Genomic DNA, 288,358 nt, shown 5'->3' on the forward strand with positions numbered 1-288,358 from the left:
GCTGGATGCAAGCCATTAAGAGTTGTCACCTGAACCTGACCGTGCTGGCACCCTGATCTGACTTCCAGCCTCCAGAATGGGGAGAAAATCAATTCCTGTTGTTTAAACCACCCAGTCCTTGGTATTTTCTTATGGCATCCTGAGCAGACCAAGACAAGTCCTTAGTGGAAATTTTCAGAAATGGCCACACCCTGACTGAGCTCAGAGCCTAGACTGTTACTGGCCATTTAAACATTCCCACTTGTCTTAGCAAAGTCTAACTTCTGCCAATATCCAGAATGAGGGATGGACACATTCGTGTTTCTAAGCAAACAGCTGCAAGTCACATCCTTCAGTTCAAGTTCTTCCCCCAAATCACACCATTTGCACCTTTGGAATCTACCAGCGAATTCTCAAGCTCACAAACTCTCTAGGACATTTAGTGATTAAAATAACACTGTCCTCGGAGTCATAATTATTTTTCCCCAAAACTTTTCATATCATCTAAATATCTGAATGCCATATTAAGAACTTAGTTATCATTACTTCATGTTGTGTGGTGGGAAGAACAAAGAAGAGAGGAAGCTTGCAAGGAGAAAAGTTAGTTCTAGGTAAAAGGAACAGCTGTCAAGGACCTCTCCGGAGTCCACTGTGGAAACCACCTACTTACACTCTTTACTCCTTTATATGATGAAGGCAAGGGGTGCTTCCAGATGGAAAGTTCGGGTTTAAATAAATACCTACTCTGTCCAGCACCAGTAGAAATTGTCAAGCAGATAAAGGTGCCAGAAATGACTGACCTACACATTTGTATGAGTAAGTAAGGTGGCAGAATTTAAGAGATGAAAATCAAGGACTACAATCATACCAGAAAGAACTTGATACAGATCTCAACTCCATACTTACCTTTAAACATTTTTTCATAGGATACAATAGTTTAAAGTGCCAAAAAGCAAAACATTCTGTAAATTCCAAAAGTTGTATCTGTTTGGTACGAACAGTTCTGGTAGTCAAAACCTTCTCCCTTTTCCGTATTAGAGGATATTTATCTGCCTTTTCAGTGAACCAAGATGAGTCATGATTTCTACATATGTGAGCGTAACACCTTTAATTCAACTATTTATTGACTAGCTCTGTGCCAGGCACATAAACGACTCTATCCTAAACACAAAGAACTGTGTGTATGATTGTCCATTCTTCCAGGCATTTGGCCTCACAGTTTAGGCTCTAACCCTTAGGTCAAAGGTGAGTCACCTCTTTACATACCTCAGTTTCATCCATCTCCCTCATGATTTCCTAGCACTAAACTTTTTTTAGGGTTTCTTCTTAGTCTTTCTAGATTTTTTTTTTTTTTTAAAGAAGACTCCCTTCTGTGATCATTTATCACCAGAACATGATGTAGCTTGCCCTCTGCATCTCTGTAAATGGCAATCACCTAGGGGTTCAGTGACAAGAAGAAGAAAATTGACTTAATGGATCTTTGGTAAAATTGCTTAGAAAGGGCTCACATACTATTTATAGCAAGGAATATACGCTTATTACTCTCTTCTAAATTCTACATCAAGTAATCACTATCAATCTCCACCTTTAAAAGCTTCCAACTAAACTCTCTCTTATTTAAAACAATCACTATTTTTAGACAAAGAGGTCGTTAGTAAAATTCTGGTAACGTATTTTTTTCTCTTGGGAGAAGTCAGATAAAACACTTGCTATGATTTAAAAAACATGTAACATCCCCCTTTTACTTTGTTTCCCTATTAAACAAAGAATGCTCTATCTGATTAGGAGCCCCCACTAAAAAGCTTAAATCAGGGGCACCCGGGTGGCTCAGTGGGTTAAGCCTCTGCCTTCCGCTCAGGTCATGATCTCAGGGTCCTGGGACTGATCCCAGCATCGGGCACTCTGCTCAGCAGGAAGCCTGCTTCTCTCTCTCTGCCTACTTGTGATCTTTGTCAAATAAAGAAGTAAAATCTTTTTTAAAAAGCATAAATCATCACTCTATGTTCTTCTATATGGCAAATCAAATGACAACTTTATAGTGGAAAGCAAGCTGTTGCTAAAATAACACTTTTTAATCTTGTTGAGAGCAAGCAAACAGTTGCAAATCCCATTATCCTTCTGCTGATATAGCTTGATACATTCCTGAACTGGGAGATATTCCTCTTGAGCCTCTTTCCTTATTTACAGGAGGAAAAGCCCTAAAACTCTGAGAAGCCTGACATAGTTAAAAACACTGAAAAGGAAGGTCAGATCGCTATCAGTCTGATGTGATACAGATAGCAAGCTAGATTTTTAATACATAAATTGTGATACGTAATTTAATTGTATCTTTATGAAGTGTTCTGAAATCAAGAGGTCATACATGCATCAGGCACATTCGACAGAAGACTTTTACAATGGTTTACATTTCCTTTTTATTTATTCCTTGAAACTGCTGTATTGCAGGTTTCTCATGGATGAAATATGGAACTGAGCAGATTCCTTTTTCTACAAAATTATGGTATAAACTTGCTCAATTTTCTATCTTATTGCTAATAAACCTTACAGGCGCACAGTTTGTAAAATAAACCCCTTAAGGACTGAATGCGTAGAGCATGCTGCAAGGTACAAGAAATAAGCTAAAAATGAGCATATAAACCTACATCTGGACCAACACAGTACTGAATGCTGGCAAACATTTATCACAACACAGGGAAAAATTAATAAAAGGAGATACAGTTCAGTCCTGAAAGGGTTAAATAGAAACCCTAATATATTATTGTTTCTAACCATTCATCCCACATTACAGTGCTTGAAAACAAAGTCAAAAGTCTGGCACAGAAAATACACACATTTGTTCAGTACTCATCAGAAAACACAGCTGCTTTTGAAATCAGAAGTAAGTAACTTGGTTAATAATTGAAAAGCATTTTGTTTAAAAAAGGAACCCCTCCCCCCATGGATTATCTGGTTAAACATGACGAGTTTAGTTCTCAGAAATTGCATTGGGAATATTCTGTGAGGGCACAGATGGTACCAGTTTTGTTAAAAAAACACACAAAAACTAACCAGTTATGATCGCAAAGAAGTCTGTGCAGAAGAGTGATAAATATTTCACTAACATATAAATGAGGATGCCTTTAGTTGCCACAGTTGAAGAAAAGTCAGCAGCAGGTTAAACATTATCCTAGTGTTCAATTCTGAAATCATCCAAAGTCAAAACGGCATTCTACATTTAAGTCTTTAACTTGCCTTCCCAATCTATGTGATCAATTCAATGGAAATAATGAAAACATACCAGATCACAGACTCAATTTCTAGCATATTTTTAGAAATTGCATAGCTCATGAGAGCAGAAGACACGCTTCTAAAACAGAATTAAAAAACAAAAACGAAACCCCAAACTCAACAGTTCTCTACTTTAACTGAAGCGTTCACCTTTCTAAGAGAGTCATTATGTGGAAAAAGGACCAGCATCTCTAATAATGCCATTGGAGGAGGGGCTGAGTTCTTCTATAACCAGAGGACAAGGCTCCTATAAATTACACACTGAAAATGATTCACAAATCCATGAAGACTTTTTTTAAAGCAGCTGACAGAAGAACTACTGATAAAAAAGAAGCTACAACAGACAAATCATTTCAGTCTTTAGTTTGTGGTATGCATAATGGCATAAAACAGCAAGGGAAATGCCTGTATAAGTACATTCTTGGACTTTTCAAACAAACAAAAAACAAACAGGAAAAGGCTTTACAGTCTAATATTTCAAAATCATCTTATTAAAAGAAACAACGAGCCAAAATAAGGTATAATTAAATAGTAAAAAAGCGAAGTTCATTTTTAATAAAGCCATAAACTTGAAAAATTAATTTGAGCTGCAAAGGTAGGTAAGGAATCGTTTGTTCTTCTAAAATATCTCATCTGTTACCAGTTAATTTAACACAGTTTCATAACTAAATACCAAATCCGGGAAGAGGAGGAAACTTGTGGCCCATTCAAAGGAAAGCGGCACTGAAAATATTTCCACACTCCGAACAAAAAGCACTGTGTAAAGACTACTTCTGTGACACAACATAGAAGAATAAATACTACTCAGAAATAAGCAAGTTTGCAAGGAGAAGCTAGTAAACAGTTAAATAAAGAAAGATAAGGCCACAATTCTGCCCTTGATCACTGAAACAGATTTAAAGTGTGAGGCAGGGTTAGCTTACAGGAGAAGCTAGTGACTGGAGCAGATCTGAAGAGAAGGCTATATAGAGAGAATAACGCAGCCTGTGAGTAATTAACAAGGCTTGCAGTAAGATAAAACCATAAACTTTGATTTAACCACTAATGTGTTTTACAAATGACTTCCCCCTTGAAAACTGAGGAAAAAGTGATTTAGAGAGGTTAGGAGTCGTTATTTACAATGACATAGTCTGAGCAAAAGAATGAGTGATGAAGACAGCAAAGCTGGAGTGACTTAAAAAAAGCTACTAATAAAATGTTTAAAAAGCCTTCCAATGAAAATGTTTTCAAAATCGCCCAGGACACCAGAAAAGACAATGTTCTGTCTGGAAACACTGCAGGAAGTTAATCTTGCATTCGTAAGGTACTTGTGGCTCCTGTTTCATGGGACAGTAAAAGCTTACCACATTCTAGAGGTAGTTTTTAACTCTAAGAAGGATGATTGTATTACTAGACTGTGTCCTATAAGTTACACACATGGTTCCTGTACTAAATGTAGCCCAATGAGTTGGCTGCAATTTCTAAGAAACTGAACAAAGGCATAACCGAAGCACAGGAATTGAAGCAATGTGAAACTGGTGAAGCCAACACACAATCCTGAATGCTACTACATCTTAACTGAATGGAAAAGAAATGTTTTGAGTAGGAGACATTTGTGGGGACACTCAGTACTGGGAAAGAGAAGACTAAGAAAGGCAGAGAAATATGGAAAGATAAATTACATTTGCAGTTTTATAATCGCACAACTATCTGTTCTAAAGTACTGTCTTCCAAGCTATTTTAGTTGGTCATCTAATAAAAGCATCTTGTTTTAAGGTTACAATGATGTTTTGACCTAGGCTACCAAAAAAAAAAAAAAAAGAAAGAAAAAGTAAACAAACACATGCTTTTGCTGAGATTTTCCTCGTTATACAATAAGGGCACCATCTACCAACTGGTAGCAAATACATCTCATGATATTTCTTTCTTTTTCTTTTTTTTTTTTTTTTTTTTTGTCATATGCCAACAAGGCAGAAAACACCCTGCTGAACGAAATCACTGGGAACATTCCAAGCTCAAAATAAAATGTTTAACTTACACATAATACAAGTTATGTACAAGATCAGGGAATTGGGAAGGGGGCATGGGGGAAGGGACCTGAACAAATCTTGGAACACGGAGATACATTTATGCATGGGAAAATGGGAGAGAACACTTCAAATACCCAACATGTTCTGTGCCATTAATTCCTTAAAGACTAAATGGCCACATTTAATTCCACATAAATGTTAGACCCTCTTGGAATACCACTATAAATACCTTAAAAAAAAAAAAAAGGAAAACAAGGAAATAACTACGGGACAGCGTCTGTGAACAGAGACGAAGTTCATGTACATTGCATGTACTGCAGGCAAGGCAGAGGCATTTTTTTTTTTTAAAGCTTTTGCACAGACTTCATATAATCTTAAAAAAAAATATGCGGGCCTTTAAAAGATCTGACTTGCTGAAATCAAAACAATTTCGACTCATGAAAATTCATAAGACATCAGCTTAAAAAAAAAAAAAAACAAATAAAAAGAAAAAAGAAAAAAAAAAGAATAGTTCCAGCCTTAAATTTAAAAAACAAAACAAAACAAAATACCTGGAAGAATATGGTAATTAGAATAAACAAGTGTGGTCAGGCTTGGAACTTGAATGTAATGAAGAGTGAAAGCTCAAAAGGAGGCGGGAAGGAGAACAACCTATTTGGTAACAAAGGTGTACTAGATACTGTGATATAAAAAAAAAAGGTATGGTGAAAATGTACCTTTTGCTAAAGCTTATACAAGTTCCTTGGTCCGTAAAAACTATGTTAGATTTGTGTCCTCTAGTTTGATTAACTTTTATTCCAGCCACATCTCTATTTCTTGCCCATTTAAACAAAACCAAACAAAACCCAATCAAACAAAAAGAACAGCTTAAAAAAAAAAATCAACTTCCAACAGTTTGCACATTTCCATGTTTTGCTTGTCTGTTTTACTGTGGCTTCTGCGCTTCCAATCAGCACTCGCAGGTAATGGGGTTTTGGAACAGTATCACCTGGTATGAAAAGTTTTCCCAAGAAACCACAAAAGATTGTTCATTTTTTTCCTTTTTCTTTCTCTCTCTTTTTTTTTTTGTCAACATCTTGCGGCACTCCAGTCAGTTTAAGTCCTAGCAAAAAGACGGTAGTTAGGACACCACTGTTGCTGCAGAGGATGTGACACTGGTTGAATTTGTGCTGACATTTGTGTAACTTCCCTCGCTGTTTGTGTTTGATTCATTGGGGGGCACTTGGCTTGAATTGGCTCGAAGGATTGCTCCTGCCGCACTGCAGTGTGGCCGTGGCCCTGGTTCTGGTGTGTAGGTAAAGGTAAGGCTGGTGGAATAAATGATTCCATCGTTACGGACCAAAGTTACTGGAACCTGGACTGGCTGTCGGACCCATCTCCAACCTTCTCGGAATGCAGAAATGTCTGGGACGACACAGAGCATACTCTCTCCACATCTGAGGGGGAAACAGAAATCACTCAGAAGCCATGTACGTTTTAGAACTAGAACTTAAAACAGGTTGCTTACTACATTACAATCAATATTAAGCAAGAGTCTCATGTATCCACACCCATCAAAAACTCTAGATGATGTAAGAAGTTTCATTAAGTACCTGTACATAGTTTCAGCTTCTACATCCCCAAACCACACTCGTAAATTTGGAGTGAAATTCTGTCCTGTAAGTTCAAGCATTGCTACGTCCCCACCGCCATTCAACTGAAATTCACAGAAAATGAGAACAACTGTTGAGAAAATTTTTCATTTTTCATTAAAGTACACAGATTAGTTTTTCATTTGACTGTGATTTGTGAAAAAAATCAGTAAAACTCTTCTTTTTAAATAACATGAGGGGAGTCTAAGTGGCTTAGTCAGTTAAGATTTGCCTTTGGCTCAGGTCATGATCCCAAGGTCCTGGGATCAGGCCCCATGTCAGGCTCCCTGCTCAGTGGGGAGCCTTCCTCTCCCTCTCCTTCTGCCCCCTCCCCCCAGCTCACGCTCCCTGCTCTTTAACAAATAAATAAAATCTTTAAAAATAGATAAATAACAACATGATTATAAAGACAAAGTGAGCTAATCACATCTCAATGTAATATACAAGTAGATTTAAACTTAAATTTTCTTGTATAAAAGTGTGCTCTTTTTTTTTCTTTTTAATCAACAAATGATGTATTAACAACATCCCCAAATCACAAGATTTGGAGAAAAATCAAATTTACTGTGAAATAAAAATCACACCTAGTCAGAGCTGGGAGCAGTTACAAAAAGCTAAAAGTCAACTTGTTAGTAAGTGGACTTACCTGAAGACTTTCTACAACAGGCACAGGGGTGACTGGGGCAAGGACAGGGCCCATCCCCTCATAAAATGTATACTCTGCCTTATCTGTACTAATGATTGTCCAGGAAGCTCCATCATTTATCATCTCTTTATTTGGTTCTTTTGGGCATGGAGTGGCCTTATGAAGAAAGAATGTTTAGAAATGGATTTTTATATACATTGCAGTATAAGACAATTTTAACAAGGTAGCACTCATATACTGGAATTAACAGGGAGAGAGTTCAGTACAAATGTATGAACTTCCCAAACACGGTGCTTTGCCAGTCCCTAAATAAACACAGAATATTTAATATGGCAACCTCACATTCAGCAGTTTTTATTAGAATATGAAATATATCAGTGACATATTATATACCTTCCATAATAACCATTTGAGAGGACACCAATATCTGTACAATTTCTTTAATAAAAGATCAGTATTCGCAATGTAAATAGCTACTTAAAACTCAGATCCCTGAGAGAGAGACTAGGAGCCCCTCAACCTTAAAGAACAGTTAGAAACTCATGCACTTACAGCAGGAGGGAACCGAGATGTGAACTGGCATCCCCCTACCCCTACCTTGAGACACCCAGACCAGCCCATCCGCTCTGAGCTGAGGAGAAGAATGGCTGCACATGGCCTTCAGATGTTTACAAGTGAGTTTCACATGAAAGTAGAACTTTCCTATGAAATCATCTGCCCATGTCATAGATGTCCTCATGAAAGACTTCTGAGTGAATGTAGTGAAAAATCGGCTTTCAAAACATCTTGTCATTACTATCTAGGAAGACCCCAATGTAAATCAGATAATTCTGACCCCTCCCCCAAAACATGCATGTATCTATCTACAATGTCTTCACGCAGTTTCAGGGGATTCACCCAATACCCAAAATCTACTTCTGGAAGATCTAAGGAACTTTTTGATTCCCAGACCTAGATGGTCAAGAATACTTTTATAGTTCCAAGTTCTTCCTTGAGGTATAGTGACTGCCATGTCTCAGGATTGTGTAGGTTAAGAACCTTTGGACTTGAGATAAATATCTGAAAACAGATTCACGTACTTGGGCACAATTAACATTAAACAAGTTCTGGGTCTCTATGCTGCTAACGAAAAGATGGCACATAATTTTTTACCAATAATTTTAAAACATACCTGAAACTGGATTATTCTTTCTTGAGAAAGGCACAAGTACATTCTTTCTGTATCCTTAAGGTAAAACGCACATTTATGGAGTTGTGACACAGGGTCATCTGCATCCAGTAATGCGGTCTGCTTATCAACCTTCCTAATTATCTGTATTTCAATAATTAGAAAAGAAGAGGTCATCACATGTGGAGAAACATTGAGAAGCAATAAGGCGAGGTGTAAAAATACTTTTAGATCACAAGCCTGGTAGAATGTGGAAGCTGTTACCATCTTCCATGAACACCTGAAAAACAGGGCGGGCAGACACTTGTTTTCCAGATCACTGCTTTTCGAACTTTGATGTGCATAAAAATCTGGTCTTGTTCGAATACCACAGATCTCATGGGGGCCCAACAGTCTGCATTTCTAACAAACTGACAGCTGATGTTAATCCTACCAGCCAATGGACCATATTTTGTGCAGCAAGTTCAGTTGACTTTTCCAATAATATATAAGACATCAAAGGAAAAACTGTCTCTAAAGACCACTGTGAGTATGCTAGTCAGGGCAGTCCATTAGTTAATGTATCTGTTTTAAAAACCTGAAGTATCACTTTCCAGATTAGGAAGTGGGCTCAGAGAAGCCAGGTAACTTGCTCGTATCACCTGGCTAGAAGCTGAAGGACCAGTGTGTGATTCCATGGCTGGTTGGCTGGCACAAAAAGCATACAGATACTGAAAGGGAATCCTATCAAGTCTGAGATGCCACTTAGACCACAGAAGGTAATCACTAAGTGTTTGATGATTATGAAGATGATCACTCCCCAAAGCATACAAATATACTATAGAACTATTTCTCATCTAAAATCGAAAGTAAAGAAAATTCTTCCTTGACTACGTGTCCCTCTCCTACCCTCTCCACTCCATTTCTTAGCTCCCCTTTATGGCAACCTCTTCTTCCTCCTCACTGTCCAATCTCCTGAAGTAAACTCCAGCTTTTTGTCTCAAAGTCCCTACAACTGCCCTTGTCGAGGGCCACCAAGGACTTCTGGAGAGATGAATCTGTGGGCATCAGGAGGCATCTGTCCTCACATTACTAGCTTTCTCAGAGGCACTAACAAAAACATCCTCCTTTTGGGGTCAGCCCTACTCTAACTGGCCTTCAGAGTGTACCAGAGCCGAGTCCTTGGACCCCTTCTCCTCTCTCTATCCTCATTCTGTACTATTTAGAGGTTGGCAACTCCTAAAGTTGTATCTCCAGTCCTAACTTCTCTCCTATGGCATTCAACTTGTACATTTAACTACTGACTCAACAGTTCCACTTAAGATGTTTAATAGTCAGGGCGCCTGGGTGGCTCAGGGGATTAAGCCTCTGCCTTCGGCTCAGGTCATGATCTCAGGGTCCTGGGATCGAGCCCTGCATCAGACTCTGCTCAGCACAGAGCCTGCTTCCCCCACTCTCTCTGCCTACTTGTGATCTCTCTGTCAACTTGTGATCTCCCTGTCAAGTAAATAAATAAAATCTTAAAAAAAAAAAAAAAGATGTTTAATAGGCTACCTCAGACTTCAACAAAACCCAGATTTTTGTGACACCTGGGTGGCTCAGTCAATTAAGTGTCTGCCTTCAGCTCAGGACATGATATCAGGGTCCTGGGATCAAGTCCCATATTAGGCTCCTTGCTCAGCAGGGAGCCTGCCTCTCCCTCTCTCTCTGCACGCCGCTCCCCCTGCTTATGCTCTCTTCTACCTGACAAATAAATAAAATCTTAAAAAAATAAGGTATCAAAAAAACCCCCCAGATTTTAAATTTCCTTCTACTAGTGATTCTCCTCTAACTCACAGCTCAATAAACACCACCACCATTCACTCAATCTAAAAACTCTGGAGTCACCTTGACTCCTTGTTCTCTCCTACACCCAATCTTCCAATCTGTCAACAAATTCTATTAGGTCTCCTCTCACACAAATCTGTCATCTCTCATCACCTTACCACTACAATCCTGGTCTAACATGCCACCACAACCATCAACGCTTGCTTGAGTTACAACAGAAGCACAAGCTTTGTCTCTCTGCTCCCACTGCTACACCCCACGTTCTCTTCACAGAGCAGCCGCAATTACCCTTCTAAGCATGAACAGCCATCATGCCCTGTTTAATACCCTCTAGTGTCCTCCTACCATATGTAGACAATATCTCAATTCTTGTCGCTCACTCCCTCCATTCTTCCCCTGGCTTCTTTATTACTTCTTTATTATTTGTCTCATATTCTCTCCTTTCTCTCCTAAGTTCTTTCTGTGCTCATGCTGTTTGTCTGAAATGTTCTTCACAGTTCGTAGTTCCTAACTTCATTCTGGTCTCTGTTCAAATATCCCCACTGCAAAGATTTCTCTGACCCCTCAAAGCACTCCCAGTCTCTCTTTATCCTGTTTTAGCTTATTTTCATATCATCTGTTTTAACCTTTAATATATTAATATGGGTATTTCTTTAGCTGATGTTTGTCCATCTCCCTAACAAAATGTAAGCTCCATGAGGACAGAAAGCCTATCTTGCTCACCAATGTATCTCTAGCATCTAGACAATGTCTGGTACATGGAAGACTCAGGGCTATTTGCAGGATGCATGTATGCACATAGGACTGCAGTACTTTGCTTCACAGTGAATATCCTTAAAAGTAACTACTCAGTTTTATTAGGATTTAATCACTAAATGTGAAAGTACTTAGAATAGTACTATTAGTATCATGCAATATTGTTGGCTTTACTACTTTACATCTCAGTATTCAAAGATTTTTCTTTAAGCCACAATTGTGTAACAGTCCCAATCTTTCTGAAGTCAACATTTTTTGTCATTTACATTTTTTAGCTCTGCTGGTTATTAGTCAGAATATTTGCCATTCTACTAACACCACACCAATTTCTGAGTTTAAAGGGAGACAGTACACTTTTAGCAAGGTAACTTCTAACACAGTCCATGAGACTAACTAATCTCAAGCAAAATGTTTCAATTCAATGCCAAAGTCTTTGAGCTACATTTAAATTTGATGAGGTTTGGATTTTAGAGAAATAACTTTTTTTTAAAAAAAGATTTTATTTATTTATTTGATAGAGAGATAGAGAGCACAAGTAGGCAGAGTGGCAGGCAGAGGGAGAGGGAGAGGGAGAAGCAGGCTCTCTTGCTGAGCAGGGAGCCCGATGTGGTACTTGATCCCAGGACCCTGGGATCATGACCTGAGCTGAAGGCAGCCGCTTAACTGACTGAGCCACCCAGGCGCCCCAAAATAACTGACTTTTAAATGATGTAAGTCTAGAGCTTCGTCTAAGTCTACTCATGCTTCCCCATCATTTAAGAGTCATAATTTGCCTGGATTACCGTTATTTGTGTACTCCACTGTTTCTCCACTAGCTAAGAATAAGCACAGTGAGAACATGAGACATGTCTCATTCAATTTTATTCCCCATATGAGTTCTTTGGAAATAGACACTGCTGAATGATCTCTCACCAGTAAAGAAACCAAAGATGCTCACTAGTATTTGGCATCAAAAACTTGCTTTAGTCACTTCTAATTACTGAGAAAAGGTAAGAAATCTGATAACAGGTAGTGCAAACATTATAACTTAAGGTATATGTCTGGTGAATTCTACATTCATAAAACATCAGGGATTACTCCAACTGGTGTTCTCTCCTCTATCCTGGCTTTGTAGTTTGTTGATACAATATTTACCATATTTCTGAGATAAACTGGATATACAGCCCAACACCGTGTCCCCCCAACTTGACCCTGAATCAGGGCTACTCATAAATCCCCTCCATCTTAACTAAATTGAACTCTTGTTGTCATTTTACTAAGAAACGCAATTTTTAGTTTTAAAGTCATCCTAGTGAACAAAAAGCCCTAAACACCATGCCTCTCTCGGAGTATGAAAAAATAATTTAATTTTCAATAAATCTATGTTCTTGTGGGAGAGTAAAATAATAAAAACTATGCTTGTATTTTTTAAAGAAGTTAAGAATTTCTATGCTTCTAAAACTTGGTCCTGTGGTGGGATACAGCAGGTACCAGAGAAAATGATTAGGGTATCTGTATTAGTTAAGGAAAGAAATCATAATGTAATTATTTAGTGCCCTCTATTGAACATATTCAGATATACGACCAAAAAGGAAAACTCCACCAAAATTTAGAGACAGTGTAACAGAAAGTCAAGAATGTAGTCATAAAGACGGCTAACAGCCTTAAATAATTTTCACAATAAAGTGGGATATAACTGTAAATAAAGAATAGCAGTGATTATTGATAAGTGTTCTTAAATTAAAAAGCATGAAACTGAAATGTATTTTTACATTTGAATGCTGTATCTTTTATTTTTACTACACATATGACTAAAGCAAAAGTGGAGCCATACCAATCTTGGGAGTGCCATGCCAGTAACGGAGCACACAAGTTTGACTGTTTGTCCGTAGTGGATGTAGCCATCACGAACTGTAAATTCTTCTCCTTCTGATTCATCATCATCCACTATGGTGGAGTGAATAAAGAGATCAAATTATTACCTTGTAGAATTCATTAATCTACTTAGGAAAACAACAAAACTAATACATCTGTATGTCTTTTTATCAAAGAATTTAAAAATTTCACACTAAAAGTATCAAATACACATTTTTGTACTCACAGAGATGAATGTAAAACGCTCCCCACTGCTGAGAACTGGCATGGAAATTACCTCCTTCTACATGCAAGTATCTGGTACTAACTGTCTGGGATCGAAGTCGATTAAACAGAGCCACCTTTGTTCCTGAGGCAATGCATACTGCAAAGAAAAAAGAGCTTTTATTTAGGTGATTGGGGGAAGGGACCTGTACTTGGCAAGTTATGATTATTCTTCATAATAACTTAATAATTAACAGATTCTGCTAACAAATTGATACCCTAAGGAAAAAAAAAAGCCAAGGTAACTCTCATTAATAATGTCATGCTGAAGATATAAGATATGTCCATAAATAATTTTTAAACGAGAGCTACACAGTATGTTTCACACAATGCTGTTCAGCAAAGGGAAATTATTTTTTTAAATAATAAATATCCAACAGTAGGAAATTGAGTAAATAAATTATGTCATTTACCTAGTTGAATAATGTGTACCTCAATGCACTAATAAAGAAAGTATCTCCCAAGAAGACCAGAGAATGGAAAAGCAGACTATAAAATTCTCTGTATATTGTGATCCCATGACCTGAGCCAAAGACAGATGCTTAACCAACTGACCCACCCAGCTTCCCCAAGATTAAGAAATTTTATTTTTTAATAGTTTTTTACAACATATTTGTTTTTATGTGATCATGGTATTGTAATTTTATTAAAAAAACAAAAGCCCCTCTCTATCAGAGATACATATTTGCAGATGATGTCTGGATTTGGATCAAACTAAAATGAGGCAGAGGAAAGCAGGGTAGGAGATGGGTACAGGTGAAATAAAACTGGCCTGCAGTTAAGATCATTGCTGAAGTCATACGATGAACACAAGAGGTTTCATGTAATTATGCAACTGTCTAAGATGTTTGAAAATTTCTATAATATAAAGTAAATGATTACAGTAATAATGACTGAGAAAACTAAAACCAACCAATACATAAAAATCCATTAAGTTCATAGTAGAACAAAATGAAACAAAACAAAAGCAACCAAACCAAACAAAATTCCTAACACCTCGTTGAGCACTTTCAAAGAATACTATTGTTATTCTGCAAATTAGTAAACAAGCATTTATCCTGCCTTTCCTCTGCAGACTATATTTGAAACAAACTGCTAAAAAATTAAGAGTAAAAGAATCAGAAAAAGCCCTTCATAAAATACTGGATTGAAGTAGCCATTATCAATGGTTAAGGTTGCTGGGGAACTCTGTAATAGATGGATTAGGCTAACAGCTTGATTTACTATAAATCTTAATAGGACAAGAAGTAGGATAATCAGACATCATAGGACTTCTGATTTGAAGGAAATGAACATACAGAGGACCAGCTAATTCTAAAGTCTTTAAATTTAACCATCAGTTTATTGAAAATATGACAGAAGCACATGTACTCAGCCAGATTCAGAATATGTAAATTCCGAAGGAAAAATGACCCCATTTCTTCAACAAATGACATGGAAGAGAGGTTGGAGGGGGAGAGAATACACTGTTACAGATTAAAATGTATGGATCTTATTTGGATCCAAGTTTGAACAGGCCAAATGCTAAGAAAAAACCCCACAAAAACACAACTGTAATAAATCTGCACGTGAACTGGCTTTCAGATGGCATTAAAGAACTACTTCAACTTTTTTAGGCATACCGATGTTTAAAAAGAAAGCTATCTGTTAAGAATCACTACTGCAGAACTGGTGGTTGAAACAACAGGATATCTGAGATTTCCATTAAAATATTCCAGCCATCAATAGAAGGAAGAGGCCATGGAAATAATGTAAGAGAACTGGCAAAACCTGTTGAGGCTAGGTGCATGGTCACTTGATGTAAAGGGAGAAAGTAGTAGCAATTTGAAAGTTTTCATCATAAAAAGAATTAAGAAAATGGCATGTAAGGGTTGAAATGCATAATTTAATCAGACAGCATTTGTATTTGGCAGTCTAAAAATCTGCTCATGAGCAGGAGTCTTTGCCAGAGAACCATGTTATAAGTTTTATTTCGGTTTGCAGGATGGCCTTCCAAAGCCCATTTGAGAATAGTGTCTCTCAAAGAGGAGCTTTTGACAGTCTTGGTGGATCAATTCTCCATGGAATGAGAAAGAGAACATTTAGCATCACTGGCCCAACACACCCAGTGCCACCACCATCAATCACCCCCTGCAGTCACTGACAGCAAAAGGAAAAAACTCCCATTTTCCCCTATGTCTCTGCAGAGCAGTGAAGAACCCATTTTGGTTGGGAACCATTTCCCTAGACCAGGTCTTGTTCACTTCAATTAAAGGAAAAAACAAACAAAGAAACAAAAAAGACGTCCATAAAGTAGCAGTAATACACACGAGTGTGACAGTTTCTGATAAAGTGAGGGCCACAAAAAATTGGTAAAAATGAACTTGCTCTCAAAAAGTGATTTTTTAACTAAAAAGAAAAAGAGCTGAATCTGTCTTATTAATTTATAATGGGAATTGGTGGCAAAAAAAGAAAACTCAAGCATACATACAGTCAGCATTTTTCAACGACTGCTTCTTTTTGGAAGGTTTGGAAATGACTTTTATCCGCTTGCTGAGGAACACACCGATGTCATCGCTGTTGCCGTAGAACATCTTTACAGACAACATGAAGTGCTTTCTCTTGTCTGAGTCAGATATGTACAACGTTTTGGCTGTGCAATAGTTCTGTGAAAAAAAAGTAAAGTTTCAATAGCACCAAAACCTTGTTGGTTACATACTTACATCTCAGTATGGCCAAGACTAAGTTTTCAATGCATGAATTCAATGAATAACTAATAAAACCAACTTTAACAATCACTGAAAGACAAAGTACAGTCTGTTTTCTTTATCAAGTCTGTCAAATACTAATGCTGTGATCCATTTTACCCTAAGATTGTTTCAAAACACAGTTTTTTCTTGTTTTATAAAGCTCTATGCCTATATCACAAATTACCAATGCTACAGCAGTAAATATTTAAAATAGAATTTTAGGGGCGCCTGGGTGGCTCAGTGGGTTAAAGCCTCTGCCTTCGGCTCAGGTCATGGTCTCAGGGTCCTGGGATCGAGCCCTACATCGGGCTCTCTGCTCCGCAGGGAGCCTGCTTCCTCCTCTCTCTCTCTCTGCCTGCCTCTCTGCCTAGTTGTGATTTCTCTCTGTCAAATAAATAAAATATTAAAAAAAAAATTTAAAAAAAATAAAATAAAATAGAATTTTATAGTTAAAATAGTCCATGACTGTATTTCTGCAAAGAAAACAAACAAATAAGGCTATCAGAATTCAACAAAATTCTGTAAAAGATTTTAGCAGTGGTCCTTTTGAAAACAGTGCATACAGTATTTTTCTTTATATAGCCGAACACTAGAGCAACCACTTAAGTCTGACGAAATGTTAGACTAACAGGATAATTATAAAATATTTTATGCCAGAAAGGGATAGGAGCATACTTTAAAGAACTTCTCATAAAAACAAAACAAAACAAAAAAAAAACGGTTGATTTTGCCTGTGGGGTAATTCATATTATAGCATCAAAAGAACTGGACTAAGGGAGTGGCTGGCTGGCTCAGTCAGAGGAGCATGCAACTCTTGATCTCAGGGTTGTGAGATCAACATGAGATCAAGCTCCATACTGGAGGCAGTGTTTCTCAACAAACAAACAGAAACAAAAACAAAAAAACTGGATTGAAAGTTAACAGAGAAAACAAATGCAGCAAATTATGATGCCAGTTTACCAGAAAATAAATTCTGATAACTGAAAAGACAGAATTATATAGTTATTATATTATATATAATATAATTATATTGTAATTGTAGCACTGGCTAAAGACACTCTTGATGCAACTATCTCAAATATATGTGACAATTCTAAAATCTTTCCTATTCCCCTGATCTGTATGAATTAGGCAAGGAACTAAATTATTGATCTTTTTTTCCAGATTGGGTAAACGATGCTCAAAACACAGCTTAAGTATTTAAAATATCTGTATTGTATTTTTTAAAAGATCAATGCTGTACCTTAAAATTAGGCTAAAGAAGATTCTTTGACAACGTCTATTATGTTTCTTCTAAAAATCAGGAAAAATGCCACTCATTTATGAAACAGCTAATGTAGTCTAGGTTTTAAATTTTTTTAAAATTGTAATCACAGGGGCGCCTGGGTGGCTCAGTGGGTTAAAGCCTCTGCCTTTGGCTCAGGTCATGATCTCAGGGTCCTGGGATGGAGCCCCACGTCGGGCTCTCTGCTCGGCAGGGAGCCTGCTTCCCTTCCTCTCTCTGCCTGCCTCTCTGCCTACTTGTGATCTCTCTCTGTCAAGTAAATAAATAAAAATCTTAAAAAAATGAAATAAAATAAAATTGTAATCACGGGCAATTTTAGTAGCAGAACAAAAATAATACTGCAGTTTACTTCATTTCTCAATAGCAAAGTTACATTAAAAAAAGTAGTTGCTATGTGAATATTTTTCACTCAAATTAAGTTTTCATAAATTCAGAAGTGTGGTAAAAGCTTTGAGAAGCTTTGTTCTGCAGAAGACAAAATTAAGATAAAGTTAGTAATAGTTAAAAAGAAAAATAAAAACAGTACTTCGCACTCACACAGCGCCTTCTACTCAGGGATCTCTAAGTGCTCGGATATGCTATGGCAGGACCTACAGGTCTGCCATACAATAAAAGGCATTGAAGGTTAGATTAAGCCTGAACTGGAATTGTTCTGCACCATAAAAGACAAAGTCTAGGAAAATAGATATCAACATACTAAAGCAAATAGTTACAGGCAGCAAAAATGAAATGTGTATCTAAATGAAGACAATTAAATTCTCATGGGAAAAAGACTTTCACACAAAAGGTTTTATTGTTTGGAAAAAGCGAACATACATATAACCCTTTGAAAAAAAGGAAAACGTATCCCTATTTTTTACAAAAGTGAGTAGTCTGAATCCACAAAAAAATAATCATACCTGGGATAACTTTATCAGAACAACTATCTTTTAAAAAAAAACTGTTAAGACCACTGCCCACAAACTACTCAAATCCCATTAAAAAGGGGAAGGGGGTCACTCCTCAAAAAAAGTATTACGGCTTTAGGAAAACAAGTAAAGTTTAAAGTTACATTTGTCATACTAAAAGGCTAGATTAGTTAACAAAATTCTAGAATAGAAAATGGCATAAAATAAACCTTTCTATAAATAATAAACAATTTAACTTAAGAACTGTTCAAAGACAAGATCTTCAGACCATAGTAAAAATATTTGCCCTGAAATGAGAAATACCAGATATAATACTACAAAAGTACTATAGAAATATATGAATTATACAAACAGTGCTAGCAAGAGAGGTGTAAGGGATGTAATTTTTTGAAAGTAAGAAAAACACAAATGGGCTAAGTAGGGATGAATTCATGTTGTATAGCTTACCTAGTTCCAACTACATAAGATATAAAATTGAGGTAATGAACATTTAACAAATTTCAAATAGGATTAAGTGAAATCTCGGATCCAAAATATTATCAATACAGAGTCAAATGTCATGACCATATTTAATGCTAAATATACCAGAACTTTACTGTAATGAATATTAAGTACAAATACCCAATAGTGCAAAACAAATATCCCTTCTTTTTGAATAAGGACTAATTGAACCATTCAATGAGGAGACTATTGAAAAGAAAAGAGTATTATCTTAAATGAGTTGAAGTGAAAAGAGACAGGCAAGAGCAAAGGGCTTCTCTCTGAAGCTCAGTGTCACACTGCTCAGGCCATCTTTGCCTACCTGGGCCCATACCTACCATGTTCATATACCTTTAGGCTCCAAGTATATAGGATGTTCCTTCCACCAACTCTCAACAAGTCTTATTTTATATAAAGTAAGTAAGACTTCTCTAATAGCATTTTTCATTAAAACTAATATTAACAGGTAAATGTGGCTTATAGACATTATACCATCCCATTAGTAGATGCTTTAAATACTAGTTAACACTCATGCTTTCAGGTATTTTTTTCATCTTGTATGAATTTTTAGGGCTTGGAGAAAGAATATAGCGGTGTAAGTTGAAGAAAGATCTACCAAACCATGATGCTGGAAAAGGCAAGTGAGGTGTGTTTGTTTGGTATTACTTCCCCTAAAATGCTGGAAGCTGGAATTGGTTAAAGCAGGCAATGAAATTCAGTTAACAGTCATATACACTGGTAGCTACAATCCCTGGCTTCTCACTCCCTACCTAAGTAGTCACTTCATAGCACCATGTATCTAAATGCACAGCTTGGAGACGAGTAACTGAGACTTTCTAAAGAACAGGAAAATAGGTGAGACACAGCTAAGGCCTTTCGGATCAGCCTATCACTTAAATACATACTTTGGGGCTCAAGGGTCATAACTTAGAAATATTTCTTATGCGGGGCACCTGGGTGGCTCAGTGGGTTAAAGACTGCCTTCAGCTCAGGTCGTGACCCCAGAGTCCTGGGATCGAGCCCCACTTCGGCTCTCTGCTCAGCAGGGAGTCTGATTCCTCTCTCTCTGCCTGCTTGTGATCGCTGTCTGTCAAATAAATAAAATCTTAAAAAAAAAAAAAAAAGAAATATCTCTTATGGCTCTACTTTCTTTTTAAAATGAAACCACCTTTATTGTAATGTTTTACTGCAAACCTAATTAAAAAATACCTACGTGACAAGGCTTACTGGTAAAAATTATAAAGATACAAATGTCATAAAAATATTTGAAGGTAGTTGTTATTAAGGCATCCTGGGGCACGCTCTGCGTTATTATCTGTAAAATGACTAAAACTGAACTGGAGTGTACAAATCTCCTAGCTCCTCACAATGTTACCTGCCAGTCCCATCCATACTGCCAACTGCAACATAGCAAACACTAAGATATTCAGTGAAGACTTAATGAATGTGGAAATAGCTTCCTACATACTATTTTAAGACACTCATGTGATCGTTGAGAACTATTTTTCAAATTTTAATATCAAGGGAAAACAAAATAATAGTTAAACGCTAAGTCAATAAGAACTATTTCTGAACACTAAAGGTATAGACTGAAACGATTACTTTCTAATTTCATAAAATATAATTAGTAAAACTAATACATAAATTCCATTCCCTAACAAATTAAAGAAAATCCCTAAAAGTTTGACTCAAGCTTATTGTGGCTGTTCTTGTCTATTGTAATTTTGCTCCACACAGAAGCTAAGTAGAACATTTATGAACTTTATAAACACAGATAAATACTTCTAAGAACTAATCTCTATCACTTTGCTTCTCGTATAAGACTAAGATTAAGAGAGAGTAAAATATTATTGAGCTATGTGTTTTCACTGTTGAGTATCAGGTCTCCCCCGTCAGTCACATGACAGATTAGCCTCCTTAATTTTTTTATTGGCTTCCAATGGAAACCTGATTTACAGCCTGCTAAAACTGCCCCCAAGCTGTGGAAGCTTACTATGGGCTACCTTTGGATGTCCACAGCTCACAACTACCCCACAGCTATTTGAGAAGTTTATCTCTGGTGGGTGGTGTTTCAGAAAATCACTACCGAAAGCCATAAAAGAAAAAAAATCATTACCACAAAAACAAATAAGGAAACTACACACGTTGGTACCATCGTGTCATTTAAGAGAATCAACATAGTTTTAATTTACCTTTCCTTCCAAGTTCAGCTGCTGCATTTCTTGGTCACTATTTCCTATTCCAATAAATGCACATGGTTGAGACTCTTGTTCAGAACAACCATCCCGTTCCATTTGTTCTTTTTTTTTCTTCCATCCACTGCCCATAAGATACACACAAGGAGGAGGGCAAAAAAACCTGAACCAATGGGGGAAACACACACATATACACACCACACAAATACAAAAACAAACAATGCTATTAGATTTAAGAAAGCATTTCTTTTCTTCGAACATATGAATACAAAATTATACTGAACTGAGTTAAATAATCTCCTAATGAAACATTCTGGTGAAGCCTTCTGTAATGCAAATAGTCATGTACAGAGCGCAGAAATCAAGGCTTTCACAAAGACTACACTTGTTCAGTGCAGGTTTGTCTGTACTCGAATTATGCACTCAATTACAACAGATACTTCTTTGAGCAGGGAGCATTCCTTTCATTTTAATGGAGCTCAGAATTCTGAACTACTGGAATTCAGTAAATCCAACAAAGCCTAAAGGGTTGCAGAAGATGATACACCACGAAAGAATCTGTAATTATTACTTAAGATTTACTTAAAATGACATATTATTAATTGATGGCATTATAGTTATAGCTATTACACTTAACTTTATTTGGTAATTAACCTGGAAAAAAGAATTAGAGCAATATCTGAAGTAGAAACTTCCAAAATAATAATAAAAGTAGAAGAATTAAAAGGAAAATGGACACTGAATTCCTATGTTTTATGTATTTTATACCCTGAACACCTGGTGCAAGTCAACGACTGAAAGAACAATGCACTGTACCCTTTCACCTCACATTACCAACGGATTTGTTTTGCTAGCTGCCAAAAACCTGCCTTCAAAAATTCTTCCCACCTAGAATAACTTCCTTATACAGGTGACCCTTGAACACTCTGGGGGTCAGGGGTGCCAACTCTGTATGCAGTCAAAAAATCCATGTCTAACGTCTGACTCTCCCCAAACTTTACTAAGAGCCTACTGTTGACCAGGAAGTCTTACCATTAACATAAATAGTCAACACATATTTTGTATGTTGTATGTATTATATACTGTATTCTTACAATAAAGCTAGACCAAAGAAAGTATTACTAAGAAAAATCATAAGAAAAAAATACATTCGGGATGCCTGGGTGGCTCAGTTGGTTAAGCCGCTGCCTTCGGCTCAGGTCATGATCCTGGGGTCCTGGGATCAAGTCCCGCATTGGGCTCCTTGCTCGGCGGGGAGCCTGCTTCTCTCGCTGACTCTGCCTGCCTCTCTGCCTGCCTCTCTGCCTGCTTGTGTGTACTCTCTCTCTCTCTGGCAAATAAATAAAATCTTTAAAAAAAAAATACATTCGTAAGACTATACCGTACTAACTGAAAAAAATCTGCATAGAAGTAGAGCCTGAAGATTGAACCTGTGCTATTCAGGAGACAACTGCTATCTCATTTCTAGCAATTAAGAAAAGTCTATTTCAGAGCCTAGGTCAAGGCCCTTATTTTAAAGTTCAGACTACCAATCCAGTCCTTATGGAGAACTTAACTTGCTTTTGCTCAGTTATACACACTGGTTTATGTACACTTTAAAACATTTACACCATGTCTTATCCAGGGGCCCGAAAACTCAAATCCATACTCAAATAGTACCTAAGTAACCTCAAATAGTAGCCAGGTAAGTAATATAGTGGGTGAACCAGGTGTACGTTAAGTAAGTTGGAATATCATGTAATTACTCAAAGAAGTAGGTTCCCTCCTTTCTTCAAACACACAGCCCTCATGGTAATTCCCACTTGCTGTATAGCTATGAATAAAGGAAATTTTTTCTTAATTCTTTTAAGCCCACTCTAAGAAAAAGAGGATCTTAAACACAATGACAATCAGCCACTGGTGTGACTTAGATGATAGATAATAAGGCACAACAGAGACTAGCAAGCCTGTGAGTACACACCCTCTCAATCACTTTGCCAAACTACCTGCACGTGGGCCTAGAGTCACAGCCTCCAATAGTTCAACAGATGCTCAAAATCAAATTTTAGATGAGACTCCCAATTTTAAAAAATCAGTGACAAATTTATGCTTTTTAACACTTTGCAGGCCAACAGCACACAGGCTTAATAAAACAACAACAAAAAATGTGTACACGTGCCTACTTGTGCATATTGGACACATGGACAACACCAGGCTGGATTTGGCCTCAGCCCTTCCTAAAGGTAGTTAGTATCTCCTTCTTGTTCGCCTTCCCTCTTAGTACCTACTACAATACTGACTGAATTGAATCAAAATTATATAATATCCACTTTTTGCTCAACTCTAAAGACTACTTTAGGAGCAATTTATATTAATTTATAAGAAGTGAGCTGGGTTTACGTAACATTCATTAATTCCTAAATTATTACATCCCTGGTCTGTATCCCTACTGTATCAGGCACTGGGAATATAGTAGGGGGGAAAAATTCCTGTCTTGATGGAATTCACACTCTAATAGGAGTGACAATTAAAAAAACCTAAATGTGTAAAATGGCTTATATATTGTTAGCTGGTGATAAATACTGAGGGGAAAAAATTAAACAGATAAGGGGTACTTAAAATGTAGAAGACCTGGGTGGCCACGGAGAGCTTCCTTAAAAAGGTGACCCTGAGTCACAATCTAAAACCACGGGTAGCTGGATGGGAGCATTTCAGCTGAGGCAAGAGCAAGTGGAAAAGCTCTAAAGTAGGAAGGACTAAAATGGACCGTGTCTATACAAACACAGAGCAGTGTGGCTGGAGCCGAGAAGAGAAGATGAAGCCTGGATAATGGGGAAGTAGACCAAGTAGGACCAGGAGGTCAAGCTGAGTAAGGAGAGAAGCCTTTCGAGTCTTCCCATAAGGAAGCAGAGCAGCTTTCATGCCTGCATACTCTCACTGTGGCCATGGACACAGAGGTCACAGCCGAGGTAGTGGGCTCAGCTCCAAGTCACTCCAAGTTTGGAGGAATGCCTGGATTAGCCGGCTAGTTCAGGAGTTGGCTCAATTCAAGCCTACACCAGGGATCTTTCTGACCTCTAATGCTGGGAGCCACCCAATGCTTACTATGGAACAGACTCAAATACCTAGCTGGCACACTACCAGGAGGTTGAGAAGGCATCAATTTAGGAAACTTGTCTCCTATTAGTGTTTTCTATTGAACACTGATACTAAGACTCCTTAGCAAACTGACCAGCTATAAAATTCAAAGAGCGGTGCTTTAGTAGAGTGTACCAGACATGGAATTCAAATCTCAAGTTATCATAAAAGATAACTTTTAGGGGCACCTGGGTGGCTCAGTGGGTTAAGCCTCTGCCTTCGTTTCAGGTCATGATCTCAGGGTCCTGGGATCAAGACCCGCATTGGGCTCTCTGCTCAGCGGGGAGCCTGCTTCCCCCTCCCTCTCTGCCTGCCTCTCTGCCTGCTTGTGATCTCTGTCAAATAAATAAACAAAATCTTTAAAAAAAATTTTTTTAAAAAGGATACTTTTATTTCATATCTGAAAAATATAAAGGCTAAAACTGTACAAGATTGGGAAGTGCTGGTTTTCTCAAGAGTACTGTGATAAAATGGCATAAATAAGGTATAAAATTAGGATGACAAGCTATTCTTTATCACTTAAAACTCAGACCAAGATTCTATATTGAAACTGCTTTGCAATCATGCAATAAATAAGAAAAAAAGAATACTCTTCACAAATGCCTCTGAACTAGCCTTGTTTTTTTTAATCAACTCTATAATTCCAAGAAGTCATGATATAAGAAAACAACAAAACCAATACGATCTAAACAGAGACTATTTCTATATAATGAGTTGATGAAATTGTATTTTAAACAGCCCAATACTGCCACCCCTTAGGAAATAGCTAATGAGTCAGGTTTGTATTTCTACACCTCAGTAGTAATATCATCAAATAGAAGATAAGCGTAAATACAACAAAAGAACACAGACAAAAGAAAGGAAATTAAAGCGAGTGAGGATTAAAAAAAAAAGGCCACCTAATTAACAGAAGAAAAATTAAAATATACCTTATAATGCCATGAGCAATCAATGACTATTTGAATTTGGGCAACTGGTCAATACATACCAAACACACAGTGAAAAGTTTGACTAACGAGTGGCCAGCTCACAGAGTTTAGCAGCTGCTATAAAAGATTACGCTATGAAACAACATGCCTTGATTTTCTAGTATTTCCTATGGCTCTTAACTAGCAACTATGACAAACAATGCTGTCTTTCTGCCACTTGGTGGCAATATGCACACATTTACAATGTTACTCATTTCCTAGTTTAAACAATCAGTCTTTATTTTCAAAGAATGATTCAACAACTTTTTCCTCAAACCCTGAGATGAGGTCTGGAAAATACCTTACGGACTCAAAGAAGCCTTTTTAGTCAGCGCAATATACAAAATAGGTTAGGTTAGACAAAATCCAAACATCATTTACGTTATCTGACCTTTGCAGAATCATTATCCTTTGATAATTATTCAATCCAAAAGCACCAAAATATAAACTTTTTTGCACACCAAAGTTAACCTCAATTGACACACATTCTCAGTATGACTTGAGGAGCATCACCTCATTGTCTACACGGTTTTACTGTCGCCTCGACAGTATCTCTACCACCTTCATTACTGCTTAAAGAATTCCGCTGACACAAAGTTGAAGGAACACTAATACGTCAACTGTAGTTTCCCCATCTTTAATGAAAATTTTCCTCTAGACAAAATCATGTTCTTAAAAGTCTATTTTTTTTAACCTAGAATAACCTTTTTAATGAAAAAGTAAAACTAATCACTAACGTCAGTGGGATAAAAAAATAAATATTTGTTATTAGGCACCAAAGTTAATATCAAGGACAATTCAAAATTTGAGGATAAATTTTCCTGACCTAGTATTTCTAGCATCATTCTCTGGAGTTATTTTATATACCAAGAAGACTATGGTCATGTCCCCAGGTTACCTTGTGCTTAATGCCTTAGTAGCTTTTCAGAAAGGCCTGAATCTGGATCAACAAGAAAGGTGGAAGATCTTCCTCTTTCCACCATGTACGCCACCAGTGAGTAAAGGGCCAGACTTCATCCAGGAGGCTGGGACCTCATGAGGAGTCCCTTACTGCTAAACCTTTTTAAAAATCAAGTAATTTTAATAGGTTTCCATCTTTGTATGTAAAATGAATCCATGTCTACTCTGAAATTTTAATAATTTAATAAAATATTTCATTTAATAATTTAAAGTTATTAATTTAATAATACAAATGTATAAAAATAAAGGAAAATAGTTACTCTGGCCTTTTCATTATTATTTCTCCAGTCTTTGGAAGCTAGAAGCTTAGATTCTTCAAGCTCTCCTTTATCTCCTGTTTTAGACAGGCCAGACCATACCCAAATAAAGAGGAACTGAAAAGGAAGGTAATCACAACAAAGGGTAATCTTTAAATCACCTACTTGAGGGGCCACTATAGCTTTGTACTCACTTCTTTTCTTTTCTTTTTTAAAGATTTTATTTATTTGACACAGAGAGAGAGAGAGAGAGAGAGAGAGCACGCACAAGTAGGCTGACTGGCAGGCAGATGGAGAAGGAGAGGGAGAAGCAGACTCTCCGCTGAGCAGGGAGGCAGATGTGGAGCTAAATCCCAAAATCCCTAGGATCATGACCTGAGCTGAAGGCATTGGCTTAACCAACTGAGCCACCCAGGTGTCCCTCATTTATTTTCAATAGTAAATAACAAGCAGGAACCTTATTTGGACTTAGGCAACATAACTCTTAAGTAGTTGTTCTTTTGCGCTTTCCCTACAGGGCCTCAGTTATCCAGTATTAAATGATGTAACAACTTCCCAAATTCCCAGGAAAGATCCTTTTGCATAGTACCTGGCACCTAATTTGCTAACCAAAATAAAGGAAAAAAATGAATTAATGAATGAATCCAGTTGTACCAAAATGCACCTTCAAAATCCCAGAGCAAGAACACCATTGCTGCAATCAACACACATCTACTCCCATTTCCATCAGATGCAGCTTAGGCTCACTCAGGGGATGGTAAAGGAATGACCTAAGGCAAAGTTCACAAACTTTGTGGGTTGTTTTTTTTTAAGATTATTTATTTATTTTTTTGACAGAGCGAGAGAGAGAGAGAGAGAGAGAGAGAGATCACAAGTAGGCAGAGAGGCAGGCAGAAAGAGTGAGAGGGAAGCAGGCTCCCTGCCGAGCAGAGAGCCCGATGCAGGACTCGATCCCAGGACCCTGAGATCATGACTTGAGCCGAAGGTAGCAGCTTAAACCACTGAGCCACCCAGGTTCCTGTGGGTTGTTTTTTTCTTTTTAAAGATTTTATTTATTTATTTGACAGAGAGATCACAAGTAGGCAGAGAAGCAGGCAAAGAGAGAGGGGAAGCAGGCTCCCTGCTGAGCAGAGAGACTGCTGCGGGGGCTCGATCCCAGGACCCTGAAACCATGACCCAAGCAGAACACAGAGGCTTAACCCACTGAGCCACCCAGGTCCCCCAAACTTTGTGTTCTCAAGGCATCTTTAACTCCTCCATCTTCAAGCCTTACTCTGTGTGACCAACACTCAGATACAAAATGAAAAGCTACGAAAATTTGGGCAATAAGAATATGAAATTTGGAGTTATAGTCCCAGCAGTCCTAATCCTGGCTCCATCGACTCCTAAACTAAGAGGAACCTGGGGATATTTAAAGTTTCTGATCTTTAGTTTCCTCAGTAACAGAATGAGGATTGTAACATGCTGACTTTACAAGATTATTCTGAGGATTAAAATTTTAAAATATCTGTAAGGCATTTCCAGTCTGGTCCAAGTCAGGAACTGAATAAAAGGCAAGTGTTTCTTCTTCCGGTTTATTATGAGGTGCAAGACTGGCCTATTGGACTCATCAAATACTGAGGCTGCTTACTTGTTCTGTTTCTCCAACTATCTGCTCTACACATGTACACACATTCAATTTCATTAAGACAATAAAAAAAGAATATCCAGTATCGACTTCATGAAAAAAAGGAGCCACTATCTTGTCTTGACTCTGTCCCAAACTGTAGATACCAATTTCTTCCCATATTTAATTCTAAACCAGATGGCTAAGTTTTATTAGTAAATGAAGATAAAATAATCAGAAGTTTAGTGAGCTTCAGTAAGAATAAGAACATACACTTTCGCAGAATGAGTCCTAAATCTTGCTTGCATTTGCTCATCCTATTTGAGGATAAAGTTATTAATTAAACAGCTTCACCATGCATCTCAGCTTGGATTGAGAGGACTTTAAGAAAGAGACCTCTAAACTTTCTTCCAGCATAGAAATTAATCGCAGTTATATTTCACTCCTCTTATGCATTATGTTAAGTTTTCCTTTATCTCATAAACTCTAAAATACCAGTCATCCCTTTCAACCCACCCAACACTCAAGCCTGAATTTTCATTCCTTCCCACACTTCAGTTTGGGGCCTTTCTGCACAATCCAAAAAATCTTTCATCTTCCCCTGCAAGCAGCCTTCGTTCACGAAATAGTTAATGCAGTTTCAAAGAAGTCTCAAAGACAAGAAAATTCCAGCAACCAAATGAAAAAACAAATAGCTAAAGTCCATAATTATATAACCCAAATGCTGAAATTCATAAGATACTGCAGCAAATACTAAATATGAAGATCACTTTGTTATACTTTAATTCTGCGAATCCAACTTCAGGTTAGTTCTGTAGTGTGTGAGTACAGACTGAGTACCAACTCAGTGTTGCCATTTTTCTTAACCTGAATAGGCAAAGGGTCAGGGTGGAGAGCTTTATAATCACTCCATGGTTCAATTCAGGTATTTATTTTAGCCTTCTCCTTTTCAAAAGTACTTGGGGGGGGGGCGGTTCACATGTTTATAAAACTACATTTTCCACCAGAAGGAGAGCTATTTTTTGAATGAGCTAATGTACCACAGAAATACTTAAGGGAATATCATGTAGTCCACCCCCCATCCCGGCAAACTATGGATTATTTCCTTTCATGACATCAGAGATCTAGCCACATCATCTTTACTAAATATGCCACAGTTCACTTTGTTTCTCCCCTTCAATAGAGAGAAAACCCCTATTTTTCACTTTGTACTTGGAAACCAACCCAATAAAAGAAACTACCCCCTAACTTGTATATTAATACATCACTTACAAAATCATGTGATAGCTACAATTAACTACCCATCAGAAAAACAATAATCTTACCTTTTTTCATTTCCATATGACTTCTGTGCAACTTTTGCATGAAGAATAAGTACTGTTTGATCCCCTCGCTCTTTTAAGTAATTTCGCATAGCTTCCCTAAAATAAAATATAAATTATTACTATTACAGGGGTAAGATTTAGAATATTAGTATGCTCTGTGATGAAAAGAATGATTAAATATATTTTTAAATAAGCAAATATAAAAATGAAAACAAAAAAGCAGAACAAATCCAATAACTAAATATAAAGAATATTATACAATGGGACAATAAATACTGTTCATCTTTGACTCCATATTTTATCCTTTAAAAGAAGAAACTGTCAAAAAAGAAGAAGAAGAAAAAAAAAACTGTCCGTCATTCCTGGAATTTATGATATAACTGAATTAAATAATAATTACAACTTCTATAGAATAACTAGAATCATTATATACACTGCTTACTTTACTTTCAACTCTCTGTAAAATGACATGCAACACTTCTATATTTAATAATCTAATTCCCACCACCACCAGTGCCATCTCCCCAGCTAGTAGGATCAGTACTTCGCAATGAATACAAGGCTGTAACAAATCACTAGGTCACCCAAACTTATTATATGTACTATTATTACATGTTCTTAAAATTAACAGCTTTACATGAAGACTATGAAAAGGCTATCACGTGTACACAAACACATAATTACCCTGGAGGATGTTACCCAAGACTTAACAAAATTTAGTAAAGGTTAATTCAAATTAGTGAAAAACTAAATTAAATTTTGGGTAAAAATAATGTTAATTCTTTGAAATACAAACTACTTCAACTGCCTATTATGCATAAGCTGCATAAAAACTCCACTGTCTGAAATACACTTATTCTCTCAATTATTTTGCTAAGCAAAACAAGAGTATACAAGGTCTACACAGATCAAACAATTCTGAATCTGCAGAGTCCCAATTCTTTAGATGTTTTACGCATTATGAAATTAAAGCAAAAACAATCAACAAGCACTTTTAATGCATTAAATGCTGCTTTATTTATACTGTAAATAAAAGACAAATGTATTAAGAGGACAGCTATGCAGTAACTACATTATTAAATGTAGGGAGTTCCAGACTTCTAGCATGTACAAAGTGGCTTGGGGCAAATCATCTCACCTCACCCAGTCAAATAATAATGCAGACCTAACACAGCGTGGTTGTGGGGATTAAATGAGATAATCTAGATGGCAGCATGTGCAGCTACTTACTGAAAACCTGCTGGCTGTGAGGCAGGGCAGGTAACATTGAGATCCAATAGCTTGAGAATTAAACCCTACTGCTGACAAGGAGCTTAAAAGTCCAGTGAAGACAAGAACTTGGAAAACAAATTGTAACAAAATACATGACTCAGTTGTAGGAACAAAAAGCACCACCAAGGGAATATTTGTGTCAAGGAGGGGAAGGGTGAGAAAGAACTACAGTTAACTCTTGAATGACGTGAAAGTTGGGAGAGCCAGCACCCTGCACAGTCAGAAATCTGCATGTAATTTTTAACTTCCCCCAAACTTAACTATTAAGCGCCTACTGTGGACTAGAAGCCTTCCCAATACCATAGTCGATCAGCACATATTTTGTATATATATTATATACTGGATTCTTATAAAACAGTAAGCTAGAGAAAAGAAAATCTTATTAAAATCATAAGGAAAATCCTGTACTGTACTGGATTTATCAGGAAAAAAATCCACATATTAAGTGGAACCATGCAGTTCAAACCCATGTTGTTGTGTAAGGGTTAACTATACACACTAGGAAAAATTTCTTAGAAGAGTTAAATTCAAAAGGAAGAGGAGCAGACACAGGAAGTGGGAAGAGGAAAGAAGAAGGCATTCCAGTATCTGGGAGTGTACATATAAAGACACCAGAGACCCTGCACATTCAGGTACATGGAGATGTAGGCTTAGGAATAAGGTAGACACAACAACAAAACAGCAGCCAATATTTCTCGAATATTTACTACATGCCAGATATAAGCATCTGATGTGCACTGCTTCATTTAATCCTCATAAAGCAGGAAGGTAAGAAGATTCTTAAAACCACTGTGAATGTCTTGCCTAGTGTGTTGCAGTTCATGGCAGTTGGGAACTGAAACAATTCTTGAAAATTCAAAAGTGAGCCATGCCAGTGAGGAAAGGGGACACAGCGGGTAGAGTCCAGGTGTGAAAGGTTTATCAAACCCCTTGAAAATGTGACATTTGTAAACTTACATACTAATTCCAAAAGTTTAAGTTAATTCAAATATCACTCTGTGACAGATGATAATAAAAGTGGTAGCAAGTAATAAAATTTTTAAGAGACCTGGGGGAAAAAATTAAATGTAAATAAATAAATAAATAAATAAAATCACTCCTTCTCTTTGAGAATTGGGAAAAACCCCTTCTAGAAAAACACAGCACTACGGAATCTGGATTTTCAATCTGGACAAAAAGGCAATGAGAGATCTTCAGGTTTTTAAAACATTCAGTTAATTTCCCTTTTAGAGGCGGAACAGAGAAAGGATTAGAAAGCACTGAGACAAAATAAACTTGAAAAAAACACACTGACACACTGAAAAAGAGGTAATAGAAGATAGTAGGAGGGAAGATGGAAAGACTTGCTAATTCTATCTTTTGTTCTGGGAAAAGTGAGTGTAGATTAATAGATTCTGTTTGATAAATAGCAATTCTGAAGTGGCCCTGACTTCCAGGCTCTAAGTATTCAATAGGGTGTTGGAAATTCCCATCTGTAGTTCCCGAGACAAACCTGGGGAGCAAAAGTGAGGCCTGCTGGCATGTAGTTCACACATGAAGCCACCACAGTGAATACAATCTCCTAGAAAGAAAGTACAGCGACAGGAGAGTCAAGAAGAAAATGTTTAAAAGGAAACGGTGAAGAACCAGTAAAGGGTAGAAATGCTATGGAAGGGGACAACCTTGAAAGAGAGTAAAAATCAAAAAGTAAGATGCTGCAGAGGTCAAGGTTACTTTATTTTTAGCAAGAAATCTAACAGATGGCAGCTAACAGGATTAACTGTAAACAAATATTTGTAAAATGAAAAGTCACCGTAACATCTTAATGGTAAGAAGAGAGCCATGATTATCTGGCAACACCCTCAAAGAAATGGCACAAAGCAGCCAACTATGGACAAGTAAAATGACAGAAGATCAGCATCAAAGGACCAGCCGTGGTGGAATCCATAAATGATGTTGCCAATTCCCACTAGCATTCCAAAGCTGGGAATACAGACAGCATATTCTCAAAACTGCTGAGTACTGGATATGAGGTACAGCATGGAAAGGATAATGATGATAAAGTATCTGAGGTGTTGTCAGTTGACTAACCATAGAGTTCAGTGTGGAGAAGAAACCAAGGGCAAAGTTAGAAGGCCAGTATCTTGATAAAACTGGTGGAGAAGTCCAGTTCTTGGCATAGAAACTTGAGAAGTTGTTATGTACTTGGAAAGAAAAATTTTAAGTATATTTCACTCCACTATAATCTATTTACATCTATAATCTCTATTATATCATTCAGCAATTACTTGGCATGTTTGTCTTTACGAACAGAACACAAATTCTCTAAGACACACTATAGGCATATTTTAGAACTGGGAGAGGTTAAACATCCAGAATTCAAACTTAGGTAGTCCAACTCTCAAGGACAAAATTATACTGTCGGATACTTCACAACAGTTAAAAGCACAGCTTTGCTGTAAAACATACACGCACAAAAGTCTGAGGCTTAAATCTTGTCCTTTACCAAGCCTGAGTTTTCTTGCCTGTAAAATAGATGTGTACATATATATTTAAACTAAGTTATTAGCCCGACTAACTTATACCAAGTGTCAGTAAACTCTTCTATTACTACTATTATTCTGAGAAGAGGGTAGGGAGTAGGAGGGCAAGGCGTGGCAGCACTTCCACTGAAGTTTGAGAGCAAACTTGAAAAGGGCCTGCAGGTAAATGATCAGGCATGTTACCTGACTTGCAAGGCGCACTGTCTGTGGGCATGACAGGGAAACCTTACATTTACCCATCTTCCCCCAATTAAAGATTTACAGAGAACCCATACCCCAGGACTGGCCACCACGCTAGTTGCTCGTACTGGAAGTAGCTGTATATAATTACGATTGTGACAAAAGATTTCAGGATCTCAAGTTGTTTATGTGAGTGAAAGATGACAGTTGCAGTTTTCATCCTCTCCCTTCACATTTATAATACGAATTCTTGAAAAAGCAACAAGAACCTTCAGATAACCATTAATAATAGATGTCTTGTGACTAATTTGCCAAATAGCTTCTTTCAGCAAGGAAAAAAAGCCCTCTGCTTCCTTAATAGAACATCAAACCCATTTTTCTGGTAATTAAAGTTTGATCCTTTCATCCAGCATTCTTAAGGAGTGATAACAAACAAAGCCGACATATTCCAAAGAAACACAATTAAATAATAAGGCCCACAGAATGACAACCCATGTGCCTTTCATCCAGACAGAGTAGGGTTTCACCAACAGGAGGAATTTCGGTTTCAGCACCGCTGACAACCTGGGCAAAACAATCCTTTGCTACAAGGAGACTGTTCTATATACCGGAAGGAGTTCAGCAATATTTCTAGCTTCTACCCATCTGAAGCCAGCAGCACCCTTCCTCAAACTATGAAAACCAAAACTGTCTCCAGATACTGGCAAATGTGAGGGGACTGCAAATGGGAGGTCACCTGGGTTGAAAACCACTTGTTTAGAGAAAGTCAAAAGTATTCCAATAAAATGGCAAAATCATCCACTGTCTTTAAAAAAAAAAAATAAGGAAAATTTTATCATTGGAAAACATAATCTAGGTATTGTAAGAATCTTACTAATAAAATTACTATTCTGTATTACTGAATTCTTAAAAAGAATGACAAAGTTAAAACTCAATTTCTTGTAAGAGTTACTATTCTAATGAGTTTGAAGCACATTCTTTGTTAATTTCATTTAATGATTCCTTAGAACACAAAATATTCATTCTGAATAAAAACCAATTAAAAATTATGTGAAGAACACTGGGTAGCAACTAGCAACTACTTTTCAAAGAGTCTGCTTACTCAACACACAGAAGCTTAAGGTTTAGAAAAGCAGAAAATTTTGTTTTTATCACTATCTTTACTAACAGGAAATCATGGCAAGTGCCATGCTAGGTTAGTATGTTCAAACTGCTTGTCACTGTATTTGTCCCTTTTTGGCTGTGTTTTCCTTTATAAATTTGAATCTTTTTTTTTTTTATAAAGTTTTTTTTTCCCCCCGACACAGAGAGATAGATTTTAAGTAGGCAGAGAGGCAGGCAGAGAGAGGAGGAAGCAGAATCCCTGCTGAGCAGAGAGCACGATGTGGGGCTCGATTCCAGGACCCTGTGATCATTACCTGAGCCCAAGGCAGATACTTAACCCACCGAGCCACTCAGGCGCCCCAAATTTGGAACTTTTTATACTGCAAACAAAATTCATTTTTAAAAAATGTCCTTATGGTGGGGCGCCTGGGTGGCTCAGTGGGTTAAAGCCTCTGCCTTCAGCTCAGGTCATGATCCCAGGGTGCTGGGATAGAGTCCCGCATCTGGCTCTCTGCTCAGCGGGGAGCCTGCTTCCTCCTTTCTCTCTGCCTGCCTCTCTGCCTACCTGCAATCTCTCTCTGTCAAATAAATTAAAAAAAAAAAAAAAAGTCCTTATGATGCTAATTCCCATTCTTCTATAAAAGCCCCTTACTATACACTCATTTACCTCCATGTTTGGGCCAAGGGACTAATATGTGATTTACGCTGTGTGTGTCTGTGTGTGTGTGTTGGTGGGGTGGACATATGAATTGGAAGCAATCACAGCTACAGCCCCAACTACTCTAGGAGGGAAGTGACCCACAAGGGAAGTCTAGTCATCCTACCAACAGGCTCAGTCCCCATATTTCTCAAATTAGATATCTGTCACTTCTAAAAATCCAAATAACAGAAGTTCCAACATGAACTATCTTATAGAAAAGAAACCCATTTATACAAGAGCCACAAACATTTTAGACAGCTGAAGAGCACACTTTGGTAAACACTACTATAGACCAAGGTTTAAAAAACTATGCCAGCAGCCTTTTTCCATAATCCCTAGGAACTAAAAATGCCTTTTATATTTTTAAAGGATTGTGAAAAAGAAAAGGAGACTAATATCATATAGACCTCAGATCCTAAAATACATGCACTACTTGGCTCTTTACAGAAAGCATTTGCGACCCCTGCATAGGCAATAAAAAACAAAAAGATAATTTTAAAAGAAAAGCTGTAAAACAGAATGAATAATGATATTCTGATTTGTTTAACCAATTAAGTATATCACATGGTTGACATTTAATACAATTATTAAAAAAAAAAAAAAAAACTCTTCCTTGAAACTGGACTTGGGGACACTTGACAGCCTGGAATCCTCAACTGGACTCTTCCCACCTCTCCTCTGGACTGTTGCCAGGAGGTGTCCAGACTCATGCCTCCAGCCCCCAGGCCCCAACACCCACTCATGGAGCTGTCCCATTTCTGTCAGATTCCCCAGGTAGTCCACCACATCATCACAGACACCACTTTTCAAAGCGAGCTCCACAACAGTTACAATTTGCAATGGAGAATGCTCTACTCAAAGAAGTTTTAGAGCAACTTTTTCACATAAAGTTAAAACCAATTCTTTCACTGCAGGCTATTCAGTCTTAAATCTTCAAGACAGTACTGTAATACAGTACTGACCCAACTATCAAACCAGACCAAGATCTCTCGTTTTTCCCTCAAGTGCCAGTTTTGAAAATGACTATCTAGGGATAGGGCTAACAGTCTGTTCTCATAATACTAGGGAAACATTAAGGATGCTACACTAGGTTTCTGTTATCTATTGGTGACCAAGGCCAAACAACAGTATAGGTCATGTTCATAGGAGAATGCTGGCAAATCTCATTCCATTCTATCTTGTAATAAAAATAAAATGAACAACCCATACGTAATTCTATGAAATTCTAAGAAAGTTGATATAGAGGTAAACTGCTTTAAGTCCTGACTCACAGCTATGAGACAAATCCTTTCATAAACTCTTGTCATTTTTATTCCCCCTCCCAAATAGACAAAGCCATTACATTGTAAGGACTGGGTCATCACCACTAATAGAACAATACTTCTGTGTCCTATTATTTTAAAGTGTCTGTTTATTTAAGTTTATTTTGGAAACACTACTTAAGGCTCTTCCCGTGTAGAGAAAAATCAGACTTGAGGATTTTGATAACATGTAACAGTAGGGAGTACTGAAATTCAAAAGTAGGTCATCATCTTAGTTCTCAGATATCTAGGCCTGGTTGATCTCAAACACATAAATAAAAAATCTTAAAAAAAAAAAAAGAGTTTCTCATTAGGCACTGGTGAGCTGCTTCTCGAAACTGCATGCTATGGACAAGAAGAGATTCAAAAAGAAGAAAACAAGGGGCTCACTCAAAGACAAAAGAATCCCAAAATTAATACACATATATTTATAAAATATATATAACCTGTGTTGAAGTAAACAACACATACGGAGGTTAAATCTTAACTGTCCTCTTAAGATGTTATGCCTTATTCTGAGACAAGCCGAAAATAAGCCAAGGAAGAGCCTGGCAATGGCAACTATGTTTTTCCATAGTTTGACCAGGAGAGTAATAGAGGTATGTGTAAGTACAGTGAGAAGAGACGTATGGTAGTGAAAGCAAGGAGGATTGGGCTTCAAAAAAAAAAAAAGAACCTTATGAAGGAAATCCCAATAGTATATGAATTCAAGCAAATGCATGAGTTAGTGGATACCAATCTGCAGTATCGGAGAGGGGAAGAAAGTTAAGAGTACATGCCTTTGAAGGTTGTCTATAACTTAAGCACATTTAAAATTCCAGCTCTAACCCGATTATTGACAACACGGTGAAGTCTCTTGGTACAATGGCATCTTAAGTTGAATAACAGCTATGTTTTCTAAAAGCACGAGTTACAGTGCCACTCCATGTCATAATGGCAGAGCTCAGACACACTCTCACATAAGGCACGGGCATGCTCACTGTAATCTATTCAGCATTCCTGGAGAAAGACACCTACTTGCAATGCAACTAGTATTTTCACTGATGACCCCAGGTTCTAAATGCAAAATGAGAAGCCTCCACAATAAAAGAACAACTGTTTCTATACATCAATATAAGGTCTGGTTATTCTGTTTTGTGTTTGAATCCACAATCAGTTATACCCATGAGCCTCATGAAGGGGATTATTTAAAAGAGAGTAGGATGCCCTTGTAAGTTAGCACTCAATTGCTTCTATATATGTGTTTCTGAAAGAATGTCATATTCAAAAGAAAAAAAGTGAACTGATCATAATGCTGAGTAGTACATGGTGTTAATTATCCTTATCAAAAACTTACATTTCGTGTAGATAGAACTATATTCTTTTTTTTTAAATTTTTTTTTTCCAAGATAGAACTATATTCTAAGCACTACCCAAAACACTGTCCTTTAAATAAAAAGATAATTTTTAAATATTGCTTAATGTGAAAGATGAGGGTAAGGAGAGAATAGGGTAGTTTTAAAAGATTTATTTTTTTAAGGGACCCTCTCTGAATTAGTTCCCTACCTATCCACATCACAATTAAAAGAGATATAAAATTCCTTTAAAAACATTTTAAAAAATTTTTATTTGAGAGAAAGCAGGAGAGAGAAAGCATGAGACGGGGGAGGGGTAGAGGGAGAGGAAGAAGCAGGCTCCCCACTGAGCAGGGAACCTGACTCAGGGCTCCATCCCAGGATCCTGGGACCATGACCTGAGCAGAAGGCAGATGCTTAAACGAACTGAGCCACCCGGGTGCCCCTAAAAACATTTTTAATAGAATAAAGGACACTAAAGTTTTCCTAACAGCGAAAACTCTTTAAAGGAAAAATGGGAAAATAAGATTAAAAGGAATCAGAGGAAACCTATATTTGCTATAGTATCAAAAGGGAAAACTGCCTCTGCCTTCAGCTCGGGTCATGATCTCAGGGTCCTGGGATCGAGCCCCACATGGGGCTCTCTGCTCAGCAGGGAGCCTTCTTCCCCCCCCCCATCTGCCTCTCTGCCTACTTGTGATCTCTCTGTCAAATAAATAAATAAAATCTTAAAAAAAAAAAAAAAGGGAAAACTTCCTGCTTCATTTTTAACTTTGGACTTAAAATTAAATTTTTATCACAGACCTGGACATTGATTTTACATTCCAATTTTCTGTAAGATACAAAATGTTTTACTAAATTTGCTTTATATTAGCTTGGATAATAAAGAATAAGGGGGAACCTGGGTGGCTCAGTCAGTTAAACATCTGACTCTTGATTTCAGCTCAGGTCATCATCTCAGATTGAGCCCTGTGTTGGGCTCTGTACTGGGCATTCAGCTTGCTTAAGATTCTCCCTCTCCTTGGGGCACCTGGGTGGCTCAGTGGGTTAAAGCCTTTGCCTTCGGCTCAGGTCATGATCCCAGGGTCCTGGGTTCGAGCCCCACATCGGGCTCTCTGCTCAGCAGGGGAGCCTGCTTCCCCCTCTCTCTCTGCCTGCCACTCTGCCTACTTGTGATCTGTCAAATAAATAAATAAAGATTCTCCCTCTTCCTGTGCCCTCTGTCTCTCTCTCTCTCCCTCCCTTTCTAAAAAATAAAAATAATTTTTAAAAAGATAATAAAGGATTATAATCTGTAAGTTCATTCTCTTTTCTTAAAAAAGATTTAAAAAGCATAACTGAATTCTCCCCCTAGAAGATACACTAATTCCTTTTAAGGTATTTTTAAAGGACAACGCTAATAAAATCTTTTACAACTTTACTGAAATTTAATTGAAATAATAAAACATATTCATTTTCAAGTGTATGGCTGGATAAGTTTTGGCATATGGATACACCATCAACCACAATCCAGATGAAGATAGTCATCATTCCCAAGTTTCCCTTCTGCCTCTTTGTAATTCCTCCTCTTACTCCTCCCTGTCCCCAGGAAACCACTGGTTCTGGCTTTGCCATTATAGGTTAGTTTACATTTCCTAGAATTTTATACAAGCAGAATCATATAGTAAATAGCTATTTTTTTTTTTACTTCTTTTGAAAACTGATCATAATTAGAAGATTTATCTATGTTGTTGCATATACCAACAGTTCATTCCTTTTAGTGCTGAACAGAAATCCATTGTAGTATATGCCACAATTTGTTGATCCACTCACTTACTAGTGGATGTCTGGATTATGCCTGTTTGGCTACTGTAACCAACAATACCATAAACATCTGTGTTCAAGTTTTTGTATTCACATTATGTCTTAATTTTTCTTGACTAAATATGTAAAAATGGAATGACTAGGCCATTCAGTAGGAATATATTAACTTTTTAAGAAAATGTCAGGTTATTTTCCAAAGTTGTTATACTACTTTACCTACCCACCACCAGGGTATAAGAGTGTTAGCTGTTCTAATACATATCTCTTCATGGTCTTTTAAGGTTTTATTTTTTGCTTTTTTAAAAGACTTTATTTAGCTATTTATTTGACAGAGAGGGAGAGACTACAAGCAGAGGGAGCAGCAGAAAGAGGGAGAAGCAGGTTCCCGCTGAACAGAGAGCTCGATGTGAGTGAGGCTCAATCCCAGGACCCTGGGATCATGACCTGAGCCAAAGGCAGACACTTAACCCACTGAGCCAGCCAGGTGCCCTGCCCTTTCATTGTGGCCTTACTTTACATTTCTTCAACTGTTATTTACCATACATACACACTGTCTGGAGTATCTGCTCAAATCATCTTTCCATTTAAAAAAGAAGTTATTTCCTTATTATTGACTTTTTGGAGTTCTTTTCATAATCTGGATACAAATGCTTTATTCCTAATTTGGATGAAGTAAAATTTATACATTTTTTTTTCAGAGACAGTGCTTTTGGTGTTATATCTAAGAAATCTTTGTCTAACCCAACATCACAAAGATACTCTCCTGTATTTTCTTCTAAAAGCTGTATAATTTGAAGTTTTATATTTATGTATAATTTTAGCTCATTTTTATATATGGTTCTAGACACGTATCATAGTTAGTTTGTGTGTATGTAAATGGTAGGGATGTATGGATATCCAATTGCTCAAGAATCCTTTGTTAAAAACCCTTCCACTAAATTGCCTTTGCACCTTGACTGAAGACTATACATCATAAGAACTGCTTCTAGCTACTACCTGTTATAGTGATCTACCTTGGCTATCTTTCTGTCAATACCATCCTTGATTACTGTATATAGCTTTCTACTAAGTTTTGAAAACAAATAGTCTAAGTTTCTACTGCTCTTTTTCAAGGTTGTTTTGGGTAGTCTGGTTGTTTGCATTTACATATAAATTTTAGAAACAGCTTGTCAATTGCTACAAAAAGTCCACTGGTATTTGGCTGGTATTATGTTGAATCCATAGATGAATTTGGGAAGAAGTGACATCTTAACAATATTGACTATTCTGTTCCCAGAACATTTATTTAGTTCTCTCAACAACATTTTAAGGTTTTCAAGTATATAGTTTTTGTATGTTTTATGTCAGATTTTCCCATAAAAATTACATATTTTTGATGCTATTAAATATAGCATTTTTATTAAATTCTAAATTTCCACTGTTCATATTAAAAATACAATTCATTTTTATATGTTGATCGTTTCCTACTACCTTGATAAAACTCACCTATTAGTTTAAGCAGCTTTTTAAAATAGATTCCATAGGATTTTCCATATAGATGATCATGATGTCTGCAAATAAAGACAGTTTTACTTCTTTCTTTCCAATTTGGATGCCTTTCTTCTCTTTCCTGGACTTACTGTACTAACTAGAACCTCATTTACAATGTTAAATGGAAGTGGTAAAAAGAGACAACCTTACATTGTTCCTGATCTTTAGGGAAAACATTCAGTCTTTCACAATTAAGTATCGTGTTAAATTTAGTTTTTGTCATAGGTATACGTTTTCAGAATGAGGAAATACTTCTATTCCTAGTTTGATGAGAATTTTGATCAAGAATTAATGTCAAAAGTTTTTCCAAACGCCCTGAGATGACCATATGATTTTCCTTCTTGTTCCATTAATATACTGAATTACACTGATTTCCATTTCTAAGATAAAGCCATACTGTCATTTTCATTGTAAAAATGTAAGACTTTTTGCATCTGTGTTCATAAGCGATACTGGTTTATAGTTTTATTTTCTCAAAATGTCTCTGCCCTGCTTTTAACAGGACAACTCTGTCCTCACAGAATGAACCAGAAAGAATATCCTGCTCTCCAATTTCCTGGAAGAGTATATAAAGAACTGGCATGATTTATTTCTCAAATGTCTGGTAGAATTCAAAAGTAAATTCATCTGAGCCTATAGTTTTCTTTGTGGGAAGGTTTGTTAATTACAAATTTGATTTCTTTAGTTAATAGAGCTATTTAGGTTATCTCTTTCTTCTTAAGTAAACTTCAGCAGTTTGCTAGTTTCAAGGAATTTGTGCATTTCTTCAAAAGTTGTTGAATTTGTTAGCAGAAACTTATTTATAATATTTGTTATCTCCTTTCTAGTTTTTTATATCTAAAAAGGTCTTTATTCTGTCTTGCCTGGGGATAAAATTCTAGGTTGCTGCATTTTTTCCCCCTCTGAGTACTTTAAAGCTCTTGCTTCATTGTCTTCTTCCTAACAAGGGAGAATTTCCTTTATATGTATCTTTTTTCTCTGTTGCTTTTAACATTTTCTTTATCACTAACTTTAAGCAATATGATTATGATATGTTCCAGTGTAGTTTTTTCACTTGGGTTTACTGAATTCTCATAACTATGGTTTTAACAGTTTTCACCAAATTAAGGAAAATTTCAGCTGTTATTTCTTCATCTTTCCTTTTAGTCATACCTCCCCCTTCGATGACTCCAATTACTTGGATGTTAACCACTTGAACATAAACCACAGCTCACTTACGATGTTATTTTACCCCCAGACCTTTTCTTTATGTTCACTTTGGCTAGTTTCTATTGGTATGTCTTTAAGTTCATTAGTTTTTCTTTCAGCAACATGTATCTGTAATAATCCCCATCAAGTGTATTTCATCTTAAATGTTTTAATTTTCATCTCTAGAAATTTGATTTAGATACCTTTTTAATCTTCCATATCCCCTATTTAACTTGTTCAATCTTTCCTCTAGCTCAGAGATCACAATACAATTTATAAACCAAATCTGATGCACCCCTCTTTGTGAGAGAAAACTGTACTCCAGTGTACACACATGTCCATTGGTTTACATGCGGTCTAAGGCTGCTTTGTTCTAAGAGTTGAGTAGTTACAGCAGAGGCTACATGGACCACAAAAACTAAAATATTTAAAATCTTATCATTTAACAAAAAAACAGGCAAACTCCAATGTTAGCATACTGAACATACAGAAGACAAATATAATAACTGCTATAATGTCTTTGATTCCCATCATGTATGTCACTCCTGGCTTGGTTTTAATTGAGTTTTCTCCATATGGATATTTTCCTACTTTTTGTATGACTGGTGTATTTTGATTAGATGTCAAGACTCAATAAATCTTACTTTTGAGTATTTGATATTTTTCTATTCTTAGAAATATTATTGAGCTTTATTCTGGTATACATTCAAGTTACTTAGAAAAATCTCCTTTCAATCTTGTTTTTAAGGTTTCTTAGGGAAAACCGGAGCAGCATTTAATGTTGGCCAACTTTTGCACCACTACTAAAGGAAAACTCTTCTGTGTAGTAGTACTCTAGTAGATGGATCATGAAGTGTAATATTTTTCCACTTTAGCTGCTGGGAAAAGGCAGTTTGTAGTATGAGCTTTGGGAATTTTTTCCTCCAACTCTTCAACTTGATTTTTTTTTTAAAGATTTTATTTATTTATTTGACAGACAGAAATCACAGGTAGGCAGAGAGGCAGGCAGAGAGAGAAGAAGGGAAGCAGGCTCCCTGCCGAGCAGAGAGCCTGAGGCAGGGCTGGATCCCAGGACCCTGGGATCACGACCTGAGCCGAAGGGAGAGGCTTTAACCCATTAAGCCACCCAGGCCCCTCCTTCAACTTGATTTTTATCTTCCAGCCTTAGGTAGTTTCCCAACACACGTGTGCTGATCAATACTCTGAAGATGAGAAGGGACCTTCTGCAGATCTGTGGATCTCTTTCCTCTCCAGCTCTCTGCCGTGGGAACTCTAGCCACAGTGAACCCCGAGACACCTAGCTCCATATCTTCACCTCAAGGTGCTTAACCAGGCTCCACTTGGATTCTTCCTCCCTATGTAATGTTTTAGAAACTCTCTAGGTACTAGGCTAGAGCAACTGTGTTGTTTGTTGCTGAGGCGTTGTGACTTCTCATCTCAGTTTTTGTATCCCCAAATCAGCCATATATATCAATACATAAGTGAATGGTATGATTGTATTCCAGCTCAACTTAATTTACAAAAACCGGTGGCTATCCTTATTTGTTCTGAGAGCATTAGTTTCTCAACACTGCCTTCCATCCCCTACGTAAAGGACATTTGTGGTAGTTTACGTCACTCACTTGTTTCCTCACTTGTTTCCTGTCTCTCAAGGATCACTGTCCTTTCTTGCCTACCACCTACGATTTTGAAAATCATTGTTTTTTAATTTTGTCCAGGTTTTTAGCAGTTTCAGTTTGGAGAGTAATTCCAGTCCCTGTTGTTCCATCTTAGCCAAGAGCAGATGACTTAAAAGCTTACTAAAATTTTCCAAACAGGTAAAATTACTTAAAAATCATGATAAAGTAGACAGGACCTAATTATATTACTGCATATACTTAAAGGAAAGGACAATCTGCTTATGATATTTATTATCATCACTATGTTTCCTATTTTTACAGAGGTGTCTATTAAAATCAAGTGATTTATTGACCAAAATATATTTTATGGTTAGGAGTCATTCTGGAACCAATCTATTTCTACTAGTAATAAAATAAAAATATCTATTATTAAATTGTAACTTTCAAAACATCTACACATGTGGGGGCGCCTGGGCAGCCCAGTGGTTTAAAGCCTCTGCCTTCGGCTCAGGTCATGATCCCAGGGTCCTGGGATTAAGCCCTGCATGGGGCTCTCTGCTCAGCAGGGAGACTGCTTCCTCCTCTCTCTCTGCCTGTCTCTCTGCCTACTTGTGATCTCTGCCTGTCAGATAACCAAATAAAATCTTAAAAAAACAAAACAAAACAAAAACATCTGAATGTGAATTAAGTAATTCTGCTTAGAATTTCTTCAAGATATATACAAACATGTAATTGTATTCAACGTCTTTAGAAATTATTTAAAATTTAAGTAATTTCAGACATAGGAAAAGCGGCAAAAATAGTACAAAGAATTCCTAGTCCCCTTTCCTCCATACTCGCTGAACATCAATATTTTATAATATTTATGGTGGTTTTTTTTAAGATTTTATTTATTTGACAGAGATAGACAGAGTGAGAGAGGGAACACAAGCAGGAGGAGTGAGGAGAGAGGGAGAAGCAGGCTTTCCACTGAGCAGGAAGCCTGATGCGGGGCTCGATCCCAGCACTCTGGGATCACGACCTGAGCTGAATGCAGACGCTTAAAGACTGGGCCACCCAGGCACCCCCATATTTATGTTTTTAAGCCATTAAGAACTCATTGTAGACATAAATCTCTTATACCCAGAATACATCAGTGTTAATTTCCTAAAATCAAAGACATGCTTTAAACAAGCATAATGGAGTGCTCGCTTCAGCAGCACATATACTAAACAAGCATAATGCAATTATCACTGATAGAAATACTTATGTGTATGGATTTTATTCAAATGTTGCCGACTGTCCCACAAATGTCCTTTACGTAGGGGTAGGGGATGGAAGGCAGTGTTGAGAAACTAATGCTCTCAGAACAAATAAGGATAGCCACCGGTTTTTGTAAATTAAGTTGAGCTGGAATACAATCATACCATTCACTTATGTATTGATATATATAGCTGATTTGGGGATATAAAAACTGAGATGAGAAGTGACAACAGCCTCAGTATGGACTACAAAGTCTAACAGGTTTATTATCTGGCTATTACAGAAAACATTTGCTAACTCCAGCTTTAAAAAAATAGAAAAATGCTTCTTCCTGACCCTGAATTTAATTGAATTTAGTTGTCAGTCTTTTTGGTCTTCGTTAATCTGTTATTCCTCAGTCTTTGTTTTTTATGGTCTTGGTAGGTTTGAAGAATAAATGCTATTTATTTTATGGAATGTCTCTCATTTGTGCCTGTGGCATTTTCTTATGCTTAGACCAAGCTTATGCATTTCTGGCTGGAACATCACAAAAGTGACACTGTGTTATCCTCCTCAGGATGCACATGATGTTTACTTGTTCGTTACTAGTGATGTTAATTTAGATCGCTTCATTAAGGTAGTGTCTGCCAAGTTTCTTCAGGTCATGGTACTATTGTTCACTTTATAATTAATACATACTTAGTGAGGATATGCTTAGAGTCTAAGTGAATATTTGTTTCTCACCAGACTTTAGACCAATAGTTTAAGCATTCACTGATGATTTTTGCCTGAAACAATTATCACTGTAGTGGTTGCCAAAGTATGATTTCCTAGTTCCATCATTCCCTCTATATTTATTAGGTGGAATTCTGCTATAAGAGAAAGAGTTCCTCTCCTCCACTATAGAATCATTTCTTTAACTCAATGTAGACTTTTAAACTGTATTTTATTCTATGCGTTCTTTTCTATTCCTATCATTATTTATTTTGAAGATTGAAGTACCCATGATTTGACTAAAGGGAACCTCTTCAAACTGGTTCCCTTTCTGTGTCCTTTTGGCATGTCCCTATCATACTTTGTGAGCAACAGCTTTTTAATAATAACAATAATGTAGACATAACCCAGTGGTCATCAATGTAAAATATTAAATAAGGAGTAGTGTGAAGGTCATGACAAACTATGGAAACATGGAAGATAACAAAGTAGAAGATGTAGAGTAAGTGGAGTTAAAAGGTCCAGAACAATGGTAGAGCATGATGCCAGACTAAAAAAAATAAAGATAAAAAGACAAGTATATGCTTATATTCGCACGTAATTTTCTAGGAAGATAGTAAGAATGCAGGACTAACATTAAATCTAGGATGTAACTGTGCAACTAGGTGTTCTACTTTTTATTTTACAACTGCTAATTGTTGAAAAACTTAAAAATCATTTCAGGACTAATACTTTATATCTTATATTTGGAATTAAACTGTATATTGTAAAAATAATTTACATTATTAGAACACAATGTAATATTTATAGTCTCCTTAAAAGTGAGTAAAATCATGTTTTCTTTAAAACTCTTTTCTAAAGCAATTATGAAATGTCTTTCAGGTGCCACCTATAATCAAGAAATTGTGACTGGCTAAATGCAGCTAGACTGGCTAGATATAAGAAGCTATCTTTATTTGTCACCCTTGCTATGTTAACTATGTAATACTCAAGATTAATTCTTGAAAGGTTTCACTTTCCCCTTTGAACTATATCCTATTATCCTCTTTTTAGTGGGGCAAGGGAGGGAGGATGTGGGGAAGGATGGGAATAAGCTTATGATCTAGATACCACTATTTGAATAACTTCTTTTGAGAAGCACCTAATACAGTTTTTAAGATAATAGAACCTGCTATTTTCATGAAAGGTTTGGGTGAAAAACTAATATAATGCTTACCTAGTGAGTCGTTTAGGTGGAGGCCGCTCACCAAATTTTCTGGAAAAAATAAGAAAAAAAATAAATACATAGGCTATTGACACATTCCACAGTAAGCTTTTTAGGCACCATTTGAAATTCCTTTATGACTTATATTTCAACTCTACTAAAGAACAGCATAAAGGAAAATCCTCTAATAACCATCCATGCCCAGAAAAAAAAAAAAATCCTTTAAAAATGGTTCCTAAACAAAAAATGCACCCTAAGTAGGTCTTACACACCCACTCTGAGCATGTAGCATAATGATTAGATGAGGGTGACAGGTACCTCCTAGAGATACCTTGCAAAAAAACAAACAAAACCCAACAATGACAACGACTAATCAAAAACCCCCAGTCTCACACAACCTGCAACACTCAGAAAAATCCTCAAACCCCAAGAGGTGGTATAGAGTTCAGTTTGTCATTTGCCAGGCACTTTGCTGTACATTCTTTATACCTTACCCTCTTTAATCATTACAGTACAATTTTGTGAAGTACATATGGATTCATTTTAAAAAGATAGAAAGCAACTTGCCCACAAAGTAAACCAAGTGGCAGGCAGAGCTGAAACTTAAACCTAGATGTTGATAAATATTATCGAATTTTATATGGACCACTGAAGACTCAGAATAGCCAAAGTCATCTTGAAAAAGAAGAATAAAGCTGGAGGTATCACAATTCCAGATTTCAAGATATATTACAAAGCTGTAGTAATCAAAACAGTTGGGCACTAACACAAAAACATAATCATAGATCAACGAAACAGAACAGAAAATGCAGAAATAAACCCATGCTTACATGGTCAATTAATCTATGACAAAGGAAGCAAGAATATACAATGGAAAAAGAGTATTTTCAAAAAATAGTATTGGGAACACTGGACTACTTACATGCAAAAGAATGAAACTGGACTACTTTTTAATACTATAGAAAATACACTCAAAATGGATTAAAGATCTAAATGGGAGACCTGAAACCATAAAAATCCTAGATGAGAACACGGGCAGTAACACCTCTGACACTGGCAAAAACAACATCTTTCTAGGTAAGTCCTCCAAGACAACGGAAGCATAAGCAAAAATACACTATTGTGACCACATCAAAATAAAATGCTTGTGCACAGCAAAGGAAACCAACAACAAAACAAAAAAGGCAACATAATAAATGGAAAAAGATATTTGCAAATGATACATCCAATAAAAATTTAATATCCAGGGGTGCCTGGGTGGCTCAGTTGGTTAAGTGTCTGCCTTTGACTCAGATCATGATCCTGGAGTCCCAGGACCAAGCTCTGCATCGTGCTCCCTGATCAGCGGGGCGTCTGCTTCTCCCTTTGCCCCTCACCCTGATTGTACTCGTGTATGCTCTCTCCCTCTCTCTCTCTAATAAATAAAAACTTGGAAAAAAATACAGACTTAATATCTAGAATAAAGAACTTGTACAACTTGACGTTGAAACAATATGATTAAAAATGGGCAGAGGACCTGAATAGACATTTTTCCAAAGAAGACATACAGTTGGCCAACAGACACATAAAAAGACACTTAACATCACTAATCATCAGGGAAATACAAATCAAAACCAAAATGTGCTATCACCTTACAGCTGTCAAAATGGCTAAAATCAAAAACACAAAATATTACAAGGTTGACAAGGACATAGAGAAAAAGGAACCCTTATGCATTGTTAGTAGGAATGTAAACTGGTACAGCCACTGTGGAAAACAGTACAGAGGTTCCTCAAAAATTAAAAACAGAAAATCTCATGACCCAATAATTCTACTACTGGGTACCTACCCAAAGAAAATGAAAACACTAATTCAAAATGGTATAAGCATCTCTATGTTTACTGCGGCATTACAACAGCCTACCAAGCAACCTAAGTACTGATAGATGAACAGATAAAGAAAATATGGTGTACACACACGCGCACACACACACACACAGATAGATAGAGAGAGATAGAGTGAGAGAGAAATATTACACAGACATAAAAAAGGGAGATCTTGCTATTTGAAAAAACATGGATGAACCTAGAGGGTATTATGCTAACTGAAATCAATCAGACAGAGAAAGACAACAACCCTATGATATCCCTCCTATGTGAACTCTGAAAACAAAACAAATAAGTAAACTAAAAAACAGAATCAGACCTATAAATATAGAGAATAAACTGATGCTTGCCAGAGCAAGGGGCATGGGGGAGAACAGGCAAAATAGGTGAAGGGGAGAGGGAGATACAGGCTTCTGTTATAGAATAACTAAGTCACAGCATGTGGAATATAGTCAATCAATGATAATATCACAGTGTTGTGTGCTATGAGAGTGTAGTCACACTTCTAAATGCAGCGTAACAGAGAAGATGAATCACTGTACCATACACCTGAAACTAGTGTAACCCTGTGTCAACTATATGCAAATACAAAAATGTTTAAAAAATCTTGAATGTTGACTACTTAATTAGCTTACACTATATGGTCCTTCAGAACCATACGCTAAGAAATACGCTAAGTGGACAAAAAAGCATTTCAGCTGGTTGTTAAGAGGGCAAAGAAAAGCTTGAGCAAGGACAAGAAAGCACAACTCAGGCTAGAGTTAGAATACAGCATGAAGCTTAAGAAAAATGCCCCAAGTAAGATGAGCTTCCAAATCCATGATTTAGTATTTTCCTACCGTGTGTCTCTGAAGTTACTTGACTGTCTAGACCTCAGTTTCCTCATGAGTAAAATGAGTACAGTGACTGTGTTTACCTTAAAGAGGTGTTGAAGGGATTAAATGTGTTAATATACAGAAAACACACAGAACAATGGCTGGTACAGAGTAAGAGCTCAACAAATATTAGAATTATTACTGTATTTTAGTTATAAATCAGTAAGACAAAATAATGAAATAAAGGAATTAAGTAGGATGCTAACAAGGATACATAAATATAAAGGAAGAAGAAACTAATTCCTGTGTGATGACCTATTTCCTCTGAAATAGGAAATGAGGTCTTCTGAGAGATGGTGGAACACAATCCTTGAAAAAGAACCAATAGAATTTTGTTTTCTTTTTTAACCAGATTGTAGTTTTAAACATGTTAAATGACTTGCTCATAGTCAGTTACATGTAAAGTCTAACTTAAGATTTCTCCACTGTATTTGATGTCTCACAAAATTATTAGCTTTGATGATAAAAGTCTTAGAATCTGATTCTGTTGTGTAACTTAAGGCTATATGACATTTTTTATGAACTCAAAATTAATAAACCGTGTTATTTATGACTGAATATTTTTGTTAACCCTGAAACAGTGAAAAGTGACTTAAGTGAAACAGCATAAAAATATGAGTAAATAATCCAAGTTTTTGTTAGAAGAATTATTTACTAATTCTTTGATTTTACCTTATAGAGTATTCAATTTTAAAAACCAAGAAACAAAACACAATGTGTTGGTAGGAACTTCAGCAAGGCCAATGAATACCACAGGTTTTAAAACACTGAACTACTGGCAAATCTATGAAATTCAGTTATGGAATTAAAGGCAAAAATCTTCTGAATCTTTTTCCACAGGTAAGACTTTTCTGAGCCTTTGAAACTGATGAAATGTACCATTATAGCATGCGATTAAAATGTAACTGCCTCACTAGGTTAGAAATAGTTTGCAAAACCCAAGAAGCTTAAGAGAGCCTTTAAAATACTTTTTTAAAAAATATATATGTAACATCATAGCTATATTTTATAAAAAGAAGCAAAGTGAGATGTGGCCAGAATCTACTCAAGGGGTTAAAATGGTGAAAATTTCACAGAGACATAGTTGACAAATGAAATAAAACTTGTCAATGAAGATCATGACATGGTACTTTCATACTAATTACTAATACTCCAGTCATCAAGCACCCTTTGAGATCTAACAGGTTGTTACAGGACTAGTAAGAGATCCACTGCACTCAACTGCAATGTAAATTTTGTTTCTTGGTACTCTGAAATGCTTTCAAAATTAGATTAACAACTAAATGTTGATTAAAGTTATCTGTCTTTGTTTCTTTGCAGAAAACACCTGTTACAGGAAGTCAACAATTACAGCACATGCTCCTGCAGTACAACTCCTACCCCACAGAAAACGTACAAGAGAACTCAACAGTGAGCATGCCAAGCTTGAACAGCACTTCAAAATTTAGCGTCATTCTAAATTCTAAAGCTAGGTGCCATCCTAAGGCTAGGAATCTTATAAATGTTAATAAGATTAAACTACTTCTTCAGTATATAATAAAGCGTCTCCAATAATTGTTGTGTGCCATCCCAATCCTTTCTTTAATGAATGTGCGATCACATTCCTATTTATCTCATTAAAACTAATGGTTACTGTATCTACTACAATGGGGAAAAATAAGAAGAGGGGTTTTCTGAGAAAAGTCATGCAATGCATTTAGTAGGATCACACTCCAAAATTCTGAAGGCAGCAATTAAACCTAATTCTAATTACTTAATAAAATTCCTAGGTCTACATACTTGAAAATGTTAAGTTATAACAAGGTACTATATGGATCCTGCATTTAACAAGACCCATTTTCACTACTAATCTGATATACAACTAATACATAAAACTTCAGGAATTATTTACTGCAAAAAGAAGATCCATCTTCAAACATGAATGAATCAAAATTCATAATGTAGTATTTATATCATGCATTCAAAATACTCACTTTTCAACAGAAATGACTGTAGTCCATTATCAATTTCTCAGAGACTGAATGCAATTTAAACAGTAAATTCTGTCTCTCTCTCTTACAATAGGGAATGGTGAGATAGGCAGGCACAAATTTTGTATCATTATTTGCAATCTATCTGAAAAACAAGGTGTCTATTGATATGATCTGCATTAACAACTGAACCAGAAATAAGTTGGACCAACCAAGTTTTAGACCACTCTTACCTAAGATGCTTTTCATATAAGGTTTATGGTGAATTTAACAATAAAAAATAATTGGGGCGCCTGGATGGCTCAGTGGATTAAGCCGCTGCCTTCGGCTCGGGTCATAATCTCAGGGTCCTGGGATGGAGTCCCGCATGGGGCTCTCTGCTCGGCGGGGAGCCTGCTTCCCTCTCTCTCTCTCTCTGCCTGCCTCTCTGCCTACTTGTGATCTCTCTGTGTCAAATAAATAAAATCTTTAAAAAAAAAAACAATAAAAAATGATCTAAATCTTTAAGTACCCAAAGGATGGTTTTAATTTCACAAAATACTGATTTGATTCTTCTTCATAACAAAGAATCACTGCTACCCCCAATTTATCTTTTTGATAGTATAGGTTGTTGATCATTTGATAGTAAAAGTTGTCATCTGCATCAAGCTTCTCATATTTTATACATGCTATATTATGTAAAATGTCATTTTGCTTAAATATAATAATCAATCCTGTTATATATTTAAGGAAAAAAGTTACAACCCTGGCTTTTTTTTTTAAGTAAAAACGAACAAAAGTTAGCTTATATATAGTTGATTATACCCTAACCCATGTCCTTTCCTTCTTGTTCTGTTCTGTATACTTTCCCCTCAGACTGGTATTGGCAAACAAAACAGAAAAATCCATGTGCCATTTACCTAACAATGCTCATCTAATACTACAGCTCAGGAAAACTTACGTGACTTAAAGTATGTATGTCATAAATATTTTAAAGTAGCAAATTCATTTTGCTTTAACCTCACTAGCTTTCCCTAAGATAACAATGATCTTTTATTTAAATTAGGCAGAGCTGAAGAAAATGTTAATTACTTTATTTTCATATACCTGAAGTATATAAGGATTTTTAAAAGCTACCATCAACCATTAAACGTAGTACTTCCTACTTATAAATTCTGCATGCTGTTCCCAGATATCCTTCAATGATTTAGAATTTCCAAATAAGTAAAAAACCTCTATACACATTACACTTAAATTACACACTTCCTTTTTAAGCTCACAGTGGAGATGCAATACTGTTTTCTCCTGTAACACAGATACATTTCCTTCTATATTTACCAGTCTGTTAAGAAAGTGCATGACCACAAACGTATTGAGGACAAACATGATAAAAATTTTATCAGAACTTCACCATCTTAACACCTTTTCTACCTAACAGGTGATTCACATGAGAAAATCAACTCAAAAATCAAAAAGTGAGGGAGAGGATATAAGAAAAATCTTTTTTGAATATAGAACAATTTGGTAATATGTTTCTAAAAAAGCCCCAAGAACCTGATGTTAACTAGTGTTACCTAGTTAACAATATTAGAATATCAGTTTTAAAAACATAGAGCTCACTGGAAAAGCAAGCACCATCATGTGGGAAACTCTTCTGCCCTAGGGTTCTAGAATGAAAAGCAATTTCTATTTTTCTCTATTTCACAAATTTCTGCTTAAAACAGAAATGAGAATAATGAGATTAAAATAAATTAAGGCAAGAAACACTGGTGCTATATTTGCAGGAAATAAGCAGAAAGGAGAACATGAACAATTCAAACTCATAATTAAACAAACTTTACACAAAATTTGCTATAAACAGTGTATTAATTTTATATGTTTGAAAGTATTGGGATTCCTATGATTTAAGATAGTGAAATAAAATAGTACTTGATTGAGGAAAGACTAGGAAACTTGATTCATATCCTCAAGGACTCACACCTGGGCATTCCATCAGTAAAAGGAAACCTATAGGTATATAATATGAAAAGTAAAGCAGTGTACTAGAAGTTGTTTAGCAATTTAGTCACAAAAAAAATAGGAAAGGCTAATTAGAAAAGGCTATATATAACATTCTGTCCTTGTCTCCAGATTCACTGATTGACCTACCAGGAACTAGGTGTAGCTATTTGGTATACAACAGTGAACAAAAGACACAAATCTATGCCTTCATGAAACGTATATGCTATTAGGACAAATGGGCAGTGACATACATTCAAAGATGTTCTTCTACGTAATTAATAAAAGCCAAATTTTAAAAAACAACTTAAATATTGTATCTACTGAGTATGACTGAAGATTACTATCTGACCAATTGAAAATATTTTTAAAATAAATATGTAATTTATCTCTACTGTAAAAAGCTTATTCATTCTCCATCCATGGCAGAAAAGAGCCTCTTAAGTCACACAACTTTGAATAAGACATGTCCACCTTTGTTGTACTTCAAGTTCTAGTTTTAAACTTGCTCTTTCCTTAAGAACCACATTTGATAACAATACTGCTCAAAACTCATCGAGGTGTAACCAGTGGTCCTCGGCTGCTAAAACAAAAGCAATTAAGCACAACATACTCTCCCGGACTATTACATTTATTAAACATGTTTCTACTAGAACAGATATTCTATGGGGTAGACTTCAAAGACAAGCCATGCTTGTAGCCCCATCAGGTAGAGAAACATGCTCCCCTTCTTAATTCCATGTATTGGGTAAAACATTTGAAACGCACTGTGTTCCTTAACTTTTATTTTACCTCTTCTTCACAATAAAAGAAAAACTTCAACTGAACTCTGTAACAATCTGGCAGCAGTTTCTGAAAAGCAGCAGGAGGAGCAGAAAGAAAGAAGGGTGACTGAGACCATCATCTCCAGCTATGCATCTGCCATCTTAGGTATCTCCAAGATTATTGCCACATTAAGGATGCCTTCCCAAAAATCTATACCTCAGAAAGGAACTTCCCAGGTTAAATCTACAATAGCCATAAGTCTTCCTCTCCAGAGGGCATATCTGAGTTGTGAGAACACTGGCATCTATCCAATACTGCATATGAAGATCTCATATGGAAAGTATGCATCTTAAAATCTATGGCCTCCACAAGAGGGGGCAATCAGACACTGGGCAAAATAATTTCATGTATCAAAAGACTGAATGGGGCAAATTGACCTCAATTGCTTCCTAACATAATGTAAAAGAAGAGTACAGTATCACTTTTGTGATGTTACTGCCAAAAGATGAAGAACCTGAGTCTAAACATGAAGAAACATAGCAAACCTAAAGCGAGGAATAGTCAACAAAATAAGTGAACTACACTTTTAAAAGCATCAAGGTGATAAAAGACAAAAAACTGAGGAACTGACCCAGATTCAAAGAGGCTAAAGATAGGGGCGCCTGGGTGGCTCAGTGGGTTAAAAGCCTCTGCCTTCAGCTCGGGTCATGATCCCAGGGTCCTGGGATCGAGCCCCACGTCGGGCTCTCTGCTCCGCAGGGAGCCTGCTTCCTCCTCTCTCTCTGCCTGCCTCTCTGCCTAGTTGTGATTTCTCTCTGTCAAATAAATAAAATATTAAAAATTAAAAATAAAAAAAAAGAGGCTAAAGATACATAATAACTGAGTACAACATACTATCCAGCATTTACTTCTGCTTTAAAGGACATTATTTAGACCGACAAAATTTGAATAAACACTAACAGAATGGAGAACAGGATTATATTGATTTTAATTTCTTGGTTTTGATAACAGTATAGGGGTTATGTAAAAGACTGTCCTTATTTTTAGAAACAATCACTGCAATACTTAGGGGGAAAAGAGTATGTTGTCTACTTCTTACCTTCAAATCATCTAACGAAAATAAATATGTTGTGTAGATATATAGAGGAATAAAAGAAATGTGGTAAAATGTTAATACTTTAGATATCTGGATGAGTTTCCTTACAGTATTTTTGCAATTTTTCTGTATACTAAAATTATATCAGAGTAAAAAGGCCACACTCAAGAGAAATACTAATCTCCTGATCAAGTTGCTGGCCTGACCCTGCTTGCCACAGAACCTGGTGGTGACAAACCTATCAAAAAACATTCATGGGAGGTGTCACATAAAAGACTATGGCCAGCTTCCTGGCACAGCTTTTATGTTCTCACGACAATTATGCAAGGTTCGCTTACTGTAGATGTGAAGTTTGATAATGCTAGTGTACAAGTGGAGAAACAGGAAATCTCATGCACTGTTGGGAGTTTAAAATTGTGCAATCATTTTGGAAGACATTTTAACAATGTCTATTATAATTCTAGATGTCAATTACTTTGAATTCCTAGCCATTTGATTCCAGAAATTTATTATATAGGTAGACAAATATGCATACCAAGATACTGAATAAAGCACTGTCTGTATAAACAAAAAAATTTTAAATTCCATGTGTACAATCAGGAATAGACTGCTGATTATCTATCACCTCCCAGTCATACTATATACATAACAAAAAAATGATCCAGTAAAGAGCATTCATTTTTTAAAGAGGAAATAAGATCTACATTTTCATCCTCTACTCCAAGCGTACATATAAAACAATACATATACCCTACACACAAAATTATCGGGATAATGTGATAATACATATACTCTACACACAAAATTGTCTGTGATAGTGGCAAAAATTGCATTTTGCTCTACAAAGCGTATACAACTAAACAGGTGTTTTATTCTTTACTAATTAAGTTTGATTTAGGTAAATAGCAGATGAAATTGCATTCTCTAGAAATCAACTCACACCAAGTTAAGAACACAGCCACCTTAAAATAAAAAAGGAAAAGGCATACAAGTTAAAAATTTACTCAAAAAAATTGTCTCTGGGGCGCCTGGGTGGCTCAGTGGGTTAAAGCCTCTGCCTTCGACTCAGGTCATGATCTCAGGGTCCTGGGATCGAGCCCCACATCCGGCTCTCTGCTCCACAGGGAGCCTGCTTCCTCCTCTCTCTCTGCCTGCCTCTCTGCCTAGTTGTGATTTCTCTCTGTCAAATAAATATTAAAAAAAAAAAAAAAATTGTCTCTGCAAATTTCACCAGGCAGGCTACTTTAGAAAAAATATGTCCACTTCAAATAAAGAAATACACACCCTTATGGAAAATATAGACTTCCACAAAGGGACATACAATGCAGCTTAAAGAAGTTTAAATAGGTTTCAATCTTAACTATCTGTTTAATGTTTGTTAAGAACTACTTTAGACACTTTACCTGACCTTATGAACTACCTTTTAAGGCAGTGTTCAAGAAGTGAAAGTGTCATCTGATGAGAACACAAAATGTAATGTATACGGGAGAGGTAACCAAGTGCTGTGGTTCAGGAGCTAGGTTGCTTAAATTCAAAGCCTAGCTTTAATGCAAACTAATGGAAGTTACTTAAACTCTGTGTCTCAGTTCCCTCAACTGCAAACACAGATAAAAGTACTTCCATATAGGATTCTTGCAAGAATTTAAAATGTTCGTATGTGTATAGCATCTTAAGAGAGTGCCTGGCACTGCATGAGCACCCAATAAAACCACTAGTTTGTCAAGGCTGGATTACTCAATGATATTTACTCTAGTAAATACAGTAACACTGAAATGGATCCTTTAAGATAAATACCTATGTATACTGGTTTAGAAATAAATGTAAATAGGGGCTCTTGGGTGGCTCAGTCGTTCAGCATCTGCCTTCAGCTCAGGGCATGGTACCAGGGTCCTAGGATCGAGCCCCACATCAGGCTTCCTGCTTGGCAGGAAGCCTGCTTCTCCCTCTTCCACTCCCTCTGCTTGTGTTCCCTCTCTCGCTCTCTGTCAAATAAATAAATAAAATCTTAAAAAAAAAAAAAGAAAAGAAAAGAAAGAAAGAAATGTAAATAACCATCCACCTCATATAACTGATACCCAGAATATAAAAAGAACGCCTCTAAATCAACAACAGAAACCTAATTTAAAAATAGGAAAGGGGGGCGCCTGGGTGGCTCAGTGGATTAAGCCGCTGCCTTCGGCTCAGGTCATGATCTCAGGGTCCTGGGATCAAGCCCCGCATCGGGCTCTCTGCTCCGCAGGGAGCCTGCTTCCCTTCCTCTCTCTCTGCCTGCCTCTGCCTACTTGTGATCTCTCTCTCTGTCAAATGAATAAATAAAATCTTAAAAAAAAAAAAAAAAGAAAGAAAGAAAATCTTTAAAAAAAAAAAAAATAGGAAAGGAAGGGCGCCTGGCTGGCTCAGTCCTTGGGCATCTGCCTGCGGCTCAAGTCATGGTCCCAGAGTCCTGGGATGGAGGCCCACATCGGGCTTCCTGCTGGGTGGGAAGCTTGCTTCTCTCTCTCCCACTCCCCCCTGCTGTATTCCCTCTCTCACTGTGTCTCTCTCTGTTAAATAATTTTTTTTTTTTAAATCTTAAAAAAAAAAAAAAGAAAAGGACCTGAATAGATATCTGTCCAAGAAGATAACCAAAAGGCCAATAAGCATGAAAAGATGTCCAACACCACTAATCACTAGGAAAATGCAAATCAAAACCATAATGAGATACCATTTCATACCCACTATGATGGCAATCATCAACAATAACAGAAAATACAGTGTTGGAGATGATGCACAGAAACTAGAATCCTATACATTGCTGACAAGAACATAAAATGGTGCAGCCGCTGCAAAAAACACTCTAGTGGTTCCTCCGAAAGTTAAACACTACTTGATCCATCAATTCTAATTCTGAGTATAAACCCAAAAGAAGTCAAACCAGGGAGTCAAACAGATACTTGCACACCAGTGCTAAGAGCAGCAATATATACAACAGCCAGAAGGTGGAAACAACCCAAACGCCTACACTAATGAATGAAGAGATGAACAAATGTGGTATATACGCACAATGAAATATTATTTGGCCTTAAAAAAGGAAATTCTGATACATGCTACCATGTGGATGACCTTGAAAACATTATGTTAAGTTAAATAAGCCAGACACAAATGGACAAATGTTCTAGGATTCCATTTCTCTAAGGTGCCTAGAGCAATCAAATTCATAGAAAAGTAGAATGGTGGCTGCCAGAAGCTGGGGTGGAGGTGGGCATGGGGTGGGGGAGAGCTAGTATTTAATGAGTACAAAGTTTTAGTTTGGGAAGATGAAAATGCTTTGGAGACAGATGGTGGTAATGGTTGTGCAATAATGTAAATGTACTTACTACAACTGAACTGTACATTTAAAAATAGCTGAAATGGTTAATTTTAGGTTCTCTACATATTTTTTTTAATTATTTTTATTATTTGCCCCAGGGGTGCTGATCTGTGAATCATCAGGCTTACACATTTCACAGCACTAACCATAGGTTCTATATATTTTACCACACAAAAAAATACATTTAGTTTTGCCTTAAGCTATGGCTTACAGTCATACAACTGAGTACCTGGGTGACTCAGTTGGTTAAGTGTCTGCCTTCTGCCCAGGTTATGATCCCAGGGTTCTGGGATTGATTGAGCCCCACATCAGACTCCCTGCTCAGTGGGAGTCTGCTTCTCTATCTCCTCCCACTTGTCTCTCTTGAATCAATAAACAAAATCTTAAAATTAAAAAAAACCCATATAACCTCACTTTAAAAAAAAACACCCATGGCTTACAGGGGGATAGTGGCTTAGCTTTGAGAGGTCCTATGTTACTACCAGGTCAAGTGAGAGCTGCCTAGTAATTTAAAAACAGACAACAAGGTGCCAAAACAAATGAGGAGTATATGTATATATAAAGAGAAAAAAGTATACACATGTGTGCACACACACAAATGGTTCCTACTACTTTAAAGCAAAGACACAAAAGAAGGAGGAGTTTATCTGAAAATTTCTACCTTTCAAGGAAGGGCAGCCCAGAGAACACGCAAGCAACCTATCCAGACGCTGTTCAGGTCTAAACATCTTTCACAGAAAATCCACAAGTGATCATGGACAACTGGCTTGTATATGAGATGAAGTCACAGAGTTTTTTCTCCCACACACTTCCTGTCTTATTTCTCATCCCCAACTCAAATTATAAGTAGTGAAGACTTTTTTCCCCTCTCTACAAATTTTCTGTTGCACATATTAAATGGCTGTCAGTTCTCTGAAGGCTAGGTGTTCAACTAAAATTTTTTTGCCAGTAGAAATAAATCTGATATTAATCAGAAAAAGTATTAACGTTTCTCTCATCTCTTAAATATTCTTTCCAACCCTAGTAAGACAAAGAAGGAAGGTAGGGAGGGAAGGAAGGAATGAAGAAGCCAACCAAAGTAAAAAATATTTTAAACCCTACCTAAAATGAAATTTAGAAGGCCATAAGAGTGGAGCACCTGGGTGTCTCAGTCAGCACTGGACTCTTGATTCTGATTCAGGCTGTGACTGAGCTCTAAGGAGGGCTCCATGCTCACCACAAGACTGCTTGTCCCTCTCCCCCAACCTGCTCTAGTGTGCTCTCCCTCTAAATGAATGAATGAATGAATGAACAAAAATTGAAGGAGAAGGAGAAAGCCATAGGAGTATACAACCATCCATAACAGGATTTTTTTTTCACCTGTTCTTCACGGGTTCTACTCTTGGAAATACATGCAACATTTAGTGTATAAAATCTGTCTGGAAAGGGCTCTAGTTACCTGTTAACCACTGCCTAGGACAAGTGAACAAGACACATTTGGCACTGATAGGTCACAACCCCAAGAAGTACCCATCGATGATTTCTGTTAGGGAAGCTTAACCGACAGCAAAAAGGGCCAAGGAGTTTTTTAATAGAAAAGGATATGAGGAAGCAAGTAAGTTACATTTCAGGAGGTTTCTCAGAGTAAGTTCCTGCCTCCAAAGAATTAACAAACTATGAAAAAACAGGTAATTTTCAATTAAAAAAACATAACTATTAAGCCAAAAGACCTCGCAATTTTAAAGTTGGACTCTATATGGAGTCTTAACACTCTAAAAACAAAATTTTCCATGTACCTGGTGAGGAATCAAAGGACAAACACATAGGAGAGAGGCCAAGCATTACACATCACATGGAAAAGGAAATAGAAGTAAGAAAAGAATGTTTCCTGTAAAAGTCATGTCCAGGGGCGCCTGGGTGGCTCAGTGGGTTAAGCCTCTGCCTTCGGCTCAGATCATGATCTTGGAGTCCTGGGATCGAGCCCTACATCGGGCTCTCTGCTCGGTGGGGAGCCTGCTTCTTCCTCCCTCTCTCTCTGCCTGCCTCTCTGCCTGCTTATGATCTCTGTCTGTCAAATAAATAAATAAATAAAACTTAAAAAAAAAAAGTCATATCCAATGGGTCTCTTCCTAATTTAATCCTGACTCTGCCTATGGAACAGAATAGCCTCAGAAACAGTACCATGCAATCAGGCAGTACATAAATGTCCATGCCTCTTCCTTAATAAAAGTACACTTGAGAGGGACGTCTGGGTGGCTCAGTGGGTTAAGCCTCTCTCTGCCTTCAGCTCAGGTCACGGTCTCAGGATCCTGGGATCAAGCCCCGCATTCATCCCTCTGCTCAGCAGGGAGCCTGCTTCCGCCCTCTCTCTCTGCCTGCCTCTCTGCCTACTTGTGATCTCTCTCTCTCTCTTTCTCTGTCAAATGAATAAATAAAATCCTTTTTTAAAAAAAGTACACCTGGGGCGCCTGGGTGGCTCAGTTCATGATCCCGGAATTCTGGGATCGAGTCCCATATCGGGCTCTCTGCTCCGTGTGAAGCCTGCTTCCTCCTCTCTCTGCCTGCCTCTCTGCCTACTTGTGATCGCTGTCTGTCAAAAAAACAAATAAAATCTTTAAAAAATAAATAAATAATTAAAAATAAAATAAAGTACACCTGAGCATCTAGCAATACTGCTAAGATGATGGACAAAGTTTCCAATATATGCCTGCTGACTTTTGATTATTATTGCTGAGGAAGTTCAAGAGTAGTAAATGTTATAATCACATGTGTATAAATGGGTACCAAAAGACATGTATAAAAATGTCCATAGCATCATCAGACATAATCCAAAACCAGAAACAACCCAAAATGCCACTGTCGAGGATCAGATAAATTACAGAATAATTATATAATAGAGTGCTACTCAGCAATCAAAGTGAACAAACTATCACCACAGATGTGATCAGCTCATCACTAGCAAAAGCCACCAGACTCAAAAAGATCCAAAACTGTCTAATTCTGTTTATATGAAATTCAAACACAAGCAAAACTCATCTGCAGTGTTCACCAGGATACAGGTTATCTTCAAAAGAGTGGTATACAGACTAAGACTAAAAGTGGCTATAAGAGGCCTTCTGGGAAGCTGATAATTTCTTTCCATATTGGTGTGCGATGGTCACACATGTATATTCACTTTGTGAAATTTCACTTTCTTGTACATTTGCAAGTTGTGTGCTTTGTTTTTGTAGATTTATTAATTTGGAAAAATATTTGTGTGTAGTATGTATAAATATATGTATCTTTAGTATTTTTGAATGAATGGCTTTTTTCTCTTTTTTGAGGAAAAAAGTTCTTTCATGGACTGCAATCCTATTTTTAACATCAAAATTTTGTAAGGTGGTGATTCTAGTCCTTAGCTACACCATTCCAAGATGTGTGTATTCCATATTAAGAAAAGTTAAATACTGGGGCTCCTGGGTCGCTCTGGCATTAAGCATCTGCCTTCGGCCCAGGTCATGATCCCAGGGTTCCTGGGTTGGAGTCCCACACAGGGCTCCCTGCTTAGCGGGAAGCCTGCTTCTCCCTCTCCCACTTCCCTTGCTTGTGTTCCCTCTCTTGTGTCTCTCTCTGTCAAATAAATAAAAATCTGAAAAAAATTTTTTTTTAAATATTAAGCCAGTGAGGACTTAAGTCCTAACTAAACTGGTCTTCTTCCCTCACCATCCAAACTGCAGATCAGATATTCCAACAATCTTCTCTCCTACTTAGTAGGCAAAAAATTAAGATCATATGTGGTCTATTTGGCAAATCACCTATCACCTTTTTATTTTTATTTTTTTTTTTTAAGATTTTATTTATTTATTTGATAGACAGAGATCACAAGTAGGCAGAGAGGCAGGCAGAGAGAGAGAGGAGGAAGCAGGCTGTCCACAGAGCAGAGAGCCTGATGCGGGGCTCGATCCCAGAACCCTGGGATCATGACCTGAGCCGAAGGCAGAGGCTTTAACCCACTGAGCCACCCAGGCGCCCCTCACCTATCACCTTTTTAAAAAATCACTAATTATGCAGTGTCTTGGAAAAATACTGATTATGTACTAGGAGTGGAATGTTCCCATTATTAATTTTAAAATTGGCTTCCTTTGCCTATCTCATTTAAAACTGAAAAGAGGAAGGAGGGAGAGTATAATTGTTTTCCTAGATTCTGCTTCCTTTTTATTTTTATTATTTTTTTAAGATTTTATTTATATGTCAGAGAAAGAGTGCACAAGCAGGAGGAGCGGCAGGCAGAGGGGAAAGCAGACTCACCGCTGAGCAGGGAACATGATGCAAAACTCGATCCCAGGACCCTGGAATATGCCCTGAGCCAAGGCGACGTTTAACCCATGGAGCCACTCAGGCATCCCATGGTTCCTTTTTATTTTAACCATTTAATACATATTTAAGTGCCTACTATATTTTAGGCACTGCACTAGACTTGCAACACATGGCAACAAATAAGAAACACAGTACCTAACCATACAGATTACACTGTAATAGCAGCTAGTAGAGTACTGGCACAGGCTAGGAACTGTGCCCACATCATTTCAAATTCATACACCTATCAGTCTCATAAGGTGGATGCTATTATCCTCATTACACAGATGAAGAAATTAGCTTAGAAACTACCTTGCCCAAGTTTACATAATGGTAAATTTTGTTCAAAATGTAACTTGTTTTAAACAAAACATAACATGAACTTTGCTCATGATTTTCCATATGCTCTGCATTAAGACAGAATTTAATTACAGTTCAATTCTGGAAACCAACATGTGAAGAGAGTGCCTGGGTATGAAGTTTTCTTTAAAAGATTATTTATTTATTTATTTATTTATTTATTTATTTATTTATTTATTTATTTGAGAGAGAGAGAGACAATGGGGGGGGAGCAGAGCTGGAGAAGCAGACTCCCTGCTGAGCAGGGAGACTGATGGAAAGGGGCTCAGGGGATCATGACCTGAGCTGAAGGCAGATGCTTAACTGACTGAGCCATGGAGGTGCCCCTGGAGCATGAATTTTTATGACAGACTCTTAAAGAGCAGTAACTAATTCTAAAACTTTCTATGATACAAGATTTGATTTGCTTCAGTGAGGGGGTCAACAAAAAACCTGAAAGTTCAGAAAACTTTAATTACCAACCTAATATTTCAGCTACTGACTAAAAAAAGTAAAAAAAAATGCTGTCTGAAGTTATAAATACATAAACTTTAGGAAATCTAAAGACAACTACCGTGGTAGTCATACCTGAGCTACTACACACGTATGGACAGACATGTGTGCACATCTATGTATGTCTTAATTGGACAATTACTCTTGCATTTTTCTTGCACAAGGGCAAATGTTACAATCACAAAGGGAACTGTGAGAGTTTCGTGACTCTACTATTTACACTATCAATCGTAATTCTGCAAAGTACATTTTTTTCTTAGTTGAAAAGGACCAAGAATCTACACAGACATCTTCAGCTAACAAAGTGGTTTTACATTCTTTTTTTCTGTTGGTAGAAATTATACAGACACAGTACCAGCCCAACCTCCAACAAGCCATGTTTGGCCAATTTCTTTTTTTTTTTTTTTTTAAGATTATTTATTTGACAGAGAGAGATCACAAGTAGATAGAGAGGCAGGCAGAGAGAGAGGGAAGCAGGCTCCCTGCCGAGCAGAGAGCCCGATGCGGGACTCGATCCCAGGACCCTGAGATCATGACCTGAACCGAAGGCAGCGGCTTAACCCACTGAGCCACCCAGGCGCCCCGGTCAATTTCTTAAATAGCCAAATCTCAAACACACAGTCTGGTATTCTCAAGTATTTGAATTCAGCAGTGCATCCGCCTTTTATTTTCCTTTTAAATAACCCAAACCAGAACATTTATGGATAGGATAGCCATAATAAAGTCTAACGCATGAAGGTAAGGCTCTGACTTGGGTTTTTTTTTTTGTTTTTAAATATATTATTTATTTATTTATTTAAGAGAGCAAGTACACAAGTGTAGGGGAGGGGCAGAGGGAGAGATAATCTGAAACAGACTCCTTGGGAGCTGGTAGGGGGAGGGTGGGGGGGGGGTGATGGATCCCACAGTCTTGGAGATCATGACATGAGCGGAAGTATGCTTAACTGACTGGGCTATCCAGGCGTCCCTATGACTCAGGTTTGTAACGGAGTTAAGCACTTTCAATGAAATCTGTCCCTAAGGGCAAAATAAGAGACAGCAATTATCATTTTAAAATATGTAAAATAAGACACCGAATTAAAATGGAGAATTTTAATAAACAAAAATAATAAAATCAAAATTCATATGTTTGGAATAGGGAACAATTTTTTTAATTGTTTTTTAAAATTTTTAAAAAAAATTTTTTAAAGATTTATTCATTTGAGAGAAAGAAAAGGAGCATTTGCACATCCACATGTGCATGTGGGAGGACAGAAGGACAGAGAAACCCAAGCAGACTCCATGTGGAGTCAAAAGCCCCACACAGGGATCTATCCTACAACTCTGAGATTATGACCTGAGCTAAAACCAAGAGTTGGATGCTAAACCAACTGTGCCACCCAAGTGCCCCTCCAAAATGTTTTTTATAACACCAGTGCATGAATAAAGAAATGCCTTTCTGCCTGAATGTTAATACCCAAATGATATTTCTTCCAAATTCTAACTTTGCCTTCTGTTATCACATGTCATATTAAAATAAAACTGCATTTGTGGTAATGCCAAAACCACTATGAAGAAATGGTCTTAACCACAACTCAAAGCTTAAAGAATGGCTTTCTGCCGAAGTATATCTGAGCCATGAAGTATATCTGAGCCATTATCCTGTCGCACTGCCTTCATGCACCCCCTAGGACCAAAAACACAGGACAAGCAGCTAGTATCTGCTCAAGCTTCGCAGGAGGTGTGTGGTGGGAGGGGCCCACTGGAAAGTAACACACAAGACAAGGATACAGGAGTTTATCAACCCTGCAATCTGACAGCGAACTGTTTTACGCTGGGTGGTGCTACAAGTATCTTGATACTCTTTAACAATCATCTGAGGAGCCTCTCTGCCCAAGAGACGAAAAGAAAGGTTCTGCATTGAGAATGACCGTGAAGTGATTAAAAATATCAATCACCGGTAACTTCTGGTGGTGAAGCACTAATCCAGGAAGGAGCAAAAGCTTTGGGAGTTAAGGGGTAGCAACGAAGAAAACAAGGATAACGCCTTTTATAGATGCAGGCTGAACTCTAACCATTTGGGTCATTTGTGCTATGTATTTACTCAGTATTTTGCTGTGCTATGAATTTGAATTAGGCAAACTGCAAAGCTCTTGTTAGGGTTAATTTACTAATTGTCCAGTCAACTGCCTGACAGCCAATTGTCTAATGAGAAAATAGGAGGATACCTTTTTCTTCAAACTCCACTGTAACAACTTAATTCTTAACATTCTTTTCACCAACTTCCGTATCTATGTGGTCCCAAAAGACATGCAGTTTCTCTTCTCTACAGTTATGAGTATTACTGATCTCTTCTCCTCATTCTTGCCTTCTGTCACAAGCAATTCACTGACTAATGTTACCAACTGTATTTCAAATTATCTTCATTTCCATTTCCTGATTCCGTAAGGTTAGATGAAGCTATCGTTACTACTTACATCCACAGCTTCCTAAACCGGCCTTATATATCAGAAGAAAAAGTAGATGGGGCGCTTGGGTGGCTCAGTGGATTAAGCCGCTGCCTTCGGCTCAGGTCATGATCTCAGGGTCTTGAGATCGAGCCCCGCGTCAGGCTCTCTGCTCCACAGGGAGCCTGCTTCCTCCTCTCTCTGCCTGCCTCTCTGCCTACTTGTGATCTTTCTCTCCGTCAAATAAATAAAATAAAATAAAATCTTTAAAAAAAAAAAGTAGATAACAACAAATATTTGCTCTCATTTACTTCTCATTAACAACATGAGAGGCAGGCATTCTTTCAAACTTAGAAAGGAGAACTGAAGCTCAGAAAGTCAGAAGGTAGGACCTTCCCCAACTTCTAATTACATACCAACCATACTAAGCTCAAGATAATGAGACCCACACTCTGGTCCTTAAACTGTTTATCTTCTTTGCCTTCCCCAAATAAGGACTTCTTTTCCCCCTAGTTCACTGAAGAATTAATGCCTATTTGCTTTTTCCATTCAACAAACTGCCTACCATATGAAAATTTATTTAATATTCCAGAAAAATCACTTTTTAACCTGTAAACTATTTCTCAGCAAACCAAAACTATTGAATTTCCAGGATGAGAGAATATGAAACAATGGCATAAGGTTAAATAAACCAGGGAAATCTGAAGTGTTAATAGCTCTAGGGATTAATGGAATAAAGAACCTTTAAAGAATTATAACTACGTATCCCTGTAATGGAAAAAAAATGCCAACTTGTTTCCACAATAAATTAAACATGCACAGTGGATTTTTTTTTTCAGGCCATAACTTTCATGCTGAATAATTTTTTTTTTTTAAGAGCAGAAGTACACATCAGAGAAATATGGCCAAAGCTACAAGCTTGTATTATTCACATTAATGTTGACTCAAGAGTGTACAGTATTAACATGAAGTTTTCAAATATAAGCCTAGAGACAGTGCGTGTTCACTAAACCAATAAATCAGAATAGCAAGTCATTTATTAAAAAAAGAAAAAAAAAGGCAACAGAAAAAAAATATGGAATAGTAGGTCTTAAACTCTAATATTTAGACTACTTTGAATTAAACAAAAATTATGAATAAATCAATCTAAAATAAATTGTTTTCTACACTGGAGAAAAAAATTATATATAGTCTCCCAAATAAACTGATATTAAATTTATAAGTTTTACAATGCAGAGATAAAGGGACTATTTTACCCAAGTCAAAAACCTATGATGATGACAATTTTCTCACCTTCATTAAACTACTTTTCCCACAGAAAGTGTCCTGGTATACATTACTGTTACTACTTGCTAAACAGTAGCAGTACACAACTTCAAAAAAGTGATAATCCACATTTCTGACAGACTCTGTAAGTGACATCAAGGTCTAAATGGAGGGACACGTGGGTGGCTCAGTGGTTAAGCGTCTGCCTTCGGCTCAGGTCATGATCCCAGGGTCTGGGATCGAGACCCACACTGGGCTCCCTGCTCAGTGGGAAGCCTGCTTCTCCCTCTCCAACTTCCCCCTGCTTGTGTTCCCTCTCCCCTGTCTTCCCTCTCTCTCTCTCTGCCTGCCTCTCTGTCTACTTGTGATCTCTCTCTGTCAAATAAATAAATAAAATCTTTAAAAAAAAAAAAAAAAGACCTAAATGGAGCTACAAACAATAAAACAATACACCTGAAAAGAAGTCCTCAGAAGTCCATGTTCCTTCATGTAGTTGTGATGAGTCTAAATAACAGAAAGGAAAACTTACATATACCAGGTACAGGTCTTCAGCAATTTCACCCAAGCAGTTTTGCACTGTAGTATCAATAATCAAACGCTAATATAATACCTATTATATATGTCAATGTAATGATGCAATTAACACATTTAACACCCTGGGCTTTTAAAATCACAGCAGTTCCTAGGTATGAAGGAAAGTTTAAGACTGAAGTTAGAGTTAGAGCCTTAATTCTAAGTATAATTTGAACTTCGGAATGAGAACCAAAATTAAAGGGGAGTCATTTAAATTGGTGATTTTTTTTTTCCTGGTTATCCCTCAGTGCCTTGGTTTGGTTCTAGTATTCAAGAATTAATCCTACTAGTCTGGTCATTATACTCAACAAATCTTTTAATCTGAAAGAGGAACACTACTTGTCCTGGGGTTAGCCCTCTTGACTTTTGGACAACTTGCTAGGACCTGTATTTTATATTATTTTCAACACATCCTCATTTCTCACTTGATCTGCCCAGTTTTCGGACTCGAAAGCACTGTTCACCATATTATTTTAAGTAAGAGGAATGTAGAACAAATATTCTTGTTTGTTCAGGCTGCATGTAAATGAGAGGGAGGGAGGAGCTTGTATGGTAGAAGGGAAGAAAGGAGAGAGAACACCGGAATGCAAGACAGCAGTAAAAAAGAAAAGGATTGCTTGAGGAAGTGCCAGAGCCACCAAGTTAAAGAGAAATAAAAGCGATGGAGTGTCTAGTGGCCATAAAAGGGCAACTGTCCACCTCCTAACAAACTAAATCTGGTCAATCCCAAATATGGAAATGTTTTAGTTCAAATACAGAGCTTTTCTTCTGTGGGATACAAGCACAGATCACAATCATTCTTTCCCTATAAAAAAAAAAATCTCACACTTGGAGATCTACCATTGTGAGTAAAATCTGTTGAATTATTGTATAAACTATTTCCAACTTTTGTTCCCCTGAAGTCCAGGTCTTTCCAATAAAAAAAACAACTCTAGCCCTTTCACAGTTTTTCTAGAGTTTCAGTCTCCACATATGTAAAATACAAATGTTAATTTTAACAACCTGGCGAGGTGCAGGTGGCATTTTGTAAGTCCAATACTCATTAAATGTTAGCTATTATCCACTCAAGACTTTCTTGCCTTTTTTTTTTTTTTTTTAAAGTAAGCTCCACATCAAAGCATGGAGCCCAACATGGGACGTGAACTCATGACCCTGAGATCAAGACCTGCGCTGAGATAAAAAATTGGACATTTAACTGACTGAGACACCCAGGGTCCCAAAGATTTCCTTTGTCTTTAATAGACAATTTAACTCACAAAAAAGTTCACTGATGACAAAACTGTAGAAGTTACAATCATTTCAAAATGTGATTACTTCCTGATATATCCACTCATTCTCTCCATTGGTAAACTGCCACGGCAGGACAGACGCATGTCTTAATAACCTATATTACCAAAAGTTCATTCATTTGACAAATATTTACTAAGTACCTGTTATGACCAGTCAGTGTCTTGGGGCAGAGGATATGGTAGTCAACAAAACAAAGTGTGTAACTGCAGAGGTAGGGAGGGTACGATTGAAAATTGGTTCCCAGCATCTGGAGCAAAAGCTTTTACTTCAAAAGTGCCTTCAGTGGGTTCTACGTGTTCCAAGTCACTCCAGTTTGATAACATAGTAACTGTATCTTCCCCATCCCTGCCCCAGGTCACAAGTTCTCACTCACAGATTACTTTTTCCACAAGAATTTCAACCAAAATGGAGTTTTAGTAAAGCTAAATTTCATGCATATTGATTAATCTAGCTGCTTAGCTGTTACCATCAGCACTTCTAGCACATTTTTAATCACCTTTGTCCACCCACTGTTGCAATTGAAACACAAAAGCACTCAACCAAAATTAAGTGTTTTGAAAATGCTCTTTGTCCTATCCAACCACCCCAAGATTTCCTCCCCAGGATTCCTTATAATAAATAATCAAGGAATTGGGGGAGGGGGGCGCAGTTGTCCTTTCTGATCACTATTTTCCGAAGTAGTACATTTCCAGTCATTATTTTTAAAGACTATATGCTGACATGATAGTTGCTAAAGCAATGCCTGAATACTTATAGGGGCAATGAAAACTGCTACTAGTGTATTTGCAGTTCACTCACTCTGATCTATTAGAACCTGGCTACATCACAGATCAGTGCAACTACTCCTCATTTAAGCAACAGTTTTGGCATGTGTGCACACTTTCCGGCTCACCTACAGAATATTCTCCTCATAATCACCTACCAGTTCAATACTACAAGATAGGGAACAGCTGGGTGGCTCAGTCTGTTAAGCCTCTGACTCTTTATTTCAGTTCAGATCATAGTCCTGGGGTGGCAAGATCAAGCCACATGTCAGGCTCCATGCTCAGTGCAGCGTCTGCTTAAGATTCTCTCCTTCTTGATGTGGTATACATACACAATGGAATACTATACAGCCACCAACAGAAAAGAAATCTTGCCATTTGCAACAACATAGATGGAACTAGAGGGTATTATGCTGAGCGAAATAAGTCAATCAGAGAAAGACAATTATATGATTTCTCTGATGTGAGGAATTTGAGAGGCAGGGCGGGGGGCAGGGAAGGAAAAAGTGAAAAAAGATGGGATCAGGAGGGAGACAAACTGAAGAGACTCTTAATCTCACAAAACAAACTGAAGGTTGCTGGGGGGTAGGGGGGTAGGGATAGGGTGGATGGGTTATGGACACTGGGGAGGGTATGGGCAATGGTGAGTGCTGTGAAATTGTAAGCCTGATGATTCAAAGACCTGTACCCCTGGGGCAAATAATACATTATATGTTAATAATAATTTTTTAAAAACCCACCCAACTAAACTGCCCCCAAATTCTGAACACACAGAAACAGTGTGAATTAATAAACACTGACTGTTGCTTTAAAAAAAAAAAAAAAAGATTATCTCCTTCTCCTTCTCCCCCTCCCCCGGCTCCTACATACACTCTCCTCCCCAAAACCTGAATTAAATAAATAAATCATTAAAAAAATATTTTACAAGATAAACTGACCTCCTTGTGTTTTTGAAAAGAAGATATTCCTTGATTTTCATAACAATTACTGGTATAGCATATTCCACTCTTCAATTAGGTTCATGCTTGAGATGGGATTCTAAAGTATTATTTTAGTAAGATATCCCAGATCGCAGACAAATGCAAAATAGCTTTGTTTTTCAAAGTAATGAAATATAAATTAGCTTGAGAAAGTACCCAATGCTAATAATGCTACATTTATACAAAAGATTTTTAAAACTTTGTTATTTTCAGAATCAAAACATCTTTTTAAAATCTCTCAAGCAGCTCATCTTCATTCCCAGAGGGTTTTTAACTTGTTTTTAGTAGCCAAAAGTATACTGGAACCATTTGTAATAATTAACATAGTAATTTATGATATGTTCTTTCTTCTACTCCTAGGTGTGTGTGGTTGGAGTGCCATCTGTGGCCACTGATTTCCGTTTTAGGCCAACTAAACTAGAACATAATTTAGTTTCTTTCTAAACTACACTTTAGGAAGAAAAATCTACCAAAAAAAAAAAAAAAAAACCAAGTTGCTCTCATTCTCACACATGATGATAAATAACTAAGCTAAAGGGACACAGTTCTAAAAAACAAATGCCACAAAGTAACAACATGATACCTTGTACTCTCAACAGGATAAGCAGCATGAGGTAACAAGTGGTGAGGTTGTAGTAACAGGGCTAAAATAATGTTGAAAAGCCAAGCAATGCTGTTGATAAGTGGAAGAAGAATTAGGAGAGTCTGGGAGAAGGCAACGTCAGGTTGGTGGGCGGGGGAGAGGTCTGGGGAAAACAGTAATAGAATACCTAGGCTCTTGTTTTCTCCCTTCAACACAGCAACATATGCTTGTACATACTGGTGCAAAGATAAGCAACCATTATTGGGGTACTTAATCCACTGGTGGGGGGGAGATGGTTATTAATTTATCTTCTGTAATTTCAAAACATAATTTCTAAGTTTAGTATATCATACCCAATTCATAGTTCAGAGAAGGAACTATGTATGCTTGACTCAAATTCCAAGAACTTGCAGAGAAAGATGAATTGTGCTTATCATCTTTTGGCCTCCTATTCTGGCAAATATTTCTTCCATTTTTCAACTCCCAAGTGTAGAAAACTAATATACAAATTCCATTGCTATGAAACGATTTACCAGAAATCTTCATTCTTTTATTGTTTTCTAAGGAGGACAAAACTGTATTTTAGACACAATCCTAAAACATACATAAGCTGATATTGTCCTACTTTGAAGCTTTATTTAAAATATTCACCAGGAACTCTGTGATTATCTTCAAGAAATCTGTAAAACAGATAAGCTGCCTGTTATGAAGACACTGCAGTAGGCAAAGGCACTAATAATAAATAAACAAATAAATAAATAAAAGGTCTAACATTTAACTACCCAAAATATTGCCATATATCTGATTTATGCTTTATCTTTTTGCAACATTAAACTTTTTAACTACCTTCTGATTAAAAAAACACCTATTACATGAAAAAGTCTTAACATATAAGGACTAGGAAAATGAATTGGGTGGGTTTTAGTATATATTATCAGGTTTAGGGTTTTTTTTAATTGAATGGGTCACTTTCATCAATGTAAAGTAAGAGTAAATTCCTCCTCAACTAGGAAATATTCTAAATTTCTTACCTATGAGCTTTTATAAATATTTACCAGGGCAAGCTGGGGCACCAATAATACAACAAAAAACAAAAACAAGGTCTCACATCTAATTAAATATAGCTTACCGTCAGAGGTAAGACTACCAAGCTGATAATCCTGCTTTAGATATCCAAAGTCTTTTCTGACTGAGGTCGGTTTGGCAACCTCGATTTGTAAGACTGATTTTCATCTAGGTTCTCAGCTGATCATTACCAGAACTTGGGTCTCTGCAATTCAGTACATATACATGCTCCTGGAAATAAAGTTTTACAAAAACCATATTGTGGGATATAATCATGACAACTGCTATTCTGTTCTTTTCCGCTTCACTTAATTAGGGGAGAAAGGCAACAACTTAATTACACTGACTCCAGAATGGGCTGCTACTGGAAGTCTGAAGACATGGATCTATAGAGGATAAACACCAGAATGTATGCCAAGGAGCAGTATAGTACATCACCCTATTTGATAAAACAGACTTGATTAATGCCATCCAAAAGCTGTTATTATGTTCTCCTTTCTCCTTCTACTCCTTAGATACTCTCCAGTAATAACCTTCACTTCAAAGCAAGGCGATGGCAGGGTGATCCTTGAAGGTGATAAAGAGCATGGGGTACAATACAAGCCACAAACTAGAACCTAAACTGGTCACTTCTTAGCAAAGCAAAACAAGACAGAACTAATAGTACCCGTGAGGGAGATCTGTGACTATGGTAGGCAACTACTAAAAGAACCCAATCAACATACACATAAATGGGTATATATTTTGTTTAATTCTGCATTTTAAAAATGATTTTTAAAATACTCTTTTCTACACTGACTGCACGCTGATATTTTATTTTCTATTCTAGTATGTACTCCTAATGCTGGTCATAAACCACTGAATCGATTTCTTGACCCACTAATGAGTGGGCTGAAACCTGCAACTTGAAAAACATAGCTTTGGAGACACACAAATCAACCCAGCAGGCTAAGAGGACAATAGATAAATTACAGGTCTCTATTGGCCACCTTTCACTGATGAGAAAAAGCCCAAAGAATTGAAAACATCAAATAGTGATTATTTAGCTCTAGGAAGATCATATGAGAATGTGTAAGACTAAAGAGAAGAAAAATATAATAGCACCCTCCTACTCCCCTCCACCAAAAAAACAAGTTCCTGATCTGATATGTAACAGTCATCACCACTGTTAGTCTAACAATGGCTTCCTGTGTGTATAATTTATTGATATAGGCAGACATTTAAATAGATACATATTTTATATTCACACATATAAAATGCATTAACATAAATCATATATGTATATATTTATGTTATTTTTTAAAATAGACAAATTTAAACTTTTTTTCTAGATCATTTTATACCCTGTTAAAATAATAAAGTTAAGTGTTAGATCTGAAACACAGGTCAGTTGGCCCCCAAGTCTAAGCTCTTAACCACTAAGCTATAAACCCTTCCCCACAGGTGTTCTCAACCCTAGCTGCGCATCAAGAATCTTGTGTGGAGTTAAAACAAAACAGATGCTCAAATGTTACCCCCAAAAAGAAGTATTTTAAGTAGAAGTAGCAAATGTTACGGAGAATTACATTTTGTAAACAATGTATCGAACATCATCTCTAACCCATTATGTCAGAAAAGATCTTTTTTCAGTATATGTGCTGCCGAAGCGAGCACCAGAAAAGATCTTTTTTGGAGAGCAGACACTACTGTGTGCCATCAGACATAAAATACCTGGTTGAAGTGAATGAACTACCTTGGTTAATAAGCTGCTTATTTACCTAGAAACTTGATTAGACCACTGTGATAACAAACTGGAATTTAACATAAAGTAGTTTTGTCTTAGGTTTAATAACTAAATTCCATTTAGAATTTAACTGCTGACATATCAAAGGGATCTTAACATAAGATAGCCTAAGTAATAAAAATTACAGACTGCACTAGTGTATGTCTGTTAAATTTATCTATCCATATTTAAACCATTACCTTCCCAACAAACTTTTTTGTACTAACTAAAAGATAAAAAATTCTGAACTTAATGTAACAATAAATTCTGCATTCTTCCTGGGTTCATTCACTTCCACCATCCATAAGAAAACATTTAGTAGCAAGCACACAGTATAAAATTAGGAGGTTTCCAAGATTTCAAATAATTAAAAACTAGTTTTGACTACATTAGTCAAATAAAATGTACGAACATAAAAACCTTAACAATTTTTGACAATTAAGTGGGTAATATGAAACCTAGAATTACCACTATTAGCAACCACAAATAACAGGGGGACTACATACCACAAACACATAAATAATTAATTGCATACATACAATTAGTGAAGCAACAACAATCACTGTTATGAGGGAGCCATGCATTTTTCTCTCAGAAAAATTCTTTGGAAAAGACAAAAAGCACAAACTATAAATGGTCCACGTAAGAATTATTTTATTTGGTCAAATTAAGGCTCCAACTAAATAAAGCATTCATCTATTTCCTATTCAGGCCATGAAATGACAGCACTGCAAAGAAACTAGTCTATGATGTAAACCACAAAGCTAATTACAGACCAATACATGAATAATACCTAAACTATTTGGTGAAAGAAATTACAGCCCATTACTATTAAAATCCAGGGAAAATATTTACCCCAGTGTCTTCTATAACTGTATCTCAAAGAGGGGAGGAAGGGAAGGAGAAATCACTCATCAAGCTTGTGATACATCGTTTTTTTTTTTAAACAAAATAAAAAGTACTATTACCATAAATCTATAACCACATCTATAATCTAAATATTAAAATCTCTTAAAATATGTGATAACTAAATACAGAATCATGAGCGTTCATTTTATCCATGACCCTGGGGTCACTGGGAGATTTCTAAAGCATACCTTTTAATCCACGCCATGGTACTTCAAGAACATGTTAAGGTAAGTCACAGCTTGGAACACTTCGATGCACCTCAAAACACCTCAGCCAGTGTATCTGTATCATTCTCCTTTCCTTTTGAGATCATAATGGTTCCGAAGAACTACAATGCTTCCATGTGAATGATAGTCTCATAATTTCAATGACTTAAAAACAAAAACAAAAAAATAAGGACTTAAGTGTTGGTGTGTTAAGCCACTAGTGCACTGTTAACTGCTGCCATGACTAGGAAATCAAAGAGGCTGCTGCTGCTACTCTGTTACCCTGTCATTTTTAATGTGAACCCTCAGATGAACAAGGAGTACGTGCTTCGGAGTGGTCAGAGAGACAGCTTTTGTTTTATGGAGATCCATCAAACCCCCACAAATCTCTTGCCCCAACAGATTCTTCAGTTCTTCTGAAGAAACGAAAATAACCTAAAAGACAGGTCTGAACACTTGGTAGGTGCCTATCGTATTCTGTGCTGGATGAGAGCTGGAAATCACCCACACCCCTATACAAAAGGGAACTCATTAACGAAATAGCAGAGGGTCCTGCCAAACCTGATGTTAATATTATGGAATCATTTTAATTCCACTGAAGTCATTAAACTGAAATTCCATGGAGCTCCAGTTTTTAAAGCTTACTTTTTTTTTTTTTTAAAGATTTTATTTATTCATTTGACAGAGAGAGAGATCACAAGTAGGCAGAGAGGCAGGCACAGAGAGAGGAGGAAGCAGGATCCCCATGAGCAGAGAGCCTGCCGCGGGGGCTCAATCCCAGGACCCTGAAACCATGACCCAAGCAGAAGACAGAGGCTTAACCCACTGAGCCACCCAGGTGTCCCTAAGCTTACTTTTATTAAGAGTATGCACATATCAATGGACAATAGATGGCTAACAATCAAGTTGTACTGCAGTTCTGTGACTGCCTTGGCAGGTTGTCTGTCCCCCTTTCCTCCTCGCTCCAACCCACCTTTGTTATATAAGAACATTTAAAATATTTGGTTATTAAAATGATAGGATAAAAATTTGTATGTCACATTTTAAATCTAAGAATTCACTCTTCTTTTGCCTCAAGCTTGGCACTCTATAACAATTACCAGAAGGAATAACTGAAGCTACACAAAGTAAAACTAAATTACCAATACTGTATTGCTACCAATTACCATATAAATTTGTCATAAAGCAATTAATATTACCTTAGGATGACCAATGAGGAAATGTTTAATAAAAGCAAGCCATAAAAAGGGCTTCCAAAGGGGAAAAAAAAAGTTACTGATAGAGGTCTGTTATACTCTGGGCCTGTGGAACAGCCTGTGTCACGTTAGCAGAAAAGAAATGGAAAATGACAAATCTCCCAGCTAGAGCTAAAAGGCATGTTGTAAGGAGAACGTAGAACCATTTCCTGCTTGAAAAAGTAGATTCAACTGATGAAAACCTTTCATAGTCCGATGTCAGAAAATTACGTATTTCTGAGATTCAGATTTACTGCAGGTTGTGGGGAAAGCAGATTACAAAATGTAGGTCACTCTTCAGAAAGCTAATAACAGTGGCAGGATCACATATAGGAAAGAACTCTACCAGAACAGGCAGGAAGAAACTAATGAAGAACAGAATCAAGAGACCTGGTCCAGTGAAATCATTATAGCCACAGCCATCTTTTTAAACTGACTGTTACCCCTGGACCCTTCCCACTTCAGCTTGAAGCCTTTCACAGGGTCTGTATGCATTAACAACTACCTGGAAGGACACTGTCATTTCTTCCTACATTCTGCTCCTCCAAATAAATGTGTCCTCCACCCAACTATCAGGTTAATGTTCTCAAGTACAGCTCTTCCTCCTTGCACATAAAAATCAATGTCAACTATTGGGAAATAAAGCAAGTTATAATAAATACGCTAGATAACAAAGAAAAAAGACTAGATCTGGAGCACTCGCTCATTACACCATTTAATTTTCAGAACTTCATTTTATAGAAGAGAAAATGAACACTCTGTGGTCAAGTGACTGATCCAAGAAAGCATGCAGTAAAAGAACTAGAACTTAAATCTAGATCTTCCAGGGGTGCCTGGGTGGCTCAGTGGGTTAAAGTCTCTGCCTTTCGCTCAGGTCATGATCCCAGGGTCCTGGGATCGAGCCCCGCATCGGGCTCTCTGCTTGGCAGGGAGCCTGCTTCCTCCTCTTTCTCTCTCTGCCTGCCTCTCTCCCTACTTGTGATCTCTGTCCGTCAAATAAATAAATAAAATCTTTAAATCTAGATCTTCCAGACAGAGTATCAGCACTTTTGTACTACAGTATTATTGTAGAATACTGCTGGCGAAAGGGAAGGTACTGACGCTAACACTTATAGACACTATGCCATGAACTGTGCCTAGCGCTTCATATTACTTCATCCTGATCTGCCATTCCTAAGACTGACAGGGTGTTCGCCTCCTTTTACACGGAGGAGATCGAGGCTCAGAGAGATTTAAGTAATCTGCTATGCTAATCTATCTTCCAGAAGAAATCCCATCCAACAGTTACGTTTGTTTTTCAACCTGGCCGATATAACAATAATTTTACAAAGCATCTCACTCAAAACCTAGTCAATGTGTGTAAATGAATTTGTAAACAAACTGCATACACATTTAGTAAAGCCACTAAGAATGAGGATCACATATAATCACTAAAGTCCAGAAACTCCATTTGATTCCTACAAATGACATCCAGCATTTTCATGAAGTTATTTATACACCTGAAGATCTTTTAAAGATAACTTGAAAATCACAGCAGATATCAATATAAATTTTAGGTGACCAAACAAAAATGAACATGAAAGATATTGTCCTTAAGAGGGTACATTGCTGGGGTGGCTGGCTGGCTCAGCTGGTAGAGCCTGTGACTCTTGATCTCAAGTCATGAGTTCAAGCCCCACATTGTGTGTGAAGCCAACTCCAAAAAAAGAAAGAAAAAAAAAAAAAAAGGACTACGGCCACATTTTTCCAAATGGGCCCTGTCCCTTAAAGTGCTACCAGTATTAGCCTCAAGGGAAGAGAAATTTATTAGCTGAGGGAGGTGAGGTCATTCAGTCTGGTTATCACTAATTAAAAATGCAAACAAAATAAAACAGAACAACAACAACAAAAGCAGATGGACAGCTTCCTTCAGTGCTTCAAAACATTATTAAACTAAAAGAGAAACAAAAAGCACTGAAAGAAATCCCCCAAATTAAGAACAGGAAACTCCTAAGCAACTTCAAATTTGAATGGAAACCATGCATGGAAACCATGTATCCACATTGCATGCCACTATTTGGTAACAAGTTAGATGACTCAAAGTAACCATTTTTTAAAACTGCTGAAACAAAGTGTTATGGAATTATTACATTTAACAGTCAAACTATTATGGTAAAAAACCTAAAGGGTCTTTTAAAAAATATCTTCAGTAATAGCACTAAACCTTCTGCAGAACTCATTTTATTAATGTGCCAAATAACGGATTATAATAGGAATGCCCATTAGAAAATCTGATGCCCAACCACATACCTTTTAATTTCAAAATTAATGTGTATTAAAGTCTATGCATCTGTCTACAAAACATTTCACTTCTTATAAAAGAGACAAATACATTTCCATGCAAACTGTTACAGACTCCTTCACTATGCTATGTCCAATAGGGTAGCTGCTGTCTTTATTGTTCTAAGCCCATTATCTAACTTTCAGAGACCTGGAACACACTAGGCACCAATGATCTAAGTACGTGAAAATGTTATACACCCCATTTTGGATACATGACTGACAACTAAAAAAAGAAAGTTCATGATATGCTCTAAAACTAACAGGCACACAAGTATTTGAGTGAATGGAAGAAAATATTTAGGAATGGTTTATACATGCTACAATGACAATATTAAGAACAGAAGACGGTTTAACACAGAACACCATTTGTGACGAATGAATTTTGTTTTGTTTGTAACTACTGAATATTTACCATATAACGCTTCTGAAGGTAGATCAGCACTACTGCTGATAAAGATAAAGAAAAGATAAAGATAAAGATACTGCTGATAAAGCATAAACTTTAGAAATTTAGAAATAGATACCACTAACTTGAAATTTTTATGTGTTTATAAACAGCCTCACATAGTAATCTGAAATGACAATAATGAATGCATTCAACATTACTAAGAAAGGACTAGGAAGTTCTTTCTGACAACCTAAGAACAGTGAGATTATGGCATAACCATACAATGGAAATTATAGTCAATGATATTGAAATCTGGAACGTAGTAATACACTAATTATATATGGTTACTTAACCATACATAGTTATTTTCCCACATTAGGTATGTCTGTATATATTTATATATTTAACATAGAATATTGCAAATATATTTATAAATATCTAAGTTCCATGAGATCAGGAACCATTTCAGACATACCGCCAGCACTTACCACAGTGCCTTGAGAGAGGTGTCTTCACATAGGTGACTATTTAAAGCTTGGTGGTTAGAAAAAAGGACTCTGAATAAAAGACTGCCTGGTTTTGAACTGAATCCCAGAATCACAACTTAGCTATGCAATTTCAGGCAAGTTAATAATCACTAGGCACCTTAGCTTCTCCTTTTGAAAAACTGGGATAAAAATAAAATTCATGTAATGGAAGAAAACAATGAGTTAATACATGTAAAGGCTTTAGAACAGTATCTGGCACATAGTGGTACGCCAATGAATGGGAGATGGGGTGGAGAAAGAGAGGCAGTGGGTTCCCAAATACCCAAGTAAATGAATGAATATGTCTTTAAAATATAGACAGAAATGCTAGAAGCATATACGAATATTAAATAGCTTTTCAAACTCTGCTTACCATAACCAAAAGTAGATTATTCCATAACAATCTGATACACACTCCAATAGATACACTGTATCTTATTCTGTCATACATTTATTTAAATGCTAGTTGTAACCCACTAAGTTGATTTCATGACAACTAGCAGGTCACTTTCTAAGCCATGGACTCCTAAGTTCTTTATTTTTGTCCTTCAACTTCATGTTTATAAACACGGGGCAAGAATATTTACCCATTAAACGAAGAATCTAAGGTCAGAAAACATTCCAAAAAAGTCTTTGTCACATATTTTTGTTTTATTTTTCCTAAATTCTACTCTTTACTCTTAAACCACCAAAAATTTTAACAGAAAATGTTTAAGAGATTAAAACCTGATACAGAAATGTGTCAGCTTTTAACACATACCTAGGGAGACTCACTCTTGAAAAAATTAAATTTGGGCAAGAGAGGAACACTAAATTAAGAAAGGTATGAAAGAACACAGGTTACTGGTTTTGGAATTTAAGTGGAGAACTACATTCCCACAGGGTCTTCCTGATCCAGCTTCTGGTCTCCTCCTACCCATACAAAGACAACAAATCTTGTTGTCTAGTCTACACTGGAACTTAACACAGTTCTCAGAACACACCACAGTGTTTCAGGTCTCTGGACCCCTGCACATACTATTTCTCCCCATCCCCGCCCCCCATACTGCTAAACTGCAGGAGCAGTGCATGAAATAGACTTTAACATCACATGATAACAGACGAATAAAGGAAAGAAAAAAATGAAATAGGTGAGACTAGAAGTGAAAAAATTTTTAAATATTTTCAGAACCTACAATGTAAGATATGTGAGCCAAGTTGGCATTTTTACATAAGTTCTCATATATTATCTATAAAAAAATGTTTAAAAACACTGCATACTGAATTGATGAAATGTAGTCTTTTAAATTAGGTAACATAATTTACACGATGTGTTCTATGGACACTTGAATTTTAAACAAGTTTTGTCAACCAAATACTTGGAAACAGTCTTGTTACATAATGACAGAAAATTAACCACCACTACTGTCAAAAGTATGAAAATCACATATTCCAGGGACTTCAACTCTAGGTTTTGGCAATGCTAAAAACGATTATAAATGTTAAAGCTAAACCTAATGATTTTGAGTAATTTTTAAAGAATCTTCCTAAGAATAATGAACTATTCTGATTTCCATCCTGATAGTAAGACCATGATTCCTTTTCCAATTAGGGACAAGGCAACATCAGAACCTATAACTAAGGCTAAACTCAGGATCAATATGGCTCAATAACTAGACACTTGTGATCTAACAATTATGAAAGATGGACTATTCAGCTAATTTTACTTTTGAGGAACCCCCAACTGGGAAAACTCTTCTGAAAATGTAAATCCTAATCTTCAGTAACATTGACAAAAACTCCTATCAAGGCAGTTGATATGCTGCTGCTACTCCTAAGGTAGCAAGCACCCAAGGTTCAACCACAATATGCCTCCATGTTTTTGGAGAATTCTAGATGGCACAGTATACATAGGTATTATTTAAACATAAATACACACACACATGCATACACACACATACAACTACTCTTTTTTAAACAGATTGGTGTTAGCAAGTTATTACCTGTCCATGAGACCAAAGGTAGGAGGAAGGCGGGGAAACTGGAGAGGGACATGAAAAACCAGTAGTTCAAAAGTGCTGAGTAATACTACTCAGCCATCAAAAGAAAGAAAGAGAGAGAGAAAAAGAAATCTTGCCATTTGCTCCCACACGGAACTAGAGGGTGCTATGCTTTAAATGAAGTAAGTCAATCAGAGAAAGACAATTATCATATCATCTCACTGGTATGTGGAATTTAAGAAACAAAACAAAGGATCATAGGGGAAGAGAGGAAAAAATAAAACAAGATGAAAGCAGAGAGGGAGACAAACAGTAAGAGACTCAATCATAGGAAACAAACTGAGGGTTGCTGGAGGGGTGGGGGTGGTAGGATGGGGTAACTGGGTGATGGACATTAAGGAGGGCACATGATGTAATGAGCACTGGGTGTGATATGAGACTGATGAATCACTGACCCCTGCCTCTGAAACCAATAATACATTGTATGTTAATTAACTGACCTTAAAAAAAAAAAAGTACTGAGTAAAGGATGTCAGGGAAGTAAAGGTAGTAGTGGTAAAATAAATCAGCTCATAAACACTACTACACATTTATGCAAAACAAGCAAATTAATAGAAGCTTCTTTACAGTCCAAAACTAAGAACTGCTAAAGAGACTGAATCAAGTTTACCTCTACTTTCTTTGTACTTTTTAGGAGAGTTCCTATTATTTCTCCTCCAGCTTAGTTGCGTAGGCCTCTTTTTGTTTAAAATAAAATGTAAATTTTGGTGACTTAAAAGAGTTTGTCATCATGAGTGATACAAGAACGTGCTGATCAAATTCTGGACTTGGGAGTCAGGAATCACAGGTTAGAAACTTAGTGAGCATGTAACTTCTCACCAGTCACAATCTCTCTGTGGCTAATATCAGCACAAAACTGCAGTAACAATGCTTATATGTGAAATCATCAAAAATACTGTCCACCTGAGGATGCATAAACATTTACTAACTTTGGAAGCACAATTTGGTAATCAGTTACAGTGTCTGCTAATGCCACAATTCTAAAATCAAAATAAAACACTTTCCTAGGAATGTTTCAATTAAATGTTCAAGAAGTACTTATGATTTGTTTAAAAAAAATTTCACACTTAATGTTTATTCCAATTATGTGTGTGATGATCCAGTCAGTGGCTATAACTCATGCCTTCAAGCATTCTCCCCTTTCCAGACAAATTCATTAGTTTAACAAATATCTGAACAACTACAATGTGGAAGACCTTTTTTTTTTTTTTTTAAAGATTTTATTTATTTATTTGACAGACAGAGATCACAAGTAGGCAGAGAGGCAGGCAGAGAGAGGAAGGGAAGCAAGCTCCCTGCTGAGCAGAGAGCCTGATACCGGGCTCAATCCCAGGACCCTGGGATCATGACCTGAGCTGAAGGCAGAGGCTTTAACCCACTGAGCCACCCAGGCGCCCCGAAGACCTTTTTTAAGCACTAAGGACATTTCAGTACACAGATCAGACCAAATCTTTGGCAGAGTTAACATAGTAATTAAGAATTTCATATGGTGGTAAAAGCTATGAAGAAAAATGGAGAAGAAAAAAGGACATGGAAGACAGGAGATGGGGTGTATTTTTTAAAATGCCCTCGCTGAGGTAATATTTGAGCTAAGATATGAAGGAAGGGATGAAAGGAAGATTCCATGCAGAGGAAATAAACAGCAGGTCCAAGGATCCTGAAGCAGGAGACCAGCGTGGCTAGTGTTATGCCCAAATAATGGGTCCGTGATTAAAGGAGCGAGACTGATACAAGGCGAAAGTCAAGCAAAGCTTTATTTCACGCCAAGCATCAAGAATCTAACCGATCGGGGCGCCTGGGTGGCTCAGTGGGTTAAGCCGCTGCCTTCGGCTCAGGTCATGATCTCAGGGTCCTGGGATCGAGTCCCACATTGGGGTCTCTGCTCAGCGGTGAGCCTGCTTCCTCTCTCTCTCTCTCCCTGCCTCTCTGTCTACTTGTGATCTCTCTCTCTGTCAAATAAATAAATAAATAAAATCTTTAAAAAAAAAAGAATCTAACTGATCGTTCGGGGCGCACGCGTTACAAGAGAGGGCGACCCTTCTCTGTTTCACAGACTAGCTTTTAAGGGCAAAGGCCATGCGGTTGGGCCTGGCCCCGCACAGGTGACCAATGAAAATGTAACACACACAGGAAACTCCACAGTGATGCTAGGTGACCAACTGCATTACAATTTACCCTAGTAGACATTAGAACCAGCCTATTACACCTTGATTAGGATTGGCGCCAAAAGCTCCCAGAGGGCGGGGGTCCCTACTCCTTGGTAACCAGGGTGACAGTATGCAAACCCCCACTGGTCGGATGTCTCCACCTGGTCTGACCCACCCTGGTATCTGGGCTTTGTTACCTGGAGCTGGTTTCCGCAACTTGTCTCCAAGTAAATCCCCTGGCGGAAGGGGAGCAGGGACAGTTTCTAAATAGGTCCTTACAGCTAGAACACGGAAACCGTAGGAGGATACTAAATGAGACGTTACGGGGAGGGGAGGTGCACGCACATGTTCTTGGGAACACCACTGAGCATGAAGGCCTTTAGCTTTTTATTCTAAATTTTGACTTGAGCAAGACCAACATCTGAGCCAAGAAAGCTTAGCGGGAGTCTAGCTGGTGAGCACAGAAATATGGTAAGGAAGAACAGAAACAGCAGCAGAGATTAGGCAGCCACTGTGACTACGGAGGTAGAGAGGACAGACCCTTACACCAGAGTGAAAGCAGTGGACACGTCACATGTGATGAAAACTATGGGCATATTTTAGAGACAAAATGACGACATCTGCTCACACTGGATGGTGGAGATGGAGGGGGAAAAGGAAGAGACAACAGTGACTCCAAAGTTTCTTCTAGGCTCAGCAACCCAAAGGATGGAGTTACTTACAGAGATGGAGAAGGCTTCAGATTTAAGGAGGGAGATTTCAGTAGTTTGGTTTGGACATAATAAATTGGATATGCTCAAATATTCTAACAGAGTTACTGCAGTTTATTAGATCTTTCTGCCAAGGCTAGTGAGATGTGATCAGTCAAGTTAGCCTATTAGTTCTTTCCTGTCGTTGGCTATTTAAAAAGAAAAAAAAAACAAAACTGAGGAGGTGAAAGTTTTATTTATTAAACAAGTGTTCTGACCATCTTAGTATTTTAATTACACATCCTGTACCATCTGTACTTGTCAGTATAAATAAAACATAATGTGATAAGAATATTTAAAAAAATATATGGGAGAAAACATAATGTGATAAGAATATTTAAGAAAATTTCTAATTACAGGGGCGCCTGGGTGGCTTAGTGGGTTAAGCCTCTGCCTTCGGCTCAGGTCAGGATCTCAGGGTCCCGGGATCGAGCCCCGCATCGGGCTCTCTGCTCAGCAGAAAGCCTGCTTCCCCCACCCCTCTCTCTCTGCCTACCTCTCTGCTTACTTGTGATTTCTGTCAAATAAATAAATCTTAAAAAAAAAAAAAGAAAGAAAAGAAAATCTCTAATTACAGAAACTAATTTAAGAGAGATAATCCATGGTAGAGGTAAAAAACAAGGCAATTTCAGGTAAGAACAGCAAATTATTATCTGATGCTCTCTAGCCACTAAAACGCCTCTCAGTCTCAAACCAGTATATTAGAAAAAATAAACTTAACAGACAACATTCAGAGACTGCTTCCCATATGCTAAGCATCTCACTTAAATTACCAACTACCTTCTAACAGCTTATCTTTTACAATGAGGCTGAAAGAAATTTAAAAATCTAAAGAGCTATCCTGTAACTTGAGCCATCCTAGAAAGAACTAGTTTAAGTCTCCAGAGACTCCTTTTAATATGCTGTTTTAATTTTCCATTACCATCTTCATCTATATTTTGTATTCTCTGCGTGCTTTTCAATTTTCCAGTGCCAAATGTTATCAGAATTGGATATGCAGCAATATGTGTAGGTATATCTTTTGGTAAGAAAGAAACATCAAGGGGTCAGTCGGTTAAGTGTCTGCCTCCGGCTCATGATCTCAGGGTCCTGGGATGGAGCCCCACATCAGGCTACCTGCTCAGTGGGAAGTCGACTTCTCCCTCTGACCGTCCCCCCTCTCATACTCTCTCTCTCATTCTCTTTCAAGTAAACAGATCTTAAAGAAAAGAAAAGAAAGGAACATCATGGAAAAGCATGTATTAGTGAATTCCAAAACAACACATTTTCCTGAAATGGAATTGTGTTGAACTATATTAAACAGAAGTCACAATTCAGAAGATGGGCCCAAAATTACAACTCTGCCAGAGAGTAATGGACTGCAGAGAATAAGGAAAGTATTTATTTTCAAGAGAGTAATGAATAAAAAGAGAAAGGACCCTCCCCCTTGTATACATATTCTTACTTCTTTGTTCTCATTGTAAGTTCAATTAGAAAATCATTTCCACAAAGGAATCAAGATACTGGAGACAGGTAATATCTTCTGGAGGCAACTCATTCAATCCTATTTTATAAAACCTGTATCACTTAGGTTAGTTCATCAGGTGCAGGGCTGTCTTATTTCATTCACCTAATAATTCAAAATTTTTTCAAAAACTGATTTCTCAGTCAACCAGACTAGAACATTTATTACAACACCTTCTGTTTGGGGCACTTTAAAGTGTACGAAGTTGGGGCGCCTGGGTGCTCAGTTGGTTGGGCGCCTGCCTTTAGCTCAGGTCATGATCCCAGCATCCTGGGATCAAGCCCCACCATCAGGCTCCTTGCTCAGCGGGGAGCCTGCTTCTCCCTCTCCCACTCCCCCTGCCTGTGTTCCCTTTCACTGTATCTCTGTCAAATAAATAAATAAAATCTTTAAAAAAAAAAATAAAGTATACAAAATTGTGTACAATTGCTTAAGCCTCAAAATATTCCAATCATTATATTAAAAACCGGGTCTTCCAAATCCTGTTTATGCTATACCCTTGACCATTACAGTATCTACCCACTGATAGGATAAGTATTTTAGGTCTTATTTCCAATAGTCATGATATGGATCATTTGTACTCATCTTTGTGGCGACAAACACTATTTCCTAACAGTGGACCTATACAAGAGTACAGTGGTTTGTACAGTTTTATCAAACTCAATTTTATTGTAATTACACTCTAATAACAAAAAAAAAGGCCTACTCCCCCTCCATTAAAACCCCCAACAAAGGGGCACCTAGGTGGCTCAGTCATTACATGTCTGCCTTCAGCTCATGACCCCAGGGTCCTGGGATCGAGGCCCGCCATTGGGTTCCCTGCTTTTCTGGAAGTCCGCTTTCCACCTCCCATCCACCCCTGCTCATGTTCCTGCTCTCACCATCTCTCTCTCACTGTCAAGTAAATAAAATCTTTAAAAAAAAAAAAATCAAAAACAAACCAAGTGTCCACTGGCAAATGGATGGATTTTTTTAAAAAAATCTATGTATATATACAACGGAATACTAAATGGAATACTATTCTGCCTTAAAAAGAAATTCTGACACATGCTATATAAAATGGATGAAACCTGAAGGCATTATGCTAAGTGACATAAGCCTGTCACAGAAGGAAAAATACTCCATGACTTGACTTATTACGAGGTACCTAAAGTCAAATTCATGGAGACAGAAAAGCAGAATTGTGGCTTCCAATTTACTTATTGAGTCTCAGGGTAGGGAGAAATGGAGACTTATTGTTTAACGGGTTCAGAGTTTTAAATTAGGAATATGGAAGAAGTTCTGGAGATGGGATGGATGGTAGGTGATGGTTATACAACAATGTGAATGTACTTAGTAACACTGAACCGTACAATTAAAAATGGCTAAAGTTTAAAATTTCAAGTGATATATATTTCACCGTAATAAAAAAAGTGAACACACCTTATAGAACTGTATCAGTGGATAGTAACTTATTTGATTCCTTGTATTTTTTTTTTAAGATTTTCTTTATTTATTTGACAGACAGAGATCACAAGTAGGCAGAGAGGCAGGCAGAGAGGGGGAAGCAGGCTCCCAGCTGAGCAGAGAGCCCAATGTGGGACTCAATCCCAGGACCCTGAGATCATGACCTGAGCCGAAGGCAGAGGCTTAACCCACTGAGCCACCCCGGTGCCCCTTATCTTATTCCTTATGTTTTAATAAAATTTTCCCTTACATTTTTTCCAAACCTATTTCTTATAATCTTCACAAAAAGCATACCTGTGCACTCAAAGGGCCACAACATTCAATCTTTTACCTTCTCATCTTAAGCCACCAAAACTTACAAACTGATTTTAAATCTGTATAGCTGTACAGCTTGAATCCGATACCTTTCTCTCATTTCTAATGCCAAGGCCTTCATTATAGCCAGATGATCATTTTAACAGCCTCATAGCCAATCTCCGTATCCTCAAAAACCTAGGCTTCACAGTTACTGCTCTTGAAATACAGCTCACATGTAAAGTCTTCGGGGGGAGGAGGGGGGTGCCTGGGTGGCTCAGCTGGTTAAGCTCAAGTCATAATCTCATCCCAGGCAGGCTCCATACTCTACTGGGCATCTGCTTGGGATCCTCTCCCTCTTCCCCAACTCATGCTCACCTGCATGTGCACACAAGGGGATAGTCTCTCTTTTTCTAAACTATATCAATCTTTAAAAAAGAAAAAAACCTTTTGAAAGGCTTCCAGTGTCTATTCAAGTCTAAACTTCTGAACAACACATTAAAAAGCACTTTTGTTATTTGGTCCAACCTACCTTTCTAGACTCATCTTCCACAAGCCCCTTATTTCCTGTATGCTACATCAGATTCTTTACTCTCTCTTTCCTCACCATATCTACTAGGCCCTCCTGCCTCCTTGCTTTTACTCATGCTTCCTCATCTGTACAGAATCCCCTTGGTTTCCATTCCTATTGAAATCTATTCATCAACTCTCACATACTGCCGTGTGTGTGTGTGTGTGTGTGTGTGTGTGTGTGTGTGTGTGTGTGTATGGGTGTAAGTAATAGAAAGTTTTGGAGAACTTGGCAGCACCTATCAAAACTATAAATGAATATATCCCTGCAATTCCACTTCTAAGTATGTCCTACAGTGCTCGCTTCGGCAGCACATATACTAAGTATGTCCTACAAAAATATTCATGCAAATGTGGCACACAAAGATATTTACTACACTGATCTTCCTAAAAGAGAAACGTATCTAGTTGTACACCAAATGGGAACTGGCTCAATAAATGGTTACATCTGGGATGCCTGGGTGACTCAGTCAGTTAAACATCTGCCTTCGGATCAGGTGGTGATCCCGGGGTCCTGGGATTGAATCCCACATCGGGCTTCTGGGTCAGCAGGGAGCCTACTTCTCCCCCTGCCTTCTGCTCCCCCTGCTTGTGTGCTCGCTCTCTCTTCCTCTCTCTCGCTCTATCTCTGGTAAATAAATAAAATCTTCAAAAATAAAATAAAATAGTTATATCTATATTATGAACAGAGAATAATACACTGATTTAAAAAAAGAGCAAGCTAATCCTAAATATATGCCAAGAAAGAACTCAAGAGTTACCATTAAATTTAAAAAAAAATAAACATAACATATAAGATATGAACACAATATGAGCCCATCTTCCCTGAAGAAAACCCAAACTGTATGTATGTACTTTAAACATGTAAGTACATGGAATATTGTCTGGAAGAATATAACCCAAGTTTTTCACAGTGGTTACCTCTGGGGAAGGGACTTTTAAACTACTTAATAATGACAGAAGAATATATTCTTGTTTTAACTGTGTAACATGTCAGTAGGTCACAAACAAGCAGGAAGAGCCTACACAGACAGATGAGAACAGACTCACTCCTGATCTATCTGGCCTGATCTAGTTCCTACTCTACTTAGCCAATGATACAGAACTTAACGCAATGGCAGTGGCTATACAGAGCAAAAGCACATGAAGCCTACCTTATCACAGACTTACCTTGGCACTCACAGCTGTGAGTTACACACTCGGGTGCAGTTCTAGCAGAAAACTGCCACATTCTCACTAGGCCACTACTCAGGCTTACCTTTCAACTGACTTTCTGTTTTCTTCCATTTAAAGGAATGTTTACAAACACTGGCAGTCTAGCTTGTGAATAAACTCATCAATTTCCAACAAGAACCACATCTTGAATGGGAAGGGTGGAGGACAGAGTCACTACTTAGGTATTCCTGAACAAAATCTCCTGCCTCCAGATTTCCAGAATTCGTCTTCCTCCAGCATGATTTAAAAAGTTTAAAAATAAGAAGAGGAAGAAAAAAAATCCTTGAAGTATTGCTGAAACCCTTACCCTGAATGAATCATTTCTTCTCCCATACTGCAAGGTTCCTCATGAAATGTCTCCTATTTAGAGGACCCACTGTGTTCTCTTTACATTATAGTTATGAGCACTAAACTTTCTTAACTGATCTTTTATAAACCTTAAGGTGTTCAAAATTCTTTTTTTTTTTTTTTAAGATTTCATTTATTTATTTGACAGACAGAGATCACAAGTAGGCAGAGAAAGAGAGGGGTAAGCAGGCTCCATTATGGGGCTCCATCCCAGGTCCTGGGATCATGACCTGAGTGGAAGGCAGGGGCTTTAACCCACTGAGCCATCCAGGCACCCCAAGGTCTTGCCTGTAGCAGGTTTTCAAGAAATGACTCTGAATTCCATTTGTTGAAAATATTCCAGTATATGATACTAGATCATTCACAGGGTATTTTTAACTTCAGAAATAAAAATGTCAATAGGCAACATCAATTAAAAAAAACCTCAATAATAAGTTTTAAATGGAGTTCCATTTCAACTTATTTGGCAAAAATGAAAGCTTTGAGTTGGAAGAGAATATAATTCTCAAAAACCACGACATGTCATAGACAAAAGTATGAAGTATAAAGCTTTCCATGGCATTTAAAATAGAAAAAAGTCCATTTCTATTGTAATCTAAGGGAAAAAAAAACTGGTTTGTGTCCTCTTGACATATAAGAGCCTAAATATCATCACAGCTTCTGCATATTCTGATTACTTAATCAGTTTCCTATATAAATCTTTGCCAAAAAGTGAAATTACAAATCTCATTTACCACATTTTATGTATGCTTTCCTTGTGACTGCATTTGGTGGTAAAAACACAATCCTGTCTTCTCATATTTTATATTAAATAAAATTGAGAGATTAACATTATTGAAAATGTTAAAACTTGCTGAAAATATTCCTTGGTAGTGGTATATGTTAATGTCATGCTCTGAAGAATATTATGAATTGTAAGAGCTAACATTTATTAAACTTTGTGTGCAGAAAAGATTGTCTAATATTAATTATCTCATTTGCTTACTACCAACTCTGTGGGTAGGTATAATAATTCCATTTTATAAATACAGAAATTGAGGCTTAAAGAAGTCAAGTTAACTTGTAGAAAGGAACATACAAATGGCAGAGCCAGCAAAGCCTGGTCTGATTCCAAAACCAATACTCACCTGCCAGTCATCTTATACAATTTTATAAATCCAACTAAAACGAAAAATAAACTCTGCTCTACAATGTAGGTTTCTCTGCCGTGAATTACTTCTTAGGTGACTAGAAATAGGGGAATGAGGCTGGTGTGAAAGGAAGTCATGTTGGCATATAACACAATTTTTCAAAGCATGTTAATCTTTTGAGGCAACTGGAACAAGCTCTTTCACAATCAGAGATAAAACCTTAGCAACACATGAATATTTTAAGGAAAAAAACCTGAAAATCTACAAAAGCACTTTTCTTTCTTACAGTAGTGGTTGATTTAATTCAGGAATCGTTCCTCTTTCAGCTAAGTTCTACCCATTTGGCAAAGGTGCCTGTGCAGATAAGGAAGCTGCAAAAAAAAAAAAAAAAAAAAAATTCCCCCTATATTCCAACAATGTCTTTTTTTTTTTTTTTTTTTAATTTATTTGACAGAGAGAGATCACAAGTAGGCAGAGAGGCAGGCAGAGAGAGAGGAGGAAGCAGGCTCCCTGCGGAGCAGAGAGCCCGATGCGGGGCTCGATCCCAGGACCCTGAGATCATGACCTGAGCCAAAGGCAGCAGCTTAATCCACTGAGCCACCCAGGCGCCCCATATTCCAACAATGTCTTAATGAAGAAGGCTACACATCTCAGATTAGATTTTTTTTTTTATTTTAATGAAAATAGGCTCTTACAAGCAGTGCCCTTATAGAACCTACAACTAGGAGGAGGCTGGAGCTCAAGGTTTAAGACTCCAAAGATTGATGGTAATACAAGGTACACAAAAGCTACTCTTTTGTTTTTTATTAGAATTGCTATTGGTTTGGGTTAGAATTCAAGAGAAGAGTTCCATGGATTTTCAGTAGTCTGCCCCCATCCCCAATGCCCCAATATAAGCTTTATTACTTTCATGGAAGGATTTTGCAGGATTCAAGGTTTGTCAAGATATATATGGCACCGTGGCAGAAGCTCCTGCATGCATGAGACAAAACAATTCCTATGAAGCTTCTGCATATATGGACTTAATAAAATGCCATGGATATGGGGGTTTTTTGTTTGTTTGGTTTTGTTTTTTAAAAACTGTGAGGTAAAACTCCAATCCTACAGACAAAACAATGAAACGTGTATTAAAACTGCTACCAGGGCGCCTGGGTGGCTCAGTGGGTTAAAGCCCCTGCCTTCGGCTCAGGTCATGATCCCAGGGTCCTTCGATCCAGCCCGCATGGGCTCTCTGCTCAGCAGGGAGCCTGCTTCCTCCTCTCTCTCTGCCTGCCTCTCTGCCTACTTGTGATCTCTGTCACATAAATAAATAAAATATTAAAAAACAAAACAAAAACTGCTACCATTAGGATGAAAATGCAGAAGTAGATATTAATGTTACTTTGATTTTTAAAACAATTTAAATGACTTTTTGTTGATCTTTAAACAAAGATCAACAATATCATAAACAATAACTTACTGTGATTCCAGACAAAGCAGACACGCAAGAAACATACACACACACAAACACACACACACCACACACACCCCAAAGAGGCTCTTAGCATACTTCCCTTCTTAACTAGAGAAGCAGATACTACAAAGTGACTGTACTAAGTAATCTACTGCATAAACTAAGGCAGTAGGTTCTACCCAACATACATATAATTCCAAATATAAAAACATACTATCATAAGGGAAAGCTCATAGCAAAAGACAAGACATAGTTTCTATAGAAAACAGGGCATCTAAAGATATTTTGATAGGGGCGCCTGGGTGGCTCAGTGGTTAAGCGTCTGCTTTCGGTTCAGGTCATGATCCCAGGGTTCTGAGATCGAGCCCCGCATCGGGCTCTCCGCTTGGCCGGAAGCCTGCTTCTCCCTCTCCCACTCTCCCTGCTTGTGTCCCCTCTCTCACTGTGTCTCTGTCAGATAAATAAATAAAATCTTTAAAAAAAAATAAATAAAGATATTTTGATAGATACAGCTGCCTGGAATTAATTCTCGAAACATAAAGCATTCTCAAAAAAAAAAAAAAAAATGTTTCAAGTGATGCTTGGAGACCTAAGTATGTGGTTAAATGGGTTCTGGTACCAATTCCAACATGGGGAGAGGGTTTCCTACCCAACAAGCAATTTTCTGGACACAAGCAGGATGTCCTACAGTTCAGCTCAATTCTGACACTACCCAGAGACAGTTCCCCCAGGTAAACAATTCTGTCCCAAAAGAGTGCCCACCACCCCCATTTCAGATGGTAGCTGCAAGTCAAGGTTATTACCTGTGCTTCTGACAGACCAACTAGACTGGAGGCTCCAATGACCTTCTTCTTGGGTTTGAATGATTTGCAAGCGCAGCTCACAAAACTGAGGAAAACATTTTACTTACTAGATTTCCTGTTTATTATAAAAGGATATAACTAAGGAACCGCCCAAAGGAAGAGATGCAGAGGGCAAGCAAGGTATGGGGAAGAGGCAAAGATCTTCCATGCCCTCTCCAGGCACAACACTCTCCCAAGTGAAACCTCCCAAGTAAACACCTCACCTGCAAGTGTTCACCACCTGGAAGCTCTCTGACCCCTGTCCTTCTGGGTTTTAGTGGAGGCTTCATTACACAGTCATGATTTATTAAACCACTGGCCTCTGGCAATTGGTACAACCTACAGAGGTGGTGAAGAGCATAGCAGGACTGAAAGTTCCAACCCTCTAACCACAGGGTTGGCTCCCCTGGCAACCAGCCCCTATCCTACGGTACTTTCTCAAATTCATCTCATTCACACAAGAAAGAAACCCTTATCACTCGCACTGCCTAGAAAATACCAAGGGTTTTAGCAGTTGTGAGCAGTGCACTTAGGGCAAAGATCAAAATATATAGGAAAAAGGGGCGCCTGGGTGGCTCAGTGGATTAAGCCGCTGCCTTCGGCTCAGGTCATGATCTCAGGGTCCTGGGATCGAGCCCCGCATCGGGCTCTCTGCTCCGTGGGGAGCCTGCTTCCTCCTCTCTCTCTGCCTGCCTCTCTGCCTGCTTGTGATCTCTCTCTCTGTCAAATAAATAAATAAAATCTTTAAAAAAAAAAAAATATATAGGAAAAAGACCGTGCAGTCATCAGACTGCCCAAATACATACTTCACAATATCACAGTAGTCAAATATTTATGTCTTAATTTCTCACTGATCTAAAAATTAGGGATTCATACTACCCTACTTCCCTATCTCTATCTGAAATCTTAGTATTTATGTTTCTCATATGTCAGAGATTACATATTAATCTGTAACAGTACTATATTTATTGTTTAAATCAGCAGCACTGGAGGAAAAGTTATGTACCTTAATAAAAAGCAAAAATTTTTCAAGTAATTACTTAGGTAATCCAAAATTAATGTGTAAAACATGTTAATTCCTAGGAACGTTTCTTTCCTTTACAACTACATTTGGATGAGGCAAATAAATTTGTTCATCTTCTTTAACTGTCAATTTAGAGTAGAACAGTTATTCAAAATCATGTTTCTTACCAAGAGTTGGCCTGCCTACATTTTTTTTAATCTGTCCCGATGCAAATCCAGAAGCCACACAAGCAAGTTATTACTTTGCATATATCCTCATCTCCTACTCTCACACCTAACATCTGTTCTCCGCATCAAATGAGAGCGACCCTGCAACTTACCATTGGTCAGGCCAAAACCCACGGGGCCATCTCTGACACCCCTCTTTATTTCACGTACCGTATACAATCTAGGCACACTCTGTCTCAGGATCTTTACAAGTGCTGTTCCTACTTGCCAGAATGTTTTTCCCCCACATACATGCATGCTTCAATTCTCATTCCATCCTTAAGGTTCTTGGCTCAAATGTCACCATCTGAGTGAGACCTTCCATAAGCACTTTATCTGGGGCAACCTCTTCCTAACATGATACTCCCTATCTCCAACTTTTCCTTCTAATACCCTTACCTCAATATTTTACTTATTTTTTTGTCTCTCTCTCACTAAGATGTATTTTTTTTTTTAAAGACTTTATTTATTTATTTGACAGACAGAGATCACAAGCAGACAGAGAGGCAGGCAGAGAGAGAGGAGGAAGCAGGCTCCCCACTGAGCAGAGAGCCCGATGCGGGGCTCGATCCCAGGACCCTGAGATCATGACCTGAGCCGAAGGCAGAGGCCTAAACCACTGAGCCACCCAGGCGCCCCACTAAGATGTATTTTTAGCATGACTTTTTTTTTTTTTTTTTTTTTAAGTAAACTCAAACTCATGACCCCAAGCTCTACCAACTGAGCCAGCCAAGCACCCTTTCTCACTAAAATGTACCTCTATGCACTGGCAGAGATTGTTTGGTTTTGTCCACCAGTACATCCTAGTACCCAGAATACAGATGACACTCAAAAATCTTTGAATTTAACACTAGAGCTCATTCTATGTCAGATGATCCCAATCTGAGGAAAGAGATGTCCCACAGTGTGAAGGATTGGTAATGGTGCTCTCACTGACCCACTTGTTTCGAATTATTGCTAATTACCTAATTCCATGAACTGAACTCTCAGGAAACAAGGAAAAGCCTTAGGATGACCTCAACAAGACAGACACTGGAAAAAATACTAATAATCAAGCAGTCTAAATAAATAAATCACAGAAGGGTACTTCTTTCCTAGTATTCGCTCTTTATCAAGCAAAAATAAAGATTAGGTAATCACATGAGAATATAACAAGACAGTCAAGGGGCACCTGGCTAGCTCAGTCCATAGAGCACGCAACTCTTGACCCTGGGATTATGAGTTTGAACCCAGTTGGATACAGAAGTTACTTAAAAAAAAAAAAAAAAAAGAGAGAGACAAGACAAAGATAGAAATAACCGAGATAACTTTTTAAAAATATAGGTGCATATCTATTATCAATAAAAACCTCAGACTACATATAAATTTCACCCTGGAAATATTAGCAAATGACAGTATAAAGCAATCACAACTAGCAAGATACTTAAAAAATTAAGTACCTAAACACATACCACATTGCTACAGGTTGTGATTTTTTTCTCTCCAGCAAGGTTTAAGAGTCGTGACTTCCAACTCAAAACTTTGGAAAACTTCCCCTGAATTTAACTATATATGTTTACATGCCTCTTTTGCTTACGGTTTCCTATAAAACAGTTTAAGAAGCCACCTACCATGGGGAAAGACTTGTTCTTCCAGCCCTAGAACAAGAGGGCTGAAATATGACTTGGGGAGTACCATGAACATAAGCCAAAATGTATTTTCTGTCAGTAAATTACTGAATAAATCTACACATACGACATTGCTATGTCATGAAGACTATTATTAGAAAAAAATTACATAGTATGGAAACACCATGTAGTTGGTAGTATAGATGATTTTTCTAATATGCCTCAGTTTATAGTCTGCTGACTTTTGCATGAAATGCAAAAATTTCTAAGAAAATAACTATGTGAAAATACTCTCAACAGCAAATTCATTCTACAGTTAAATATTGCACTCTTCCAGGTGCAAGTGATAGAGCACTGAACAAAAAGACAAGGTGTCTTCGGGAAGGAGCTTCTTTGGCTTCTTTAATAAAAGCATTTTATGGAAAATCAGTGAGAGCATTATCTGCTGAGAGTGGATGCTTTAACCAAAATAAAAGATTCCTGTAAAAAAGCTTACTAAAATCCCATCACACAAAAACTCATTCATTTCATCTTTTATTAGCAAGCAACAAACATGATGACAGAATGGCACAAAGTACTACCAGATATTATGGATATGGCCAGTTTTATAAAACAATGTATCTTCATGAGATAAGAAGTAACCATGAAAATCTCCTGTGCCACAGGGAGGTCTGTTCTTTATGTGGTGGCAAGACACTTAAAAGGGTTGTGAAACTTGACAGTTACTCTTTCTTCTTATACAAAAATGTCCCAAAATTGATTACTTTTCCTGTGAAGACAAGCAGCTTCCCGTAGTATGCTATCTAGAAGTTATTTCTGTAAAATTAAAAACACTTAAGGTAAACAATGGCTTGTTGGCTAAGAAAAATCATCTGATGTCTAAAGAATTAAAATGAACTTGAATCTAGCCTTTTGAATGACTATCACAAAAAAATTAACCAAGATTTTGTAAAGTAATGAAGTATATTACATGTACTTTCCCAATTTATATAGCAAACTGATCTTTAAATACAGTGGTGCCACTAAAAAAATGCCTTGTGAAGATAAGGGATCTTTCATTCTAATAAAATGTCTTTAAAACCTTACTTCGTTTTTTACCACAATATTTTTTAACATTTCAAACTTCCGTATACATTTTGATGTGTCCATTATTAAAGTACAACAGTTCAGTATAATTACACAATTGTGTAAATACACGACATATACCGGGGTACATGTTAACTTTCTACAGACACAGGGGAGCAATCAGAAGTCTAGAGACAGTGACATAGTACAAAACAGAACAAACTGCTGCATGTGTCACACATAACTCTCGCAGTGCATGGATAAAGATCCCAAAGACACGCAACCTTCTCTGGCTTCACTCCGTGAATCAGAGACACCAAGCAAAAAATATGGAGGAATCAAGCATAAACACCAACCCTTCAGGAGAAAAACAATAAAGAATCTCAATCTTAAAATGGGATAGTCAATGTGAAAAGACTGAAGTTAACAGAATCAAATTCACTCATGTCCTCACAGTCACAGCATTACTGAATTGTGCATCTGCCTCCCCAACAAAACCCTTTTTAAAAAGCACCCAAAGAGTTTCAATATAAGTTTCATCCCCTTCCCTCCCTTTGTTCCTTCCAAATCAGCATCTAAACAAGTCAAGCCTATTCTACCTTTAAAAGCACCATCACAACACACTGCAGCTCCCAACACTCCACTGAAATTGTTCTTACTAAGGCCTTTCAAGTTCTGTATCTGCTGAATACCTGGATTTAAAGCATTTGCCCTCTTTCCAGCATCTGATGCAACTGACTAGTTTTCTCACCTTCTAAAAGTACTCTTCATTTTTGTGATACTACATTGTCTAGGTTTTGTCCCACTTCTTTCAGTATTAGCTTTTTTCCACACCTCTACCCATTCCTTAAATTTTAGTGCTCACCAGCAGTTTGTCCCTGCTTAACTCCAACTCTCCCAGGAGGTTTTGCCCACTCCCAAGGTTTTAATTACCATCTAAAAGTTTTCAGGTATGTCTCTCCAACCTTGACCTCTCTCCTGAGCTCCAGGAACCACACACCTAACATATATTTGTAACTGGCCACCAGATATCTTCATCTATCTCTTACAAGGGCCTCAAACTCAACACACTCAAAACCAGAAACATCTCCCCCCAACACTAACTCCTCTACTATGCCATTTATCTCAGTGCCATCTCATCTCAACAAATGGCAGTACCAACCTGCCCATGACAACATGTGTAAAGCATGAGAATTTTTATCCTTCTTGACAAATTGTTGATAGAAATCAAGGCTGAGATCAATCTACCGTAACTCTTACATCTTGCCCTGACCACTTATATTAAAAGTAAAGCCCCACCCTATCTTTCCAAAAGGCAATGTCTTCACTTATCTCCAAAGTATCACTGGCTTTTTTTCAGATGTCACTAAGAAATGACTTCAAAAAACAAACATATCTTGCTATTGACTAAATACAGTCTACAAATGTAAAGTTCTTAGAACCATATTGACTGTGGTTTTGAAATTTCAGAGCCTTAACTATACATGTGAATCTCTAACACATGTGTGCACGTGTTTTTAAATTTCCAACAGAAAGAGAACAGGAGAAAGATAATCCTATTAGTAAAATCTCCACAAAAGCTTCCCATTAGAGTTGAAAAATGATGGGATTTTATAATTTAAGCCCTTGCATCACTGTATTCTCTGAAAATCTTCCCCATACACAATGGAAACCTATCCTTAAGCCTAATAAAAACTCTCAATGCCTCAAAGCACTGGATGGGTTGGTCATCTGACCAGACAGAAATGAAAATAGCACATTGATGTCAGAGCTCATGGAAGTCAAAAAGTGGAAGAGGTACCTAAGGAATCCCTGAAAGGACAGCTGAAGCATTAGTAGCCACTACTGATTTCTCTAACACAAACAGATTACCTTCCCCAGGAGCGTGGGAACTATACACACTTCCAACTTTTTACAAGTTCTCAAATTGACTAAGTCATTTTATCATCTGCATCATATTCTACTACCAGGTGTGATCTTTCAAAAGGTGTGATTAGGAAATCATCCAACATAAACATGAACCTCAGTAGGCAGTGTTAAGGACCAGTGCTAGGAAAGCCATCTGTTCAATGAAAATAATATTTCTACTTCCCTAGTGATTACAGCTATCCGTAACAACCGTGAAATCCCAAGAGAAGAAATTTTAACTGCCTCAAACTAATTATTCATATAAACTGGCCAAGAAATTAAATATTACATAAAGGGCTCTCTAACCCTTAATATTTCTTGGCTAATTATTCCACTGGTGGTCTACATCTGTGCTCCTAAAATTTGATGATGAATCAGAGGTAACTCACAGAGAATGCTTATATCTAAAAGTGACTACAGATAATAACTACAATTCATAAAAATTGTTATTTTTTTAAAAGATTTTATATATTTATTCAACAATCAGAGATCTCAGGTAGGCAGAGAGGCAGGCAGAGATGGGGGGTGGAGGCGGGGGAAGCAGGCTCCCCGCTGAGCAGACAGCCCGATGCGGGCTCCGGGGCTCCGGCTCGGCTCGATTCCAGGACCCTGAGATCATGCTCTGAGCTGAAGGCAGAGGCTTAACCAACTGAGCCACTCAGGCACCCCGAAAAATTGTTATTTTTAATGTGCATAAAATCCTCCTGAAAGCATGCCCCATACAATAAGAGAACAGATGGTACTGTCAAAGTTTAAACATTATTACTAGAAGGAAGGACACTAAATTTAATAAAAAAGTTTAATTTTAACAACATCCTTTTGAATATCTTCAATATTCAACAATTTATGATCAGGAAGCATGTTAAATACTGCCTTTAAAAGTAAAGTGAATCATTTTGATGATTTAAATATATAAATAGGTCAGAGATTTGCAAATATATATTCTAAGACATTCAGAAATACTGGCCATAATCCCACATATTACTGCGGTGGGGTTTTTAGGTCTCTTGGATCCTCATTTGTTCCAAATGTCACTTCTCCACCATTCCTTTTTTAAAAAAAATAAACATTTTCTAGAATTCTTTTGAGAAATTTATCTTCTAGGTATCTTCATAGAATACACCACAACCCCTTTACTTCTTGTAGCTCAAGTCTTAGATGTAGCGTTTAATATCTTGGAGTAAAACTACTTTTAATAACTTAAGAGTTAACTATTTCAACCTGTTCAGTAACATATTAACACCGTAAGCTTTTGAAATAAAAATGGGTATATGTCCTGTGCCTATAACTATTGATATGTATGAGCTAATCATACCAAATAGAAAATACTTAAGTCCCAAACAACCCAACACTTAGGGTTTTAAACCGCAGACAGGTAAAGATCATTCGCAAGAGCTATTATACACAGTAGTTGAGAGTAAAAATATTTGATGACAGAAACCATGTCATAAAATATCTTAAAACTACAATTTACCTTCACATTTATCTGAATAACATGTTTAAAGAAACAATCTACCAAAGTAGTCAAGCAAAATATTCTAAATTCCTTCAGTCTTAAGAGCAGTAGCAGAAAATGACTGCTCCAAAGATTACCAGAACAGAAACACTCTCTCAGTTTGTACTATCCTAACTCACCCCCCTCAAAACACATTTGCCCTTTGGGATTCACAAATGACAAACACACAATTCATTTCAACCACGGCTACAATTTGTAAGCAGCCTTTCATTGCTCCATAAAGGCTCGTCATTGTAGATGCTCATCAGTTTTTAAGCCACATCCACAGCTGCTGTCTTAGAAAAACAACATTTGCAGCAAAAACTTTAAAATTACATTTATAAAACAGTTTGACATAAAACAAAAAGTACTCCAGTATAATACAAAGAATGAATGTATCTAGAGTACCAAAAGTATGAGACTCAAGTCATTCTTAAGAGTAATACTTTTCATCGTTATAGTACAAGCATTATTTTATTTTCTAAGTTCTCTGACACATATAGTATCACACGTAACTTAAAGCCTAGATCAAAGAGTATTTATTATGCACGCCAAAAATTTACCAAATTTAATGAACAGAATCTGTTTCACGACCTCCAGCCTGTGTTCTTTCTACAAACTTTCTTCCAAAATCATAAACCGAAATGCAGAGACAAAAATCCCACATAAAAGTGTCCTAAAAAATAAAGTCTACTTTTAAAAAATTCCACATAAACCAATTCCCTGCTCAACTTCACACTTCTGTCTCAGAACTTTACTCTGGCTGGACCAAGGGAAGGGGATCTTCTGGTTAGAGAGCACAATCAATCATGTAGACAGATGACAAAAAAGATGAATTTGGGGAGAGGGGGTGTGGAGAGGAGAATGCCCAGTAGCATTATCACACACTAGATTACACAATCATTAAAAGATGCTCATCACAATGAAACTGGAAACCAGGGACATGAGCCTGAATTCCAACTCCCCCACCAACTAGCAAGTACATTTGGTTAAATTTCTATAAAACAGAATAATACTACCTTCCACACCAGACAGTGGCAAAGGCTAAATATAACAACAGATCTCAAGGCTACTGAACCACATTCAGGTAACAGATTATATTCAAAACACATTAGATAAATCTGTACTAATACTGGGGGCCCATAAGACTTTATAACATACAGGAATATAAGCAGGATTTCAAATCTGGGAGAAAAAGAGCATTCAAAAAGTGACACTGCTGAAACATTTCATTGGTTCATTCATTCATTCCACAAAAACTGAGCATCATCTATGTACCAAGCACTCTATTTTAGCAGGGCAGAGAAAGACAAAATCAAAAGGCAAAGAATACATATCGTGAGAAGTTGATACATGTAAGAGAGAAAAATAAAACAGGAAAGAGTACAGAATGTGGGATAAAAAGCAGAAAAAATGTGGTAGAATGAGAAAGTACTAGAAAAGAGACCAAGAAAAAGGTGCCAGCAAGGTGGCTACCCAGGACAGTGGTATCCTACAAGCCAAATTAAAAGTATCTGAGCAAAAAGGCAGTGATCCAAGATATCAAATGCTGATCAAGTCAGATAACAGATGAAAACTCACCACTACATTCATCCATACTTTAACATGGTAGTTAAGAGGAGGAGGGTTTTTTGGTTTTGTTCTTTAAGATTTTATTCATTCATTTGATGGAGACAGAGCAAGCACAACGGGGGGGGGGGGGGGGCAACAGGCAACAGGCAGAAGAAAAGGGAGAAGCTCCCCGTTGAGAAGGGAGCCCTATAAGGGGCTCAAAACCCAGGGACCTGAGCCGAAGGCAGACGCTTAGCAAGAGGAGCAGTTTTGTTGTGGAATGGTGGAGATAAAGGCATGGCTTAAGTAGGTTTAGGGAGAATGGAGAGTGGAGACAGAAAGAACTCTGCATAGGAAGTTTATTGCAAAGGGCAAAGGAGAAAAAGAAAACTAAAGGGGAATGCGGAATCCAGAGAAATAAGAGCATGTTTATGTACTGTCAAGGATACTTCAAGAGAAAGGTAATAACTGAGACAAGAGACAGGGAAGGCTAGCTGGCTATCCCAATGTTCTAGAGTAGCTGAGAAGGGATGGGATCCAGTGCAGGAGCAGGAAGGAGTTCTCAACCATGATTTACAAACTTCAACAGGCATCAAAATCACCTGGAGGGCTTGCTAAAACAGACTGCTGGACTCTATTCCTCCAGGGCTTCAGAGACAGGAGGTCTGGGGTGGAGTGAAAGAATGTGCATTTCTAAAAAGTTTGCCCATTGCTGCCCTCCAAGGATCTCATTTTAAGAAGCACAACTCTATACAACAGAAGACCGAAAAAACTGAGTATATGAAAACAATACATTTGGTTATACACTTAGAAAAAATAAGGCCAGAGCCTCATCACATAACACACAGGGGGTAAAAAAAAACAACTAACAAACCAACCAACCAAAACCTCCCAGAAGGGTTAAAGGAAAAATTTTTTAAATTGTAAAAGAACATTTATAAGAAAAGCAAAAGAATGCTTTCATAATTTCAGGTGTGAGGAAGACAAGCGAAACATAAAGCCAAAGGCAAAACTACAAATCTGACTACATTAAAATTTTAAACTCAAGACAATAATAAAATTGAATGACAAATGAAACAGTAGGAGAAAATACTTCACATAAGTTGACAAAAAGTGGGGTGCCTGGGTGGCTCTGTGGCTTAATGCCTCTGCCTTCGGTTCAGGTCATGATCCCGGGGTCCTGGGATCGAGCCCGGCATCCGGCTCTCTGCTCAGCAAGGAACCTGCCTCCCCTCCACCACCCTCTCTCTCTCTCTGCCTGCCTCTCTGCCTACTTGTGATCTCTGTCAAATAAATAAATAAAATCTTTAAAAAAAAAACCAAGTTGACAAAAAGTATCACCTGGAAAATAAAGTTATTACACAAAAGAAGAAAAAGACTTACATCGTCAAATCTAACTTTGAATGCATTTCTAGAATACATTTATTTTTCAAATAATCAAATAGTAAACCTAATACTTCATCTAAAGTAATAATCTAATATAATAAACTCTTTATTAGAATTCTCTCTGGTACTGCTTGCCACCTATGAAAGAGCTTGGAAGCTTTCAGGTGGTTATCATTTAGGTAGAGACAAAAGCTCTTATCAGTACAGGCAGGGCAATGAATGGCAGAGGCAGAACTAAAGCTTCACGAACTTGAGTTAAATTACTAAATACCAGACCCTCAGACTTCTTAACTATAAAATGGAGAAACCATCTCCCTCAATGTAGTTGAGGACTCAGTAGATACTCAACAAAATGTCAATTCCCTAAAACCCCTTTATATGTTTACTAAACTACTGACATTTAAGAGAATATCAGCATTTCCACCAAAAAGAAAAAAAAAGAAGTTGAAGACCATACTCCCAATTGTTCACAGTAGTTAATTTCCTGGTGGAAGACTACAGCGGCTGACTTTTCATAATACATTTAAGTAACTTTTGAATTTCTTATATACACTTTTCCAACAGAAAAAATAATCCAAGCATTTACAGATGACATTAATTAACCCTTAAGAAAAAGTCCCACATCAACAATCACTTGCCTGAATTAGAAAAACAAGCTAAAAATGAGATGAAAAAATAAATCAACTGCACATCTAAGCTACCACGTTAATTTAAATTCTAATGTAATTTAAGATATTTAATTTACCAACTGACAACTTTCAGGAGTTACATCCTTGGAAACCAGGTGTAAGTAAACCATATGTTCCTAAATCCTATACGTAAAAGATTTCCCCTATATCGTGGAGTAGGCCAGGATGAAAAATAGCTTGTTTACCAATAACTGGGAAATAATCTTTGAAAGCTACAGCTACCAAGTTTGTTTTTTTAACATCACAGTAGTGAAGTGGCAACTCCCACTAATTCAGTACTATCCATTTAATCAAATGACAACACTCATTATAAACTGTAAGTAAATTATTAAAACTATCACCACTATCTTTGAAATGCTGAAATGGATTTAATTCACTACCTTGATGTTTGATTAAGCACAGATGATAGATACAACACATTTAATGAATTCCACAGTCAGGGAATAATACAATCCTGACATATACGTTAGAAAAACCCCTGTATAAAAATCACCAGGTTCATAAATGGGTACATCTTACAGTGTAAAATTTCAAGTTATAGCCTCCTTCCCTATATGATGGTCTTTAAATCTCTTTTTCTGTCCATCCATTTTCTCTACCGGAGGCTCTGGAAACAACCAGCTGCAATTTAGTGCAAGTGGCAGAATTAAGATGCTAGGGAGGCAAGAGGCAGACACTGGGGTGAGCCAGGTAAGCCATAACCCACGCAGTTCTAGCGTAGGGACAACTCAAGAGAGTGGGTGACAAGTGGGCACTGAGAACAAATGTGTTCTAAAACAGAGCATGCTGGGCAGTCAAAAATATTAGAGAACATAAGCAGCATCAAGAACAGGAAAACAGCCAAGGAGGAAAGAAAAGGCAAGCTCAGAGCTGATGGTTTATTAACACTGGCAGCAGCCCTCAAACCAAGCTTGGGACTGAGAGATTTGTATTCTTGGTGTTAAGTCCACACTCACAGAAAAAAACAAAGACAAAGCAAAGAAGACAAAGCAAAGTGCATGTAACATTAAAAAGCAGCGGAGTAGTATATAGAAAAAAGACCAGCACAAGTCTCTCCCTAAAAAACAAACCAGAACTAGACCCAGCTCAATTACTGAATGGGTCTCAGCCATTAGCCAACTGGAAATTACTCAGTCTGTTTGTGCTTTCGTTTAAATAAGTAGTTACTTTAGGGGTGTCTGCGTGGCTCAGTCCGTTAAGCCTGCCTTCAGCTCAGGTCATGATCTCAGGGTCCTGGGATCGAGCTTCTTCTCCCTCTGCCTCTCCCCCTGCTTACGTGCTCATTCACTCTCTCTCCCTCTCTGTGTCAAATAAATAACATCTTAAAAAAAAAATTAGTTACTTTAGAACACATGACTAGTGAGGTCTTTTCCAGCTCTGAAGTTTCTTGAATCTAATGGAGTTAACAATCTCTAACATTTGTCACACTGGATGTAATCACATACTATGGTATGTTATGGGGAGAATACACTATACCAAAACATAAATAACACAGAATCACAGTCTTGTATCTCTACAAACTTCATCATCATCTTTCAGTAAATCCAGTAAGAAACAACTTCCTACAGTCTTCTCCTTTAACCATAAAAATCATCGCCTAAAATCTAACCACCAAGGCTTCACTGTCTATACGTTTGGAGATGGAGAATTTGGTCACTTGCGCAATTTCACTGAGCCTCCCTTCAGCTTCTTTCTACAGGACATGCTGTTATGGCATTACGCTTTTCTATTTTTCAAAACTATGAGTTTTCTATTTAATGTATGTTTCATATTCCACTTCAAAAAGTATGGTCCAGGAATGGCTGAAAGCTGACCATAATCCAAGCAGTCAGTTCCTCCATGGGTTTGTAGAAAAACTAATCTATGCTGAACATCAGATTTATCACTCAGAGTAAGCGCCACCTTGTGGCAAGTTTATATATTAAATCCATTCAAGTCCTATTCATCTAGCAAGTAACGTTTTAGGCTAACAATTGTGACATAATTATGTAAGGTAAGTAAAATATTGATCCTGTCCTTACAGAGGTAGCTGACAAATCAGATTTAGAAGGGGAGAAACACTCAAATCAGATATATTTATATAACTGCAGAAAGATGTTAAATGTTACAAAAGTATGCAAAAATGTTACAGAAATATGCAAATTAAGTATTCAGCATTTGTTCAAAAGCTAAAAGAAACAAAACACTGTTATGTAAGTTTTCTTGTACCTGCTCACCTCACTCAGACTTTCCCACTTCTAATCACTTCACCCAGCTTTATCATTTGGTTTTCCCCCATCTTATCTTTTAAATTCTACTCCAGATAAGGGGAAGAACCTGTTTATTGAGCAACTACTACTCCTAGAACTGAGCTAGGCATATTACAATCTCATATCTCATATAACCTTCACACCAATACCACCAAGTATTGTTTTCTCCAATTTTTCAGACAAGGGCAAGCCAGATTAAGTGAAATGCTTATAGCCACAGATTGTCTAGAGAGTACTGATTCCAAAGCTCCCAATATCATCCTGTCTCAAAAAGCTGTTCTGTTCTTTCCATTCCTAGGCGTGCTACTATGAAGATCAGACCTTGGTTACATTTCTCCTATGGTCTCCATCCACCCCAATCTATAACACTGATTATACCCCACCTCACCTCTGACAACGTTCAATGAATGCCCTCTTACCCCAAACCCTGACTGATATCCAAGCCCTTAACTTTGCCCTCAAGGTCCTCCAAGGAGGCCCAAACACTTTTCCAGTTTTTTTTTTCCTAACACCCCTATGGATTCTCACCTTTTCTAAGAACTCTCCTCCAATTAAAATAATCATTCACACCTGTGTTCCCACCAACATTTATACATGTTACAACACTTAGAATCTTTATTTTATCTATGCACTTTCCACTAAATCATGAGCTTTACCAGACAACTTTGGCCACCTTTATAAAACTGCTAACATAGCAGTCACACCTATTATGTGTTCAGCAATTGTTTATTTAAAACATATTTAAGTAGTTATAAAGAAGAACTACTAAAGCATGGTTATAGGCATTTCCCTTAACCCCTCCCTTCATGATTAGGAACCTCAATGTTTCTGCTTCCTCCAGTTGGTGTTATGTATCAGGAGCTCTGTATAGAATATAATTTTTTGAATGAAAAACTTTCTCATACTCAAACCAAAAATTAAATGATTGGAAAACGCATGCTAGGAACTGTAGACAATACAAAGCTCAGTGGTTGCAGGGGTTAGGGGTGGGAAGGGGATGAATGGTCAGAACACAGGATTTTTAGGGCAATGAAACTACTCTGTAAGATACTATGCTGGTGGATACATTCACATTTGTCCAAACCCAAAGAACAAAGTCTAATGTAAACTATGACTCAGATAATAATATATAAGTTTATCAATTATGACAAATCTGCCACTCTGCTGAGATGATGATAATGAAGGAGGCTATTTATTTACAGGGGAAAAAGAACATGGGGGAATCTCTGTACCTTCCCCTGGATATTGCTGTGAACCTAAAACTGCTCTAAAAACAAAGTCTATTAAAAACAAAATAAACAACAACAACAACAAATGGGTTGCCTGGGTGGCTCAGTCAGTTGAGAATCCTACTCTTGGTTTCAGCTCAGGTCATGATCTTGGGGTCATAAGATCCAGCCCCATGTGGCTGGTTTCCTGCTAAGCAGGGAAATCTGCTGGAGATTCTAACCCTCTCTGGGTCCCTATGCCCCTCCCCCTGTCACATGCATTCTCTCTCCGAACAATTATTTTTTAAAAGATGGTATGTTAAGGGGGCACCTGAGTGGCTCAGTGGGTTAAGCCTCTGCCTTCGGCTCAGGTCAAGATCTCGGGGTCCTGGGATCGAGCCCCGCATCGGGCTCTCTGCTCAGCGGGAAGCCTGCTTTCCCCTCTCTCTCTCTGTCTGCCCCTCTGCCTACTTGTGATCCCTCTCTCTGTCAAATAAAAAAAAAACTTTTTTTTTTTTCCTTTTAAAATGGTATGTTAGGGTGCCTGGGTGGCTCAGTCAGTTGAAAGACCACCTTTGGCTCAGGTCATGATTCTGGGGTCCTGGGATCGAGTTCCACATCGGCTTCCCCCTGCTCTGCAGGGAGCCTGCTTCTCTCTTTTTCCCTCTGCCTGCTGCTCCTCCTGCTGGTGTGCCCGTGCTGTTAAATAAATAAATAAAATCTTTGAAATAATAACAGTAATAAAAGGTATGTTAGCAAAATAAGGCAAGATCTTAGTGGGTCTGCAGTTTTCCAATAAGGGAACAAATACCCTTCCAAGTATGCAAACCAGCCAAAAGCTAGTACATTCTGTCTGGAGAAAAACTAGTTTCAAAATAAATTTTTCATAATAAAAAAGAAAAAAACCCTACACAACATTGGTTCTGTACTTTATAAGGCAACTAATACTGCAGTTATAGAACACAATCTTTACCACACTAATAAAAAATAACAGAGTTTCATAAAGTGATAAACATTTTTCCTGGTTATATAAACTTTTTATGAGAAATACACCCTTATTCATTTATAAATTCTATCATCTAATTAACAATGCACAGAAAAAACATTAGCTCTAAGGCCAAGTTAAAACTACTGAATATAGAAAAGGAAGCATGGGAGGAGAGTTAAAAAGAGTCAACTTGATTTTCTAGTATGTTCCAGCTCGCATCCATCAGGTGCAGCATTTTTATCCCAAGGTTTTTGCAACTCAGGATACCTAAGCAGCAGTGGTTTCTGTATTGTTTTTGTAAACTTAAAATAGTGCAAATATTTCTAAGACTGCCATGAACATGACCAATCTGAAACCTACACAAATATTTATGCAGATAGGTAATTACTATCAATTATACAACCCAAGTCAGAGTGCCTCTAACACTGGCTTTTCCTCAGAAGTAAGTTCAGGAAACACATTATCCTTTCACACTACTAGGATATCATTTCATTCCCTGAAGCAGAAGTAGGCCTAATGAGGCATAAGTGACACCATGATGTTGTGCTAGGCCTAAGAAGCATCCAGAACTGTGGGCAGGGTGTATGAAAGATGGTTAGCAGTCAGGCATTCAACATTCCTACATTATTACAGTTGTCTAAGCAGAGAAGACAGCAGTAACAAGTAGACCCCAAAAGTTGGGGGTGACTCAATGACAACATACATGGTCAAACAGTAATTTACCAAATATGTCTGCTCAAAATGCCAAGGCACATATTTCAAGGGCTGTGGTCCTCTGCACTAAATACACTGCTGCCTTCCTAAAACATGACCCGCAAACCACAAAATAAAAAGTCCAACCTGAACCCTGCCTGTGAAAGGTTAGCAGGAGAAACCATTTGTTACAATGAAAATATTTGTATACAGTTCTTTAGTATTTACAAATCACTTAAATATGTTTTATTCGACCTTTAAAACTTAACATATTTTACTTTATTTGATAGTCACATGCCTGTCAGATAAATACAACAAAATTACCATTCCCTATTCTATAGAGGCAAAAACTCAAGCTTGGAGAAACTGTAACCTGTCCACAATTCCTGAGGCTTCCTGAAGATTATCAGGAGTATCAGGTTATTATCTGGTTCTATGGCATGCACCCCCTCCCCAAAAGAAGCAGTCCACAGAGTCTTAAGTTTTAATGCATCTAAGAATAACTTAAAACATGTAAAAATAATGAAACCCTTTTAGAAATACTGGTCAACTATACAAAAAAACAAAATGTGAAATTTAAGCTTATCAGTTTTGTACAAACAATATAGTATAATCCAAAGAACTTCTGGCTAAGATTGCACTATTATGTTCTCAGAGGCTTATGAGAATGCCTGTAGCTGAAAATATCAATTCTTTTGGGTACCTCAGCAATTAAATTTTCTGGAGAATCAATACATCCCCTATGCACATCAAATTCTGACTACAGGCACCAGGTTGCACCAAGGTTTCAAAGTATTCTTGAGTCATTTGTTCAAAAAAACTTTTTACTGAATCCCTATCATATACTGGACACTCTTTTGAGTATAAGAACATATAAATGATCTTAAAAAAAAAAAAAAAAGGTATCTGCAACCAGGAATTTAACAACCTCTGAACGTGACAGACAATAACAACTCAGTATGACACTTCCAAGAGAATTTTCCTGAGTCCTTTAAGAACACTCCAAAGGGGTACTGAATCCAGGCTGGTAGATCCCGTTAGAATATCCCCAGACCTAAGTCTTGAATAATAACCCACTAATACCAGCACTTTTCATGTACTGGAAGGCATTAAACTGCTAAACCCACCCAGGGAACTACAGATTCTTAAATGTAGCCAGAGCACTGAATATTAGAGGAAAGAAAGGCATACAGTTCAGCTAGAGAAAAAGTAAACGAAATAGTTATAGAGAACCATATGTGCCTAACTAGCTAACATTGTTTGAGCACCTGCTACGTGTTCAGGTATCCTACTAAATGTTTTCTCAGAGTCAATCCTCACCAAACCCACTGAGCTAAGAGTTATTATCTTGCAATTGATGGAAAAAAGCAAGGAGAAGTCAGATCACTTGTCAGTGTTAAGAGGTTTTAAATGGCAGGGACAGAACTGGAACCCAGTCCGGATTAAATCCTAAATGTGAGCTCATACTCTACTCCACTGCCTCTTTAATGAAGGCTGCTAGGGGGAGCCATTGAAAGGTTTTTAAACTAAGAAGTAAAGTGATCAGATTTGCTCTTTAGACTGTGGAATCTGGATAAAGGAGGTGAGTCTACCAACAGAAAAAGGAAGCTACCAATGTTTATACTAATTCGTATGAGAAATTATGAGAACATGAATTGTAGCAGTAGGGATGAATGACACAGATACAAGAGATTTTCAGGAGGGAAAATTTTCAGTTCTTAGTGTTTAAATGTGAAGAGTTAGTATAAGAGAGGAATCCAGAAACTTAGCTTGGGAAACTTAGCTGGGATGTTGTATCATCTACCAAGAACAGAGAAGCAACAGGTTTTGTTTGTTAAGTATCTTAGGAGCATCTCCTAAATGTAAAACACTTTCCTAGATCAAGGACCAACTCCGAAATCATGGCCTTGGCTGTTAGAAAATATTCTTTAGGGGCGCCTGGGTGGCTCAGTGGATTAAGCCGCTGCCTTCGGCTCAGGTCATGATCTCAGGGTCCTGGGATCGAGCCCCGCATCGGGCTCTCTGCTCCGCAGGGAGCCTGCTTCCTCCTCTCTCTGCCTGCCTCTCTGCCTACTTGTGATCTCTCTCTCTCTGTCAAATAAATTAAAAAAAAAAAAAAGAAAGAAAATATTCTTTAGAGCAAGTATTAAAGTATTAAGCATTAAAAACTATAAGGGATACTGAAAGAGTCATTACTATTAACAGATCTGGCCTAGAAGCTATTGAAAACATTTTGTGCCACCATTTTTAAAACATACTACCCATATGCATAAAATAAAAACTTTTTTAAAAAAATCACCATATGCAGAAAACAGATCAATAGAGGAAAAGCATCCCATAATTTTACAATGTGTTATTACATATGAGTCTGACAGATTTTCAATTTCTTATACAATAAATACACCACTCTGTAATTTGTTTTACTAATCCCTCTCCCTCTAAGCTTATAGGGGAAAAAATGCACTGGTTTTATTACCCAAACTATAATACATATTTTTATTTTTTTCATCCCACTATCACCACTGTAACTTGCCAAGAACTTCGTTTATAACCTCCTACTTGACTTCCTATAAAATATGACCTACTTCACATCAGCTTATTTCAGTAACAATTCCTAGACTTTAACCACACCTTTCATCCAAGGATGCTCTCTGCAAATCCTAAGGCACAGCAATCCTGTGCAGATGTGGCAAAGTTATTACAATTCCCATTTTACTACATAGTTAGGAAATTGGCCCAGGGGAAGTAGAGTAACTTGGAAATAATCATAAAGCCAGATGCCAAGAATAACAACTTTTAGTCAATCCATGAGAAAATACTGCCCCTAGTTGAAATAACATGAAATTTAGTATTAGGAGGAAGCAAAAAAATGTTTTAAAGCCACATCATAGGTTTTTAAACTTTATTTTTTAAAATGACCCAATCCTAGAATTAAGATCAGTAAAAACTTTCAAACGCACCATTTTTCCCTAATACCTTATCCATCCAGAGTTCCAAAGATTATTTAATGTACAGCTGGCAAGGGTGACTTTCTCCCAAACCGTTTTTTATCTTACCCTTTTAAGGACAGAAATCTGTTGTTATCGTACAAGAGGTAACTTTTTAATAACCTAATTTAAATAATCCAATACATAGAAGCATATATTAGAACAGATCTGAAAATACTACAAGTAAGCATCTTATCTTTTTTTCCTGAGAACACTATACAGACCCATCTGCAATATACCTGGACAATAAATTTAAAGCTTTAATAGTCGATAATCAGAATGAAAGTGTCCCAACCACAACTGACCCTGTATGTTCTAAATATGCTGAAGCATTGTTTCATGTGATCATAAAATAAAGGTCTTAGTTCAATTTAAAAACAAAAAACCCCACACAACTCAGTTTGTAAAAGTTGGTTTAAGATGTTTGTGTGATCATTCCTATATGTACAAGTCAAAACAAAAGCCTTCCATTACACCATATTTACATTTTTGTTCAGAGTCAGAAAAAGTGTAGTCAAGATTTTACCTTCAAAAGAATGATTATGCACAAAGAAAAAGTACAGGAGACAAATGATTACAGGTAAAATCCACTCATGGAACCCAGACTGCAAATTTTCACAAAACCCTCACGTATTAATTAGGAAACAAGATTTTCCATTAAATAAAATTCAAACTACTAATTCTCATTGCAGCCTTAAAAAAAAAAAAAAGTTTAACAACATTCCTCACACTGAATCTTGTACATCCTCTACTAGTAGCACTTTATGTGGGACTTTAGTTTATAAAGGAAATGACACTCCAAATGATTTTGTTAACACAACTTCTAAAATGAGTGATTAACTAGTAAGGGGGGGGGACCAACTTCTGAACAATTTATTCAATCCAGTATCCTGGTAAATTGAATACTTCTTACCCCCAGCACCAGAATATTCAGGCTATTTAAATACACCACACCACCCTTCCCCCACGCACACAACTCCCAGTTTTTACATTACCATAACAAAAAGCACTGTGAACAATTTAAAGCTCCTTTAACATTAGAAGTGACTTCACCTTACTTAAGACTACTACTTAAATGTCTTTTAATTGCATTTGATTAATGCACTCCACAAAGATTCTAGAAGCAATATTCATCAACCAGAAACTGCAGTCTTAAGCGTGTTCCTCATTTCAACTCTAAAGACGGGACAGAGGGTTGTCACATTCTACAGAGCAAAAGCACGTAATTATAAACTAATGATTAAGAAAATCCCAAAATATCAAACTCCCAAAAAGGATGCCTCCCTTTTCCTTATGGAGCAGGAGTTAATGGTAAAATAACTGACTCTAGACCTATAGTCTAGAAAATGCTGAAATTTTCCGCACGAATATTCAGAAGTTGTTAACATCAAAATTCACGCTACTACTATTCACGTTCCTAATGAATAGCTAACGTGGATATCTGAAACTAGTCTCACACACCAACAGAAAACAAAAACAAAAACAAACCTCGCACCTCTTTTAACCGTCCTACAACACTCTCAGGTAACCGAGAAGCAAATCTACGACAGCTGCCCTTGGCCTAGGCCATCAGAAACGGCCTAAGGGCAAAGGGGGCGGGGGTGGAAGAGCAATAACCAAGAGACCAGATCTTTTTCCAACTGTTTCCAAGCAAAACAACCATGCGCCCAAAGAGATCGCGAAGAAAACTAGAGACATTATAATCCCGAGAGAAAGGTGTGTGTGCGTGTGCGTGTGTGTATGTGTACACACATAATCCCAAGAGAAAAGGGTGCGGAACGCCGAGGAAGAAACTATCTCCACGCCTCTTTAAGACCCACAAAAACAACAAACCGTAGGGTCTGTCGGCGCGCAGAAGCACCAGATGGAGTCCCTGAGGCTGAGACAGTTCAGCCGACATACTCCGTGGGTAGTGGATAAATCAACCGATGATGGGAGGGGAAGGGGGTGCCAAGTGAAAAAGCCACTGAATGGGGGAGACAAAGACTCCGGGAGTGATCAAGTACCAAGCCGAAAGGTGAGAGGAAAATACGTGAGAAAAATAATGGAAGAAAAATTAAAAGACAGAAATCTGGTGCCTGGGCTGTGGCAGGTCACTGAGCTACCGAATAGCGAAGGGCACAACAAAGGGGCGCGGGAGGAAGGACAGCTGAGGGGAGGAGATGGAAAAGCGATGCGGGGCGCGCCGGGTCGGACAAAGCGCCCAAGGCGGTGAAACAAAGGGCCGGGGGTAGAGAGTCGCGGGGGGCAGCGAGGAAGACAAAGCGCCCGGGGCCGGGGACACCGGCCCGGCGAGGAGGCGACGACCGCCCGGAGGAACAAAGCTGCGCGGAGCCGGAGTACGGGCCCGCAGGCGGAGACGCTAGAGGTGGGCGGAGGCGCAAGAGGCGCGCGACCCGCACGGCGCCCGGGGGCCCCGCGCGCCCGGCCACACTCACGCCCGCACCCGCCGGCGGCGCTGCCGCCGCCGCCCGCCCTCACGCGCCGGAGCCCGAGCCACGGCGGCGCAGAGCGAACAGCGCACGGCCATACGCCGCCGCCGCGCTCGACGCACGCGACGCCGCCCCCGCGGCCCCGGACGCCAAGCGCGCCGCGGCCCCGAACACGCCGCCCGCCGCGGGCTGCGAGACGCCCGCAACTTTCCCGATTCCCAGCGCTCCGATTCCCCCAGACTTACCCTGTCACAACAGGCGCCATCTTCCACAAACTCTCGCCAAAACTCCAACCCTCGCGAGATTCCCCCTGACGCCTTCCCTGGTCCCTCTCCCCCGCCCCTTCCCTTTTTCCTCACTCCTCGATTCCACCCAGCCCCCGCGCTTCTTTTCCCCTCGCAGCCGCCGCGAAGAGCCAGACGCCTCGCGCCGCCCGCGGAGTAGGGGATCCTGCTCGCTGCCTTCCCTGGAAACCTACCCAAGCGATGGAGCATGCGCAGGCGGCTCCTCCGCGGGCGAGCCCTCAGTGTGGTCCATGGGGAGTGCTCCGGTTATCCGGGTTTTGGGACGCGCCCTGAGGGACGTACGTGGAGACTGAGGAAAACCGGAGGGGATTACAACGGGGACGGGGAATGGAGGGGTCAGGAGGCGGGGCCGAGGGGAAGGGAGGAGGGGTCCTGGGAAAATCTGCCGCGTTTCACAGGCCTAGATGAAACACCTCCTCTAATGGGTGTTTTCCAAGTGGCTTCCCGCTCACTCTGGTTCCCAGCCCTTTTCATTCATTCAGACATTCATTGGACACCTCCCTTATGCTAATATCGGCGTTAGATGCCGGAGCTACAGAGATACCTGGAGTTCGGCGACTGACAAACCTAGAACTGTCTTCGCTCTATTCGAACACCCATGCTTGCGCACAGACAAGATGACAACGTGGGCTGACCTGTCAGAGCTCTGTAAATGGAAAACTTTTGCAGTTGAGCTCTGTGGACTTAGATTTCTTCTCCTTGGGTGTGAAATGAGGTCAAGCCAAGGCCTCTGGCAAAGACACCCCTAATGTCCACCTCGTATATGCATGCCAGAGGGCCGCGTAGTTTTCTCTAGAGGTGAAATCTGCGTTGGAATTGGGCCCGCACCCGCACTCAACCACGGGTGCCCCTGGGGCAGAGAGCTGCCTGCTGTGTGAGCCTCCTTAGCACCTCACCGCCTTCCCCAGCCGTGTGTGAACGCAGGTGGAATGGGGACAGACACTGCCCGGGTCCTTCCGTGGGCCTGGCACAGTCGAGGACGCTGGTCGCTGCCGGAAACGCACCTCAGGCAACCTAAGCCTGGAAACCCGGAGCCAACTTGGTCCGTCTGGGCATTTAATAGTAAGGAGAAGGGCCCGAATCCTGACCCCTCCTTCCTACCTGCCACATCCTTTCTCCACCCTCGCCACCCCAGCCAGGCTTGCCCTTTCAATTCCTAGAGATTCCCAGATCGAGCACTGCCTCCAGTAGGGAGCCCAAAAACCCGGAGAACTGGAATTCTCCGCCGGAGACCTGCTGAAGGCGCCGCAGGATTGGCGCGGCACACGCGAGCGGCACTGCGCATGTGCCCAATGCGGGCGGCCCAGTCAGTCTCACGCTACACCTCCTTCCCACCGTCTTCCACTACTCAACTCAGACACAACACGGGCCGTGGGAAATTTCCTAAACCTCGCGAGAACGCGCCCACTGTTGCCTATGCTTTCGCCCCCAAATCTCGCGGAGCCCAGGCGGGACAGGTGTTTGTCTAGTGCAGCTCCCGGCGCTGTTCGTGCCGCGCGTGCCCGGGCGGCTGGCGGCGGGCGGCGGGCAGCGGGTGCGGGCGGGGTGGGAACCGAGCTACTCGCCGCGGAGGCGGAGCGGGTGGGCGCGTGGCGGGGAGCTCTAGGCGCAGGGCCGCTGGGAGGGGGCACGACGTCTTGCACACACATGCCGCGTGACACTTTGTGGGAGAAAAATGGGTGGCGGGATGGGCGGGCTGTAAAGGAAGAAGGGGAAGCCAGATGAGAAACTCCTCTTGGTGCAGATGGTGAGAGGTCAGACTATAGGGCAGGAGGAGCCCCAGGCCGAGCCCCCGGGGAGGTTTCCTGTCGCCTTCCTCGAGCCTGGTACTTTCCTAAAATGTGTTTGACGCCGCGGCCCCGGCCTCCGGGAGCTGACGGCCCCCAGTGTCGGGTTTGAGTCATGCCTCTGAGTCACCTAGTCTGGCCACCACTTTAACTTGGTTTGAAACAAGTTCGGATTTCCTTAGCTACTCTCTTCTAGCAGTTGGTTTTCTTTCTGATCTACCCGCTGGCATGGCGAGTGGAATAGATCAAACATACAGCTCTCTGCACTCATGCATTGTAGCCTCGTATAGATTCCGCCCCCAATTCAAGGGCACAGTTTAAAAATTTATTTCCCTTTGGGGCACCTGGGTGGCTCAGTGGGTTAAGCGTCTGCCTTCAGCTCGGGTCTTGATCTCAGGGTCCTGGGATCGAGCCCCACATCGGGCTCTCTGCTCAGCAGAGAGCCTGCTTCCCCCTCTCTCTCCGTCCCCCTCTCTGCCTACTTGTGATCTCTGTCTGTCTAATAAATAAATAAAATCTTAAAAAAAATTATTTCCCCTAATATTTTCCTAGCCTTTTGAAGTAATTCCTATATATGAGTTTCTATTCTTGTGTTTTGTTTTCTTTTCCTCCCGCTAATAAGTTAAAATATTGGCTTTTTTTCCCCCTTCACTTTCCATGTGTTTGCTGAAATATTCATTCCATTTTAGGTATTGTTTCATCAGATGCTTTTAGCTACGACTGTTTTAAGTGTATCCTTCTTTTGAATTATTTATTTGTCCAGTGAATTCCTGGTTACAGTCTTCAATCAGGCAAATTTCAGATTGCCCTGGTGTGGTTTCTTTACCAGCCCAGCCTGGCATTTCCTAGGAGCTGGGGGCTTGGTAATATCACAGACCCACAAATGCGGAATTGAATCGAGTTTTGATTTTTGGAGGACATTGAGTCCTCTAATAGAGGCTCATGTTCTACTGCATATGAAGCGGACAGGAAATCAGGTTTTCGAGTCGTTTTCAACGTTTTTAGTTATGTGTGTTGATGTGTGTGTGTGCATTTTGCTATCCCTTTGATTAAATATTTCACAGGGGAAAAAAGATGTAAGGACATTTAATACAGTAGCTCACTGCAAATCTGCTTTGGAACGGGATAGCTCAGGAGGACAATGCCCATGGGCAGTATTCCTTAGAGTCTTCATCCCAAGAAGACGTTTCAGTCATAGTCTAGTCCAGGACATTAATTTAGCTTGGAACCCTGGCCATCTGAGAACCCCAGCCACAGAAAGCCATGGTAACCACAAACCAAATCACAACTCATCTTCACCCAAAAACATGATCTGACTGCATTCTTTCCCCCCATCCAGTAAATGACAACTCCATCCTCTACTTCTTTAAGCCAAGAACCTTGGAGTCATTCTTGCTTCCTTTTCCTCTCACTTCCAATGTCCAATCTAACCAAATGGTGCCAGGCGTTCCTTCAAAACAGACCCATAGTCCAAATATTTCCACACCTCCATGGCTACCAGCCGAGGGTGACCCATCTCCTTTCTCACCTGGTTTACAGAAAATCTCCTCACTGGTTTTCCCTTCTTCCATTCTTGCCCTCCCTCAGTCTTTTCTCAGTAGAGCATTCAGAACAACCCTCTAGAACTTTCCATGGTTTTCCTATTTCACTGTAAGGACCTATACCATCTGACCTGCTACTCAAATCCCCTGACCTCCCTGACCTCGCTTCTTCCTCTTCCACTTGCTCACTAAGCTCTAAACAGCAGTCTAACTTGCTGTTCTAGGACATACCAGATATACCATCAACTTCTTTTGCTCTTTCCTTCAGATACCTTACTTATTTTTTCACTGCTTTCAGATACTTGCTTAAGTGTCATCTCAGTGAGGCCTGACCTAACCACTCTTCACGAAAGTGGATCCTCATACTCCCCATTCCCTCCTTCTCTTTTTCCCAAGGCATTTTTAAATTAATATACCATGTGTCGTACCTGTGTATTGTGTTTACCTTCTGCCTCCTCCCATTATAATGTAATCTGAAATGGCATCAGGGACTTTTGTCTGTTTTATTCATTGTTTAACCCTAAGCCACTAAAACAATACCTCATGCGTGGTAGGTGTTCAGTAACTTTTTGGAGAATAAATAGGACAGAACATCTTCCACTCTACAGCAGGACAGAAATGATTCTGGAGACTGGCAAAGCCTTCTAGGGTTCAAAACAGTACTGGGGTTAGACCCACAATGAATGCCGCGGTGCCAACCTGCCTGGAGAGAAGAGATCCCATAGAGCAATCATCTGTGTTGACTTTCTGCCAAAAAAAAAAAAAATCTTGCTTCTGGGTTAGACCATTAGATGAATCTACACTTACTTGAAGGGTTTCCTTTATTCATTTTAGAACCTCAGGAAATAAAATACTATTGGCAAGGGGTGCCTGGGTGGCTCCCCTTAAGCATCTGCCATCAGTTCAGGTCATGACCACAGGGTTCTGGGATCAAGTCCTGCATCAGGCTCCCTGCTCAGCAGGGGAGTTTGCTTCTCTCTCTCCTTCCCTCCCCGCTCCTGCTCTCTCTCTCTCTCTCTCTCTCTCTCTCAAATAAATAAATAAATAAAATCTTTAAAAAAGGAAATATTATTGGCAAGATATCAACAAACAGGTATTCACATATGTTCTATTGGGAATGAAAATGGGCATAATCTTTATGAAACCATTTTTCCAAAATTTGTCACTATCTGTTAATCCTACAATTCCATTTCTAGAAATCTATCCTACAAATAGACTAACACATGTATAAAATTACCTATATATTGAAGCATCACTGATGGTAGAGAATACTGGTAACAACTTACATGTCAATCAAGAGATGTTTTATTTAAAAAAACAATCGTACCTGAAACAAATATAACCTTGTATGTTAACTATACTGGAATTTTTTTTTAAGATTTTATTTATTTATTTGACAAAGAGAGCAAAGCAAGAAAGGAAACACAAGCAGGGGGAGTGGGAGAGGGAGAGGCAGGCTTCCCACTGAGCAGGGATCCTGATGGGGAGCTCTATCCTCAGACCCTGGGATCATGACCTGAGTTGAAGACAGAGGCTTAACAACTGAGCCACACAGGCACCCCTATACTGGCATTAAAATTAAAAATTTAATTTAAAAATCATGATATATTCTCAAGATTGAATAGTATGCATCCATTAATAAGCTGAGGCTGCTTTTTATGTACTTATGTGGAAAGATTATAAAGTTTAAAAAGCGAGGTTCAAAATAGCATCAGACAAATGCATACTTATTTGCCTCTGTGTATCTAAAATGGCTCTGGAAGAAACCATAAACTAGAAATTGTAATGGACTCAGTGGTGGGAGGGTGTAGTGAGACGGTAACTTCTCTCTGAATCAGCTATCTTGGACACTTCGAATTTTGCACCTAGTGCAAAATATAAATATAAAATTAATAAATTTATATAAAATATAAATAAAATAAATTAATATAAAATATTAAAAAGGGAAAATGGAAGAAAAGGATTAAGTGTGCAAGAAGAAAAACATTGACCAAATGAAATTATTTCCTTGGTCCTATTTGCTCGAAAATTATTTTCTAATAGAAATGGTGGACTTGACCTACCATCTCAGTAGAATTAACTGCAGAACTGTCAGTACTTTATTCCAGTCATTGGGTAACACTGAACTTACAAGCAAGTCCAGACAGCAAGTTTAGAGTCCCTACCACTTCATGTCAGACACGCTCTTTGGTGGTTTAAGAAGCTAGATAATGCAGAAACCTCAGGGGACTCCCTGACTAACAGTCAAAGACCAGTTGCAGTGTAATTCTAGAATAGATCAATGAGTATAAGGGCATTCCAGTACAATGGAAGAAGCACTCTTGACTGATGGATGCTAGGAAACCTTACAGAGCGGACTGTTGAACTGATTCTTAGTAGAGGGGGAGTTGAGAGGACCATCAGAGAAGGAAGAAGCATGAGAAGCACAGGAAACAACATGTTTAGGCTCTGAGGTATGAAAGAGTATCTTGTACTCAGGGGAACTCCAGGTGGGGGGTTGGTGCATGTAGAAGCAGGGGGTAGGCATCGTAAGCGGGGTCACAAGAAGAATCTAGAGAAAGGTCCTCAAAACTTGGCATCAGAATCCTGAGTCTCCCTCCCTAAGATTGCAAATGAGTAAATCTGGGCTGAAGCCTGGGAACAGGCATTTCTGGCAGGCTGTAGCAGGCTGATCAGGGATTCTGAAGCAAACTGTCCGTGAGCCAAACTTGGAGGATCTTTGTCATAGGGGTTACACATATCTTTCTTCAAGAGTTTAAACAGAGTAACAGCATATAGTTGTTTTTATTTTTAAACAATAAACAAGATACTAAATACTAAAAGGAATGAATTTCAGAGCCCCTGAGTGTAGGTCCAGTGGGCATGTGAAGGAGTTAGTGGCAGTAGATAAGCACATTCACGAAGAGAGCATGCTTTGCTGGCCTGGCTGGAACTGTTTCAGTGATACATTTCAACATTGCTCTTATTCGAATATTAAGTTACCCCATCTTCTATTAAAGAGACACAGTAAAACATTGAATATTTTCTGGGGAGCCTCATAATGAAAAACATGGGCTCTGGCACCATGATGCATGGGTTCTGACTCTAAGACCTCAGACAAGTTACTGCCTATTGTTAATGCACGGGTTTCCTCTCCGACAAAATGGAGATAATAGCCCCTGATTCACAGGGTTTTCATGGGGATTCAAGATGTTTATTATGTCATGAGGATTCAAAGTGTTGATATCTAAATCACACAGATACCTGTCACATCATTGCTGTGGTAGTGTTAGTTTTTATCATTATTATTTTTATTTAATAAATCCGTAAGTTGCATTCATCTAATAAAGGTATTATTACATGCTTTGCAAGAATTGTCAACACTTCAAAAATCAGTATTTAAGGGGCGCCTGGGTGGCTCAGTAGGTTAAAGCCTCTGCCTTCGGCTCAGGTCATGATCCCAGCGTCCTGGGATCGAGCCCCGCATCGGGCTCTCTGCTCCGCAGGGAGCCTGCTTCCTCCTCTCTCTGCCTGCCTCTCTGCCTAGTTGTGATTTCTCTCTGTCAAATAAATAAAATAATAAAAAAAAAAAAGCAAAAAAACAATCTCACAACCTTTTAAAAAAAATCAGTATTTAAGTTGCTGAATATAGTGATGATTTTATCCAGGTTGGCATTAATCCATTTCTTTACCCTATCCCACTCAGAAATGGCAGGATCACTATTATGTTTATTCAATGTTTTTATTATTTTTATTCAATGTCCAAAGATGTTCGGAAACCTGCTGTATATGGCCAATGAGAGCTTCTTGGGCCGTAAAGCAGGGTTTGGTGTGATTAGATCATGAGGTAGCTGTACACCTAAGAAAGGCTTACTGACAACTCATATTAGAAATTAGGAACCTGGGGCTCCTGGGTCGCTCAGTCATTGGGCGTCTGCCTTCGGCTCAGGTCACGATCCTAGAGTCCTGGGATGGAGCCCCACATCAGGCTCCCTGCTTGGCGGGAAGCCTGCTTCTCCCTACTCCCCCACCGCCCCCCCACCCCTGGCTTGTGTCTTTTGCTGTCTCTCTCTCTGTGTCAAATAAATAAATAAAATCTTAAAAAAAAAAAGAAAGAAAGAAAGAAATTGGGAACTTATGGGGTGCCTGGGTGGTTCAGTCGGTTAAGTGTCTGTCTACAGCTCAGGTCATGATCCCAGGGTCCTGGGATTGAGTTCCCCCTCTCCTACTTCCCTCACTTGTGTTCTCTCTCTCTCTCCCTCTCTCTTTCTGTCTGAAATAAATAAATCTTTTTAAAAATTGGGAACTTTTTCATAGAAAGAAAATACCATATGATTTCATTCATATATGGAATTTAAGAAATAAGACAGATGAATATAGGGGAAGGGAAGGAAAAATAAGACGAAAACAGAGAAAGAAAGACAAACCGTAAGAGACTCTTAACTATAGAAACCAAACTGAAGGTTATTGGAGGGAAGGTCAGTGGGGGGATGGGGTAATTGGGTGATGGGCATTAAGGAGGGCACTTGATATAATGAACACTGGGTATTATAAGCAACTGATGAATCTCTAAATTCTACCTCTGAAACTAATAATACAGTATATGTTAACTAAATTGAAATTAAATAAAAAATAAGAAAAAAAGAAATTAAGAACTTTTACCCTAGAGAAATTTTTTTCTTTTTTTCTTTTCTTAAATTTTATTTGTTTATTTGAAAGAGAGAGCATGGCCAGGGGGAGGGTCAGAGAAAGAGGGAAAAACTGACTACAGACTCCATGCTGAGCAGGGAACCTGATGCGGAGCTCAATCCCAGGATCCTGGGACCATGACCTAATACAGAGGAGGACACTTAATTCAGTCCCCCCGGCACCCTACTCCAGAAAAATTTCTTACCTTGTGGTTTTCATTCATCTTTATAAGCATGAATCCCCCCTTCTTTAATAACAGTCTCCCCACTGTTTTCTACTACATGTTAATCAAGGTTAATAAAGTGTGCTGGGGATTGAAAGAATGTCAAGGATTCCATCAGACCATGTAATTCTAGAAGGAAAATAAGAATTAAAAGAAATAAAGAGGAAAAAAAAGAAAGAACACTGAAAATGAGTCATGGAGTGGGCTTCAGGAGAACTTGAGGAACAAAATAAATATTCACTCTTTTTTTTCCAATTGTGTTTGATTTTCACAGGATTCTTAGGCCCTGGGAATTTGATTTTCTTCCTTCCTTCCTTCCTTCCTTCCTTCCTTCCTTCCTTCCTTCCTTTCTTTCTTTTTGCAAGCCCAAAGCTTTACATACTTGCTAACATGTGCAGCAGTTCAAGAAGGTAAAGTAAGAAAAAGAACGGGCCATTCACTCAAGTAATGTGGAACGTGAATGGAATCAAATGCACTTTTGGTGTGTACGAATCTAATATTTTGTCAAAAATTTTCATAGCTAATGTAACTGGAAGAAAATCTTTCCATTTGTGATTGATATGCCTTGTTCTTTTCAGGATATAAACAGGATGAAGCCAGTTTTATAAAAAATGACAAAATGACAACACTGTACAAAATAAGACAATGCCGCATGAATCATAAAATACCAGTTATTTGTTTACAAGGGAATATATATATATATTAATTTCCTGAACTTTTCCCTTTGTCGTGTACCCTATACTGCAGTGGTTTTCGGTTCTGTGTTGAGCACCCATAGTTAAAAAGACAGCTGGGAAATGAAGGAAAGAGCATGGGACCAACTCTACCATGGACAGTAGGCACTCTGTCAATGTTACCTCTAGGAAATTCAGTCACCCATACTGTTGCTCAGTTTGGTTTTCTTTTGTTTTTTTTTTTTGTTTGTTTGTTTGTTTCTGTTAGATGGACTAGTACTACCTCCCTTAGGGATTTGTTGCACAGATCAAACTAGATAATTATATAGATGATTAAATGCAAAGAATTTTTTCTCAATAAGTTCATTGTATTTCTTTTTGATTGGCACATTTATTTGTAAAAATTTGACTATGGTTATATAGGAAATCAAGAGAACAGAAAAAGATCCCTATGTTTTTCTCCTCTGGCCTGTGTTACCATTAACCTTGGGCACAGATGGGCTTTATCAGGTTTTCAAAGAAAGCTTACCAGAAAGGTTTTACTCTTTGCATCTGTGTTATTTTGTGTCACAGATAGTGTAATGATAAGCATCACCTGGTAGATATGACCTTTGTGGCTAGCACCCTTGTCCAAAATAGACTAAGATCAACTTTGGAGCCAGTCTATTCAAGCACTGGCAAATAGTGAGAGATATCAACTCCTATCTTGTGAAAAACCTAGCTGTGTCAGAGACAGTTGATTAACTACGAATACCCTGGAACATCATAATCAAAGGTGTACATTGTCCCTTTTAATAATTACCATTATATCAGGATGTCCATATTTTTATTTTAAATATTTTAAAAATTGTAATTATGTAAACATGTAAGAATAAAAAAAGAAGACCTTGTGAAATTACTGCAGGAAAAAGCTATCTAAGATACTTTTTAATTTTTAGGCGATTAATAAATGTTGAGTATGGGCTTAATTTTATGTGAGAGGTATGTTTGAAAAGTTTCATCTCAATCTCATAATGATGTATTTAATTTGTAAAAGGCATTTAGAGAAACTCTGTTTTTAAAGGTATATTTAAAGACTTCATGTTAGGGACATTTGTCTAGCTCAGTCAGTAGAGTGTGTTAATTCTTGACCTTGGGACTGAGTTTGAGCCTCATGTTGGGTATAGAGTCTACTTAAAAACAAACAAACACATAAATAAATGTCAACATGTGTTTTTAAGAAACTAAATAAAAAATTTTTAAAAATAAAGTCTCCATGTTATGATTATAACTGGTATTGTTGTGTATGTAGTTTTTGCTACTTAAATGATTATTTAACTAAATTCTATCATGATTAACATCCTGTGAAAGCTAAAATAAGTTATATTAAGGTATTATGAATATCCCACTAGTGGAAAAAACATTTCTCAAGATCTTAACTACAAATTGCCTCCCATCTAAGTACTTTGGAAAGATTTGGAAATTTATGCATGCTGCTTCTTTTTTTTTCTCTCCCAGCTTTCCAAACACTTGGCTTAAATTCTACCCTCAGAGTTACTTTTGACTTCAGTGAGAGTTGTAAACTATCGTCTGGGAGAAGCATTTGGCTCCCACTTTTCAAGTCTAAGGTTCTCCAGACATGTTCTTATGAAATGCAAGTCTGATTTTCACCACACAGTTTTACCTACATAGCATCATATTTTCCTTCACCAGCAAACACTAAGTATTTTATTTTTAACTTAGCAAAGCTATATCTGTATTTGCATGGTACTTTCCAAGTTTCCGAAATAGGCAACAAATCAAAGAATCTAGGCAAAAAAAGGACTTAAGAGCTGAAAGATAACTTCTGAAAAACAGATTACGTACAGAAGCATTTAGTTTTATGCAATAGAGGGTTTTTGAAAAGTTGTATGCCAATGAACATGCAAGCAAACAGCTTTCTATTTAAAGGGATACTATGATATACAATTTATGAATCGACAGAAAATATAATTGAATCTACCCTATCCCAAGCCTTCTCACAAATATCATCTCAATCAGTCCTCAGGACAAAGAGGAGGGAGGGGATTTTATTCCTGGTGTTTTGTTTGTCATTTGTCTGTTTGTTTCTTTTAAGATGGGGGCAGAGAAAGAGAGAGAAGCGGCAGAGGGACAGGAAGAGAGATAATCACAAACAGGCTCCACGCCCAGCACAGAGCCCAAAATGGGGCTTGATGTCACAACCCCGAGATCATGACCTGAACCGAAATTAAGAGTCAGAAGCTTAACTGACTGAGCCACCCAGACACCCCTTTATTCCTGTTTTTACAAATGAGGTTCAGAGAGCATTACTTACACAAGTTATACCTCTAGAAGTGGAGTTAGATTGTCAGTGAGGTTTTTTTACTATAGAAATTAAAATGATTTTATTATTACAACCTGTTAGAGAATATCTTATGTCAAATACTCAGTAGCTGATTATAATTTTAATAACATTAATGAAAATACAAATGATAAGGAATTCATAAAGATTTATTTTTAAATAGCCATTTATATGAACTAGTGAATGACTAAGGGTGGGTAGCCAAGGAAAGGAGAGCCAATACCCTTGTAGATTTTTGGTGTCATTATTATTTTATTTTATTTATAAAGATTTTTATTTACTTATTTGACAGAGAGATGGAGAGCACAAGTGGGCAGAGCAGCAGGCAGAAGAAGAGGGAGAAACAAGGCTCTCCGCTGAGTGGGGAACCTGACACGGGGCTCGATTCCAGGACCCTGAAAAAATGACCTGAGCCAAAGGCAGCCACTTAACTGATGGAGCCACCCAGGTTCCCCAAAGTAGGATTATTCTTTTAAAAAGTAATTTACCAAGGACACCACAAGAAAAACACTGTAAATATAGACACAAAATCCTCAACAAAATACAGATGGCCCTTACCTTAAGATGGTTCAACTTACAAAATTTTTACTTTATGATGGTGTAAAAGTGATGCACATTGGGTACAGCCCATACTTCAGATTTTGAATTTGATCTTTTCCCAGGCTAGCAATATATGGTATGACACTCTCTTATGATGTTGGGCACTGGCATCAAGAGGCAGCTCACAATCGGCCATGCAGTCACAAGGGTAAACAACTGATACACTTAGAACCAGTCTATGCCCATACAATCATTCTGTTTTTCACTTTTAGTATGGTAGTCAATAAATTACAGGAGATATTCAATACTTTATTATAAAGTAGGTTTTTGTTAGACGATTTTGCCAGCTATAGGCTAATGTAAATGTTATGAGCATATTTAAGGTAGGCTAGGCTAAGCTGTAATGTTTGGGAGGTTAGGTATATTAAATGCCTTTTTGGCTTATGGCATTTTCAATTTATGTTGGATTTATCTGGACGCAACCCCATCATAAATCAAAGAAGATCTGTACTAACAAACACCAAGCAAACTAAGAATCGAAGGAAACCTGTTCAACCTAATAAAGGGCATCTATGAAAAATCCAGAACCAATATCATATTTAAAGGTAAAAGACTGATGTTTTTACACTAACATCAGGAAGAAGGCAAAGATTTCCATTCTTACCGCTTTTATTCAGCACTGTACTGGAGGTTCTAATCAGATACTTTGGCAAAATTTAAGTAAAAAGCAACCAGATTGGGAAAAAAGGCAAAAACGGGGTGCCTGGGTAGATCAGTTGGTTAAGCATCTGCCTTTGGCTCAGGTCATGACCAGGGTCATTGGTCCTGGGACCCTGACCATGGGTCAGGGTCCTGGGATCAAGCCCCACATCCGGTCCCTGCTTAGCAATGAGTTTGCTTGTCTCTCTTTCTCCCTCTACCCGCCCCTCACTCATGCTCTCTGTGTCTCTCTCTCAAATAAATAAATAAAATCTTTAAAAAGAAAGAAAAGAGCAAAACTATTTTTATTTGCACATGACATGATCTTATAGAACATTCTAAGGATTCCACTAAAAAATATTGGAACTAAAACAGAAGTTTAGCAAGGTTGTAGGATGTAAGATCAATATACAAAAATTCATTATATTTCTATATATTTGCAATGGACGAATGAAAAATAAAATTAAGAAAACAATTCCATTTACAACAGCATTAAAAAAAATAAAATACTTTGGAATAAATTTAATTTTAAAAAGTTCAGTTCTTATGCTCTGGAAACTATGAAACATTGTTGAAAGAAATTTAAAAAGATCTAAATAACTGGAAAGGCATCTCACGTTCGTAGATTAAAAGAATGATTATCAAGATGGCAACACTCCCAGATCTGTAGAGTAAACATAGTAACTATCCAAATCCCAACTGTCCCCTTTGCAGAAATTGATAAGCTGTTCCTAAAATTCGTATGGAAATTCAAGGAAACCAGAATAGCCAAAACAATCTTGAAAAAGAACAAAGTTGGAAGATTTACACTTCCACTTTTCAGAACTTACTACAAAACTGTAGTAATCAAGACTCTGTGGTATTGGAATGAAGTAGACATACAAAGCAATAGAATTAGAATGAGAGCAGACATAAGCCCTCACATTTGTGGTCAATTAATTTTCCAACATCAGTGTCAGAGCAGTTTAATGGGGGAAGAAATAGTCTTCCACAAACGGTCTTGGGACAACTAGATATCCACAGGCAAAAGACTGAAGTTGGGCCAGAACTTCACAACATATATAAAAATGTCCTTAAAATGAGATCAGAGACCTAAATGGGGGGTGCAGAGGGGAGTGACTGCTAAAACTGTAAAACCCAGAAGAAAGCATTAAGGTAAATATGCATGACCCTGTACTAGGAATGTTTTCTTAGTCAACAAAAGTATAAGCAACAAAAGGCCAAAAAAAACCCAGATAAATTCATTTCATCAAAACTAAACTTCTACGCTTCAAAGGACACTCTCAAGAGAGTGAAAAAGACACCCCACAGAGTGGAATAAAATATTTGCATATCATATATCTGATAAGGATCTAGTATCCAGAATATATAAAGATACACAAATAGATACACAGTTCTTAAACTAAAAAAAAACTACAACCCAATTTAAAAATAGGCAAATGATTTAAATAGACATTTCTCCATAGAAGACATGGAAATGATCAATAAGCTCATGGAAAAATATTCAACATCATTAACCATCCAGGAAATGCACATCAAAACCACAATCTGATACCATTTCACACCCACTAGGATGGCAGTAACCAAAAAGACAGATAAGACAAATGTTGGCAAGGAGGTACAAAATCAGAACTCTCACACATTAATGTGATGGAAATGTGAAATGATGAAGCCACTTTGAAAAACAGTCTGCCAGTTCCTCGAATGGCTAAAGGTAAACCCAGCAATCCCGCTCCTAACTGGATGGCCAAGAGAATAGAGAATATATGTCCACAAAAAAGCTCATACATGAATATGCATGGCAGCATTATTCATAATAGCCAAAAAGTAGAAACAACCCAAAAGTCCATCAACCGATGAACGGTTAAATGAAATGTGGTATATCTGTAACATAAAATATTACAAGACTGCAAAGAGAAATGAAGTACCAATACCACAACATGGATATATCTTGAAAATATGCTATATGAAAGGAGTCACAAAAAGTCCCATATTGTATGATTCTGTTTATATGAAATATCCAGAATAAACAAATCTAAAGGGATAGGAAGTTGGTTAATAGTTGCCTAGGGCTAGGGAGTAATGGGTGGGGGGTGACTGCTAATGGATGAAGGACTTCTTCGGGAGTGATGGAAATGTTCTAAAACTATGATGATGATTGCACAGCTCTGAATATACTAAAAACCCTTGAATGTTCACCTTTAAATGGGTGAATTAGATGGTATGTGTGATGTGTCCCAATAAAACTGTTAACCCCCCAAAAAGGCAGAAAAAAATTAAAATGTAACTTATTCATTTACGTGATAATTTTTGTCTTAGTCATATGCTGATATAAATGTTCGAGTGCAGGCAAATAAATAAAAAACTCCATAGAAAATTAGGGAATAATCATCACTGTGTTAGTTGATTTACCCTCTAGCTTCATGTCACAAGAGGACTGATCCTACTTTAAGATAAAAATCATAGTTGAAATGATTGCGTACCAACTTAAATCCAAGGACTTCCTGCACAGGACGATCCCATTTGATCCTCCCACACCGCTGAAGAGGACTCCCCTCAACCCCTTTAAGAGCTAAGGAAGCTGCAGCCCAGAGGAAGAAAGTACTTTTCCTTAGCACACACTCAGTTACAGATAGAGCTGGAATGGGAATGCTGGGGCGCTTCTGATCTTTCCTATAACCTGTCCTATGCTATGCCTGCTGGGTCACTTTCTCTTTCATAACTGTTGGTGGATTATGATCCTAAGGCTGAGACTTGTAGGGTAATTAATTACATGATAGGTATGTTAGGTATGTTAACGTTACCTCGAGAACCTAAGAATCGGGAGGCCATCTCTAGGCGGATGGTGAGAGCTGGTGATGGGAGTGGGGAGTGGCGGAGGGTTGGAGTTGGAAATGGAACTTCCTTATTTTCAAATGTGCAGGAAAGGATGAAGGAACTGAAAAGAAAATCCCCACAGTTCCCTCCAGCTCTAAGTTCAGTCAGTTTTAAGCCTCCACCTTAATGGAACTGAAGGTACCAGGAATACAGGTAATTTCTTTCCTCTCCTGACTTAGTTTTGTCCCAGGATCCATGACTGGAGTGTCTCCCTCAGGTCTCCAATGACTACAACTTCATCAGGAAGTGTGTTTTCAGATTTTTTTCCCCTTTGTTGTACTCTGCTGGCAAAATGAATGCAAGAATTATCTTGGCAAATTTATTTCTGTTATACTTGTTTAGAAAAATTATCCTTAGGATACATATTTAATTTCAGTCTATACCATGTCTACTTCTTGTCCTTTGCTTAAATTGCCTTTCTATATGTAACAAATTGTAAAAACCACTTTTAAAATTTTTTGACTATTTTTAGAATGAATAATATGTACACAAGGACAAAATTTAAAATTTATAGTAGTGAATGTGCATGGAGTTGCCAGATCTAGCAAGTAAAAATACAGGACATAAGTTAAAGTACAGTTAAATTTCAGATAAACAATGAATAAATTTTTAGTATGAATTTGCCCCACCCAGTATTTGGGACATACTTGTACTAAAAATTATTTGTTATTTATCTGAAATTCAAACATAAGTGGGTATCCTGCATTTTAACTGGCAACACTCAATGGCAGAGAAAAGCAAAAATCCTTCTGGGGTGCCTGGGTGGCTCAGTGGGTTAAAGCCTCTGCCTTCGGCTCAGGTCATGATCCCAGGACCCTGGAATGGAGCCCTGAATTGGGCTCTTTGCTCAGTGGGGAGCCTTCTTCTCTCTCTCTTCTCAGCCTGCCTCTCTGCCTACTTGTGATCTCTCTCTCTGTCAAATAAATAAATAAAATCTTAAAAAAAAAAAATCCCTCTGGCTGAGCTCTCCAGGGACCCAGTCAGTTACCCTTTCGAAAGGAAATCCTATAACCAATTTCTTGCGTATCCTTCCAGGAATATTCTATAATTAACTTTCTTTTTTGCAGCACAGTTATCAAGCCTCAGTACAAAATAGAACTTGGAAAAAAAGATCTAAACCAAATATAACAGTGTCTGAGTTTTTAATCTGGACTCATGACAGTTTAATCTGGACTCATGACAGTTACTAAAGAAACTCAGCAGAGGCTATGTGATGGACAGGGGAGGGATTTCAGTTCATACCAACGGGGTAATCTTGAGTATGTTCCTTAATGTCTGGGATTATCTGCAAAGGGAGGATGGTATTAATACTGCACACATTTGTAGTGAGTAATAAATAACACATGTAATGTGTGTGCAAAATGCCTGGCACAACGTAGGCGTTCGATGGGCAGAGCCCCTCTCTGGATTTTTTTTTTTTTTAAAGATTTTATTTATTTATTTGACAGAGAGAGATCACAGGTAGGCAGAGAGATCACAAGTAGGCAGAGAGGCAGGCAGAGAGAGTGAGAGGGAAGCAGGCTCCCCGCCAAGCAGAGAGCCCGATGCGGGACTCGATCCCAGGACCCTGAGATCACCACCCGAGCCAAAGGCAGCGGCCTAACTCATTCACCTGTAACTTTCTTAAGAAGTTCGTCATAAAGGCCACTCTCTGGAAACACAGTCTAGATAAACTAAGTCTGTCTCAGTAGAACCTTCTAAATTTGCCATTGGGTTACTCATTAACTCAGTTTTCTCCCTAAGCCTCTACCACCACCAAATACATCATTCAGGGCCCTGATGGCTCAGTTTATTCTAAGCCACTTTCACCTCATTGAATCTATTCCTCTATCATCCATGGATGGATTTTAAAAAAAGTATTTACTGAACACCCACTCTGCAAGGCACCGTTCTGGGTACTGGGGAAACAGTTTCGAGCAAGTGAGGCAAGATCACCGCCCTCATGTTCAGAGATAGAGACGTAGATAATAAAAAGGTAAATAAGTAAGACTATTTTAAATAATGATAGAAATTACACAAAAAATTAAACAGGAGGGGGAAATGGTAGGGAGAGGGGTAAGCTGACTTTATTCGGATCAACTGCCCTAGTAATAGTAAATTTCTTCCATCCTACTTAAGCTGCTCAAAGTACTTTAAATTGAAAAGCTTTTGAACAATGCAAATAGAGAGCAACAGACTTTATACAATTTTAAGTTTAGACTCAGCAGTATGTGGAGACCAAGGTCTTTCTACCCTCCTTTGGAAAGGAAAGTCTCCACGGGAAAAGGAAAAGTGATGAGCACACAAGTTTTGAGTGCAAATTATGAATGAGCAAAGCCTCAGGCTGGTTATTAACATTTATAAGTCACCCACACCCCAGAAACACACACACACACACACACACACACACAGAGTGCTAAAAGTTGGCTGTTTCCACACCCAGATCAGAAGAGGACAAACCAGATTTGAATCCATTTTTCTGTCTTTTTACTTATGGCAGTTAACCTACAATTTCAGGCCATTTCCATTCCTCCCCAAACCATGCTTCTTCATTAAGAAATTTTCATTAAAAAAAAAATTACTATAAAGGAAGTTGGGATATATTGATGTTTGGCATAAATAATTCAGCATCTCTAAAAAATCACAATATAATAACTTCCCACTTCATTTTGCCTGTTAGGTCACATATTATCAGAGCTAATATTCAGAGATAATTACCTATTTGTAATGGGAGTAATTCCTACATTATTTCTAAAGCGGCCTATCTCTGCTTGCTGTTTGTCAGAATAATGCAATTCCTGTTTGTGCATTATAAAATTAGTACAATTTAGATGAAGAAAATCTTTTTCCTTCGTTCCTCCCAGTGAAATGATGCACTTTCATGATGATTAAAAGCAAAACAGCTGAAAATGCTATATTAGTTCACAAAAATTTCTCAGAATAGTGTATTAAAACTGAAACTGACACATTATGGAGGTGGTAAAATCTACTCACATTCAATTATTTATGGGCAGAAAAAGGGTTGATACCATCAGTGTTTGCAGACCTACACAATGTGTTAACTACGATATTGGAAATAAGCCTGAAATTTAGGGTGAATCGTCTAGATAAGGATGTTCTTCTAAGTGGGTTTAGAGCTTTGATTAATTATTGGACACATAAAATTAAGTAAGGTGTAAAATGAGAAACACCTAAGATATTATTATATTAAAATTGCTAAGATAAGAATCATTTTGCAACATGACTCCTTTTCAGCTTCTTAGTTGACTCTCCCTCCCCTGCTCCTAAGGATTTTATCTTTTGAGGTAGAAGGTATTTATTTCATCACCTCATTCTTTTTTTAGAGCTGTGTGTGTGTGTGTAATGGGAAGGAAATGGAGTGTTTCTACAGGACAGGTTGCATATGTTGCAGCACTAATACAACATTCCCTGTTCTACCTTGGTTCTTGGAGGTCTAGATTTTAAATGAATCTAAAATGGGCAGTTTTAATTCTACTTACACTCTTTTTATAGATTTACTTCCTTTTTTTTTTTTTGAGTTTTTATTTTTGTCTTTTTAAGTTTATTATTTATTTTTTTAGTGATCTCTACACCCAACGTGGGGCTTGAACTCACAACTTGAGACTAAGAGTCATATGCTCTGCTGACTCAGGTCAGGTGCCCTCAGATTTACTTCTTAAAAGTGCTTTTTTAGAATATTATTTTGTATGTCGTAACTCCACCAGTCTTCCTGCCTCTGAAATGTGGATTTTCTTGACCTGGTGATAGCAATTTTGGGTTTGTGTAGGCAACAAGTTAAGGCCTTGTTGTCCTCTCCAAAACTTGTGTTCACCCCAAATCAGCTTCCACACTTAAGAATACTTTAACGAGGGGCAGCTGGGTGGCTCAGTTCGTTGAGCATCTGTCATTGGCTCAGGTCATGATCCCAAGGTGTTGGGATGAGTCCCACATTGAGCTCCCTGATCAACAGGAAGCCTGCTTCTCCCTCTCCCAGTCCCCTGCTTGTGTTCCCTCTCTCTCTGTGTCTCTCTCTGCCAAATAAATAAATAAAATCTTTTAAAAAAAAGAATACTTTAATGTACTAAGAAACAGACTCATCAAGAATGCTGCTTTGAACTTAAGTTTTATAGGAATTTATAAACCAGAATGTTACCTCAAATTATGATTACATTGGACCAATCTTAGTTATTAAGAAGATCCTTTTAATACCTCTTCTTCCTCTTCATTCACTGGAAAGCGTCTGGTCTCTTTTGGAGTTTGCCCATCTTGTGCAAATCCCCTGTAGGGTTTGCAAAACTGCAACCCATAATCCCCTCTTGAAAAAACACACTGATTATTTGTGCTTATGCTGGTTCCAAATATTACAATAGTTTCTGGATTTTTGCCACATTCCTCTCTAGATGGTCATTTGGGAGACTTTGTTTATAATGTGTGTTTTGAATGAAATTTTAAAATTCCAAGACCACAGGATGTAAGACTCAATTGTGGGTTAAACTTAATTTTGCATTTTTTCAAAGAGGCCCTTCTTAGATTACAACAATAGCAAACATTGAATAGAAAATGAGAGAAGGTATGTTTTTTTCCAAGGATTAGTGTATGAAAGAATATAAGAGAAAGCATGCTATTTCCAAGGATTAGGGAATGTTTTCAAAATGGCCTATAGTGTTTAGTTGGTGGCTTAGGTAAATTAAAACATTAAGTTGTCTTATGGATATCAGGAGAAACATTTCTTTAGTAATTGTGGTACTTGTGATTTTGAAATCAGAAACAAAACCCTGAATTTAAAATAGCAATCCCCCACCCCAGTCCAAGAATTGCTTAAGTTCTTGGGGATAAACAGTATAATAACATTTTTAAAAATTTAAGGCAATGTTAAAAATATAAAAGCTCTTTGGGAACTTTTTCCTTCTAATAAATTCTATTTTTTCCCCTAATACTCTTTGTTTATTTTAGAAGCTGATGCTTGTTAAAGAACCCTCATAGATTTGGGGACAAAATAAATTGACTTAAAAAAAAAAAGACATAAATGGAACCTTCTTGCATCTGATTACAACCTTCCAGAAGTTTTTTTAGCTTTTCAAAGGATAGACTCAATAAACTGGTGCCTCTGACTTTCGTTGTTTTGGGTCTGGCTGTCTGTTACCACTTGGAGGTATTCTTGGACTCTGCACTCTTATCAAACAGAAAACAGTGATCATAGCAGACACAAGGCCAGCATCCTCTATCCACTGTAAACTGATGGATCTCTCCTCAAAATGTTTCAGTTTACATTCTCTCTATAAATCTCTCTCTCTCTTTCACACACACACACACACACACACACACACACACACATCAGTGATTTCTATGACATAACCTTTCTGGAATTCAATAAACACAGGCTATACAACACGGGTTAACCACTTGTCTAGGAAAGAAAACAAGCAGTTACCCACAGAACACATCTTACATTTAAGCGTCTGTGTATGCCAAAAAAGTGATCCAAGAAAGTGATCACTTTGAGTCCCTGCCTGAATAATAACAGGACCTTGAAAACACTACTGCTATTTTAAATGGATGTTGCTTGTTAACAGAATGCAGAATGAATTATGGCCTCTATATGAAGCTTTTTTCTTTTATGTTGACCTTGATCTTCAGAGAGGATGTGGTAGGTAGCCAACTACAAATGCAAAGCTTCCATTAAGTACATAGAAATATATTCTACTTAGAAAGAAAATAGAATATAAACATTAATGTCCCTGGTTAAAAAAAAATACTCATCAAGGTGAAGGATAAGATATTAATAGTGCCATATGGCAGCCTCCTTGAAACTAGAAATGGTAGAGAGTAAGTACCTTCTTTCCGTAAGCCACCTGACTAATATTGAGCCTCATCAACATTGTCCTAACACAGGGACAACACCCATGACTTGATGCTTCACAGCCACAATGGACTTTAGGCCCCGGTCTATTCTCAGTGACCTGGGGCAGAAGAAGAAAGAGCATAGTTAGAGGTAGGTAGGTTGTGTGGGATGGATGTGAAGAACAGCCGTATGTTCTGTAATTACAGGGGGAGATCAGTGAGCAAAATATTAGAAACTTCTATTCTAGAGAAGGCATGACATCGGGAAGCTACGTTACTGCTGCCGATTACAGAAACTGTCTGTCAAGGAGTCAAATTAGTCCCTCTAACCTCCACTTACGACAGATCCCAAGAAAGGATCTTCAGTGGATGCAGAGGGAATATTTTATCCCCATTGCACCCTTATGAACTCACTAGGGCTCATTAATCCAGGTGCTTTCTTAGCAGATCTAAATGGAAAGAATCTTTTTCTCCAAGATGGATATCAGATAAGCTCTGCAGGAGTGAAGTGGCTTCCTGTGGTTGTACAATTATACAATGCCATTCATTCACCCTTGGGGCAACTCTGCAATATCGCAATCTGAATGTGAACGCAGCAGAATGGCCCAGACTGAGGAGACAGGGAAGCCCTTAGGAGGTTCTTTTCTTCCCTTCAAACATTCTTGAATCATATGATGACTAGTTGAGCAGGACCAAGCTGCTGAACACCCACAGCCATCGTCTCTCCTCCAATCCCCAAGTCAGCCCAGTGATTGATTCCTGGAGGTAGGAATGGGCTGCCAGCAGAGTGGCTTTTGTCATAGGACCAAGCCCAAGAATTGGGTGTAGTAGAATTGTATTAAGTAGCGTGTGTGCCTTGGGAATTCCTACTCATTCTTCTATCTCTTGTGCTGCTATCAGTCTTTCTTCCCATTCCCATCACATCAATGCTTTCTGATCCTGCACCCAACACAGTGCAAACAAGCTCTGTTTTCCAGAAAAACAAATGCACAGCAACCACACTGTGAAAGGGAGGGAAGCAGCCCTCTTCTCCCCACACACGTGCACACGCGCAGACACGAACACCCTCTCTTCCTGGATGGCAGCCATCCTTGTCACTTCACCCAACAAAGTCATTCTCGTGGAGGAAATATGGGAGCAATGGAAGAGGAGAAAAATGATCTTGTCATTTCCCCACTTCAATGTTGTCAATTACGCACAGCATTTCATGCAAAGTCCAAAGCTAGTAGGTCCAGAGGAAATGTCTGGAGGGGATCATTCCTAAGAAGGGCAAAGCCTGGTGAACAGGGCAACACTCACCCAAGGACTCAGTGGTTCTTCCTTGATTCTTGTCTCTTCATCACTAACCCTATCCAATCCATTGGCAAGTCCTATTAGTTCTATGCTCAGACTACGCCCCACATCTCCCTCACTCTCCCCCCACATCTAAGTCACATCACCACTCTCCAGGTACCTGCATTACCTGCCCACCATCTTCCTACTTCTATTCTACCCTCCTCCCGCCCTCCCAGCCCATTCTCTATGGGATATCCTGGTGTGCTCTCTTAAGATGTAAATCAAATCATAATCATGTGACTCAAATTTAGAACTTCTCATCTACATGTCTATTATTTTTGTTATTCCTCAAGCGCTTTGCTATTGTTATTAGCATTGAAATTAGCATTGCTTTTTGTTTGTTTGTTTGTTTTAACCAAAATCTGTGTGCTGTCTTACAGGAAACAAACTGAAAGCTGAGGTCACTGCCTTCCAGACTCAAGAGAAAGGGTGGGTGGTGATAGGGATCAAAGGGAGGAAAGGCGGGAGAGCCCTGGGAGCCTGGAGCCCAGGAAGGAAAAAAGGATACTGAGCTGACTTGCTGCTGAGCAGGGGCCTGGGCTGAGCAGTGGGAGGACCCCTCCAGGGTGTGACTCCCCTCCCGTCCATCCCCTCCCGTCCTTTTCTCCCATTCCCCCTCACCGCCCTCCCCTGGTCCTTTGCTCCCACTAGATTCAAATACCTTTCACTCCCTGATGGAGGGACACCTTATTGCCTCCCCCTGCCTTTTCTGTGCTTAGAAGAAAGAACTTCACCCAGTTTTTCTTCCTGGTGACTATTTATTCAGTTCATACAATATCCCAAACTAAACTCCCCCCACCAGGAGCTAATTTCTTAATTGCTTCCCCTTTCTCAGAAGATGGTAAAATTGTCAAACCTGTTCCTTTTCTCTAAATGGCAACTTTGCAATAAGATCTTTCAGTTGTTTTCCAACGTCTGAAATTTTCTGTGCGCCATGAAAATGAATGTTTATAATTCTATTTGATATAAAAAAAAAAGATTATACTGAACAATGTCCTATTAATAGGACAGGCAAATAATCTCCCTTGGTCCACACTACCCACAAACCAGAAGAGAATTTCAACAGACTGGCGGTTCTGACTAGCGGCTGCCCCCACACCCACCCCGACTGCCTCCTCTTCTAGACTCTGGGTTATTGTACAAAGAATAACACTCTTCTCTCTAGTCCTTCCATGCACATTGATTTTGTCTCCTGCAGCACTTCTCAGCCAGGTAGTATAGAACTATAGGTAATAAACAGAAAGCAAAGCTTGTAAATGAATACTTACTGGCTCAGGGCACAGAAACTGTGTTCAAGAAGAATGCTTTTTATTTTTTTAAATGAAGGATTATTTGCTTTATTATCTGTCTACTTCCTTGAAGGAAGCCCAGCTGGTTTAAAACAGAAATAAGGGCTATTGGTTTTTATGTGTTTAATTTACAGTTCTATTCTGGAAGGTGGAATCCCATTAATAAATGAAATATTCATAAGTACTACAATATCTAAGTAAAAGCACATGAAGTCATCTATTTTGGGGGGAACATTCAGGGTGTATTTCTCAGCTAATGGGACAAATCCGGAAAGAACTGTAGCATTTCAAGAAAACGCATTATTACGGGAACTAAACTTGAGTACTTTTATGGCAAGCCTGGACAGCTGCTTGCACCTGCCTGAACTTTTTTTCAGGCTAAAGTTATCTATTCCAGGATCCTATGTCATGCAGTATAAAGCTTTGGTTTCCATCAGTCACTAAACCAGGACCTTGGGTATGTTTGAAATTCCTTTTGGGGGAAAAAATTGGCCAAGCCTTTTGACAGCATTGCTTCTCACACCAGGCCAGAGTGTGCTGGCCCTCCATGGTGACAAGAATGCATATTGGCATCTCACCCTTAAAGTCACAGAATTATAGCATTTTGGTCCAAAAGGGGCTTTAGGATTCACATGGTCCCTACTTATTTTACATTTTTCTTTAACATTATATCAGCCTTCCTTGCTCTCCTATAGCAAGTATCCCAAACTCTATTTTAACTGGCAATATAGAACATTTGTATTATAGGTGGCTGATAGAGGATGTCAAGACAAAGAAATGATTCAGCAGTTCAGTTAAGGACTGTCACTTTTACAACTCCTGATATTTGAGGGAGATAGTCCAGCAGACAGATTAATGATCCGTTCATGTATATTCTCCAAGTTCCATCCTTTAATTTGGCAAAGAAATGGGAGGACAGTTTGCCTGGGCTGCATGTTTCTTACCTTCTTGCTCAAATGTAGTCACAAAAGTTAAAGGTGAAGTATGACCTCTGCTTATATACACGGTTGGTATGAGAATATCTTTCACACAAGCAAGACTGAAGATACTGACCACCACGTCAAGTTGCATTATCTTCACACAGATCCATGTGATAAATTCCTTCTTGAATTTAACTTCAGGCAATGATAACAACTTGTATGCTCCCTCTTGTCAGAAAGTGAAACCTCTGTTGCCTATTATGTTTCTCTTTTCACCTTTGCTGCCAGAAAATTATGAACCAAATTTATTGCCAAATGTAATCTGATAAACTCCGGTGCCTAGAAGTATTTGCTCTCTTACTTTCTTAAATATTTCATTTGTAAACTGCCTCAAGTCATTGTCAAAGTCTATAAGTTGGCAATAAAAATTTAAATTAGGGGCGCCTGGGTGGCTCTGTTGTTAAGGTCTGCCTTCCCCGGCTGCCGGTCATGATTGGTATTGAGCCCTGCATTGGGCTTTCTGCTCAGCAGGAAACCTGCTTCTCTCCCACTCTCCCAGCTTTTGTTCCCTCTCTCTCTGTGTTTCTCTCTGTCAAATAATAAAATCTTATTTTTTTATTATTTTTTAAAAGATTTTTATTTATTTATTTGACAGAGATCACAAGCAGGCAGAGAGGCAGGCAGAGAGAGAGAGAGGAGGAAGCAGGCTCCCCGCTGAGCAGAGAGCCCGATGTGGGGATGTGGGGCTCAATCCCAGGACCCTGGGACCATGATCCGAGCCGAAGGCAGAGGCCTTAACCCACTGAGCCACCAGGCGCCCCCAAATAATAAAATCCTTTAAAAAACCTTTTAAATTAAAAAAAATATTTTTTAATTAAAAAAATGAGTAAAAGCAATTTGGTGGGTAATAAGGAATGGTCAGACTTGCCCATGACACTTGTCTGTGCAAAGACCTTCTGCCAATGCTCCCATTTTGAAGGTAGTAGAGAGATCTTGCATTTTGTATCAGAAAATCTGGGCTTAACTCCCAGCTATACAACTTACTCGCCAAATGACCTTACAAAAGTCACCTAAACCTCCATTTCCTCATTTCTAAATGGGGATATTAGTGCTGTTGATCCACTGGGTTGTTGTGACAACCAAATGAGAAAACAAGGGGAGATGCTTTCTCAATAGTGAGTCATTCTAGAAACGTTCGTTGTTACAACTTCCGTACACCGTCTTGCAGGGCTCACCCACCCTCTCCAGTACATGATGTTTAGAATAAGTTCACACATTCCCAAGTAAGCTTAGAAATCCTTTGATACTCCTCTTTTGGGGGGGGGGGGGGAGACTAATTTCTCTCCTCTGGAGTGTGGGCTGTATTTAATAACTTGTTTCTAGCAAAGACAATGTGGCAGCAGTGACAATATGTGACTTGTGAGACTAGATCATTAAAAGCGTTGTGGCTTCCTCTTTGCTCTCACTCTTAAATCACTCATTATGGGTAAAGCCAACTGCTGCATCATGAGGACGCTCAAGCAGCCTTACAGGAGCTCCACGGGGCAAGCAACTGAAATCTCTTGCCAGGAGCCAAGTGAGTGCACCATCTTGGAAGCAGATCCTTTGGCCCAGTCGAGTTTTCAGACTGCATCCCCTGGGCCAACTTCTAGCCTACCGACTCCTGAGAGACTCTAAACTAGAACCACCTGGCTAAGGTACCCCTTGAATTCCTGACCTTCTGAAACTCTATAAAAGTAGAAATCTGTATCTTGCTTAATGCCCCTAAATTTGGGCTAAAATTGGGTGTAAGCTGAGGTAATATATCACACAGCAATTGATAACTGATAAAACGTCCACAATTACCTACCCATACTCTTGGAGAACACTACTGAGGCCAAATAACAGATCTTACTGTCCTCAGATGTTGTTATTAAAGGTAAGTCAAGTGTCTCAATATATAACAACCATTGCATTGGAAGTTGAGCCTGGACACGAAGATCCATGTTTAAAGGTACATTGAAGTTTAACCTGTCCTAGAGATGGAAGTCATACAATAGGCTTTCTCGTCCCAAACAAAAGAGGAAAAAATAGAGTTGAGAGGGACCAGATAAGATACTTTGGGGGTACTCTCAACTTGGTAATGTCACTTTTGAACCAAATAACTATTAGTCAGTTATAAAACCAAAATTTATTTCCATAAGTAGGAAGTTATGGGTTGAAGAATTTTAATTACAGTAAGGGCTTAATAAGTGAAAGACAACCTTAAAACATCCAGCAACACAACTGTTAGGGAAATACATCTGATTCTGATGAATGAATATGAGGACAGTATCTTCAGATTTGTAACCTTCTTTTGTCTTTACACCTCATCTCTCACTTTTGGATTTTTTTTTTTTTAAAGATTTTATTTATTTATTTGACAGACAGAGACCACAAGTAGGCAGAGAGGCAGGCAGAGAGAGAAAGAGAGGAGGAAGCAGGCTCCCTGCGGAGCAGAGAGCCCGATGCGGGGCTCGATCCCAGGACCCTGGGATCATGACCTGAGCCGAAGGCAGAAGCTTTAACCCACTGAGCCACCCAGACGCCCCTCATTTTTGGATTTTGTAGGTAACGTATATAACAATAAAATAAGTACTACCAAAAAGAACTTTCCAGTTTGAGAGGTGCTTTCAATAATCATGACCTGATTTTATTCTGTAATTTGGATACTGATAATTTAGATGTTGTGAGAAAATGCCTAACATCTCTTACTTTTAATTAAGTTTTCTGGATGCCTTACTGAACCACAAAAATAACCATACTAAAAGATTTATTTAAATGCATTCAGTAAGAAAGAGGAGAAAATTAGAAAATCAGTAGTTTCTGACCCTTCTGCTTTAGAAAACTTTACAAGATATCTTTAATTAAAAAATAAAACTTTACACTTCAAAATCAAAGGGGCAATATTTTCTTGATTTCAACTAAATTGAAATCAAACTATTGCAAAATATGTCCAATGCATTTGATGTCATAATTTAAATTTCTTAGAAGCATATTTGAACATGCAATGTTTCATTCCACTTTTTCTCTTGCACCAGTTTATTTTATTTTTTTCTCTCAGATGATTTTGTTCCATGTTCCCATATTCAATACTAAACTGGAAATTAAACTTTGAACACAATCTCACAGTAGGTGGGGATTTTGACATGGTGTTGACAGCTTATCCCAGAAGAAAGAAATGCACCAGGCATGGATATGTTCCTTTTCAAGGGCTTATTTCTCTTGGTGACCTGATTGTACTGCCCATAGCAAAATTCTTTTTTAGATGATTCATAGGCAAGATTTATATTAGCAAAAAGAAAAGGAGGATTAAGGATGGAAGCCGTTATTTATGCCTTGGAGAATCCCTTGAAATTTTGATGGAATTATGACCCTTTCCCTAAATAAATACACACACATAAAGTTTGCATGAAAATTTGTCAGGGGAGGTCCTCCCTGATCTAGATAATTTGGAAAGGGTGAAGCACTTTGTTTGAAAGAGTTCTATGACTCAAATAGAAAGGGAGGATTAAATTAGAACAGAAGGGTTTTAAAAACTAACTTTGTAAGTTCAAGACTAAGAACTGTTAAATCGGCATAACTCTTTCGTTCAGACATCAAAAATCACCACTCCAGGGCCTATGATTATTTACATGTAGCCAGCTGAAGTTGGGGGATACACTTATTGGATAATATCATCTTCCTGATTTGCCTATTCTGAAGATAAATATACATCTTGCTTAAGTTATTTTTTCACTGGCTGCTAAAAGCGATCCACAGAATATAAATCTTTTTCAAACACTAAATATTTTATAATTACAATAATAAAAAAGTTAGAGAAAATTTTTAAGATGATATAGTAGAGTGGTTTCAAACTCTTCTTTAAGCAATGGGACTCTCAGTAGTATCCTAAAATAAACAGAGTAAAGTGGCTTTTTTTTTTTTTTAAGATTTTATTTATTTATTTGACAGAGAGAGACACAGCGAGAGAGGGAATACAAGCAGGGGGAGTGAGAGAGGGAGAAGCAGGCTTCCCGCCATGCAGGGAGCTCGATATGGGGCTTGATCCCATGATGCCCGGATCATGACCTGAGCTGAAGGCAGAGGCCCAACACACTGAGCCACCATAAAGTGGCATTTTTAGCATAAATTGTTTTTATATGTTAAAATGGAAACAACTCCTTATTTTTTTTTAAGATTTTATTTATTTATTTGACACAGAGAGATCACAAGTAGGCAGAGAGGCAGGCAGAGAGAGAGGGAAGCAGGCTCCCTGCTGAGCAGAGAGCCTGATGTGGGGCTCGGATCCCAGGACCCTGGGATCATGACCGGAGCCGAAGGCAGAGGCTTTAACCCACTGAGCCACCCAGAAGCCCCGGAAACAACTCCTTATTATAACGTCATTCCAAGAGGCTGTTTTTGTTTAACACAAACATTTAGAAATAGGACATAATGGAAAAGAGTTAGATGTCCATCCTCCATTGTATATCTGTATTTAGTTTTGGTTACTTGATAAATATTAAGGAAATTCTGTTTTGGATATAAATGTGTTTGCAAATGGTTACAATTTTTAAATAGTCACCTTTCAATCTCAGGATATTCTTCAAATAAATAAAGATGGGAGGAAATGCTTTATTCAAAGTCTACATAAAAACTTGATAGTGGGGCTCCTGGGTGGCTCAGTGAGTTAAAGCCTCTGCCTTCGGCTCAGGTCATGATCCCAGAGTCCTGGGATCGAGCCCCGCATCAGGCTCCCTACTTGGCAGGGAGCTTGCTTCCCTCTCTCTCTGTCTCTGCCTGCTTCTCTGCCTACTTGTGACCTCTCTCTGCCAAATAAATAAATTAAAAAAAAAAACTTGATAGTGCATGGAAAGTCTCTAATTTAAACAAATTTAGCTTATAACCCATCTGAGTGTCCATTTGCTTTTTAAAAATTTTTATTGTGATAAAATATACTTAACACAAAATTGACCATTTCAATCATTAAGTGTACAATCAGTGGCATTAAGTACAATCATAAGGTTGTACAACCAACCATTACCAGAACTATTTCCAGAACTTTCTCATCCCAAATCATTAGCTTTGTTTTTTTAAGGTCCACTTTTTTTCAGTCTACTTTTTTATTAAAGAGTTATTTACTTATTTGAGGTGGGGGTGGGGAAGGGACAAAGAAGGAGAGAGTATCCAAGCAGGGTTCTGCTGAGTGCAGAGCCCAGAGCCCAGTGCAGGACTTCATCTCAACACCCATGACATCAGAACCTGAGTCGAAACCAAGAGTTAGTCACTTAGCCCACTGAACCACCCAGGCACCTCTCCAGTCTGCTTTTGCAATTAATTTATTCCGTTGCCCTCCTTCAGAAAGATTCACATTAAAAAGACAGGTGAATTGTCAGCTGCCAACTGCATAATATTCATGTGAAACAGCTGCTTGCAGAGGGTTGGAACTCCCTATGTGGATTTTTCATCCCACCCCTGCCCACCCCATCTGTGTATGACAGTTCCTCCAGAGCAGGGCTCCCCAGGAAGACTCCACCCCCATTGCGGGGACCATTCTGACTGTGCCCTCTCCTGGAAAGAGAGCATGCAGCTAGGTGCTGGCCTCTGAAAATGCTTTGTCTGGCATGAATCAAACCATTCGCTTTTAATAACCAATTTTAAAGCAGTAAAAAATGAAATTTGAATCAAATGTTTGCCAAGCTCCTAACTCACCTTCATAGAACAGCTTAGAAAGTCTGGTGCGCTCAGTGATCCGAGGCACAGAGAATGAAGTGACAGAGACAGGTCTGTGGGCAGGTGAGGGGAGGAAGAGACGGCTCTCCTGGCCACCAAATAGGTCTGCCTTTCCTATCGTGACACCCAGAGTGGCAACATCTCTTTACGATTCTGCTCTTGAAAAGACCATTTCAACACCACTCACAAAAATCCTTTTTCCTCTCTTTGTACCTGAAAATGAGAAGTTCAAATGTGGCGTGCAAAAACCTGCTATCTTCTTGGGAGGTTTTACTGAAATTCATCTCTGCTTGTCTAGTCTGGTGTTAGAATCATCCTAAATTAAAAGCAAGTTGAAGCGACTACAGGAATTGGTGGAAACATTTCAAATATCTTTTGCAGAACAGCCTCCTATGCAAGCCTTGTCTTCTTCTGTAAGTGGCCCCTTGATGTTTATAGCTAGGCTCAGGTCACCAGCCCCCCTTCTGTTCAATCAGGTTTAATTCAGTGATAGTCATTAAGAACCACTAGGTATGACAGACATTTACTACCAACAGTTAACATTTATCGAGTACCTACTATGTGCCGGGCAATTTTGGATCCACTGGTAAACTCATTTTGGCATTCCAGATTGTCTCCATATATATGTGATCTTCAAATTGCCCTTTGAATTGGTTTTTCATACCCCTCTGTTTCCCTCGTGGATTAATGAGTTAAATGAAGTCTGTAACACATATTTATTTTACATTTGTATGAGAGTCATGATTTAACTTTTGTGAAAATTATATTTTAGCACCTTATCTGCAGAAGAAAAACCGAAGATGACTATGAGGCATATATGATAAAGTACCCAGAACACAAAGACAGCAAGCAGAGGCGAAAGGGACAGTCACTGAAGAGCTCCTAATTAGAATGTCAAAGCCTTGGCATTCTCAACAGACATATGAAAAGATGCTCAGCATCACTTCACCCTGGGCAGGAAAATGTTAGTCAAAACCCGCAGTGAGATATGACCTCATCCCTGTCGGGATGCCTAGCATCAAGAAGACAAGAAAAAACAAGTGTTGATGAGGATGTGGAGAAAAGAGAACTTTTGCTGCTTGTTTGCTGTTTGCTGTGCGTGGGAAGGTAAACTAGGGCAGCCACTGTAGAAGACAGTATGGAGGTTCCTCAAAAAATTAAAGATAGAACTACCGTATGATCCAATGATTGCACTACTGGGTATCTACCCAAAGAATAGGAATATGCTAATTAGAAGGGATACATGCCCCCCTATGTTTATTGCAACAGTTATTTACAATAGCCAGGATATGGAAGAAGCACAAGTGTCCATCAGTAGATGAATGGATAAAGAAGGTGTGAGATACACACACACACACACACACACACACACACACACACACAGTGGAATATTATTTAGCCATAAAAAGAATGAAATCTTGCCATTTGCGACAACATGGATGGAGCTAGAAAGTCTAATGCCAAGCAAAGTAAGTCAGTGAGAAAAAGAAAAATCCCATATGATTTCACTCTTCACTCATATATGGAATTTAATAAAGAAAACAAATGAAGAAAGTTTAAAAAAAAAAAAAAAAGGAGACTCACTAAAAAACAGACTCTTAACTACAGAGAACAAACAGATGGTTACCAGAGGGGAGGTGGGTGGGGGGATGGGGGACATAGGTGAAGGGGATTAAGAAGACACTTATCTTGATGAGCACTGAGTAATATATGGAATTGTTGAATCATCATATCATACACTTGAAACTAATATAACACTATGTTAACTACACTGGAATTAAAAATTTAAAAATTTCAGGCAAAAAAATAAAACCAACTTGGCATTCTCAATTACAATACTATACCCAGTGCATAGCACATAGTAGGTGCTCAATACATATTCAGCAAAGGAACTAGCTTGGAAAATAAGATATAGATAAATACCAGGAAAAAGAACATGAAGATATCACGCACAAAAAAACTTGTACACATGACATGGATATTGAATCCAATTTTTAAAAGCATGACAGAAACCTATGGGGAAAAATAATACATTTAAAAACAGTAATTGAGGCAGCAAAATTCTTCCTCTCTGCTTTTGGAGCTGCCGAAGGTCAGGAGGGCATTTCTCTCAGGGAAAAATGTGAGCCCACATGTACAAACAAAGTGTCTTCCTTCTGCTAACATTGGCCTCTGTCGCTATGATCCGAGATAGTTTAAATCCTGTGAAAGAGATGACTTGGCCCCCTCTATCCCTGTAAGGCTGTGTGTCCCTCTCACTATGCCCTTCATGAACCAGATTTTCCACGGTGCTACCCTGGCTTTCCTGGGCACCTACGACTCAGCCAGGCTGGCATTCAACTATGTAATTCTCAAGGGCAACCCACAGGGGCCACGCATCGGAGAACCCAGGCCTCACAGCCCTCAGGCTTCCATTCTCGTCCAGGACCCAAGAAAGGGGAGAGACTGGCCTGGGGGTGCAGGGGATGGAGTGGGGATTCCTATATCATATGCTAAGAAATTCCATAAATGTTGGATTTTTCATGAGTACTAATGTTACAGAGAGGGATCAGAGCCTAATTTTTCCAAGTTCGGCTCTTTTACTTGTAGAAAACTATGTGGGCCCGTAATTCTCCGACAGTGACATCTAGCCAAACGGGAAAAAAAAAATTGAAACCAATTTCACAGGTTGAACAAGGAAGATATTACTTGACTCTGCTCTTGCTGCAAGGGAAAGAGAGAGAAGGATTTCTTTACTCAATAGCCTTTCTCTGAAGATACAGGGGTACTAACCCCGACACTTTGTTGTCTTAGTTGAAGTTTTTCTTAACACAATATGTGTTCAATTAAATGTCGAATGATCAATACCGCTCCTGTCAGCCTGATGTCAGAGGTCAGAGCGAAGCAAAGACTTGTTTTCTCTGCCCTTTAAGTGACTCTTTGTGTTTCACATACAGCATTTAACCAGCAAAGCCACGAAAACAGAGAGGTGGTCAGCAGAGAGAGCATTCTGGTGTGTTAATGACAAAGCACATTCGAGCCTGGAGCTCAGGGTGACACGAGGTTTTCCATAGATTGGGTTTTAATAGACTTGTGTGGATTGTGCCGTTTCAGGAAAGCAGTGGCACCAGCATGGGCGGCATCTGTCCTCAGAGGTGGCCAGCCTCCCCCAAGCAAGATCCCCCGGCCCCCAGATCTCATTAACCATAATTGCCAAGGCTTTGCTTATTCACCTGAAAGAATGTGTTTTAAACTGGAAACTTTCAAAAGTATGTCTACTTTACATTTGCAATAGCTTCAAAGTTAGCTTGTCACTCTTAATGTCTCTTTTGGGCTATAAAACCTATGTGGTTTAGGGAGGGGGTGAAAATTGTAATATGTCAAGACACCTCCTGCCTGGGTGGTTTTGCTCCAGACCATCAACTTAGCATATTGCTTAACCCAACCAGGAAGTCAGGTCGTCTTCCTCGGTTTTAATTTCTTCTTCTGGAGTTATTAAGACCCACTATTGCAAGCAATAAGTTGAATGAGGATGTTGGGGTCCATCTTTTCCTTTTCTTCCTAGGAATCAGGTACCTCTAGAGATGCAGAGCCTTGTCTGTTGTTGCACAGCCAGTGGGTGGCAGAGCTGGGATTTGAATCCAGGTCTTGGGCATTTTAAACATTTTATTTATTTATTTGACAGACGGAGATCACAAATAGGCAGAGAAGCAGGCAGAGAGAGAGGAGGAAGCAGGCTCCCTGTTGAGCAGAGAGCCCAATGTGGGGCTCGATCCCTGGGCCCTGGGATCATGACCTGAGCCGAAGGCAGGTGCTTTAATCCACTGAGCCACCCAGGTGCCCCAGGTCTTGGGCATTTTAACTGAATCTGCTTAGGCTGCCAACTCCCCCATCTTGTCCCAGATAGAAGTCAGGGAACCCATGACAGCAGAGTGGAAAGAACTCACCTAGAGAGTCAGATGTCTCAGAGGATGTCTGCCACTTTCTCTCTGCATGACCTTGGGTAAGCATATGACCTTTCTATGCCCCATTTCTTCATCTATGAGATGTCGATGATGACACATAACTCACTCATTTGTCATAAACATGAAGTGACAAAGGAGCCAATGCCTCATCACTCAAATGTTCTCTTTCTCCATGCCTTCTATCCCCCTCCCTCCAGCCCTGGTATGTTAGAAAGATTCTCCTTGATCAAAAACTCTACCTTCCCGTACCTTCTTTTCGGTTTCAGAAATTCCTCAAATTCACTCATCATCCACAAATACTCACTGAGCACTTGCTATCTACCAAGCATCGTTCTAGGTACTGGGGTGTAGCAGCGAACACGACAGCCCATGTTCCTGGGCCTTGGTGTTTCCATCCTAAGAGGCCAAGGCTATGCGGGTGGGGCACAAGTGAGGAACACAGAAGTAGGTTGTAACGCGTGTGCCCCGCGTGTTAGGAGCGGATGAGCGTCGTGCAGGAAAATAAAGCAGAAGATGGTAGCAAAGGCTCCATCAGGGTGGAGTCCCCAGCCCATCTGTGGTCTGGGGACTCTATCTTCTCTTCTCTGAGAAGATAACATCCAAGCAAAGACCTGAGGTGGCAAAGGAGTGGACCAATAGCGCACTCTCCTTCCCCCAACCAGAGACGATACAGACGGCACCCGGAGAAGCAAGCCTGGGCCCAGACAGGTCCCCGAGAAGGTGTCGGTGCCGATGGCTACGTGCTGGTTGGGTGCAGAAGCACAAAGCTCTGTGAGACTGCGGACGGGGGCAGCCGGGAAAGGCCATGGTCACCACCGATGACAACAGCTGCCCACTTCCCCACTTCTTCCTGAAAGCTGATGAGGGGACAGAGGCAGTTGTGTGAACAGCTCCTTGGCCCGGTGCCTCCAGGCCTTTCTGAAGGCCCGTGTGTGTCTCTGGGCAAAGAAACAGTTAACCAAGCGGTTCTTCCCTGGGCTTGTAACATATGCCCTCCTTCTCTTAGATTCCAGAAGAGCCTTGGAAACCTACACCCCTCTCTGCCGCCGGCTTCTCTTCAGCCAGCTAGAGCTGGAAAGATCCTCGTCCTCGCTGCCTGCCAAGGCCAGGAGGCCCACTGGGCCGCATTTTGCCCTCTCGGAGGTGGCCAGCCCAGGCGCCTTTGGAAAACAGGGAGCTTAGTAAAAAAGTCACTTGGATTTTATAAAGTGGTAACTACTGTGGGGCTTCATGTAATTAAACCTAAATGCCATTTTTCCTCCTGAAACTCTCGGGTGAGGTAACAGCTCTCTTTATGTCAACTCAGGAAGTTTTACCCAAGAAAAGGGGTGTGGGGGGGTGCTGTTTGCCAAATCAGGAAATGTGAATTAACTGACAAGGAGCTAAAAAATGAGGCTGAGGCAACCCAGGAGAAGGGAAGTGAGAGAGAGCAGAAAGGGAGTCCTACAAACAAGCAAACTAGGGAAACACAGGCCACTTTTCACAGCATGTAAGCTCGGCTGGTCTACTGGTCGACCCTTCCTTTTTATTGTGGGTTGCTTTGAGAAACTCAGAGGGCCAGAAAATCCCAAACTTAACGCCGCCTTCATGAAGGAAAACCTAAGGTATTAACAGGGATTCCACCGTCTGCAGCGTAAACATTCACCTTGGGCATGGAAATTCTTGCTCTCAGAGCATGCATCGGGCTCCCCATTTCACACCACAAATCTAACCACAGCTTTCTGCCCGATGTATGCTTTTAAACAATGAATACATTATGTAGATCAAATAGGACTTTCCTCCACCCCCCCCACCCTCCCCTGGTTATTAGACCTACCTCATGGCTTTAAACACGGTTGGCACACCCTAAGGACAGAGAAGAAAGCCCTGTTTTTAAGCAGGTGTTAGGAACTGAGAAGAATGAATCACGTTGGAAAAAATGAAGGCAAAAAGCAAGTTCATCTGTCACCAAATCTGTAGTGACTTTTAGAAAATATGTTTAACTTTTTCATTTTTGCTTCTCTTCACATCTCTCTCTCTCTCTTTTTAAAATCTAAAAACAGAAGCCAAAGGTCTGAAATAGGAGGAACTTCTGTCCAAATAGTTTTTGCCCTAAGCAGCTTTTTCTCTCCCTTACCAAGGGAGACCCGCTCTTGGTCAGGGCTGCCCTACTCAGGAGGCTTCTGAAGGGACCAGGGAAGTGACCCAAGGCCCTGGTCCTGCAGAGATCTGGAAGCCACTGCAGGCATGTGCAAACACTTGGACCTGTGCATGTCTGTGCACAGTGGGTATGTATATGCGTGCACACACACACATGCCACGTCACAGGGATGCTGTGCTGAGTAAACAAAGAGTCATCATGGTTTGTATGTTGGAGTCTCAGGGGTCTTTCCAAATTGACAAACCCGGCTTTCCCATAGAAGGCTAGGTCTTTGATGGAAACTGCTCAACACTGGAGGGGGATGAAGGCACTCAGGGAAAACCCCAACAATGCTTGTTAAAGAACCTCTGCGGTCCCACCGCCAGAGTCAGGAGTCAGGAACTGGTCTTTTAAGCCCCATACCAGCCACTTCACATGTTGAGGAAGCCACCAGCTTAGCTGATGAATTGGATTCCTTCTGTTTCCGTGGAATCTTTCTGGTAACTTTTTAGTTAAGTGCGTTGCTTCCTTCTAAGGTTCTGGATCCTTCTTAACAATAAATGCTAGCTGCCTCAAACTAATTTGGGATGCCAGTTTGAATTCTCTCTTCTGGTGCTTCAGGTAGTCCTGTCGCCTGGCTCCCCTTCACTTCTCTCCCGCGGATTCTCCTCCTTCTACCCACCCTTCCCCCTGTTCCTCCTTTTCCTTCATGTCGTTCAAGGAGTTGTTTCCTGGGCTTCCACGTAAACTTAAGTGGAAGCTGGGGTTATCAAAAAGAATGAGGAGGCAGCTGTTGCCCTTAAGAAGTTGAATTCCGGCCAAGGAGACAGATCCATTAAACAGATCATTTCAACAGAAAGAGCCAGGAGTTAAAATAACTCTGAGGTGTACAACTCAGAGGGAAAGGTATTGGAGAAAGTGCTGTGAGCAAGGCCAAGTGCCATGGTTGTCTGGGTAGCTGAAGTGGGGGTACAGCAGCAAAACCTTCTCCAGGCGCCCCAGTTCCTCCTCCCACCAAATAAAAGCACATGTATTTGTCAATTGCCAATTCAAGAAACCAGAAGAACAGCGGGAGAAGCTGGGTATCAGAGAAAAAGAACAAAACTCATTCAAAGTTAGAATGATGAAATGGTACAGCCTCTTTAAAATGCCCTGGATTGAACACACGTCTATCGAGGTAATACATGAAATCCACTCTCAACAGATTTTCTGAATTTAGACTTTTGCTTTGTGCATTTGCATGCGAAAGGCATGGGGGGTGGTGAAGCAGAGGAACCCAGAGGTTGATACTCACCCCTCTCCCCATCCCCCTCAGCGGCTGCTCCCCCTCCTCTTTTCAGCCTTGTTTGACCTTGGACAAGACACTTTTTTGGCTTCCAGCTCATAAAGTAGGCATAATAAATACCTTTACTTCCAGCTGCTTGACAATGATGCTGAGAAGATTTAGACGTTAATTCTGGCAAAATCACCTGAGCCCACTGGAGGAAGAAAGAGCATGTGTGCCTTTAGTGGGGAGAAGGGAGAGGGAGACGATTCACATTTGGTTCGCTGTACTCCTTGCTGGCTAATTAGGAAACAGATTCATTAAGGCTCAGGCCCAACGAAAAAGCCCAAAGCGTGAAAGAGAGAGACCAAAGAGAATTACATCATTTCCTCTGTATCTTCCCTAAGGGCATCCTGGTATTGGAGAGAATGACTCAGACCGCAGAAATAAAGCAAAAACAGCCCAACTTCCAATACTGATTATTTTGGACCAGAACCTTGCAGAGAAGAGGATACTTTTTTGGAAAAATAAAGGAGTAAGGCAAGCAAAGAACGTGGTTTTCTGACGGGACTGAAAATAAAGAAGGGTAGGAAGTTGAAGCAAAATCATAGCATGTGCTGTTCTTTCCCTTCTCTCCATATAAAAATCAAAACAGCTTACAGAGTACTCAACACAGTTTTAGGAAATTCAGATTCAGTGAAATTCTTGGAATAGAGTCACTGGTTTGGAAGCTAACACTTATTTTTTTTAATATTCCTTTGCTATTATTATAGGAATGTCAGATGTAATGGGGCAGATAAATTAAGTCAGAGGATCTTTTTATTCTGACTTCTGCAAGTAGGCTGTTACTCTTATATTGAAATTGTAAAGTTCCCTGCCCCTTGAATGCCTCATTAAATTCATTCATTTGCCTATAGCAATAACATGCACTTAGAATTCTATTGTTCTTGCTCAGGTGATGACAGAATACTGACATTTACATATGAATACAAGTTGGGTTTGGCTTTTGGGGTTTTTTTTGTTGTTGTTTTTTGGGGTTTTTTTTTTTTTTTTTTTGGTTGTTTTTGGTTGGTCTAATACACTCAGAGGAACCCAGGAATGATCCTTGGGCAGTGTCTTTGGCAAATTCCTAAACTGGGAGTCTGTTATTCTGGCTACTGAATTGCATTTACACTGGAAGCCTGGACCCTGGACAAGCTCTGTCCCATCTCCAAGCCCCACCCCTGCCAGACTCCAAGACTCTGGAGCAAACACAGGCAAATGCAACCTGAAAAAAAATCAGATGCTCTTATATTTTACAGCTTGGATTTAGAAATCCCATCCACTTCTTTGAGCCTCAGGAAAAATAAGGAAGACAAATGTTGGGTTTCTGTGTAAACCCATTCTCGGCTCTACCTTGAAATCAAGAGAAGAGACAACTTATTGAAGATTTGCATGATCAGAAAGTACATGGTTAAGGCCATTTGGGTTTTAAAAATTAATGTTACGAAAGAGAAGAAAAGTACCTTTTTGGAATTTTTGGAGTAAGATGAGGATTAAGAGGTTCAGATTATGGAAAGAAACCTGGAAAACATTTTTGATAATTAACACTTCTACCCTGAGCACAATTTTACCTGGTGTTTCTACTACTAAAGCTTTCTTAGCAGATGTCGCCAGTGATGCTAGATCTTTTTGGAAATTGAACACAGTGGTTTACAACTCTCCTTCTACGAAATGTCATTTATTTATCCATCCATTCATCCATCCATCCTCTATTTCCAGGATGTAGACTATGTGTTAAGCAATGGGCTAAGTACTGGGAGTGTTACAGGGAATAAGATGTGGCAGGACAGTCTGCTGAGGGAGAAGGACTTAATAACCTTAGGCAAGCCATGAAATAGCTCCTACAGTGGGCAGGGGCCATGGGAGCACAGAGGAAGGGTACTAACACCATCGGAGGGCTAACGGGCATCCTCAGTAAAGTGATGAACTAAGCTGAGACTCAAAGATGAGCAGCGAGCAGGGGAAAGGCATGGGGGAAGTGTCAGTGTTTCAGTGTGGCTCGGATGGAGAGGGAGAATTTGTGTGAGAGTATGAGTGAGTGCTTGCGCATACGTGAGAGGAGGAAATGTGGAAAGAGAACAGCAATGAGAAGTAAGGTTAGAAAGATGAACAGGAAGAAAATTGCCTGGCAAGATAAAGAGTTCAGAAGGCAATGCAGGGCTGCTGAAGAATTTTAAAGTAGAAGAAATGGCAAGATTAAATGCATAATTTAGAAAGATCAATATGGAGGACAGACTCGATGGTTGACAGACACTATGGAAGGAGCAATGAGGACAGTTAGTTCAAAGGTTGCTGCAGTACTCCAGGTTGAACATGCTAGAGATCTAGATTAATAAAAATGTATTGATTAATTCAACATGATGTATTAATTAATCTACTGAGGCATATCGGGACCAGAGGACAAAAGTGCATCTATCTCCATAGAGTTTAAAATCTCGTGAAGGAAACAGACATAATAATGTAATTATACAAATAATAATAAAATAACAATTGTGATAAGTGCTATTGTGGCAGAGACTGCTTTCCTCCCACACCTGTTGTCTGCTTCTTTGTCCCAGTGCACAGATAAACTACATTTCCCAGCTTCCCTTGCAGTTGGTTATAGTCATATGACCCAAGTCTAGCAGGGACATGGAAGTAGAAGTGATAGGGAGTGGTAAAAAAGTAAAGAAAGAGGAGCTTTGTTCTTTAAATGTATGAAGAAAAGTTGCACTGACAACTTCAACACTAGCCCAGGTTGCTGGGCAGCAGTGTGGGCAGGAATTAGCCCTAATGGCTGAGCAGTTACATATTTGGGTCTATTTGTTACCTCAGCTTAGCACAGCATAAACTAATATATATTGTAAAAGAGAGTCACCAAGTACAATAGGAGAGCACAGTTGGGACACCTGACATAATCTATGGAAGGAAAGTCAGGAAGATTTTATCGTGGAGCTGTGAGGATAACTCAGAGTTGACTGAGACTGATAAAAGTAGACAGTTCAAGAAATGCACAACAGATGGACTCCATAAGGCCAGATAAATGGATGTGTAGAAGGAGACATTAAAGATAATATCCAAGATTCTGCTTTGGGAAACATGATGGATGATAATGCTGGTATAAGAGCATACAGGAAGAGGGACAAATTTTGGCAGGGAGATAAGATAAAGTTTGGACATGTGAAATTCATGGTGCCTGAGGACCACAGTAGAGATGTCCCGATTTGGAATTATGTTTCTGAAGCTCTGTAGAGAAGGATTAGGTGGCAGTTAGAGTTTGGGGAGTCTTTTCCCACTGAATAATAATTGAAACAAGGGAAATAAAGCAAACAAGATGGTATAATGTAAGAAAAGCAGAGAGTCAAAAATGGACTCCCATGGGGCGCCTGGGTGGCTCAGTGGGTTAAAGCCTCTGCCTTCGACTCAGGTCATGATCCCAGGGTCCTGGGATGGAGCGCTGGATCGGGCTCTCTGCTCGGCGGGGAGCCTGCTTCCCCCTCTCTCTCTGCCTGTCTCTCTGCCTACTAGTGATCTCTGTCTATCAAATAAATAAATAAACTCTTCAAAAAAAAAAATGGACTCCCAAGAAATACCAACGTAAGGGAAGAATCTAGGAAGAGGAGGGTTCAAAGAAAACTCAAAGTGTCGTCATCTCTTAAGTGGTAAGAGGAAACTGGGTGAGAAAGTTATCCTAAAAACTAAGGGAAAAGATGTTACAACTCTATCTTTATTTTCTAATTTAAATAAAGTTAGAATGAATTTTGTCTGATACTTTTGCATAATAGGAATAATATTCAGATGGCCATACAACATTGCTAGGTTAGACAGCCCCTTGAAGGTTCTGGCTCAAAACTGTCAAAGAGTTCTCAGATGATGACAGAGAATTTAAACTCATGCACTAGAAGGTTTGCCTGCATTTACCCAAATTGCACAGAATTTCTCACTCAGAGCATTACATACTTGGTCACGTCCCTGGTCTTAACAGAGCATTTGATATTTCAGGGTCTATTTGTGTCTATACCATCATTAGAATACAACAGAAGGTGGAAATTATAAGTTTCATAAAATATTCCATGGTAACAAGAAAAGTATAATCTGGACCCTTACGTTCCTTTTGTTGTGTTTTTTTTCTTTTTTTCCCTTTAATTTTGCAAACTTGTTGAAAACAGATTTTGTTTGGAATAATTTTGATAACCAAAAAAGGACCAACCACTTCCCTCTCTTCTTCCCCTTTATCCTCTTTTTTACTTTTCTCAGTTCTCTTACCTTTGGCCAAAGGATTGAACCTTCCTCATTTCTTCTCTACTTCCCAAAGCCCAAATTAGCTCTTCTGGTTGGCATAAAGCATTTTCTTAAGGAGATTGTAAAGACACATTTCTGCCTTATTCTTCTGCCCTTATCTTCCACCTCCTTTTTATTTTTATTATTTCCTAAAAATTTTATTTATTTATTTGAGAGAGAGCAAGCAGAAGCACATGCACTTATGTGAGCAGGGGGAGGAGCAGAGAGAGGAGGGAGAGGGAGAGAGAGTGGGGGAGAAACAGATTTTGCACTGAGCATGGAGCCCAATCAGTGGCTCAATTTCATCACCCTGAGATCATGACCTGAGCCAAAATGAAGAGTTTGACACTTAACCGACTAAGCCCCTCCAAGCCCCCCAACCTCCTTCTCTTTTAAAAAGAATCTCCTCGGGCGCCTGGGTGGCTCAGTGGGTTGGGCCACTGCCTTCGGCTCAGGTCATGATCTCAGGGTCCTGGGATCGAGTCCCGCATCGGGCTTTCTGCTCAGTGGCAAGCCTGCTTCCCTCTCTCTCTCTCTGCCTGCCTCTCTGTCTACTTGTGATCTCTCTCTCTGTCAAATAAATTAAAAAAAAAAAAAAATTTTTAAAAAGAATCTCCTCGACACCTGGGTGGCTCAGCAGGTTGAAGCCTCTGCCTTCAGCTCAGGTCATGATGCCAGGGTCCTGGGATTGAGCCCCACATTGGGCTCTCTGCTCAGCGGGAAGCCTGCTCCCCCCCACCCCGCCTCCCCCCCACCCCGCCTGCCTCTTGGACTGCTTGTGATCTCTGTCAAATAAATAAATTAAAAAAAAAAAAAAAAGAATCTCCTCCTCTTTCCTGCTTGTCCATTCATCTTAGCCCTCCAGCTGATGCATCTCTTCCTTTCCTGTCTCTTCTCATTCTTCCTCTCCTTCTACCTTTAAATAGTTTCTTTCTTCCCTTTTGTTCTCACACCATGAGTCAGTGTGAGATTTTCCTCAATACCCAAGTGCTGTGTTTTAACATCCTCCTCTAAAAGTGGGCACAATCATGCCTTTTCTCAGGCTTCCCCCTCCTCTATTTTTTTTTCATACCTTTTATGTATTAGATATTGTTTAAAGTGGTTTAGAGGATAAGACATTGGTCATTTCCTCTGCCCTCAAGGAGTTTACCATAAACAAGTAAAAATTTATGGTTTCCTGAAAGGAATTATTGTAAGAGGTGTCATGCATGAACAGCAGAGGCAATGAACCACGGTGAGTTCAGAGGAAAAAGGGACCCAAGTGGATTTAGAAAACCAAAATGGCTTCATGGAAAAGGAGAAGAGCTTTCAGTAGAGTTGTGAAGGATTTGTATTTATGGTTAGTCAGGGCTGTAGGGAAGTACAAAGGAGTATAAGAGTGGCATTTCAATGAAGAGTACTTCAAAAATACAAAATGGGCTGTAACCTCAAGGTACTGTTACTTCCATTTCCTTGCAAGTCAACACCATCAACAAACAACTTCGAAATCCTCCAAGTTTGGTCATTTTGAAATATCAGACTTATCAGAGCTCCTGGGTTACAAAGAACAGACAGGCAACAGCTGCTTTTTTTGTTGTTGTTGTACCATGAATCAACTAAACTGTTTGTAGATTCAAGGTGAGAAAACTGAAGTTCAAGAGCATTAAGAAAGTGTATAATGTTCAGTTCTGAGTACACCACCGCCAAAAATGGAACTCTAGCCAAACTTTATAATAAGAGAATAGTTAGCAATGACTCTTCATATTTTGGTTTACTTTTAAATTTAATACTTTTTTTTCCAGTAAGAGCATTTGTTCTCATTAGCACTGTACGTTCATGAAAGAGGATTTGTATTTGTATCAGACAAGTCATACATAGAACCTGCCACAATCAATGTTCCCTTTTAAACATGTAGGTCAACGCTTTGTTCTGTGTGACCCTGCGACCTTGGTTCAGGCTAGCAGACCTGGAAGTCTATCCCTCATTGGGGAGGTGGGTGATGGGCAGCCATCTATAGATTTTGAGATGGCTTGATGTAAGTGTCCTGTGTGATGGGAGCGTCATCTTCTCGATGAACCAATAGGTCTACTCATGTACCTGATCAGAACCCCTCTTTCTTCCTCCCCGTCCTTTAAAAAAAGGTTTATTTATTTATTTATTTGACAGAGAGACAGTGAGAGAGGGAACACAAACAGGGGAGTGGGAGAGGGAGAAGCAGGCTTCCCACTGAGGAGGAACCCGATGTGTGACTCGATCCCAGGACCCTGGGACCATGACCTGAGCTGAAGGCTGACTCTTAATGATGGAGCCACCCAGGTGCCCCAGACCCCCTCTTTCTCCTGGAGTTTGATTGTAACTCCTACAGAAAAAACCCATAGGTGATAAATAGAGGCAGAGGAAGAGAGACCCAGAGCAGAGGCAGGAGAGAAATGTAGGAGAGGACAAGAGAGAACAATAAGTTGGTAGTGAGCAGATTGTGAGACAAATGGTACACAGAGAGGTCAAGTCATCACTGTGGTAGACAACTAGAATTGCTGTTGGCTGACTAGAGATTCTATGACAGCCTGAAGAAAAATGAAAGCTGCTCCAAGAGGCCTGGCTGTGCAGCCCCTGAGACCATTTCCTGGGCTTCCCAGCTTCTCCATGTATAAGTAGCAACACATTTCCCCACTAACTGACATAACAGGAGCATCTCTGTTCCTTCTTGCGAAGAATCTAGCTCATACAGTAATTCACAGATTATGTTTTTATACCAGTCCATCATGGATAGAAAACATACTTTCAGAGGCCATAGCTTAAAACTTTTTGAAGTTTAAACATTGATCATAAGATAATAAAACCCTGGATTGTCCAAGTTACTCAGGTTGTAGGTGGCTTTCTCTTCTTTTTGGTTCCTCTATCTTGATTTACTTATTTATTTTTTTGACAGACAGAGAGAGAGAGAGCAAGCACACACAGGGTGAAAGGCAGGCAGAGGGAGAGGGAGAAGCTGGCTCCCTGCTGAGCAAGGAGCCTGATGGTGGCTCCATCCCAGGACCCCGGATCATGATCTGAGTGGAAGGCAGACTGAGCCACCCAGGCGCCCTGGTTCCTCTATCTTTAAATGTTTCTACTGCCAGCTAATATTGAGAAGATAGGTGAATACAGGGAGAAGAAGCTCAGGTCAGCTACTTATTATTTCTCCTAACAGTTTGTGTTGGGAAATTAGAAACTAAGGGGAAGACAGTAAAGCATAGAGAAGCAGATTAAACATTGGTTTAAGGGTATGTACTTGAGTCTGAACTGAGCAAGACTCAACCTCTTTATGACTTAGTTGTTTTTTTTTTAAGATTCTAAAAAATTTTTTTATTTGACAGACAGAGATCACAAGTAGGCAGAGAGGCAGGCAGAGAGAGAGAGGAGGAAGCAGGTTCCCTGCTGAGCAGAGAGCCTGATGCGGGGCTTGATCCCAGGACCCTGAGATCATGACCTGAGCCAAAGGCAGAGGCTTAACCCACTGAGCCACCCAGGGGCCTCACGACTTAGTTTCTTTATTTCAAACAAGAGTAATAACACTATTTTATAGGATAGTTTTGAGAAATAGATGGTTTATTGATGTAAAAATCTTAGAAAAGTGCACGGCACATAAATGTCAATGTTCTTATTATTATCTACCCCATTGGGCTAGTTGAAGATTAAATAGGATCATGCAAATAATATACCTAATACAGTATCTGGCACATAAATTCATCAAATACTAGGAATAACTGTAACAACAGCATAACAACTGGTACTGTAATTCTTCAAGTGGCTTCTCAGTTTATGGACTGATGATTTTACACTCTGATCTACCATGTTCTGGGTCAGCACCCATGATTGAAAGTTGCAAGTAACAACGGGGTCTCATAAAGGCAGCATGGTGTGATGATGAGAAAATCATGGAAACACTAAGCAGGACACTGGAGGTTTGATTCCAGCTCCAGCACCAATGTGCCTTATGACCTTAGCCTAGTCATTTGACCTCCTTTTGAATTTCAATTTCCTCATTTGTTAAATGAAGGCCACAGTGTTCTCCAAGGTCATAAATGCTGTGATTCTAAGTTTCCATGTGGTTTTAAAAATTTTGGAAAACTCGATTTGCATATATGCATTTCCAAGCAAATTACAAATCTATCCTTGGAGCTGATATTGACTTCAGTTCTTCTAGACATGGGAGAAATTCCTTTTTCATTTCTGGGACTATTTTTTCAGAGGATCTGAAATAAGGAATATTATAAACTAAATGGCTAAAAATTAAGCATGCTCAAGAGTAGTAACTGTAATTAGGTGTGACCTAATTGAAAGTAATTAAGAAATTATCTCAGGCAGGGGTGCCTGAGTGGCTCAGGCAGTTAAGTGTCCAACTCTTGATTTTGGCTCAGATCATGGTTTCAGGGTCATGAGATTGAGCTCTGGCCTTGAGCTAGGCATGGATTCTCTGTCTCTCTCTCCTTCCCCCTTCTGCACCCTCCCCCTGACTAAAAGAAAAAATAGAAATCATCTCTGGCAATACCTAAAATTTGGTATCACAACCCCTTTGTTAACATCTTCACAGACTTTGTTATATTAAGAAATTTTGTAAAGTTGATATCAATCCGGTCAGTTGCACCCTGATTTCTCCAGAAACATCATGTTAAAATTGTGCAGCTCTCTCTCTCTTTTTTTTTCCTTTCCAGAAGCCTGAGAGCCTGCTATTCCATTTTTATTTCCAAAGGCAGGGTGGGGTTGTGGCTTGGCAGTGGAGGGTGTGGTTCTGATGGGGCTGGCTGGGCAGGAAAAATAAACACTACAACATGTGGTTGTGATGACAGTTCAGTGTCTACAGACCATCCATCCTTGAAAACTCTGTGTTTATGTGTAAAATATCCCCAACTGATTTAGAATTATTTATGAAAACCAGGGAGTGCTGCTGAGAGAGAGAGAGAGAGAGAGAGAGAAGGTAGGTAAGGAAAGGGGGAAATAATAAATAAATACAGACCATGGAAATATAAAACAAGAAGAAACCCTCATGATCATCTAGAAATATACTAAGTATATTTCATAGGGTAATCTGAGACCCAAAGAGGTTCAGTACCTGCTGAAGTTTACTCCATTACTCAGCAACCAAGCTAGGACTAGAACTTAGATGATTCTTGAACTTGTGTATTCATTTGTTCATTCATTCATTCATTCATTCACTCATTCAAGCAATGTTATTGGAAGACTTCTGTGTGTAGGCATCATATCAGGCATTGAGTGATAAGACACTCTGGCAGCTTACATTCTAGTGGGAAAGATATTATAACATAAGGTAGTTCCTAATCAATGGTAGGGCTGAAATCAAAGTACTGAATGCTTTCAAAGAAATAAAAGAAGGTCTTAGAGCCAGGGTGTGTAAGGAAGGCTTCTCTAAGGAGTTAGTTGAGTGACGTGAAGGAAATCACCATGCAAAGATGATAAAAACAGAGCATTTTAGACAGAGGACGTGGAAAGTACTAAGACCCCAGAATGGGAATGTATTAGGAGTATTTGAAGAAAGAAAAGGTGCCACTGCAGCACAGTGAGCTCAAGGAACAGCGGTGTCAGTGGAGGTGGGAGAGGGAAGCATGGGCCAGGTTGGGTAGAGCTATAGGAACCACAGTCAGGATTGGGTTTTCTTCTACATGCAGTTGAAACCATTGGAGAATCTTAAGCAGGAAGACATGATTTGATTTACAGTTAGAAAAGGCTACTCCGACATATTGTATGGATCAGAAGGGGCTAGTGGAGAAGCAAGGAGACCAGCTAGGATGCTACAGTTCTTGTTTAGGTGCAGGATGATATGGACCATAGGGTTGCAGTCGAGGTGGGAGGAAGTGGACAGACTCTGGTGCTAAGGGAAGATACCATTAGGTGTGTCCCCAGCCTTATTACTTGATACTCTTATTGTGAATAAGAGGAAAGATAGAATGTGTAAATAAAGCAACATTCCAAAACATTTCAACACGATTATCATCATTTTTCACTAATATTGTCTTAGGCCATGTATCTGTTGCAAATATGATTACTATTTGTAAACTCAGAGGGACAAGACTCTCCCCTTATTACACTCCAATTTTAGAATAAAAATAATCAATCACAAGAAAGCAAACAGATGCCAGGGTTATTGTAAAATATAGCAATAAGCTTCCAGCGTGTGATCTGAAATCAGCATAGCTTTAGCTCAACTTCCTGTGCACCTTCTAGACAGACATCCACATAGACATTTATGTTTCAGTGATTTTAGCTGTGATCAGGGATGCAGGCGGCAAATCCACAAAATATACCACATCAAAGCGGATTGGTAGACTTTAGAAATAGTTCTTACATTGAGGGTTGAAAATATTTGCTTTGCAAAATTTAGCCAACCAGGAAGAGTTGATAAAAAAAAATCAATGAATGAAACTGTAATGTAAAAGTTTTACTTTGGATTGTTCGTATTTTTGCATTCTATAATAGCATTAGGAAATCGTACTTTGATCATATGTGTAATATTTGGTTATCCAGTTGAGAATATTTTCCCACGTGTGGTAAAGGCTTAAGCATGACATAAAGCTCATGGACCATGCTCTAAACCTACAGCACACATGATCCCATAATATCAGTAGCTGTCATTGAATACCCCTAACCATCCCCAGATGCTTTCAATATGTTAAATACGATCCTTACAGCAAACATGCAAGTTTCATATTATCAATCTCTAGTTTAGAAAAGAGGCAGCTGGGACTCAGATGTGGTGGAACAGGGCATAATGGAAAACCAGCCTAGTTCCTAGGCCCAGCCTTTCTGATATGCCCAGTGTCATGAATCATTCATTCTGACTTGGGAGTGGAGAAACATTTACATATAAATCCACATTCATGTTCAAACGCTGATGTTCTCAGCCAGAGACCTATTAGCTGTTTGTGCTGACATTTCCCATCATGACAGCCATGGTCTGGAAATTCTGCATCAACTTAACTGCTAGGTTAGTGTTTCTCAGACTTGAGCAATGTATGGAACCTTTTGATAGGGAATAAACATTTATTGTTGATTTAAATTAGCTTTCAAAGAATGCAACTTTAAAATATATAAATAGAAAACTAGTTATAGTCTCCTATACTTACAGCTTTTACATATATATAATAGAGCCCAAAGCAAATTTAATTATATTCAAATGTTTCTAGAGAAATTCTTTGGCCCAGATTATTGCTACCCCCTTTCTCCCCCACTGTAGGAACAGTACTGACTACTCTGTCATGGATTCTTTTTATGTAGCTTCTCACTACTGTGATGGTCCCATTCTTCTATCACTTTCCTATATTTGAACTACTTAAATACCTTCATTCCTATAGTGCACATGATGTTGCTGGGTCTGTAACAGAGTGAACGTACTAGGTTTATCTCTATTCTTTTTTTTTCTCCAAAGATTTATTTATTTATTTGAGAGCGAGAGAAAGAGAGAGAGACATATGGGGGAGCACAGAGGGAGAGAGAGAGAATCTCCAGCAGGTTCCCAGTTGAGCATGGAGCCTGACATGGGGCTTGATTCCAGGACCCTGAGATCAGGACTTGAGCCGAAATCAAGAGTCGGCACTCAACCAAATGAGATTTCTGGGTGCCCCTTCCCTATTCTTTTTGTGTTACTCCTTGACTTGGCATCATGACAATCATAGACATCACAGTAAGTTAGGGTACCAATGTTGGTTGGCAACCCTTGGTTAACAGCTGGTCATTCAAATGATCCAAATGATGCTTACAGCTATATTATAGATTATCTCAAGAATAAAAGTGCAAAATTTCATTTTATAAAGGAAATGTGTAGACTCATAAAAGTATCTCTGGGAAACCACAGTGTTCCATAAACTCCACTTTGAGAAAACTGATGTTTCCTTTGTATAGTCTCAGATTCTGTCTTCATTTTCACCACCCAGGCAGGATAAGATCTACTTCCATAGAATGTTATCCTCACATCATACTATGGAATCCAAAGGAATTCATGAAAAAAATGGGGTAGCCCTACCTGTACTGAGTTGAAGAGATGGCCACAATTTATTAAGTGGCAAAAGCAGTATGGGGGAATTGAAAATAGGGACTCAAAACAGATGCTTGTACACCAGTGTTTAAAGCAGCATTATTCACAATAGCCAAAACATGGAAACAGCCAATGTCCATCAGTAGATGAATAGATAAACAAAATGTGGTCTATACATATTATAGAATATCATTCAGCCATAAAAAGGGATGAAGGTCTGACTCTTGCTACATCATGAAGGAACCTTGAAAACACTAGTCTAAGTAAAATAAGTTAGACAAAAATGAACAAATATTATGTGATTTCACTTATATGAGGTATCTAGACTAGGCAAATTTACAGGGACAGAAAGTAGAATGGAGATTACTAGGATATGGGAAAGGGAAGAGTGGGAGCTATTGTTTAATGGGCATAAATTTCTGTTTGGAATGATGAAAAATCTTAGAAACAGACAGTGGTGATGGTTGCATAAATTATAAATGTACTTAATGTCACTGAATTGCACATTTAAAAATAGTTAAAATGATATATTTAATGTTAGGCATTTTTTTCCCACAATAAAATGTTTTTAAAATAAAAAGTGTCAAATAACGTGTATGGTGTGATAACGTGGCATATGTTTGTGTACATGTAAACAACACACATATACATATTATATACATACATTTGTAAATGCGTAGGGAATTTTCTCTAGGATACATACTAAATTGTTAAGAGTAAAGCGTGAAGGGGAGTGTTAGGGGTTGAATTGTGTTACCCAAAATAAGGTACCTTGAATTTCTAACCCCCCAGAACTTCTGAATGTGACCTTATTGGAAATGGAGCAGTTGCAGATATAATTAAGATAAGGTCATAGTAGGGTGGATCCTTAATCCAATATTATTTGTGTCCTTACTAGAAGACAGCCACGTGAAGACTAAACATACAGAGAACATTGCATGAAGACAGAAGATTGGAGTAGTGCATTTACAAACCAAGGAATGCCAAATATTGCTGATAAGCCACTAGAAGCTAGGAAGAAGCAAGGGAGGATTCCAAACACAGGTTTTAGAGATGAATGGCCTTGTCAACACCTTGATTTCAGACTTCTAAGGTGTAACCACTTGGAAAACTGTTTAATAATATCTTTTAAAGCTGAAAATACAGATATCTGTAGTAATTCTACTTCTCGATATAGTCCCTTTGGAAACTTACCTATGTTCATCCAAAGACATGTACTAAAATGTTCATAGAAGCACTATTCTTATTAGTTTCAATCTGTAAACATCCTAGATGCCTATCAACACTAGAATAAATAATCTGTGCTATAGTCATACAATGGAATACTATACAGCAGTGAAAATAAATAAATTATTGCTACATGAAACAACATGGAGGCGTCTCAAAAACACCATGTTGCATGAAAGAAACCAGATACAAAAAAGAACCTACTGTGTGATTTTAATTTATACAAAGTTAAAAAATAGCTAAAACTAATCTATGTTTTTTTGTGATTGCTCTTGGAGGGAGTAGTGGCTAGGAGGGAGCTCAAAGGAACATCTAGGCAACAGGTAATGTTCTGTTTCTTGTTCTCAGTGGTGGTTATGGGTATTAATAATTTATTGAGGTGTACTATGTATAGCTTCTCTGTATGCATTTTATAGCTGAATAAAATGCTTATTTTAAAAAAGGCTTTAAAAAGTCATCTTTTTTTTTTTTTGTACTAGAAATCACTGCTTTTTCTTTGGCTTCTGAAATACTGTTATTTTTCTCTCTCCTTATCTATTAAATCAACACTTTTTGTGTGTGTGACCAACTGTATACACATTACTGTGCTAGGCAAAGTACTCTACTACACGAATAGGAAGATGACAAGTCATATTTTTAAAGCTTGGAAACCTCTGTCCTAGAAGCTGCTTGTCAAGACTTTCTGTTACTCTTCAAGATTCTTTCCTATCAGAGATTTGCATTCCCTCCTTGGCTTCTGCATAAAACTGTTCTGACATAGTGGTCACCTCCCAGCTGGCTTTTTTGGCTTTTGCCCAAGAAAATCCTGCTTTCTGATCTCTGGTCTCTTGTTCTCCCCAGCTGTTCCTAATCTTTGAACTCCTAATCTGCCATCTTGGATAGATCAGATTCTTCCTGGTTCTTCTCTCCCATCACTTCTTTTAAGAATTTAAGGAATGAAAAATTCCTTCAAGTCTTTATTTCTATCCCATGGAGACTCAAGCTTACTCTGCTCTCAGGGAATTATTCATCATTATATATATCCTAAATATAATTATTACTATATCCAAAAAGGGCATAGTTTATTTTCCTGTTTTGTATTACAGTTTGTATTGGCTACAGAATTTTCAAGAGCAAATACTCTTGACTTCAAAACAGGTGAATGAATATCACCACCATTATTTATCATTCCTTGGGAGGTCCTAGCTATGTAATAAGACAAGAAAAGCAAATGAAGATTTCAAATGTTGAAAAAGAAAAGGCAAAGTTATTTTTTGTGTGTATCATACACTTTCATGCCTAGAAATCCCAAATCACTCAATTAAAAATATTAAAATCAATAAGACAATTGGTACAGTGACTAAGCATATGATAAATACTTTTAAAAATCAATAAATTCTCTCTGTATTAGTAATAATGAGTTACATACAGAAATTATAAAATAAATTCTTTAAAAATAGTGTTATGAACAAATTGAACTATGGAAGTCTAGAACCTATACAAAGAAAGCAGTAAAATTTTACTGAAGGAACTAAAACATGTCTTGAATAAATGGGGAGACAGACCAAAATCTTGGATTAGAAAAAAATCATGAAAATAAAATCCTTCCCAAGCTAATACAAAAATATTATTGAAGCAAGGGGCGCCTGGGTGGCTCAGTCAATTAAGCCACTGTCTTAAGCTCGGGAGATGATCCCAGGGTCCTGAAATCGAGCCCTGCATTGGGATCCCTGCTCAGTGGAGAGCCTCCTTCTCCCTCTCCCTCTGCCTGCCACTACTGTCTACTCGTGCTCTTTCTCTCTCTCTCTCTGTTAAATTAAAAAAAAAAGTTACAGAATCAAGTCAAAGTTACACTAAGGACTCAGTAGTGGAAAGGATATTTAAAAAAAATAAAAACTCAAAAATTATCAAGACAATCTTGAACAAGAATAATAAATGACCATATGCTGTACAATGTATTTTTTAAGTACTATGAAGTGACAGCAATAAAAAAGAGCATACTATGTCATATAGATAAGGGATAATACTTTTGTAGCTCTAGAGATTTTTTTTTTTAATGAACAGGGTGTTTATAAATGAGCCACACCTGATCACAATAGGATGTGAGGCCTCTAAGCAAAATAAGATCCTGCTGAGCTCTGTCCCCTGGGCAGTTCTACTTTCCCCCCTGCATTTAGTCAGTGAGTCAGGCAACACGCTTAAAGGAGGCAGGAGACTGCTTTAGAGAGAGAACTGCGCAGCAGACCCTAGAGTTTGAAAGTCCAGTGAAGGGGTGCCTGGGTGGCTCAGTGGATTAAGCCGCTGCCTTCAGCTCAGGTCATGATCCCAGGGTTCTGGGATCAAGCCCCGCATCAGGCTCCCTGCTCAGTGGGGAGCCTGCTTCCCCCTCCCTCTGCCTGCCTCTCTGCCTACTTGTGATCTCTCTCTGTCAAATAAATAAATAAAATCTTAAAAAAAAAAAAAGAAAGTCTAGTGAAAGAAACTGACAGTTACAGTACCAAATGACAACACATCTGCCTATGGGGGTCTTGTTTCTTCCCACTTCTCTCAGTTCCCCTGAGCCCACAGTCTGACAGGGCATATGTTTCTGGTCCCTTAGCCAACATCACTGGCATTTTCTCAAAGAACGAAGCTAGTAAAATTTCCAGAAAAGTTAATATCCTTGTAGCAGGCAATCAAACTGTAAATTATGTCTTGCTAGGCTAGAACAGTGGCTCTTCAAACTTGCAATCTTAAATGTTGTAGCAATCAGTATACCAAAATCAATTTTATTGATATACACTAGAATAAACAACCTGAAAAGGAAATTAAGAAAATTATATTTACAATAGCATTGAAAAGAATAAAATACTTAGGAATAACTTTAACACAAAAACAAAAAATGTGTAAGACTAGTACCTTGGAAACTCCAAAGCATCATTGAAATAAAGAAGACCTAATAAGTCAAAAGGCATCCCATGTTCATGGATTGGAAGACTTCATACAATTAGGGTGGCAATATTCCCCAAACTGATCTGCACATTCAATGCAATCTGTATCAAAATTGCAGCTGGCTTATTTGCAGCAGTAAAATTCATGTGGAAATAATAGGGGTCCAGGGTAGCCAAAGCAGTATTTAACAAGAGCAACAAAGTTGGAAGATTCAGATTTCTCTATTTCAAAACTTATTATAAACCTAGGGTAATCAAGACTGTGATATAGGCATGAAGATAGAGCAAGAGAATAGAATTGAGAGTCTAGAAATAAACCTATATGTCTGTAGTCAATTGGAATGGTGTGACCAAATGAAAGACAGGATACCCAGTTAAATTTGAATGTCAGATAACAATTTTTAATAGGTCTGGTGCAGTGTTTAGAACATACTTATACTAAAAAATTATTTGTAGTTTATCTGACATTCAAATTTAATAAGGCATCCTGTATTTTTAGGTGCTAAATTTGGCAACCCTAAACAGGGAGGCAGGACAGACAAGCTTTGCTCACATTGTCATCTGCCAAAATCTCTGGGAAGAGGGTGGTGGGAGTTCTAAGTATTTAATCACTGAAGTTTTTGCCAAAGAGATTCTAGTTTCTTTACAATAATATCCTTTACAAGAAAAAATAGTGCAAAGTGGTAAAATGCGTTTTGCATCTCATTAAAAAAAAATCTCTTGGCTTTGAGTAGAACCATGATGAAAATAGAGAACGAAACAGAGTATAACTGGATTTGCCATAACACTGAAACAATTAAGGAAACCTTCCCATTTCCCCATAAACAAAGTTTGTCTCTATCAGATTCTCACCCTTTCCAGTGCACTGTGACTGGTCTGGAAATATATCCTGGGATCCTTGGTTGGCATTTACTTTTAGTACATTCCGAGGTCACTTTGTACAAAGTTTACAGTCTTTCCTTGATTACATTGTGCCTAAAGTGTTAACCCTGTTAGCAGTCACTGCACAGATTTCCTCAATGAGACTCTTGTACCCCTGACAATGTAACTATTTATTTGCAAAGTCACTACCATTGACATTTGTGCCGCTCAATGCTAAGTGTTACCAGTGCTTTCTTTATGTCACTGTTTCTCTTCAGTAACCAAGAAAAGCAAAACAAAGTACAAATAACCGCTTATTCAGAAAGAAATCTTGGATTGTTCCTTAAACCTGCTCCAGGCAGCACATACAGACTTTGGAGTGATCTGGAAAATATGAAAAGCACTTGGCTGGGGGACAAAACCCAAACTGATCTGCAATGATGGCAAAAGCAGAAATAGGAGCTCAATAATAATAATAAAAAAATTCTGTATGCTGATTGTGGCTTCAGAAGGGAGGAGAAGGTCTCAGAAGTTAAACAATTATCTGTGCAGCCATTGCCTGAGAGGAGGTGGGGGAGGTGGGAATCTGGGCTTTGCTGCAGGGCCTGTCCCTCAATTGTTGGCTGATTGATTGAAAAAGGCAAATGGGGCCGCAGTCTCCCTGCCAAGGGTTTTATTTTGCCTCAGCCCTCCCTGGGTGCTTGGAGTGTGGACTCTCTATGGTCCTCACCTGCTGCTTTGTTCCAACAATGCTGGCGTCTTGCAGCCGCTGCCACTCACGCCTCTAAGCCGTTGTCCCGTCTGTCCGGAGTGTGGAAACCCTGCCACCCCCATCTGCCCAGCCACCTGCCTCCTTGTCTTTAAATATCCTCCTGCAATCTCACCACTTCTGGGAAGCTCTCCGGAATTGTTGCCACCCACTTGTCCCCAACTGCCGACACAATCCTCTCACAGAACCACTCTGAAAATGACATCTCATTTCTGCTGATGGTTTGTGTGGCACGACAGAGGGGAAGAACGCATGCGCTCTGAGGCAGGTAGACTAGGCTTCATCAACTCCCTTTCTCATTTACTGGCTCTGTGACCTCTGGCCACAGTCACCATGATACCCGACAACTAGAGAGCCCTGGCACTGTGCCAAGCAAGGGCTCAGCATTTCACTGGCTCCCTTGTATGTTAGCCCCAAGTTCAAGCTACGGGATAGGTACAATTATTCTCCTTGTTATACTGACAAGAAACTGAAGGAGAGGTAAGGGAAGTTGGTCAAGGTCAAACAGCTCCTTTAAGGTGGAGCTGGAATTGGAACCCAAAGGGTCCAAGCTCTGACTGTCAAGTCTAAGCTCTTACAGGGACTCAGATGCCAGACGAGGTACCTTTCTCATTTCTCAACAGCCTTATGAAGTGTGTGTTTTGCACATTACACTCATCATGAAGGGACTAAGAGCCAAAAAGTTTTAGTGGCTTATGCATGATCATGCCTTTAGGAAGGAGGCAATGCTTCCACGTAGGAGGCTTACACCTACAGAGGAAGAAAAAAAAAGTGCCTGTTGAGCTCTTGCAAGTTTGCAAAGTGCTGGGTCACATCTAACTAAACAAGCTTTCTTCCTTCCAATTGTGTTATTGTTTATCTATGGGACTTCCTAGAGTCTTTAATGCCACAAAATGAGCACTTCAAGTCTCCAAAAAAGGATTTACTAGACAGCCTTTTAAAATGTATTGGACCATAAAGCTGTTGTTGAGATCCACCTATTACCACTTTCTTGCAGTAGCACTTCCCAGAATCCAAGGTGGGAAATCACCGTGCTACACTATTTAAGTGATAACACCTGCAAGATAAAGATAGCGATAGAGACACATTTGTTGTTGCTGTTGCTGTTTAGGAGCTAGCGACAAGGTGCTCCAGGTGCCTCCCAGGCTGGGTGAGTGTTGAGCCTACCCGGGCCAACTAGCTACCGTTGGTCTTCAGGAGCCTGGCCCCAGATGTTTTTTGCTTCATCTGTTCATTGTACTGGTGTTTGTTTTGCTTCTGTTTTGCACGAGCTCTGTGGCTTTCTGGATTCTTCCTACTGGGTTCTAATGAGGGCTCAGGTATTTCACAAGGGAGTCTCCTGTTAAAATCCAACAGCGTAAAACTCGGGGCAAAGTGGAGAGTCAGGACCAGCCTTAGTATCCGTTGGCATTCGGCACTTTGAAATAACAGCTACCATTTGTTCGGTATTTACCATGTTCCAGGTTTACTGTGGGCTGTTCTGTTTACTTCTTCTGGTAACCTGTGGGGTAGATTCTGCTTTAGAAACCTCTAAGATGGCTCTTGCAAGGTTCTCTCCCACATTGAATTAGGGGCTGCCTTGGGTGACCACTGGAATATGGCAGAGGGGATAGTATGTGACTTCTGAGGGTAGGCATAAAGCCACCACCACGTGCATCTTGGTCTCTTGGATTGCTTGCTCTGGGTAAACAACTGCCATTTTGTGAGGAGACTCAAGCAACTCCTTGGAGAGGCCACCACAGAGAGGAGCCATCTTGCCAGCTATGCGAATGGATGCTTTAGCCCCAGTGAGATTTCCAGATGACTGCAGACCACAGGTAACATCTGACTGTGACCCTGAACTGCACCTAAGTCCTTGACCCATTGGGATGACTATTGTGGTTACAAGCAACTAACTTGTGGAACAAATTGTTACAAGCAAGACATAACTAAAATGGACATTCTTACCATCTTTCACTTGAGGAAACAAAGCTGTGAGAGAAGTGAAGTTATTCCCTCAAGGTCACACAGCCAGAGTTTACGTGGCTGAGGTAGGAAGCTGCAAAGGACTCTTCTCTTCACAGCCCAAAGTATTGCCCCAGAAGTCTGCGAGAGAATCCAGAATTCTATTTCTAGGCTCGTTTAGTCAGTGCAGTGCTGTGATAATACAGAAACTCTTGAAGTCTGTCCAGTCTTTACCTCTCTTGAACTTCAGTTCCTCAGAGAGTAATATCATCTACCTGGTTGTGGATGAAATAGTTTAATATAGAAAGAGTGCAGGCAGATTCTGGGCACAGGATATTCTGAGCAACCCTCCTTTCCAATTCCTCCTTTTGCATCGGGCCTCGCTTTGGTGGTGAGGAAAACAGAAGGTTAGCCCAGCCAACAATCTGTCATCCCCACCCTAGAGGGAATTAGCTCATCAGAATCCAGTCCTAACTGGCAGGAGACTGAGGAGGCAGACTTTTTGCTTGGAGTGCAAAGGACAGGAAGACATAATTTTTGAGTATGGGTTACTTTGGGAGCAGGCAGGCTTGGATGGGTGCCCTGAAGGGCTTTTGAAATAGCTAAAGGGCATCATGAGGGCCCTGAGAAGGAATGGGGCACAGCCACCCAAAGTGGGAAAGAACTTTTCTTCATGAATTTACCCAAGGCCCCCTGCCATACCCAAAGTACATCAACAAAGATGACCATTGTGCAAAGCATCACCTTGAATACTTGCTGCTTCCATTTTGGACAGGAGAGACTAAGAACAGAATGCAGTAATTCTTTTCAAAGTCTTGTTTTGTTTTGTTTCCAAACTCATTTAGAGTCAAAAGTCCTTGGCTCCAGGTATAAATATCTTCAGAGAGCCACAAAAACCAAAGTGAAGTGTCTTGGTTTGGGTCACATAGCTAAATGGAGGCAGAGCTTGGTCTAGAAACCCAAACCTGTGTTGTAATCTAGGTGTTTGATCAGATCAATTTGTTTTGGATTGAAAGGCATAGACATCACTTCTTCCAAGAAGCTTTTGCTCATCAACATTGCCAAAGGTCACTTATTTTTTGAAAATTGTCAGCACAAATATGTAGCCTGACACACACTGTTTAACACTCTATTAAGCAAGGGTTCTGTACTTCTGCAGTGTGCCTGGTGCTCTTCTACCTACTAGGAATTCAGCAATGAACAAAATGCAGAGTGTCTCTGCTTTTATGGTTACATTTATAGGTGGGGGGTGTTGTAAGGTAGATGACAAAATTATATAAGCTAAACGGTGATGGAGAAAAGCCAAACAGGGCAGGGGGAGAGAGACAGGGTTTGTGAGGTGGTTGATGTAATTTGTGTATAGAATGGTTAGGAACCTTCTCGCTGCGAAAGTGACATTTGGGCAACAGTTGAAAGAGGTGCGGGAGTAAGCCATGTGGTCGCCTAGAGGAAGAACATACAACTCTGCCATATATTACTAGGGACTGATCCTCAGGTTCCTTCATGCTTGTGATTTTATTATTCTTCTGGTCCCCTCATAAATCCTCAGGAGTGTGTATTTCATCTCCTGCTTCCTTTGGGTCTACTAGAATGTTATGTGTGCCACAGGCTTTTAATAAATACTTGTTGAATATTTTGGTTAAAGTCATTTTCTCACTATTGCCCTTTTTAGGCAAGAAATTAAGGGAAAGCTACAGGATTTCAGTACTCTGTCCAATAGCTTAAATTACTTAGCATGTACAAACCAACATTCAGCTGTCCTATCCAACTTTCTGGGTTAGTATTCTTTGCCTTCCATAAACATTACATCTAAAAATATTTACAGAAGTCTTAGCTTCTCTTACATTCAAAACAGGAAACCCCTATAGTCTCTAAGCCGCCTTCATTCACCTCCAAACCCGAAGTGGAATCCACCATTACTATTTGTAATTACAATCTTTTTGTACAATGAGCTCTGACACTTTTTGAAAATGGTTTCCTGCCTCAGCTAGAGACATCCTGTTATTCTTCATAATATTCTATGCCACCTAAATATTAAGGTGTCTGGAATTCACAAGGACAGAAACCATTCATGGCCAATAACTTGTTCCTCCTTGACTTTTGCAAAAAGGGACGCTTCACAGAAACACTTTCTAATCTCCTTTTGAACAAGAGTCTCCATTTTCATACCGATGAGACCCTGACCTTGCATGAGCCAGAGCTTTTTCCATAAGAGTATATACTCTGTGCTTATTCACCTTGATTTTTGTTTTGAAGAGACAGATTGGAAATGAAAAAGAATTACAACAATGGTGATCCTAATAACCCCCACAGTAATGGTGTCAGGGAAAATTTCACAGAAGGTCCAACTCAGAACACGGAGTTAGCAGCTGAGTACCAGGCTAGCATTTACACATAGGAAATGGAGACAAGGCAACACCTTCATAAAAGAAGGGATTTGAAGCTCGGGAGCTATGATTCTCTAAAGGACAACTGAGTTTAATCCCAAAGGGAGAAGAAAAAACTTGTTGGAAGAGACAGATCAGATGATATGTAATAGGATAGTCAAATGTGAATGAAACAGAAGAGCTTGCTACCTTGACACCTATGGTCACGTAAATGCCATTAAGAATGAATATTAGGATAACATGAATGTCATCATTCATAGTTTTTTTTCCCCTTTCTGGTATTTCAATTTATAGTTCCACACATTCTCTCATAGTCCCTCCTCCAATGTATTCGCTAATGTCTTATTTACCATCTGGGGAAATACAAGTCCAATCATGCACCCCTTATCCTGAATCTTAATCATTGCAGGAGGCCAGTCATACAAAAAAAAGGGACTGACTTCCTTCTCTTTTACAGTGCATCCAGTACTGCTGGTGTGTCTGGAGAAGGAAAAGCAGCTGCTCACTCTGCGTGTGAGACCTTGGGCCAAAGATCGGCCATTCTGAACTTGGCTTCCTTTCACCTCAAGGCAGGGGTAAGAACACAAAACATAGACGGTGTTGAGAAAGATTTAAAAAGCAAAGAAAATAGCCAGTTGACACCAGGTTCTGGGCACTCTTCTAAACCCCTTACATGTATGAATTTATTTCAACTTTACAACAGTCCTATGGCATTGGTGGTATGATTTACAGATGAGAGAACCAAGTACAAAGAGACCAAGCTATTTGCTCACAGCCACATAATGGTGGAACTTGCCACAAAAAACACCTACTCAACTGCCACTCTAAAATATTTCTCTCATGATGGGTGTTAAGTAGTCAGTGCTCAATTAATGGGCTATCCTTGTCCTTATAGGGAGGTGATATAATATTTCTTACTTAAAGAGTCAGTTAAAAGTTAATTGCTTCCCTGAGACTCCCAAACACATTCAGATGGGAAGAAAATGGGAATTGATAAAACAGACAGTTTTCTAAAGTAAGATTTTATTTATTTATTTGAGAGATTGGGAGAGAGAGCACAAGCAGCGGGGGAGGGGCAGGGAAAGGGAGAAGCAGGCTCTCCACTGAGCAGGGAGCCCGATGTGGGCTCAATCCCAGGACCCTGGGATCGTGACCTGGGCCAAAGGCAGATGGTTAACTGACTGTGCCACCCAGGTGACTCAGATAAAACAGAGCCTTTAAAAATAATTGGATCAGGGTCCCTGGGTGGCACAGTTAGTTAAGCATTTGACTCTTGGTTTCAGCTCAGGTCGTGAACTCTAGGTCTTGAGATCAAGCACAGAGTTGGGCTCCTTGCTCAGCCCAGAGTCTGTTTAAGACTCTCTCTCCTGGGGTGCCTGGGTGGCTCAGTGGATTAAAGCCTCTGCCTTCGGCTCAGGTGATGATCCCAGGGTCCTGGGATCAAGCCCTGAATCGGGCTCTCTGCTCAGCAGGGAGCCTGCTTCCTCCCTTCTCTCTCCCTACCTGCCTATCTGCCTACTTGTGATTTGTCTGTCAAATAAATAAATAAAATCTTTAAAAAAAAAAAAAGACTCTCTCTCCCTCTGCCCACCCCCCTCCCTGCCTCTCTCAAATAAATAAATAAATCTAAAAAAAATTAATTAGATCAAGAATTGTATTAAGTATAACATTTTCTTTTGGACCATGTGTCCTAAATTTATAGCCGGACTGAAATGACTGGCTATCTCAGTCAAAAAAGTGATGCGTTGAATCAAAATAGCCGTTCAGATGAGCGGCTTGGGCAGGCCAATTGTTTATTCCCGTTTAAAGTAATCACCCTTCAGTTCCCTGAGGCTCCAGCGTTTCTCCTATGGTTTTGTGGTTCTTTGGGGTATAAGATGGTGTTAAAATATTGATCTCTTTCCTTCAATCAATAGACTTTGTAAACAGGTCACATCACAGAAGTGGCTGTTTCGCCCATTACGCATTTTAATGTTTAGGATCCATTACTTTTGCTGATGTTTTAAGGTCCATTTATATGTTTCCTTGTTGGATATTGCCAGAGTGCCCAGGGGAGGCCTATATTCTTGCCATAATCTCAGAGCCAGAGGATAAAAATGACAGAGGAGTGGAACACTTTACTCAAGGTGTCAAAATTTATCGGCGGAGATATTTTATCATACCTTGTTATAAGATGCCAGAATGCAAAAGCTATGCCTGTCAATTTTATTTTACTCTGAATATGTTTTGTTGGCCATTTCGATGCTCAAACAAAAGTGTGGAAAGCTAATGAATCTTTGAAGAAAAAAAATAGAAGAGAAATGAACTGAACTTATTTGCCAGGAAACGAAAAGAAACCATGGTCGGCTCAGGTCGTGATCTCAGGGTCCTGGGATCGAGCCCCGCATCGGGCTCTCTGCTCTGCAGGGAGCCTGCTTCCGCCTGCCTCTCTGCCTGCTTGTGATTTCTGTCTGTCAAAATATTAAAAAAAAAAAAAAATAAATAAATAAAAAAAAAAGAAATAAAGAGGATTTAATGAGACAAGAGAAGTTATCTAAAAGGCCAGTTGTGTGTGAGCCGTAGAGCCTCATGGTTAGAACAAGGTCTCATTTGAATATCTCAGATTCAAACCCTTTCTCTGACATTTGCTTGCTCTGTAAGTGTTAAGTGTTGTTATTATCATCCTCAGTCTTATCAGTGCATTTGTATAAGTCATAATAAAAACAGAAGTTTGCCTGAATTATGGAACCTAGTGGTGTAAGAATGAGAAAGGCAAAAAAAAAAAAAAAAATTGGTCAACCTGGTCATTTCCACCTTTTGGCTATTGTGAATAGCACTGCGATCAACATGTATCTCGTGACGACTTTTTTTAAAATCCATTTTAGAGGCAGAGACAGAGCTCAGTCGCCAAGCATGTGGTCTCATTGGTCAGACTACCTGACTTCTCATCCTGACTCACTACTTTGCATTTGTTATCTGATTTTATCCGACTGGATTTCCCTACAATCGTTCTACCGTTCTTATCCTACTGTTATTACCCCCCTAAAATGCACATACAGTATTGGCACTATTATTAATACACATTTTATAAACAGGAAAACTGAAGCTCAGAGAGGGTTGGAGTCTCTTGCTCAAGGACAAACAGCTAGTAAGTGGCAGAGACAGGATTTGAACCTAGGTCTCGCTTCACCTAAGTCTGTGCCCTTTGCTGTGACTTTTTCCTGCCACCCAGTGAAGGGAACGTCCTGATGCAGTGGAGTCGGAGGCAAAAATTCAGAGGCAAGTACGTCTGGCTAGAAGGGGACACTTGAGGTGGGGTGCAGTTCCTTCAAAGTCAGGAGCCCCCTGTTATCTGCAGTTGTGCTTTCTGTGGTTTCAGTTACCTGGTGTAGGGAAGCAGATGACCCTCCTTCTGATCTGGCATCAGGTCAATTGTAGCCGAATGCCGCGAGTCCCAGGGCCCTCATTGCTCATCTCATCTCACCACGGATTTTGTCACCGTGCGTCATCCTAACAAGTGTGAATACAGCACAATCTGATACTTAGAGAGAGACTATATCCATGTAATTTTATTGCAGTATATATGTTTTAAAGATTTTATTGATTTATTTGAGAGAGACAGAGAGATTGAGAGAAGGGGCAGAGGGAGAAGCACACTCCCTGGAGAGCAGGAGCAAGTCCCTCAAGTCCGGAAGCGGGACTTGATCCCACAACCCTGAGATCATGACCTGAGCGGAAGGCAGACGCTTAACAACTCAACCACCCAGCCTCCCCTCTTTCTTCCTATTTTAAAATAGGGACTTGATCGCGGGACTTGATCATGACCCCAGGATCATGACCTGAGCCCAAGACAGCTTAACCGACTGACCGACCCAGGCACTCCTCTTCACCCATTTCTGAAGTGTGCCAGGATTCAGCTCTGTATGTTAGAGCACACTGACCTACTCAAAACGGATTCCTGCCATTTCACTCAGCTGTACGGCACCCTAATCCGAATGAGAGGAGGCATTTTGTCCCACTACAAACAGCCATAGAACTTTCCACCACATTCAGTAAGATCTCACCTAAAGGAAAGAGAAGAGGGCCATAGAGTTCATTAAATTTCTTTTCGGCTCCCTGCCTGATTCTCCACCCCGCTGCTTAACTTGTTTTAATTTCTCCCAAGGAAGCCCATGGGTATATGCTGATTTGCTTGGCTACAGTCATGGGTACTTTTTAGAAAAACAAAGCCAGGAAGAGCTCTAAGGCTCCCGTGACTTGCACCATCAGCCAATAGTTGTTTTATTAAGTGCGGATTCCGCCTGTGGAGCTGAGTTAATGGAGGTGGGAAAAAAAGTCAGGGCCAAAACAAGGAGCCATTCAGATGTAGTCTTCAAAATATCAAGGTAACAGAGAGTTTCTGTGCCCAGCCCTGCCGGGCCAAGTTCTATATGAATGAACGGCGAGCGGTCAGACACCCACCCAGTCAAACTATTCTTAGAGACCTGGCGAGAGGGAACAGACTTGGTCCTCAGGGCCTCGGCTCTTAGCCAGCTCCTGATTATTTCCTAGGGGAAAGTTGCTTGGCCCTTTGTCCAATTCCATTTAAAAATTTGAGTTTTATGTAGAATTTTGTGAATTAGTAAGTAACATGTTGTGTTCTTGGGTGTTGTTTTTCTTCTCTGTCTTTTCCAAAGAGGGGGATTGCAGAGTCTTGGAAACAAAATGCACGTCAGAAAATAGAGACTTGAATTAAGAACCTCGTGAGATGTGGAACAAAACACGAGCTGAAGGAGAACTGAAAGTGGTGTAGATCACGGCCCTCAGAACTGAACGTCACTCCCAAGGTCAAATATTTGCGACCCTGAGATCCAGATACCCAACTCACCAGAATTCCTACACCAGAGGGACTCCTGCAGGTCTGTATTGGGTGTGAGTGCAAGTCTGCGTTTATGTGCAATTGGGTGTTGGTGTTTGTGTGTATAGTTTTAAAAGGAATAACCCAAACAGAAAGAGACAGCCTGCAAAGCAGCAACTGGCGAAAATGGCAAAATGTGGAGTGATGGATAAAGTAGCCAAACCAAGAGTCTGCTGCTGAAATTACAACCAGATTGCCTCAGGAAAGCGAATAAGCTTGAACAAATAAATCCCTGTGGCAGATTCGCTTTCATAAGCGTACCTGTGAGACAGTGTCCAGATCCTGCCTTCCAGATGAAAGGGAAAGGTCTAGGAGGAGGACGGGGTGGGGGAGGAAGGTGGGGAGGGAGGCAAGGTGATGTGTCCAGTAACTGCAGAAACACAGGAGCCCAAACGGCCTGCGCATCACACCAGAACTGTCTCCCGGGCCAGAGCTGCCGGTGGGTAGGCAGAGGGGCTGGTGGTGGCTGAAAACAAGTAGCAGTCCGGGAAACCCCAAAACTGGAGAAGTGAAGGAGCATTCTCTCGGGACACTGGGGAATGAGAATGCGAAAGCCAGCCCGAGCCGGGCTAGGCCAGCAGGGAGACCCACCGCACACGTCCTGACATCTGACATAGATCAACGGCACCCAGATTCTTCAGCAGCAGAGACCAGGCTGCTCCGCATTTATGGATCTCCACATCACAAGCAGCAGATTCTGGGAGAGGGTTCTCAGAATAAGGTGGACATATGGTCATGTACCCTGGGCCTGCTGGCTCAGACGTCCTGAAACAGCAGCCACTCCAAATGAAAAAAATAAATAAAACCATGAATACAAGACTATGCAAAGCTCAGCTCAACTGGGGGAAAGGGATGATATTAATTCCATGTCATTTAGAGCCTGATACAGAGTCTCGTGGCAGGCCTTTCCACGGACTAGATGGATATTAATAATGACCAGAATAATTACTAATATTTATTATCACTTACTGCGGGCCAAGCTCATTAGCTGCATTTCTTTTTGACTCTTTACAACTCTGCTTTGGGGTAGATATGAATACTCTCCGTTTCCGTTTTACGTAGATACTGGGTGTCGTAGCCGGCATGGGCCAGAGCTGGGATCTAAACAGCGGGTCCTACTCACTCCACAGTCAGCTAACCTCCCAGCTTGGAGGACTGACCTCAGTTAGTTAAGAAATTACCCAGGCCTTTGTAATGACAAAGGAGATGGGAAAGGATTCTAATTTAATTTCACGGCTGCCAATCATGTAGGATGGAACCATCAGAAGACTTAAACGAGAGATTTTTCTTCTTCTACACTTGCTGCATAAACATTTTCCACACTGCTTTCTTGAGAGAGACACAGGTGAGTACCTGGGGGTTAAGGAAAAAAAAAAAAAAACCACGTCCAGAGTTCTTCTTCATGGTCAAGTGAGGAGGGTTCATCCCCCTCTCCCAGCCCTTTTGTCTCTGCTGTTCTGAGCAAGGATAAGTGAAATCTGGAATGACACATTGAGCCCCTGATGGATCCTGGAGTGCCTTCCTCATCACTAAGGACTCATCATTGAATAAATTCAAATTATGTTTGGCCTACTTTTCTCCTTAAACCAGTTTCATTGCATACATTTTAATTCTGAGAAAATTGGATGACTATATATGGTATCCATGGCAACCTTCACTTAAACAGAATATGAAATTAACCAGGCCACTCTGTGCCTGACATTCTAGATAAATGGAGATAACCGCAGACAGAAGCATGTTGGCACTCTTCAAGGCAATTTCGGGAATTCTATGACTCTAGGGTCCTAGAAAGGATCAGATTAAGTCCTGTACAACCCCACACGTGTAGATGGCCATTACAGAGCCATTCTGAGCCTCAGTTTCCTTATCTCAGAACTGCAGAAATTGGATGATTAGCTCCTCTAATTGTTCCCTGCCCCTGATTTTTGGGATCAATCCAGATTTTTTAAAATTATTTTTCCTTCCCATTTAGTGGCATGACAGTTGAAAATATCTTACTTCTATTTTTACTAGTGTTTATCTTTGATTTTAAAAAAAAATGAGTAAACTGTACTTTTAATAGCCATTTTGGGCTTATAGAAAAATTGAGCAGAAAATAGAGTTCCCCTATATTCCCTCTCCAACCTCCCAGTTTCTCCCAGTTATTAACCTTTTGCATTGGCGTGACAGAGTGGTTATAACTGATGAACATTATTAACTAAAGTGCATAGTTTATGTCAGACTTCACTAGTGGTGTGGGCTTCGAGAAATGTCTAATGACATGTGTCCACTATTGTTGTGTCATACAGAATACCTTCGCTGTCATAAAAATCTACTGTGTTCCACCTATTCTTCTCTCCCTTCCCCCCAACCCCTGGAAATCACTGATCTTTTACTGTCTCTACAGTTTTGCTTTTTCCATAATGTCATATATCTGGAATCAGATAATTTGTAGCCTTCAGACTGGCTCCTTTCACTTGGCCATATTCAGTTAAGCTTTCTCCATGTCTTTTCATTGCCTTTCATTTAAAAAAATGTATTTATTTATTTTAGAGAGAGAGAGATAGATAGAGCACACACAAGTGGGAGGGGCAGAGGGAGAGAGAATCCCAAAGAGACTCTGTGCTGAGCATGGTTGGGGCTCGATCCCATATCCTGAGATCACAACCTGAGCCCAAACCAAGAATTGGATGCTTAACCAACTGTGCCACCCTGGTGCCCCAAATCTACGAGGTGAGTTTTGTTATTCCCATTTAGAAAACTGACACACAGAAAAATCCAGAAACTCCCCAAAGTTTATAGATTTAGTAAGTTGGAGAACGTGGTTACCAACTTGGACAATCACCCCCAAGTACTGGAAAAGGTGGAGGATAAAAGATAGTTTCTCAGCACCAAGCCTCTCTTGGTCCCAATCCATCCTCTGATGCCACTCTTATATCCGTGGCAAAAAAATTCTGCTCCTCTTTCTTCTCTTCTGCTGGCTTTGCTTCCTAAGGACCAATACAACTTTCCAGATGGGAGCACAAAACCCATGACCACCAGTCCAAAGTCTCCTTTCATGCCCTCCCTTCAGCTTCCCTGAATATTCACTCTCCTCTGCCTCTGACTTGTCATATCAGGGTTCTCTGTCTCTGCTCTTTCTCTTTCTGGAATGTCTTTCCTCTTCTTCATTACCTGGAAAGCTCTGGCTACATATATTTCAAGACCACCCTCAGGCATAACCTCCTTCATGAGATTTTGCCCAGACCCCCAGGCCAAATTGGGATTGCCTTCTCTGAGAATCCATACACTACTCATGTCCCTATTACCCGTCCTTGACAAAGTGAGATGTACATTGCCATCTGTTTACTTGTCTGTGACTTCCTTAGTGTGAGAGAGCATGTCTTATTCATCTCTGGGCGCTCAGCTTTTCATAGAGCCCATCACCTTGTTACTCCTCAATGTGAAACCCATATAAAACCTGCGATCTCCATTGAGTGCTCCTTATAGAAGCACATCCAGACAACATGGATGAACTAGAGGGTATTATGCTAAGTGAAATAAGTCAGACAGAGAAAGAAAAATACCATATGATTTCACCTATATGCAGAATCTAAAAAACAAAACAAATGAACAAACAAACAGAAACAGACTCATGAATACAGAGAACAAACTGGTGGCTGCCAGAGGGGGGAGGGGTAGGGAATGGGAGACATGGGTGAAGGGGATTAAAAGTTACAAACTTCAAGTTTATAAAATGAATAAGTCACGGGGATGAAAAAGCACAATGTAGAGAATCTAGTCAATAATATAATAACGGTGCATAATGACAGATGGTGACTACACTTACTGTGGTGAGCATTGTGTAATGTGTAGAACTGTTGGATCATATGTTGTTCATCTGAAACTGACCTAACATTGTGTGTCAACTATGCTTAAAAAAAAAAGAAAAAAAAGAAGCCCATCCATCATCAAAAATTAAATTATTATAATTGTTACCTGGTCTCTGAGGAAACATCCAAAATGTGTTTTATGCACTGTAAAGCCTTTTAAAAACTCTTCTCATCCCTGCTACTTGTAGTAGCCTCCCCAGATATAGTGGCTTTTCATTCAATTCATTCATTCCTTTATTCATTCACTTCCTTGTCATCTATGCAGTAAGGAAACATTTACTAAGCACCTACAAGTTACCGGTACTGTTTCTTCCAAAATGCTCTCTCTTCCCTCCTCTTTTCAAATCCCCAAATCCTCTCCAGACACCTAGCCCAAGGATCTTGCCGTCCCTCTCCTCCTGTGTTTCCTCTGGTCTTTATTCTGAAGATCTGCTTAACCTTTCTGGCCTCTTTAGTTTCTTCTGTTGGTCCATTGTCAGGATTTCCCTTGATGAACCATAGTCTAGAAACTGACTCAGAAAACTAGAATCCATTTTCCTTAAAATTTTTCTAAGGGGAAGAGGGAAGATAACGAGAATTAATATGTTAATAATATTTGTCTTTGTTATGGATTAATGTGTACACACACGAGCAAAAAAATAAGGATCTGGGCAACATATTCGGAGTTCCAGATGAATGATGCAATTAGTAGATGCTATAGGATTAAGGGCCAAAATATGTGTTTGGGCCCCAGATGAATTCCCTCATAGTGATCTAACCATGGCCTTGCAGTGAAATCAGCACCAGCCTCTGGGCCAGAGTTCTCTCCTCTTAGCCCCTTAGCTCTGCCCCTTAACCCCGGGTGGGCCATCCGGAAAGAGGGCTTAACTCTTGGAGTCTCTAGCTCCTCGTCTCTAAGATGGGGTTGTTTATACCAGGAATAGCCCTCTCTGAGACACTCAGAGACATGACATCATGGAGGCTTGTTCTATCAGAGCTCAGGGAATGGTTGTTCAATCCGAATCCTTCAGTTCTAATTTCTTTCTGTGTGAGACCCAGCAAGAGGCAGGAAATCCTGGGACCAGAGTCCAAGGTCTGTATGACAACAAAATAGTCTAAAGCCATCACCACATACACTCTGTTCGGGCAGAGATTTCTGTCTTTTTTGTTCACTGATGGATCCCTACAACAGTGCCTACAACAGTTCCTGGCTCACTGTAAGGGGTCACTAAGCATTGGTTGAATTAAAAAAAAAAAGTTCACATTGCAGTGTGAGATATATTTTAGTGCCTTGCAAACCTAGCCTCTAACACTGTTACTGTGAGTGACAACTGATACAGCCTTTTGAGGGGGCAATGGACAATGGGCAGAACCTATCCAAGTTTAAAATGCACACATGCACCTTCGCAGGTGTGATGCAAACCCCCTCTCCCCCCAATATTCAATTAGGCATGATGGTGACCAAACCACATATTCCATAGACCTGTGGGTGTAGAAGGTGTAGCTATCGTTTACCGAGCCAGGAAACACCGCAGGGGAGTGGCTGAGAGCACAGACCCCAAAGCTCTTTAAACTCTGCCTCTGCCAAGTACCAGCCTCACCTTCAGCAAGTTACTTAACCTTCCTGCCTCCCTGTCTGCGAATTCGAGAGGAGGAGACCACCGGCCTCATGGGGCTGTTCCGAGTCCGGGGATTCACACGTGTAAAAGCGTGAGGTTGGTGTTCACACCTGTTCTACAAAACGCACACTCACTCTGTTTTCATGGGGATTTGGGGGAAGCAGGCTCCCCGCTGAGCAGAGATCCCTATGCGGGGCTCGATCCCAGGACCCTGGGACCATGACCTGAGCTGAAGGGAGAGGCTTTAACCCACTGAGCCACCCAGGTGCCTGCCCCTCATGGAGATTTGGGAAGCTCACTGCAAGCCCTTTTATTGTGGAGGCTGAGGGAAATTACAAAGGAAGGGTAGGAGCAGCTGCCTGCTGCAGAACTGGGACTTGAACCCAAGTCGGAGGGCTGATCCGTCTTACTCCCCAGCGACCACAGGTAGTACGAACACAGTCTCCTTGACTTACACCGTGCTTGTGTCCCGATCCCTGTTTCCTGAGTACTCTGCCCTGGTTCTTGACCCAACCACGCTGCTCACCGCCAAGAAAACACAATCATCTTCTCTGACTAATCTTGCTTCCCTTCAAACAGGTGCTCGGGACTTGCAGGTGGACCGTGGCAGAACCTGATCCGTCTGGTGCCACGGCAGGGAATCCCGAGCAGCCTCTTCTTAAAACCACCCCACCCTGACCCCCAAACCTGAATTTCCACCTTAGAGTCCTAACTTGACTTTCCCCTTGACTCATTTTTCTTTTTAAATTTATTTCATTAAGGATTTCCATCTTGGAAAGATGCTTGAAAGAAAAAAATATGTTTTTTGGGGGGGTCAAGCTGAGCTATAAATACATTCATTACTTTTCTGGCTGGAGATGGGGTGGGGTTTGGAGAGCCCTGGGAGGGGCGGAGGAGGTGGCCCTGGGAGCTTCGGGCTCCAGGGATGAGGGCTGGGGAGGAGAGGCAGGGTAATGAATTTCTCCTCAGTGCCGGGGCCTGTTTCTCGTTAGAGCTCTGGCTCTGCGCAGCGGCTCTGTGCAGCTCCGTGCCCATCGGCCCCCAAGCTTGCTCTTCCGAGCTCCAACCACCCGGACCCGGCTTATTTTTAAGGGTTAATCAACAAGTGGTTATGGCTGCCTGCTGTGTGCAGAGCCAAGGCTGGAGACCCCAGCCAGGAGGGAAAGAGCTCCGACAGAAAGAAAAGAAAAGGCCCGGCCCTTAGGGGTTTGCGCTCCTGGCAAGGATGGCCGTGGTGACAGCAACTGCGTGGTCAGAGAGCCATTTAGGAACCAGCGGGCCTGCCAGGCCCCAGGGTGGTGGCCCTGTTTGAACCCACAAGCACATCTTGGTAGGAATGCTTATACCTTCATGCTCTTCCAATGCAGTATCCTTTGGCGGGTGGGTGGGGGGTGGGGGTGGGGGTGGAGTGGAGAGAGGACTGGACATGAGCAGAGCCATGCCTTCCTGCCGCCAGCGTCCATCGGTGCCTCAGGGGGAGTTTGCTCAGCAGCCACGGTTCTGGGACGGGCTTTCTCTGCTGTTTGGTTCTGGGACGGGCTTTCTTTTCTGTTGAGTCCTCTGCTCGCTTCTGTCTTGGTAGCATCACCGAGAATCCCTCTGCTGCCATTTCCCCCTCCGGCACAGAGAGCTGGTGTGTGCACACAGCTGCAGGCCACAGAAAAGTGGGTGAAGGGCCCATCACCAGGTCATGGGGTGTCCTCACCCCCCTCCTCATTCCAACACACACCACTGAGGCCCAGCTCTGGCTGGGGCTTGCTCAAGGCCACACGACTAGAAGGACCCTGAAGTGGACCTTGTGTCTTTGAATTTTCTGTATGGCTTGTGGGAAGCAACAATGCTTCCAGGCAGATGATCTTATTGTATTTTCTTAAGGTGGAAGTGCCTTATTCTGTTTTGTTTTATTCTCCCCCCTTGCCAAAACCTTTGAGTGCTGATCTGCTCATGGCTGAGGATGTACTGAGCATACGGGCCCAGACCTTGTGAAATTCTGCAGGAGCAATGCAGATCCCAAGACTCAGGCTGTGTTCCCCTGGAGAACTGTGGGGAGACACCAGATCGATCTGTGAGACAAGGACAGTTCCAACCCAAGTCTGGGCCTGAGGACAGCCTCAGCTGCACAGCAGCCTGGGCCTTGGGGGCAATTCAAAAGTTTTGTGTCATAGTGGAAGGGATTGGGTGAAAATACCCAACATTGGCTCATATTTTTGTTGGTTTTTTCCAACTGGGCAAATTTTCCATCCACTTCTGGTTTTACATTGAATACAGATGACACTGCCAAGAGAGGAAGGATGTTCTACCTTTCAACCAGGAGGCCCATTCCACGGTTCTGCATGGAGGGAGGGCCCATGGCCCTGAATCCTGGGACAGCCACTTCTCACGACCGTCCAAATCATTGGGCATGCAGTTTCCTCGAGACAATAATTGGGCTTTCGGGGTCTACTTGGGTCCTCTTGGCAGGGGGATCACTGGCTAAAATAACTCAGGCCATAAAAATACAGAATGAAAATACTTGTAGCCACCACATCCACATATTCCATGGAGAGGCTATTAAAACCTCCAAATTATACCAGGCTCGCTCTTCAAGGCCACAAGAGTGCATAGCTGAATGGAAAAGGAAGGGATATTTTCAGGGTGAGTTCAGTACCAATCATTATAAGCTTTCCATTTGCCCTCCTAAAAAGGTCTTCCTCAAGCCTTTCAAGTTAATTTATAAAGGTCGACTCCCTCTTTAAATGGTTTTACCAGACCACAATAAGGCATGGTCTTCACATATTGCTTTTCTCAATATGACTAACCAAATCTCTGGTTGGGAGAGACAAGATCCAGTAACATGTTGTGGTTTGACCTACTATTCTACTCTAAAACTCTTTGCCATCCTTTCTGGTCCAAGCCACGACTATGTTTTGCCTAGACTCCCAATGGACATCTAAACCGACCGGTCTGCTCCCAATTTTCCTTTCTTACATCCATTCTCCATACCACACAGGGTTAACTCAAATGCACACCTGGCCATGACCCTCCTCTAAAAATCTCCAGTGGCTCCCCATTGCCTCCAGTTACAAACATTTTCCCAGAACTGACAAGGCCTTTAATGGTCCGGCTCTGCCTGCCTTCTCTGGCCTCCTCCTGCACAATTTCTTACTGGGCTCACGTCCTCAGATGCTCCATGCCTGCTCTTTAAATGTGCCAGCTTCTCTGCCTGGGTGCTGTCCCTCTCTCCGTCGCTCTGCTATTGATATTTACCTTCAGGTCTCAGTTAATATCCTGTGGGAAGAGGGAGCAAGCCTCTCATTCATTGCTTGTAGTTGGCTGAATGTCCCTCACCCCTCCACCACCTGTGTCCATCTCATGCCTGTGGATGGGACCTTATTTGGAAAATGGGTCTTTGTAGCTATAATGAAGGTAAGGATCTGGAGATGAGATCATCTAGGATTATCTGGACAGGACCCAAGTCCAGTGATAAGTGTCCTTATCAGAGCAAGGCCAAGAAGAGGTTGGGGACACACAGAGGAGAAAACCATGTGAGTTATAGGGCCACCAGGCAAGGAGAACCTGGAGCCACCAACAGCTGGAAGAGGCAAGGAAGGAGTCTCCCCTAGAGTCTTAGGAGGGAATACAGCCTTGTGGATTTGACTTCAGGCCTCCAGAACTCAGAGAAAACGTGTTGTGTTTTCCTAAGCCACTCCTCTGGTAATCTGTTAGGACGGCCCTATGTAACCTCCAGTGAGGTCTGCTCACATTGACATGCTGACCCTCACTGAGAAGGTAGCCCAAGACAATATCTTGAATGAACTAAGTCCAGGAGACCGGCAAGGCAATGAGAAGGGTTGGGAAAAGTGGGAGAGAGAGAGACATGCTAAGAGGACCGGAAGTTAGCTAAAAATTTCCAGAATCACCTCCAATGTATGGCAGTCGCTCTCCTCTTAGGTGAGGGGCCCTGGAGCTTGAGACTCGCAACCTGTTTTCATCATATTCCAATGGGTCTTCCGTTATCTTAGGAGATGGTACAAAAGCTCAAAAATGTTCTCTCAGCAAAAGTAAGTGTAATTCATTTTTAACAGGTGTTGTTTTGTATCTTAAAAACATATTTCAATTATTTAGCAAGATATTTGAGTGACTATGAGTTTCTTCAAACTTTATGTGAGTTGAACAGACTCTTGATTTGCCCCTGAAATCTGTTCCTTCCCAGCCCTTCCAGCTTGGTTAATGGCACCACCCTCCACTTAGCTGCACAAGCCCAAGACTTACTTGAGTGACACCCTTATGTTCTTTCTTGCCATCACCCTGACCTGCAAGTCCTGTTAATTTTTTTTTTTAAAGATTTTATTTATTTTTGTGTGTGTGAGAGAGAGAACGAGTGAGCAGGTGAGTTGAGGGGAAGGGAGGGGAAGAGGGAGAGGGAGAAGCAGGATCCCTGCTGAACAGAGAGCCTGATGCAGGACTCGATCCCAGGACCCTGAGATCATGACCTGAAGGCAGACACTTAACTGACTGAGCCACCAGGCGCCCAAGTCCTGTTAATTCTGTCTTGAGAACACACTCCAGGTGGTCTGCCCCTCACCACCTTCAAGTTTCCTCTATAGTTCAAGCCATAGCCTCTTAGCCCTGGGCTTCTCCAGTGGCCTCTCTACTGGATTCACAGCCAGCTCTCTTGCTCAGTTAATATCTAGTCTGTACCCAACGGCCAGAGCCACCCTTCCAAATGTAAATCTGATCTCAGCAATCCCGTTTGAAATCTTTCAGTTGCTTTTCATTGCATTTAGAAAAAAAAATCCAAAACCATTAGTATGGTTCTCCTAAGCCAAAGTGGATCTAGCCGTTTCCTACCTTCTCATTCTCATTTGGTCCCACTCTTGCCTATGACCATGATGCCACAGCCTCATCTGTCATCCTTCTGCTCTTCTAACAGTCTAATCTTATTCCTGCCTCCGGACATTTGTATTTGCTGTATCCACTGTCTGGAATGCTTTTTTATGATTTCCATATGGTGGCTTCTTCTCATTTTCCCATGCCAGGCTTCTCAGAGAGGGCTTCCATTAACACTCTCTGTACAAAGTAAAACCTAGTCCCCTTCCCTAACTGTCCCATGATACCCTTATAATTTTCTTATAGGCAATTACAAGCTAGATGAAGGTATCAGTTGGTGGGCTCGTCGTAACAAAACACTACAAACTGGGTGGTCATGGGTGATTCCTTCTGAGGCCGCGAGGGAAAATCTGCTCCAGGCCTCACCCCAGCTTCTGGTGTTTGCTGCCGATCTTTGGGCTTCTTTGGCTTCTGCTGCATCACCTTGATATCTGCCTTCTGTATATGGATCTGTTTCCAAATTTCCCCTTTTCATGAAGGGGATAGAGGACCCACTCTTCTCTAGAACAACCTCATCTTAACTAATTTTATCTGCCATGACTCACATTCTGAAGCCCTGAGAGTCATGACTTCAACCTATGAATTTCGGCAGGGGACACAAGTCAGCCAGGAGCAGCGTTGTTTACTTGTTTGATTACTTCTTTCTTGTCTGCTCCAGTGGAAGCTACGTTTCTGGAGGGCAGAGATGTAATCTCTCTCCTCTATCCATTGCACTAAGAACAGTAGCTGGCCCCAAGGCTCTCAATAAATAATCCTTACTAGAGAATGGTGATGGTTGCACAGCTTCGAATAGACTAAAAATCACCGACTTGGACACTTTAAAGGGGTGAATCTATGGTATGTGGAATAGATGTCGAAAACAAACATTTCTTTCATGAATGTATGGATGCCATGATTATTTATTGTATAAATATCTCTTCTTTCTGGGACTCAGTTTCTTCCTCAGTAATATATCCAAATCCCCCAGAGGTTTAGTGACAGTGACGTCTTTGAGAATCGGATGATTTCCCCCCAAGTAAAACACCAACACGTACGTATGTGTCTGTGTATCCACACACGGCTGCAGGGTCCTTTCTATCTCATTGCAAGGAGCTCATGGTTGCCTTGAGAAGGACAGTTTCCATGGACCAAAGTAACAATGCCTAGGTTAGAGGATCACACTGAAGGCCCTTCTGGCTATGAGAATTATGAGATTCCCCATCCCTGTGCTCTGCAGAACACAGGGACTGGGGCAGAAAGTGAAATTGTCTCTGCTTACAAGGAGCTTCTAGTCTACCTGGAGTGGAAAACAACCATATGATACAAAACCAAATGGAGAAGTCTGAGCAGTTCAGAGAAAGGGGTCATGGGTTGAAAGTACCCATGACTAGGGTTTCCACTGGCTGACTGACAAACAAGCCAGACGAATATGGCAGAAAGGAGAGAAAGAGCGTGAGAGCTTGCTGAAGAATTTGAGAAGCAAGTCATCAAGAAAAAGTGGGTTTTGTCACAACAAATTTAACAGAAAGTCTCATTGATATCTCAAATAAAAGGATCCTTATTATTTTTCTTTAAAAACCTGTTAATGTCATATAGCTTCTTTTTTAAAAAATAATTTAGTAATGATGGTTTTGATGCAATGGGAATGATTTTGAAGCAATGTAATTGCTTTCTGCTGCTCTCTGCACCCAGGCAGCCCCATTAGCCAAGTCGTGAAGCAGCCAGTTTCCACATATGGATAGGTCTTAACCTCCCTCCCTTCCTCCCTCAACTCACACACCAAGTAGAATTTCTCATAACCAGAGGTTTAATAAAGAGGAGGGGCGTTGTCCAGGAGGACAGAGGAGGAAACCAGCAGTTAGAATCTTTATAAAGTCAGAGATGACAACATTCTCAGAACCCTGCTAAACTCTCCAACCCCTCTAAAATGACAATGCCCAGTACACAGCCCATTAAGGACGTTTTAGAAACCCTAAATAAAAAGGGGAATTAGGAGGAAGACTTTCTGGAAAACTGGCTAGAAGCAAAATCAATTCAACAGTTGTTTTAAGTTCTGCTAGTGGGTTTTCACATGGGTTTAGGATGGCAAGATCGTTGGCCCCCAAAGTGTTTTCTCATCTCACTGATTTCACTGTAAGTTAAGAGCAAAGCCTACAAATCCAAATGAAAAAGACATGGGCAGTGAAGAAGGTGGAGTGAGAGAGGAAGAGAGGAACAGAGGGAGGGAAGAAGGAAGTGGGGGAGGAAGGCAGGAATAGAATGGAGCTTGGTTGTTGGGTTAACTTAAGAGAGTAGACTTTAATTCTTTAGGTCCATCAATTTATTTTTTTATTTATTTTTTAAAAGATTTTATTTATTTATTTGACAGAGATCACAAGTAGGCAGAGCAGCAGGCAGAGAAAGAGAGGGAAGCAGGCTCCCTGCTGAGAAGAGAACCTGATGCGGGGCTTGATCCCAGCACCCTGGGATCATGACCTGAGCTGAAGGCAGAGGCTTCAACCTACTGAGCCACCAAGGTGCCCCCTAGGTCCATCAATTTAAATATAGAGTCTTTCCTACAAACTGACTCTGGAAGGACAAAGTGAGCAAATCTACACTGCTAAAGTGTGTTTTTCAAACTACCATGCATACAAACCAAAGGTCCTGTATTTCAGGCAAACCTGAATACAATCTCTTGCTAAGAAAGTCTTTGTTGAGATAGAAAACCAAAAGTCACCATATCCAGCAAAGATCGTATTTTCGGGAGAGAAATTATCGTGTTTTGGAGCCACAAGCACTGGCTTACTAGAACAAATTGTTAAATTTTCAGGAGTTTTGTAAGCCAGTTGACATCAAGCTGGTAGCTTCAAATAGGCCATGGTGAGAGGATTTATATAGGAGAAATGTTATATAGATCAAGGTCTTGTTTTCTTTTCTTCCTGGAGAGCTCGCTGCTAAACATGTACCAATACACCATCTTTGTATATGAATATTTACAGTTCTAACTGCAAGAGGGCATAACAAGGAAAAAAATAAATACCTCTAGCCAACCAATATGGAATAAGCACAAATACTTCTGGAAAAAACCACTGGAAAGTTACCTAAGAGATGATCACTGAAGCAGTCAACAAACAGTGATCAAGTACCTTGGTTAGTGCTGAAGGGCCAATGAAGAAGGCGTCCACTATAGATCAAATCATTGAGTATCTTGTCATTTGTTTGGGGAGATAAGAGGGACATACATAGAATGGTTACAGTGCAAGGCAAAGTATAATTACATGTAATTTTGTCTTGTAAAGATTGGGTGCAGCAAGAGTTCAGAGAAAGGGGAGATCGTAGAGTGGTTAACATCAAGCAAGAGAACTGTGCAAATCACAGTCCTCTGTTAATTTCAAAGGAGTAAGAGATAAACCAGCTTCATTCTAATGGGATGTCTGGCTTGCAGCAAAGGGATCCTCAGGCGATTAAAAAAATCCTTTGAGTTTCTCTCCCTCTTATTTAATATCATTATCACTCATGAAATATATCATCAACAGAGAGAGATAGTTGTTTGCTGTAAGAGATGGTGACACCTCTGGCATGCGGCTATTGATGCGTGCCTGGCCAGTTGATGAATGGATCAGCCTTCTTTTCTGCACTTGGGAGACTGCTTTGCTTTTGGACTCAGAGCTGTAGCTCCCATTTGAGGAGGCTGCTTACATTAGAAAGATCTGAGTTTGAATCTAAGCTCTACCCCTCGTTAGCGGTGTGACCTCAGTCAAGCAATTCATCCTCTCTGTGCCTCCGTATTCTCATCTTTTTTTTATATATGATTTTTAAAAATATTTATTTATTTATTTATTTATTTATTTGCTTCAGGAGTACAGGTCTGTGAATCATCCATCTTACACAATTCCCAGCAGTCACTATCCATACTCTCATCTATAAAATGAGGAAGACAGTCCTATTCATGTCACTGGGATGTTTTGAGGATTAAACTGAGCTAATTTTTTTTTAAAGATTTTATTTATTTACTTGACAGAGAGAGAGATCATAAGTAGGCAGCTGCAGGCAGAGAGAAAAGGGGAAGCAGGATTCCTGCTGAGCAGAGAGCCTGATATGGGGCCCAATCCCAGGACCCTGAGATCAGGACCTCAGCAGAAGGCAGAGGTTTAACCCACTGAGCCCCCCAGGTACCCCTAAACTGAGCTAATTCTTATGCAGCACTTAGAACAGTGGTGAGCTTGTGGCAAGCACCCTATTTATTATTATTGTTATTATTATTGCTATCATTCTGCTGAGCTGGAAGTCCAATCTTACCGTGTGGATTTTGTGACCTTGGGCGAGTCACTCTTGATCTTGAAACTTTGGATTGCTCACCTATAGGCCAGAAACCATGGTCTCTGCCCACTCTGCAGCGGCTATAGGGAAGACTATAGGAAACAGTCTGTGAAAGCTCTTGGGAGGCTGGAAAGTTCTGCATGGATGTGAGCTGTCAGTGCTGGCATGAGATGTCTGTGCTCAGAATTAGACCCCCCCGGCCCCCGGTTCTTGGCCTCATGATGGCTTGATGTGTTTGGGGTGTTGCCAAGGTTCCTGTTGATGATGGGAATCCCGTTGACGAGTCCCAGTGCACAGAGTTCCGGGTTGCTGTGTCTTTTACTTGTTTGCCCTGCTTGTGTTTTGGAAGAGAACATCCCATAAAGGCGCTCAAAGTGGCTCCTCTAAGAAATTAGTTCATTGTTTATAATCTGCCCACTCCCCTTCTGTCACAGCACAAACTCCCCAAATGCAGGGACTGCTTGCCGGTTTTATTCATGGCTGGACCCGAGTGTCTAGACAAGAGCCTGGTGTGAGATAGGCATGGAGGACCCATCTGTGGCAGGAATGGATGCCCACCATCCTCGACTCACATTTCCCCCAAACTGGAAAAGTAAACAGAGAGACATCGCCATAGGAATGAATCCGTATATAGCAGGCGTCCCCAGATGAACCAATCAAACCATCACTCAGCTAACACTCAGCACCGCATGTGGACAAGCCACTCGGTCAAGTCCTCTGGGCGTGGCGGGCAGCTATGGAGAAGAAGGGGAGGCCTCTGTCAACTACAACTTTTTTTTTTTTCTTAAAGAAGAAGCTCCCCAACTTGGGGTCTCATAAATTTCATTATTATCCCACCCTAGTTCCACATCCTAAACCTGCCCTGCTCATTACCAATGCCCGTTCCCAGAAGGCGAGACTCATCTGGATCTAGAAGGACCATGAGGAACTGGTTTCCAAAGCACCATCTGGTCACCATTTATCTGCTAAGGTTTTCCATTTCAGAATCAGATGTGAACCACAGAGGCTTTTGCCTTGCTCCAAGGGGCTTAGAAAAGACTGTCATTTCCACATTAGAGAAGGGGGTGGGAAAGGAGAGTGCTGCTTGAATCTAAACCTGGAAAAAGCTGAATTGATTTATAGGATTCTGCAGGTGGGTGAGGCCCAGAGCAGAAAAGTAAACGCTGGTCACCTGTGCAACTGACAGGTCATGATTTTCAGGAAACGAACAAAGATTGGAGGGGCTTTTACGTAGTATGATCTTTTAAAAAAACTATCAGAGTTCAGAGAAAAAAAGACCCCCAAAATGATTTTTTGGCTATGTTTCTTATAGCAACTTTGAAAAGCCATGGAAGAGGAAAGCTGGCCAGGAAATTTTTTTTTTTTTGAGGGTATGAAAGCCTCTCATTTTTATAGTTTTGAAAATCCTTGGAGTTTAACTTTGAACTTTAACCAAGAAAAATTATATCTTATAAACAATGGCATTTGTTGATTGGATGAAGGACTAGATCAATATTGGTCTTGGCAACTTGTTTTGGCTGCAGTTGCCTGCAGAAATATGCTCGTTGTGGTGTCAAAAAATTATGTCAGTTCCTCACCATATGCCTCTTTTTCTTGGAGTTTTGCCTAAGAATGAATTTCCAAAGATACTTCCAGAAGTTAACCTAGAGCCTGGCCTCTGAAGCAAAGGAAGTTACACATAAACTCTCGGAAAGCAGCCCGCCACGGTGAGCTTCTGGGAGGGACGGGGGAAGAAATCTCCACCTTTGGAGAAAGGAGGTAACAGGGAGCGACTTCTTATTCCACAGTCATGGTCATATTCCCTCTTGCTGCCAAGTTTTTCACTTAGACTCATCACAATGAAGGGGGAAGACACCAAACCAAACAAAAACACAGTGAAAACCATTGCTTTGAAAGACAATAATCATAAGGCAGCCTCCGTGGAGCTGTCCACATTAGAATGTCTTAAATCTTTCCATTTTGGCTGGGCGGTTGGGGTGTTTCAGGAGGGAGCAGGAAAGCTTTTGGTGTTTTATTTTAGACTATCATATTATCAATTTATTTGGGGCATAAGACTCTAGGCCACATGTTTACTTCTGCATATATTTGTCAAGAAAATATGCCTCTAACATATTGACTTTCCTCAATTCAGCGGATTGAGTTGGGTTATTTAGCCTTACTCTTTGCAACTTTGGTCTGGATTTGCACTTGTGGGTATAATAATCAGAGCAGTGCCCAACTGTGAAAAGGGGCAATGAGAAAAGCTGGAAATGAATCCCACATCCTCACTTCTGAGTCTGACTCCGGGATTGCAACTGCCAATCCAGCCTCGTTGGCCCCTCGTGGTTGGCACTGGGCTCTCCTGCCCTGTGAAGACGGAGGGGCCGTGTCCTAACATACTAACAGTTGGCAGTGAAAGATGGCCCAGGGCTGGAATTGCCACTGCGTCCCATCTCCTGGTGGGAGATGAGTACACACCTGCCACTGCCTGAGAAGACTGAGCCAGGAGCCCACACTGTATGCCTACCCTCCCCCCCCCCCCCACCGCTAAGGACCTACTGGCTGACCCCCTCCCTGGGCTCCTGGTGGCCAGGGGGGGCACTTCTGGGCCTCTGAAGCCCCTTCCCCATGCAACTCTGCTGTAGGAAACGCCTTCTTTCAGCCATGTGGCCCCTGGCACTGAGGCTGGGACCTTGGCACAGACTTTGGAAAGGTGGCCAACTCTGCACTTGCCAGATTCTCATAGTTTTCTGACCCACATCTTGGGTAAAATGAGTGTGGGGGTGGGGCTGTTTTTAGTCCAACTCACGGAGGACTTGCCAGGGCACATACGGACAGGAATAAAACAGGGCTCCTGCTAATGTTTATTAAGCCCTCGCTGCCTGTCATACACTGTGCTAAACACTTTGCCTACTTTATCCATGGAATCCTAACAACCATTTTATGAGGACAGCACTAGTTTTGACATGACACACCCAGACGGGGCACCTCACAGCGAGCAACGGTGCTGGGATTTCCTCCTGGCCTGTCTTACTTCAGAGTCTTGTCACTTCAAACTTGGACTCACACCCAGGTCATCTCGCCCCACTGGGCTACCTTCTTGCAAAACCACACCCATCGGGGTCCCTGCTAGCTGCTCACACCCATCAACACATTGGATAACATTACAGATGGTAGCCTTGCATCCACCTGCCCCCTAGGACCAGGCCCGCTGCCTTCTTCTGTGAGTCATTTCCAGAACTCTTACAGAGCATGGGGGCAAGGGGAGGGGCCCTTCCTTGTGCCCTGTCATCAAAGGCTGTCACCTTTCTCCTGGGCATCAGGACAATTTCCTTAGCTAATTTCAGCATTCCTTGAGAGCAAGAATGGTACCTTCTATTTCTTAAAAAAAAAAAAAAAAAAAATCGCTGACTTTTAGGGTTGGAAAGGGTCCTCGGAAACCTGCCCCGTGTAGTCATGTTAAGGGAAGGAATGGAAGCTCAGTGAGCTTCAGCGATCTGGCAGAGGTCCCGCAGCCAGGCAGCACCGAAGTCTCCCCCTCCTGACCCCACAGGCACAGTAAATCCTGCGCCCCTTGCCCTGAATTGGTGTATTCTGGTAGCATAAGGTAGAGGAGAGGCCCCCAAGGAATCACTGAAAGGCCAACCTCAGTGTTCCCATCCCTGCTGCATGTCACCCCTCACCCCACCCACTCCTCCCCAGGTGCTGTCGGCCATGCTTAGGATGAAGTGTGCCAAGCACTGCCCAGCCATGCCTTAGAAGGAAATGAATCAAAATGTCTTCCCTGGAGGGGGGCCAGTCCTGCAGGGCTTCCATGGACACAGAGCCCTCATCCTGACTGGGGCACCCTTTCAGGCTGTCCCCGAGCCCCTTGTGTGACTTGTGCACTTGCCCACAGACCAGCACCGTCACAGATGCTCCAGGGCAGAGGAGGAAGCTGTAGGGCACATGCCAGTGTGCTCCCTGCCAGGGCTCCTGGCCTTGCCTGCCCTCGCCCTGGCTGTCAGGCCTGCCACCCAATGGTGCCTGGGACGTGAGGTCCCACCTGAAGGAGCGAGAAAGCTGGCCTCCACAGGCAGATACTTGCCAGAGCTCCCGTACCTTCCCCTCAGCCTCTGCGGCAGCAGCTCAAAGGCACTGTGGGCACAGGGGGCAGGTGCTGCTGGCCCCGCATGGCACTGTCTCCAGCACCCCAGGTCCCTGTGCCCAGCAGACTTGGGGTAGGGCAGTGGGATGGCAGAGGTAGGACTGTGTAGGGAAAACTTTGCAAGGTAGGGTGGGAACAGATTTAAGAAACGATTCAATTAATACAGATTTTAGGCCTCCCTCTTCCTCACCTGCTCCCTAGGCTAAAATTACTTCACATCAAGAATAATAGATACATTCATTAAGCATGGCCTTCCAGCTTGAAATTGTGCTCAGCTGTAGTTAACTTGGTTTTTTAGAGTTCACAGTCCTGGCACATGGTGAGCATTTAGGGACTATTTGATGGAGAAATGAATTTATTCCTCAAAGCAACCCTATAGTCATCCCCAAAGGACAGGAGACAGAAGTTGTGGGAGCTACACATCAGTCCATCTCTCTCCAATCAGGAACTCCCTTGGTGTGAATTTTTACTCTGCCCACACAACAGGGGGGTTTAGTGAAAACATACTCAGTGTATCTATCTGTCTGTTTTTCTCTCGTGCAGCACCAGCTCCTTCCTAACTTCCTCCCTCTCTCCCTTCCACCTTCTGCCCTTTTCCTCTTCCCTCTCTTCTGCTACCATAGAATCCCTAGGGAAGAAAAAGCCATCTCTTCCTCTGTTGCCCACCTCCCTTGTGAAAGACATGGACATTTTACAAAAATCAGAGCAAACACATATTGTGCTAGGCATGATTCTAGGCACTTAACATAAATTAACTAATTTAATCTTTAAAACAAACCCACAGGGAAGTGACTCATTATCATCCCTATTTTGCAGATAAGGAAACCAAGACATGGAGAAATTGAAAAACTTGCCCCAAGTCACACAACTGTTAAGTGACAGGGAATTTGGACACCGAAGCTGGACTCCAAAGTCTATTAAGCATTATGCTACACCACCTCTCAGGGCTCTCTTTCCCTTCAGAGGAGGAGGAAGCACAGTGTGTGTGTGTGTGTGTGTGTTGGAAAGGTTGAGGTGAAGTTCCAGCTCTGCAAGACAGGGAGTAGGCGTGGAGGGGCTGGTTGTGTGAGTGGCAGAGCAGCCTGCCCTGTGCCCTGAACCCCTAAGACACAGTGTTCAGTGGGGACGACTGTGTGGAAAGCTTGGAAGGTTGAGAACAAGCGTAGTGAGTGTGGGAACCCTGACAAAGAGCAGAGAGGGAGAGGTTGCTGGCAGTCACCACCTTCCCAGGCTCCACAGAGACCAGCAGCCCATCATCCATTCACTCAACAGCCTCAACTTGGAGGCAGATCCTGTCAGAGTGGAGGATGCAACAGAAGACAAAGCAGCCATGAGTCCCTTCTCTCACGGAGTTTACATCTTAGGGCAGGGAGACAGAGAATACAGATAAATGCATTTATGAGAAATCATACTAAGGGCCATGCAGACAAATAAAGCTGGTAAAGTGGCAGGGAGAAAGAGAGAGACAGAGTGGGGTGAATGACACTATTACTTAGAGGATGGTCAGAAAGGAAGGCTCCCCTGAGAAGGTTGCATTGACTATGGACATAAAGGATCTGAGGGAATGAGCCATGTGGATACTTGGGAAGGAGTATGCCAGGCAGAAAGGGCCCGACCATGTAACTACTTGCGGAACATTGCAAAGTCTTTGCATTTTACTCTGTGTTGAGAAACTATGGGAAAGTTTCAAGCATAGATGTAATCTGACTTTTGATTTAAAAGAATTACTTTGGCTGCCATGAGAAGAATAGATTTAGAAGATAAGGATGGAAGCAAAGCAGATAGACCCTTTATGCAGTAATCCAAGGAAAAATATATGCTGGTGACCCCGACTGAGGTGGCAGCAGCAGAAGAGGTGAGGAAGTATATTTCTAAGCAGGAGACAATCCTATTTGCAGATGGATTGAACATGGGATTGGAGGGGAGAGGGAGAAAGAGGGAAAGGGAAGGAGAGGAGGAGGAGGGAAGGGAGACAGAAGGGGGAGGGGAGAGGAGGGGATTGAAGAGTCAAGAATGACTCCAAGGTTTTGGCTTGTGAAACAGGGCAATGAAGCTGTCATTTGCTGAGATAGGAAAGAATGAGGTTGGAGCTGACTTGGTGGGGAGAGGAATGATCAGGTTTTGGACATATTAAATTGGAGATGTCTGTTTAGTATCTGAGTGGAGATGTCAAATCGGTAGTCAGCTATAGGGGTCTGAGTTGAAGGGAGAAGTTAGAACTGGAGATTGCTTTGGAAATTATCGGTGTGAATTGATGGTCTGTGGAACTGTGGGGCCAGATGAGCTCATCTAGACAAGGAGTGAAGATACAGAAGAGGTCCAAAGATGGAGGCCTGGGGTGATCTGATTTTAGAGTTAGAGAAGATGAAGAGGAATTGGCAAAGCCACAGAGAAGTAGAGGCCAGAGAAGGGGAAGAGCAAGCCAGAAAACTGGAAAGAAAGAATGTTTTTGGGAAGAGAAACTGACTGTGTTAAATGTTGCTGATAGTTTGAGTAAGATGAAGATAGAAAAAATTACCATGGGATTTTGCAACTAGCAGCTCATGGATATCACTGAAATAATGGATGAGGGACCAGTGACCTTGCCCCTAATTTCTGATCTCTTTAAGCCCCATGTTTCTTGTGTGATGTAGGGGGAAAGAATAAACCATGGAATATTTGTGTGATTTGGCTACTTTTGAGCATTTTGAGTACAAGCCATGTTATAGGTTTAATTTGTTTTAGGACCTAAAGAAATGTGGCATTTTCTGTATTCCAGGATGTCACAGAACAGCCTAGATCAGTTGCAATGAGATTTACCTCAATGCACTTTTTGTTTCCAGAGACTGAATTGGGGGTCATGCCTGTTGGGGGTGGAAATGGAAGACAGAAGTAAAGGCAAAGGAGGGGTAGAAGTTTTGCCGTGAAGTTGTGGGAGTAATAATGAAAAATGAAAGCAAAGCCCATTTGGTCTTTGGAGTCATACCTATGCCATATTGGGGAGGAGGATGGAGCACTTGTAAAAGGAAGTCTGTGACATGTACTTGGTGCAAAGCTATCATAACAGAGCTAGAACTCTTTAACTTTGAGTACCAGAGAGAGAAGTAAGAAATACCTACTCAGCTATGTCACCCAGTTAAGTAAAAGTTACACCATCCCTTTTCTATCACCAATATCCCATTTATACCACAAGCTTGGGACCACAATTAAAACCAGGAGAACAGACCCCAGAGGCAAAAACCAGTCAACAAGTCTGAGTCACAAAATTAGAAAAGCATTGAACATTTGGAAAGAGAACCCACTGGGGGAGAGGAGTTTTATATTATGTGCATTACCTACAAAAAGCAAAACGAATGAAATTCCAGAATAGGGAGGCCCGGAAAAGTCTCTTGAGAGTAAGAGATAGTACATAGAAATGTGTTCATTCATTCAATTTGGTTTTGGAAAACCATCCACATGCCAGGTCCTGGCGATAGATTACAGAACACGGTGGACATGATCCCTGCCCTCACACCATTCACAATCAGTACAGCTGAATTAATATAGGCAATCATGTCCTACTATGATAAATAACATGAGGCAACTTATGTCATAGATGAGGGACACCTCATCAAATGTAGGAGGTCAAAGAAGCTTCTGAGATAAAACAATGTCTAAACTTTGTCCTGTAGTTGAGCTGAATAAAGTCCTTTCTGGGCACCTATGATATGGGAGGAGAGATGGTACAGTAGGCACTGGGTTCAAGTCTGAACTGCTGCAAGCTGTGGAACTTGGGGAAGCTAGTCATCTTTGTTTGCCTCAAATTTTTTGTGGTATAATACTGCTATCTATTTCAAGGAATCATTACAGTGATTAAATAAGGTCTGTAAAGCATTAAGTTCGGCACCTAAACGTAGCTAAGGAGTTGAGTAAAATGTCAACAATATCTTCTCAATTAAAAATTTTGTTTCATAGCTTTGAGTGCAAAAATATATCTCTAAGCGCTTTACTAACTTCATTCAAAACTCTATCTTCCTCACAACATTTCATGTTTCTCAGTAGCAAATACACCTGCTGCTGGGTCTGCAACTCTGTCCTTGAGAGGCAGCAAGGAAAAGGAGAAGCATCAGGATTGGATGTGGAAAGGTCACTGGAGGGTGGATGACACCATCTTCAGTCACTGAAGGTAGAATAAATTACAGGGCCCTGGCTCAACCAGAAACATTCACAAAAGAGAAGAGCTTGCAGGGTCACTGTAACTGAAGAGTACTGGCCAAGATTTGTGTGTGCGTGTTCGTTTTATTAAGAATTCTTTTTATTGAGATATAATTCACATACCATAAAATTTGTCTTTTAAAAGTCTACAACTCAGTGGTTTTTAGTATTTTACAAGATTGTGCAATCATCACCACTATCTGACTCCAGAACATTTTTTATCACCTCTACCAATAAACCACTTGCCAAGTTTTTGAATGGTGCACGTATGTGCTAATGTTGCTAAGGCAGAAATAGAGTGTGCTGTGATCAAGAAATTTAGAAAAAAACATCAGATTGGAACTGTCAAGCTCATTTCCAGGGATTTCCTGCCCCTTGTCCCCCAGCCCCTGCATGCTCTCTCTAGACTTTCAAACTCTACTGACCTAGAAGAACTGTCACTTAGCCACAATTCTGTGTTCCATTCTAATGTGTATGTTTATTTTATATATGTGTGTGTATATATATATATGTATATATATATATAGTGTGTGTGTGTGTATGTGTATGTGTGTGTATAGCTGTTATCCAGAATTAACTGGATTCTAGTTCCTCTTGTCAACCTTTCCTCATCCTATCTAACCCGCATGTACAAAAGAGGGAGAATCATACCAAAAGCACCTGTCCACTACTTTTTGCTGTCCTTTTTGCTGGGGTATCTCATAGGATCCTCGGTTGAACTTGTCCAAAATGGAACTGATTAACTGCTTCCCAAACCAGCCACTCTCCCAGGGTCCTCTATCTCAGTGAATGGGAGAATATAACCCCCAGTCATTTGGTTATTCAAATCGGAAACCCAGGCCTCATTTGTAACACCTGTCTCTCCCCATCTCCGTAAAATCACCCCATCCTCTTAATTTGGCTCCCATGGTCACTCTTGAATCTGTCTACCAACTTCATCTCCATGGTGGCCACTATCCTGGTTCAGAGAACCCTCATCTCTGGCCTAATTTACATCATCAACTCCTATCCAGTCTCCCTATTCCCAGTTCTGTCCCTCCTTCCTTTCTGTCCTCCACATTTTGTGATATGCAAATCGGAGTGGAAACCTTCCAGATTTCAATCTTCTGTGGCTCCAGGTTGCTGTCAGGATAAAGTCCATATTCCTTCATTTGGTTTACAAGGTCTGACCTGACCTGGTCCCCACCCCCATTCAAGCCTTCTCTCTCTCTCTGTTCTCCCTACACCATGCCTCAGTCCCTCTGTTGACAACTGTGCTGTTCCGCACACAGGTATCTTGCTTTCCAGTCTTACATATACTGTTCGCTTTGCCCTGGAACATTTTTCCTGCCTTCCCACCACTTCTCTCTAGCCACATTCATTGAGATGACCCCTATTCAAACTGTAGGTCTGGGCTTGGTTATTGCTTCTCCTGGGAAGCCTTCCTTGAACTCCTCCTATGTGTTTCCAGAGTTTGAACCCTTCATCCCTAGCATGGAGGGTCATACCATTTACTCTTCCATGGAGCCCCATGATACTGCTCATTAGCATATCTCCAGCACTTCAGCAGTGCCTAGAACACGATGGGCTGTCCTCAATATCTGATGAGTGACCGAAAGAAGGCAGCCCCCTTCCCAGACAAGCTAGAAGGGAAGGGAGTTTCTTGGCGCTAATGTTTCTAATCTTCCCTTTAAGCTTTCTCTGTATTGTGACAGCCTGATACCCCAACCTTCTCTTTGGGCTCTCGAAGATCTCAAGATCTCTAAAAAGTCACACAAGAATGGCTGCTTAATGTTATAATGTCCGAATTTATGACAGCTAACAGAGGAGAAAATTTCAAGGGCAGAAATTCTTTACTGCTCTTCTCACATCATCCCACATAGTTGAATTCTCACTCCAGGGTCCAATGCTAGCCACATTTCGCCTTGTTAAGAATTTTATAAGAATGAGAAGTCAGTCTTCAATGGGTGCAGAATTTCAGCTGGGGGAGATGAAAAAGTTCTGGAGGTGGATGGTGGTGATGGTTACACAATAGTGTGAATGTGGCATTCAGTAATGCCATAGCACTGTGTACTTAAAGTGGTCACAACAGTAAACTTTATGTTTTGTATATTTCATTAAAATTTTAAAAATTCGTAGGCTGTGGTTATGGTAGTTTATGATCACACAGATCTCAGTTTGAATCCTAGTTTTTCCTGTAAGCTATAGGATCTTAGCAAGTAGTTAAGTTTCTGCATCTGTAAAATGGGTATGATCATTCATTTTACAAATATTTATTAAGCATCTATCTTGAGAGAGGCAGACTAGCGCCATGGTTAAAACTAGAGGCTGGTAGCCTGGAATTGAATCTAGCTGTAGGAGAATGGGCAAGCCAGTTTTTTTCTCCATGTCTCAGCTGTATCATCCAGAAAGTGCCGATGGTAGTTTTTTGTTTTTGTTTTGTTTGAAGTCATAAGGTTGTTGTGAGAAATAACTGAGTTAATGTATGAAAATTGAACAGGGTCTAGCAGAAACTAAGTGCTGATTATTACTATTATGATTTGCTTGAGTTAGTGTATTAAAGTACTTAGAACAGTAGCTGGAATGAGCGATATCTATAATCGCTTTATGTTATTATGTCCCAGTTCTAGAAACTGGAGATAGAGCAGTGAACCATTTAGTGAGGGAAATGGACAATAAAAAGAGAATGCAAAGTATAGCAGACAGCATCAAGTACCTGCCTCGCCTTTTTGTAGTGAAATTGCGTGACATAATAATATATGTAAAGTGGCTCATGGAGTCCGAACCCGGCTCACACTGGACACTTAAAAAATGTTAACTCTCCTCTCCTCCTCCAGCTCTTTCTGTCCTTCCCCTCTCATTTTTGGAGAGAACTCAGTGAGAGGACAGTCTCTGGACCCAAGGGAGCCCAAGCCCATCAGCTTGAGCACGTGGAGGGAGCAGCTCAGACCAGGGCCTTGCAAGGTTGGTGGCAATTTCCGTGGCAGACAGTTTTTCTTGCCACTTTAGAGGAAATATGAATCATCTCTTTTTTGGCTTCCACTTCCTGGGAGGCTGCAGGCCCAGGAAATCTGTGGTTTGAGCATCAGTGCAGAGATCAAATGAAATGGCTATTGGTGGTGAAGTGTGTTGCTAGGACCACTGACAATCATCTCTTGATCCAGATGATTCATCTTGAGCTGGCTCCTCAGCCCTCTGATTGCATTCAGCTCATGAAATGAGTCGAATTTCCAGGCATAGGGTGATTCTTCCTTAGCTGTGCTGGGTGGTAGAGCACATCTGGACCAGGCTGGGGCAGGGATAACAGGGGTCCAGGCTGTATTCTTAACTGCATTTTACATAAGATGGAAAGGAGGCCGGGGGACACCAACCACTGTGTGGGTGAGACAATGAGTGGTTGCAGGGACGTTTCTCCAGATTGTTGAACCCCACATCATGTTACTTCCCCTAATACCAAGTAGCTTCCAGCACAACCTTACCTCACCCATACCCACCCTAGAAAAAGTCCACTTATTTGACATAGTTACATCTAATGTAACAAAACAATTGGGTCAGTCTCATGGAGTTTTTGAGAGTAGAGTTAACCAGTTGTTAGAAAAAGAGAAGGGGGAAGTTGTCATGAATGATATATGCTAAGATACGAAGATCCAAGTGTTTCTGGGTCATTCTTCGCTCTGTGTCCCCATTCTCCTTTAGACATTTCCTTTGAACCAAGGAAATCCTCAAGAACATCCATTTAAAATGAAGACAGAATGGCCCTCCAAGACAGAGGGATTGGTCTTAAATCTACACACCACAGAGGGATGATCTGGTCCTCTCAAGGACTGGTAAACCCTGGCACAGGATAAAGAGCATGGAGGAGCTCTGACACAAATACGGTAAAAGCTGACATCTGTTTAATCTCAGTGGTGGGTACCTGGATGTCTCTTACATGATTTTGTACTTTTATGTATTTTGGCAATATTTCATACTATCACTGCATAGAGTTTGAAGTTAGAAAATCTGAGCTCAAATTCTACCTCCTTGGACAGGTCATCCATTTCTCAGTGTGTTTATCTATAAAATGTGGATAACAATAAGTAATTTACATGTTAGCTATGATGATTAAGCAAGATAAAGCAGTTAAGGCATTATGTAAATTTCAAGTCATTACATAAATGTTATTAACAGTAATGATGGTAGTGACAACAGTAATGGGAGGCCTCACTACGTAGTGAATGACCCTCACAGAAAGAATTTAAGCAGAGAGTAGTGCTTATGACCATGAATGAGGTGACCATGAATTTGACGACCATGACATGAAGAGGGACTCCTGTTGTCCTACCATGTGGGGAGATTAGACTGGTGACGTCTTTTCCATCTTTGAGATTCCATGATAGTCTTGACCCAAAGCTGAAAACCCAAAGACCCAGCCCAGGCAGAAAACAGTTGAGTGAAGAGGGTTTCCTCATCTATCAATGGAGAAAGGTGTACCTGCTTTATAGGCGATTTTTCTTTTCTTTTCCTTTTTTTTTTTTTTAAGATTTATTTATTTATTTACTATATAGAGAGAGTGTAGGCATGGGGGAGGAGGAGCCAGAAGGAGCAGAAGGGGGGCGCCTGGGTGGCTCAGTGGGTTAAGCCGCTGCCTTTGGCTCAGGTCATGATCTCAGGGTCCTGGGATCAAGTCCCGCATCGGGCTCTCTGCTCAGCGGCGAGCCTGCTTCCCTCTCTCTCTCTCTGCCTGCCTCTCTGTCTACTTGTGATCTCTCTCTGTCAAATAAATAAATAAAATCTTAAAAAAAAAAAAGAAGGAGCAGAAGGAGAGGGAGACAGAATAGTAAGCAGACTCCATGCTGAGCATGGAGCCTGCCACAGGGCTCCATCTCACGACGCTGATCACCACCTGAGCTGAAACCAAGAGTGGCATACTCAACCAAGTGCACCACCCAGGCACCCCGATTTTTCTTTTTTATGAAAGAAACAAAGGAATTAATATAATGCCTGGCATGCTGTGGAACCCTATAGGTATTGAGAATTGTTATTATATCAGTCTCTCTTAGTGTTTTCTCATCTGGGCTAAGCGTGTGTGTGTGTGTGTGTGTGTAGGGGGGTGCTATGAGCTAAGGCTGAATCATCTGGGAATGTCTCTTACCTGGGGCTGCAGATGGTACTAGCTTCATGGGAGTGAGCATCGCAATGTCGCTGTCCAGTGGAAAAGACCAGAGCCAAAAGCCAGAAAAAGAGGTTGGTAGTGCAGTATCCAGCTAGAAAATCAGAGACAGATGACATAGGAAACCACAGCTCAAAAGTAAAGGGTGGCTGTTCTGAACCCACACCTGTGTGCCTATTACCTGGCTAGCTGTGTCTTTGCATGTGATGCTGGGACAATCAGATGCCTCCTTGAGTCAGGGAGGAAGGGGACAGAATTATTCTGATGGAAAAGGGAGCAGATGTTGCCCTAGGTAAAGAAAGCAGGATGTGCAGGCACAGAGGCTGGAGAGAACCTGCCACATTTCAAAGTAATGAGCAACATGGTAGGGCTGTAGTCCTAGAGGAAGAGCTTGGGAGAGAGATGCCGGTGAGTCTGGGAGACCCTGAAGGGAGGCAAATCACAAGGGGCTCTTGGCTATCATGCTTAGCAATCTGTTCTTCATCCTCAGTGTAGTGAGAGTCAGGGAAGGAGTTGGAAGAGAGGAATGACATTGTCAGATTTCTGGAGTGAAAAGCTCCCTCTGGCTGCTGTGTGGAGCTCGGGATGCAGGAAGACCAACTGAAGGCTGAATCAGCAATTATGTAACAGCAGAGAAGGTGCTTCCTTTGAGTACCGGGTAATAGTTACATGAATTATTATCCCACCAATTATAATAATGCCAATGGTCTGGAGCAGGTTCACTGGGAGAGTCAGGGCTCAAACCCAGCAGGAAACGTTCAGAAAGGGAAAGTTTTGGAAAGTCTTCAAGCAAAACTTGACACTGAAACAAAGAAGGGGGAAGTTTCATAAAAAGAACCAACAAAGTCAATTTTGTAAAAGTAAAAATGAGAAAGAATCTCCATGGATCATCTTTACTTATTCCAAAACTGAGACAAGACGCACCTTCCTTTTCAGTACAGAAACGAGAACCTATTGGTTGTTTCTGAGCTGCTCAAATGTATTTCCTGTCTTTATTTGGCAGCAGGCGACATGCTGCCATTGGCTTGTACGTGATGGTTGGTGGAAGCTCATACCCTCCCCTGACTGATGCCTTAATTTGTGCTTTGGCGAGTGAATGAGTTTCCTATTACTTCTGTATTAATGCCACAAACTCAGTGGCTTAAAACAACACAAATTTATTATTTTACAGTTTGAGAGGTCAGAAGTTTGACATGGTTCTTATGTGGCTAAAATCAACATGTTGGGAGGGTTGTGCTCTTTTCTGAAATCTCTAGGGGAGAGCCTGTTTTCTTGCCTTTTCCTGCTTCTAGGGGCTGCTGGCCTTCTTTGTCTTGTGGACCCTTCCTTCATCTTCAAAGTCAGCAATCACACACTCTGACCTCTGATTCCATGGTCGGGTCTCCCCTGACTCTCACTCTCTTGCCTCCCTGATCCAACACCTTTTGATGACCCTGGGATAATCCATGACATTGTCTCCATCTCAAGATCCTTAACTCAATCCTACCTGCAAAGGGTCTCCTGACGTGCACTCACAGGTCCTAGAGGTTAGAATACGGACGTCCTCTGGGGAGGGCATTATTCTGCCTACCACAGTGGTTGTTATTATAGAACCATAGTGGTTAATTATGGAATGGAAGTAATAATAAATGAACTCATGTGCCAGGAAGGCAATATGTGTGATGGTTAAACCTGAGCTCTGGGTCTAATGCACCTTGGACAACATACAGCCTTCCCCAGCTGCCAGTCCTCTGGCCTCCGAGTATCCATTTCCTCCTCTGGTAATGGGGTTGTTTATCAGACCGACCTCACAAAGTTGCTGTATAAGGACCAATTAAATGCCAGTATATGTCAATAACTTTGAATGGTGACTGGCACATAGTAAGTGCTCATTAAATATTGGCCATTATTATCCAATGGATGGGTATCCTATAATCTTTTTGTTCCTTGTGGTTGAATTTGATTACTGATGGCAACATCGGTGCATGTGTGTGTGCGTGTGTGTTGTGGGGAATTTGTGTGTTTAAGAAAAGTCTGATTCCTCATCCATAGGACTTATTAACTGGAAAGGAAAGTGCCTGACAACAGTTTAGCTGTCCAGGCTAATTAATGATGCTAACTCTTTAAAGATAAAACTGGAATATTTTCTGGGACTACCAGGATTTCCATGATACATTGCATAAAGCTTGCAGAAAGTAACTTTAGGTCACATTTTTCAGATATTGTGTATGCTATTCCGTGAGGTTGTTAGAGCTGATTTTGATAAAATCATATCTTACCTACTTCTTATGAATAAATACTTAGGTATTTGATACATGTTGGTCTAATTAGTTTTAGCACTATACAGATACATATTACTTTCCTATTAAACAACTTCATTAAACAGAACAGTTTGGCCGTGAGAACTAATGAAATTAACCAAATTATTTCTGATTTTTGGATACAATTCCTATTTAGTTATTCCCAAAGCCACATATCAGAGTTAGAAGCACGTGTTCACATAACTTACAGAAAGAGTATCATGTCTTCTATCACATGTCTGGCTCCACAAATAACATAATTTTGGCAAAATAGTGTGCTATTTTATTGCAAATCAAGTAATGAGAAACAGCACTGTTATCCTGTTTTACACTCATTATAAAATTAATTAAATCTGATCTACATCAGTGTTAACTTGGCTGCTTTTTAGTAATCTATTTTCTATGATGCATTCCATAATTTATTTCTCAGTGTTTGTTATAATACTTTACAAAATGATTATTAAGACACTCATTTAAGAAATAAAGTCACACTTTTAATGACAAGAAATGTACCTAACTTGACTGATTTTTCTAATAATTGGGTTACATGATAGAATATTTTTCATCAGGGGCACCCTGGGTGGCTCAGTGGGTTAAGCCTCTGCCTTTGGCTCAGGTCATGATCTCAAGGTCCTGGGATCAAACTCCATATCAGGCTCTCTGCTCAGCAGGGAGCCTACTTCCCCTCTTTCTCTGCCTGCCTCTCTGCCTACTTGTGATCTCTCTCTCTGTCAAATAAATAAAATCTTAAAAAAAAAAAAAAGAATATTTTTCATCAGTGGAATGAATCAAATCTGAGTAAGATTCTGACAAAATTTTATTTCAAGCATCCACCAAGATAAAGGCATTAAAGTAGTTCTAGTCCAAAAATGTATCAAAATATTTTTCAATTCTTACTGAAACTAATTTAACAAAGTGCCTCTAAAAGAAAGGATAGCAAGTAAAATAATGTAATTTACAAGTCTTGGCCCTATGGGTTTTATTTCATAGAATGAGACACTAATGACTGAATAAAAAATCCTTTCTCAAATTAGATGGTTTTCAATTATTTACTTTCGGTAAAATTGGAGAAAGACCTAAGCAAAGTTATGATGCTTAAGAGTTATTTTGTGTTTGGCGCATACAGTTAGGAAGGGGTCCAAAGAACTGAATGTAGGGAATAGCAATGATTCTAATCTTTTAATTAGATTATTTTAATTTCTCTAATAGTAAGTGATAGTCATTCTTGAATATATGAACTAATTGGGGGAAATATCTCCACCCATCTCATTAAAATGCATTAAAATTACTTTTGCGATTATAATTATATATCAAAAGTTAAAATATACTGATGCTGTTTTGATCAATTGTATGCTACTAGTAACTTATGATACTTAAATCTCAAAGAACCTCTCTCTCTTTCTTTCGCCTTTCATCACTCCCTCTCCTTCCTTCCTTCCTTCCTCTCTTTCCTTTCCTTTTTTTTCCTTTCCGTTCTATTTTTATATTTACAGCCCAGTGGCCAGAGGAAAAACTATTCACATATGTGTTGCAAAGAAGGATGATGAACAGAAGAATAACTTATAAAAATTTTTATTAGGATAGAATTATGAGAAGGAAGACAGAATAGCAGCTTAAGGAGATAAAAGAAAAACTTAGAATTTCTCAGTGTGAAAGAAAACTTGTTTGCATATATTTTTATCTTTTTAGTGGGTGATAATGGGTGGCAAATTGCTAGGATATTGGTAGGATAATACTTCCACAGGATTTGTTTAAAATAGTGATTCATCTGTCTTTTCAAATGTCAATTTTAATAATGTATAATGTATCTTCTGTAATCATTTAATCTTAAAATGATAAATTAAAGTTTAGGTAAATTGAGTATGTGTGCAGACGTACAGTTTTCAAATTCATTTTTAAATAAGATTTTATTTATTTATTTGTCAGAGAGACAGAGAGTGAACACAAGCTGGAGGAGAGGCCGGCAGAGGGAGAAGCAGACTCCGCAGTGAGCAGAGATCCCAATGTGGGACTCGATCATGACGGGAGCCAAAGGCAGATGCTTAACTGCCTGAGCCACCCAGGCATCCTTCAGAATTCATTTCTAGGGAGGAAAACTTTGAAGAAGACTGACTTCATTTCTGAGAATGATTGTTCGCTGGTCTGGGAAAGCAAGCGGCCAGCTCTGGACCTGTGCATTTCCCTCCTCACTTCTTGGTTCATGGTTGAAGGGCTGCCCTGACCTCTGTGTGTCCTACTCAGGCTCACTCTGCAGGAAGGAGAGCATCAGATCCCGGGGCACAGTCAGCCAACAGCCACAGAGTGCCCTTCAGGTCATCTTGCTTGATTTGATTAAACATGACTTTTTCTCAAAGTGTATGTTTCGAATCCGCAGACAGCCCTCACTATGTATCAGGTGCAGTTCTAACTGCTTTATAAATATTAACTCATTTAGACCTCATGAAAACCTACCTCATGTGAGGTAGGTACTGCTATTTCCTCCATTTTGTAGATGAGGAAACCAAAGCATAGAGAGGTAAAGTTGCAGAAAAATGGCACATGGCCAATAAATGATGGAACCAGGATTTCTTAGGTATTGTTCTCCAACAACAACAACAATAAAAAACCCAAAAGAGCAGAAAGAAATGATTCTATGCTTCATACCCAAGTGGGCCACCACTAGAGACACTTTTCTACCCAGAAGGCCTAGTAGATCTGCTCCTATTTCTATACCTAACACTAGACTGGATTATAAGGAGACTGGATTTACCTGTGAAGATCCAAAGAATCCAATTTTGAGATGCAACAGAATTGAATTTCAGTAGCCTGTTTATTGACGCTGGCTTCCACAGCGGTGAATCATCATAAAGATGTCTTATTCAGACAGGAAGGGGGGGGTAATTAGTATTACAGGTCACTAGTAAAAGCAGCAAACCACCCCAAGAAATTATTTTTCCTGGCCTCCTCCATACGACCTCATAACTCCAGTTTCAGGAGTTTGGAGCAGGCAAAATGCGCTTATGGTTTCCTTTGCAGAATGAGGAAAACAGATTAGCCTGACAGCGCAGTGGAGGGGGGGACCATTTCCCTGCCATCTCCCACCGCTGCCTGCCAAGTGACTTCCATCGTGCCTGCCATTTGACACAGGCAGAGGGTGTCAAGAAAGATTGCAAGGACTTTTGAGAGTGAAAAGTACCTAGGGACGTTTGCCACTTTGCAAAAGTAAAACAGTTTTAAAAATACAACTTTCTTCTGGAAAAAAAAAAAAGTCCTCTATTTATAGATAGATTGACATCTCTTACCGTGATTTCTGGCAAGGTAAAAATCCTTTGGGCAACTCTGGAATATTTCAATGTTCTTAATATTACACAGGGCACCTCGGGGCTGTGGGCCAACCCCACTGCCACCTGTTTTGAGAATCGAAGCATCATGGGTCGAGTCCTGGGAAGAAGGCTGCCGGGTCCAGCTAGTTCCTACTCCACCATTAGCCAGCCTTAAATTTGTCAGAAAAATTTCCAACCTCATTCTTCCCCCACCCTCTGAAGATGAAATTGCCTTCTAGTTGTCTGAGTTGCTGGAAGCGTCCGGAGGTAGTACTGAAGTGAAAAAAGGCTTTGGTTTGCAAAGGGCTCTGCCAACACCGGCTTGTGTTAGTGGTATTAGAGAGACATATCTGCGTGTGATGAGATGGATTTTTTTTTTTTTTTAAGATTTAGTTATTTATTTTAGAGAGCAATGAAGGGAGACAGGCAGAGGGAGAGAGAGAATCTCAAACAGAGTCCCCACTGAATGCTGAGCCCCATGCCAGGCTTGATCTCATGACCCTGATATTTGCCCTGAGCTGAAACCAAGAGTTGGATGCTTAACTGACTGAGCCACCCAGGAGCCCCAAGGTAGACCATTATTAATATGACCTCGTCCCCGGACTCCCTCTGCCCCCTGTCCTGTAGAAAGGAATTAAGTAATAAAAAGTTGGGAGCTTGCTTTAGAGGGGAGGGAAAAGGATCATCTTTGTGGTGTAGGGGTATGGAGGGAAGAGAGGAAGTAGCTTCAGTGAGTATGGGAAGATTAGGCTTGTACGTGTTGCTGGAGGGTTATGATTTGGCCATCTTTAAATTTGTTTTGAAAGATGCAAATCAGAGATTAAATTTTTTTTTGAAGATTTTTATTTATTTATTTGACAGACAGAGATCACAAGCAGGCAGAGAGGCAGGCAGAGAGAGAGAGAGGAGGAAGAAGGCTCCCCGCTGAGCAGAGAGCCCGATGTGGGGCTTGATCCCAGGACCCTGGGATCATGACCTGAGCCGAAGGCAGAAGCTTTAACCCACTGAGCCACCCCAGAGATTAAAATATTTTTTAAAAAATCTCCTATGGCTATTTGGACTGAGCTTCTTTGCATATGACCTGGTGTGCCGATACCAGTCTGGCCATGTGAACTTCAAGAGCTCCAGGAGAATCAGAAGAGAAATCTTAGAAGTAATGCATAACACATTTTTCCAGTGTTGAGTTTTGAGGGTCCCAGCACAGAGATGGTTACTGTTCATGCTGGGCTGTTTGGTACTGAAGAAAATGAGGAGGAGGGAAAGAGATGAGAGCGTTTCTCTGGTCTGTGTTCTTTGCCAAATTCATGGGAAGTCCTAACCTTTGGTACCTCAGAATGTGCCTGTATTTGGAGACAGTGCCTTGAAAGAGGAAATCAAGTTAAATGAAGCCATTAGGGTGGGCTTTAATTCAATCTGATTATGTCCTTTGGAGAAGAGGAAGGTGGGACGCCAGAGGAAAGGTCATGGGAGGGCACCCCGAGAAGGAGACCATCTTCCAGCAAAGGGAGAGACTTCAGAAGAAACCAAGCTTGCTGACATGTTGATCTTGGACTTTTAGCCTCCACAACTGTGAGAAAATAAGTTTCTGTTGTGAAAGCCCCCCAGTCTGTGGTATTTTGTTATAGTGGCCCCAGCCAATTAATAACACCATGGCACCAATCTCATCCGGTACTGGAAATGTCAACCGCACCCACTGACTATGAATACAGTGTAATTCCTAAGCACCCCCTGCATTTAGTACTTCCGACTCTCGAGACTGTCTCCAGCCCACTTACCTCAATTCATCAGAACTTTTTGCTATGCCCCTGGTGTCATCTTGACTCCTTTGGCAATATTGTTTCCTTCTGAGCTCGACAGGTGGAACTCTTACTGGGTGTTCAAGGCCCAAGTCAAGGACGACCATCTCCTTGACCTTTCTCATTCACTTTGCTTCTAGCACAACACTCCCTGACTTGTCCATGGGGTATATTTGAGACCCCCAGTGAAAGCCTGAAACCACAGATAGTACCAAACCCTATATATACCATACTTCTCCTATGGGAAAGTTTCATTTATAAATTAGGCACAGTAAGAAATGAAGAACAACCAGTAATAAAATGGAGCAATTATAACAATGTACTGCAATAAAAGTTATGTGAATGTGGTTTTTCTCTCTCTCAAAATACCTGATAGTAACTGTACTCACCCTTCTTCTCGGAATGATGGGAGAGGATGAAATGCCTACATGATGAGCTGAAGTCAGGTAATGGCTCTAGGCACCAGGACAGAGCATAAGGCTATAACTGATTTTCTGATGCCTTGTTGGAAGGAATATCATCTGTCTCCCAACCACAGTTGATTGCAGGTAACTCAAAACTCAGAAATCGAAACTTTGGGAAAGGGGGAACTAATCTACCTAAGGTTAGTAGAACACACAACCTCTGGATGCAAATGACCTGGATTATGAATTCTAGCTCTGCTGCTTATGAGCTGTGTGACTTTGGGCAAGTTATTTAACCACTCTGAGCCTCATCCTCTTCCTTGTGCACAGGAATAACAGTAGCCCCATTGCACAGAAGTTGAGAAGAGTAAATAAAATCATGCCTGTAAAGCTCACTGAAAATGTCCAATGTGCACCATTAATTTTCTTATTCCTCAGACTTTATTATTCTTAACATTTTTCAATAATTCTTATTCTCATTTAATTTTTTCTTGTTTCTTAAAGCTTTTATAATATCTTATCTGTTTCATAATAAAACAGCACTTGGGTGTGTTTATAAAAACTTCTTTTTGTTGAAAATTCTGATTATGGAAGGAACAAACACTCATTATAAAAATGTCATTAAAGACAGAAAAACAATAGGGGAAAAAATCATTTATAGTCCTGCTGTCCAGCATCTACTGTTAACATTTTGATTTATCACCTTCCATCTTTTCCCTATGTTTTAAATGCATGATTTGGAACAAAATCATATTAAACATATTATTTATGTAAAGTGCTTTTTTTATAAGGGTAGATATTTCTGCATATTAACAAATATAGTCGGCATCAGAGGTCCACACTGGTGACTTGTTCTGATCCAGCTTGTGAGTATGTTTTGATTAGTTTGCATAGTGTCAAATTTTTTTTTTCAACAGCTTAAAAAGAAATCAGGATATTTTACAGAAAAATCACATTCTCCTGCTTTGGAAAATCCAAAGCTATCGCCACACTGGGCCTGCATTCCAGAAAGCGAGTTACCAGCTAGAAGTGAGTACTGCTTTTATCTGGCTTCCCTGGCCCTTGTGGATCCCTGGTCTCCACTACGTTTGCAATGGGCACATGGCATTTTCTGGCTGTTTGTGAACAAATCTATTCTCCTTAGCGAGAATCAGCAATTTGAGGGCAGGGTCTATTGTGCTTTATCTTTTATCTTTTATCCTTGGGTCCTCCACACCTCCCACTTATAAAGTTCGTAATAATCAGGATACCTAATGCTCTAATGCTCTAATGCAGACACTCATTTGTGACATTACGCGTATTCTTATTACTCTCGGAGTGCATGGAGGATTCTGAACCCTGCCGGAGCCCTGACCTGCTCCTGTTCCTCAAAATTTCCCACAGCTGGACCCAGAGTGGGGGGTTCCTCCACACTGGTCACTTTGAGGAATCCGAAACTTTTCTTCCTGGGGGAGTCTTAAAAAGCTTTCCAGTAATCTGTTTGCTTCCCACTAAAATACAGATAGATGTCAAGTGGAAGATGACAGTTCTTGAATAACACCATTAAGCCTTTCAAAAGATCTGACATTGGGAGGGGGTAAAGAAACAGAAATCTGTCCCCATCTACCAGTGAGTGGTTGCACTTGCTTTTTTGTCTCTCTCCCTTGTTTCCTAAGCCCTGCGACACGGGGTGTCCTCTGAGAGATTTCCCAGTGGGTGTTGGTGCTCAAATTAGAAGACGGATTTCAGGGACAGCTGGAACGCTCCACCCTCAAGGTTGCCCATGAGCCCCAACCACAAGATGTGAGCAGGCCCCTTTAATCCAACCCCAGAGCTTTGGCTTCTAAAACACGATCCTCCAAAGTTTGGACTTATATAACTTACTTGTTTATTTTTAAGCCAGCCCCATCCAAGTTGAGAACACTTAAGACTCCCTTTTGGAAAAAATTTGGAACCCAACATTATCATTAACTGAATCAGCAAGCGACGGTTCTGTCAAAATACCAAGCAGCACAGTTCTGAGGACTTTCATTGTCATGTTCCCAGCGGCATTACATGGTGCAGTGGTTTCTCTGAAAACGGGTCCTGGGGTTTTCTCTCTCTCTCTCTGTCTGTCTCTACCTCTCTGTTTCTGTCTCTGTGTCTCTCTTACAAAGCACGGCCTGGAACTTCTGGCCATGAAGAAGCCGGAAGTCTGACAAGGGACTAGGTAGTCCTTGGTCTACACTCGACCACGGGGCTTCTCGAACTAGTTCAGTTGTCGGGGCCTCTGGAAGACATGGGGCTCCTTGCGGAGCATGGCAAAAACAGAAAACACGATAAGACACATATCTTTGGGTCAGATATCAGAAGCCACTGTATTAGACTTGAGACATAAGGGAATAGGTGCCAAGGGTCTGATAAAAAAAATGTATGTGAGGAAGATATTCACGGCTATGCTATTTCTATTGGGATGAAAACCTTGGAAACACTCTAAATCTTTAGCAGCAGGAAAATAAGTAAATAAATTACAGCATTTTCAATGGATCTGTGAATCGGTCACCAAAGTCATGAAGATTCCTTGGATAGTCTTGAAGGATGTGAGGGAAGTTATAATTTGTTTCATTAGAAAAAGTGGAATACGAAGTTATAGATGAAGCATGAGGCCGATTATGTTTATTATATGGACAGAGATCCTTGGGAAATTCACAGCAGTTTTTAGTACAGGTTCTCCCTCAACATGAGGTTTGAGTAGGTTTGCTGGATTTAGCAACTACATGGGTAGTTTTTTTTTCCTTATACTTTTTAGCACTTCCAAATTTTCCCCACAATGAGGATTTACTGATTTCATCATCAGATATTTAAATGATTATAAGGTAGCCAACTTTCCTGGCACTGAGAGATTTGGGTGCACATTTTCTTTCCATGCCATTTTCCTTGGCTCTTACCAGCTATCCTCATCCTTGAGTGGCTTCTCCAGTGAGGGTCTGGAGGAAAAGGCTGGGACTTAAGATGAGGAGAGTACCTCCTCATATCCCCCTATGTACAGAGCCACAGCAATTTCCCTTGGGACATGAAGGTTTGTGGGCATCTCTGAGCAGTATGTGCTCCAAAAAGAGTCCTGTGTGCAGATTCAGAAAGTGTCATAGGTTTAAGAAGGAAACCAGGCAGAAGGTTTCTACTGACTGATCTTATATTCAGGTGAGAAAGAGTTCTAGCAGAATGCCCCTTCCCTCTCTTTATCCCCATGGCCTCTGCTCCCCTGAAAGGCACATTGATATTTTCAAGTTCTGGTGAGGTGGCCTGGTTCAAGCAAGGTGACTAAGCTATACACACTGAGCTTTGAAGGTTGTCCAGCTGAAAGAGGACTGGTTTAGCCCTTGGGCCAGCCAATTCCTTCAGCCCTGTGGGTTTCCTCCATGTATTAAATGGATGTAACATGACTCGAAGCTTCCTTTGGAGCTGTGTCCCATGACTTCATCTACCACTGCCTATCCACATGGGGTGAAATGCTCCCTGCGGGAGCGGAAGGGTCGTGTTGAAGGTGCACTGGGGCTGGGAGAGGGGAACACATCTTTTCTTGAGAGTGTGTATAGGGAAGGTGCAGAGTTTTTTAGCTACCAAATGTGACAATAATTCCAGCCACCCACAGTTTATTGAACAATTTTCTACATTTTGGACAAGGCACCCAAGACTCTCCCCATGCTCCTTAGAGGAAGCCTCAACTTCCTCCATCAGCATCCCACCTAGTCCTCTTGTTGAAGGATCGGATCCCTGTGTGCTGTTGTGGAAATAGCACTGGTCCTGAAATCAGCGGCTGTCTGGGTTGAAAATGTCATTTCTGCTCTGTTGCCCACAGGCGCTGTGGTTTCTGACAGGTCGCTCAATCCCTCCAAGCCTCCTTTGCCCATCTTTAAAATAGGAACAATAAGGCCAGCCTCATGAGGTTGTTGTTGAGTAGGTTTGCTGGATTTAGCAAATGCAAATATAGACGTCCAGTTCCATTGGAATGCTGGATTAACAACAAATAACGCCTCATCTAAGTATTTATTGTGAGTACTTTGGACATACTCCTAAAAAATCAGTTTTGTTTCTCTGACATTCCAGTGGAACTCTGTGTCCTGTGTGGTACCTGAGAATCCTATTCTTGAGGCTGAAATAAAAAGATTACTCCAAAAGCTGCTGCCCCAATTCGTGAGTACTCTTTGCTCTGTACCTGCTCTCCCAGGGTGGGACCTATGAGGGGATTCATTACTTCTCTCTTTCCTAGCAGGGGCGGGGGTGGGGTGGGTGGGGGGAATAAAAACTACTTGACCAGGCTGGTGGAGGGTGGGGGAGGAAATGTAGAGTAAATGTAGTAAATTGTTCAATAAACTGGTCAGTTAGGGGAGGCCATCTCCACAGGAGGTGCGAAAGACGAGAAAACATATAGGCTGGTATAAGGAGACAGCTCGATTTAACAAACAGCTTTAAAGACCCTAGGGTCCTTCTGTCTTGTGTGTCTTTAACACACTCCGCTCTGTACAAGCCTGTCAGTGGAGGGGACACAGTGGGACCAGGAGAAGCCTTGGGGATACTGACCCCAGGGAAACTCCATCCAGGCATGACCATTCTATAGATTTCAAAGGCCAACTGTTGCGATAGAGGGACTTTCCTGGGGGTGATTTTTACAAAGAAGGGGGTAGAAGGGACTTGGTGCCCCAGAGTCCTTACTGCAACATGGGGGAAACCCAGCAAATGAGTCGACGCCAGCCTGTCCTCATCTCTTCCGTTTTCTCCCCACTGCCTCCCCCAAACTTGAATCCCCTCGAGCTTGAGCTCCCCCAGCTTGTGGGGTAGACACAGCAGGTGGCAGGGCCCGTCTCTGGCCTTTGTGTGCTGCTTGATGGCCCCCGGAACCTCAGGGTATAATTTTCCTTTTCTGATCATCTAAATTCCAGGCGAAAAGCTCAGCTGTCGTAGGCTTCAGGGAATTTTTCCACCGGGATTGAAATTGGGGCCAAGAAAGCGTGGGCATGCAGAAGGCATTCTTTTCTGCTATTCAGAAGCACTCTCCCTTTAGTTAAGGCATTAGAAAATGGTGCCTTTCCCCAGAGTCCTAGATGAAAGTTTTGAATTTCATTACAGTGAGAAAACACAGAAAGGGAGACCATCACTTGCTACACTTCATAATCTGTGATATTTTTCCCCCCATATCCTTTTAAAATAAAAATCTAGAGAATATTTTAATATGTTCTTTCATATACACATTTGATATTAAGAAAACTAAAACGAATTCAAGCCATGCCCAGTGGGGAGGGGTGTGGAGAAGAAGAAAAGAAAAGAACAAGAAAAATTTAAAGTAAAACATCTATCTGCTGTCCTAGCCTCAATTAAAGTCTGCTGGTCAGCTTGATCCTTTTATTCTGAAAGACAAGATGTAACATCAGGCTATTATCTCCTAAATAGTTTTCTTTAACTTTACTAAAAATTTCTAAAATTTTTTATTCCTCCTAGGAAACGATATCTATAAAATTTGTGTTTGATGGGCTATACATATGCCCCACCAACATGTGAAGATAAATATATGCTATTAAAATGTAAACATGCTAGGGGTGCCTGGGTGGCACAGTCAGTTAAATGTTGGACTCTTGGTTTCATTCCAGGTCATGATCTCGGGGTGGTGAGACCGAGCCCCGTGTTGGGCTCTGCGCTCAGCATGGAGTCAACTTGAAGCTTCTCTCTCTCTCTCTCTGCCCCTCCCCACCTCTCTCAAATAAGTAAATGTATCTTTAAAGAACAATGTAAACATGCTTGTCTGTGTATCCCTTAAAACGATCTTCCAGAAACATACTCCACTTGGTGAAGTTATTTGAAGCCAGCTAATATCTATCATCCAGTTAGAAGTAGCCAGATTTGGGTGAGATGTTTACTCCATCTTGGGCACTGGGCTTTGCATGCATTAGCTCGTTTATCTTCTCTATGAAGAAGATATGGGTCCCTTTAATAGATTAAAAAACTGAGACTGAGCGAGGCATATGTCATATGACTAGTAAGTGAAAGTCGGATTCAAACCAGAGCAGTCCAAGTTTTGGGTCCATACAATCATCTCTGTCTCTCACCTCTTCAAAAAAAAAAAAAAAAAAAAGAAAGAAAGAAAGAAAAAGAAACCCACATAGATATTGATACAACCGCTTGCTTGCCAGGAAAAAAAGCAGGCAACAGTTCTGTTGAAGAATGAGTTCATTCAGTTCTAAATGGTAAGTATGTCCTTCCAGTAACTTCTGATGCATTGCTGCATTGCATGCAGTTCCTAACTTGCAGAGGGGTTGGATTCCAAAAGTTGATTTAAAAGCAATTTCCTCGTCCCCCTCCTCTGTGCTCCAGACACTTTGTACACACCTCTCCTGTTACACTCAGCACTTTGTCTCTTAGCTGCTTATATATCTCTCCCCCATGGGGCTCCTGCTCAAGGGCACACACCGTGCCTTATATCTCCTTTGGTATTCCCAGCACCCAGCACGATGCCCAACCCAGGGAGACGTGAGGTGTACACACGTTGTATTAAATTACAAGTCATTTGTTTGGAACTCAGCACACATTTCCCAAAAGAAATGCATGACAAATGGGAGTGGAAGCATTATGTTTCCAACCAGCCCACAAAAGTTTATTTAAACTTTCTTGTAGTCTACCCAGAGTACTAATAAGTAATTTGGAACCATGAGTGGGACAAGAGGTGGTAGGTGGGGAAAAAGATAGAAATCTTCCTCCCCCTCTCTTGAGTCAGATTGAGATGAAATTTCACGTGGGTCAGAATTCATCTTTGACTCCTCCTAAACTGCCCTTTTTTATACCTCTCCCATTTGCGGGTGTCACTGACTCGAGGCTTCCTACTTAATACCCAACTGTGGTCTCTTGATCTGGTCTTCCTGCTCTTTCCACAAATAACATACTTGCCCCCCTCACTAGTCAAAATTCCTGTTTCCTGAGTGCAGCTGAGCTGAATTGATTTTCAGCAGAAAACATTGTGCTTGAGTAAATTCTTGCTAATGTGTCAATGACTGCCCAACACTAGGCATATGACTGTTTATAGCACAGTAGTTAAGATAGATTACAGGATTTGGAGATAGACCTAGGTTTGAATCTTTCTTCTACCCCTACGTTCTATGGTCTAGCTAGGGCAATTTAACTTCTCTAAGCCTCAGTTTTTCTCTTCTGTAAAATGGGAATAATCGTGGTTATACAGGAAGCCAACACTTTTATAACACTTATCAGTGTTAAAGCACATATTGGGCAACAGTTATAAGAACTTCTTCATTGATTCACTTTGTCTTCACAACCACCCCATGAGGTAGGCACACATTATTAACCATTGAAGAGGGGAGTGGCTTTTTGAAAGACATTTCTAATGGTAAATTATTATTTATTCCTGTCTTCCTTCTTCCAATAAGGCTTGGAGGCAAAATCCTACATTGATAGAGTCTTCTGGATGGAAGAGGATAGTAATTTCCGGGAGGAGATTATTCAAGGTAAAGAGAATGGGGGCCACTGTCAGATCACCCGTGGCTGAAAATTCACCCAGAGAGTCCATTCCCTTATGTGATTCCTGTTTCCACAGCTTCTTGTCATCTTCTGCCTCTGAATGTGCCGAATCTGCAAGTGGTCCAAGTTTTTTTTTTTTGTATCCCCTTTCTTTCTTTTTTAATTTTTTCACACAGCCCATGGCAGCTGCAAGGTGGTGGGGGCCAGGCGGATGGCAGCAGCTGCTAGTATGTATGGGACCTCTGTAGTCTTTCTTTGTGAGTCAGGGGCCTTCTGTATATATCACAAGCCACCACCTGGCAAGACATTTCGTTCCATCTAGGTTGTTTAAATGTTTCCTGGATGATATCATAAATGCAAAAGGAGGGGAGGAACTTCAAGATGGTGAGTTCCAGCCCCTCACTGCCCTCCAGCCGTGCACAGAAACATTTGGAGATTTTGTCCTGTAGTTTAGCAGACAGCCTTGCATTTGGTCTCCAGCTCTTACCGTTTACCAGATGTAGAGATTTTAAAGCCATGGGGGGATGCATTTGCCCTTAAGTATTGGGGTAAGCAGGGGGCAAGCTCATCCCTGGATATCCTCCCTGTGGGTGTCCTTGTGATTAAGTAACTTCACTTCTCTGCGTCAAACCCAGTGGGTGGGTGGCACCATCTCTGGAGCCTCCTGAGCTGAGGACTCTCTGATTCCCTGAAAAACTCAAGACACAAGACTGTTCATCCTTTCTGATACCAGCCTAGAGAGGGATGGTCCATCATGACCCTTGTAAGCCTATTCAAATGTTTCCTTATCCTTAAAACTGAACAATTTCCCCTATGCTAACTAAAATAAACATCTCTTGTAATTTGAGGGGTTTTTATTGTTGCTGTTACTAGGACTTCACAAAACACGGATAGACGTTTACCCTATGTTCTTACTACAGTGATAAAATTGTTATATCTATAGCAACACATCTGTTTTAACCTAGATGATTAGTTCTATTTTTATATGATATTTATATTTAAGAGCTACCTCACATACACCATTTTGTTTGAACCTTGAACTAGAAATAGGAAGGGAAATTATACTCATTTCTATATGAGAAGAGAGATTCAGGATGAATAAACCTAGATACCTTTAATAATATCTCATCTTATGGTTACTACAAGGAAGAGTCAGGACCCAAAACTTGGATTCTGTTGACTCCAAGTCTAGTGCTCAGGCCATGAGAACACATGCAAATTAGACCCAGCACCAACACCCAACATACCAACTCACCCTGCCTGAGTTTCTGCAGTTTCGCATACACTTTACTAGGTGCTTTGCATGCAACATCTCAAATCTTTGCAGCAATCATGCAAGGGAAGTATGATCATATTCAGTTTAGAGATGGAAAACCATAAAAACGAAGTTCAGAGAATTTAAGTATTAAGTAGTTGCCTGATGGCTAATGTGTGCTGAAAGCAAAATTCAAACCCAAGCTCATTCTTTTGACAGTGCTGCCTTTCACTTAAATATGCATTACCTGAAATGAGACCCAATATAGTTTAGTTTTTGGACTTTTTTAGGCCATGTGAATTATTGTCTCCTGAAAGTACAGTTAACAGAAAGTCCTAGCGGGCTGAATCCCATTTAGCCAACTCAAACCTCACTTAGTTATATATCATATAATTTTTAAAATTTTCCTGCCATGCATCATTCTATTAGTTGGACTGTCTTTTCTAGATTTTATTTCCCATTTTTTCAAAAATATTTGGTGTTGCTTTTTTTTTTTTCTAGGCTCTTCTTAAAATGTCTCTTCTTCAATTTTAAGAGATAGATATTTAACATGAGCACATCTTTTTGGAACTCGTATGATGGCTTGTAGAAGCACAGGATTCTAGCTTACCTCCTCTTTTCCAAATTCCAGATTCTACGTCCCAGGACCATTTTATATTTCTTTGTACATTTTACACTTTCATGCCAATTTTACCTAGCTAACTTCTGTGTATTTTTTTTAAAACATTTTATTTATTTATTTGACAGAGAGAGAGGTCACAAGTAGGCAGAGAGGCAGGCAGAGAGAGAAGGAGAAACAGGCTCCGCACTGAGCAGAGAGCCCGATGCGGGGCTCGATCCCAGGACTCTGAGATCATGACCTAAGCCGAAGGCAGAGACTTAAACCACTGAGCCACCCAGGTGCCCCAACCTCTGTGTATTTTTATATCTGTGTGATTCATTGTCTATTCTTCAGCATTCTATCTTCATCTATAAAACCAGAATAATGGGGCGCCTGGGTGGCTCAGTCCGTTAAGTGGCTGTGTTTGGCTCAGGTCATGATCCCAGGGTCTGGGATTGAGTCCTACCTACATCAGGCTCCTTGCTCAGCAGGAAGCCTGCTTCTCCGTCTCCCTCTGCCCCTGCTCATGTGCACGTGCTCTCTCTCTCTCTGTACCTCTCTCTCTCTGTCAAATAAATAAATAAAATCTTAAAAAGAAAAAAAACCAGAATAATGATTCCTGTCCTGTTTGCATCTCATTGTTCTGGTGATACTCAATCAAACCATGCATAGAGAAAGCACTTGGAAAAATATAAAGAATGATGAACAGAGATGAATATAGTATATTTTGCCTTTGAAAAACCTATGTCATGGGGCGCCTGGGTGGCTCAGTGAGTTAAAGCCTCTGCCTTTGGCTCAGGTCATGATCCCGGGGTCCTGGGATCGAGCCCCGCATAGGGTTCTCTGCTCAGCAGGGAGCCTGCTTCCACCTCTCTCTGTCTGCCTGCCTCTCTTCCTACTTGTGATCTCTGCCTGTCAAATAAATAAATAAAATCTTAAAAAAAAAAAAGAAAAACCTATGTCATGTAAATGGAGCTAAATAATCAGGATTGGGCAGTGAGGTGGAGGTTTAGATGTTCTGAATTTACTTATTAGTTATGATAGATATATACACAAAATATATAAAAATAGCTTGTTACTAAATTATTTTAAAAGAGAGAGTTTATATGCATATTTTAAAGTAATGTGATCCAACATGGGTGAGGGTTGCTTAAATACAACATTTGTGCACACACCCCCCCCCCCCCAAGCTTCTGTGCTTACCCCCCGCCCCCACCTGCCTGGTTGCTTTGCCTACACACTTCTGGCTGTTATCCTACAAAACCCATACCTTTGGGTGTTGTTAAGGACTCTCTGTTAACCTTCTCTTTAGATGTTACCACATTTTCCACTATAGAAACACATTTTAAAAGTGTTAACTCTTTTTGTGCAGGTCCATGATGGGAATGAACTTCTGGTGTCTGCTGACCCAGGAAATACTCAGTGAGAAAAGGACATTCCAAATACAGTAAGACTTTTAGGTGGATTTGTATTTAATTGATCACAAGTGCATCCAAATGGTTTTGGAAAATACACAGACACGTCTGAGACATTATGCCATGTTTATATACACTCAGTACATATTTGTCAAATGAATGCATGAATATGCATGAATAAGAAGAGAATAAAGATTTGCAGACACTGCTTGTGATATATGTGGATTTGTAATCCTAGTCATAACTCCATTCCCCAACTCCTGCCCTGGGGGCCAGAACTCAGAGTTTCGAAACCACTTGTATGGCTTCCCTAACACCCAGCATAGAGTAGGCACTCAAGAATTGTGTACTGAATGTCCATAGGAATAAATGGATGAATACTACTTGTCTCCCAATTAGACTACAATTTGAGAATAGTAGCTATATATAGACTGTTTCCAGCTGAGCCCAACATTGTGCTGAAAGTACCCTGCTTTCAATAAACAACTAACTTGATTAGCATCCCCTACTGACATTACTGGAAGGGGTTGTTAGAAAGGAAGGAAAAAAAATTTAAAAATATCTAGATTTTGATTTCAGAAAACTTGTGTTCTTCTGCAAAGGTAAGTAGAGGAAAGTGTGGAATCATGAAAACACAAGGTGATGGGAAAGAGCTCAAGGAAGGAGCAGGGCTGTTAGCCCTAAGGGAAGGAGAGTGTCTGGTTAGTGGGATAGAAACCTCACCCTTTGAAGCAGGCCTCAGTCTCCTGCTGAGTAATCTAAGGCCTCAACAGAGAGCAGGCAATATGACCAGAACACAGCTGGGAGAAGTGAGACCCCAGAGGGGATGATTAGCTCATTATACCTTGAAGTGGAAGTGGCAAAGCAGTTGACTTACTCACAAATCATCAGCTACAGCATCTTCCATATATTTACGGACAACGTGACAGAGAGATTCTCTTGGAGGAAACACTCACCTCAGCAACTCTGGGCAGAGCAGTCCAATCATCTTGAAGAGAAACTCTTAACATGGGTTCTTCTTGGAGGCTCCAATGTCACGAAGCACTGTGGAAAGAGATGGCCACTTGCACTCCGAGTCTGGTGGCCACTTCACCTTCCAGCAAAGGAAGTGAAAGTGTCAAAATGAAGAGAAAGAAAGCCAACAACATTCTCTCTAGGGGGGAAAAGTGCAGACACAGGCTTTTTTTGGGGGGGGAGGAGTGGAGAGTTCAAAAGTGCTTTGATTATAGATGCTCTCTATAAAGACAAACAAGAAATAATCTTCTTATTTCTTGTTTTTCCTTAGCCACTCCTGAGATCGGAGGCCTGATTTTTATAGAAGAACAGCCTGGAAAACAAATTACCAAAGGAAGAAAAGGAGAGGAATGATGCTCCAACTGCTTTAGGTTAATTTGATTTTTTTCATGTTTCATGGCTGCCTTGATGTTCTTGACTCGGTTATTTCTGCTGAATGGAAATCGTCGGGTCAACTGGACTCCTCCAAGTCTAGACAGGGGTTTTTAATCATAGTTTGGTCCAGATTCCTAGTTTTGTAGCTGTAAAAGTACGGTGATGTTATCCACCATATCACAGGTCCCTCTGACCCATAATTTCACACTCCTCAGAGTTCAACAGTCTCCAGGTTAACCTTTTGAACAGAAATTCAACCCAGGCACAACACACCTGCGACCTTCTTAGTCTTCCCATCTGTCTTTCTTCATCAAGAGGTGTGTCAGCCTGATGGGACATTTAGGCTGGAGTGAGGGGTCTGGATGGGATCTGCTGGCTTTGGAGGTTGGATTTGTCTCTAATGCAGTCTGGCTGGGCACCCTAAGATAGGTAGCAGACAGTGTGGTGTCTGATAAAGAATGCATGCTCTAGCTTGACTGCCTCAGATGTCCTAGTCCTGTCACCTAATGACTATGTGACATTGTCACATACTTAACCCTTTTTTTGCCTCAGTTTTTTTCATCTGTAAAACAAGGATAATGGTACTTCTTTCCTACGACTATTGTAAAGATTAAGTAGATTAATATATGTGAAATGCCTAAAACCATGCCGGATAGATGATAGACACTTGGGAAAGGCTATTATTATTATTATACGTATATTATGATTAGATCTTCTTCCTCTGTAGAAAAACAGCCATGCCACAGGACTGTAAACTTAAGTGACATTGAATATATGATTAATTGAAGAAAAGGGATGAATGAATTAACTGTGTGCTCTTAGGTAAGACACCCCACTTTTCTGGCTCTTTCTAGCTCCTTTTAAGTAATGTCATGCAGTTCATGACTAATTAACCTTGCCACAAAGCAACAAAATGTCCAGGTTCATCCCAGGCTTTGTGGCTTTAGCCTAGAAGTTCTCATGTCCTGGAAAACCCCTGGTACATGTAGACTGGGATAGTGGTTGCCCTGGGTCTCTGTTTCCCTTCCTATGTTCCAGGGTACAATAAAGATCAATCTCTTGGGCTTTAAGGTGCCCTGTCCTATGCCCTTCACCCCATTATATCATCTGGTGTTACCTCAGCTGGGATGGCTCATTTCTATTCTATGGGATCTATTACCCTCCAGCAGATGAACCCACACCTGATCACACAGGGATCATATAATGATCATATAGTAGTGGCAGTCTTCCACAGGAGAGAGTGGATGGACATGGTACAAGACCTTGTGAGGCTCAGAATGGGCACAATGTCACTCCTGCCTCATTCTGTTGGTCAAAGCAAGCCACAAGCCCTAACCAGATTCAAAAACTGGAGAAACAGGCCCTGCCTCTTGATAATGTGTACATAGATACAGAGAAAGTAATAACTGCAGACACTTTTGCCAAACATAATCATCTGGAGCTTGTATTTGGTACTCCAGTTGGTACAACATGGTGGCAATCAGGACAAGGGAGAGAGTAGGAGACTTCTCTCTTTTCAATAGACTCTGGCACTCTGTGAGAGAGACAGGTGGCTCTGTCTAAACTGCCTCAGTTCTGGGAACAAAGGCCTGATTTGAGAGAGAAGCATGTGAGGAAGAGCCTAGGAATTGCTATCAGACTCAACCTAGATTTCGTTGAAGTTAGGTGTGGTGGTGTGTGATTTGCCTACACTCTCATTCCTTCTACTCTGGAAATCATCATTTTTCCAGAGAACAGCTTTCCCATCAACTCCTTCCCAGAGAGCAGAGCAGACCCTCACTTTCCATCCCTCCCCCACTATAGACTTGCAGTACAAATGAGAACAAACTTATATTGTTTTAAGCCTCTGGAGTTTGGAGTGGTTTGTCACTGCATCATTAACGACCCTATCCCGACTAATAAAGTAATGAAATACCAGTCCTGAGGGACATTGTGTAAAAAAAGAGTTTTTTAAGTAAATAAGTTTGGGGATGATGAGAAACTGCCAATTTTCTTTTGGTATTTGTTCTCTCTTTCTGCATTTTGGTGATAGAACTCTCTGAATTTTGGCCTGAGATTTGGGTACCAAACTAGAGACTGTATCTCTTAGCTTCCTTTGATCTGGTTGTGTCCACTTGCCTGAATTTAGATGAGTGGGAATTAAGTACATATGTTGTGTGTAAACTTTTACATTATCTCCTTAAAGAGAAAACATCTTGCTCTGGACTCCCTCTACTCTGTCTTCTCCTGCCTGAGAAATGGTAATCACTGATATCGTCTTAGAATCCATGTGTTGAGGATGGAAGAGCCACTTGGCCAGCTTTGGTCCACTCATCTTTATACAGATAGATGAAAAAGAAATGAACTCCTGGGGTGTGGCTCTGTGGGTTAAGCCTCTACCTTCAGCTCAGGTCATGATCTCAGGGTCTTAGGATGGAGCCCCATGTCAGGCTCTCTGCACAACAGGGAGCCTGCTTCCCCCTCTCTCTCTGCCTCCCTCTCTGCCTACTTGTGATCTCTCTCTCTGTCAAATAAAAAAATAAAATATTAAAAAAAAGAAATTAACGTCTATATTAGGCACTGTATTTTAGAGTATTTTTGTTATGGCAACCGAAGTTGTACCCTAACAAATATCACACTATATCTTCCCATTGGAGATTCATGAGGGCACTCTAAATTTTGACTTAAGTTTTTGAGGTGTTGTACAGTAAAGCAACTAGTTCAAATCTTATTTACTGAGGGACTCTCCCCTCCCCCATTTTGATGGAACATTTGTTGATATTCACTTATTGATATCACAGAGATGACTTTAAAATAAATTTGTCCTTTGGGAAGTGTTGGAATAAATTCATCTTGGTAACCAGGGAGAACTGTGGAGTTATTTCTAATGACTGTTAATAAGGTGCATGACACCATCCACCTCCAATCCCAACTCAGCTTCTATTGCTTTCTTCTTAGAAAAGCAGTCAGGTAGTGGAAAAAGCAAGAGGTTGAACAATAAGCCTGGACTTGAATTAAGACTCTGATGACCTTGGGCATCCTCTTCACTTCTCCAGGTCTGTTTTCTCATTTATAAAATAAAAACACCATTGCCTATCTCTCACAGGGTTGTTTGGATCCTGTATAAAACTGTGACTGACATGTAAGTGTCCTCTTCACTATTCCTATTCCTTTCTGCCTGTCCATGAAATTTCTGTTGGGGATTCCCAAACCTTTTAAGAAATAAATTCACTCTGAGGTCTCCTCTAAACATTCCCCTCCCAAGTCAAAGTCAAAGTCAAGATCCGTTCAATGAATGCTTTCCCTTATATTACCTGAATTCTGAAAGGGGCTAAATTTAAAGTGGGGTGGGAGGAGGCGAGGGAGAGAGATATCAAGGAGTCTTAAAAGTCATAAGGAAAAGTATTAGCTCCCTTTTGGGCTACTAAGCAGGAAACTAAGGAAGAGAAGTGACTTACTTCCTCATATTTCAAGGATCTGAATGGCCTTGGGCAAGTAGTGAAGACTCGGATCTGCTTGTGGGTTTTCCTGGTAAAGTCAAGGATGATACATTAGAATTCAAGTTAATTAGGAATAACTACTGACTTGGCAGAACTCTCTTTAGTTGCCAGGTCTGCAAATTAAGGGAAAAAGCAGTCAAAAATTGAGCTAGGAGGACTCTTATATTGGAGACCCCATGAAGGTAAGGGTCTCTAAACTCTCTTTTTCTGCAGAGGCCAGCATGGTGTTTAGGGCACAAGAAACAAATGAAAATACTTACAGACTACCTTTTTCTCATCTGCAGGGTCAAACTTTTTTTTTTTTCTATATTATTTATTTATTTGACAGAGAGAGAGAGAGGTCACAAGTAGGCAGAGAAATAGGCAGAGAGAGAGGGAGAAACAGGCTTCCCACTGAGCAGAGAGCCTGATGCGGGGCTTGATCCCAGGACCCTGAGATCATGACCTGAGCCGAAGGCAGAGGCTTAAACCACTGAGCCACCCAGGTGCCCCTGCATGGTCAAACTTTTGAAGGGAACTTTTATTCATTAAGAATTTGGGGTTATAAACAATAGAAACCAACTCTAGCTATTTCAAGAAAAGATGGATCTTATCTGAAGGATACCAGGGAAGCTCATCAAATTTGTAGAACCAGGCCTTGAGAAGAGCAGAGCCAGGGTAACCCTAGAGACCTCAGCAACCAAAGGTGGCGGTTCAGCTACCTAGAGTGCCACCATGATGTAAAGGGAAGACAGTTAGTCCAGTCTCAGACAGGGCTCACCTTTGACCAAGGCAATAGGGCTGCCAGGAGCCCACACTTGCAATGTAGGGAGTAGTGCTAGAGAATGGGAATATACAATAAATCTAGCAGCACCCCAGAGCTTTGTGCATCAGCTATCTTTTGTGCACAACAAACTATCCCAAAAAGATTTAACAGCAACCATTTTACTTGCTCAAGATTCTGCAGGTCAACCGTTTGGGCTAGGCTCAGCTGGGCAGTTCATCTGTTGGTTTTGCTTGAGGTCATTCTTATGGCTGCAACTTCCTCCTGGTAGTTCAGATGAGGCTAGATGGTCCAAAATGGTTTCACCTACATTTGGAAGTTGGTGTTTATTACCAACAGAGGAAAACCTGCTGCTACTCCATGTGACTTCTCGTCCTTCAGTAGGCAAACCTGGGTTTCCTCATGTGGTACTCTCAGGGATGGGATAGGGAGGTTTAGGAACAAAGGGCAAGAACAGACAGGTCTACACAAATTTTGGGGGGATAGGGGAATAAATTCCTAAGGGAACTAACATTCATCAAATATGTATTATATGTCAGGCCCTGCCCAAGGCACCTGTCAAAAAGTTCTCATTTTCAACCTCAGCAGTCCCAGTGAGGCAGACATGCTTATTTATCTTATTTTACAGATACAGAATGGAAGCAACTTGCCTGAGGTCCCAAATCTGATAAATGGCAAAGTTGGAACTTGAACTCAGATCTGTTTCCTTCCAAAGTCTTCCTTGTTTCTAGTCCCCATGTTACTGTTGGCTCCATCCTCAGAGTAGAAGGTAGGTCTTGTTATCTTCATTTGTCCACTAACAGGAGAGAAGGAGGGAACTCTGGGTCAGTGGCTGAGCAGGAGAACTGAATTGAGAAAGGAGGTAAGCAGGAATGGAAGAGTGTCAAGGAAGCTCCAAATACTTTTACCTCTTTTGCTCATGCATAGGGTATTCATTGTGCCATGATTATTCATAAATTGGGGCAGTTTACCTTGTTCTCTTGACTCTGTAAGTGCATAACTACCATCTGACAGTCTATCAGTGGTTGGCAAAGTCATTCCATTCTTTTCAATTTCCCAAGTCCCTTGTCCTTGATAAATGAGCATGGAAGCAACATGGATTAGTGATTATGAGATTTGGATATGAATTCAGAGAAATCTGGATTCAAGTCCTGGATCTGTTCCTTATGAGCTGTGTGAGCTAAAACATCCTTAATTAAAACATTGAAATAAGAACTATATGTACATGTTATAGGGTCATTGTGAGGATTGATTAAGATCATATAAGGAGGGGTGCCTGGGTAGCTTAGTTGGTTAAAAACCCAACTCTTGATTTTTGCTCAGGTCATGATCTCAGGGTCATGAGAGTGAGCCCCTGGTCATGTGTCCTTACTGAGCGTGGAGTCTGCTTGGGATTTTCTCTCTCCCTCTCCCTCTGAATCTCCCCCTTGCTCACAATCTCCCCATCTGCCAACAAATAAATAAGTAAAATCTTAAAAAAAAAAAAAGGGAAAACAGTGTTGTTAACGCACTTGGAAAGCTTTTGTTAAATGCTGGGGAAGAACTATTCTGGCTCAGCCTCGTACTAGGTATGGTATCTCATGCAAGTTTACCAGTCAGCAGAAGTTGTATCATGCTGCTGTAACAACAGTCTAAAAACATCAGCTGCTTACCACCCTGTGGTGAAATAGTGCTGGCTCACTCTATTCAGCCACCATGGATTGGCTGAAACTGGATTTCTCCACCCCTCTCTGTGGACCCAGGGCAGCCTCTATCTGGAACACTGCTGGTCTATGTGGCAGATGGAAAACCACAAGCTGGAAGACATGTGTCATTTCTCTCTACTTTTCATTGGCCAGCACAAGTCATGCAGCCACTCCTGAGTTCAACAGTACAGGGGTGGAAAAATCCTCGTGCAAGCAGGGTTACCAAAGCAAGGGAATTACAATATTTTATCAAATAGTCATATAATTTGCCAGCTATTTATCCTGATTCCTACCTCTCTGTAAAATGTCTGGCACGTAATAAACATTATTGAATAAGATTATTATCATTTCTCTCAAGTGTTCTCAGGCTCCTTTTTCTCCCAGTTTGGCTTGAAGAGGTGTCAGATCCAAAAAAGTCCAATTGTGCTTTATTTAGCTCAACATCTGGAGAGACTCAGCTGTACCACATATTTGTTCCTAAATCACTGAATTGCTCACTGAATTGGCCGCCAAGCTACCTTTTCCAGACTGGAGAAGAGGAAAAACTTACTTGCAAAGAAAAAGAGAAGGTTCCACTTGGCCAGGCTGAGGCCTCTTTTGGAAATCAGCCATAATAAACAGAGAAGATTTATAACAATGAAGATACCCCAAACAGAGTTAAGTTGGAAATCAGGGGATCAGCAGGGTCAAGCAGAAGGAATAGTTTTTGCATCAGAGGTTGTCATCTGCTGGCATGTGATCTCAGACAATCTCCTTCACTTCTCTGTGTCTCAGTTTCTCCATCGGTGAAAGGGGGCAATGGTAGTGGGAATGATGACTACCTCTCCTTGAGTGGGGATGTGAGTAAAATGAAATAATATATGTGAGGAATCTTACAAACTATGAAAACCATTCCATGATGGTTTAATAAGATGGCTAAATTTAATAAGGACAGTTAAACTTAATAAAAATATGAACTATGTCTGATTATAGCAGTAATTTTGTAATAAATATGGAATTAGTTGTTGAGTCCCCAAAACATGAAACATATTCCCAGTTCTTAAAGATCTTCCAAGGGCTGTAAAGAAGAGAAAGTTATATTATTTAGGAGTTTGATTTGCTGACAACCATCTCATGCTATAATTCAACATATGTCATGGCCAACTAAATTTTTTCTCTAGAAAGTTAGGTAGAGGGGCGCCTGGGTGGCTCAGTGGGTTAAGCCGCTGCCTTCGGGTCAGGTCATGATCTTGGGGTCCTGGGATCGAGTCCTGCATCGGGCTCCCTGCTCAGCAGGGAGCCTGCTTCCCTTTCTCTCTCTCTGCCTGCCTCTCTATCTGCTTGTGATCTCTCTCTGTCAAATAAATAAATAAAATCTTAAAAAAAAAAAAAAAGAAAGTTAGGTAGAATGTGCAGACACAAAGACGCAGCATGGCCTCCCAGAACAAAACAAGACATACCAAGTCCTGGGGTAAGATCGAAAGATCAAAAGCCAGGTGGGCTATTTGCTTTGTTGCTTGGGTGCCATTTGGTATCATTTCCGTATTTCACTCAGTCAGCGTTGCTCAACTTCCACCCTCTCCATCATCAAAAAGTATTTTTAGTCCTTTTCATTACAGGAAATTTTGGTGTTGCTCTCAGGGTTGGTCAGATGAGGGAACATGAGTTTTCCATTGTTAGCATGTCTGCAAATAAGAGCTAACAAATACATCTTTACATCTTCGGGAGGGTATTTACTCTCAACTGAAGCTTTAGCTCCTATTTGGCCATTGGCCAAGACCAGAGCAAAGGTACGAGAAGCTCCTTCACTAGCGAGAAATTGACCAGCTCTCCACCCAAGAAGGTGGCTCCAGAGGAAGTTTCCCCTCACCCTAAGACTGGGGCAGGGGCCCCTCCTGTATTCATCATTGTTCTCATCCCTAATATTTACATCACAAATATTTAATCATGCAGTACTTGCTCTATACCAGGTATTGTTTTATGTTACTATGCTTCAAGTATGTAAACTTAACGATACAGTCACAATAATCCTATGAAGTAGGTACTTCATGGAATCCCCTTTTTTAGGAGAAATTGAAACAGAAGAAGCCTAATTCCTTCTCAGAGGTTGCGTACCTCAGGCTGTTATACAGATTAAATGAGTTAATGTTTGTAAAGTGCTTCTTACCTGGTATATACGAAGTGCTCCACAAGTTTTGGTTAAATAAATATGGAGTTTAGGACAGGGTAGGACTTCAAAGGGTTTACACATTTGCAGCATAGCTGGGGGCCAGAGTCTGGTTTTTAGTCTTTCTCTTGCAGTGAGATCTTGGTCAAGATTGCTTAGCCCGATCAGGACCTGTGTCTTCATCTGTTGAATGTGTCTGATGATGGGGTAGATCTTTCCCAGGTCAAACTATTGCTGGTTGTGCAACTTATGACAGACAGTGAACTTGCAGGGAATTTAGCTCAAGAATTTACCATCAACATTCAAGTTTTAGACAGAGCCTCTGGGGTGGAGGTCTGTTTGTGCCTGTTTGGGCTACTGAATTCAGAAAGAGCATGAGATTTCTCAGGCACGAGATGCCCCAGAAACTCATAGCTGGAGGAGGTGAAAACATCGAAAGCAGAGTGCAAGGGCATGGAGAGCTGAATTAGTGTGGAAGAGTTCTTAAATGTTAACTGCAATAACATTTGACAGGCCAGGATGCATAAATTCTGTCTCTTGGGGTCTTGGGGCAGAGCTGACCCTGGAAGAGGCTGATGAGGTGGACAGACCTGGTGGAAAAGTGGAGAGTAAGTTGATGAGGGAGAGCCAGCCACTAGAGTGGCAGAAGCATGGATTCACCAGTTACCCATCTCTTGAGTGTGGCATTGGCTATTATAATTACCCATGACAATAGTAACATTGAGTCTACCCAGCCCTTCTACCATCTCACTTGACCAGAGGCGTAACAGAGGTTAACTGACCCCCTTCCTGGCCCTGTTGCATTTGACAGATGGCTGAAAGGAGGCTGAAGAGAGGTGAAGTGACTCCCCTGCCTTCTCCCAACTTTGATGTTGGGGGTATTTAAACTTTGGATTCCAAGTTTCTCATACAGGCTTCTTCTCAGCTCTCAGCAGATTCACGTGATGTGAACTTTTCCATTTCCCTTCTGACTCTGGAAAAACTTCTCACTTCCTTCTTAAACCTGACTCTACAATTATCAGCCCTTCTTGAAGCACTTCCATAGTGGGGACCCATGGCAGGGATGTGTCCCCCCACTGCTGGTGTTTCCACAGAGAGAAGGGAGCTTCTGTTCCACTCCCAGGAGAGAAATATATGATAGAAACACTCTGCCACTCTCCACTCTTCCTTTTTTTTTTTTTTTTAAAGATTTTATTTATTTATTTGACAGAGAGAGATCACAAGTAGGCAGAGAGGCAGGCAGAGAGAGAGGAGGAAGCAGGCTCCCTGCAGAGCAGAGAGCCCGACGCGGGGCTCGATCCCAGGACCCTGAGATCATGACCCGAGCCGAAGGCAGCGGCTTAATCCACTGAGCCACCCAGGTGCCCCTCCACTCTTCCTTTTTTCCTACTGGAAATAGAAGTAACTTTCTCCAGAGGGTGAGACTGGGGAAGGGTCCTCTCCTCTTGGGTGGAGGGGGTCAGCAGGCTTTACTGCTCTCCTCCAGAGCAGTCTGATCTCTGCTACAGGGAGCAGCACTTGCTGCTTCCCTGCAGGAGCAGACCTGTGGGTCAGGGCTCTGGCCTATCTTCTGGGAGATGGTTTATCCCAAGGTCTTCATTTGGGGAAAGGGATATTCCCTCTCCCTGACTGAATAGGATATTCAGGGATATTCAGAATTTCAACAGGGTCTTAGAGTCCTCCGCATTCTCCAGCCTGACTGCCAGAAACAATGCTGCTTTCACTATTCTGACTGCGTTCTTTGTCTCTCTCTCCTTTGAATCTGTACTCAGAGAAGGACCAGCTTGTGGTTAATTGTTACCATTATCGGCTGCAACACCAGAGGCCTTGGTCTCCACATTGGGTGGCATTCTTCCTCTCTTTGAGCACCATTGTATGTGTGTGCACGTGTGCTTGATGATCATCTTTCCCCTGATTTTTAATAGTAGTCCTTAAGGAACATGCAATTCCATTGAATTCCTTTGTCCTGTCCATAATAAGTTACCAGTCTATTTAGTCAGCAAACATCGATTGGATATTTGCATTCCACCTGGTTTTGGACAAGGAGGCAGGAATACAAAGATGAAAGGACCCATTCCCTTCTCTAGAGAAATAGGCAAATTTAAAACTCTGCTATGGTTGCTGGAGTGGAAACATACTAACTGCAGCAGAAGTGTAAAATGAGTGTCAACAAGGAGGGTGCAGGCAGGAGGCCCTCATGGAAGAGGGAGCTCTAAGCAGGAAGATGAAAGATGAAGGGGAGTTGGTCAGGGTGCCAAGTGAAGAGAGGGTCTCCTTTCAGACAAAGAGTCATGGAGGCACAAGGAAGAATGGGGTAGTCAGGAGCCACAAGCAATTGGCCATGGCTGGAGTTGAAGAGCCAGGTGGGGAGCTGCAGAGAGAGGATGGGACCAATTCATCAGGCACCACTGTACCCTGATAAGGATCTTGAACATTATCATATGGAGGAGTGTTTCCCAAACTTCCTTAAAGATAAACATCACTTTGGGGCGCCTAGGTGGTTCAGTCATTAAGCATATGGCTTCAGCTCAGTTCATGGCACCAGGGTCCTGGAATTGAGCCCCACATCAGGCTCTCTGCTCAGCAGGAAGCCTCCTTCTCCCTTCCCTGATGTGTTCCCTCTCTTGCTGTCTCTCTCTGTCAAATAAATAAGTCAAATCTTTAAAAATATATATATATAAAAATAAAAGATAAGCTTCACTTGGCTGACACTTGCTAGAAATTTGGATGCCCCAGCCTCACTCCAGAACTGATGGAAGACCTTGGGATCGGACTAACAAGCACCCTGGTGATTCTTAGAATCAGGCACACTTTGGAAACCCTGCTGAGCCATGGGGTTTGGGGCAAAGGAGTAGCATGGAAAGAATCGTCTTTTCATAATACCAGTCTGGTGCATGGAAGATGCACTGGAGGTGGGTGGCAAAATTGGAGGTCTGGTGACAGGAGAGATGAGAACTGATGGGGGAGGGTGTGATGGATGGGAGTTGAGGAGGACTTCAGAGTATAAACATAACAATGTCTCCCATGTATCCACCTTCCTCTCACCTGAGCAAAGAAAGAATAGCTTCTTGATATTATATGACTTATCTGCTATGGGGTGAATCAGGTCTCCCCTCCACACCCCAAACTGGTAACCTGAAACTCTAAACTCCAAAGTGATGGTATTTGCAGGTCAGGAGGGTAGGGCCCTCATGATGGGATTAGTACCTTTTCTGAGAAGAGATACTAGATACCAGAGAGCTTGCTTAGAGGAGTAGTAAAAAGGCCCCTAACTTCCTGCAAGCTAGGAAAAGGGCCTTCACCAAAGCCTGATGATGATGGCATCCTGAGATGAAGTTCTGTTGTTTAAGCCACCCAGTCTATGGTATTTTGTATAACAAGAGATAACTAATTTATTACTTAATTTTCCCTATTAACTCCCCAACCCTCTGGGCTGCAAGAAAAAAATTTAGAAAAAAAGATATAGTAATTTCCATATGATTCCCCCAAATTCTATGTTTTCAGGGGGTCACTCTCCTCTTATCTTGACCTTTCAGTGGCATCCAGCAGAGTGGGCCATGCCCTTTTCCTGAAAAAACTTTTTCTTGTGTTCTGTGATAACACGTCCTGTAAGAGTCATCTGCCGTGCTTACTCTCGTCTACCACAGCCACTCTACCTCTTATCGTTGGTTGAATCCTCTTCCCACATTTCACTTAGACTTTTGAAATCTGTCTTAGATTCCATTTCCTTTACATCTTCTCCTGGTAACCTCACTAGTATTTGCTCTAAGTACTATCTAAATGTTGATGCTTTCCAAACCTATTTCTCCATCACTGCCTTTCTCAAACACTCCAGACTCATAGTCAACTGCCTACTTAGCATCTTCCCCTGCATGCTTAACAAACTCTGCCTGTCCACAGAACTCCCCAGTCTTCACTCCCTCAACCAGCCTTCTCTCCATCTTGGCAAAATGTGCTACTACTTTCTCAGTTGCTCAAGTAAAAACCTAGGTGGTTTCTTTGAATCACTCTCTCCCTTAAATTCCGTATCAAATCCATCAGGAAGTTCTACAGACTACTTCTGAATATTCCTCTTCTTTCCATGCCCTACATCAGTGATTCTCAAACTTGAGTGTGCAACAGAATTGTCTGGGTGCCTTGTTAAAATCAAATTACTGGGACTTACTCATGCTTCGAGCTTCTGAATCAGTAAGTTCACAGAAGATGCTACTAGTCGAAAACTGCACTTTGAGTACCACTATCTTTTGATATGTCATCAGCTCACCAAGTTTTCCATTACTATTTCCCTGGAATACCATAACTGTGTCCTCATTGGGATCCATACTTTGCTCTCATTCTATTTTATGGAATTTTTTCATGTTTTCTAACTTCCCAGTACTTGTTAATAGTAACCTTTTAATATTTCAGAAAATTCTAGCTTTTGAAGTTCCACTCTCTAAAGTCAGAACCTAGGAAATTCAAATTTCTAGCTTTCTTTGCAAAGAGGATGTAAGCTAGTGACCAAGGCTTTGCCATTCAGAGACTTAGATTTGATGGTGAGCAGCTCGAAAAAGGAAGGTCTGCGCAATCTTTTTTTATTTTTGGAAACAGCAAAAGGCAACTGACTTGGGGGCCACAGTTGAGTTCCATACAAAGAAGTAGCACCAGTTGGGCATCGACCATAGGGGTTCCCTCCTTGAGGTTTTAGGAATTGTCCCCAGACCCCTGACACCTGAGTCTTGTTTTACAGATACTCCAAAAAAAAAAAAAATTTATAAGCTGCCCAATGCCTTTTAAAATAAAACTAATGAATTTTTGAGCACTACATCAAAAACTAATAATATACTGCTATATGTTGGCTAACTGAGCTAACTAACTAAACAAAATTCTTTAAAAGAGATCAATTTAAAAAGAAATAAATTCCATCCACGTCGTCGCAAATGGCAAGATTTCATTTCTTTTGATGGCTGCATAGTATTCCATTGTGTATATATACCCACAAAACAAACTGGGGGTTGCTGGGGGGAGGTGGGATTGGGAGAGGGGGAGCGGGCTATGGACATTGGGGAGGGGAGGCGAACCATAAGAGACTACGGACTCTGAAAAACAACCTGAGGGTTTTGAAGGGTCAGGGGTGGGAGGTTGGGGGAACAGGTAGTGGGTGATGGGGAGGGCACGTTTTGCATGGAGCACTGGGTGTTGTGCAAAAAGAATGAATACTGTTACGCTGAAAAAATTAATAAAAAAAAAAAAGAAATAAATTAATTAAAATAAATATAGAAGATGAAAATAAACCAGTCAGGGTAGGCTTTGTTATTTGCAGCTAAGACCCGAAAGTGATATCCCCTTTTGGAATCCATTCTCTGTTTAGTCGCTTTCACACACTGGTCTGATTTAGTCATGTTTGAGGACAGACTATGTCCTCACCTTATTTCTCAAAGACTTCTGGGACCAAGCATCTTCCTAAGGCTCTCGCCTCATCTGATATTACTCTCCTCCTTGCCCGCTTTGACAGAACCTTACCAGCCATTGTTTATGTTCTCAAACATGTCAAGCTTGTGACCACCAAAGTGCCTTTGTACATCCCTTTACTTAGGCCTGGTGGGTGCTCTCTTGAGATCTTCACATGACTGATTTTTGTTAGTTATTCAGATAAAAATGGCATCTCAGCAGAAAACTCTTTTCTAACTATGCAGTCTAATGGGGGTAACACCCAAAATAGCACAGTAGTTTTGTCTCCTGCAGAACGCTCATCACTCTTTGACATTTTTCTTATTTTGTTCATTTGTTTACTATGTGCCTCCTGAGGAAGACAAACTGGGAGAGCAGAAGTTGTGTTTGCAAAGATTTTCTCCTAGTCTGTTGCTTGTTTTTTCATTTTAATGATGTCTTTGGAAGTACAAAAGCTTTTTTTTTTTAAAGATTTTATTTATTCATATGAGAGAGCACATATGCACACGTCTGAGCAGGGAGGGGCAGAGGCAGAGGGAGTGGGAGAAAGAATCTGAAGTGGACTCACACTGAGCTCGGGGCCCCAGTCCTGGCTCAATCCCATAAACGTGAGATCATGACCTGAGCTGAAACCTAGAGTTGGAGGCTAGCCTACTGAGCCACCCGGGACCCCAGGAAGCACAACATTATTGAAGTTTGATGAGGTTCGATTTATCAGTTTTTTTTCTTTTATGGAGCATACTTGTGGTGTTGTATTTATGAAATCTTTGCTTAACCCAAGGTCTTAAAATTTTTCTCATGTGTTATCTTCTAAGTGTCTTATTGTCTTGGCCCTTACATTTAAGGCCATGATCAATTTGAGCTCAGTTTTGTGGACAGTGCAAGGGTCTAATTGACCTTTATACCTGTGACCCTCCAGTTGTCGCAGCACTGCTTGTTACAAAGGCTGTCCTTTCCACAAAGAATCAAATTGGCACCTTTGCTGCAAATCAATTGACCATCGATGTAAGAACAAATATAAAAATTTATTTCTGAATTTTCAGTTCTATCCCATTGATCTGCATTTAAAACAACTCTCTTGGGGCACCTGGGTGGCTCAGTGGGTTAAAGCCTCTGCCTTCCCCTCAGGTCATGATCTCAAGGTCCTGGGATTGAGTCCCGCATTGGGATCTCTGCTCAGTGGGGAGCCTGCTCCCCCCGCCCCCCCCCTTGCCTCTCTGTCTACTTGTGATCTCTGTCTTTCAAATAAATAAATAAATAAAATCTTTAAAAAAAAAAATAAAACAATTTGCTTTTGTAGCGTTTGTCTCTTGAATCTTTCCAGAATTTGTTTTAATTCCTGGCATGAGGTTAGGGCTGAAATGGAGTTTTTCCCTCTCAAAATGGCTAACGAATATCCTGACATTGTTTCTTAAATCCTCCTTTCCTTCTCCATTGATTTGTCATGTTTTTTAAAGGGGTAAAAGACATTTTTAAAGAAACCTCCTCCATGTTACTCTGACTCTACCCATTTCTCCCCACCCAGCATCTTAGAGGCCCCGAATCCTATATTCTGTTTAACCAAATGACAAAAACTCCTACCTTCAAAAGAGCTTATGTTGGCAAATAGGAAGAGGACGTTGACAAATGTTAGAATAAAAAACACGGAACAGATATTTGCATTGGGCCTCACAGAGGCTTAGCGAGTTTGTGGAACAGTAACCCAACTGAAGGCATCCTCAGGGGAGTTTCGTGTTGACTTTGGGTGGGGTCGTGGGCAAGTCACCAGGCCCCAGCTCACATTGTTCCTACCTGTTTGTCTGACACTACCTTAACTTTCTGGCGGGCGGTCGTTGTGGGGTTTTAAAACACTGAACAAGTATGACATTCTACACGAAGATTCTACCCACCTCAACATGGTTTAAAAGTTCAACATTTTTCTCAAGCAAGACACCAAAGACATATTTGTAAAATTTCCAGAAGGCCTACAGCTGAGAGGAGCAGCTTGCAGGACAGGTGATCCATTTAAGGTTCAGTGGGTCTGGACAGGTTGGGAAGCACTGTTGAAACCAAAAAGATAAAATGAAAATCAGAAAAAAGTAAACTACTGCGTTTTGTCCCCCAAAACAAACAAATAAAAAGAACAACGCCAGAGTGTGAGAGGTTTAGTAAAAAGAAGCCATTTTAGTTGCCTGAAAACTCGATGTCGATGTATTAACTCAGGCTTGTTCTGTTTGCAATGAACAGCGACATGCATTGGACTAAAGACACATAGAGAGGAGTTAAGGAATCATGGGGAAGGGACACAAGGGAACAGTTTCAACTGCTCCATACACAGGCTTCCCCAAGCTGGTCACTCAACCTGTCCAAGGGAGCTGCATCTTGCTTGGGCCTGGTCACAGGCACCACCACCACCAATAACAACAACAACAACAAAAAACATTTAAAAACACCCAAAATGTGTCAGATTTCTCAAGTCATCAGGAACTGGGCTTTTGGTAGCTCAGCCGAAAAATTAACTTGTTTTATTCCTTTTACATTTTAGCTGTGGCTTTGCCTGGTCTTTGCCTGACTTTGAGGACATTGGCTGCTTTAGAGGGTATGGGGCATAGAAATAAATGACAGAATTTCTTTTCTCTCCCTTTCACTTTCTTTCCCTCTCTGATGAAATTAGAGCAAGTAAACCATTGGCAATTGAGATGCACTTTACAACTTGTTTCTACCTATTACGGCAGGACTTAATTAAAAATTCAAATTGCATGAGAACTTTATAGATACCTTATATACTCAGACATGTTTTAAAAAATGTACAATACAGTATTACAACCTTTTGAAATCTAATGCATAATAAAAAGTTTATCCTTTCATTAAATACTTTTCTACAACAGTGGCCTTTGAATCTTTTAAGTAATGAATTATTTTAAAGAAAAATAGAATGTGAAATCTTAATGGTTATCTCTTGCTGTGTAACAAATCACCTTAGACTTAGTACCTTACAAAAATGACAATTGTTTATTCCTTCATGATTCTGCAATTTCTGCAGACTCAGCAAGGACAAATTCATCTCTGCTCTTTATGCCCAATGTGATGGTTCACCAGGGGCCTTAAGATCCATTTCTAAGGTGCCTTCCCTCCCACGGGCATACAAGCCATGTAGGGCCCTGAAAGTCCCTACATGGAAGGATTTTGGCTTTTGCTTTTTGTGAGATGGGAAGCCAGTGGAAGACTTTGAGCACAACGGTGACATGATATAAACCACGTGTTTATAAGATTAGCCTGGCTGTGGTGTTGTGCATAAAGTAAAAGAGGGGTAGGACCTGTTAGGAAGCAATTGTCATTACCCAAGGGAGAGATAATAGTGGTCTGGACAAATGAGCAGAGCTGATGTGATTGGATATGGATTAATATTCATCTCTGCTTCCTTCTACTTCTCTTATAGCGTTATTATGACGTATGTACTTAATTTTGGTGTAGGGCTTGAGGTAGTCATCAACTAGACAAAGATTTCTGGAACGCTTATTCTCCATCTCATGCTTTCTCAGTGTAGAAGACTCAGTGGACACTCAAGAAATAGCTGTAGTTTAGGCCTGAACAGTGAGCTTAGCTCAGGTAATGTCTGAGCATCCGCTGGCAAAGACACTAGTCCTGGCTCAGTCCTCTGATAGGGATGCGACCCAGATGGATGCTTTGTAATTCAGATTCCGTCACGGGAGAGCCAGTCCTTCCCTGCTCCGACTGGAGCGGACTCCAGTAGAAACCATATCTTAATGACTTTTTCGTGCTTCCCCCTTCCCCTCAGAGCTGCCCACCGAAGGCCCAACAAACCCAGCCAGCAAACCCAGGTTGAACTGAGTCGCATCCCGCCAGCTTTCGCGGGGGTTGGAGCGAGGTAGAGTGAGATTCCTAAGAATAGACCCGGTTCTTGGAGGCCTCTGAGTGCTGGCATATCCTCCTGGGCTCCATTTGAATTTTTTCTTTCCTCTTTTCCCCTTCGGGGAGACCCAGTGTTCTGCAGCTGTTCCGTCAGCCGGCGCCCCGGCTGCCAGATGAGCAGAACAAAAGATGGGACTTGGTGACTACTCACATCTGTCCTTCTCTCAAGCAAACAGAACAGATGCCCTTAGCAACGGGGCTCTCCGGCTTTGGGCGGGGGAAATGTACCCTGAAGGGGGAAGTTTCCCCTGTAAGAGCTGACAGAGTCACTTAGAGCTGGCAAGGAACATCGTGAAACAGAACATTAAACTCCGATGAACAGCAAAGCCTTGGAGGTTTAAGCTGCAAGTCAACAGAGATGTTCTAATCTATATAAACACTCTGCATGCAAATCCTGGCAGGGCTTTGAGCCTTATTTGGATAGTGTTTTTCACTGCCTCCCTCAGCAGAGAGAGCTCTGAAGGCAAAAGGAGATGCTGTGGTTTTCTTATGAACCCTGAGTGTAAGGAGCGCTTCTTAGGAATTCCTGGCCTCCCCCGGGTCCCGCCCTCAGATCTATGCCCCAGCCTGGCTCTCCTGTGTCCACACTCGGGGCTTCGCCCTCATCTCAGGAGTGAGTCAGCCCATCATTGATGGCCCCACCTGCCCCTGGCCTGGGTCACTTTTTCTCTCCCGAAGGCTTTCAGGCCAGAGTCCAGCTCTAAGTGGCCTAGACCAGAGTTGGCAGAGGAACAACAGCTTCAAGGCAAATTTGTTCTCTACTGTGGGTCAGACACATACCTCTAGACCTTACCCTTTCATGGGATTTTCACCACACCTCAGGATCTCTGTAGTATCACCAGCCTAGTTTTCCGGCCAAGGTGACGGAGGCCCAGGGCCGTAAAATCAATTGCTTTGGCCTCACAGGGATCAGTAGCAAAGCCAAGACTTGCCTCAGGCAGTCTTGTTCCCAAATAGGGATTCCTAACCATCATACTCCATCTTGCTTGAAATCTCACTTGGGGGATGGTAAGGAGAGATGAACTGCTTCAAGGTGGTGAGAGAAAAGAAAGCAGAGCTTTTCCCCCTACATTGTAATTCACTTCTGTGATCTTCAGATATTGCAAACTTGGTTTTGTTGTTGTTGTTTTGTTGTTGTTTGTGGAGAGGAGTGGCACTTTGCTTTCTCTATTTCTGGCTCTAGGGGTAGTACTTCACCTAGACCTAGCTAACCAAAATGCTGGTGATGATTACATGACCAAGTCAGGCCAATCAGGGGACTGAGGGCTTCTGTTTCAAACTGTAGGGAAACATCTCACTTGTTTTTCTCTAATGGTGAGTCAGGGAGGAGGCAGCCTCTGCTGCTATTGGCAGCCATCTTGTGACCGTGAGTAGAGATCCAGTCTGAGAATGGAGTCAACGCACAAGGTAGAGCCAAGTTGAGAGAGTGACACCAGAGCCTGACCTCATCCTTTGAACATCTGAACCAAGCCATGCACTCTTCAGTTATGTGTGCTCATAAAATCTTATTTTTGCTGATGTCAGTTTGGGTCAGGCTTACTCTTACTTGTAACCAAAGGAATCCTGGTGGACACATTAAGCCTTTAGCAAATGTGTGGTTTGTGCCACAGTCTGGGCTGTAACTGGGCAATTAAAGAAGCCATGAGTCTATGTGGGGAGCTCAGGAGTTTGGACAGAACTGTGACAGCTTCAGATGTGGACTGGGGCCATGATAATAGTATCAGCGTAAACACTTGTGTGGCCTTTACCAAGTATCAAGTACTGTTTTAAGTGCCTTTATCTATATTAGATAATTTAACTTACTGTTATCTCCACTTTTTCAAAAGATGGGAACCAAAGGCTAGAGGAATATCCAAGATCACACAGCTCCTGAACTGGGAGTGTGGTGGTGCCAGGCTCCAAATGCTGCAGTCTTGCTCTGGGCACGCTCTCAGCATTCTGCTCCACTTCCTCTCATGACCAATGGCAAGGGAGCAGAGGCTCCAAGTGCATTCACAGGACCCAGAGACATCCTTGCAGCATACAGTGTCTTTTTAAAAAACGCTTTTACCTTAAAAAGTGAAATACAGAAACATGAGTGAAAACTCAAGGGCATTTGGTTAAGGAAATCCTGAGCCACATAGCTAGACAAAGACTCTTACCCCTTTGGTTTTCTCTTAGACTTACTGATCCACCCATGACATTGAGAGGAACAGAAAACAGGGCCATGGAGATGTGCCAGCATGGCCGGTTTTGTGCAGAACCACTGTTCTCCAGACTCCATTTACCTATCTGACCCTGCCTCTTGTCTCTAAGGTCTGCCCTTCCCAGACTCTACCAGTGGACCACTGAGTCCTCACCAGTAAGTCCTGTCTGCCCCAGCTTCAGAGGGAGACTCCCCTACAGCTGGAGGAAAGGTCTGGTCCCAGCCCTGTGGCAGCCTGTCCTTACTGAAGCTCTGATCTCATCCTACGTCTCCAGCTAGTAGATGCTAAGTGCTGAATGAAAGGGGGGGGGGAATGAGCACGGGGCCCCTGCTTTGCTCACCCTGCTTCCCTATGCCAACCTCCCCATTGAATTCTAGTTCCCTTTGTTCTCAGTCACTAAAAACTGCCTTGTCTTGAGCTCAACTATGTGCCAAACAATGTCTTAAGCACTTAGCATGCACTTACTTATCTAGACAATCTTAATAAAGGAAGAATTACTATTATTCCCATTTCCCAGATGAGAAAATGGAATCTCCAGGAGACACTTTGAGTGCACACAGCTGGTATGTGTGGAACTAAATATTGGGGGATGGTGCTCTACCCCTCAAGGGCACACCCTTTGGGTAGTGACTGTCTCCCTAATTCCCTGCTGCTGTGACGCATTCCCTTTTCTTGGAACTACAGGTGCTGGCAGTTATCTGAATTGCCCCTGAACTGGCTCAGCTCTTTAGATGTGTCTTGTTGACTATTGCTTATTATGATGTTTTGTTGACTACTACTGCATCATCCCCCAGGCCCACCCCTCTCCCCATCTTGGATTCAGGGCAATCTCAGGTGGTCCTAACTATCTCCAGGAATGTGCCTGGCATTTCAGGAAACCACTAAGCCTCACATTCTCTCAAATTCTGCTACCAGGAGAGGCTGTGCTGTACACTTGAGTTCTTGCATTGCTCTCAGGTCAGTGAGATGAGCCTTCTGGCTCATTTCCTCTTGTCCTTTAGGCAGGATTGGGACATAGTGGAATAGGAGTAAGCAGGACTGCTTATCGGCTTCTCTCCTAGTGTCTGTGAAATGGCTCATGGTGCTCCAGATGGGTCAGTAACATGAAGTGGCCTCTGGCCTCAGTCCTGGAACTCACTCTGAACATGATGGTTTGTACCTCTGGAAAGACTCAGAATTCCAGAGCAGTGATATTTCCTTGGCTGTGCTTAGTGGGGATTAGCACTCCCAGCCAACTCTTGATTATCTGTGGGAGAAGGGAGAGGATAGACCATTGACATTTCCAAATAACCCTGGAAATTATTCTGGCCAGCAGCTCCAAGTGTCTTCTCTGTTGGATCTCTTTCCAGAGCATCCACCGAGAAGTCCGATCTATGGACTTGGCTTTCAAATCCTCTCCTCTTTTCTTCCCTTTTCTGTTTTGCCTTTTTGTTTTGTTTTGTTCTGTTTTCCTCTGTAAGAGAAAGGCCTCCAGCTTTGGACAAGGGAAGAGAGGAGCAGCAAGAGGATTGATGTAGCAGAGTACTCTGTTGTAAATAATGGAAAATCCGACTCAAATTGGCTTATAGTAGAAGACATTTATTTAGTTACAAGAGTAACTAAAAAGTCTGATGGTTAGAATGACATCAGGTAAGGTTAGCTCCAGCAACAGAGAATACCAGGGCCATGGTTCTCTCCTTCTACCTCCCACAGTGTGGGCTTTAGCTTCAGATTTCACATGGCAGTCCCCTGGAAGTGCTAGGCCCTCACCTCATGCTAGCAAATACTTATGAAGTGTCAGACCTCACATTCTTGGAAGTGAGCTATCATGTCTTTTGGTAGCTCCTAATCATGTTTGAGGAATATCACTTCTTCACTGGACTACACTAAGTTACATGCTTTTCCCATAACCAATCATTGTGTGCAGTAAGAGGGTTTATTCTTAATGACTTAGCCAGTTAGAGTCTATCCCTGGAGATGGGGTAGGGTCAATCCCATCCAATACACACATACTGAATATCCAAAGGGAAATCAGGCTATATTGATAGGAGGAAGACCAGATACTGGGAAGGCAATAGGTCAACATCCGCTATACTTGAATGATCCACAGACCATGTTGATGGCACCTAGGCAACAGTTATACCTGATAATGAAATGGGGTACATACTTTTCAAAGCCCTTCTCCCTCTTTTGCTTTATTAGATCTTCAGAAGAATCTGTGCATCAACTGCAATGGCCATATGTGGTTTTCCATGTTTTATAGACAAAGCAAGGAGGCAAAGAGAGATACAGTGACATGCTCAGGGTCACTGGCCATACTTGGCAGGACCTGGACTTCAACCCATGCTATCTCTCTCCATCACACTGTGGTGGGAAGTTAGCAGCTGGCAGAGTAGGAAGTTAGCAGCTCACTGAATAGCTCATCAGCTGCATCCCTAAAGATGGATTTGGTTAGAGTAAAGAAAGGTTCAAGGTCTATTAACTGGTAGTTCAGACACAAAGGTCACTAGACCCTGGGGGATGGGTCTAGCAGAGAGTCTAGAATAGAGAGGGTGTATGTTACTCAATGTTTCTAGAGAAACAGATCCAGTAGAAAGTTGACTTGTTGACTGGTTTTAGGAATTAGCTCCTATATTATGGAGGCCAAGAAGTCCCATGATCTGCCATCTGCAGGCTGGAGAACCAGGAAAAGCTGGGGTTATAATTAAGTCTGAGCCTGAGGGCCTGAGAATCAGGGGTTGATGGTGCAAGTACTGCTCTGAGTCCAAAAGCCCAGGAACCAGGAGCTCCAAATGCTTGAGGGTAGGAGGGTAGGAGAACATGTATGTCTTAGCTCAAGCAGAGAGAATTCGCCCTTCCTCCACTTTTTGTTCTCTTCGGGTCCTTAACAGATTGGATGTTCTCCTGCATTGGTGAGGGTGATCTTTACTCCGTCTACTGATTCATGCAAAACATTTTCAGAAACGTCTCCCTAGACACACCCAAAAATAATATTTTACTAGTCATCTGGACATCCCTTAGACCATGACAGAATGAGCCAGGCCACATGCATTAAAGACATGGGGACGAAATTTCCCTCAAACTGTGGATGTTGCTGAAGGTCAAACTAGGGTGAAAAAAGATTCCAGAAACTTGTGAAAAGAGAGAAACTTATAGGGAGAAGCCTGTGCTTTCTCTGGTCAGCTGGCCCACCCAACCCTACAGTCACTCCCTTCTGTCCTATCTGCTTTTCTGGCTGCTCCGGTAGGGAAACCCCCTCTTGGTAATCTAATGGTGGGAGCACTGAAGGCAGAAGTTCTGTATCCCACCTTTCTTCTGACTCCACTTTTCAGGCTTCTGCTGGACAGATAAGCTTATTATTTCAGCAGTTTGATCCAGTTCTAGAAGTGACTTCTGAAGATGTTTACATGATGCAGGGATAGTAGGATATACACTTAGGGGGCCTGAAGCACTTGGATTTGAGTTTGGGGTCCACTGCTTAGTGGTTGTGTGGTTGTGTGACCTTGAACAAATTATTTTATATTCCTGAGCTTGAATTTTCTCATCTATTAAATGAGTGAGTAAAAATCTCAGACTCTCAGTCTCATTGGGATAAGGCAAATGAAGAAGTTAAACATGCTCAGTGCTCAATGAATAGATGAATATATGAAAAATGCTTATAGTAGTACCTGGCATAAAAGAGATGGTTTAAAAAAAAAGTTACCAACAATGATGATGAAGATGATGATAATGATGTTTCTAAGTTCCCAATATGGCTCATTTTTCTTTTCTACCTAAGTAATTTAAATTTTTGGCATGCCCGACCACCAGCAGGATGCTGCTGGTGGCAATCCAGGGAGAAGACATGCCCTGGGAGAGCAGCCTGCTTTCATCCCATGTCTACTGCTATCTGGATTTGTTACTTTCCTCTACAGCTCCTTGCTTCTGGGTCACTTGAGGGGGGCTGCCCTCCATTTTCCTCACCATGGAAGCCGGTATGGAGGCAGGGTTGTGGGAATGAATAAGGAGTGACTTGAGGGACAGGTCTGGGTGGCAGTATGGGTGACACATTTGGTTGGCACGAGGCAGGAGGAGCAGGAGGCCAGGGTATGGTGCTTAGGGAAAGAAGGGATCCTTTCAGTGTCTTGGATTATGAAGCAGGGTCCATAGCTGACCTGCTTTCTCAAGCAGAGCTGCCCAGTTGGCCCTGAAGAAGAGACACCCACCACACCTGTGGCCAACCTCCTCAGTTCCCATGGTTTAGAGGAGCTTCTCCATCAGAGGCTGAGGCAACCTTCATGTGTGGTCAAAGAAGGTTAGGCCACAGGCCTTTGGGCTCTCCCTTCATAGCTGAGTCAGTTCCCCTTTCTTAATGTTTCTGCCAAAGAGGACTGCTGTATTCTAAGTATTTGTGTCCCTCTTCTCAAATTTGTGTGTTGAAACTTACCCCAGTGTGATGGTACTTGGAGGTGAGGTCTTCAAGAAGTGACTAGGGCATGAGGGTGCAGCCTTCATGAATGGAATTAGTGCTCTTACAAAAGAGACCCTAGAGAGTGCCCTTGGCCCTTCCATCAAGTGAGGACACAGGGAAGAGACACCATTTATGAACGAAGAACTGGGGCTTCAACAGACACTGAATCCATCAACACCTATATCTTGGACTTCCCAGCTTTCAGAACTCTGAGAAATAACTTTCTGTTGTTTCTAAGCTCCTCGGCCTATGGTATTATGTTATAGCAGCCCAAATAGACAAAGATAAGGATGGAAGAAAAGGCATTTGGAGGAGCACAGAAGAGGTGAGCCGGCAAGAGCCTGGGCCTGAGGTCAGGTCACTTGGCTTCAAAGCTCAACCCTTCTGCTTGCAGCATGTGTGACTTTGGGGAACTGTCTAACCCACTTGACCCTCAGTTTCCTCAGCTGTAAAAGAAGGACTGCTAATATTTGCACTCTCTGTCTTGCAGGGTTGTAGTGTCCACCACTTCCTATTAGGTGCGTGAATTGTCCTCAGCTTCCTCATCTGTAAAATGTAAAATCTGTAAAAATATGAAGTCTCCTGCAGAGGGCTGTGGTAAAGTTTAGGGGTGCCTGGGTGGCTCAGTGGGTTAAAGCCTCTGTGGTAAAGTTTAAATGCAGTGAGGAATGCAAATTACTCTCCACAAGGTGGCTATCAGGATTGCTAAACTCCAGGGTGCTTTTATATCCTGGGGCATTGCAAAAGTCCCATCACCTTCCAGTGATTGAGAGCAACTTAGACATGAACGTAGGCTGCCTGTGGGGCTCGCTGAAGGTGCTGAGGGGAGCAGGTGACTCCACAACACCCACAGAACCCCAGGGGCAGAATTCATGAAGCAGGAGGGGTGGTTGGGAATCTCAAGGTGGAAATGCAGGGAGGAATGTGTCAGACAAAGGCCCATCCTCTTGACCTCAGGAAGTGGGATGATGGCGCTTGATTGCAGAAGAGCTGCTAGACCCAAGGCCAGCTGCCACCTGGCTTGGGTTGCTTTTCCTCATGGAGAGTTTCGTTGAGCTGAGGATATTTTGTGCCAAGTAGACCAGGGATCCCAAAGGATCTTTTCAGAGATCCTTGTTAAAATGTTCATTTCTGCCCTCTCCTCCTACCCCATCAGAATGGACTAGAAAGGTTCTGGGAACCTGCATTTGCAGGGAACACCCCAGACAGGTCTTCTGGCTTGAGAGGCATCGACCAAAGGCACAGAAATCAGACATTATACTAAACACTAAATTCTCTTAATACAATCATCTGCTCTCAGGGCTAGCTTCATGGGCATATTTAGAAGGGCCCCATCCTTGGTTTAATGTTCTGCTGTCATCATCTTGAAGTTCTTAATTTTTGAACAAGCGGGCCTCACATTTTCATTTTGTACTGGACTTCACAAATTATGTAGCAGGTCCTATTCACAGTATAGGTGAAAACTATAGAAAGGATAGACTTGCCTAAGACTACACAGCCAAGTTGTGGAAGTGGGTTTTGAATCCTGATAAATCTGATTCCAAAGCTCTTCTATCCTATGACTTTAAGACTCAAAAGAATGGACTCTAATAGTGGAGTTCCAATTTCAGCCACCTTCTCAGGTCTTAGGCTGAGGGGAGGGACTTTTCCAGGCACCCACAGACTATACTAGGTAAGTGTTCATCTATGCTACTACCCATAAAGATAAGGATAATGTATAAACTCACTCAACTTCAGGGTAGGGAGGATTCTGTGTAACTTCAGGCTGACAGCTCCTATTGGAAGAGTGTGGAGAATCCTTCTCCCTGCCCCTCAGTTTAGTTTTGATATACAGCAAGGATAAGACAATATGGTGGAATAAAATTAGAGAGGCTCTAGAGCCCAAAGGTGGGGGTCCAAAGCCAGCAATGACACTCAATAATTGAACAACACAGAGTAATGGGTCTCTTAAATTGTGAGTATCAGTTTTTTTTTTTAAAGATTTTATTTATTTATTTGACAGACAGAGATCACAAGTAGGCAGAGAGGCAGGCAGAGAGAGGAAGAGAAGCAGGCTCCCCGCCAAGCAGAGAGCCCGATGCGGGCCTCTATCCTAAGACCCTAAGATCATGACCTGAGCCGAAGGCAGAGGCCCAACCCACTGAGCCACCCAGGCGCCCGAGTATCAGTTTTTTTATCTGTAAAATGAGGTGATAGAAATACAACCAATGCCCAAGGCTGTGGTGAAAGTGAGATGTCAGGTGTAGAGGAAACAATGTATAGAGGGTGATATAAGCTCTGGGACATTCATGACTTGGAGGGTGGGTTGACGCATGCATAAGGAAGTGGTCTGCCCAGAGAGAAGGACACCTGGGTCATGCAGAGGGAGGTTTTGCCTCAAGGCAAGCATCTCCGGTGTCCCTCAGGTGGAACTGGAGGTCGGTGGTGGCTTGGAGTGGGAAGGAGGTGGCAGATTAGGGGTGCCACAGGCTTTGGAATTCTATGTACTTGTAGCTCAAAGGTTTTTGGCTACAAAGGAAGACAGAATTACCAATAATTATAGTAGTAAAATCCACCTGTGATGGGGTGGGACACAGAGAACTCAGTCGAGATAGAGCTGTTTGGGGTGCAAGTGTATTTTGTGTGTTAGGTAAGAACCCCATCCCTTCTTGCATCAGAGCTGGGGATGAGGGATCACAGCTTGAGAATTGAGGAGAAGCAGAAAGTAGTCCCTAGAGAAGGAGGCTTGTTATACCTCAGAGACAGTGTTTTGTTTTTAAAGCAGGATGTTGCCCCCAAATCTTTGCTTTTAAGACTGTGGGGCTAATGTAAGTCAGTCCTCAGGGACTGCGGATAACAAAGAGTCTGAGACTCACTGGAACAAAAAGACTCTGAGGTCCCAAGGCAGAGAGAGGTGAGGGACAGGTGAGGGCAGATGGTCAGAGTGGCTCCAGGTCTGCACAGACAAGAGTGGGTCTCCAGGGGGCCCAGACCTGCTCTGTGCAAGAGGGGGCTCATGTGAAAGTGCCATGTTGAGAAGCAGGTGCCAAGGGCAGGCTAAGAAGGGACAGCAGGTGGGCACAGCCTGGGGTGGATGAGCCTACACAACTTAGGCTTAAGGTACAAGAGATGTGAAATAGATGAATACTCCACCTGATGTTCGAGAGAAGCTGACTTTACTGTTTCTCAGTCTGGGGTCCAACGGTCTTTGAGTGTCTGTAGATGAATCTTGGGAGTCCACAGATTCTTTTTGAGAATATTTGAATTTTGTGTTTTCATACTGATGACATCCTAAAAAAAAAAAAAAGTCAGTCTAAACATAATCTGGGTTCTGGGTCGTCGGATACACACACACACACACACACACACACACGCATGCATATATATTTATATTTGTATTTATATTTATTTTTTCATTTTTTGGCATCCACTCAAAGAAAGAATCCATTTTACGTGATGACCTGATTTTTATATCCTGATATTCACATTCACATAAACAGAGCAGGGTAGCCTGTCTAGGCCATTGCAGCTGCACCAGTTACGAAAATAATGGGAGCATATTCCAAGCCACTTGGTAATAGCTCTGAACCTTCTAAGTGTCACCACCACCACCTACCTCTATGTTTTGTGGTTCCTCCTCTGGGATCCTCCCTGACCCAGGATGCAACAACCGGTGGAGGTGAGAAGAGGGGGAGTGCAGGTTCCTGAGTGCCGTAACAAATGGCCACGACCTGGTGGTTTAAACACCAGACATTCGTTCTCTCACTTCTGGATGCCAGAAGTCTGAAATCAGCTTCACTGGGTCAAAACCAGGGTGTTACGGAATGTGCTTCTATCTGTCAGATCTCCCTCTGCTTTTCTCTTATAAGAACACCTGTTGATTACACAGTGTGGCCCACACAGATAACCCAGGGTAATCTGTCCCTCTCAAGGGAATAGGGAAATGTAATTTAATCACATCTGCAAAGACTCTTTTTCCTTATAAAGTAACACTTCAAGGTTCCAGGGATCAGGACCCGCTATTGTTGGGGACCAGTATGCAGTCTACTCTAATGGGCTTGTGGGGCCCCGCTCCACAGGGGGTACACCTGCACCTCTTTGGATTGGTCATCTCTGTGTGCACATGTATGAAACAATTTTCTGTATTCTTTTTTTTTTTTTTTAAAGATTTTATTTATTTATTTGACAGAGAGAGAGATCACAAGTAGGCAGAGAGGCAGGCAGAGAGAGAGGAGGAAGCAGGCTCCCCGCGGAGCAGAGAGCCCGATGCGGGGCTCGATCCCAGGATCCTGAGATCATGACCTGAGCCGAAGGCAGCGGCTTAATCCACTGAGCCACCCAGGCGCCCCAATTTTCTGTATTCTTATACCATATGACACATTTTGACTTTTCTCTTCTATATCTTTTTTAAATGCTTGTTTTTAACACACTAAATCGACCCAATATTAGGTTGTGACCCAGTTTGAAAAACACTGAAAACACCTTATAACCTAGTAACTTAGTAATGCCACGCTTCCATCCTCTATATTTGTGTCTGATACAATGGCACTAACTCTGTATTATTGCAGGCTAATGAGAAAAGAAAACAAGAACAGAGAGGCTTTGATATGTAAATGATACAGTATAGTGCTGACCTAAAAATGGACACAAAGACCAATGAACAGAATAAGAGCCCAGAAATAAATCCAAGCATATACGTTCAACTAATTTTTGACAAGTGCACCAGGAATACATAATGGCTCTGGGAAAACAGGATATTCACATGCCGAAGAATGAAACGGGACCCTTGTCTTATACCATTTGTAAAAATCAATTCAAAATGGATTAAAGCCTCGACTTGAACTGTATAACTCCTAGAGAAAAACACAGGGAAAAAGCTTCTTGACTTTGACCTTCACAGTGCTTTTAAAAATAGGACACCAAAAGCTTGGAGACCAAAACCAAAAATAAATAGGCGGGACCATACCAAACCAAAAAGCTTCTGCACAGAAAAAAAAAAATTAACAAAATGAATAGGCAACCTACAAACTGGGAGAAAATATTTGCAAACCATGTGTCTGATAAGGAGTTAATATCCAAATTACATAAGGAACTAATATAGCTCAACAGCAAAAGCTAAACAAACAAAATCCCAAACAACCTGATTTAAAAATGGGAACTAGAGGGTATCATGCTTAGTGAAATAAGTCAGTTGGAGAAAGACAACTATCATATGATCTCCCTGATATGAGGACGTGGAGATACAACATGGGGGATTAGGAGGATAGGAGAAGAATAAATGAAACAAGATGGGATTGGGAGACAAACCAAAAGTGACTCTTAATCTCACAAAACAAACTGGGGGTTGCTGGGGGGAGGTGGGGTTGGGAGAGGGGGAGTGGGATTATGGACATTGAGGAGGGTATGTGCTATGGTGAGTGCTGTGAAGTGTGTAAACCTGGCGAGTCACAGACCTGTACCCCTGGGGATAAAAATACATTATATGTTTATAAAAAAATAAGAAATAAAAAAAAAATGGGCAAAGGACCTGAATAAACACTTCTCCCAAAGAAGACATGCAACTGGCCAGCAGTTATATGAAAATGTGTTCAATATCACTGATCATCAGAGAAATGCAAATCAAAGCCACAATGAGATATCACCTCACACCTGTTAGAATGGTTATCTTTAAAAAAAAGATAACAAATATCAGTGAGGATATGGAGAAAAAGGAGATGTTGTACATTTGGTGGGAGTATAAATTGGTAGCGCCATTATGGAAAACAATATGAAGTTTTCTCAGAAAGCTAAAAATAGAACTACTGTATGGTCCAAGGAATCCTCTTCTGAGTATATACTTAAGGGAAGTGAAATTAGTTCTACAGAGAGATACCTGTGCTCCCATAATCATTGCAGCATTATTCACAATAGGTAAGATATGGGAACAACTTAAAATTCCATTGATGGATAAATAGATAAAGAAATTGTGATATATATATATATATACATACATATATACATACACATACACACACACATACAGAATGGAAAGTTATTCATCGTTAAAAAAGGAGATACTGCCATTTGCAACAAGTTAGAGGAAAAGAGGACATTATACTAACTGAAATGAGCCACACACAGAAAGAAGAAAACCTGAATGATCTCATTTATATATGAAATCTAAGAAAGTCAGTACATAGGAGCAAAGAGAATGGTGGTTATCAAGGCTGGGCAGGTGGGGGAAGTGTGGAAATGTTGGTCAAGGAGTACAAAGTTAGAGTTATGTAGGATGAGTAAGTCTAGAGCTATACTGCCCAGCATGATGACTATTGTTAATAATAATGCACTGAGGGACACCTGGCTGGCTTAGTCGGTAGAGCATGCAACTCTTGATCTTGGGGTCATGAGCTCAAGCCCTATGTTGGGCGTAAAGCGAACTTAAAAAAAGTAATAATGCATTGAACACTGGAAATTTGCTTAGAGAGTAGATTTCAGTTGTTCTCATCACACATGATGATAGGTATGTGAAGAGGAGATATGTTAATTAGCTTAATGGTAGTCATTTCCTTCTGTGTGTGTGTATATGTGTGTGCGTATCAAATTAATATAATGTACATCTCAAAATATACAACTTTTATTTAAAAATATGTAAAAGATTTGTTAATGATAAGCAAGGATCTGTCAGCACGTGAAACAAATGAAGACTTGACAGTGGTTTGGGTGGCAGAAAAGGACAGGAGAATTGAGTTCTCACATGGCACATGAAGGTGCAGGCATGCCAAGCCCTAAAGAGTCCAGGCCATGGCAGCCCAGCCACAGTCACTTCCATGCAGATATTTAATTGCAGCAATTTAGAATTAAATTAACAGTAAAATAATTCTGTTCTGTACTTCATTTATAAAATTGTCTGGGTCTTATGCATCATATGAAAGTTGTAAAACTAGGGACTTTTTAAAACATATTTTTATATTTTCACATGTTCAGGTAATATAAAAAGAAAAATAAGTCAATCCTAGCAGAGTGGTGGTGGCAGGGAAGTCACAAGAATATTTTTCTTCTGATAAAAGGCGCAGTATATCATTCAAGTTTAAGAAACACTGATCTACTGTGGGGAGTAGAACAGGATGCATGACTATGAAAATACAGAGCTAAAGCTGGTGAAAAGAAAAACAGGAATAGCAGCAGAGAGGGTAAGCTTGAAAAATAAGAATTTATTCCAGACGAGGGAGACCTGAGGAACAGCATGCTTCTAGAACTTTGGAGATGTTACTACCAATAAAAGAAGTTGACAAACCCATGTGGACAAATATGTAGTCCAAGTAGGAGGAAAGCACAAAAATAGACCAGCAGGGAGACCCCACCTCTAATTACTTATAGTTAGATTTAACCATTCCCTAGAAGAAAGATGGGCAGCAAGCACCCAACCCCTGTGTTCTATTGAGATAAAATACGTAGGGATTAATTTACCTACTTGTTCAAGAAAGGGTAAGTGTAGATTTGTTTTAACTTTTTAAACCTGAGGGGTACCCGGCTGGCTTAGTTGGAAGAGTTTCCAATTCTTGATCTTGGGGTGGTGAGTTTGAGCCCCATGTTGGGTATAGATATTACTTAAATAAATAAAACCTAGGGGCGCCTGGGTGGCTCAGTGGGTTAAGCCTCTGCCTTCTGCTCAGGTCATGGTTTCAGGGTCCTGGGATCGAGTCCCGCATTGGCTCTCTGCTCAGCAGGGAGCCTGCTTCCTCCTCTCTCTCTCTGCCTGCCTCTCTGCCTACTTGTGATCTCTGTCTGTCAAATAAATAAAAATAAAATCTTTAAAAAAAATAAATAAAACCTAAAAAAATTCCTTTAAACCTGTAGATTTTTTCAATTGTTTTAAAATAATTCCTCTGTTCAGGTGTTAAAGAAAAATTATGTGGTGCCCAAGTAGAAACACTCCATCCAGTCAGAACATGTGGAGGCCAGGTAGGGGACCCCTGTGAATGAATGGGCTGGTTTGTCAAGAGCTCCATTTCGAGACTAAGTTGATTTGAGTATTTCTAGGTAGCTCAAACTTATAATACCATCGGGATATTTCTAAAAGTTGGAAGGGCCAGTTAGTTCATAAAAACCCAACCTGCTGGTTTTTCAGAAGAGAAGAATGAGGTCCCAAAGGTTAATTAGTCAAGGTCACTGGCATTCATAACGAAAAATAAAAAACCATAATCTGGACAATAATCCTGACTTCCAGTGTAGACTTCTTTCCACAGAAACTTGATTCCCCTCTCATGTAGTGTTTATATTTTAGAAAATGCCCAGTATATTAAACACAAACATGAAATCCATGTAGCTACTCCTATAGGTCCTTTTAGGGTACATATGTCATTACATATTTTTGGATTCAAATATTCTCAGGACCCTTTGACACGACTTACAATGGGGTAGACTGAGAAGGAAAACACTTATCTGAGTTCCAATCCAGCCATTCACTGGTTATTAATTCACCCCATTTTCTCTGAGCCTCCATTTCCTCATTTGTAAAATGGAACAACAACACTCTCCTTGATTTCCTCACTGGGCTAATATGAAACTGAACTGAGACTGAAAGTGTCAACTGAAATAACTTGTGTTAATATATTGTAGAGGATTTTCAGACATTGCCTTATAAGATGTCAGTTAAATCATCAGAACATGGGCTAATAGAGTAATGGAAGTGGAGGGAATGCTTGGGCTCAAATCCACTTACAAGATGTGTAATACCAAACAGAATTACTTCACCTCTCTATTTCCTTGTTTAGGAAATAATAGTGTTCATCTTACAGGGCTTTTATGATGATTATACAGATTAATTTCTATAAACTACTGTTTGGCACATAGTAAGTGCTCAATAAGTGTTAGTCATTATTATTATCTTGCAAACTTGTTGATGGTGATGTCTTTTTCATTGTTGTAGATGTCTTCTCATTGTTGTACCTATGGGATGCTTTAGAAGTTAGCAAACTTTAGTGCCTCTGGAAACCATAGATGGGAACCTCTACACCTCTCCTGGGAACCCTTCAATGATTAGCGATGTAATAGGAAAAACAGAGCTGCCTACCAGAGCCACGCTGGCAACCAAAGCAATCTGCTGCCCCCTTCCCAAGGCCTAGTTTACATCAGTGGAAGCCTGAAAGTACGAGAAGGGACCAGTGTTTCCGTTGACCTATCTGCTGCAGTAGTGCGAAGGGCAGCAGGGCCCTCAGGCGAGGCCACCCCTTTGGGGATCCTGGCAGAGCATACAAGTCAAACAGGATCCGGGTGGGGTGTGATTTGGCCCAGAGAACCCATTGGCACCAGCTCGTGGAAGGTGGGAACAGGGAGTGCCCCAGATGATTCAATGGGTGGCATATTTCCCTCTGAGCAATTGCCAAAAATGTCTCTCAGGCACTGGTTAAGAGGCAGTGAGTACAGGGGTGGCTGAAAGGCCAACCCCTTCAAGGTCGCTCCAATTTCTCTCAGACCTCTGTGCCTTTACAATTATGATTTTTCTCTGCTTGGAATATCTTCTTCTCACTACATTCTGGATAAAAACCTAGTCCTAGCTCATTCTTCAAGTCCTAATTCAAATTTGTGGGCAAAATTTCTGGGCTCTATTAAGCAGAGCTAGGTGTTTTGGACAGTACACAAACTGTGTATGTATCCCATCCACTATAAACTTAAATACTCCATCTTACATACTTATATCTTACATAGTCCATCCACTACAGCACACTATAACTGTTTGTTGCTATATGATCATGCCAGTGGGGATGCTCACCAACAAGATTTCTTCTAGCTTTGTCCACAGGCCCTGTCAAAGTGATCAGTCTAAAGGGGCATGTTTCTACCATACAATCTTGCTTCCAACCACAGCTGAACGGACAAGGGGAACCAATCCCTAGAAGGTGATGTGGGCCAGGTGAAATCAGATTCTCATAGTCAGAGATTTGAACTGGGAGAGACTCTAGCAATGAGCAGTGGTAACTGAAGCTGGAAGGTGAGGACATGCCCAGAACCTGATGTAGTGGTTGCTGTGATGTGCTGCCCAGATCCCATTCAGGAATAAAGGACCATTCCCCCTACTGCTGAGGTCGTTGCCAGCAGACAACCCTCAGTTGTTAGCTCTTCTGGGGAATTGTCTCTGTTGAAGATATCCCCTTTCCCCACCTAAGCATGTATTCTCAGGGAAGCCCACTTCCCATGGCTGCTTGGGAAAACCGAGTGTCATCTCAGCTTCAGAGTGGCCTGTGTAATTGGCTGAGGCTTTTGTCAGTACTGGGTTGACCAACTGTCCTAGTTTGCTTGGGGAGGGGAGGTCTCGGGGATAGAGGCAAAAATCTGGAAAGCCCCCAGCAAACGAGTAGCATGCAAGTCAAGACAGCACTGATGCTCAACTTCTCTCCCTATTTATTTCTACCAATTTTGTTTTCTTTCCATGTGTGGGAATCCCAAGAGCACTAGTAAACCTAGTACACCTCTAGTTTTAAAGAGGTAGTAAACCTCTTACTACCTCTAGTAAACCTCTGGCCTGTTCATCACCGTCTCAGGGTCTGCTTCCTAGGGGATTGAACTTATGACACTGGAGAAGTGATAATGTAAAAGTTTAAATGATAAGACATCGAAAATTCTAAATAAGCAGAAACTATAAGGTAGAGAAAAGATATGTTATAGGGAGCCCTGAAGTCTCTTGGTGATGGAAGTGAGAGAAGCTGATGATAGTAGTTATGTCGATAGCAGCTCAATGGGTTGAGGGTCCTAGAATCATTTTGGGTCTCTAGTAAATAGGTCTTCTTCATTCTTTTTTAATTTTTATTATAAACTGAAAACTTTGTTCATCAGTTTACTATTGCTTTTTTTATTTTTAAGCTGGAATATAAATTCCATAAGATTTTGGACCATGGATTATAGTCTTTGGTGAGACCCAGAACTATCCTTTAAGGTCATGCTTCAAGAAGCATTCTTCTGTCATGGCGTCGGTCTTAAATTTAGGCAATTCCACTTCCCATGTTGCTCTCTGTGTTCCTACTATAAAGTCTCCACTTACATGAGATGGTTTGGATAGTTTCCCATCTTTGTATCCAAAAGATTAGCACTTCTACATCAGCAAGGGATTTAGTTGGCCACAAAAACCAAATCAACTACTCTGCAAATCTTAAGGGAAAGAAATAAACTTACTGAACAATGTTAGGGGGTTCTCAAGATCAAAGAAAGACATGGACTAGAAAATAGGCAAGAACCAGAGGATCTGCCACTAACATCATGATGACTAGAGCCTTTAGCCATCTTCAAGGTTCTTATAACACCGTCAAGATTCCAGTGTCCTGGGAGAGCATCTGATTGGCTGGGCCTAGTCATATGCTCATCCTGGGGCTGCAAAAGGAATGGAAAAGGGAGAGGGAGAGGAGCAGCTAGCAACATTGGCTTCTGTGGTGTGAGAGTGTACTGACTATCTCAAAAACAGTATGGGGGATTTCCCAAACAAGGGAGTGATATGCTAAGAGGAAGTTGGGGTTAAGGGCTGGAAGCCAAAAAACAACAGATGTCCACTTCAGTGTCCATCTTCCTCCTAGGCTAAAAGCTTTTAAAGCATGGACTATGAATTTTCATCTTTGTGTCCTATATGTCTAGTTCCTGGTACTCAGTAGGTGCTTAATAGATGTTTTTTGTTTGTTTGTTTGTTTTTAAGAAATTGCAAGTTAGGTGATTTCTCTTATTCAAGAAAGCAACACATACGGACACTGGTATTTGTTCCTTCAAAAATGCGGAGATAGATACATAAAACATCAATTCTTAGGGGCTTTAAAATCTAGAAGTGGGGAGCGCCTGGGTGGCTCAGTGGGTTGAAGCCTCTGACTTCGGCCCAGGTCATGATCCCAGGGTCCTGGGATCGAGCCCTGCATCGGGCTCTCTGCTCCGCGGGGAGCCTGCTTCCTCCTCTCTCTCTCTGCCTGCCTCTCTGCCTACTTGTGATCTCTGTCTGTCAAACAAATAAATAAAATCTTTAGAAAAACAATCTAGAAGTGGGCTTGGGGCATACAGACAGTACACCTATATACATATGTATTATGTGTGATGGACATACTGTAGAGTACAGCCATGTCTCCATCTATGTCCTGGGTGAGGGCAGGAGGAGTTCTGTCATTCTGCCCCTCTGGTTGTATTGTCATGAGTGGAATCCCTAGTCACCCTGTGATACATGAAAAGGGTGCCTAACTAAAGAGGAGGGATTCTTTTTCACCCTCTTCTAGATACCACGTTGTCTGCCTCCCTCCAAACCAATCACATGCAAATCTGTCTTCCAGGGAAAGTTTAAAGTTCATTCAGAGCTTGAAGGATACATTAAAACTTTCCTGAATCAGGAGTATAGAAAAATCAACCACTGTGCCCCCAGACTGGCTCCATCCCCTTTCCACTGAAGTGGGGGGGTGGGGAGTGAGGCACTCAGTACCCAGACCTCAGGATATTCTGTGTCAGGCTCCAGATTGTGCTCCCCACAGATGTTCTGTCTTGTCCTCATGCTTCCTCTTCTTTTGCTTTATTCTCTTTCTCCATACTCTCTCTTCTCAAACTAAGTCCTGGCTTACTCACCCCAGCCTACTTTCTGGGACACCCTGTGCTTCTCTCAGAATTCACCAAGTCTCATATCCTCTTTTGTGTCTTGTAATGGTCTGGCTTCTGGAACCTGCTAGAAGTCAAAGGCATACTCTAGGCTGCCATTTCTCCTGTTGGCGAAAAGACTTAAACTAGAGAGTCCCAAGATAAAAGTGTTGGGAGTTCCCACTTCCACTACTAATGACTCGGCTTCACTCTGGGCATCTAAACCAAACAATACACATATCTTTCACTGCTAAAACTAGTCTCTTGCTGAAAAACCTCAAGTTTAGACAAGATAATCATATAGTTCCTGGTAATGTTACTTTAATTTATTGTCCTCAAAGAGCACTTATCCACCTTCCAACTCTGGGTGAGATTTTTAAAAATCTGTTCTTTTACATTGACAATGAAGCCACCTGTTCCAGTCACTCCTTTTTTCCTGGATTTCTTTCTGTGGGACGGGGGCAGGGGTATGCGAAGACTATCCTCACATGCATACATGCATTAAAGGGAAAGACAGGAGGAAAACGGTGACAAAGGCAGCTAGTTGTCCCCTAATATCCGTTCTCCCCCTTTTCTATAGTCAAAACAAACAAACCAACCTTAATTTTTAGTTACCTACATCCTGGCCAGAATATAGCTTGCATTTCCCAACCTCCTTTGCAACTAGATGTCATCATATGACTAAATTCTGGCCAATGGGATGTGAGTGAGAATTTCCTATGTAATTCCTGGCTAGTACCCTTAAAGGGAAGGAAACTGCTTTTCCTTTTCCCCTTTCCTTCCCCCACTTCTCCCTTCCTGCTGGCTGGATCACAGACATGGCAGTAAGTCATCTCAGACCATATGTATGAGGGCAACATCCTAATGGTGGCAGAGCAACAAGATAGAAGGAATCCAGATCTCTGACACATTTCAGTTGCCGTAGCAGCCCTGAATTATTAATGCCCAAACTGTTCCTAAGGGAAAAATACATTTCTAGTTTATGTCGCTATTATTTTGGATTTTAGAGCAGCTGATTCTATATCTCAGGGGTCAGTAAACTGTGATTTACAGGCCAAATCTGGCCCATGACCTGTTTTTTAAAATAAAGTTTTATTGAAACACAGCCATACTTTTCATTTTTGTGTTGTCTATGGCTTCAATGGCCAGGTGCAATAAAGATCGTATGGTTCACAAAGCCTAAAATATTTATTATCTGGAACTTTACAACAAGTTTGCCATCCTCTGCTATATCCTATTAATTCATATGTATATCAGAATGTTAATGACGGGGGCGCCTGGGTGGCTCAGTGGATTAAGCCGCTGCCTTTGGCTCAGGTCATGATCTCAGGGTCCTGGGATCGAGCCCCACATCGGGCTCTCTGCTCCGTGGGGAGCCTGCTTCCTCCTCTCTCTCTGCCTGCCTCTCTGCCTACTTGTGATCTCTCTCTCTGTCAAATAAATAAATAAAATCTTAAAAAAAAAAAAAAGAATGTTAATGACGGTTTCTTCAGGATATTTTACTTTCTCCTTATGTTTTCCTCATTTGATCAGTCAATCCTCCAAAAAAAAAAAAAATCTCCGCACCAAATGGTGAATTTATGCTCAATACCACCCCGTACAAGCCTGCAATATCTACACTTTTATTATCACCGCCTTCCGTGCCAGAAACATTTGAGCCACTCACCACCTTTTACAAAAATATGGGATCTGATATCGTATTTGGTAGGATGATTTTGTTTGCTTGTAGCCAGAATTTGACTTAATGGGTATAATTTACTGGCTCCATCTTTCTCTCCATCTCTTGACTCTGCTAATTTGAAATAATTTGTTTATCTTTAAGTGGGCTCTTTGTGCTCTGAAAATATGGTTGTTGGGAGATTGGAGCTAACATCTCTCTGGCTAATAGTTCATAAATGTGTCCACATATCAAATTTCAAAGACAATTCTGGTCAGCCTTGCCTGAGTCAAAATTTATGCCTGAACCAATCAATCATTGTATCTAGGAGGAGGGGATGATTTGATTAGCCAGGTGAGGAGGCTCAGTGTCAACAAAGGCATGGATTTCTCTCAGAAGAATGGTTTTATTACCTAAATAGGGAGTCCAGGAAATAAAAACAAGATAAAACAAACCAAACTAACCAGCAAACAAAGCAAATGGCTGCTCATTCCAGGCAACTTAGAACCCTTGTATATAGTTTTGATTGCTTCTGGGTGTATGATATTACATTTATTTTGATGCTAATGTTCATCTCTTGTCTCAATTGGATGTGAATTGATGATTGTTTAAGTTACTATGCCAAGCCTAGCACATCACAATGTCTATGTCAAATGGGAGTACTTCTTTTTTTTCCCCTTTAGCCATGACTATAGTTTACAGAATCTAAACATCTGAAAACTGAAATATAGGCAACATCCTATAAATAGGTAAATAGGTATATAAATATATATATCTATATATTATATATTATATATAAATAATATATAAATCCTATGAAAAGGTAATAAATAAATAATATATATATAATATATATAAAATACATATTATATATTATATAAAATATATATAAAATATAAATAAATAATATATAAATCCTATAAAAAGGTAAATAAAAAAGAAGGATTAAGCAGTAGCAGGAAAAGGTGGGTGTAAGGAGTTAGACATTGTGGAGTTGAGGTTCTGAAGTTCTACTTCTCGAGTAGACTGTTTATTTAGCATCTTTGAGACTCAGTTAACTCTTCACTAAAATGGGGATGATCAGGTTGATCTCTCAGGATTGTTTTAAGGATTAATTCTTTAACCTGACAGTAGGTTCCGCTCTGGGCTTTCAATTATTTGAGTGCAAATTTGTGTCTGTCAGTTGGGCTCTCAAGTTACTGTCAGCCCACAAAGAAGCATTTGGCAAGAGAAAATTTGTTGACTGAGTAAAATTCAGAGGTGAAAAAGCAACCTGCCTCATATCTATGACAGTATCAGATTAAATCTTTTCTTGTACCTATGGAGTTTGATGCTTCAGGTAAGTGTTTGGAATCTATCATTTTCCGTAGGTTTCCAAGGGGCTCCCAGGAGGAAGCCAATCATTTTGTTAAAGGCTATTTCAGTTACTACCCACTTTCGAAGATGGTAGATGGTATTTTTCTTTTCCTTTTCTTAAATTCATGTTCATTCATCTCAGTCTAATCACATAGGGACTAGGAGAGAATAATAGGGCATCTCAGAAATTCTAGGTTACTTTCTTGTTTCTAAACCACAATATACTTGCCAGGCTTTAATCTGCTTTAATCTATCTATGCCTCAAATGACTCGTCTATAAAGTTGAGATAATGGTCTTGAGTAACTTATTGGGTTAAGAAGTTGACATATGACCATTAGGAGATAAAGGGATAAGCCAGAATTTTCAAATAAGATGGTATCAAACAGTAAGCTGCCAAGTCAGGATGAAGACAATAAGGTCTCAAAAACTTACTGTCTGAACAGTATGAAAGGCCATAAGCATTTATGCATTTTACTAATATGGAGCAAGACAGAGAAGATCCCATCTGTCTCCGAAGAGAAAACAGGGGCACAGAGAGAACTATTTCATGTCTCAGTGTCCCATGGAAGGCTCTTCCAGACTGTTAGGAACAAACATTTACTCAGTTGTTCCAGGTGATAAGGGTTTACTATAGGGATTGCTTAGCTAGGAAGAAAGCACAGAAAGCCAACATCAGCTCAAGAGCTCTTCTAGTGGAGATCTGGAAGCTTGCTCAAGACTGCACACCATTCCAGACCCCACCAGCCACTCTAATGATGCATCTCTCTGGTGACTCAGCTGTCCCTTTGTTGTTTCTACTGGACTGATTCTGCATCTACTACTGTTGATGACTTCTGCTCCCCCACCACCTACTTTCTGTCCAACCTCATTCTTCTTGCTCACTCGCTGCCTGTGATGCTTGTGTACTGGCACCTCTTAATGGCTTTCTTGGTTTTCTCAAATGCTAGTTCTTCCAATTACTCTCTTTCTATGTGGCTCAAATTCAAACTTTCCTAGAAAGAGAACCTGCCTGTAACACAAATACCTTTGGCTCAGGCACAAAGCCCTATTCAAACATTTGCCGCCAGGGTGGTTGGGTCTTATTATCTAAAACATGTTATTTTATATATAACCTAGGAAAAAAGGTCTATTTAACTCTCAGGCATCTTCATTCCATGTCCATTACTTGAATATATTTGTTTAATCTCTGCTTCATACCACAAAATTATTGAGGCTGTTACACTGATAACTCCACTGCAATACAGATGGTAACCTATATCTTTTGCAAGGTGCTAAAATGCTCTGTGGAAATTCTGTGAGAAAGTTGATTTGAAACTGGTGATTCAGAAAGGCCTCATGGGTGAGGTGAAAATAAAATGGAGCATTGAAGGATGAATAGAATTTTGATGGAAAAGAGTGAGGATAGTGCACTCTAGGCAGGGGTAATAGTGTAAAAAAAAAAGCACAGGGGATGGGTGAGCTATCCAGTTTCAGTATGTCAGAGGCTTTCACAGGTGGAGAGGAAGGGGAGCTAAATGTGAAAATTTTCAATGCCAAGCTAAAGAGTCTGAACTTTATTTATTGGGTTGACATTGGAGTAAGCATTAAAGATTTCTGATGTGAAATCCAGTGACAGGATTGGAACTGGTTTTAGAGTCTTCCGACAGCTGGGTACATAATGGGTTGAGGTGGGAAACAATGGAAGACAAGGAGATCTTTATTGTTACGCTAGGGTGTGTCAGAGAAAACAAAATTAGAAAATAGATGTGAAATATATGTCAGAGGTAGTGAATAAGAGCTTATGCTTACTGAGTGCTCACTGTGTGTAGCCTGTGCTGGGCGGTTTCTGTACCATATTTTATTTAATCCAACAATGATATTATAAGGTAGGAATTATCAGTCTTATTTTACACGTCATGAAATATAGATTCAGATTAATGCAGTAATAACCTGTTAAAGATCACATGTTAGTGAGTGATAGAACTGGAATTTATTCTCAGGTCCAGAGGACTCCAAAAGTCATGCTTTCTGGAGTCCTCTAGATCACCTTCCAAAGTCATTGGCAACTGACTTAATGAAGGGGCAAGAAAAAAAGCTGTGGAAATATGTCAAGTTTTCAAGAGCGATTAATGGGGAGTGTCCTAGGGCTGTGGACAGGAATTAAATTAGGAGTACTTTTTTGGAGGGGGAGTTGGGAGTTTAAAAGGAAATCTGGGGAAATGAACGAGATTATGATCTTACTTAGACCTTCCCTTAAGGCAAAATGCATGAATCAACCTAAGCAGCAGTGGAAGTCATAGGACATAAAGAGGTCAGGAGATTCAGTATGACAAAAGTGGACCAATCAAGTACTCCATCTCTTCTCTTGTATCTGGACTGGTGTGAATAACCACTCTGTTCTAGAAACCACATTGCCCTACAAACCTGACTGATCTTTTGCACCTGCTTGCTGGTATTGAACAACGTCAGCATGTGGGCCCAGTGTACCCATTCGTTTAGAGGAGAGCCCTGCCTACAGCCCTGGGGAGGAGGTGCCAGTCATGTTTGTGACACATGATCCCACCAACCTGGCTGCAGCTGGCCAAACTACGGATTGACTCATAACCTAAGCCCCACTGGGTGGTTATTAATGCTGAAGGATGGACTCTTTGACACACGACATATCTGGTAGATAGACTTGTGTCTTTAATTTATTCAACCTAACAGCCGACTAAATAGTGTTTTAAGGACAAGGGTAAGTCCCTATGATTTCCTCTTATCACTGCATCCTCCATGTCCAGCTTCATATCTGATACATTGTAGGCAGTCGATAAATACACATGGATGAATGTATATTTAAATCTTAGCTGAGGACACAGCTTTGGTTCAAATAGGGGTATGGAATTGTGTATAGTTATTGTGTGTGCTTTTGCTACACTGCTAAACAATTTATTTTGTTCTGCCACAGACAGTTATGTCCATGTCTATCTTCCTTAATAATTATTATAAATGGTAATAATGCCAGGTATTTTTCTGAGTGTTTTATGTGCACTGTTGCTTGTTACTTCTTCATAGTAACACTAAACATTAGCTACTCTTCTTGTCTCCTTTTGAAGGATGAGTATTTGTCTAAAGGTTACAAAGTTAATTAAATGGAGGAATCCAACTTTCTCTTCTGAGTCTGTGCTCATGACCCTTCCAGCTACATTGTACTTTTGGGTTAGATAGTAAGCTCTGTGAAGTCAGTTGGACTCATCTCCATTATTTAATAGTTGTCACCTAACAGGTGGTCAGTACGAGTGTGTGATGTTGAATTGAATCATCTTTTCCCAACTTGGCCAACATAGGCTGTATCATTTGATGTTACATATTATCTAATATGTAATATAGAGAGGCTTGGTCTTGCTAGGTAAAATGAGAGTCCAGATAATATTGGGGAAAATTGTCAGAATTTGAGGGTACAAGGGGTGGTAAAGTAAGATCTCTGGGGCCAGAAAACCCAGAGCGGGATAGTTAGGCTAAGGGCTCTGCACACACCACTTTGTAATCATGGAAGATGTTTGAGAGGATGGGGAATGAGCTAGTCGCGTGGGGCAGAAGTGCTGAGGGCAGAATGTCATTGATACTTCTCCCCATTCTGGAAGACTGCGTTGTTAGATGGAGCAATGGTGGCAGTCCTCATTTTAAGAAACCAACTTTCCTGCCTCAATGGACATTTAGTGGATATTGCAAATTCAATAGTAAAATTTTGAGTATTTGGGTTTTCCTCTGAAAATACATGACTTTTCCTCTGGAAAAATGACAGTGGCTTTCAATTTGTGGGAAGTCAGTGTTCTTAGAGTCGAAGATATTTTCACCATAGGGTGTACCTTGGCCTGGGCTTATACAAAGAAACCTTTGTAGTGCATTCTCCTGGTACATCTGGTGCCTCAGAGAAGTACATGCAGGCCCCACAGGTGGTCCACAGCAGATGTGTTGGATTCAGAATCTTGTAGCCTGCCTCCTAGGGCCTTTCAGCTTTCCCTCTGGTTCAGACATGGGGACACCTGCAAGCCTATTAAAGAGCAGTTTATCTAGGACCTATGTGAGACCTGGAAGCCCAAGTCACATCAACATGGAACCCGTATTGCAGAGTACCACCCCAGGAGGGACCGAGGGTGCCCTTAGTGACAGAGAAGGTGAAGTCCTCTGATGTCACTCTGAGCTGTTTTGGGGTAGCTTTGGTAGCTTGTGACATTATGGCAGTGGCACAGGGGTTGGTGGCTTTGGCAGTAGCAGAAGGTCAGGCATACAGAAGCTTTGTGTGGTTTGGTCATACCTTTGCCATCTGTGTACCATCGTGGGCATGAGAAGCTTCTGCTGTAGTTCTTTCTCGGAATTCATAGGAAGGCTATAGAGAGAAAAGATGATGTACACCCGACATGCTCAGATATCTTCAAGGGCCTCCCAGAAATTGCTGAGGGAATTTTGGAGATAGGGACCAGCTAGAGATCCTGCAATAGCAGGCTGAAAAAAGTTAAAAATTTGTGTGTGAACCGATTCCCCTCAGGACTGTGCTTCTTGAGAAACTTAGCTTACATACAGATTAAGAACAGGTAAGGTTTTCTGTTTCCAGCTCTTCACAGCATGCCTAGCATTCCATGTAATGAACACAAGCTGCAGGCAGCAATAAGGGACCGATCTTCCGACACCATCCCACCCCGTTTACGGGTTTGACAACCTGTCAGCTCCATGCAGCCCGTTGATGCCTCCGCATGAGTCAGTCTGTTAGAGCCTGTCAACATGAATAGATGTGTGTTTTCCGTGCTGATAGCCCAAACAGGAAATGTTGGCTTGGTTTCTATTACTGAATGAAAACTTGCTGAAAATTTGGAATCTCGAACTAAATGTTAATTTTGATATGGTTTTATTTTAAAAAATTCAATCTTGGTGCCTGTTTATTTTTTTTTTTAGCAGGATGTTAAAAAGGAACTCTCTCTATCTTAGAGGATTTTCAGAAGCTTCAAAAGCTGAGAACAGTATAGTGGCTGCCTAGTGTAGCCTCTTATGACCGATAAGAGGCTAGACCATCTGTGTGGAATATGCTGAGAAATTATAGGCTTTTTCTGTCTGCTTTAGCCCAAGAACCATGCCTGGGCAATAGAAAGGGAAAAGAAAGAAATGAGGAGACCGAGGAGTGGGAGTGGTGGGAAGAAACCCATGGGGTACAACATGGGGGTTTTGAGCATTTTTATGCCTATTACGTAGAGATGGGGGGGTGCATTCCCTTCAGCTTATGCCAAGTGAGGAGGGCTTTTGGAGAGCTAGTTGCAGAGATGGGTAGAAGTCTCCTGGAGCTTAGAGGCATAAGGGCTGGTGTGTGACTCTCAAAAGGAGTCTACAGGTCTGGGGCTGGGTTGATCACCTTTTCTCTGACAGCAGAGTGAAGATGGTCAGTGGTATCTGAGTAAGCTGTACTGTTAATAATTGTGAACTCATGGCATGTGGCCCCTGAAAGGAAGTTGATCTGGTGTCATCCTCAAAGATAGCTGGACCAATGGCCTTTAGAGTATCTTACTTTGGTGAGAGTTCTTAGCTACAGATTACAGAACCCCCTCCAGTCAGAACCACAGGAAGAGATTTAGTATAGGGCGTTCGTGACTTACAGAATCTTTGGAACAGGTTTTATGTCTGGTCTCTGGGAAATCAGTCTCAGAACCTCACCCTGGGGAGAAAGCTGCTGCTGACTGTCTATTGACTCCAGGACTGAGCTGTACCTGCGGTCACTGACATCAATGCCATGGAAGCCATGTCCACCTGCCATTTCCTCACATGACTAACTCTGGCATGAAAGCTGTAAGGGCCTATTTAGCCAGAGTGATTCCATCCAGTTAAACAGTGATTTAGTTGTTTATGCAATAAAACTTAAACTGACCCTGCCCCCCCACCCCCCGACCAGGGAACTTACTTAAAAGCAAGTCCAAGAAACCAGTCCCAGGTAACAAAGCCCAAAAACAAGGGCGGGTCAGACCAGATGGAGACATCCAATCAGTGGGGCACGCTTTCTGTCCCCCTAGCTACCAAGGAATGTGGGTCCCGCCTTTTGGGCGCCAATTCTGACCAAGGTGATAGGCTAGTTCAAATATCTACTAGGGTAAATTGTAATTCAATTGGTCACCCATGTGTGACCTAGCATGACTGTGCAGCTTTCTCTGTGTGTTACAATCTCATTGGCCACCTGTGTGTGGCCAGGCCCAACCACATGGCCTTTGCTCTATAAAAGTTAGTCTGTAAGGCAGGGAGGGGTCGCCCTCTCTGTAAGAGGCGGGCGGCCCCGACTGGTCGGTTTGATTCTCGATGCTTGGCACGAAATAAAGCTTTGCTTGACCTTCTCTTTGTATCAGTTTTGCTCCTTTGATTATGGACCTAACAAAAGCCTCATGTGGTACCTCTGATCAGCAGAATCTTGATCACATATCCTTGCCCTAGCACTAAAGGAAATGGAAAAAGTTGCATTGTGGATTCTTCCATGGGAAGCTGGAGTTCAGACTCTGGGGAACTGTAAATATGTAAGAGGGTATGAAAATGACAGTTGTCCAGTTACCTTGAAAGAAGGGTTGGCTGTTTGAAATCAGGGCCAAGGGGAGACTTCTAGGCAGCCAGCTGGAGGACAGGCAATGCCAAGAACAAAAGAGTCAGATTTGGAGGTGCCTAGAGGAAGTTTTCCAGAGTCAGCTGCAGAGCTCCAGGAGACCATGAGCTAGCTGTGCCATAGAGCACCAATGCCCCTTTTCAACTTCTCCACGCAAATTAGCAAGCCCTTTCTTCCAACTTCTCTTCCTACAATCCCCCTATGCTGGAAACTGATTGTCCTACAACTAGGAAGTGGGAGAGGAGGAAGTGTAAGAAGGAGAGAGAAATCAACCATCCTCTTACCTACTGTAAACTGTGTTGAAGGACGGGTAAATGGCCAAACAGGTGAAAACTTGTAGTCCTCCTTCCCCAGTTAGTTTTATTGAGATATGATTGATACATAATATGTATAAATTACATAATTATTATTACCATAGGTTAGCTACCACTTCCATCCTGTCACATAGCTATTACTTCTTTTTTATGGTAAGAATATTTAAGATCTAATGTGCTATAGTGAGTGCTGTGAAGTGTGTAAACCTGGTGATTCATGGACCTGTACCCCGGGGGCTAATAACACATTATACGTTAATGAAAAATAAAAAATTAAAAAAATTAATATCTAGTCTTAGAAACATTCAAGTGTATGATAGATAATAGTATTATTAACATGCTGCACATTAGATCCCCAAACTTATTAATATTTTTTTAAGATTTTATTTATTTATTTGACAGAGAGAGAGAGTGAGAGCACAAGCAGTGGCAGACAGGGGGAGACGGAGAAGCACGCTGCTGGAGGAGCAGGGATTCTAGCTTAGAATTCAATCCCAGGACCCTGGGACCATGTCCTGAGCCATAGGCAGATGCTTAACTGACTGAGCCACCCAGGTGACCCCAATCTTATCAATTTTTTAAAAAAATTTATTTATTTTTTCAGCGTAACAGTATTGTTTTTTTTCTTTTTTATTTGTTTATTTACAGCATAACAGTGTTCATTGTTTTTGCACAACACCCAGTGCTCCATGCAAAACGTGCCCTCCCTATTACCCACCACCTGTTCCCCCAACCTCCCACCCCTGACCCTTCAAAACCCTCAGGTTGTTTTTCAGAGTCCATTGTCTCTTATGGTTCGCCTCCCTTTCCAATTTTTTTTTTTTTTTATAAACATATAATGTATTTTTATCCCCAGGGGTACAGGTCTGTGAATCGCCAGGTTTACACACTTCACAGCACTCACGATAGCACATACCCTCCCCAATGTCCATAACCCCCTCCCCCTCTCCCAACCCCACCTCCCCCCAGCAACCCCCAGTTTGTTTTGTGAGATTAAGAGTCATTTATGGTTTGTCTCCCTCCCAATCCCATCTTGTTTCATTTATTCTTCTCCTATCCGCCTAAACCCCCATGTTGCTTCTCCATGTCCTCATATCAGGGAGATCATATGATAGTTGTCTTTCTCCGATTGACTTATTTCACTAAGCATGATACCCTCTAGTTCCATCCACGTCGTCGCAAATGGCAAGATTTCATTTCTTTTGAGGGCTGCATAGTATTCCATTGTGTATATATACCACATCTTCTTTATCCATTCATCTGTTGATGGACATCTAGGTTCTTTCCATAGTTTGGCTATTGTAGACATTGCTGCTATAAACATTTGGGTACACGTGCCCCTTCGGATCACTGCGTTTGTATCTTTAGGGTAAATACCCAATAGTGCAATTGCTGGGTCATAGGGTAGTTCAATTTTCAGCATTTTGAGGAACCTCCATGCTGTTTTCCAGAGTGGTTGCACCAGCTTGCATTCCCACCAACAGTGGAGGAGGGTTCCCCTTTCTCCGCATCCTGGCCAGCATCTGTCATTTCCTGACTTGTTAATTTTAGCCATTCTGACTGGTGTGAGGTGATATCTCATTGTGATTTTGATTTGTATTTCCCTGATGCCGAGTGACGTGGAGCACTTTTTCATATGTCTGTTGGCCATCTGGATGTCTTCTTTGCAGAAATGTCTGTTCATGTCCTCTGCCCATTTCTTGATTGGATGTTTGTTCTTTGGGTGTTGAGTTTGCTAAGTTCCTTATAGATTTTGGATACTAGCCCTTTATCTGATATGTTATTTGCAAATATCTTCTCCCATTCTGTCAGTTGTCTTTTGGTTTTGTTAACTGTTTCCTTTGCTGTGCAGAAGCTTTTGATCTTGATGAAATTCCAATAGTTCATTTTTGCCCTTGCTTCCCTTGCCTTTGCCGTTGTTCCTAGGAAGATGTTGCTGTGGCTGAGGTCGAAAAGGTTGCTGCCTGCGTTCTCCTCAAGGATTTTGATGGATTCCTTTCTCACATTGAGGTCCTTCATCCATTTTGAGTCTATGTTCGTGTGTGGTGTAAGGAAGTGGTCCAATTTCATTTTTCTGCATGTGGCTGTCCAATTTTCCCAGCACCATTTATTGAAGAGGCTGTCTTTTTTCCATTGGACATTCTTTCCTGCTTTGTTGAAGATTAGTTGACCATAGAGTTGAGGGTCTATTTATGGGCTCTCTATTCTGTTCCATTGATCTATGTGTCTGTTTTTGTGCCAGTACCATACTGTCTTGATGATGACAGCTTTGTAATAGAGCTTGAAGTCTGGAATTGTGATGTCACCAACTTTGGCTTTCTTTTTCAATAATCCTCTGGCTTTCGAGGTCTTTTCTGGTTCCATATAAATTTTAGGATTATTTGTTCCATTTCTTTGAAAAAAATGGATGGGACTTTGATAGGGATTGCATTAAATGTGTAGATTACTTTAGGTAGCATAGACATTTTCACAATATTTGTTCTTCCAATCCATGAACATGGAACATTTTTCCATTTCTTTGTGTCTTCCTCAATTTCATTCATGAGTATTTTATAGTTTTCTGAGTATAGATTATTTACCTCTTTGCTTAGGTTTATGCCTAGGTATCTTATGGTTTTGGATGCAATTGTAAATGGGATTGACTCCTTAATTTCTCTTCTGTCTTGTTGGTGGTGTACAGAAATGCAACTGATTTCTGTGCATTGATTTTATATCCTGACACTTTACTGAATTCCTGTACAAGTTCTAGCAGTTTTGGAGTGGAGTCTGTTGGGTTCTCCACATATAGTATCATACCATCTGCGAAGAGTGATAGTTTGACTTCTTCTTTGGATTTGGATGCCTTTAATTTCTTTTTGTTGTCTGATTGCTGAGGCTAGGACTTCTAGTACTATGTTGAATAGCAGTGGTGATAATGGACATCCCTGCCGTGTTCCTGACCTTAGCGGAAAAGCTTTCAGTTTTTCTCCATTGAGAATGATATTTGCGGTGGGTTTTTCATAGATGGCTTTGATAATATTGAGGTATGTGCCCTCTATCCCTACACTTTGAAGAGTTTTGATCAGGAAGGGATGCTGTACTTTGTCAAATGCTTTCTCAGCATCTATTGAGAGTATCATATGGCTCTTGTTCTTTCTTTTATTAATGTGTTCTATCACATTGATTGATTTGCGGATGTTGAACCAACCCTGAAGCCCTGGACTAAATCCCACTTGATCGTGGTGAATAATCCTTTTAATGTACTGTTGAATCCTATTGGCTAGTATTTTGGCGAGAATTTTTGCATCTGTGTTCATCAAGGATATTGGTCTGTAGATCTCTTTTTTGGTGGGATCCTTGTCTGGTTTTGGGATCAAGGTGATGCTGGCCTCATAAAATGAGTTTGGAAGTTTTCCTTCCATTTCTATTTTTTGGAACAGTTTCGGGAGAATAGGAATTAGTTCTTCTTTAAATGTTTGGTAGAATTCCCCTGGGAAGCTGTCTGGCCCTGGGCTTTTGTTTGTTTGGAGATTTTTGATGACTGTTTCAATCTCCTTACTGGTTATGGGCCTGTTCAGGTTTTCTATTTCTTCCTGGTTCAGTTGTGGTAGTTTATATGTCTCTAGGAATGCATCCATTTCTTCCAGATTGTCAAATTTGTTGGCATAGAGTTGCTCATAGTATGTTCTTATAATTGTCTGTATTTCTTTGGTGTTAGTTGTGATCTCTCCTCTTTCATTCATGATTTTATTTATTTGGGTCCTTTCTCTTTTCTTTTTGATGAGTATGGCCAGGGGTTTATCAATCTTATTCTTTCAAAGAACCAGCTCCTAGTTTCATTGATTTTTTTCTATTGTTTTTTTGGTTTCTATTTCGTTGATTTCTGCTCTGATCTTTATGATTTCTCTTCTCCTGCTGGGTTTAGGGTTTCTTTCTTGTTCTTTCTCCAGCTCCTTTACGTGTAGGGTTAGGTTGTGTACTTGAGACCTTTCTTGTTTCTCGAGAAAGGCTTGTACCGCTATATATTTTCCTCTCAGGACTGCCTTTGCTGTGTCCCACAGATTTTGAACCGTTGTGTTTTCATTATCATTTGTTTCCATGAATTTTTTCAATTCTTCTTTAATTTCCTGGTTGACCCATTCATTCTTTAGAAGGATGCTGTTTAGTCTCCATGTATTTGGGTTCTTTCCAGCTTTCCTCTTGTGATTGAGTTCTAGCTTCAGAGCATTGTGGTCTGAAAATATGCAGGGAATGATCCTAATCTTTTGATACCGGTTGAGACCTGATTTGTGACCCAGGATGTGATCTATTCTGGAGAAGGTTCCATGTGCACTAGAGAAGAATGTGTATTCTGTTGCTTTGGGATGAAATGTTCTGAATATATCTGTGATGTCCATCTGGTCCAGTGTGTCATTTAAGGCCTTTATTTCCTTGTTGATCTTTTGTTTGGATGATCTGTCCATTTCAGTGAGGGGAGTGTTAAAGTCCCCTACTATTATTGTATTATTATTGATGTGTTTCTTTGATTTTGTTATTAATTGGTTGATATAGTTGGCTGCTCCCACGTTAGGGGCATAGATATTTAAAATTGTTAGATCTTCTTGTTGGACAGACCCTTTGAGTAGGATATAGTCTCCTTCCTCATCTCTTATTATAATCTTTGGCTTAAAATCTAATTGATCTGATATAAGGATTGCCACCCCAGCTTTCTTCTGATGCCCATTAGCATGGTAAATTGTTTTCCACCCCCTCACTTTAAATCTGGAGGTGTCTTCACGTCTAAAATGAGTTTCTTGTAGGCAACATACTGATGGGTTTTGTTTTTTTATCCATTCTGATACCCTGTGTCTTTTGATTGGGGCATTTAGCCCATTAACATTCAGAGTAACTATTGAGAGATATGAATTTAGTGCCATTATTAGTCTGTAAGGTGACTGTTACTGTATATTGTCTCTGTACCTTTCTGATCTACTACTTTTAAGCTCTCTCTTTGCTTAGAGGACCCCTTTCAATATTTCCTGTAGAGCTGGTTTGGTGTTTGCAAATTCTTTCAGTTTTTGTTTTTCCTGGAAGCTTTTTATCTCTCCTTCTATTTTCAATGATAGCCTAGCTGGATAGAGTATTCTTGGCTGCATGTTTTTCTCATTTAGTGCTCTGAGTATATCATGCCAGCTCTTTCTGGCCTGCCAGGTCTCTGTGGATAAGTCTGCTGCCAATCTAATATTTTTACCATTGTATGTTACAGACTTCTTTTCCCGGGCTGCTTTCAGGATTTTCTCTTTGTCACTAAGACTTGTCAATTTTACTATTAGGTGACGGGGTGTGGACCTATTCTTGTTGATTTTGAGGGGGGTTCTCTGCATCTCCTGGATTTTGATGCTTGTTCCCTTTGCCATATTAGGGAAATTCTCTCCAATAATTCTCTCCAATAGACCTTCTGCTCCCCTCTCTCTTTCTTCTTCTTCTGGAATCCCAATTATTCTAATGTTGTTTCATCTTATGGTGTCACTTATCTCTCAAATTCTCCCCTCGTGGTCCAATAGCTGTTTGTCCCTCTTTTGCTCAGCTTCTTTATTCTCTGTCATTTGGTCTTCTATATCACTAATTCTTTCTTCTGCCTCATTGATCCTAGCAGTGAGAGCCTCCATTTTTTATTGCACATCATTAATAGCTTTTTTTATTTCTACTTGGTTAGATTTTAGTTCTTTAATTTCTCCAGAAAGGGCTTTTATATCTCCAGAGAGGGTTTCTCTAATATCTTCCATGCCTTTTTCGAGCCCGGCTAGAACATTCAGAATCGTCATTCTGAACTCTTGATCTGACATATTACCAATGTCTGTGTTGATTAGGTCCCTAGCCTTCGGTACTGTCTCTTGTTCTTTTGTTTGTGGTGATTTTTTCCGCCTTGTCATTTTGTCCAGCTAAGAGGATATGAAGGATCAAATAAAATACTAAAAGGGTGGCAAAGACCCCAGAAAAATGCGCTGTAACCAAATCAGAACAGACCCCAAATTGTGGGGTGGGGGGAGAAAGGGGATAAAAAGAAGTTCAGGAAAAAAAAAGAAAAAAATTTAAAAAATAAAACAAATAAAGAAAAAATATAAAAAAGAAAGAAAAAAATATATATTTAGATAAACTAGTCAAAAAACATCAAAAAAGAAAAGGGTAAAAGTTTTAAAAAATTTAGCAGAAGAAGAAAAAAAAAAAGAAAAAAAATTGAAAAAAGAAAAAAAAATTGAATTAGCCGCAAGACTAAAGAATCATGGGGAGAAAGCCATGAGTTCCGTGCTTTGCTTTCTCCTCCTCTGGAATTGAGCTGCTGTCTTAGGAATTGAACCTGCTTTCCTTGAGAGATGAACTTGGTCCTGGCTGGATATTTTGTTGATCTTCTGGGGGAGGGGCCTGTTGTAGTGACTCTCAAGTGTCTTCGCCCGAGGCGGGATTGCACCGCCCTTACCGGGGGCCGGACTAAGTAATCGGCTTGGGTTCGCTTTTGGGAACTTCTGTTCCCTGAACGCTTTCCGTAGAGTTCCGGAGGACGGGAATGAAAATGGCAGCCTCCTAGTCTCCGGCCCGAAGGAGCTGAGAGACCGGGGCCCCACTCCTCAGTGCGCCCCCAGAGAACAGCGCCCAATCACTCCCGTATCCCCAGCCTCTAGCCGCACTCCGAGCTCACCCAGCCCGCGACCAGTTCAAGGTAACCCCGAGCTGAGAGTTCAGACCTCGGCTCTGTCTCTGTAGCTGGCTTCCCTGTTCTAATACCTACAAGCTCTGCGACACTCTGACACCCCCGATCCTTCTGTGACGCTGCGGGACCTGGGGCCACGCTGACCCCGCGTGGGCTTCACTCAGGTTTAGCCTCTGGAGCAATGTCCCTCAGTGGAACAGACCTTTAAAAGTCCTGATTTTGTGCTCCGTTCCTCCGCCGCTTGCAGGGAGCCGGCCCCTCCCCCTGTGGTCTATCTTCCCGTCGTTTTAGATTCACTTTTCCGCCAGTCCTACCTTTCAGAAAGTGGTTGATTTTGTTTCTAGAATTGCTGTTCTTCTTCTCTCCGATCTCCCGTTGGATTTGTAGGTGTTTGCAATGTTTAGATAAGCTATCGAGCTGATCTCCTGCTACCTGATGCAGTCTCAGCCTGCTACTTCTCCGCCATCTTGACTCCTCCTCCCAATCTTATCAATCTTATAACGAGAAGTTAGTACCCTTAGAACAACATCTCCCCATTTCCCTCCCCCTGTGACCTCTGGTAACCACTACTCTATACTCCCTATATCTCTGAGTTTTGCTTTTTAAAATTCCACAGTGAAGTGATATCACAGTGTTTTTCTTTCTCTTGGTTTGGTTCACTTAGCATACTGCCCACAAGGCCCATTCAAGTTGTGAGAGCTTGTAGTTTTGATTATTTTATTATTACATTGGATTGGTCTCTATTTATAGTTGAAATGACCTGAGGACCTTTTAGTACCTACGAACAATGGGGAAAATTTGGGACCTCACCTATGATTTTACCCCAGCGTAAGGAAGAAGACCAAAGAGCACATTGAATGCGCAAGGAAAGAAAGAATAAAATGAATTCTGTCTGCCCTCTGGTGAGGCTGGTTTATTCAATTAGTTGGTTATAAGCATTATTATTATGAGGATATATCTATTGTTGCTTTAGTTTTGTTCTGTTCATAAAATCAACTGAAAATACAGTAGACAATGCAGAAAAAAGAAGGTAAGGAAGACATTTACAGCTTATTGTTGTTGCTGGATTTTTTTGTTTGTTTGTTTTTTTAAGATTTTATTTATTTATGACAGAGAGAGATAGCAAGAGAGGGAACACAAGCACAGGGGAGCTGGAGAGGGAGAAGCAGACTCCCTGCTCAGCAGGGAGTCTGATATGGGGCTCCATCCCAGGACACTAGGATCATGATCTGAGCTGAAGGCAGATGCTTAATGACTGAGCCACCCAGGGACCCCATGGCTGCTGTTTTTATCCCCAAAGCCTGGCTGTGGAAAATCAAGTATAAGAGAGATCAGTACAAGTTCCTGAACAAAGAGTAACTTAATAGTACCACTGTGCTATTCTCTTTATAAACATTATTGTCTTTTATCCTTAGAAGAGCCCCATGAAATAGGTATAATCACCCCTAGTTTATGGATGAAGAAACTGAGTCTCAGGCAGACTAAGCTGCATCTACGGTGTATTTCAACAGACAAGTGGGGGCTCCATCCCTTAATCTTGCTCTGATGCCCAACTGATTTGTGCTGTGTCTTTGATGTGTCCATCCCAGTCTGTTTTTGTTTTTGTTTTTTGTTTTTTAAGGAGGACATTTCTGTTACATAATAACAGATGGCTTTTACTGAGCACTGTAGATATTTCAGTGTTCTATGCACTTCATACATTTTCTCATTTCATTCTCCCATCAGGTCTACAAGATAAGTGCTATTGTTGTTCTCACTTGACAAATGCAGAGTGTCAGACAAACTTGCCTGAAAGTCATGTAACTGGTGAGTAGAGGAATGGGGTTATCTATTCTGGCAGGGAGACCCCTAACTACCATTTCTACCACCATGGGATGTACCAAGGTTGAGTCAAAAAGAGAAAAGGCCAGCCCACCAGATTCCTAACCTTCCAGGAATGAGAGTGGAAATAGTCTTCCTTCTTAAGTTCCTTGTGTCATTTCCTATCCCTGCTGTTCTACCCCCATTTCAGTGGGAAGGGTTCAAAGAGAATCATCCCTTCCAGGTGAGCCAGGAAGCCATCTCTCATCTCTCCCTGGGATTCTGGTTCATATAAACCCTCTACTTCGTCTGCAAATCCACCTTCTACCTTGATTTATGAGCTAGTGGTAAAACATCTCTTAGGAGACAAAGTGTTTCAATGAGCCATTTTGTTGGAGAAAGGACCATCTGGACAGGCAAGACTGAATGAGAAAGGCAATAAATATTAAAACTGCCCAACAGAGAAATATGTAAGACTTTGTTGGAAAGATCAGGAAGGTCTTGCCTACATGGCAGGATGAGTCAGGCATCAAGTGAAGGAAAGAACCAAAGAGAATTCTTTGAGGGACAAATTGACCAAATTGACTTTAAAGAAAGGAACTCATATACAACTTTGTGGTTTTCTGTAATAAGCAGTGATGTAATATCTTAACCTTTGAGTGAAGTCTGCTACACACAATCTTAAATTGGTGGCACTTTGGAAAGCGAAGTGTTTAAAGGGTTGGCTTGAGGATAACACCTTGAGGAAATCCTCTTGTGGAGGATGAAGCAGGAAACAAAGGTGGAGAAACAGTAGAAGTAGGAACCTCAGAGGGTTAAAGAAAATATGAGTCACCTCCCCTTTCCAAGGCACTTCGGCATGCTGGGAGGAATGCTAGATTTATAGGGTGCGTATAATGGGTATTTGAGCCAATTTCTAACTAAATTCATGGCAACCTGAAGTACTTGGGAGTACCCAGAGTTGCACCTCTCTTCTTGCTCCACACTGTCATCATCTTTTGCTACAGACCTTCCAACTCATCTTCAGTCTCTATCTTCATCTTAGCCACTCCCATTTAAAACAGAATTTAATTTCTCTCCTATTCTAAACTTGGCTCCATTCCCTGGCTTCTCAGTCTCTCTTCCTTTCTCAGTTTCTCAATTAAGGAATGGTATCCTGGGTGAAAATCTCCTCACATCAGTCAGCTCCTGAGAACATCCCTCCTGTTTTCTATTCCACTCTCATTCATCCAGTTTATCTCAGGTCCATGTGCAGAAACTGGGAAGAAGTTGGGATTTCTGTAGACCCACCTGGGGGAGGAGATGCATGATTTAGCATTTGGTTGCAGAAAACAAAACACACTCTAGTCAATTTAAAACAGAAAAGCATTTATTAATGAGTATTCAATGGCTTAGATAACCATTGGGAAGGTTGAATTAACAGGAACAACACTCAAGCCATGCCACAGAACCAGAACACCAAATTAGCTATGAAAACTTCCATAATCAAGAAGCTGCTTCTGCAGCTGCTGGCTCCAGTACCACCCACCACCATAATCAAAAATCCAACAAAATAGTCAGGACACCAACATTGTCAAGAATATGCCATAATCAGTGAACCCCTCATAACTTGCTGGCTGTAGAATCCCTGCTTAGACAATGGATGACTTCGGTCCTGCCACTAGACCCACAGAAAGGTAATGACTAGTTGCTGGGACCATGCTGATTCTGCCATGGTGCTGTTTGCCTGCAGAAATGGCAGAAGCAGAAGAGTAGCATTCATCTTGGTGTCTACCTCAAATCTCACACTGGTGATTTCAGTAATGTAATTAAAATGATGCCTAGAGCTCTAGCTGCAAGGAAGCCTGGGAAATATTGTTTAGCTTACTAACCTCTTCTGCACAGGAAGGTATCGGAAGAAGTTTGGACGGGTTGTTGCACTTTGAGCAATTGTGTTTATCACAGATGGTTAACTTCGCTCTTCAGTTACTCTTCAGAATCTTTTTCCAAATAGATTTATTGCCCAGCACTCTGGAATTACTAAGGATAGTCCTGTTGGGCTCAGGAAAGAAAAACTCATTATCAACTATTATTTACCATAAATTGCATTGTAGTCTCTTCCAGCTTGTTGATGCACAGTAATTTAGAAATGGCCAAAAGCAGTTAATAGCTGTTATCCTCCTCTGTACTAAGCCATTGCACAGGTTTGTTGGTTTGAGGTCCATGAGGTAGATCTTTTTGCTGAGGCAGTACTGATAGCAGAAAGGATAAAATCTTTCAGATTTTTTTTTTCTCTAGGGAAATACAATAAGCAACAAGTCAAGTAGTTGATACATATTTTCAGCACCATGTTTTAATTTTCTCCATCTCTCTTGCAGGCTGGAATCACATGCACTATCTTTTCTCTTGTTTTTTTTTTTTCAGTCTTTGAGTGTTCTCCAGTTATGTCCAGCTGGTTCCAGTCATTAGTACACTCTTCCCAAGATAGTCCAGTCCTACTAGAAACAGGAAATACTGGAAACCTCACTAGAAAACTGGGGCCATTTTTGGCCTAGTTTTGCCACAGTTTTGATAAGTATCCAAACTTTTGCTTGTTTATTCAAATTGAGCTTCTGAATCTCTTGAGATTCAACCCTTGCAACTGGTAAGCCAACAGCCTCAAGGCTGTTGAAAAAAAAATTACACATTTACTGGCCAATCCTTGGAAAAATGTCTCTTCCCTCTGTCAGGATACTAATTTACACATGTTCCAAAGTTGAGGTCAACTGGTTGAAATTAGAAAGACAATTTTTAACAACTGAACAACCCATCAGTGAAAATTATTTGGATTATTACAATACCAAATTAAGTCCTATTTATTCTTATTTAAGGTGATAGAGAAATATATGCATTATTAAAATTATATGGATTGAGTCTCAGAAATATAGTTTAAAATTTATAATGAAAATCAAGCACTGGATCGTAGAATCAGAGAACTTATATTTAGAAGGGAACCTCTGGGTATCAACATTCCCAATTAGGTCATTTGCACTTATCTTGGGTGAATGGGTGCTATTGTAAATACGGTTTTGTTTTTCTTTAAAAAATCCTTGGCAAAAGAAAGGATGCATTTGTTTAGAGGAAGGCAGTAATTCATATTAGGAAAAGAACATGACATAAAAATATCCTTTCATGAGGAATTGGTTTTGATTCAAATTGTGAGGATACTAACATGAATTTGGGCAAGTTATTTGACTTTTCTGAGCTTATTTCCTCATCTATATGGAGTTCAACTTTTTCTAGTCTCTCTTTTCTATCCCTGTTGGTCAAAAGGGCTCAATTTAAGGGTGAGAAAGCATATTCCACTTTTTGTTTATTATTTATTTTTTATTCCCACTAGTCAATGGAATATGCCTTAAATATTTCTGAGAGTCTCAGTAGTGTCTTACATTAACTCCCAGAAAAATACACTATGTTGACTGCCATGTGGAGTTCATCTTTCTGTTGCACTTCCCACCTCTAATATACATCGTCATCACTTCTGGCGACCATTGGGCAGTAATGTCTCCTGATGAGCACTGCCTCCCTAATGCCATATTTACCCTGGTGCAGTCTTCAATCCACTGCAAGCCTTGAGGTGCCAAAGCTATGAAGTGGTTTGTAGCCAAGTGGGGATTGAGACTGGCTCACTCCTTGTATTACTTAGGATGTTTTTGGTTGCAGATTAATAGAAAATTCAACCCAGCCTGGATCAAGCAAGTGGAACTTATTGTCTGCTAGACTGTTCAGTAGAAGTCCAAAGATAAGAAGGCATAGGTACCAGTGAGCATGAAGTTAAGAGTGAGAAACAGAGACCCAAACTAACGTCAGCTTAAATGAACTTTGTTTCTCTCATATACATAGAAGGCCAGAAACAGGAAGCCTAGGGCCTCTATCATAACTGTACTCAATGAAATCTGGAGAAACTTTCATCTTCTTCCAGGTTCCTTCCCACTTACTACTCTGTCATTCTAAAAGGGGTAAACTCTGTCACCATAGACCAAGATGTTGGCTAGAGCTTCAATCATTATATTCATGCTCCCAGAACAGGAAGGAGAAAAGGGTAAGGATGTCCATGAACCAGCTGTCTTGTAAGAAGGGTTCCTAGAAGCTGCCACATGACATTTCTGGTCATGTTCTGTCAGCCAGAGGTTAGTCATGCAGACACACCAAACTGCAAAGGGAAGATGTCTTTATTCTGAATGGTTCCATGCCCAGCTATAACAGGGGCTCTCTCACATGGAAAATGAGGAGAATAAATTCAGAAGGGATAGTTTCTGCCAAAACACTTTTCAGGTTGTTGAATTCCAGGGGCTTCAACTCTATTTTCTTGTTATTCTTCTGGCTTTGTTTTGCTCAGTGTTTCAGCTCCCTCTGAATTTGGTAACAAAACAACAGAAGCAGTTTAAGAATACGCCCACCATGACAATGACCAGAGAGAGGAGGTTGCTTCTGCAGATTCTTTTAAAGGAATGAGAGAGAAGTTTCCCACAAGACCCTAGCAAAACTGGATTTCACTCTTTGCTCACATTTGAGTCAATCAATGGCAAAGGAAAAGAGTTTACATCTATATCAGTTAAGCCCATCATCAAATTGGGGGTGAGGGC

The 288,358-nt window shown here is 40.4% G+C and overlaps 1 protein-coding gene across 4 annotated transcripts; it reads right to left on the bottom strand.

Annotated features, from left to right (window-relative positions):
- Positions 1 to 2,368: 2,368 nt before the first annotated feature.
- On the bottom strand, positions 2,369 to 228,478 carry RBPJ (recombination signal binding protein for immunoglobulin kappa J region). Of its 4 annotated transcripts, none has more exons than XM_045997264.1 (12): positions 228,359 to 228,478; positions 75,772 to 75,954; positions 46,915 to 46,953; positions 29,211 to 29,306; positions 20,975 to 21,140; positions 15,851 to 16,025; positions 13,343 to 13,480; positions 13,076 to 13,188; positions 8,704 to 8,844; positions 7,533 to 7,688; positions 6,848 to 6,951; positions 2,369 to 6,691 (listed from the first exon to the last, which is right to left on the bottom strand). In XM_045997264.1, exons 2-12 carry the CDS (start codon positions 75,786 to 75,788, stop codon positions 6,376 to 6,378), a joined length of 1,461 nt encoding a protein of 486 aa, XP_045853220.1. In that variant the 5' UTR covers positions 75,789 to 75,954; positions 228,359 to 228,478; the 3' UTR covers positions 2,369 to 6,375. The 4 variants fall into 4 exon arrangements, with proteins under 4 accessions (XP_045853220.1, XP_045853221.1, XP_045853219.1 ...); XM_045997265.1 differs by lacking the exon at positions 228,359 to 228,478 and adding an exon at positions 115,965 to 116,029; XM_045997263.1 differs by lacking the exon at positions 228,359 to 228,478 and adding an exon at positions 115,732 to 115,943.
- Positions 228,479 to 288,358: the final 59,880 nt, after the last annotated feature.

This window comes from Meles meles, chromosome 2 (assembly GCF_922984935.1).
Source record: "Meles meles chromosome 2, mMelMel3.1 paternal haplotype, whole genome shotgun sequence".
In the NCBI taxonomy this organism is placed as follows: Eukaryota; Metazoa; Chordata; class Mammalia; order Carnivora; family Mustelidae; genus Meles; species Meles meles.

What these genes read in the sequence shown, in the direction of transcription:
- RBPJ (XM_045997262.1), bottom strand. Translation starts at nt 115,751, where the DNA reads ATGGCGCCTGTTGTGACAGG. An exon ending in ATGGCGCCTGTTGTGACAGG is followed by an intron (nt 46,954 to 115,731) that starts GTAAGTCTGGGG and finishes TATTTTTTCCAG; the next exon opens with AAAATTTGGTGAGCGGCCTC. An exon ending in CTGTTGTAGAAAGTCTTCAG is followed by an intron (nt 6,952 to 7,532) that starts GTAAGTCCACTT and finishes TGTGAATTTCAG; the next exon opens with TTGAATGGCGGTGGGGACGT.